This window comes from Pongo abelii, chromosome 20, assembly GCF_028885655.2.
Source record: "Pongo abelii isolate AG06213 chromosome 20, NHGRI_mPonAbe1-v2.0_pri, whole genome shotgun sequence".
Taxonomy (NCBI): domain Eukaryota; kingdom Metazoa; phylum Chordata; class Mammalia; order Primates; family Hominidae; genus Pongo; species Pongo abelii.
Window position 1 is genome coordinate 61,388,743 of NC_072005.2, and position 234,972 is coordinate 61,623,714.

The 234,972-nt window shown below is 50.6% G+C and overlaps 8 protein-coding genes, 2 long non-coding RNA genes and 1 pseudogene across 22 annotated transcripts; 7 read left to right on the forward strand and 4 right to left on the reverse strand.

Annotated features, from left to right (window-relative positions):
• The first annotated feature begins 14,718 nt into the window (after window positions 1-14,718).
• On the forward strand, window positions 14,719-23,971 carry NCR1 (natural cytotoxicity triggering receptor 1). 5 transcript variants are annotated; one of them, XM_054539055.2, is made up of 7 exons: window positions 14,719-15,225; window positions 15,303-15,338; window positions 15,527-15,811; window positions 17,034-17,312; window positions 17,795-17,842; window positions 19,860-20,084; window positions 20,546-23,971. In XM_054539055.2, exons 1-7 carry the CDS (start codon window positions 15,192-15,194, stop codon window positions 20,725-20,727), a joined length of 1,089 nt encoding a protein of 362 aa, XP_054395030.2. In that variant the 5' UTR covers window positions 14,719-15,191; the 3' UTR covers window positions 20,728-23,971. The 5 variants fall into 5 exon arrangements, with proteins under 5 accessions (XP_054395030.2, XP_024093593.3, XP_024093594.3 ...); XM_024237825.3 differs by having other exon boundaries at window positions 20,034-20,084; XM_024237826.3 differs by having other exon boundaries at window positions 20,037-20,084.
• Window positions 23,972-29,585: 5,614 nt separating this feature from the next.
• NLRP7 (NLR family pyrin domain containing 7) lies at window positions 29,586-54,053 on the reverse strand. 4 transcript variants are annotated; one of them, XM_054539057.2, is made up of 11 exons: window positions 53,992-54,053; window positions 49,442-49,757; window positions 46,946-47,020; window positions 44,908-46,483; window positions 44,063-44,260; window positions 42,352-42,522; window positions 40,567-40,737; window positions 39,638-39,808; window positions 36,739-36,906; window positions 33,831-34,001; window positions 29,586-30,550 (listed from the first exon to the last, which is right to left on the reverse strand). In XM_054539057.2, the coding sequence occupies exons 2-11, from the start codon at window positions 49,716-49,718 to the stop codon at window positions 30,418-30,420; spliced, it is 3,111 nt and encodes a 1,036-aa protein (XP_054395032.2). In that variant the 5' UTR covers window positions 49,719-49,757; window positions 53,992-54,053; the 3' UTR covers window positions 29,586-30,417. The 4 variants fall into 4 exon arrangements, with proteins under 4 accessions (XP_054395032.2, XP_024093539.3, XP_024093535.3 ...); XM_024237771.3 differs by lacking the exon at window positions 53,992-54,053 and adding an exon at window positions 53,871-53,984; XM_024237767.3 differs by lacking the exon at window positions 33,831-34,001 and having other exon boundaries at window positions 29,587-30,550.
• A 1,058-nt stretch (window positions 54,054-55,111) lies between these two features.
• On the forward strand, window positions 55,112-56,205 carry LOC100440667 (large ribosomal subunit protein uL10-like; annotated as a pseudogene).
• Window positions 56,206-72,030: 15,825 nt separating this feature from the next.
• Window positions 72,031-104,094, forward strand: NLRP2 (NLR family pyrin domain containing 2). Of its 2 annotated transcripts, XM_054539058.2 has the most exons (13): window positions 72,031-72,124; window positions 75,641-75,939; window positions 78,863-78,907; window positions 82,266-82,337; window positions 85,381-85,449; window positions 85,937-87,503; window positions 88,817-88,987; window positions 89,940-90,104; window positions 93,814-93,984; window positions 94,294-94,464; window positions 97,860-98,030; window positions 100,857-101,027; window positions 103,717-104,094. In XM_054539058.2, the coding sequence occupies exons 2-13, from the start codon at window positions 75,660-75,662 to the stop codon at window positions 103,853-103,855; spliced, it is 3,192 nt and encodes a 1,063-aa protein (XP_054395033.2). In that variant the 5' UTR covers window positions 72,031-72,124; window positions 75,641-75,659; the 3' UTR covers window positions 103,856-104,094. The 2 variants fall into 2 exon arrangements, with proteins under 2 accessions (XP_054395033.2, XP_054395034.2); XM_054539059.2 differs by lacking the exon at window positions 85,381-85,449 and having other exon boundaries at window positions 72,043-72,124.
• Window positions 78,185-78,779, forward strand: LOC103888693 (large ribosomal subunit protein eL42-like). Its single transcript, XM_009233128.3, has 2 exons — window positions 78,185-78,417; window positions 78,704-78,779. The coding sequence occupies exons 1-2, from the start codon at window positions 78,185-78,187 to the stop codon at window positions 78,777-78,779; spliced, it is 309 nt and encodes a 102-aa protein (XP_009231403.3).
• Window positions 104,095-109,223: 5,129 nt separating the features above from the next.
• On the forward strand, window positions 109,224-149,911 carry LOC129051794 (uncharacterized). The gene is made up of 3 exons (XR_008516283.2): window positions 109,224-109,577; window positions 144,612-144,730; window positions 149,239-149,911. It is a non-coding gene; the product is annotated as an uncharacterized LOC129051794 (long non-coding RNA).
• On the reverse strand, window positions 117,197-135,634 carry GP6 (glycoprotein VI platelet). 2 transcript variants are annotated; one of them, XM_054539060.2, is made up of 6 exons: window positions 134,590-135,634; window positions 134,223-134,480; window positions 129,514-129,798; window positions 127,700-127,753; window positions 118,898-118,948; window positions 117,197-118,384 (listed from the first exon to the last, which is right to left on the reverse strand). In XM_054539060.2, exons 2-6 carry the CDS (start codon window positions 134,314-134,316, stop codon window positions 118,149-118,151), a joined length of 720 nt encoding a protein of 239 aa, XP_054395035.2. In that variant the 5' UTR covers window positions 134,317-134,480; window positions 134,590-135,634; the 3' UTR covers window positions 117,197-118,148. The 2 variants fall into 2 exon arrangements, with proteins under 2 accessions (XP_054395035.2, XP_054395036.2); XM_054539061.2 differs by having other exon boundaries at window positions 134,223-135,634.
• On the reverse strand, window positions 145,878-165,371 carry RDH13 (retinol dehydrogenase 13). The gene is made up of 7 exons (XM_009233130.4): window positions 165,168-165,371; window positions 161,343-161,461; window positions 158,527-158,682; window positions 150,240-150,344; window positions 149,910-150,122; window positions 148,994-149,095; window positions 145,878-146,934 (listed from the first exon to the last, which is right to left on the reverse strand). The coding sequence occupies exons 1-7, from the start codon at window positions 165,230-165,232 to the stop codon at window positions 146,699-146,701; spliced, it is 996 nt and encodes a 331-aa protein (XP_009231405.3). The 5' UTR covers window positions 165,233-165,371; the 3' UTR covers window positions 145,878-146,698.
• Window positions 151,644-158,549, forward strand: LOC134760658 (uncharacterized). The gene is made up of 3 exons (XR_010138517.1): window positions 151,644-152,931; window positions 156,505-156,574; window positions 158,464-158,549. It is a non-coding gene; the product is annotated as an uncharacterized LOC134760658 (long non-coding RNA).
• A 13,940-nt stretch (window positions 165,372-179,311) lies between the features above and the next one.
• On the forward strand, window positions 179,312-191,383 carry EPS8L1 (EPS8 signaling adaptor L1). 3 transcript variants are annotated; one of them, XM_024238219.3, is made up of 20 exons: window positions 179,315-179,509; window positions 180,403-180,456; window positions 182,097-182,137; window positions 182,491-182,549; window positions 183,183-183,344; window positions 183,609-183,758; window positions 184,243-184,325; window positions 184,702-184,963; window positions 185,252-185,378; window positions 185,573-185,661; window positions 185,756-185,830; window positions 185,934-186,082; window positions 186,852-186,993; window positions 187,090-187,118; window positions 189,318-189,450; window positions 189,540-189,671; window positions 189,871-189,982; window positions 190,177-190,351; window positions 190,763-190,895; window positions 190,988-191,383. In XM_024238219.3, the coding sequence occupies exons 2-20, from the start codon at window positions 180,440-180,442 to the stop codon at window positions 191,072-191,074; spliced, it is 2,157 nt and encodes a 718-aa protein (XP_024093987.3). In that variant the 5' UTR covers window positions 179,315-179,509; window positions 180,403-180,439; the 3' UTR covers window positions 191,075-191,383. The 3 variants fall into 3 exon arrangements, with proteins under 3 accessions (XP_024093985.3, XP_054395037.2, XP_024093987.3); XM_024238217.3 differs by having other exon boundaries at window positions 179,312-179,509; window positions 186,852-187,118; XM_054539062.2 differs by having other exon boundaries at window positions 179,313-179,509; window positions 182,102-182,137; window positions 186,852-187,118.
• A 2,869-nt stretch (window positions 191,384-194,252) lies between these two features.
• On the reverse strand, window positions 194,253-219,440 carry PPP1R12C (protein phosphatase 1 regulatory subunit 12C). 2 transcript variants are annotated; one of them, XM_024237951.3, is made up of 22 exons: window positions 219,041-219,440; window positions 214,127-214,257; window positions 213,929-214,047; window positions 205,852-206,011; window positions 201,493-201,637; window positions 201,326-201,400; window positions 199,622-199,695; window positions 199,411-199,538; window positions 199,227-199,300; window positions 198,804-198,962; window positions 198,653-198,720; window positions 198,023-198,160; window positions 197,707-197,797; window positions 196,492-196,572; window positions 196,355-196,415; window positions 196,120-196,202; window positions 195,959-195,999; window positions 195,779-195,881; window positions 195,560-195,664; window positions 195,197-195,247; window positions 194,988-195,038; window positions 194,253-194,896 (listed from the first exon to the last, which is right to left on the reverse strand). In XM_024237951.3, the coding sequence occupies exons 1-22, from the start codon at window positions 219,359-219,361 to the stop codon at window positions 194,810-194,812; spliced, it is 2,346 nt and encodes a 781-aa protein (XP_024093719.2). In that variant the 5' UTR covers window positions 219,362-219,440; the 3' UTR covers window positions 194,253-194,809. The 2 variants fall into 2 exon arrangements, with proteins under 2 accessions (XP_024093719.2, XP_024093718.2); XM_024237950.3 differs by having other exon boundaries at window positions 196,120-196,205.
• Between the last annotated feature and the right edge of the window lie 15,532 nt (window positions 219,441-234,972).

Here is a 234,972-nt window from a genome sequence, read left to right on the forward strand (position 1 = left end):
CACGCCATTCTCCTGCCTCAGCCTCCCAAGTAGCTGGGACTACAGGCGCCAGACACCACGCCCAGCTAATTTTTGTTGTATTTTTTAGTAGAGATGGAGTTTCACCATGTTAGCCAGGATGGTCTCAATCTCCTGACCTTATGATCCGCCCACCTCGGCCTCCCAAAGTGCTGGGATTACAGGCGTGAGCCACCACGCCTGGCCAACTGTGACACATTTTAAAATGTCGCATGTCTCAAATACACTTATTAAAATAGTTCAAACGAGAATCTCTATTGGGTTATCTCAGCACTTTGAGCTACTTAGTCTATTGGTTTATCTCTTTGTATTCATCATGAGGTCTAAAAAACACACAATATTGGACATATTTATTGAAAATTATGAATAAACTGACAAATGAAATGTTAGTGATTGGGCTAGATTAAATAAATGGAAAGTGGCCGGGCGCGGTGGCTCACGCTTGTAATCCCAGCACTTTGGAAGGCCGAGGCGGGCAGGTCACCTGAGGTCAGGAGTTCAAAACCAGCCTGACCAACATGGAGAAACCCGTCTCTACTAAAAATACAAAATTAGCCGGGTGTGGTGGTGCATGCCTGTAATCCCAGCTACTCGGGAGGCTGAGGCAGGAGAATCACTCAAGCCTGGGAGGTGGAGGTTGCAGTGAGCAGAGATTATGCCATTGCGCTCCAGCCTGGGCAACAAGAGCAAAACTCTGTCTCAAATAAATAAATAAATAAATAAATCAGGCCAGGCGTGGTGGCTCACACCTGTAATCCCAGCACTTTGGGAGGCCGAGGCAGGCGGATCACGAGGTCAGGAGATCAAGACCATCCTGGCTAACACGGTGAAACCCCGTCTCTACTAAAAAATACAAAAAATTAGCCAGGCATGGTGGCAGGCACCTGTAGTCCCAGCTACTCGGGAGGCTGAGGCAGGAGAATGGCGTGAACCTGGGAGGCGGGGCTTGCATTGAGCTGGGATCACGCCACTGCACTCCAGCCGGGGTGACAGAGCGAGACTGCGTCTCATAAGTAAACAAACAAATAAATAAATAAATAAATAAATAAAGGGAAAGCGCCACAATTTTGGATGAAGGGGGATGAGGGACTTTACAGCGGGTCCAGGACTTGGATTACAGAGACACAATGGGGCTGGATTCCCAGGGATGCATAAGATTAAACTCATATAAGTCGTTTTGCTGACGGAAGGACCTTGTTTGGAAAAAGTGTTTTCAGAATAATAAAGTTCCTGAGCTCTTCAGAAAAATATTTTCTTGTCCTGTAACCACAGTAACAAGTAGCCACCAGAACTGATTTTTAACCCATCATCAATGACAACTCGTCTCTGTGAAAATGCTCATTTTTTTTTTTTTTTTTTGAGACGGGGTCTTGCTCTGTCACCCAGGCTGGGGAGCAGTGACGCGATCTTGGCTCACTGCAACCTCTCCTTCCGGGGTTCAGCGATTCTCCTGCCTCAGCCTCCCCAGTAGCTGGGATTATAGGCACCTGCCACCACACGCAGATAATTTTTGTATTTTCAGTACAGACGGGTTTCGCCATGTTGACCAAGCTGGTCACGAACTTCTGACCTCAGGGTGATCTGCCTGCCTCAGCCTCTCAAAGTGCTGGGATTACAGGAGTGAGCCACAAAGCCTGGCCACTCCATACATTTTATATTGTTATGTTACCACCAATCAGACAGCTCCTTGCTTCTAAAAGTCATCCAATCAGACTCATTTCAGTAAACACCCAAGCGTGAGTGACAACCAATCAAAGTAATATCTTCCCAATGACCACACTTTTCCAGAAGCCACAGAAGGCCCTGAAAATCCAACAATCTCTGAAGTATACATTTCCCAGGCCGGGCGCAGTGGCTCACACCTGAAATCCCAGCACTTTAGGAGGCTGAGGCGGGCGGATCACGAGGCAGGAGTTCGAGACCAGCCTGGCCAACATGGTGAAACCCCATGTCTACTAAAAATACAAAAATTAGCTGGGTGTGGTGGCACGCACCTATATTACCAGCTACTGAGGAGGCTGAGGCAGGAGAATGGCTTGAACCCAGGAGGCGGAGGTTGCAGTGAGCCAAGATCATACCACTGCACTCCAGCCTGGGTGACAGAGCAAGACTCCATCTCTACAACAACAAAAAATAGTTGAAATGAAACTTCTATGCATTAAACAATCCCTCTTTTAGGCATAGAGTTTCAATTTTACAAGACAAAAATATTCTGGAGATCCATTTCACAACAGTGTGAATACATTTAACACTACTATACTGTACACTTAAAATGGCTAAGATAGTAAACTGTATGTTATGTTTTTACTACAATTTTTTTTTTTTTTTTTTTTTTTTGAGACGGATTCTCACTCTTGTTGCCCAGGCTGGAGTGCAATGGCGCGATCTCGGCTCACTGCAACCTCCGCCTCCCGGGCTCAAGCCATTCTCCTGCCTCAGCCTCCGGAGCAGCTGGGATTACAGGCATGCGCCACCATGCCCGGCTAATTTTGTATTTTTGGAAGAGATGGGGTTTCTCCATGTTGGTCAGGCTGGTCTCGAACTCTGAACCTCAGGTGATCCACCCGCCTCGGCCTCCCAAAGTGCTGGGATCACAGGCGTGAGCCACCACGCCTGGCCTACAATTTTTTTTTAACTTTTTTTTTTCTGAGATGGAGTCTCGCTCTTGTCACCCAAGTTGGAGTGCAGTAGTGTGATCTCGGCTCACTGCAACCTCTGCCTCCCTGGTTCAAGTGATTCTCCTGCCTCAACCTCCCAAGTGTGGGAGATCAGTCAGAGTAGCAGAAGAAATTATAGGAATAGGAAGAAGCAAACCTTGGGAGGCCAGGGAGGTTGGCATAGCTTCAGATAGTTTGGCTGAAAGCAGCCAGATTCTCTTTTCAGGAGCCAAAGAGCTCAGGGCGCAGATACAAAGGAATGCGGAGTATTTTATCTAAATAGCTTGTTTACTCATGTGGTCCTAAAATCAACCTTTGATCATTCACGGGCAGGATGGCCCTCTCCAGGGTTGGGGGGGGGGGGAAATGACCAGTACCCACAGGTGTGTTGACTCAAAGCCTTTGTTAATTAAATCTGTGCTAAATAAATGCAAGCGTTGCCAGCTTAGAGGGGCTGCAGACTCTCTTTCGCTGCTAGTGCTGGCAGCCCCCTGGCCTGCTCTTTCACTGAATATTGGTGTCTGAGGACGTGTCTCATCTGTTGTATAGCTGGGATCTGCAGGACAGATCCCCCCCGCACCCAAGAAGCTGGGATTACAGGCAGGCGCCACCACACCCAGCTAATTTTTGTATTTTTAGTAGAGACAGGGTTTCACCATGTTGGTCAGGCTGGTCTCGATCTCCTGGCCTCAGGTGATCTGCCCACCTCAGCCTCCCAAAAGTGCTTGGATTACAGGCATGAGCCACTGCGCCTGGCCTTAGAAAACTTTTTTTTTTGAGACAGAGTTTCACTGTGTCGCTAGGCTGGTGTGATCTGGACTCACTGCAATCTCCACCTCCCAGGTTCAAGTGATTCCCCTGCCTCAGCCTCCCGAGTAGCTGGAACTACAGGTGCGCACCACCACACCCGGCTAATTTCTTGTATTTTAGTAGAGATGGGGTTTCACCATGTTGGCCGGGCTGGTCTGTTTCATGTGCGTCCGTGTGAAGAGACCACCAAACAGGCTTTGTGTGAGCAACAAGGCTGTTTATTTCACCTGGGCGCAGGCGGGTTGAGTCCGAAAAGAGAGTCAGCGAAGAAAGATAGGGGTGGGGCCGTTTTATGGGATTTGGGTAGGTAAAGGAAAATTACAGTCAAAGGGGGGTTGTTCTCTGGCGGGCAGAGTGGGGGTCACAAGGTACCCAGTGGGGGAGCTTTTGAGCCAGGATGAGCCAGGAGAAGGGATTTCACAAGACAATGTCATCAGTTAAGGCAGGAACAGGCCATTTTCACTTCTTTTGTGGTGGAATGTCATCAGTTAAGGCAGGAACCAGCCATCTGGATGTGTACGTGCAGGTCACAGGGGATATGATGGCTTCGCTTGGGCTCAGAGGCCTGACATTCCTGTCTTCTTATATTAATAAGAAAACTAAAATGAAATAGTGGTAAAGTGTTGGGACAGTGAAAATTTTTGGGGATGGTATGGAGAGATAATGGGCGATGTTTCTCAGGGCTGCTTCGAGCGGGATTAGGGGCGGCGCGGGAACCTAAAGTGGGAGTGATTAAGCTGAAGGAAGATTTTGTGGTAAGGGGTGATATTGTGGGGCTGTTAGAAGAAACATTTGTCACTTAGAATTATAGGTGATGGCCTGGATATTGTTTTGTATGAATTGAAAAACTAAACGGAATAAGAGAAGGAGAAAAACAGGTATTAAAGGTCTAAGAATTGGGAGGACCTAGGACATCTAATTAGAGAGTGCCTAAGGAGGTTCAGCATAGTCCTGCCAGCAAAGATTATTTATTTACTTCAAGAGTTAAGAGTGGCAGTTTGGGGATAGCACCAGGAGATATCAGCTATGATGGCTTGGAGAAACAGTGTAAACTGGCAGTGTAAACAAGAGCAGGGCATGTATGAGTAGTTGAGAATGGTGAATAGGAGTATGACTAGACAGAAGATAATAGGGATGACAAGTTTTTGGGGGCACATTCCAAGTTCGTCTGGTGTCTGGAATGAGACTGGGGCTTAATAAAAAGGAGCGTCTATACAGAAGCTCAAATGGGCTGTATCTTGTAGCATTCCAATGACAGGCCTGAATTCTGAGAAGAGAAAGTGGTAAAAGTATTGTCCAGTCTTTTTTAAGTTGGTGGCTGAGCTTGGTGAGGTATGTTTTTAAAAGACCATTAGTCTGTTCTACTTTTCCTGAAGAATGAGGACTGTAAGGGATATAAAGGTTTCACTGAATACCAAGAGCCTGAAAAAATGCTTGGCTGATTTGACTAATAAAGGCTGGTCTGTTATCAGACCGTATAGAGGTGGGAAGGCCAAACCGAGGAATTATGTCTGACAGAAGGGAAGAAATGACTGTGGTGGACTTCTCAGACCCTGTGGGAAAGGCCTCTACCCATCCAGTGAAAGTGTCTACCTAGACTAAGAGGTATTTTAGTTTTCTGACTCGGGGCATGTGAGTAAAGTCAATTTGCCAGTCCTGGGTGGGGGCAAATCCCCGAGCTTGATGTGTAGGGAAGGGAGGGGGCCTGAATAATCCCTGAGGGGTAGGAGAATAGCACATGGAACACTGAGAAGTGATTTCCTTGAGGACAGATTTCTAGGATGGAAAGGAAATGAGAGGTTCTAAGAGACGGGCTAGCGGCTCGTAACCTACATGGAAGAGGCTATAAAATGACAACAGAATAGAATGGGCCTGTGAGGCTGGAAGGAGATATTTTCCTTGGTCTAAGAACCATTTGCCTTGTGTGGGAAGAGATTGATAGGTGGCAGTTTCAGTGGGGGAGTAGGCGGGAGTGACCGATGTGAAGGAGAAAAACTGGCCGTGAGGGACAGAAGTTGGAAAGCTAGCTGCTTGTCTAGCCACCTTATCAGCATAAGCATTATCCTGAGTGATGGGATCTGACGCCTTTTGATGGCCTTTGCAGTGAATGACTGCAGCTTCCTTTGGGAGTAAAGCGGCCTCGAGCAGAGTTTTTATTAAAGAGGCATTAATGATGCAGGACCCTTGTGTAGTGAGGAAACCTCTTTCAGCCCATATAACAGCATGGTGGTGCAGAATATGAAAGGCATATTTAGAGTCAGTATAAATATTGACACGTAGTCCTTTTGCAACAGTGAGGGCTTGTTAAGGCAACTAATTCGGCTTGCTGAGAGGTAGTGGAGGGGGGCAGAGTGGTATCCTCAATGACAGATGTGGGAGATACTATAGCATAGCCTGCCTTTGCAGGTGTGTGGCAATTAGGCCTGGTGGAACGGCCATCAATAAACTAAATGTGATTAGGGTGAGGAACGGGAAAGAAGGAAATATGGCGAAATGGGGTGAACGTCAGGTGGATCAGAGAGATACAGTCATGAGGGTCAGGTGTGGTATCAGGAATAATGTCGGAGGCTGGATTGAAGTCCGGGCCAGGAACAATGGTAATTGTGGGAGACTCAACACAGAGTGAGTACAGCTGAAGGAGCCGGGAAGCAGAAAGTATATGCATCAGGTGTGAGGAAGAAAATAGATTTTGGAAGTTATGAGAACTGTAGAGAGTGAGTTGAGCACAGTTTGTGATTTTGAAGGCCTCTAAAAGTATTAAAGCAGCGGCAGCCTCTGCACACAGACATGAGGGCTAGGCTAAAACAGTAAGGTCAAGTTGTTTGGACAGAAAGGCTACAGGGTGCGGTCCTGGCTCTTGTGTAAGAATTCTGACCACGCTTAGCCATGCCTAGGAAGGAAAGGAGTTGTCATTTTGTAGCAGGTGTTGGGGTTTGAGAGATTAGTCAGATATGATCGGCATGGAGAGCACGTGTGTTTTTATGAGAATTATGCCGAGATAGGTAACCGATGAGGATGAAATTTGGGCTTGACTGAAGTAATGGGGGCTGTCTGTGAAGCCTTGCAGCAGTACAGCCCAGGTAATTTGCTGAGCTTGATGGGTGTCAGGGCCAGTCCAAGTGAAAGCGAAGAGAGGCTGGGATTAAGGGTGCAAAGGAATAGTAAAGAAAGCATGTTTGAGATCTAGAACAGAATAATGGGTGGTGGAGGGAGGTATTGGGGATAGGAGAGTATATTGGTTTGGCACCATGGGGTGAATAGGCAAAACAATTTGGTTGATAAGGTGCAGATCCTGAACTAACCTGTAAGCCTTGTCTGGTTTTAGGACAGGTAAGATGGGGGAATTGTAAGGGGAGTTTATAGGCTTTAAAAGGCCATGCTGTAACAGGCTTTAATCCTTTTAAAGCATGCTGTGGGATGGGATGTTGGCATTGAGCTGGGTAAGGGTGATTAGGTTTTAATGAGATGGTAAGGGGTGCATGATCGGTCTCCAAGGAGGGAGTAGAGGTATCCTATATTTGTGGGTTAAGGTGGCGGGATGCAAGAGGAGGACGCAAAGGAGGCTTTGGATTGGGAAGAAGGGTGGCAATGGGATATGGCTATAGTCCAGGAACAGTCAGGGAAGCAGATAATTTAATTAAAGTGTCTCCGCCTAATAAGGGAACTGGGCAGGTGGGAATAACTAAAAAGGAGTGCTTAAAAGAGTATTGTCTAAGTTGGCACCAGAGTTGGGGAGTTTTAAGAGCTTTAGAAGTCTGGCCGTCAATACCCACAACAGTTATGGAGGCAAGGGAAACAGGCCCTTGAAAAGAAGGTAACGTGGAGTGGGTAGCCTCCATATTGATTAAGAAGGGGACAGACTTACCCTCCACTGTGAGAGTTACCTAGAGTGTCTGTGATAGTCCTGTAGGCTTCCGAGGAGATCGGGCAGTGTCAGTCTTCAGCTGCTAAGCCAAGAAGATCTGGAAAGGAGTCAGAGAGCCTCGGGCCAGAGTTCTAGCTGCTCTGGGAGTGGCTGCCAGGTGAGTTGAACAGTCCGATTTTCAGTGGGGTCCCACACAGATGGGACGCGGCTTAGGAGGAATCCTGGGCTGTGGTCATTCCTTGGCCCAGTGGCCAGATTTCCAGTACTTGTAGCAAGCTCCTAGGGGAAGAGGTTCTGGAGGAACCCCTGGCAGCTGCAGTTCAGGCATTTGGAGTTCTTGTGTGCTGGAGATGTGGCTGGGGTTTGTCTCACAGTGGAGGCAAAGAATTGCAACTCAGAAATACATTGCTACTTGGCTGCCTCTACTCTATTATTGTACACCTTGAAGGCGAGGTTAATTAAGTCCTGTTGTGGGGTTTGAGGGCCAGAATTTAATTTTTGGAGCTTTATTTAATGTCTGGAGCGGATTGGGTAATAAAATGTATATTGTGAATAAGACAGCCTTTTGACTTAGGGTCTAGGGCTGTAAAGCATCTCAGGGTTGCTGCCAAACGAGCCATGAACTGGGCTGGGTTTTTATATTTGATGAAAAAGAGCCTAAACGCTTCTGATTTGGGGGAGGTCGGATAAAGAAAAAGGAGCATTAACCTTGACTATGCCTTTAGCTCCAGCCACCTTTTTAAGAGGAAATTGCTGGGCAGTTGGAGGGCTAGTCATGGAACGAAACTGTAAGCGGGACTGGGTGTGAGGAGGGGAGGTGATAAAAGGATTATAGGGTGAAGGAGCAGAGGCTGAGGAAGAATTGGGACTTAGCTCGGCCTGTCAAGGAGGGGAGATTTCAGATGGGTCTGTAGAAAAGGAAGATTAGAAAGACTCAGTGATGCTTGGGGTTGGGACTGATGGGACAGGTGGGAGGGAAAGAAGGAAGATTTGGGATGAGTTGCATTGGGAAGAGACTAGGGAGGGACTGATGTGTAAAAGAATGCCTGGACGTCAGGTACCTCAGACCGTTTGCCCATTTTATGACAAGAATTATTTATATCTTGTAGGATGGAAAAATCGAAAGTGCCGTTTTCTGGCTATTTGGAACCACTGTCAAGTTTGTATTGGGGTCAAGCGGCATTGCAGAAGAAAATAAGCCATTTAGGTTTTAGGTCAGGTGTGAATTGAAGAGGTTTTAGGTTTTTAAGAACACAGGCTAAAGGAGAAGGAGGAGGAATGGAGGGTAGAAGGTTGCCCATAGTGAAGGAGGCAAGCACAGAGAAAAGAGAGAGTAGAGACACGGAGGGAAGGGGTTCGGGGGTTCTTACCCTCCAGAAAAGCGGGAAAGGGGTCAGGGCACAGAAATAAGGGATTGGGGTGCAGAGATAAGAGGTTGAGGTGTGGAAATAAGGGATTGGGGTGCAGAGATAAGAGGTCGGGGTGCAGAAATAAGGGATCGGGGCACAGAGATAAGAGGTCGGGGCACAGAGATAAGAGGTCGGGGCACAGAGATAAGAGGTCGGGGCACAGAGATAAGAGGTTGGGGCACAGAAATAAGGGATTGGGGTGCAGAGATAAGAGGTCGGGGCATGGAAATAAGGATTGGGTGCAGAGATAAGAGGTCAGGGTGTGGAAATAAGGGATCGGGGTGCAGAGATAAGAGGTTGGGGCACAGAAATAAGGGATTGGGAGGTTCTTGCCCCCTAGAAAAGTGGTACTTGCCACTAAGGGCAAAGGAGAAGGGGTTGGGGGGTTCTTGCCCCCCAGAAAAGCAGAGAAGGGGTAGAGACATGGAGAGAAGGAGTTGGGGGTTTCTTGCCCCCCAGAAAAGCAGTACTTGCCGCTAAGAGTGAAGGACCAAGGCAGGCGTCCCCACATGGTCAGACACCTCTGAAACGTGGGTGAGTAATCAGGCAGGCGTCCCTGTGTGATTAAACACCAAGGGAAGACTGTCTTCCCGAGTCCGTGACCGGCACCGGAGTTTTGGGTCCATGGATAAAACGCGTCTCCTGTCTCTACCAGAAAAGGAAAGGAACTGAAATTAAGAGAAGGGAAAGATTGAAGGGTGGCACCAAGATTGAAAGGAGAAAGTGGTTGAGGGATAGTGAGAGAGGTTGGAGAAGACAGTAAGAAGAGGCTACTTACCCAATTTAAACTTGGTGAGATGTTTCTTGGGCTGGTGGGTCTGAGGACCCAAGGTCGTAGGTGGATCTTTTTCACGGAGCAAAGAGCAGGAGGACAGGGGATTGATCTCCCAAGGGAGGTCCCCCGATCTGAGTCACGGCACCAAATTTCATGCGCGTCCATGTGAAGAGACCACCAAACAGGCTTTGTGTGAGCAACATGGCGTTTATTTCACCTGGGGGCAGGCAGGTTGAGTCCAAAAAGAGAGTCAGCAAAGGGAGATGGGGGTGGGGCCATTTTATAGGATTTGGGTAGGTAAAGGAAAATTACAGTCAAAGGGGGGTTGTTCTCTGGCGGGCAGGAGTGGGGGTCACAAGGTACCCAGTGGGGGAGCTTTTGAGCCAGGATGAGCCAGAAGGAATTTCACAAGACAATGTCATCAGTTAAGGCAAGAACAGGCCATTTTCACTTCTTTTGTGGTGGAATGTCATCAGTTAAGGCAGGAACTGGCCATCTGGATGTGTACATGCAGGCCACAGGGGATATGATGGCTTAGCTTGGGCTCAGAGGCCTGACAGTCTGGATCTCCTGACCTGGTGATCCGCCCACCTCGGCCTCCCAAAGTGCTGGGATTACAGGCATGACCCACTGTACCTGGCCTTAGAAAACTTTTTAAATATTAAAATTTATGTTATGTATATTTTGCCACAGTTTTTGAAAAGTGCCTTGTGGTCTTTAGAGACAGAAGATGAGTGGTTGCCTAGGACCGGGAGAGTGAGGGGATCATGGTGACGGGCAGCTGATCGGCATGGGGTTCTGAAGGGCAGTGATGACAACATTCTAAAATTAGATTGTGTTGATGGTTGCACCAACTCTGTGAATACCACAAAATTTAAGCCATTGAATTGTGCACTTTTAATGGGTAATTGTATGGCATGTAAATTATATCTCAATAAAGTTATATTTTTAAATACCAAAAAAAGGCCGAGTGCGGTGGCTCACGCCTGTAATCCCAGCACTTTGGGAGGCTGAGGCAGGCAGATCATGAGGTCAGGAGATGGAGACCATCCTGGCTAACATGGTGAAACCCCATCTCTACTTTAAAAAAAAAAAAAAAAAAGATTACCCGGACGTGGTGGCAGGTGCCTATAGTCCTAGCTACTCCAGAGGCTGAGGCAGGAGAATGGCATGAACCCGGGAGGCAGAGCTTGCAGTGAGCCGAGATTGCGCCACTGCACTCCTGCATGGGTGACAGAGCAAGACTCCTTCTCAAAAAAAAAAAAAAAAAAAAAAAACCAAAAAAGATGAGTAATATCCTCTGTGTCACTTACCACTTAAGTGATTGAATCACGACTCAAAATTCATCATCTGAAACATGGCTTAGAGTCTGTAGAGGGGACAGTCCCAGGAATGCCGGTGTGGGCTTAAGGCTGAACTAAGTAGATCCAGATGGCTCATACCTGTAATCCCAATACCTTGGGAGGCCGAGGCAGGTGGGAGGCTGAGGCAGGTGAATCACTTGAGCTCCTGGAGTGAAGAAAGGATGCTAGTGGAAAAACTGGTGAAATCAGAATAAGGTCTATAGTTTTATTTTTTAAAAGAGGCTGGGCGTGGTGGCTCATGCCTGTAATCCCAGCACTTTGGGAGGCTGAGGCGGGTGGATCAGTTGAGGTCAGGAGTTCAAAACCAGCCTGGCCAACTTGATGAAACCCCATCTCTACTAGAAATACAAAAATTAGCTGGGCGTGGTTGTGGGTGCCTCTAATCCCAGCTACTCAGGAAGCTGAGGCAGGAGAATCGCTTGAACCCAGGAGGCGGAGGTTGCAGTGAGCTGAGATCACACCATTGCACTCCAGCCTGGGCGACAGAGCAAGACTCCATCTCCAGAAAAGAGAGACATGACAATTAAATTGTGTAATCTTGGATTAAATCCTAAACCAAATATATGTCACTGGTAAAACAAGTGGTGAAATTTGAATTAAGTGGATAGGTCAGACAATAGTGTCACATCAGTGCTATTTCTTGATCTTGAACATCAATAACATAACAGAATGTCCTTGGTTTTGGGAAATATAACCTGAAGTGATTAGAGGTTTAAGGCATCATATGCAAATTAGACATACTTTTTTGGGGGGGAAAGGGAGAGAGGCTGAATGATGAAGCAAATGTGGTAAAATGCTAACTTTGGGGAAATCTGGATGAAGAAATTACAGAATTTTTTTTTTTTTTTTTTAGAGACAGGGTAACACTCTGTCACCCAGGCTAGAGTGCAGTGGCATGATCATGGCTCACTGCAGCTTCCACCTCCCTGGGCTCAGATGACCCTCTCACCTCAGCCTCCTAAGTAGGTGGGACTACAGGCACATAGCACCACACCTGGCTAATTTTTGCATGTTTTTTTCCCCAGGCTGGTCTCAAGCAATCCACCCACCTCGGCCTCCCAAAGTGCTAGGATTACAGGTGTGAGCCACTGCGTCTGGCCAGAAATTCTTTAAACTATTTTTGCCAGTTTTTTTGTAAGTCTGGAATTATGTCAAAATTAAAAGCTCAAAATAATAAAAGACAATATTCTTATATTTATTTGGTGAAGGTAACTATGTTATGGCTGAGAGGGGGGCTGAGGTGTGAGGACTGAGTCTACATAAGTCCCCTCCATAGAAGGGCATCCAAACGCTCCATAGGGAGAAGGATAAAGAAAACACCCAGAGTTATGACAGTTGTGTAAGGGGAAACGCCAGCACCGAGTGCTGAATCTTCAGTAAATAAGAAGGAGGTGGGCTGGGTGCGGTGGCTCAAGCCTGTAATCCCAGCACTTTGGGAGGCTAAGGTGGGCTGATCACTTGAGGTCAGGAGTTTGAGACTAGCCTGGCCAACATGGTGAAACCCTGTCTCTACTAAAAATACAAAAATTGGTCGAGTGTGGTGGCACACGCCTGTAATCCCAGCTACTCAGGAGGTTGCACATGCCTGTAATCCCAGCTACTCGGGAGGCTAGAACAGGAGAATTGCTTGAACCCAGGAGGTGGAGGTTGCAGTGAGCTGAGATTGCACCACTGCACTCCAGCTTGAGGGACAGAGCGAGATTCCATCTTAAAGAGAAAAAAAAGAATTAGCACATTTGTTTGCCTCAAGAAGATACAACTAGTCTTGTACAGTAGTCACATGTATCCATCAGGATACATTCCAAGGCCCCAGTGGATGCTGAAAACTATGCATAGTACTGTACCCTATATATATATATAAAAAATGCATGAATTTTTTTTCTTCACAATGTCACAGAACATTTGTTCTTACTGTAGATCTTAACAACTTCTGCATAGAATTTTTTTTATTAAGTGGAGAGTTAGTTACTTAAAAGAAATGTTTCTTGGCCGGGTGTGGTGGCTCACACCTGTAATCCCAGCACTTTGGGAGGCCGAGGTGGAAAGATTCACTTGAGGTGAGGAGTTCGAGACCAGCCTGGGCAACGTGGTAAAACCCAGTCTCTACTAAAAGTACAAAAATGAGCTGGACGTGGCGTTGAGTGTCTGTAGTCCCAGCTACTCAGGTGGCTGAGGCAGGAGAATTGCTTGAACCTACGAGGCAGAGCTTGCAGTGAGCTGAGATCACACCACTGCACCACAGCCTGGGCAACAGAGCAAGACTCTGTCTCAAAAAAAAAAAAAAGAAAAGTTTCATTTCTTAAGTTCTTTAAATGAAAAGCTTTTCTTTTCACTTTTATTTTAGTGAAACATTATAACACTATCTTTGAAGAAGATAGTGTTATCATTCCATTCTGATGAAACCAATTAACTTATCCAAGCATATGCATGCTGTACACAGAGAAGCCAACATTAAAACCCCTATTTTTATCTTTTTAGACTCAGCAGATACATGTGCAGGTTTTTTTATATGAGTATATTGCATGATGCTGAGGCTTGCATTAATGATCCAGTCACCAAATAGGTAGATTTTCAAGCCTTGCTCCCCTCCTTACCCAATGTTTAACGCTCTCACTTATAAGTGAGAACATGTGGTATTTGGTTTTCTTTTTTTTTTTTTTTGAGACGGAGTTTCACTCTTGTTGCCCAGGCTGGAGTACAATGGCGCCATCTCGGCTCACTGCAACCTCCACCTCCCAGGTTCAAACAATTCTCCTGCCTCAGCCTCCCGAGTAGTTGGGACTACAGGCATGCGCCACCACGCCTGGCTAATTTTGTATTTTTAGTAGAGACAGGGTTTCTGCATGTTGGTCAGGCTGGTCTTGAACTCCCGACCTCAGGTGATCCACCTGCCTCAGCCTACCAAAGTGTTGGGATGACAGGCATGAGCCACCACATCTGGCCAGTATTTGGTTTTCTGTTTCTGTGTTAACTTGCTTAGGATAATGGCCTCCAGCTGCATCCATGTTGCTGCAAAGGACATAATCTTGTGATTTTTCAAGGCTGTATAGCATTCTGTGCTGTATACATACCACATTGTCTTTATCCAGTCCACCTCTGATGGGACCTGGGTGGATTCCATGTCTTTGCTATTGTGAATCCTGCTGCAATGAACACACAAGTACATGTGTCTTTTTGGTAGAATGATTTATTTTCCTTTGGATATACACCCAGTGATGGGATTGCTGGGCTGAATGGTTACTCTGTTTGTAGTTCTCTGAAACATCTCCAAACCAAACTGCTTTCCACAGTGGCTGAACTAATTTACACCCACCAACAGTGTATAAGTGTCCCCTTTGCTCCACAATCTCGCCAGCATCTGTTAATTTCTGACTTTTCAGTAATAGCCATTCTGACTGGTGTGAGATGGTATTTTTGCAGGATAATTTAGGAATCAGAGAGACCAAGGGGTTGAGGAGGATTTATTATTATTATTATTTAGGTGCACCGGCCCAGTCAGATTAACATCCAAAAAGCTGAGGCCCAAACAAAGAGTCCGGTTACCTTTTAAGCATTTTGTGGGGCCGGGGGAGATCTGTGCAGGGGGAAGCATATTACAGAAGCAAGAAACAAAGACAGTTATTCAATTGAGACATGCATTACATTATTTCTTACTTTTCAAGGAAAAACATGTTTTACGACTTGAGGTTATCCTGTCTAGTGACCTTACAGCTGCACAGCAAGAGAAACAGGGTGTTCACAATGCCTGGGAAAGGGAGAGATAAGGCTCACTAGCCACAGACAGAAAAACAGGCAGTTCATGTTTAAAGGACTCCACCTCTTTCTCTTCCTCAGGGGGAATTGGGTTTTCTTACATACAACTGAGTTTTTGTTTACACATTCTTTAATTTCTTTTAATTCCTGTTCCAGTATCTCACTGTGAAACTCCCTATGTTTTTATACGATTCCCAGGGGGTTTCCTCTGGGCGTGATTGGGCATGACTTCCCACAGCCAGCTCTGGGTACGACCTCCACATTGCAGAATTGAGAAGTTGACCCAGAAATGCATTTCGGGCTGAGCAGACAATTGTCAGAAGAGCTGGCTAGACCACAGATGTGTCAGAGGGACCATGGCCTTTCTGTGTAAGCTCATGGTCAGAGGCGGAGGGGTGTTGTGAGCGTTCTGATGAAAACAGTCAACATGAAAGCGCCCTGGTGATGGGCGCTGGTGCTCACCCACCACTTCCTGTGCATCTCCCTGGCCTGCTGGGCTCAGTCCCCACCGCTCAGCACTAGGCCGGCAGAATCTGAGCGATGTCTTCCACACTCCCTGCCCTGCTCTGCGTCGGTGAGTTCTTGAATGGAAGGGGAATGGGATCAGGGTGTGCCTGGGAGGCAACAGGTCTCATTACTCCCGTCTTCCAGGGCTGTGTCTGAGCCAGAGGATCAGCACCCAGCAGCGTGAGTCCTTCCTTCAAAGCCCAGGGTCACTCTTTGGGGTTCAGGCCAAGCTCCCTCTACCCAAGCACGGCTGGGGAGAGGGGGCAGGATGCTGGCTTCCCAGGAGAGCTTGGGGCCAGCAGCTGGGTGGAGCCTAGGGTTGGGGGGAGAGGGCTCAGCTGGAACTCCAGCCTCTGATTCCCTTCCAGAGACTCTCCCAAAACCGTTCATCTGGGCCGAGCCCCATTTCATGGTTCCAAAGGAAAAGCAAGCGACCATCTGTTGCCAGGGAAATTATGGGGCTGTTGAATACCAGCTGCATTTTGAAGGAGGCCTTTTTGCCGTGGAGAGACCAAAACCCCCTGAACGGATTAACAAAGTCAAATTCTACATCCCGGACATGAACTCCCGCACAGCAGGGCAATACAGCTGCATCTATAGGGTTGGGGAGCTCTGGTCAGAGCCCAGCAACGTGCTGGATGTGGTGGTAACAGGTAACTGTCCGCTTCTCTAACTGGAGAGTGATCTCAGTCTGCATCCGGGATACAGCATCTATGAACTCTTCCAAGCCCCACTCAAACGCTGCTTGTCTCGGTAGGAGGCTGGGAGGAGGGGTGATCCCCATCACAGTCCTTGCCTACAAGGGGTTGTCTGCAGACGGTGTCTCTACGTCCTAGGCGCAGATGTGTCCTCAGTCAGTTTCTCCAAGACACAGATTCTGAGATAGATATTTGTGTGCAGGAATGTCCTCAAAAACAACGCCTGTGGGCCAGGCGCAGTGGCTTACACTGCTTCCCTCACCCATCACAGGTGTTGGAGTTTTTTAATCTGTTTTGAGACGGAGTTTCACTCTTGTCACCCAGGCTGGAGTGCAGTGGTGCAATCTCCAGTCACTGCAACCTCCACCTCCTGGGTTCAAGCGATTCTCCAGCCTCAGCTTCCCAAGTAGCTGGGATTACAGGCACCCACCACCATGCCAGTTTTTGTATTTTTAGTAGAGATGGGGTTTCACCATGTTGACCAGGGTGGTCTCAAACTCCTGACCTCAGATGATCCGCCTGCCTCACCCTCCCAAAGTGCTGGGATTACAGGTGTGAGCCATTGCGCCCAGCCAGGTGGTGGTTTTCTAAAAAAAAATTTAGCTTTTTTTTTTTTTTTTTGAGACAGTCTCGCTGCAGTGCAGTGGTGCAATCTCAGCTCACTGCAACCTCTGCCTCCCGGGTTCAAGCAATTCTCCTGCCTCAGCCTCCCAAGTAGTTGCAATTACAGGCATGGGTCACCACACCCGGCTAATTTTTGCATTTTTAGTAGAGACAGGGTTTCACCATGTTGACCAGGCTGGTCTCAAACTCCTGACCCAGGAGGTTGAGGCTTCAGTAAGCCAAGATAGTGCCACGGCGCTCCAGCCTGGGGAACACAGCAAGACCCTGTATCATTTTAAAAAACGGTAAATCTTCTATTGTGTGTATTTGACCAAAAAAAAAAAAAAAAAAAAGCTGGCTGCCAGACATGGTGGCAGGCCCCTGTAGTCCCAGCTACTTGGGAGGGTGAGGCAGGAGAAACGCTTGAACCCGGGAGGCGGAGGTTGCAGTGAGCCGAGATCGCGTCACTGCAGCGAGACTCCATCTCTAAAAAAAAACAAAGAAAAGAAAAAAACCAAATAGCTGGCTATTCACCACTGAGTTTCTGGTGTGGTGGCCCCACCTTCTCTCATAGAAATGTATGACACACCCACCCTCTCGGTTCATCCTGGACCCGAAGTGATCTCGGGAGAGAAGGTGACCTTCTACTGCCGTCTAGACACTGCAACAAGCATGTTCTTACTGCTCAAGGAGGGAAGATCCAGCCGCGTACAGCGCAGATACGGGAAGGTCCAGGCGGAGTTCCCCCTGGGCCCTGTGACCACAGCCCACAGAGGGACATACCGATGTTTTGGCTCCTATAACAACCATGCCTGGTCTTTCCCCAGTGAGCCAGTGAAGCTCCTGGTCACAGGTGAGGAAATGCTCAATTCCCCACGCCCCCCCCGCCACCACATCCTACCTGGAGCCCTAAGGGATCCCCAGAGAGTGATGGGGAGGGTGTCCAAGGGACGTCCACTTCCTGGGGGCCTGGTTGGTCATGTGAGGAAGAACAGAAGCAGGAAGGAGGAGGGAGCAGAGAAAGGAATGGTAAGGCGGGTGGATCACGAGGTCAGGAGTTCGAGACCAGCCTGGCCAAGACGGTGAAACCCCGTCTCTACTAAAAATACAAAAATTAGCCAGACGCAGTGGCGGACACCTGTAGTCCCAGCTACTCAGGAGGCTGAGGCAGGAGAATCACTTGAACCCAGGAGGCGGAGGTTGCAGTGAGCCGAGATCATACCACCGTACTGCAACCTGGGCGACAGAGCAAGACTCCATCTCAAAAAAAAAAAAGAATGGCAAGACCGGAGGAAACCCAAAACCCTTACTTTTTTTCTTTATCTCCTTTTCCAGGCGACATTGAGAACACCAGCCTTGCACCTGAAGACCCCACCTTTCCTGGTGAGTAACTGGTCCTTCTAAGCTCAGAGGAGAGATCAGAGCCTCCCAGTGACACTAAAAACGTGGCATTCATTCAAAATATTCATCGAGGCTGATCGAGGCTGGGCGCGGTGGCTCACACCTGTAATCCCAGCACTTCGGGAAGCCGAGATGGTGCATCACTTGAGGTCAGGAGTTGAAGACCAGCCCGGCCAACATGGCGAAACCCCGTCTCTACTCAAAATACAAAAATTAGGCTGGCCATCACGGCTCACGCCTGTAATCCCAACACTTTGGGAGGCCGAGGTGGTCGGATCATAAGGTCAGGAATTCGAGACCAGCCTGACCAACATGGTGAAACCCCATCTCTACTAAAAATACAAAAACTAGCCGGGCCTGGTGGTGCTCGCCTGTAATCCCAGCTACTCAGGAGGCTGAGGCAGGAGAATCACTTGAACCTGGGATGCGGAGGTTGCAGTGAGCTGAGATCGCGCCACTGCCCCTCCAGCCTGGGCGACACAGTGAGACTCCATCTCACAGAAAAACAAAAACAAAACTATCTGTCTGTCTGTCTATACATATATATATTCATCAGGTGCATAGTATACACAGTGAACTACACTGTAACAGTCAGCCAGGCAAATATCTTGACGGTGCAGCACTTAGATTCTAGCAGGAGGAGACAGACCATGGGTCAATGTCAGGATAGCACATAGGAGGGAATGATGCTATGGAGGAAAAGACAAAGTAGAACAGACTTACAGTGATTGAAATGGCAGGTAGCAATATTAAATAGGTTTGTCCAGATTGTCCTCACAGAGAAGAAGGCATCTGAGCAAATGCATTCAGACTTGAGTTAGTCATGTGGCTGTCGGGAGAAAGGAGGCTCCGGAAAGAATGAAATGGCGTCTGCCTGTGCCCTGGGGCAGGAAGATAGCTGGGGTAATACAGCAATAACTATGAGGCCAGGAGGGTTGAAAATGATGTTTGGAAGATGACAGTGGGATGGGGCTGGGGCGCACAGTTAGGACGCTGAAAAAAATAGTGAGGCCGGGCGCGGTGGCTCACGCCTGTAATCCCAGCACTTTGGGAGGCCAAGGCGGGCGGATCATGAGGTCAGGAGATCAAGACCATCCTGGCTAACACGGTGAAACCCCGTCTCTGCTAAAAAAAAAAATAATAACAATACAAAAATTAGCCGGGCGTGGTGGCGGGCGCCTGTAGTCCTAGCTACTCGGGAGGCTGAGGCAGGAGAATGGCGTGAACCCGAGGGGTGGAGCTTGCAGTGAGCCGAGATCGCGCCACTGCACTCCAGCCTGGGCGACAGAGTGAGACTCTGTCTCAAAAAAAAAAAAAAAAAAAAAAATAGACTTTGAATTTGACTATGTGTGAGGAGAAAGAGGTAATGATGACTTAACGAGGAAAATGAGGCTTAAATAGAAGACAGGGGCTGGGCTGGGTGGCTCGCGCATGCGATCTCAGCACTTTGGAAGGCAGAGGCAGGTGGATCACTTGAGGTCAGGAGTTCGAGACCAGCCTGGCCAACACAGTGAAACCCTGTCTCTACTAAAAATACAAACATTAGCTGGGCGTGGTGGTGCACGCCCGTAATTACAGCTACTCGGGGCTGAAGCAAGAGGATTGCTTGAACTCGGGAGGCGGAGGTTGCAGTGAGCTGAGATCACACCACTGCACTCCAGCCTCGGAGGCCTATAATCCCAGACCTTTGGGAGACCGAAGCCAGCAGGTCATACCACTGCACTCCAGCCTCGGAGGCCTGTAATCCCAGACCTTTGGGAAGCCGAAGCCAGCAGGTCATCTGAGGTCGGGAGTTCGAGACCAGCCTGGCCAACATGCCAAAACCCCCTCTACTAAAAATATGAAAAAAATTAGCTGGGTGTGTGGTGTGTGCCTGTAGTCCCAGCTACTCCAGAGGCTGGAACAAAGCAAAGACTCTAGCTCAAAAAAAACAAAAATAGAAGACATAACTGGTGCAAAGACACATGCTCATGAGTGCTAGACTGGAATTCCTCCTCAGGTTTGTCCATCTGTGGACCCTTCCACTTTACCTGCTGGATGAAGCTCCTGGGACCTGCAGGGTGGGGTAGGACCTTGCAAAGCTGCAGAACGTCATGGGGTAGACCCAAGAGAAGGAGTGCTGGGGTGGAGGAGGTCAAAACCATCCTCTTTTCTTCACTTCCCTTATTATCAGCAGACCGTTGGGACACCTACCTTTTAACCACAGAGACGGGACTCCAGAAAGGTAAGTAGACAGCTAGGGCCATAGGCTCTGAAGGAAGGAGCTGGGTATAGAGTAGACCTAGGAAGGAGATCGGGATGGAGGGAACAAGAGGGTGTCCTTGGCCAGGCCAGGCACAGTGGCTCACACCTGTAATCTCAGCCCTTTGGGAGGCCGAGGCGGGCAGATCATCTGAGGTCGGGAGTTCGAGACCGGTCTGACCAACATGGCGAAACCCCATCTCTACTAAAAATAAAAAAAAATTAGCCAGGCGTGGTGGCGTGTGCCTGTAGTCCCAGCTACTCGGGAGGCTGAGGCAGGAGAATAGCTTGAACCCAAGAAGTGGAGGTGGCAGTGAGCCGAGATTATGCCATTGCACTCCAGCCTGGGCGACAAGACTGAGGCTCTGTCTCAAAAAAAAAAAAAAAAAAAAAGAGGGTGTCCTTACATCCCTGTCAGCGATCACCCTGTTCTCCTGCCCACAGACCACGCCCTCTGGGATCACACTGCCCAGAATCTCCTTCGGATGGGCCTGGCCTTCCTGGTCCTGGTGGCTCTAGTATGGTTCCTGGTTGAAGACTGGTTCAGCAGGAGGAGGACTAGAGAGCGAGCCAGCAGAGCTTCCACTTGGGAAGGCAGGAGAAGGCTGAACACAAAGACTCTTTGAAGAATGACCATGAGACACAGTAGCCATGGGTGGAACTGAAAGCTGGTGTTGAGCCTGGGCGGTGTGAGCTCTGTGTTGGACCCACGGAGGAGGGAGTCACTGCAGGGAACAAGGGACACTGGCATTCCATTTGTCAGAGCATCCCGGACGACGCAGAGGGTGGGAGAACTACATGCTAAATTTCTTTTTTTTTTTTTTTTGAGACAGAGTTTTGCTCTTGTTGCCCAGGCTGGAGTGCAATGGCGCGATCTTGGCTCACTGCAACCTCTACCTCTCCATCCCTCGGGTTCAAGCGATTCTCCTGCCTCAGCCTCCTGAGTAGCTGGGATTACAGGCATGTGCCACCACCCCAGCTAATTTTGTATTTTTAGTGGAGACGGGGTTTCTCTCTATTGGCTGGTCTCAAACTCCTGACCTCAAGTGATCTCCCCGCCTTGGCCTCCCAAAGGGCTGGGATTACAGGCATGAGCCACCGCGCCCAGCCGCTGAAATTCTTTTGTAGACAAATCGTATGGTCTCTTCTAGGCTCTAACTATTTTTGTGCCACTTACGGCAAACCATACTTTTAACCACTCTGGTCTTTTCTGAAAAGATCTCTCCTCCTTTAACAGGATGGCCATGGAAATATTTTTTTCCTACTTTGGTCTTTTTTTCTTTCCTTTCTCTGCAGGAAGCCATTCAAAATAGTTAATAACCAATATAGAATAGGTCTGTATCAAATGGTTCAGGAGGCATTGTGGCAACAACCAGTTGTAGAGAAGCAGCTTTTAAAAGTGAATCCTGCCGGGCACGGTGGTTTACACCTGTAATCCCAACACTTTGGGAGGCTGAGGCAGGCAGATCACCTGAGGTCAGGAGTTGGAGACCAGCCTGGCCAACATGATGAAACACCATCTCTACTAAAAATACAAAAATTCGGCCAGGCACAGTGGCTCATGCCTGTAATCCCAGAACTCTGGGAGGCCAAGGCGGGAGGCTCACCTGAGGTCAGGAGTTCGAGACCAGCCTGGCCAACATGGTGAAACCATATCTCTATTAAAAATACAAAAATTATCCAGGCATGGTGGCATGTGCTTGTAATCCCAGCTTCTCAGGAGGCTGAGGCAGGAGAATAGCTTGAACCCGGGAGGCAGAGGCTGCAGGGGAGCCAAGATCGCACCACTGCACTCCAGCCTAGGTGACAGAGCAAGACTCTGTCTCAAAAAAAAAGAAAAAAATAAATAAATGAGTCCTGGCTGCATCCCAACCATACCCCAATTCCTCCTAACCACAGAATTCCATCTTCTCTTCTTTTTTTTTTTTTTTGTTTGTTTGGTTGGGACAGAATTTTACTTTTTTTTTTTTTTTTTAAGTTTTAGGGTACATGTTCACAGCGTGCAGGTTAGTTCCATGTATATACATGTGCCATGTTGGTGTGCTGTACCCACTAACTCGTCATTTAACATTAGGTATATCTCCTAATGCTATCCCTCCCCCCGAGTTTCACTTTTGTCACCCAGGCTGGAATGCAGTGGTGTAATCTTGGCTCACTGCCACCTCCACCTCCAGGGTTCAAGTGATTCTCCTGCCTCAGCCTCCTGAATAGCTGGGATTAGAGGCATGCACCACCATGCCCAGCTGATTTTTGTATTTTTAGTAGAAATGGGGGTTTCACAATGTTGGCCAGACTGGTCTTGAACTCCTGACCTCAGGTGATCCACCAGCCTCAGCCTCCCAAAGTGCTGGGATTACAGGTGTGAGTCACCGCGCCCGGACACCATCTTCGCTTCTTTATCCATACCTTGCCTTGTTCTTCAGGGCTCTGCAGAGATATCATTTCCTCCAAGAGAGTTTCCACAACTCCAACTTCACAAAAATAGCTCTTTTTTTTTTTTTTTTGAGACAGAGTCTCACTCTGTAGCCCAAGCTGGAGTGCAGTGGCGCAATCTCAGCTCACTGCAACCTTCACCTCTGGGGCTCAAGCGATTCTCCTTCCTCAGCCTCCCAAGTAGCTGGGACTAGAGGCACGCGCCACCACACCCGGTTCATTTTTTTTTGCATTTTTAGTAGAGATGGGGTTTCATCATGTTGCCCTGGGTGGTCTCAAACTCCTGAGCTCAGGTGATCCCCCCACCTTGGCCTCCCAAAGTGCTGGGATCACAGGCGTGAGCCACTGCGCCAAGACAACACTTTTCTCATCCCAAAGCACCTGTTAATTCCCTGTGACCGCACTTGAACCCTGATTTGGCATGCACGTCCATCTTCCTGCCTGTACTGTGAGCTCCTGTGACTTGATCTATGTCAGATTTAGTGGCTGCGTTCACAGCTCCCGCAACTATAACAGGGTTCTCGGGAAATATATATCAAATGAGTGAATGTATATATGGGGCTGTGGCACAGCCTGCAACTTGAGACTTCTCACTAGGGGTCTTGAAATGCTGTCTGGACACCACCACCGCTTTCCTCCCTGAGAACTTCTACTTATCAACCCATTTATGTACTCATTGCATGGGTCCTCACGCCCTCCCATTATTCTGGTGCCTCATGCCAGTCAAATTTATTCTCTAAATCTGATTTTTCCGTTAAATATCAGCCTGGCCAACACGGTAAAACCCCATCTCTACTAAAAAGTACAAAATATTAGCCAGGCGCAGTGGCTCGCACCCCTAATCTCAGCTACTTGGGAGGCTGAGGCAGGAGAATCGCTTGAACCCGGGAGGCAGAGGTTGTGGTGAGCCGAGATTGCGCCACTGCACTCCAGCCTGGTAACAGAGTGAGACTCCGTCTCAAAATAAATAAACTGCTGACTTGCGTATTTTTTCTTTACCCCAACTCATTCCTTATATGTAGGCACCTGTAATCCCAGCTACTCAGAAGGGTGAGGCAGGAGAATGGCTTGAACCTGGGAGGCGGAGGTTGCGGTGAGCCGAGATCGTGCCACTGTACTCCAGCCTGGGCGACAGAGTGAGACTCCATCTCAAAAAAAAAAAATAACCACACAGGCTCAATCTTTTCAGTATCTGCTTTACTGGTTCAGCAAAAGCCAGGAAACACAACTTTGTGGTAATCCGAATGTCACTCAGCTGTATTTTGTTTATTGTAAATACTGGTGAACAGTGAATAAATGGTTGTATATTCCTAATAAGAAAAAAAAAAAGATCCAAAGTACAGCAAGCTGATGCCGATCTTATTTCGCAGAGGTCCGCCTGCTCTCCCCTCTCCGAGAGTGTAATCCTATGCTTAATAAACTTTTCCCGCTTTGCTATATGTGTGTATCACGCCCAATTCTTTGTTCGAAATACCAAGGGCCTGGAACTTCACAGGGGGAGCAGGGTAAGTACATTTAAAACCCGCTTGTGTTAACCATAATCGCCATCCCATATATCAGATCCCCAGAACTAACTCATAACTGAATACTTGTGCTTTTTTTTTTTTTTTTTTGAGACGAACTCTCGCACTATCACCCAGGCTGGAGTGCAGTGGCGCGATCTTGACTCACTGCAACCTCCACCTCCCAGGTTCAAGCAATTCTTCCTCAGCCTCCCGAGTAGCTGGGACTACGAGTGCGTGCTACCATGCCCGGCTAATTTTTGTATTTTTAGTAGAGACGGGGTTTCTCCATGTTGGTCTCAAACTGCCGATCTCAGGTGATCCACATGCCTTGGCCTCCCAAAGTGCTGGGATTACAGACGTGAAGCCACCACACCCAGCTACTTATGCCTTTTGACCAACATCTTCCTCTCCTACCACCCCCAGCCCCTGGTAACCTCCACCTACTCTCAATTCTAGATCAACTGTTCTTTTTTTTTTTTTTGAGTCTCGCTCTGCACACCCAGGCTGGAGTGCAGTGCTGCAATCTCGGATCACTCCAACCTCCACTTCCCGGGTTCAAGCGATTCTCCTGCCTCTGGCTCCAGAGTAGCTGGGATTACTGAGCCACTGCACCCAGCCAGAAGACCCACACTGGCAGCCTTTGTTCTAACTTCTCACCTGTGCTCCCCACCCGCTGGAAACTGGCTTCTCTCCCCTCACTTCCTCTGAAGCTGTGTGACCCATGCTAATGAGCTTCCTTCCTGGAACATGCAGTGACCCTGCTCAGCCCTTATTATTGCTCCCCCCACAGTTGTATTTGACACGTTGACCACTTCCTCCTCGAAGGACTCACTTCTCTGGCTTTCTCGGACACTTCTTGCTACTCGTTTTCTGACGGTTACAGTATCAACAGGTTTACAGGCGCCTCCACCACCAGAGCCAATCCCAGCTACTCGGGAGGCTGAGGCAGGAGAATCGCTCAAACCCGGGAAGCACAGGTTGCAGTGAGCCAAGATCGCGCCACTGCACTCCAGCCTAAGTGACAGACTGAGACTTCTTCTCAAAAAAAAAAAAAACAACTCTTGCTCTGTCGCCCAGGATGGAAGGAAGTGGTGCCATCTTGGCTCACTGCAACCTCTGCCTGCTGGGTTCTAGCAATTCTCCTGCCTCAGCCCCCCAAGGAGCTGGGACTACAGGCATGTGCCACCACACCTGGCTGATTTTTGTATTTTTAGTGGAGACGGGGGTTTTACCATGTTAGCCAGGTTGGTCTTGAACTCCTGACCTCACGTGATCTGCCTGCCTTGGCCTCCCACAGTGCTAGGATTACAGGCCACCGCACCCAGCCTAGGCTCCCACACCTCTCTACCCTAGCAGTTCTCTGCTGGGTGATTTTGCTCTCCACTTCAGGGGGCATTTGGCAATGCCCATGGTCATTTTTAATTGTCATGACTTGGGAAGGGGCTCTACTGGCATCTGGTAGGTAGGGTCCAGGAATGCTGCTCAGCTTCCTGTAATGCCCAGGGCAGCCCCAGATGGCAGCAGCACCAATGCTGAGAAACACTGGCTTATCCAGAAAGCAATCACCTTACACCCTTCAGTGTGGGGCAAAGACAGGGTTATGAGTCCACGGAAACTCTCCAGTGTCAGCCTACGAAAGACGTGGCTATTTTTTTTTATTGTATTTATTTATTTATTTATTTTGAGATGGAGTCTCGCTCTGTTGCCCAGGCTGGGGTGCAGTGGCGTGATCTCAGCTCACTGCAAGCTCTGCCTCCCGGGTTCACACCATTCTGCCTCAGCCTCCCGAGTAGCTGGGACTATAGCCACCCACCACCTCGCCCGGCTAATTTTTTGTATTTTTAGTAGAGACGGGGTTTCACCGTGTTAGCCAGGATGGTCTCGATCTCCTGACCTCGTGATCCACCTGCCTCAGCCTCCCAAAGTGCTGGGATTACAGGCGTGAGCCACCGCGCCCGGCCTTATTTATTTTGACAGAGTCTGAGCCATTTATTTTATGTATTTAGAGACCAAGTCTCGCTCTGTTACCCAGGCTGGAGCGCAGTGTCGTGGCCTCAGCTCACTGCAACAACCTCCGCCTCCCCGGTTCAAGCGATTCTCCCACCTCGGCCTCCCAAAGTGCTGGGATTACAGACACCCACTACCGTGCCGGCTAATTTTTTGTATTTTTAGTAAGTAAAGACAGGGTTTCACCATCTTGGTCAGGCTGGTCTTGAACTCCTGGCCTCAAGTGATCCGCCCGCCTCGGTCTCCCAAAGTGATGGGATTACAGGTGTGAGCAACCACACTGGCCTAATGTGTAGTTTTTTATCTGTGGCCTCCCTTCTACCCTTGCCCTTCTGAGCCTCTGAAGCCCATTACATCACTCTGCCTTTGTGTACCAACAGCTTAGCTCCCACTGAGAACACACAGAGCCAGGGACGGTGGCGGTGGCTCACGCCTGTAATCCCAGCACTTTGGGGGCGCTGAGGCAGGTGCATCGCCTGAGGCGACCAGTCAAGACCAGTCAAGACCAGTCTGGCCAACATGGTGAAACCCCATCTCTACTAAAAATAGAAAAATACATAGCTGGGCGTGGTGGCAGGTGCCTATAATCCCAGCTACTAGGGAGGCCGAGGTTGGAGAATCGCTTGAACCCAGGAGGCGGAGGTTGCGATGAGCCAAGATCACGCCATTGCATGCACTCCAGCCTGGGCAACAAGAGCAAAACTGTCTTTAAAAAAAAATAAGTGAGAACATATGGATTCTACTCCTGTTAGAATAATGGCCTCCAGCTCCATCCCAGTTGCTGGAAATGACATTATTTCATTCCTTCTAATGGCTGAATAGTATTCCATGGTATATAGACACCACGTTTTCTTTATCCACTCATTAGTCAATGGGCACTTCGGTTGGTTCCACATCTTTGCAACTGTGAATGGCTGAGCCAGCCATTGTTAACTGGGGGTGATTTTGTCCCCATGGGGACATCTGGCCACATCCCGAGAGCTTTTTGGTTGTCACGAGTTGCAGTGGGGGCAGGCTCAGGCTCATCCAAGTCCAGGGGCGCTGCTATACATCACGTGATACACAGGACAGTCCTCACTACAGACTGAATACGGACTGAATTGGTCCCACCAAACTTCACGTACAAGCCCTACCCCAGATGTGACTCTATTTGGACACAGGGCTTTTCAGAGGTAATTAAGGCTGGCCAGGTGCCGTAATCACGGCACTTTAGGAGTTCTGTGTTTATTACTCATAAGTGGGTAACAGCCCAGTGTGGCAGCTCACGCGTGTAATCCCAGCACTTTGGGAGGCTAAGGCAAGGGGATAACTGGAGGCCAGCAGTTCAAGACCAGCCTGGTCAATACAGCAAGACTCCATCTCTATAAAATATTTTAAAATTAGCCAAGCATGTTTGGCATGCACCTGTAATCCCAGCTCAGGAGGCTCAGGTGGGAGGATTCCTTGAGTTTAAGGCTGCAGTGAGCTAAGATCATACCATTGCACTCCAGCCCAGCTGTGAGCAACAGAGCACCACCACCATCTTGGCTGGGCGTGGTGGCTCACGCCTGTCATCCCAGCACTTTGGAAGGCCGAGGCGGGATGGGTCACCTGAGGTCAGGAGTTTGAGACTAGCCTGGCCAACATGGTGAAATCACACCACTGCACTCCAGTCTAGGCAACCGAGTCAGACTCTGTCCACCCCACCACCCCACCAAAACAAAAAAACTACCATCTTAAACAAAATGAAAATTTTTAAGTAGATAAAATATTTAGGGGAAAAAAACTTCAATTAAATATGCAGCAGAGTCCGACCCAGATATTTTCACTCCCAGTCTCTACCTACTATCTTTGTGTCTTTATTTTTAGCAAACTCTACACAGGAACTTCATGCGCATGTAGAACCCTAAATGTTGACTCGGCCCCACCTCTCATCACCTGACCACTTCCTTTATTCACGCTGTCTCCACCACCCTTCCCATTGGTGTGAGCTGTATCCCACTAAAACACTGTTACCCACAGCCTGCATTACTAGCTGCTGACTGCGGCCCTAAACACCATGGCGATCTCGAGCATTTGAGAAGGCTTATCTTGACAAGGGCTCACGAAAGACAGCAATGCTCAACAGCAAGATAAATGAGGGCCTTCATGGGATCATTCAGTGCTGAAGCCACTCAATCTCCAGGTTCGGGTTAGTAAAAAGAACTTTGTCAGGCCAGGCGCAGTGGCTCACGCCTGTCATCCCAGCACTTTGGGAGGCCAAGGCGGGCAGATCACCTGAGGTCAGGAGTTCAAGACCAGCCTGGCTAACATGGTGAAACCTCGTCTCTACTAAAAATACAAAAATTAGCCAGGCATGGTGGCGCACACCTCTAGTCCCAGCTGCTCAAGAGGCTGGGACAGAAGACTCACTTGAACCCAAGAGGTGGAGGTTGCAGTGAGCCAAGATCACACCACTGCACTCCAGCCTGGGCAACAGAGGGGAGACTCCATCTCAAAAAAAAAAAAAAGAAAACTTTGTCATACAAGCTTTCAACCTAAAGCATTAGCCATATGCCCGTGTTTTGTGCCTGGGACCATGACAAATTTCCCCTTATCAATGCTCTTATTTTTTTTTTTTGAGACAGAGTTTTGCTTGTATTGCCCAGGCTGGAGTGTAGTGGCGCGATCTCAGCTTACCGCAACCTCCGCCTCCCAGGTTCAAGCGATTCTCCTGCCTCAGCCTCCCAAGTAGCTAGGATTACAGGCATGCACCACCACACCTGGCTAATTTTGTATTTTTAGTAGAGACGGGGTTTCTCCATGTTGAGGCCGGTCTCGAACTCCTGACCTCAAGTGATCCGCCCGCCTCGGCCTCCCTAACTGCTGGGATTACAGGCATGAGCCACCGCGCCCGGCCACTCTTATTCTTCAAATAGTCTCATCACCTGCCGCGAGTTTGGAAAGCCAAGTGAGGAGAGGGGTCAGTCCCTTTTGGGGGACTGGAAGCCAGTGCTAACATCATGGCGACAACTTTTCATTCTTAAGGAAAATTGCGGAGTGACTTCTATGCATTTTCTATGAATAACCAAATACACGGTGTGGAAAAGCTGTGTTTGCCGTGGCAATGGGAAGCAGAGAGAACCAGGGAGGTGAGAGACATACACAGAGACTCCCAGAGACAGCCACGCAGACTCACACAGAAACAGAGACAGACGGGCTGGGCCCGGTGGCTCACGCCTGTAATCCCACCACTCTGGGAGGCCGAGGCGGGTGGATCACCCGGGGTCAGGAGTTCGAGAACAGCCTGGCCAACATTGTGAAACCCCGTCTCTAGTAAGAATACAAAAAGTTAGCTGGGCATGGTGGCACACGACTGTAATTCCGGCTACTCGGAAGGCTGAGGCAGGAGAATCTCTTGAACCTGGTAGGCGGAGGTTGCAGTGAGCCGAGATCACACCATTGCGCTCCAGCATGGGCGACAAGAGTGAAACGCCGTCTCAAAAAAAAAAAAAGAAAGAACAGAGAGACAGAGAGACACATACAAAGACAGAGATACAGAGAAAAACGCCCAGAGACAGAGAGACACACAGAGAAACACAGAGAAAGAGACAGACACAGAGAGACACACACAGAAAGAGACAAAAAGACAGAGACACAGAGAAACAAAGATAGAGTAGGGAGTAGGAGCCGGCCCGTGGGAGCCAGGCAGAGCCGGCGTGAGGCAGGGCCATCTTCTGAATTAAAGACTGCAGTGACTGTAAGCTTGTGCTTTGTGAGTAACGGGATAGATTAGAACAGGGCTGGCTGCCCATGGCCCACGAGCTGTTTCTGGGAAGCCTCCGCAGGTGCCAGCCAGGCCCTGTGCTGCTTCCATGTCCAAAGGCACAGCTGAGCGCTGATGAGAGACCGTGGGGCCCACAGTGCCAAGCATATTAACTATCTGGCCCGTTTGTCAATGCATGGGTTAGGATATGAGCACATAAGTCACAAAGACACACTGATCACACAGATGCACCAGACAGCTAGCAAACTAGACCAAGTGGTGCCTGAGTTAGGGAAGGACATAGAAGAATCAACCGAATCATCCCTGAACTTCTTAGCAATACTTCTTCCTAGACTAAGCACAGAGTACCATGTTTATTGCAGGTTTGCTCTTGAGCATGTCAATAAACGCAGCTGCAACGAGCGTGCTCTAACTTTATTATCCCTTTGAGAAAGTACATAGCGTGATGTGAAGGGGGTGCGTGACTTGTGCAGAATCTCCCACAAACAGTGAGAAAACCAGTGTCAAGTCCTACATCTTGACACAGACTCTAGTGTTAACATGTGACCCTCTGACCTGCATTCCTAAGACATCTTAGAGACCCAATTCCCGCTTCCTGTGTAACACGTAGAGCGATCCCAGGCTGCTCAGCAAAAAAAGTCACAGCACCGAGGTGCCATTGCCCCGGAAGCATTACAATCAATAGTCAGCTTCGGATTCTTTTCTTTCACTTCCTCCAACAGCTTCTTGATTTCCAAACTAGTTCCATAGCTCTTCAACCTGGAAGGATCAGAGAACACAAATGTTCCCAGAGCGCCTATAGTTTCATTGTCCCAAGAAATACATTCTCAACTACCCAGGATGCCTGAATATCTGTTTTCAAACAGATATTCAACCTGGACGGATCAGACAACACAAATGTTCCCAGAGCGCCTATAGGTTCATTGTCCCAAGAAATACATTCTCAACTACCCAGGATGCCTGAATATCTGTTTTCAAACACTCAATCAGGAAACGTTTTTGGGATCTTCTGCGGGGACAGGGTCTTGCTCTGTTGCCCAGGCTGGGGTGCAGTGGTGCCATCTTGGCTCTCTGCAACCTCCAGCTCCCAAGTTCAAGCGATTCTCATGCCTCAGGCTCCTGAGTAACTGTGATTACAGGTGTGCACCACCACACTCGGCTAAGTTTTGTATTTACAGTAGAGACGGGGTTTCGACATGTTAGCCAGGCTGGTCTCAAACTTCTGGCCTCAAGTGATCAGTCCACTTCGGCCTCCCAAAGCCATGGGATTACAGACATGAGCCATGGCACCCGGCCAGAAACGTTTTCTAAAAAATTTAGACCCACACAATGGGGATCCTTGTAAGTCTAAGAAAAAAAAGATTATGGCCAGGCCCGGTGTCTCACACCTGTAGTCCCAGCACTTTGGGAGGCCAAGGCAGGCAGATCGCTTGAGCTCAGCAGTTCAAGACCAGCCTGGGCAACACGGTGAAACCGTGTCTCTACCAAAAATACAAAAAGTTAGCCAGGAATGGTGGTGCACGCCTATAGTCCCAGCTACTCGGGAGGCTGAGGCAGGAGGATCACTTGAGCCCAGGAGGCAGAGGTTGCAACGAGCTGGAGATTGCCCTACTGCACTCCAGCCTGGGTAACAGAGTAAAACATGCCTTTAAAAAATAAATTTAAAAAATAGATAATCAGGCCGGTGCACGGTGGCTCACGCCTATAATTCCAGCACTTTGGGAGGCCAAGACGGGTGGATCACCTGAGGTCAGGAATTCGAGACCAGCCTGGCCAACATAGTGAAACCCCGTCTCTACTAAAAATACAAAAATTAGCTGGGCGTGGTGGCAGACAACTGTAATACCAGCTACTTAGGAGGCTGAGACAGGAGAATCACTTTGAACCTGGGAGACATTGCAGTGAGCCAATATCGCGCCACTGTACTGCAGCCTGGGTGACAGAGTAAGACTCTGTCTCCAAATAAATAAATAAAAAATAGTGGCGAATCAAACCTTCAGTAGAACTAAGAGAATGCCAGAGTGAACCCCAGGGTTAATGAGAGCAAACTTGGCTCTAACGTGGCTGCAGCATGCAAGCCTGTGTATGTGAACATGAGGAGTGGTGATTGTAGAGACACTGGCTTGCTATGTTGCCCAGGCTGGTCTCAAACTCCTGGCCTCAAACGATCTCCCACCTTGGCCTCCCAGAGGAACTGAAGAATAAGAACAGAAATACGCCCAAAACATGTGACATAAGAGACCACAGGGGGCTAGAGATTTGTCAACAATAGTCCTTGGTGGCATGACAGACCTCGGTCCCACCAGCAAGAGAAGCATGACACTATTGAGCTCAAGTTTCATGATATACCCCTAAAACCTTAACCCATTTATGCCAGAGGTTACAATTATTTGAATTGCAGACATGTGTGAAAAATCCTACCTTGGCAATGACCTTGAGCAGGATATAAATAACTCCCACATGCTTAGCGTTCCAATAATGGAACACTGGGCATCATTAAGCAGTTTACATGTGTATCATCTCTACAGCTAAAATAACTCTTGAATAAGACAAGTGGGCTGTGCACAGTGGCTCACGCCTGCAATCTCAGTACTTTGTGAGGCCAAGACAGGAGGATCGTTTGAAGCCAGGAGTTTGAGAACCTTGGCAACACAGCCACACAGTGCAACAGAGCAAAACGTTGTCTCAGAAAAGAAAAGAGAAAGGCAAGAAGAAACTAAAGGTAGATTATGTTAAAATAAGTCATTGAAAAGATATACACAGTTCACAATTAAGGGAACATCTGTAGGACGATCTTCTGAAAAGCTAAGACCCAGGACAGCTCTGGGAACTACCTATTTTTGGATATAATGATTGCACACACACACACACAAGCTTCCAGTCTGTACTCCAGGATGATTTAAACTCTCAGTATGCCTAGTACTAAGTGTTTTGGGGGGAATGTTGGACAATATTCAATTCACAGAGCATTTTAGAGAAGTATCTAATTTTTAAATTATCTCCTAAGCTAGGAGTGTGCTATAGAAAGATGCCTTAAGTTGATCCCTACAAAGAGTGCACCCACTCCCAAAAAAAGCTCTTCTCTGCATGTGAAATTCACCATGTGAAACAGCCATCCCAGGGCCGGGCACAGTGGCTCACACCTGTAATCCCAGCATTTTGAGAGGCTGAGGCAGGTGGATCACCTGAAGTTGGGAGTTTGAGACCAACCTGACCAACATGGTGAAACCCCATCTCTACTAAAAACTACAAAAATTGTCCAGGTGCCGTGACTCATGCCTGTAATCCCAGCACTTTGGGAGGCCAAGGCGAGAAGATCACCTGAGGTCAGGAGCTCGAGACCAGCCTGGCCAACATGGCAAAACACCGTCTCTACTAAAAATACAAAAATTAGCTGGGTGTGGTGGCGGGCGCCTGTAGTCCTAGCTACTCGGGAGGCTGAGGCAGGAGAATCACTTGAACCCAAGAGGTGGAGGTTGCACTGAGCTGAGATAGCGCCACTGCACTCCAGCCTGGGCGACAGAGAGAGACTCTGTCTTAAAAAAAAAAAAAAAAAAAAAATTAGCCAGCTGTGGTGGTGTACCTGTAATCCCAGCTACTCAGGAGGTTGAGGCAGAAAAATCGTTTCAACCTGTGAGACAGAGGCTGCAGTGAGTCAAGATCGCGCCACTGCACTCCAGCCTGGGCGACAGAGTTTTCCCAAAAAGCAAAAAACAAAAAGGCCGGGTGCAATGGCTCACATCTGCAATCCCACCACTTTGGGAGGCCAAGGCAGGTGGCTCACCTGAGGTCAGGAGTTCAAGACTAGCCTGGCCAACATGGTGAAACCCCTCTCTACTAAAAATACAAAAATTAGCCGGGCATGGTGGCAGGCCTCTAGGCCTAGCTACTCTGGAGGCTGAGGCAGGAGAATTGCTTGAACCTGGGAGGCAGAGGTTGTGGTGAGCCAAGATCGCGCCACTGCACTCCAGCCTGAGTGACAGAGCAAGACTCCATCTCAAAACAAAAACAAAAACAAAAACAAAAAAAAAACCCATACCTGAGTGTCTTCAAGCATCCAGTTCTTTGTCTTAGAACCCCAAAGAGCTTAATTATGCCACTCTTCCACAAATGATTCTGGCCCAGGTCCAGAGTTTCAAGCTTCTGATTGCTGAGGAGAGCAGATCCAAGATGCTGACAATAGAAAGGCATGAGGGAGCAGCTCCAGAGGCTGTTGAGGAAGAACATGGAAACCCACGCATTCACTGAGCAGGTGGTGGCTCACACCTGTAATCCCAACACTTCGGGAGGCCAAGGCGGGTGGATCACTTGAGGCCAGGGGTTCGAGACCAGCCTTGCCAACACGGTCAAACCCCATCTCTACTAAAAATACAAAGATTAGGCAGGGTGTGGGGGTAGGCACCTGTAGCCCCAGCACCTTGGGAGGCCGAGGAGGGTGGATCACCTGAGGTCAGGAGTTCGAGACCAGCCAGGCCAACATGGCGAAACCCCATCTCTACAAAAAATTAGCCATGCGTGGTGGTGTGTGCCTTTAATGCCAGCTACTTGGGAGGCTGAGGCACAAGAATCGCTTCAGCCTGGGAGGCGGAGGTTACAGTGAGCCAAGATCGCGCCACTGTACTCCAGCCTGGGCAATAGAATGAGACTCCATCTCACAAATATATAAAATAAAATGAAATACAAAAATTAGCCAGGTATGCTGGCACCACCTGTAATTCCAACTACTCAAGAGGCAGGAGAATCGCTTGAACCAGGAGGCAGAGGTTGTAGTGAGCCAAGATATCACCACTGCATTCCAGCTTGGGTGAAAGAGTGAGACTTGGTCTCAAAAGAAAACAAAAACAAAAACAAAACAAAACAAAAAAACAAGCAGCATATTTGCTGGGGCTCCAGTAGTGAGGAAATGCAGAGGGGAAGTGAGCGGAAGAAATCCTTGTCCTCATAGAGCTTTTAGTGACAGCAGACATCTCGATGTGTTCTATTGAAGACAATGGATGATGGCATTAAAATAAACAGGGTAGAGGTAAGTCAAACACAGAGGCATTGGCTAGACTTATGCTGGTCATTTAAGTCCTCTTTTGGAAAGTGATATGAGGAAAGAAACTGAAGGATGGTAGATCATGAACCAGCATGCTAATTGGGGGAAGGAATCTTGTAAATAAAATACTGAGCTAGTGAGAAAGTAGAATGATTTTGGCTCATAACTTATAAGAGGATCCCATAAGGCCCTGTAGGCCACTGTAAAAGCCTTTGGATTTTTTTTTTTTTAAGGCAGAGTTTCACTCTTGTTGCCAAGGCTGGAGTGCAATGGCGTGATCTCGGCTCACTGCAACCTCCGCCTCCTGGATTCAAGCGATTCTCCTGCCCCAGCCTCCCGAGAATCTAGGATTACAGGCATAGCTGAGATTACAGGCACAAGACACCAGGTAATCCACCCCTTTATTTGCACTGAGCTTTTGAGTCTTTGGAAATAAAGGTGTCACGGTCTGGCTTGAGGCTTGAAATGTTCCTCAGGGTGATGGGTTAAGAAACTTCAGGAGGCCAGGAATGGTGGCTCATGCCCATAATCCCAGCACTTTGGGAGGCTGAGGCAGGTGGATCACTTGAGGTCAGGAGTTTGAGACCAGTCTGGCCAACATGGTGAAACCCCGTCTTTACTAAAAATGCAAAAATTAGCTGGGTATGGTGGTGCACACCTGTAATCCCAGCTACTCAGCTGAATCAGGAGAATCGCTTGAACCTTGGAGGCTGAGGTTGCAGTGAGCCAAGATCACACCACTGCACTCCAGCCTGGGTGACAGAGTGAGACTCTGTCTGAAAAAAGAAAAAAAGTACCCTGTGTTCTAGTGTTTTTTTTCTTGTCTCTACAGCAAAGCTAAGTAGTAATGACATTATGCAGATTCTCTTCGCATTAGGATCGCAGATTCTAGTTGGAAAATAGGTTGCATCCAAGAGATGCAACTGACAAACTTGGGGGAGAGAAGTGATAAAGAGCTCACCATTCCATTTGTGGAGACTTTGCATTTCCTGGGGGGGGGTATCCCACCTATGGTTCCCTGGGTTTATGAGGTGGGGCAGGCTCACTGCTTCCCGATTACTGGATCCCAGCAGAAGCAGCATGTTGCTGAAGTCCAGGTCACTGGGGGCCATTCTCATCTATATTTCACTTCTCCAGGCCCTCTACCTGACTTTGGAAGTGCCCACCCACCTGTATTCAGTTTCTGGAGGGGTTTACTCTTAAAACTGCATCCAAAGTGATAGTCTGAGATACTGAAAACATAGAAATTGGCCGGGCGTGGTGGCCCACGCCTGTAATCCCAGCACTTTGGGAGGCTGAGGCAGGCAGATCATGAGGTCAGGAGATCGAGACCATCCTGGCTAACACTGTGAAACCCCATCTCTTCTAAAAATACAAAAAAAATTAGCCGGGCATGGTGGCAGGCGTCTGTAGTCCCAGCTACTCGGGAGGCTGAGGCAGGAGAATAGCGAGAACCCGGGAGGAAGAGGTTGCAGTGAGCCGAGATCGCGCCACTGCACTCCAGCCTGGGCAACTAGAGCGAGGCTCCATCTCAAAAAAAATAAAGAAAACATAGAAATTAAGGATTTCCAGATTTCCAAACACTTTAAAAACGAGGCCAGGCATGATGGCTCATGCCTGTAATCCTAGCACATTGGGAGGCCGAGGTGGGAGGATTCCTTGAGCACCAGAATTCAAAACCAGCCCGGGAAAGATGACAAGACCTCATCTCTACAGAAAACAGTTAGCTGGCCATGGTAATACATGCCTGTAGACCCAGCTACTCAGGAGGCTGAGGTGGGAGGACCGATCAAGCCTGGAAGAGTGAAGCCGCAGTGAGCTGTGATCACCCCACTGCGCTCCAGCCTGGGGGACAGAGCAAGACCCTGTCTCAAAGAAAGAAAGGAAGAAGAAAAAGAAAATCACCTACCGTAGGTGTTTTAGGTTACAGTTTGGATTCTCTAACGCCTGACAGAGAATCCACAATCCACGAGCTATCTGGTTGAGACTCAAGTCCAGGTTTGTGAGGCTGCAGGCTTCTTGGAGCGCCTCTGAGATATATCTACAGCCAAGCTTGGTTATGCTGCATTGCTGTAACCTGCAGGATAATCAAAGGAAGAGAAGCCTGTTATCCCTCTGGCTAACGCCCTGTGAAGCAGTTATTTCCAACACTATATACCTTCCACCTATATACTGGAATGCAGTGCTGCAATCTTGGCTCACTGCAACCTCTGCCTCCCAGGTTCAAGCGATTCTTCTGCCTCAGCCTCCCAAGTAGCTGAGATGATAGTTGCCTGCCACCTATATAACCAGGCTTGGTGGTGCACGCCTGTAATACCAGCTACTCAGAAGGCTGAGGCAGGAGAATCGCTTGAATCTGGGAGGCAGAGGCTGCAGTGAGCTGAGATCGCGCCACTGCACTCCAGCCTGGGCGACAGAGCAAGACTCCGTCTCAAGAAAAAACAACAACAAAAAGTATTTATAAAAAACACAGGTGGCAGGTAGGAATTGACCCATGAACTGGAGCTATACATTTCCGGGTGGGCTTGTACATAAAAGCATGCAAATGGGCCCAGCACAGTGGCTCACGCCTATAATCACAGCAGTGGGAGGCCAAGATGGGCAGATCACTTGAGGTCAGGAGTTCAAGACCAGCCTGGCAAACATGGTGAAACCCCATCTCTACTAAAAATACAAAAATCGGGCCGGGCACAGTGGCTCAAGCCTGTAATCTCAGCACTTTGGAAGACCAAGGTGGGTGAATCACGAGATCAGGAGTTCAAGACCAGCCTGGCCAAAGTGGTGAAACCCCATCTTTACTAAATACAAAAATTAGCTGGGCACCATGGCTCACACCTGTAATCTCAGCACTTTGGGGAGGCTGAGGCAGATGGATCACCTGAGGTCGGGAGTTCGAGACCAGCCTAAGCAACATAGAGAAACCCTGTCTCTACTAAAAATACAGAATTAGCCGGGTGTGATGGCACATGCCTGTAATCCTAGCTACTCAGGAGGCTGAGGTAGGAGAATTACTTTAACCCAGGAAGCGGAGGTTGCAGTGAGCCTAGATCGCACCACTGCACTCCAGCCTGGTGACAGAGAGAGACTCAGTTTAAAAAAAAAAAAAAAATCATCATCCAAAGGCCTTCTGATTCCATCCATTTCCAGCTCTGCCTGGGACAACAGCTTAGGCTCTGGGTTCAGAGCCACACAGGACAGGATCTGAGACCTGGGTCAGTTATTTTCTGCATGGTTAGATTATGGAAATTTCACTTTCCCTGTCATTTTATTTCATGTTTAGGTTTTGTCTTTAACTGACACATTCTACATATATAGGGGTATAGTGTGATGTTTTGGTGCAGGTACACATCATATAACGATCAGGTAGGTGACTGTTTGTTTAACAATAGTTATTCTAAGCCGGGCACAGCACTTTGGGAGGCCGAGGCAGGCAGATCACCTAAGGCCAGGAGTTCAAGGCCAGCCTGGCCAACATGGTGAAACCCCATCTCTACTAAAAGTATAAAAATTAGCCAGGCATAGTGGAGGGCACCTGTAATCCCAGCTACTTGGGAGGCTGAGGCAGGATAATCGCTTGAACCTGGGAGGCAGAGGTTGCAGTGAGCCAAGATTACACCACTGCATTCCAATCTGGGCGACAGAGTGAGACTTCATCCAAAAAAAAAAAATGAATCTCAGAAATGAATACTAGCTAGAATTTCTGAACAGGAATAGGTCTTCAACCCTATGCAATCTCTTGAATATTGTTCTAACCATAATTTTAATGTGAACAGGTAGCTCACGCTGGGCTTCTTTCCATATAACAAGATTCAGCCAACTACAGTTCATGGGTCAATTCCAACCTGCCACCTATGTTTTTTATAAATAAGGATTTTTGTTGAGTTTTTTTTTGTTTTTTTCTTGAGACGGAGTCTCACTCTGTCACCCAGGCTGGAGTGCAGTGGCGCCATCTCAGCTCACTGCAGCCTCTGCCTCCCGGATTCAAGCGATTCTCCTACCTCAGCCTTCTGAGTAGCTGGTACTATAGGGGAGCACCACCAAGCCTGGTTAATTTTTGTATTTTTTAGTAGCGACAGGTTTTCACCATGTTGGCCAGGCTGGTCTCGAACCTTAGGTGATCTGCCCACCATTCACCACCTGTTCCCCAATAACCTATGGAAATAGAAGTTTAAAAAAAGGTGTCACTGGCCCTACCATATAACTCAATCTACCTCCAATAGCAGGCAGTACTATGTCATAGGAATTTGAAAGAACATACACAAAGCATCAGATCCGAGAACCAACTGCTCATCTCAAATCTTCCTTCATAGCAGGAAGAGGCTCTGCTGACATGCAAATATTAACATGTTTCTACCTGTATCTGCCTGGTTTTTTTTGTTTGTTTATTTGTTTGAGGAGTCTCGCTCTGTTGCCCAGGCTGGAGTGCAGCGGTCCGATCTCGGCTCACTGCAACCTCCGCCTTCCAGGTTCACGCCATTCTCCTGTCTCAGCCTCCCAAGTAGCTGGGACTACAGGCATCCGCCACCACACCTGGCTAATTTTTGGTATTTTTAGTACAGACAGGGTTTCACCATGTTAACCAGGATGGTCTCCATCTCCTGACCTCATGATCCACCCGCCTCGGCCTCCCAAAGTGTTGGGATTACAGGCGTGAGCCACCGCGCCTGGCCTCTGCCTGTTCTTTAATTCCTACCAGGTTTTTAAAAGTTACATTTGAAATGAATTAACAAGTACTTTCATCTCTCTCCTGCTTGAATTCACGTGCACACACACACACACATACACACCCCCACCCAGCAGGGACTTACACCAAGGTCTGCAGTTTACACTCAGGGTAACTCAAGCCCTCACACAGAAACTTCACCCCTGTATCCCCAATGAGGTTCTTGGCCAAGCACAGGTGTGTCAGCTTCTTGCTGACAACCAAGACAGCAGCAAGGTCCTTGCAACTGGCTTCTGTAAGACGACAGTTTTCCAACCTGCAAAAATATGAAACAAAAGGTAAAAGGATGAGAACATTTCCACAACTCCAACCTGCTTGGCGATGTCCACATGCCAGGGTCCTCAGCTTCAGCCCTTCCTGTTCATCCCCTGCTCTCTGTCCTGTGTGAGTCATCACGGCCACAAAAGAGCAGGAAGGCGAGAAGGCCAAGATGCAGCGGTCCACCTGCAGCCATCACAGGACACCGGTGTTCTTTCGTTTGTTTTTGAGACGGAGTCTCGCTCTGTCGCCCAGGCTGGAGTGCAGTGGCACGATCTCAGCTCACTGCCAATCTCCGCCTCCCGGGTTCACGCCATTCTCCTGACTCAGCCTCCTGAGTAGCTGGGACTTCAGGCACCCACCACGCCTGGATAATTTTTTGTATTTTTTAGTAGAGATGGGGTTTCACCGTGTTAGCCAGGATGGTCTCAATCTCTTGACCTCGTGATCCACCCGCCTTGGCCTCCAAACGTGCTGGGATTACAGGCATGAGCCACCGCGCCCGGCCTGTTTTTGGTATTTTTAATAGAGACACGGTTTCACCACGTTGGCCAGGTTGGTCTCAAACTCCTGAACTCAGATGATCCGCCCACCTCTCTGCTGAGATTACAGACAGGAGCCACCGCGCCCGGCCTGAAGCAGGTGTTTATTTCAGCGAGAGGCGCCACGTGGGTGGCGCAGTAAGTCAGGTGTTACCCTTTCTCTTCTATGGCCCCAGAACTAAACCAGAGCTGCCCGTGGGAAGAGGAGACTTACGACAACATCTGCAGGAAGTGTTCTGGGTGTGTCATGGTCTTGTACAGCAACTTGGCACCCTCGTCCAGGAGCACATTGGCTGAGATGTGCAGGTGCTTCAGGGACTGGTTGGCTTTGAGGACATAGAAGAATTCAGCCCACTGCTCCGGGGTGGCACAGTGACCTCCCAACCTGTGAAAAGAGTGGGAAAAGTCATTCTTCTGGGAGGACAGAGTATACCCTATCAGCTTTTCTTTTTTTTTTTTTTTTTTTTTTTGAGACAGAGTTTCACTCTGTTACCCAGTCTGGAATGCAAAGGCGTGATCTCACCTCACTGCAGCCTCCACCTCCCGGGTTCAAGCGATTCTCCTGCCTCAGCCTCCCAAGTAGCTGGGATTACAGGCATACGCCAATTTTTGTATTTTTAGTGGAGATGGGATTTCACCATGTTGGCCACACTGGTCTTGAACTCCTGACCTCAGGTGATCCACCCACCTCGGCCTCCCAAAGTGCTGGGATTACAGGCGTGAGCCACTGCGCCTGGCCCAGATCAGCTTCTTCTGCTTCACTTCCCAAGACATTATGTCTTTGGTTTATCTCATTCTACTCATGTCTGCAACCCTGGCCTGAATTATTGGAGAAATCTAATGTTGCCTCTGCTTCTTCAAGTATCCCCATGGCCATTAGAATAACATCCAGCCACATCTCCAAGAGATTGTAATACAATTCTGTGCAATGTTTCACCAAAATGGCCTGTGTGGAGGATTTTGTAGGGGGAAAAAAATTTTTTTTTTGAAACAGCATATCGCTCTGTTGCCCAGGCTGGAGTGCAGTGGCATGATCACAGGTCACCACAACCTGTCTCCTGGGCTCAAATGATCTTCCCACCTCAGCCTCCAGTGTAGCTGGGACTAGAAGGGGCAAATTGATGCTTAATACTCAAAATAAAATTTTTATCCTGGCCAGGTGCAGTGGTTCATGCCTGTAATCCTAGCACTTTGGGAGGCCGAGGCAGGTGGATCACTTGAGGTCAGGAGTTCGAGACCAGCCTGGCCAACATGGTGAAACCCCGTCTCTATTAAAAATACAAACATTTGCCAAGCGTGGTGGTACATGCCTGTAACCCCAGCTACTCGGGAAGCTGAGGCAGGAGAACTGCTTGAACCCAGGAGGCAGAGGTTGCAGTGAATGAGATCGCACTACTGCACTCCAGCCTGGGCAACAAGAGTAAAACTGTCTCAAAGAAAAAAAAAAAAAAGATTCTCATGAGTGCAGAGAAGGTTGCATGCTCTTTATGAGTACCTAACTCCTGATGATCTGAGATTGATGATCCATTTACCTCTGGCTCCCAAAGTGCTGGGATCATAGCACTGCATAAGATCAAGCACCAACGATTAGCTCCTGTGCCTGATCTGAGATTGAACGGTTTCATCCCAAAACTACCCCCAAACCCCTGTCTGTGGAAAAACTGTCTTGCACAAAACCGACCCCTGGTGCAGAAAAGGCTGGGGGCCACTGCTCTCAAACCCAACAGTTTGGCAAGGAGCAGTCAGGAATAGCACATCCCTAAAGTTGGAACCCAGCACAGAATTCCGGGTGTTTCTTTGCATCAGTAGCTGGTTATGCAACACAGAAGTCAAGCTGGCAGGGGAAAGAGGAGAGGCTGACTCCCCACACAGGCCTGTTTGAGGAATACATTGCCTGTCTGGGACGGCATCTGGAGTGGTTACCCTTTTTCCTAGATCCGCCGGCAACACGGTGCAGTGGACTCCGGGTACTGGGGAGAGCCGTGACCGTGAGACCCACCTCAGGTACTGCAGGTTGCATTTATGATTTCTGAGCAGATCACACAGCATCAGCATCATTGTGCGTTCCCACTCGATGTGCCCTTCCAGGGTCAGGTGCGTGAGGGTCTTCTTCCCAATGAAAGCAAGACAGAAGTCCCGGTACGCAGTGTCAGGGGTGACGTTTTTAATCCTAGGGAAAAGCAGAAGAGATTCCACTTGGAGTGATTAATCCTCACATTGCGTAGAGGCGTGTATAAACAAAAAGCTGTTTCCCATTTAGAAATTATTAGAAGTTCTTGGCCAGGTGCAGCGGCTCACGTCTGTAACCCCAGCACTTTGGGAGACTGAGGCAGGAGGATAACCTAAGGTCAGAAGTCTGAGACCAACCTGGGCAACATGGTGAAACCCCATCTCTACAAAAAATACAAAAATTAGCTGGGGCCGAGGCAGGCGGACCGCCTGAGGTCAGGAGTTCGAGACCAGCCTGGCCAACATGGCAAAGCCCCGTCTCTACTAAAAATACAAAAATTAGCTGGGGCCGAGGCAGGCGGACCGCCTGAGGTCAGGAGTTCGAGACCAGCCTGGCCAACATGACGAAGCCCCATCTCTACTAAAAATACAAACATTAGCTGCACGTGGAGGTGCACGCTTATAGTCCCAGGTATTCGGGAGGCTGAGGCAGGAGAATCACTTGAATCCAGGAGGCTGAGGTTGCAGTAAGCCGAGACCGTGCCACTGTACTCCAGCCTGGGCAACAGAGCAAGACTCCATCTCAAAAGAAAAAAAATTCGCCGGGCGTGGTGGCTCACGCCTGTAATCCCAGCACTTTGGGAGGCCGAGGCGGGTGGATCACGAGGTCAGGAGATCGAGACCATCCTGGCTAACACGGTGAAACCCCGTCTCTACTAAAATTACAAAAAATTAGCTGGGCGTGGTGGCGGGCGCCTGGCTCCATCTCAAAAAAAAAAAAAAAGGATAAAAAAATTCAAGAAGCAGAGGATCAGGAAAAACAACTAATGGGTATTAGGCTTAATACTTGGGTGACAAAATAATCTGTAAAACAAACTCCTATGACACATGTTTACCTGTGTAACTAACCGGTACTTGTACCTACTTTTTGGTTTGTTTTGGTAACAAAACAAAACAAAAAAAATGATAGCTGGGGCCAGGCATGGTGGCTCATGCCTGTAATCCCAGCACTTTTGAAGACCGAGGCAGGCGCATCACCTTAGGTCAGGAGTTCGAGACCAGCCTGGCCAAGATGGAGAACATTCCGCCTCTACTAAAAACACAAGATTAAGTCATTGCACTCCAGCGTCTAGGTGACAGAGTGAAACTCTGTCTCAAAAAAAAAAAAAAAGGGGGGGGAGGGGCCAGGTGCAGCGGCTCACGCCTATAATCCCAGCACTTTGGGAGGCCGAGGCAGGCGAATCCCCTGAGGTCAGGAGCTCGAGATCAGCCTGGGCAACACAGTGAAAACCTGTCTCTACTAAAAATACAAAATTAGCCTGGCAAGGTGGCACATGCCTGTAATCCCAGCTACTCAGGAGGCTGAGGCAGAAGAATTGCTTCAACCTGGGAGGCGGAGGATGCGGTGAGCTGAGATCGCGCCATTGCACTCCAGCCTGGGCAACAAGAGTAAATCTCCGTCTCACCAAAAAAAAAAAAAAAAAAGACAGAAGCTTAGTCATGGTTCAGGGGTCTTCCTTGCAAGATGAGCTTCTGCTTACACCACTTTCTGCAGATGACAGGTGCTACGGGTTATGTGGTCACAAAGAATCCGCACAGAAGAGTCGCTCAGGAAGCTTTGTTTCACTTCCAGAAACTTCAGGTTGCTGTTTGAGCTGAAGAGAGAGCAGAAATCCGTCCAGAGGCAAAGAGAGCGAAGATCCTGCCGAGCCCAGTTCGGAATGGTTAGGTAAGTGCACCTGCAGGAGAACACACGTTCATCTCTTATGACTAGTACCTGCATGGTGAGATGGGTGTCTGCAAACCACATTTCAATGGCAAAAACCACAATTACTTTTGCACCAGCCTAAAACAGTGTCGATAGTAAACAATATTGCATCACATACTTTGCTACCAGTATAGATCTTAAGTTTTACAAAAAAATAAGATAATAGATAAGGCTGAGTGAGGTGGCTCATGCCTGTAATCCCAACACTTTGCTAGGCCAAAGTGGGAAGATCACTTGAGCCCAGGAGTTTAAGACCAGCCTGGACAAGAAACTGAGACCCCCATCTCTACAAAAAATAAAATAATTAACCGGGCAAGGTGGTGCACGCCCGTAGTCCCAGCTACTCGGGAGGCTGAGGCAGGAGAATCACTTGAACCCGGGAGGCGGAGCTTGCAGTGAGCCAAGATCATGCCACTGCACTCCAGACTGGGCGACAGAGTGAGACTCCGTCTCAGAAAAAAAAAAAAAAGCCCCAATTCCTAATTGCCAAGTCGTGTCTCCACGTTGAACGTGAAGCTGGAAAGAAGTCCAGCCAGAGGGAAATTGACAGTAAGCGACAGGGCAAAGGAGACGCAGGCCTCTTCCTAGTGGAGCGTGGGATGGGAAAACAGTTCTTACCTCTCAAATTCAATGTCCAGTTCAGAATCCATGTAATTCTCCAGGAACACCCCCTTTGCTACCTGCAGTGAGAGTTTCTGCAAGTCTTGACAATGCTTCAGGCTGAAGGAACAATGCATCACTTCAGAAGTATTTGTCAAGTGAATAGAAATTTCCTTGAACGGGGCCACCACCACCTTCGCCAGCTCCTCCTCCTGAGACTCATACAGGCAAACCAAGACTTCCTTCAGGTCGGTCATGGATAAGGGCTTATTTGCATGAAGATGTGCTTTGCATCGCAGTAATTCCTGTTTGATGTCTGGTGATATCCGGCAGCCAAAAGCGGCCTCCAACTCGTTGGCTCTCTTCTCGTTAGCGAGGCCGAATAAGAAGTGTCCTACTTGGATCAGGTCGGGGTTCCTGACTCTTTCTTCTCCGGAAAGCAGCTTCTGTATGTCCCCAATGTCCCAGGCGTGGCCGTCCCTGTCCTCCTCCTCCTTCTCCAGGGCGTAGAACAGCGCAGTGAGAAACTGCTGGAAGCTGAGGTGAATGAAGGAGTAGCAGCCTTTGGAGACTGTGTCCTGGCGAAGGATGTCTCCGTCCAGGAACAGACGGAGGTCGGACTCCTGCACCCCGAGCCTTTCCAGGTCCTCTTGGTGGAACACGGACATCTGCGCCCACAGGCCCTGCGCGGCCAGGAGGCTCAGCGTCCGCAGCGCGCCCCGCAGCTGTGCGCCCTGTGGGAACCGGCTGCAGAGGAAGCGCAGGAACAGCCCCGTGCGGGTGAGGCAGGTGGGGACCGGGTCCTCCCCCTTCTCCATCTGCAGCTTCAGAGTCGTGCACACGATCCAGCACACCGCGGGGGCCGACCCCAGCTGGAACAGGGCCGCGTTGCTCCTCATCAGCTCAAAGGCACGCATGGCTTGGTCCTCGTCTCCAAAGTGTCTCAGGAAATAGGCCCTCCTGTCCTCCTCCAGGAAGCCCTCCACCCTTATGTAGATTGGCTGCTGCGCCAGGAGCTGGAGGTCCCTCAGTGCCCTGGGCCGCGTGGTGACCAGCAGGGCGGCCTTGGGTAACATATACCTGTTCAGCAAACTCCCCAGGAGGACGGGCACCGGCTTCTTCTTCTCCCAGTCCCCGCAGATGTCCTGGATCAGCGCCCCAGGTGGGACTTTCAGCTCTTCAAGGCCGTCGACCACGAACAGGATTCTCTGTGCTTGGGCTAGGATGCTTGGAATGTCATCCTGCAACTCAGGCCAGTCTTTGGAGATTAGCTCTGCAAAACTGCACGGGCCCATGTGGCTGAGCTCCTTGCAGCTGAGGTAGAACGCGTATCTGACCGTCGGGCTGAGGTTGCAGTCTGTCCAGTCCAGCATACACTTTTTGGCCAGTGTGGTTTTCCCCACGCCCGCGGGGCCGTGCAGCACCACTGTGTAAGGTGTTAGCTTCCTGGGTGTTATGGGATTCAAGAATGGAATGAACCGTAGGTTTCTCAGAGTGACGTCGTCATGGAAACTGTCAATGTCTCCTTGCCAAAAGGTGTTCTTCCAGACCAAAGATTGTTTCTCCATTGAATTTCTCCGTCCTTCCTTTACACCTGCAGTGACAGCCCATAGGACAGTTGAGGCTGATGATGATGCTCTTCTGAAAATTACTTTGTCAAGTACCAGAAATGAGGGCCAGGCACGGTGGCTCATGCTTGTAATCCCAGCACTTTGGGAGGCCGAGGTGGGTGGATCACTTGAGATCAGGAGTTCCAGACCAGCCTGGCCAAGATAGTGAAATCCCATCTCTACTAAAAATACAAAACATTAGCTGGGGGTAGTGGCAGGCGCCTGTAATCCCAGCTACTCAGGAGGCTGAGGCAGAGAATTGCTTGAACCCGGGAGGCGGAGGTTGCAATGAGCAGAGACGGAGCCACTGCACTCCAGCCTGGGCTACAGAGCAAGATTCCGTCTCAAAAAAAAAAGTACCAGAAATGAATAAAACCAGGAAGAAGTGATGCACCTTGCACGCTCTCAAACATCAAACTCATGACCACAGGACTGTATTTACCCACCTGGCTTTGCTAACTCCGAGTCTTCTTCTGCATCTTCCAGCTCAGGATTATCTGTTTCTTGCACCTGTCCATACTCTGTAAAATACTTAGATGTAAGCCTGACACAGTAATTTACACTTCGTAAATCAGACATTATTGTACATAAAGTGTCAGCCAGGCATGGTGGCTCACGCCTGTAATCACAGCACTTTGGAAGGCTGAGGTGGGCGGATCACAAGGTCAGGACATCAAGACCAGCCTGGCCAACATGGCAAAACCCCATCTCTACTAAAAATACAAAAAAAAAAATTAGCCAAGTGTGGTGGCACACGCCTGTAATCCCAGCTACTCCAGAGGCTGAGATAGGAGAATCACTTAACCCAGAGGCAGAGGTTGCAGTGAGCACAGATCTCACCACTGCACTCCAGCCTGGGCGACAGAGCGAGACTCCATCTCAAAAAAAAAAAAGTGTCAAATATATACATATATATTTACACATGGGGTCTCGATATGTTCCCCAGACTGGATTCGAACTCCTGGATTCAAGCAATCCTCCTACCTCAAGACTCCTGAGTAGCTGGGACTACTAATATTTGAGCCAAGTACTGCCTTTGGCTCAAATTTTTTTTTTTTGGTCCTATTGGCCCCACCCTTGTAACCTCATTTAGTCTTTACTCCTGAAGCCGTGTCTCCAAATACATAGTCATATGGTGGGCAGGGAGGTGGTTAGAGCTTCAGTATAAGTTCTCTGGACACAATTCAGTACCTGGTTTAGGGACTGTCTGATTTTTTTCTCTCTCATAACTAGCATGTTATTTCCTGACAAATAGAAACTCGAATCTTTCCCGCATTTAAAAATAGAACAGCTTCGTTCTTCAAAAACAGAGAATTACTATATGACCTAGCAATTTTTCTCCCACAAAACAGAGTCAATAGGTATTCTTCCAGACCAAAGATCATTTCTCTAACATATTTCCGGAGGAGGCAGAGGTTGCAGTGAGATTGCGCCACTGCACTCCAGCCTGGGCGACAAAGCGAAACTCCATCTCAAAAAACATAAAATAGGCCAGGCGCGGTGGCTCACGCCTGTAATGCCAGCATTTTGGGAGGCCGAGGAGGGTGGATCACGAGGTCAGGAGATCGAGACCATCCTGGCTAGCACGGTGAAATCCTGTCTCTACTAAAGATACAAAAAATTAGCCGGGAGTGGTGGCGGGCACTTGTAGTCCCAGCTACTTGGGAGGCTGAGGCAGGAGAATGGTGTGAACCTGGGAGGCGGAGCTTGCAGTGAGCTGAGATCGCACCACTGCACTCCAGCCTGGGCCATAGAGCGAGACTCCGTCTCAAAAAAAAAAAAACCATAAAATAATAAAATAAAATTATTCCAAAACAAAGTTTTTAAAAGAATGCTGCCAGACATGGTGGCTCACACCTGTAATCTCAGCCTCTTGGGAGACTGAGGCAAGAGGATTGCTTGAGCCCAGGAGTTCGACACCAGACTGGTCAACATAACAAGACCCCATCTCTACAAAAGAGAAGAAAAAATGAGCATGGAAGGCTGAAGTGGGAGGATAGTGTGAGCCCAGGTGTTGGAGGCTGCAGTGAAACCATGATTGCACCACTGTACTCCAGCCTGGGCAACAGACTGAAATCCTGTCTCAAAGGAAAAAAAAAAAAAAAAAAAAAAGGCTGAACCAAGCACAGGACATGTACCTGTATCTCCAGCTACTCAACAGGCTGAGGCAGGAGGATTGCTTAAGGCGAGGCGTTTGAGGCTGTAATGTATTTTAATTATGCCTGTGAAGAGCCTGGGCAATGTAGCAAGACCACATATCTTAAAATATGCTGAAAATGCAAAACAGCTAAAAGGAAAATTAAGATCATGGGTATATGTACAAATCTATCATTTTTTAATTTTTTTGAGACGGAGTCTCCATCGCCCAGGCTGGAGTGCAATGGCACAATCTTGGCTCACTGTAATCGCAGGGATTACACCACCACCCCACCACACCCGGCTAATTTTTGTATTTTTAGTAGATACGGGGTTTTACCATGTTGGTCAGGCCAGTCTCAAACTCCTGACCTCAGGTGATCCACCCACCTCAGCTTCCCAAATTGCTAGGATTACAGGCGTGAGCCACCGCACCCTGCCAGGGCTCATTCTTTGTTACAAATGACCAGCCGGGCACGGTGGCTCATGCCTGTAATCCCAGTATTTTGGGAGGCCGAGGCAGGCGGATCACGAGGTCAGGAGATCAAGACCATCCTGGCTAACACAGTGAGACCCCCATCTCTACTAAAAATACAAAAAAAATGAGCCGGGCATGGTGGCGGGCGCCTGTAGTCCCAGCTGTTCGGGAGGCTGAGGCAGGAGAATAGCGGGAACCCGGGAAGCGAAGCTTGCAGTGAGCCGAGATCGCGCCACTGCACTCCAGCCTGGGCGACAGGGTGAGACTCCATCTCAAAAAAAATAAAACAAAACAAAAAAATGACCAGGACACCCCAGCTTCTACTTACCCATCATCTCAGCCTTTGCCATCTTACACAATTCCATGAGATTCATCTCTTCCAAGATGTTCACAGTCGCATTCCTTATCCAATTTTCTGAGGAGGTGTTGACCAGAATTTCTGCCAGTTTCTTGCCATCGGCCTCTTCCACCTCAGACCATGGGGTCTTCTGTAGCACGTCTTCGAGGGGAAGAGCCCATAAGAGGGATTTGAAACTCTTTAATTCATCCTCGTTCAGCTGCTCCAGAAGGGTCTGCAGAGTCCACTCTAGCTGGGGCGATGTCATAGTGCTCCAAGTATGAGACCTTAGGTTAAGGCTGAAGAACTGGGGGGAAAAAAGAAAAAACAGTTCACGAGTTACCATCATTAAATGAAACCAGTTTCCTATGTACCAAGAACAAGACTGTTCCTGCTGCACCATAAGTGGTAAAATATTACATAGACTGAATTAAGAGACGGAAAATCTGGCCCAGCACGGTGGCTCATGCCTGCAATCCCAGCACTTTGGGAGGCCGAGGTGGGCGGATCGCTTGAGGCCAGGAGTTCGAGACCAGCCTGGCTAACTTGGTAAAAAGAACGAACAAAAGGCCGGGCACGGTGGCTCACGCCTGTAATCCCAGCACTTTGGGAGGCCGAGGCGGGTGGATCACGATGTCAGGAGATCGAGACCATCCTGGCTAACACAGTGAAACACCTGTCTCTACTAAAAAAATACAAAAAATTAGCCGGGCATGGTGGCGGGCACCTGTAGTCCCAGCTACTCGGGAGGCTGAGGCAGGAGAATGGTGGGAACCCGGGAGGCGGAGCTTGCAGTGAGCTGAGATAGCGACACTGCACTCCAGCCTGGGTGACAGAGCGAAACTCGGTCTCAAAAAAAAAAAAAAAAAAAAGAGGCACCCTGGAAAATAAATAACAGAAAAAGTGACTTGCCAAGACCGGGTGGTGATAGAGGTGGACAGCTTTACCCTTGGAGGGAACAGCAAATCTTTTTCCCCAGCTGTGAGGTGTGGAGAAAAGAAGTAGAAATCAGACTGTTACTGTGTCTATGTAGAAAGAAGTAGACATAAGAGACTCCATTTTGTTCTGTACTAAGAAAAATTCTTCTGCCTTGAGATGCTGTTAACCTGTAACCCTACCCCCAACCCTGTGCTCCCAGAAACATGTGCTGTGTCGTTTAATGGGTTTACGGCTATGCAGGATGTGCTTTGTTAAACAAATGCTTGAAGGCAGTATGCTTGTTAAAAGTCATCACCACTCTAATCTCAAGCACCCAGGGACACAAAACACTGCGGAAGGCCGCAGGGACTTCTGCCTAGGAAAGCCAGGTACTGTCCAAGGTTTCTCCCCGTGTGATAGCCTAAGATATGGCCTCCTGGGAAGGGAAAGACCTGACCTTCCCCTAGCCCGACACCCGTAAAGGGTCTGTGCTTAAGAGGATTAGTAAAAGAGGAAGCCCTCTTTGCAGTTAAGAGGAAGGCATCTGTCTCCTGCTCGTCCCTGGGCAATGGAATGTCTCGGTGTAAAACCCGATGGTATGTTTCTTCTACTGAGATAGAAGAAAACCGCCTTAGCACTGGAGGTGGGACATGCTGGCGGCAGTACTGCTCTTTAATGCACCAGATGTTTATGTATGTGAACATCAAAAGTACACACATTTTCTAACCTTGTTTATGACACAGAGACATTTGTTCACATGTTCTCCTGCTGACCCTCTCCCCACTATTACCCTATTGTCCTGCCACACCCCTCTCTGAGATGGTAGAGATAATGATCAATAAATACTGAAGGAACTCAGGACCAGGCTGGCGCGGGTCCTCCGTATGCTGAGCGCCGGTCCCCAGGGCCCACTTTTCTTTCTCTATATTTTGTCTCTGTGTCTCTTTTCTCAGTCTCTCATCCCACCCGACAAGAAACACCTACAGGTGTGGAGGGGCAGGCCACCCCTTCAGTGAGGTATAATTACATATATACAATTTTAGGACTGAGCAGGAAGAGCATGTAAGCCCAGGACCTCCAGACCAGCCTGGGCAACACAAGGAGAACTTGTCTCTATTTTTTAAGTATTTTAAAAGTAATATATACAATGTTTACTTATCAAAGTGTACAGCATGGAGCGATGTTATATATACAGTGAAATGATTACCACAATCCAGCTAATTAACATATCCGCTGCCTCATATAGTTGCCTTTCCTTTTTGCAGTGAGAACGCTTGATCTACTTAGAAAAATTCAGGGTTTCTTTTTTCTTTTTCAGAAAGAGTCTTGCTCTGTCGCCCAGGCTGGAGTGCAATGGTGCGAGGCTTACCACAACCTCCTCCTCCCAGGTTCAAGCGATTCTCCTCCCTCAGCCTCCCAAGTAGGTGGGATTACAGGCATGCGCCATCACACCTAATTTTTTTTGTATTTTTAGTACAGACGGGGTTTCACCATGTTGGCCAGGCTGATCTTGAACTCCTGACCTCAGGTGATCTGCCCGCCTCAGCCTCCAAAAGTGCTGGGATTACAGGTATGAGCCACCAGGCCCGGCCAAGTATTTTTTTCCCAAGTACATTTTTTTCTTTTTTTTTTTTTTTTTGAGATGGAGTCTCCCTCTGTTGCCCAGCTGGAGCGCAGTGGCACAATCTCCACTCACTGCAACCTCCACCTCCCAGGTTCAAGTGATTCTAGTGCCTCAGCCTCTCAAGAAGCTGGGATTACAGGCGCACTGCGTCACGCCTGGCTAGTTTTTGTATTTTTAGTAGAGACAGCATTTCTGGTTTTTTTTTGAGACAGAGTCTTGCTCTGTCCCCCAGGCTGGAGTGCAGTGGTGCGATCTCGGCTCACTGCAAGCTCCGCCTCCCGGGTTCACGCCATTCTCCTGCTTCAGCCTCCCGAGTAGCTGGGACTACAGGCGCCTGCCACTATGCCCATCTAATTTTTTTTGTATTTTTAGTAGAGACAGGGTTTCACCGTGTTACCCAGGATGGTCTCGATCTCCTGACCTCGTGATCCACCCGCCTCGGCCTCCCAAAGTGCTGGGATTACAGGTGTGAGCCACCGCGCCCGGCCGAGACAGGGTTTCTCTATGTTGGCCAGGCTGGCCTCGAACTCCTGACCTCAGGTGATCCACCCACCTCGGCCTCCCAAAGTGCTGGGATCACAGGTGTGACCAACCGCATCTGGCCATCTACATTTTTTTTTTTTTTGGGATGCGCCGTTTCACTCTGGTTGCCCAGGCTGGAGTGCAGTGGCGCAATCTCAGCTCACCGCAACCTCTGCCTCCCGGGTTCAGGTGATTCTCCTGCCTCAGCCTCCCAAGTAGCTGGGATTACAGGCATGTGCCACCACGCCCAGCTAATTTTGCATTTTTAATAGAGATGGGGTTTCTCCATGTTGGTCAGGCTGGTCTCAAACTCCCAATCTCAGGTGATCTGAAAGTCCTGGGATTACAGGTGTGAGCCACCATGCCCAGCCTACTTTTTTTTTTTTTTTTAAACAGGGTCTCCATCTCATCCAGGCTGGAGTGCAGTGGCTCAATCACACCTCATTGCAGCCCCCACCTGCCGGCTCAGGTGATCCTCCCACCTCACCCCACAAGTAGCTTGGACACAGCACAAGGTCTGGCCTTCTTTGTTTTTTGAGACGGGGTCCCACTCTGTCTCCCAGGCTGGAGTGCAGTGGTGAGATCTCAGCTCATTGCAACCTCCCCCTCCCAGGTTTAAGCTATTCTCCTGCCTCAACTTTCGAAGTAACTGGGATTACAGGCATGCACCACCATACCTGGCTAATTTTTGTGTTTTTAGTAGAGATGGGGTTTCACCATTTTGGGCAGGCTGGTCTCGAACTCCTGGCTTCAAGTGATCCACCCGCCTCGGCTTCCCAAAGTGTTGGGATAACAGGCATGAACCACTGTGCCTGGCCTTGTATTTTTTTGTAGAGACAGAGTTTTACCATGTTGCCCAGGCTAGTCTCAATCTCCTGAGCTCCTCTAAACTATATTTGAAATAGAAGTCCTTAAGACAACATTAGGCCAGGTGCGGTGGCTCACGCCTGGAATCCCAGCACTTTGGGAGGCCGAGGCAGACGGATTACCTAAAGTCAGGAGTTCAAGACCAGCCTGGCCAACATGGTGAAACCCCATCTCTACTAAAAATACAAATATTAGCCAGGCGTGGTGGCACATGCCTGTAAGCCCAGCTACTCAGGAGGCTGAGGCAGGAGAATGGCGGCTGAACCCTGGAGGCGGAGCTTGCAGTGAGCCCAGATCGCGCCACTGCACTCCAGCCTGGGCGACAGAGGGAGACTCCGTCTCAAAAAAAAAAAAAATTCAAAGATCCTTCCAGCACCCTCACACCAACCATTAAGGCTTGGGAAGGGCTATGGTGGTGGAAACTCAACCAATAATTTCTTCTCCCTTAAACGAGGAGACAAAGAAATCGATGCAGGAACCAGCACTCACCTCCCTTAGGTCAGGTCTTGCTTCCAGCCTGTGTTTTCTGCAAAGGAATTGGATAAAACTCTACCACTAATTACTTCTCCCTTGAAGAGACAAATAAATAGATGCAGGAACCAGCACTCACCTCCCTTAGGTCAGGACTTGCTTCCAGCCTGTGTTTCCTGCAAAGGAAATGGATCAAAAGGGGAGGTCTCTGACTGGCCCTTGGTACGTTGGGTGGAGGGAGAGCTTTCCCGCCCAGGGTGGAGCCGCCCCACTGAGATTAACATTGGGTGGCTCCCAACCACTGACCTCAGGCTCACCTTGACATCACCTGGCCCCATCCTCAGGGATTCGGCTGTAATTGGGCTGCAGTGCGCTTTGGAGAATCACGGCTTGCTGAATCTCCCCTGGTGAGATTAATGTGCAATTCCCTTCCTAGACCACCCGGGGCAGGTGTGATAGGCGACGGAACAGGAAATACACATTTTGGGTTTTGCAGGGTACCTGGCTCCCAGCTTTAAAAATTCTTGTAGAGAAAAAAAAATAAACAAAAATAAATAAAAATTAAAAAAAAAAAAGAGGATAAAACCTCCAGTGACTTCCTAAGTTACAAATACAATAAGTCTACTTTGTGGCCAACTATGGTTGCTCCTGCCTATAAATCTCAGCAGGCTGAGAGGCCTAGGCCAGTGGATCCCTAGGGGCCAGGAGTTTGAGACCAGCCTAGGCAACAGAGCAAGAAGCCATCTCTACAAAAATATTTAATAATTAGCCATGCATAGGCTGGGCGTGGTAGCTCACGCCTGTAGTCCCAGCACTTTGGGAGGCCAAGGCGGGTGGATCACCTGAGGTCAGGAGTTGGAGACCAGACTGGCCAACATGGTGAAACCCTGTCTCTACTAAACATACAAAAAATTAGCCAGGTGTGGTGGCGGGTGCCTAAATCCCAGCTACTCGGGAGGCTGAGACAGGACAATCACTTGAACTCAGGAGGTGGAGGGTGCAGTGAGGCAAGATCACGCCATTGCACTCTAGCCTGGGTGACAGGAGCAAGACTCTGTCTCAAAAACAAAAACAAAAAAATTAACCATACATGATGGGCTGCACCTGTAATCCCAGCTATTCAGGAGGCTGAGGTGGGAGGATCACCTGAGCCCAGGAGTTTGAGGCTGCAGTGAGCTGTGACTGGCCACCTCACTCCAGCCTGGGCCACAGAGTGAGACCCTGTCTCAAAAAAAATTAATAAATAATTGATATTGTCTCTCGCCAGGCGTCCTCGTGGAAGTGACATCATCTTTAAACCCTGCGTGGCAATCCCTGACGCACCGCCATGATGCCCAGGGAAGACAGGGCGACCTGGAAGTCCAACTACTTCCTTAAGATCATCCAACTATTGGATGATTATCCGAAATGTTTCATCGTGGGAGCAGACAATGTGGGCTCGAAGCAGATGCAGCAGATCCGCATGTCCCTTCGCGGGAAGGCCGTGGTGCTGATGGGCAAGAACACCATGATGCGCAAGGCCACCCGAGGGCACCTGGAAAACAACCCAGCTCTGGAGAAACTGCTGCCTCATATCCGGGGGAATGTGGGCTTTGTGTTCACCAAGGAGGACCTCACTGAGATCAGGGACATGTTGCTGGCCAATAAGGTGCCAGCTGCTGCCCATGCTGGTGCCATTGCCCCATGTGAAGTCACTGTGCCAGCCCAGAACACTGGTCTCGGGCCCGAGAAGACCTCCTTTTTCCAGGCTTTAGGTATCACCACTAAAATCTCCAGGGGCACCATTGAAATCCTGAGTGATGTGCAGCTGATCAAGACTGGAGACAAAGTGGGAGCCAGCGAAGCCACGCTGCTGAACATGCTCAACATCTCCCCCTTCTCCTCTGGGCTGGTCATCCAGCAGGTGTTCGACAATGGCAGCATCTACAACCCTGAAGTGCTTGACATCACACAGGAAACTGCATTCTCGCTTCCTGGAGGGTGTCCGCAATGTTGCCAGTGTCTGTCTGCAGATTGGCTACCCAACTGTTGCATCAGTACCCCATTCTGTCATCAACGGGTACAAACAAGTCCTGGCCTTGTCTGTGGAGACGGATTACACCTTCCCACTTGCTGAAAAGGTCAAGGCCTTCTTGGCTGATCCATCTGCCTTTGTGGCTGCTGCCCCTGTGGCTGCTGCCACCACAGCTGCTCCTGCTGCTGCTGCAGCCCCAGCTAAGGTTGAAGCCAAGGAAGAGTCGGAGGAGTCGGACGAGGATATGGGATTTGGTCTCTTTGACTAACCACCAAAAAGCAACCAACTTAGCCAGCTTTATTTGCAAAACAAGGAAATAAAGGCTTACTTCTTTAAAAAGTCAAAAAAATAAAAAAAATAAAAAATAAAAAAATAAATAATTGATTTTTTTTTTTTTTTTTTGGATGGAGTCTCGCTCTGTGGCCCTGGCTGGAGTGCAGTGGTGCAATCTCGGTTCATGCAACCTCCGCCTCCCAGGTTCAAGCAATTCTCGTGCCTCAGCCTCCCGAGTAGCTGGGACTGCAGGCACATGCCACCACGCCCAACTAGTTTTTTTGTATTTTTAGTAGAGACAGAGTTTCACCATATTGGTCAGGCTGGTCTCAAACTCCTGATGTCAGGTGATTACAGGCATGAGCCACCACACCTGGCCTAAAATTGTTTTTAAATGAAACAGTGTATCTTGTGGAAAGCATCCAGCACAGAATTTTGGTAGTTTAAACTGTTAATTTAATAGAAGCCAATGGTCCCACAAATGAAGATGTATATATCAGTTGCAGCATGCCATTTATAGAGATAGACACTATGGAGGCTGGGCACGGTGGCTCATGCCTGTAATCCCTGCACTTTGGAAGGCTGAGGCGGGTGGATCATCTGAGGTCAGGAGTTCGAGACCAACCTGGGCAACATGGCAAAACCCCCCCTGGCAACTAAAAATAAAAAATTAGCCAGGCATGGTGGTGTGCACCTGTAATCCCAGCTACTCAGGAGGCTGAGGCATGAGAATTGATTGAACCTGGGAGGCGGAGGTTGCAGTGAGCCGAGATTGCACGACTGCGCTCCAGCCTGGGCGACAGAGACTCCATCTTAAAAAACAAAAAAAGATGGCCAGGCGCAATGGTTCATGAATGTAATCCCAGCACTTTGGGAGGCTGAGGCGGGAGGACTGCCTGAGTCCAGGAGTTCAAGACCAGCCTGGGAAATATTGCGAGACTCCCTCTCTGAAAAAAAAGAAAATAAAAACAATAAAAATAAATTATATTCTAGCTGACAAAAAAAAGAGAGAGAGTATATTTTGTTAAAACATTTGGCCTTTAGTCCTAGAGCAGCTATGGAAAGATAAACATGAAAGAGGTATCTCTTGTTTTGTATACCCAGGCCCTACAACCACATCTGAGCTTATGTTAATGAGGTGACTTTTGGAAAGCCCCTAGATAACCCCACAAGGGCGGGGGACTGGCTGCCAAAGAAACCGTCAGTGATTAGACATTGGGAACTTTCAGCCCCAGGCTCCAAGTGGCCTCCAGGGAGGGGAGAGGGGCTGAAGGTTGAATTGATTATGAACTGCCAGCTATGTGTTCAGCATTGCCCACCTAAGGAATCCTCCATAAACCCCAAAAGAAAAGGGTTTGGGCCGGGCATCATGTGGCTCATGCCTGTAATCCCAACACTTTGGGAGGCCTAGATGGGAGGACTGCTTGAGCCCAAGAATTCTAGACCAGTCTGGACAAAATAGCAAGCCCTGACTCTACAAAAAATAAAAAATTAGCCAGGCGTGGTGGAGTGCACCTGCAGACCCAGATACTCAGGAGGCTGAGGCATGAGAATCACTTGAACGCAGGAGGCAGAGGCTGCAGTGAGCTGAGATAGCGCCACTGCACTCCAGCCTGGGTGACAGAGTGAGACTGTCTCAAAAAAAAAAACAAAAAACAAACAAAAAAAAACAGGAAAGAGTTCAGAAGAGCTTCCTGGTTGGTGAATCGGGGTGCATCCGTGTGCCAGGACTATGGTGCACCCCAGGTCCACAGGGACAGAAGCTCCTGCACTTGGGACTCCTCTAAACCTCCTCCTGTGCATCTCCTCCTTGGCTGTTCATTTATATCCTTTAAAATATGAAGGGGTGGGTTGCCTCTCCACACCTGTGGGCATTTCTCGTTAGGTGGAACAAGAGACTTGGAAAAGAAAGAGACACAGAGACAAAGTATAGAGAAAGAAAAAAGGGGGCCCAGGGGAGCGGCGTTCAGCACACAGAGGATCCCCAGGCCTCCGAGTTCCCTTAGTATTTATTGATCATTCTTCAGTGTTTCTTGGAGAGGGGGATGTGGCAGGATCACAGGATAATAGTGGAGAGAGGGTCAGCAGGTGAACACGTGAACAAAGGTCTGCATCATAGACAAGGTAAAGAATTCAGTGCTGTGCTTTAGATATGTATACACATAAACATCTCAGTGCCTTGAAGAGCAGTATTGCTGCCCTCATGTCCCACCTCCAGCCCTAAGGCTGTTTTCCCCTATCTCAGTAGATGGAATATACAATCGGGGTTTACACCCAGACATTCCATTGCCCAGGGACGAGCAGGAGACAGATGCCTTCCTCTGGCCTCAACTGCAAAGAGGCATTCCTTTCTCTTCTACTAATCCTCCTCAGTACAGACCCTTTACGGGTGTTGGGCTGGGGGACGGTCAGATCTTTCCCTTCCCAGTAGGCCATATCTCTCAGGCTATCACATGGGGAGAAACCTTGGACAATACCTGGCTTTCCAAGGCAGAGGTCCCTGCGGCCTTCCGCAGTGTTTTGTGTCCCTGGGTACTTGAAATTAGGGAGTGGTGATGACTCTTAACTAGCATGCTGCCTTCAAGCATTTGTTTAACAAAGCACATCTTGCACAGCCCTTAATCCATTTAACCCTGAGTTGACACAGGACCTGTTTCAGGGAGCACAGGGCTGGGGGTAGGGTTACAGATTAACAGCATCTCAAGGCGGAAGAATTTTTCTTAGTGCAGAACAAAATGGAGTCTCCTATGTCTACTTCTTTCTGCAGACACAGTAACAATCTGATCTCTCTTTCTTTTCCCCACAAAAATATCCTTTGTAGGCCAGGCACCGTGCTCAGGCCTGTGATCCCAGCACTTTGGGAGGCTGAGGCAGATGGATCACTCAAGGTCAGGAGTTTGAGACCAGCCCAGCCAACATGGTGAAACTGCGTCTCTACAAAAATACAAAAATTAGCCGGGCATGGTAGCTCAATGCCTGTAATTCCAGCTACTCGAGAGGCTGAGGCAGGAAAATTGTTTGAACCCAGGAGGCAGAGGCAGAGGCAGAGGTTGCAGTGAGCCGAGATCGCGTGACTGCACTCCAGCCTGGGTGCGACAGAGTGAGACTCTATCTCAAAAAAAAAAAAAAAAAATGAAAACCCACTTTTAGTAGAAAAATAAAAATGAAAAAATGTGAATCAGGCTGCACTCTGGCCCACGTCCTGGCTGCTGAGCGTCACGTGGCTCTAGACACCGCACTTTTGCCTCCTCATTGTTCCCGTAGATAGCATTTCTAACAGGAGGGTCATTAGACGAATTTGTGTCTGCATGGTTCCTATAGATAAACTCTGAGACATTAGAATTATAAGGCTTTTGTTTAAGGATGGTTTCAGATGTTTTTCAGACCTTGAATTCCAGCCAAATAGCTGACACTAACCAGTTTGAAGACCCCAGCGAGGAATGGGGTCAGCATGAGAACACTGTGTCTTCATGTCCCTGTCTCTGCCAGCAGTCAGCATGGCCACACTCTGGCCCACACCAAAACACTTAAAATCCCTAGCCCTGGCCAGGCGCAGAGGCTCACACCTGTAACTCCAGCACTTTGGGAGGCCAAGGCAGGTGAATCACCTGAGGTCAAGAGTTCAAGACCAGCCTGGCCAACATAGTGAAACCCCGTCTCTACTAAAAATATGAAAATTAGTCAGGCGTGGTGGCAGGTGCCTGTAGTCCCAGCTACTCAGGAGGCCGAGGCACAAGAATGGCTTGAACCTGGGAGGCATAGGTTGCAGTAAGCCGAGATCATACCACTGCACCCCAGCCTGGGTGACAGAGTGGGACTCCATGTCAACAACAACAACAACAAAAACCCTAGCCCTGGCCAAGCACGGTAGCTCATATCTGTAACCCCAGTACTTTGGGAAGCCAAGGCAGGTGAATCACCTGAGGTCAAGAGTTCAAGACCAGCCTGGCCAACATAGTGAAACCCCCTCTCTACTAAAATCACAAAAAATTAGTCGGGCGTGGTAGCGGGTGCCTGTAACCCCAGCTACTCAGGAGGCTGAGGCAAGAGAATTACTTGAACCTGGGAGGCGGAGGTTGCAATAGCAAAGATCCTGCCACTGCACTCCAGCCTGGGTGACAAAGCAAAACTCCATCTCAAAAAAAAAATAACCCTAGACCCAAACTTCTGGGGGAGATGGATTAGAGGTTTCCTCCCATCTCCTCATTCCTCAGCCCTGTGATTAAACTTCCTTCTCTTCTGCAACCCAGTGACCCAGCAAATTGACTCACAGCATGCATTGGGCAACGGACCTACTGTCACAGGCGTGTGAACCAGGGCAACTCCATCTTGAATAGGAGCTGAGTAAAATAAGGCTGAGACCTACCGGGCTGCATTCCCAGCAGCATTCTCCAAAAAAAAAATTTTGCATTCTCCAAAAAAAAACCAAAATGCCAGGCACGGTGGCCCAGCACTTTGGGAGGCCGAGGCGGGTGGATCACCCGAGGTAGAGTTTGAGACCAGCCTGGCCAACACGGTGAAACCCCGTCTCGACTGAAAATACAAAAATTAGTCAGGGGTGGTGGCTGGTGCCTGTAATCCCAGCTACTTCCGAGGCTGAGGCAGGAGAATCGCTTGAGCCCGGGAGGCAGAGGTTGCAGTAAAAAGAAAAAAAAAAAGCATTCTAAGTCGCAGGATGAGATAAGTCAGCACAAGATACAGGTCATAAGGACCTTGCTGATAAGACAGGTTGCAATGTAGCAGGACCAACCACAGACAAAACTCCTCAGACACCGAGTTAAAGAAGAAAGGGGTTTATTCGGCCAGAGGCATCGGCAAGACTCCTGTCTCAAGAGCCGAGCTCCCCGAGTGAGCAATTCCTGTCCCTTTTAAGGGCTCACAACTCTAAGGGGTGCACGTGAGAGGGTCGTGATTGATTGAGCAAGCAGGGGGTACGTGACTGGGGGCTGCATGCACCGGTAATCAGATCCAACCGAAACAGGATAGGGATTTTCACAGTGCTTTTCTATACAATGTCTGTAATCTATAGATAACCGATTAGGTCAGTGGTCGATTTTTGACTACCAGGCCCAGGGTGTGCTGCCAGGCTGTCTGCTTGTGGATTTCATTTCTGCCTTTTAGTTTTTACTTTTTCTTTCTTTGGAGGCGGAAATTGGGCATAAGACAATATGAGGGGTGGTCTCCTCCCTTAGCAATAAAGAATCCAGCCAGGCCGGGCGCGGTGGCTCATGCCTGTAATCCCAGCACTTTGGGGGGCCGAGGGGGGCGGATCACGAGGTCAGGAGATTGAAACCATCCTGGCTAACACGGTCAAACCCCGTCTCTACTAAAAAAAAATACAAAAAATTAGCTGGGCATGGTGATGGGCGCCTGTAGTCCCAGCTACTCGGGAGGCTGAGGCAGAAGAATGGCGTGAACCCAGGTGACGGAGCTTGCAGTGAGCTGAGATCGCGCCACTGCACTCCAGCCTGGGTGACAGAGCGAGACTCCGTCTCAAAAAAAATTAAAAAAATAAAAAAAAATAAAGAATCCAGCCAAACTCCACCAAAACCAAGATGGTGACGAGAGCGACCTCTGGTTGTCCTCACTGCTCCACTCCCACCAGCCCCATGGCAGTTTACAAATGCCATGGCAATGTCAGGAAGTGACTCTGTGGTCTAAAAAGGGGAGACATGAATAACCCACCCCTTGTTTAGCATATCCATAGAAATAACCATGAAAATGGGCAACCAAGGCTGGGCTTGGTGGCTCACTCCTGTAATCCCAACACTTCAGGAGGCTGAGGCGGGCAGATCACCTGAGGTCAGGAGGTCGAGATCAGCCTGGCCAACATGGTGAAACCCCATCTCTTACTAAAAATACAAAAATTAGCCAGACCTGATGGCAGGCGCCTGTAATCCCAGCTACTCAGGAGGCCGAGGCAGGAGAATCACTTGAACCCAGGAAGCAGAGGTTGCAGTGAGCCAAGATCACACCATTGCACTCAGCCGGGGCGACAAAAGCAAAACTCCATCTCAAAAAAAATAAGGGCAACCAGGAGCCCTACGGGCTGCTGTCTATGGAGTAGCTATTCTTTTACTCCTTCACTTTCCTAATAAGCTTGCTTTCACTTTACTCCATGATCTTGCCCTGAATTCTTTCTGGCATGAGATTCAAGAACCCACCATGCCCAGCTCGTCCTTACTTGCTTTTAAAAAGTATCATTGCTGGCCGGGTGCGGTGGCTCACGCCTGTAATCCCAGCACTTCAGGAGGCCAAGGCTGGCAGATCACCTGAGGTCAGAAGTTCGAGACCAGCCTGACCAACATGGAGAAACCCCGTCTCTACTAAAATACAAAAAAAATTAGCTGGGCGTGGTGGCGCGTGCCGGTAATCCCAGCTACTCGGGAGGCTGAGGCAGGAGAATCACTTGAACCCCGGTGGCAGAGGTTGCAGTGAGCCGAGATCATGCCATTGCACTCCAACCTGGGCAACAAGAGTGAAACTCTGTCTCAAAAATAAATAAATAAATAAATAAATAAAATCATTGGAATAATTTTCTTCTTTAGGAACAGCAGCCTTGGGCCAGGCATGGTGGCACATGCCTGGAATCCCAGAACTTTGGGAAGCCCAGGCAGGTGGATTGCTTGAGTTCAAGAGTTCCAGACCAGCCTGGACAACATGACAAAACCTCTTCTCCATCAAATATACAAAATTTCGACTGAGCACAGTGGCTGTAATCTCAGCACGTTGGGAAGCCGAGGTGGGTGAATCATTTGAGGTCAGACCAGTCTGACTAACATGGTGAAACCCCATCTCTACTAAAAATACAAAAATTAGCCAGGAGGTGGTGGGCGCCCGTGGTCCCAGCTACTCGGGAGGCTGAGGCAGAAGAATGGCGGGAACCCGGGAGGCGGAGCTTGCAGTGAGCCGAGATCATGCCACTACACTCCAGCCTGGGCGAAAGAGCAAGACTCCATCTCAAATAAATAAATAATAAAATAAAACTAAAAAATATAAATAATTAAATGAATAATAAATTCATACATAGAGATATTAGCCAGGTGTGGTGATGCATGCCTGTCATCCCAGCTAATATTTGGGAGGCTGAGGCAGGAGGATCACTTGAGTCTGGGAGGCAGAGGCTGCGGTGAACCAACATCATGCCATTGCATTCCAGCCTAAGCAACAGAGCCAGCCCCTGTCTCTAAACTAATTAATTAATTAATGAGCCAGGTGTGGTATTGCACGCCTGTAGCCTCAGCTACTGGAGAGGCTGAATCCAGCCTGGACAACACAGCAAGACCCCCAACCCCTCCCCCCCAAAAAAAAGTGTTATTAATTTGACTTAGTATGTTGCCTATTTGAAAGCCTATTTTCTCTGGAAAGAAATGGAAGAATTCAAGAGTTTCTAGGACCTATGACAGGAAAGTAGCCTATGGCTAGATAAGAGAGATGAAAAAAATTCAACAAATCATTTGTGGTTTGTTGGTGGTGGGGGGCAGTCGTTTGAGGCTTTGGTGAGGATCTTTTTTTGGTGATGGGGCTCAAGACACACCACCCCGAAACATTTATCTTTGCCATATTGATCATTTTGAAAACTATAGACAAAGGACTACCTCTAAAAACCTGCCGTGTTGTAAAGGAAATCTACATCTATAAAGAAGTTTTCTCCTTTGGTTTTTGTTTTGTTTTGAGATGGGGTCTCACTATGTTGCCCAACCTGGACTTGAACTGCTTGGCTTAAGCAGTCCTCTTGATTCCTGGGTATATGAGACTATAGGCAAGCACCATGCCCTGGCTTCAAGAAGAGAAATCTTCATTAGTAAAGATATTTATACCAGGGCCGGGTGTGGTGGCTTACGCCTGTAATCCCAGCATTTTGGGAAGCCAAGATGGGCACATCACTTGAGTCCAGGAGCTCAAGACCAGCCTGGGCAACATGGTGAAACCCTATCTCTACTAAAAATACAAAAATTAGCCGGGCATGGCGTTGCACACCTGTAATCCCAGCTACTCAGTAGGCTGAGGCAGCATTGCTTGAACCCAGGAGGTAGAGGCTGCAGTGGGCTGAGATCGCACCACGGCACTCTGGCCTGTGCGACAGAGTGAGACTCCATCTCAAAAAAAAAAAAACAAAAGGGCCGGGTGCGGTAGCTCAAGCCTGTAATCCCAGCACTTTGGGAGGCCGAGGCGGGCAGTTCAGGAGGTCAGGAGTTTGAGACCAGCCTGGCCAGCATGGTGAAACCCTGTCTCTACTAAAAATACAAAAAAAAAATTAGTCGGGTGTGGTGGCACACGCCTGTAGTCCCAGCTACTTGGGAGGCTGAGGCAGGAGAATTGTTTGAACCCGGCAGGCAGAGGTTGCAGTGAGCCGAGATTGTGCCACTGTACTCTAGCCTGGGCGATAGAGCGAGACTCCGTCTCAAAAAAAAAAAAAAAAAAAAAAAGGCTATTTCTACCAGAAGGGGAGTTGCTCAGAGACAACTTTTATCACCTAAGGAATTTCATCTGCATTAATAAGTCAACCCCCAGCTCATCATACTTTTCCCCCTTTCTTTTTTTCTTTTTTGAGATGAAGTCTTGCTCCCTTGCCCAGGCTGGAGTGCAGTGGTGCGATCTCGTCTCACTGCAACCTCCACTTCCCGGGTTCAAGCGATTCTCCTGCCTCAGCCTCCCGAGTAGCTGGGATTACTGACACCTACCACCACGCCTGCTAATTTTTTGTATTTTTAGTAGAAAGGGGGTTTCACCATGTTGGCCAGGCTTGTCTCGAACTCCTGTCCTCTGGTGATCCACCTGCCTCGGCCTCCCAAAGTGCTGGAATTACAGGCGTGAACCCAGCAACTTTTCCCCCTTTTATCATACCTTAATTTGCCTCCACCACCCCCAGAAGCTCCAAGTCTCTACTCCTTTTCATGTATGTATGTATGTATGTATGTATTTATTTTATTTTGAGACAGGGTCTCCCTCTGTCTTCCAGGCTGGAGTGCAGTGGCGTGATCTTGGCCCACTGCAACCTCCACCTCCCAGGTTCAAGTAATCCTCCTGTCTCAGCCTCCCGCCCGAGTAGCTGGGATTACAGGGCACACCACCACGCCTGGCTAATTTTTGTATTTTTAGTGGAGACCGGGTTTCACCCTATTGTCCAGGCTAGTCTCAACCTCCTGATGTCAGGTGATCCACCCATTTCGGTTCCCAAAGTGTTGAGATTACAGACGTGAGCCATCGGGACGGACGACACCCCTACTTCTTTCTTCTTCTTCTTCTTTTTTTTTTTTTTTTTTTTTTTTTTTGAGATGGAGTCTCCCTTTGTAGCCCAGGCTGGAGTACAATGGTGCGATCTCAGCTCAGCTCACTGCAGTTTCCTCCTCCCGGGTTCAAGTGATTTTCCTGCCTCAGCCTCCAGAGTAGCTGGGATTACAGGCACGTACCACCACACTGGCTAATTTTTGTATTTTTAGCAGAGATGGGGTTTCACCATGTTGGCCAGGCTGGTCTCAAACTCCTGACCTCAGGTGATCCACCCACCTTGGCCTCCCAAAGTGCTGGGATTACAGGCGTGAGCCACCGCACCCTACACTTTTACTGCTTTCTGTAGCTCAGGCAGCTAAACGAGCTTCAATCATCTGGCCCTTCCTCCAGTCCCACATTTTTGTGGGATTCCTGTGCATACACAATTGAATCTGGTTTTTCTTCTGTCAGACTGTTTTGTGTCAATGTAATTCACAACCCATCCAAAGAACCTAAGAGGGTGGAGGGAATCTATTTTCTCTCCTCCACACTGGAGGGCCATGGAGCCCAGGAGTTCAAGACCGGCCCAGTGTACAAAGTGAGACCCAGTCTCTAGTTAAAAAAGAGGGGGAGGGAGCCGGGCACAGTGTCTCACGCCTGTAATTCCAGCACTTTGGGAGGCCCAGGTGGGTGGCTCACCTGAGGTCAGGAGTCCAAGAACAGCCTGGCCAAGGTGGTGAAACCCCATCTTTACTAAAAATACAAAATTAGCTTGGTATGGTGGCAGGAGCCTGTAATCCCAGCTACTTGGAAGGCTAGGGCAGCAGAATCACTTGGTTTGGGATTTTCTCTCTGAGACACTTGCTATCTCCAGGATTATGGGTCTCAGGTGAAAGAAAGACACAGAAGGAGAGAGAGACAGAGAGAGGGACAGGAAAAGAGAATTTTAGACTTATCTAACATTGACACTTAGGAGAAGTAGGGAGAAAGAGGTGGGAAAATAAAGTGCCAAGGTAAAAATGAACACGTCAGTAACAATAATAGCATTAACAATAACTAGTATTGCCGGGTGTGGTGGCTCACGCCTCTAATCCCAGCACTTTGGGACGCCAAGGCGGGCGAATCATGAGGTCAGGAGTTCGAGACCAGCCTGGCCAACATGGTGAAACCCCATCTCTACTAAAAATACAAAAAGTTAGCTAGCTGGGCACAGTGGTGCATGCCTGTAATCCCAGCTACTAGGGAGGCTGAGGCAGGAGAATCGCTTGAACCCGGGAGGCAAAGGTTGCAGTGAGTCAAGATCAGGCCACTGCACTCCAGCCCAAGGGACAGAGTGAGACTCTGTCTCAAATAATAATAATAATAATAACCAGTGGCCAGGTGCAGTGGCTCACACCTGTAACCCCAGTGTAGCAGGATGAGCCACAGACAAAACCTCTCAGACACAGAGTTGTAGAAGACAGGGCTTTTATTCAGCTGGGAGCATCGGCAAGCTACTGTCTTAAAATCCAAGTTCCTCGAGTGCACAATTTCTGTCCCTTTTAAGGGCTCACAACACTAAAGATTGTGCACGAAAGGGTCGTGATTGATTGAGCCATCTAGGGGATACGTAACAGGGGTTTCATGCACTGGTGGTCAGAGTGAAACAGAACAGGGCAGGGAGTTTCACAATGTTCTTCTATACAATGCCTGGAATCTGTGGATAACATCGGGTTCTAAGTCATGAGTTGATTTTTATCTACTAGGTTGACACCAGGCAGGCCCAGGCCTGGTTTTGGGTCTGGTGCCTGGCGCCGGGCTGCCTGCCTTTGGTTTCACTTCCTTGCTTTTTTCTTAAAACAGGTACTGAGTATAAAACAATATAGAACAATATGAGAGGGTTTCTCTCTTCCCTCACCAGCACTTCGAGAGGCTGAGGCGGGTGGATCACGAGGTCAGAGTGGATCATGAGGTCAGATCAGCACTTTGGGAGGTTGAGGTGGGAGGACCCCTTGAGCCCAGGAACTCAAGTCCAGCCTGGGCAACATAGCAAGACCCCCATTTCCAATTTTAGTGCTGCCAAAGCAAGTACTGTGAGACCCTGTTTCTACAAAAAATGAAAAAATAAAAATGAGTGCTTGGAAAAAAAAAAAAAAAAGTGCTTGGCCAGGAGGCAAGCACACCTCCTCATCCTCTCACGGATGTCTGTAGAAACTAAACGGAGACAACTTCATTTTACCCAACTGCTGTGTTTTAGGTCCGCTCTTGAGCTTCTGTTGTTCCCAGCCATGCAACCCTGGGAGCCAACTCCCGGCTGCAGAACCTTGTTAGAAGCAGGCAATGTACACAGAGACCCAAGGCCTGGTTTAGACAGGCTTTCACAGACCTGGGCATTTTGTTGAATTGTTTTTGAATTGTGGTTTCTTATCAGTTCATCCAATACTCTTTTCTGGCCATGTAGTTCCTCTTTTAGATCTCCAAACGCCTTTGCAGGCTCCATCTATCCGAACCAAACTCACTTATTCCAACAGAAGTCTGGTTTTTCTTGGTTTTTTTGTTTGTTTGTTTCTTTTGTTTTGTTTTTTGAGATGTTGTCTCCCTCTATCGCCCAGGCTGGAGTGCAGTGGCGAGATCTCGGCTCACTGCAACCTCTTCCTGGGTTCAAGCAATTCTCCTCCCTCAGCCTCCTGAGTAGCTGGGATTACAGGCGCCCACCGCCACACCCAGCTAACTTTTGTATTTTTAGTAGAGACGGGATTTCACCGTGTTGGCCAGGCTGGTCTCCAGCTCCTGAACTCAAGTGATCCACCCATCTTGGCCTCCCAAAGTGCTGAGATTACAGGCTTAAGCCACTGCGCTCAGCCAGAAGTCTGTTTAAATCCATCCTTCTCCCCAGCCACCCATGAGTTATGTGACCTTGGGGTTGCTACTTAACATTTCAGTCTCAATTTCCTCAATACAACAAAAGTTAGCAAGAATAACAAAAGATAATTTCTTAATCCCATGCATATGAGTCTTAAAAAAAATTCTTTTTTTTTTTTTTTTTTAAGACAGAGTCTGGCTCTGTTGCCCAGGCTGGAGTGCAATGGCGCAATCTTGGCTCACCACAACCTCCGCCTCCTGGGTTGGAGCAATCCTCCTGTCTCAGCCTTCCGAGTAGCTGGGATTACAGGTGTGCAACACCACACCCGGCTAATTTTTGTATTTTTAGTAGAGATGGGGTTTCACCATTTTGGCCAGGCTGGTCTTGAACTCCTGACCTCAGGTGACCCACCTACCTCGGCCTCCCAAAGTGCTGGGATTACAGGCATGAGCCACCATGCCCAGTCTTTTTTTTTTTTTTTTTTTTTTTTAAGACAGAGTCTGGCTCTGTTGCCCAGGCTGGAGTGCAATGGCACGATCTTGGCTCACTGCAAGATCCACCTCCCGGGTTCAAGCGATTCTCCTGCCTCAGCCTCCAAAGTAGCTGGGATTACTGACACTCACCACCACGCCTGGCTAATTTTTTGTATTTTTAGTAGAGACAGGGTTTCACCGTGTTAGCCGGGATGGTCTCGATCTCCTGACCTCGTGATCCACCTGCCTTGGCCTCCCAAAGTGCTGGGATTACAGGCGTGAGCCACCGCGCCCGGCCAAAAAATTCTATGTAATTCATAGGTCAAAGAAGAAATAACAAAGGGCATTTTTTTAAAACGCTAGAACTGAGTGGTGGTGAAATTGCTGTTACAGGCGCAGTGGCTCACGCCTGTAATCTCAGCACTTTGGGAGGCCGAGGCAGGTGGATCACGAGGTCAGGAGATCGAGACCATCCTGGCTAACACGGTGAAACCCCGTCTCTACTAAAAATACAAAAAATTAGCCAGGCGTGGTGGCGGGCGCCTGCAGTCCCAGCTACTCCGGAGGCTGAGGCAGGAGAATGGCGCGAACCCGGGAGGCGGAGCTTGCAGTGAGCCGAGATCAGCCACTGCACTCCAGCCTGAGCGAAAGAGCCAGACTCTGTCTCAAAAAAAAAAAAAAAAAAGAAAAAAAAGAAATTGCTGTTGAAATGTGTGTGTTGCACTGATGGAAATTTATAAATGTAAATATTTATATTGAAATATAAAATAATGGGCCAGGCATAGTGGCTCACACCTGTAATCTCAGTACTTTGGGAGGCCAAGGCGGGAGGGCCATGAAGCCCAGGAGTTCAAGACCCGCCCAGTGTACAAAGTGAGACCCAGTCTCTAGTTAACAAAGAGGGGGAGGGGGCCGGGCACGGTGCTCACACCTGTAATTCCAGCACTTTGGGAGGCCAAGGCAGGTGGATCACCTGAGGTCAGGAGTCCAAGACCAGCCCGGCCAAGGTGGTGAAACCCCGTCTCTACTAAAAATACAAAATTAGCTTGGTATGGTGGCGGGAGCCTGTAATCCCAGCTACTTGGAAGGCTAGGGCAGGAGAATCGCTTGAACCTGGGAGGCAGAGGTTGCAGTGAGCCAAGATCATGCCACTGCACTCCAGCCTGGGCAACAACAGAGAGATTTCATCTCAAAATAAATAAATAAAAGAAAATACAAATTTTTTTAAAAAGGTACTGTGGCTGGGCGTGGTGGTTCACACCTGTAATCCCAGCACTTCGGGAAGCCGAGGCAGGTGGATCTCAGATCAGGAGTTCAGGAAGAGCCTGGCCAACATGGTGAAAACCTATCTGTACTAAAAATTAGCCTGGCATGGTGGCAGGTGCCTGTAGGAGGCTGAGCAAGAGACTTGCTTGAGACCTGGAAGCGGAGGTTGCAGTGAGCCGAGACCACACCACTGCACTCCAGCCTGGGCAACAGAGCGAGAGTCTGTCTCAAAAAGGAAACAAAAAAAAAGTACCTCCAAATTATGGTAGGGTGCCCATATTAAGAAGATAGAAAAAAGTGGGGGGAAGTGGCTCGTGCCTGTAATCCCAGCACTTTGGGAGGCTGAGGCGGGTGGATCACCTGAGGTCAGGAGTTCAAGAACAGCCTGACCAACAGGGTATGGTGAAACCCCGTCTCTACTAGAACTACAAAATTAGCCGGGCATGGTGGTGCATGCCTGTAATCCCAGCTACACAGGAGTCTGAGGCAGGAGAATCACAGGAAACCGGCAGGCAGAGGTTGCAGTGAGCTGAGATCGCACCATTGCACTCCAGCCTGGGCGACAAGAGCAAAACTCCGTCTCAAAAAAGAAAAAAGAAAAAAAGAAAAAGAATTTATTGAAATGTGCAGTCTGAAAACTGCTCCTGGCACATTTTCATTCATCCTTCCTATTCTCTCCATCCCTCACTTCTTTTTGTTTGTTTGTTTTGAGACAGAGTTTCGCTCTTGTTGCCCAGGCTGGAGTGCAATGGCACGATCTCAGTTCACTGCAACCTCTGCCTCCCAGGTTCCAGCGATTTTCCTGCCTCAGCCTCCAGAATAGCTGGAATTACAGGCACCTGCCACTACGCCTAGCTAATTTTTTGTGTATTTTTAGTAGAGATGGGGTTTCACCATGTTGGTAAGGCTGGTCTCGAACTCCTGACCTCAGGTGATCCACCCCCACCACCCTCGGCCTCCCGAAGTGCTGGGATTACAGGCATGAACCACCACGCCCGGCCCCTCACTTTCTTTTTTTCTTTCTTTCTTTTTTGTTTGTTTGTTTTTGAGACGGAGTCTCGCTCTGTTGCCCAGGCTGGAGTGCAGTGGCGCGATCTCGGCTCACTGCAAGCTCCGTCTCCCGGGTTCACGCCATTCTCCTGCCTCAGCCTCTTGAGTAGCTGGGACTACAGGCGCCCACCACCACGCCCGGCTAATTTTTTGTATTTTTAGTAAAGACGGGATTTCACCGTGTTAGCCAGGATGGTCTCGATCTCCTGACCTCGTGATTCGTCCGCCTCGGCCTCCCAAAGTGCTGGGATTACAGGCGTGAGCCACTGCGCCTGGCTATATGTTTACAAAATTAATACTGCCAGCCAGGCACGGTGGCTCACGCCTGTAATCCCAGCACTTTAGGAGGCTGAGGCTGGCAGATCACCTGAGGTCAGGAGTTTGAGACCAGCCTGGCCAGCATGGCAAAACCCCGTCTCTACTGAAAAAAATACAAAAATTAGCCAGGCGTTGTGGCGCATGCTTGTAATCTCAGCTACTCGGGAGGCTGAGGCAGGGGAATCGCTTGAACCCGGCAGGCGGAGGCTGCGGGGAGCCAAGATCGTGCCATTGCACTCCAGCCTGGGGAACAGAGCAAGACTCCACTAAAAAAAAAAAAAAAATTAGTACTGTGAATGTGAAACTGATGAACTTGGTGCTTTTCATGCGTCTCATAGTTGACGTGTCATTGATATTTCACTTGAAATACGGTTGGATTTTTATTAATAATATATCTGGGGTGATGGGAGAAGGTAGCCAATCACAGCTGAGGCTTCTAAGCGGTGATTCTCAGCCTCAGCGGCAATCACAATTATCTGGGGCTCTCGAAAGAACTCCAGGGTCTGGGCAGCGCCAGTCTGACCAATCAAGCAGAATCTCTGGGCGTTCGTGCTTTGAAATGAGGCTCCAGATAGGTAAGTTTAACAGGCAGCCAAGATTGAGAACCACAGGTGGAGATGGGGAAGCTCAGGTGAGGAATCGCCGCCCACCACCCCCCGCCCCCAAATGACCTCTCAGTAGTTCCGGTGGATACAGGAAGTGCTCAGCAAGGATTACGCCCCGAGGGCCAATCACAGGGCTGCGGCCGAAAGAGAAGCCTTATTAGAGCTTTCTCCACCTACAGCCCCCATCGCCGCCGGAGAGTAGGGCCAGGTGTTGGGTGGTGAGTAGCTCTCCGGCAAGTCTGCAACTGCATTTGTTTATTTCTCCATTCCATAGTTGGTAAAATTTCTCCTTTTATTTCATATATTTTTTTTTTTTGGGACGAAGTCTCGCTCTGTCGCCCAGGCTGGAGTGAGGTGGCGCGATCTCGGGTCACTGCAAGCTCCGCCTCCCGGGTTCCCGCCATTCTCCTGCCTCAGCCTCCCGAGTAGCTGGGACTACAGGCGCCCGCCACCACGCCCGGATAATTTTTTTGTATTTTTAGTAGAGACGGGGTTTCACCATGTTGGCCAGGCTGGTCTCAGTCTTCTGATCTTGTGATCCGCCCGCCTCGGCCTCCCAAGGTGCCGGGATTACAGGCGTGAGCCACCGCGCCCAGCCTTTTTTTTTTTTTTTCTTTTTTGAGGGTCTTACTCTGTTTCCCAGGCTGGAGCGCAGTGGCAGGATCTCGGCTCACTGAAGCCTTGACCTCTCAGGCTCAAGCAATCCTCACACTTCAGCCTCTGAAGTAGCTGGGACCGTGGGAGGGTGCCACCACATCTGTTCTGGCTAATAATAATATTATTACCACTGTTTGTAGAGACTCACTAGATGTAGGGTCTTAGTATGTTGCCGAAGCTGGTCTCTAACTCCTGGGCTCAAGCGATCTTCATGCCTCAGACTCCCAAAGTTCTGGGATTACAGGCAGGAGCCACCGCGCCTGGCCTAAATCTTTTCTTCTGTTAGAAACTCAGTGGTCTGCCTGTCTCAGTGACTCACGCCTGTAATCGCAGCGCTTTGGGAGGCCGAGGCGGGCGGATCACCTGAGGTCGGGAGTTCGAGACCAGCCTGATCAACATGTAGAAACCCCATCTCTCCTAAAAATATAAAATTAGGTGGGCGTGGTAGCGCATGCCTGTAATCCCAGCTACTCGGGAGGCTGAGGCAGGAGAATCACTTGAACCCGGGAGGCGGAGGTTGTGGGGAGCCGAGATCATACCATTGCTCTCCAGCCTGCACAGCAAGAGAGAAACTGTCTCAAAAAATAAAATAAAATTCAGTGGTTCTGACTTGGGAAAGAGTAGCAGATGCTTAGATCTAGAGAGACTCTACGTTGGCTCACAAGAGGATAGTTTTGTGTGCTTTATTTCTGTTCTCTTGGGGGATTTAGGATAGAGCTATAGAGAGCTCCAAAAAAAAAATATGTTGGAACAGGTCAGATGCTGAGGTTGCTGTGTGTGGAGTCCTGGGCGGTGCTAAGGTTTTGTGTCTAATGAGTCCTCTTAACAGAAGGTATTGTCTTTTATTCACTGGGGCGACAGAGCCTCTTAGCAGCGTTCTAGTCCAGCTTCCGGACCTGAGTCTTATGCAAATACCTATGCCAGTTGCCATTCTCACGCTATTCACAGCTATCATATAGAGAGGTGTTACACCCTTTCTGTAAAGTTTTTGTTGCTACTGCTATTTTTTTTTTTTTTTTTTTTTGAGACAAAGTCTAGCTCTGTTTCCCAGGCTGGAGTACAATGGTGCTATCTCAGCTGACTGCAACCTCCACCTCCCAGGTTCAAGCAATTCTCTCAGCCTCCTAAGTAGCTGGGACTACAGCCGCCTGTCAGCAACCTGGCTAATTTTCGTATTTTTAGTCGATATAGGGTTTCACTATGTTGGCCAGGCTGGTCTCAAGCTCCAGACCTCAGGTGATCCTCCCATCTCGGCCTCCCAAAGTGCTGCGATTACAGGCGTGAGCCACCCCACCCGGCCCTGTTGTCGTTTTTAAAATAGAGACAGGGTCTTATGTTGCCAGGCTGGTCTGGAACTTCTGGACTGGAGTGATCCACCCACCTCAGCTTCCCAAAGTGCGGGGATTACAAGCGTCAGCCACCACCCCCAGTGTTGTGTTTTTGTTTGTTTTACCTGGCTGGAGTGCAGTGGTGTGACCAAAGCTCACTGCAGCCTTAACTTCCCTGGCTCAGGTGATCCTCCCACCTCAGCCTCCTCAGTAGCTGGGACTACAGGTGCATGCCACTATGCCCAGCACATTTTTTTTTTTTTTTTTTTTTGTAGAGACAGGGTTTTGCCATGTTGCCCAGGCTGGTCTTAGACTCCAAGCAATCACCCCACCTTGGCTTCCCAAAGTGTTGGGGTTCCAGGTGTGAGCCATGGCCCCCCGGCCAGCTTCAGTACAGTAAAAGCCACACACCTGTGTCCTGAGACCAGGCTCCACCACTAACTCATCTTCAAGCCTTTTTTTTTTTTTTTTTTTTTTTGAGACAGTTTCACTCTTGTCACCCCAGGCTGGAGTGCAGCGGTGCCATGTCAGCTCACCACAACCTCCGCCTCCCACTCGGGTTCAAGCGATTCTCCTGCCTCAGCCTCCCAAGTAGCTGGAACTACAGGCGCCTGCCACCACACTCGGCTAATTTTTTGTATTTTCAGTAGAGACGGGGTTTCACTGTGTTAGCAAGGATGGTCTCGATCTCCTGACCTCATGATCCGCCCGCCTCGGCCTCCCAAAGTGCTGGGATTACAGGCGTGAGCCACCGCGCTGGGCTGTGTGTTTGCATTTTCTTATTCACCCCAGTTTTCACAAAGTGTCTTGTCTCCTGGGTGATCCACATAGCTCCCCACTTCCTCATCTGATCTATGCTTGTCCTTTCATTGTTGTGTTACTACTTTGCTATAATGAGAGAGTGTTTTCGCTTTACAGGTTAACTTTTAGAACCTGAGCAGCCCCTCGGAGAAAACCCTGACAGTAGCTGGTTATTTTGCAATTAGAAAAACTAGCTGGGCACCAAGGCGGGTGAATCACGAGGTCAGGAGTTTGAGACCAGCCTGGCAACTTGGCGAAACCCCCATCTCTACTAAAAATACAAAAAATTAGCTGGGCATAGTGGTGAATGCCTGTAATCCCAGCTACTCGGGAGGCTGAGGCAGGAGAATTGCTTGAATCCCGGAGGCGGAGGTTCCAGTGAGCCGAGATTACAGCACTGCACTCCAGCCAGGGTGACAAAGTGAGATTCCGTCTCAAAAAAAAAAAAAATACAGAAAGTAGCTGAGCGTGGTGGTGGGTGCCCATAATCCCAGCTACTCGAGAGGCTGAGGCAGGAGAATTGTTTGAACCTGGGAAGCAGAGGTTGCAGTGAGCTGAGATCGTACTACTGCACTCCAGCCTGGGCAGCAGAGTGAAACTGTCTCAAAAATAAGTAATAAAAATAAAATGAGTTGAGGTCTTGCTCTGTTGCCCAGATGGGAGTGCAGTGGCACAATCAAGGCTCACTGCAGTTTCAGTCTCCCAGGCTCAAGTGATCCTCCCACCGCAGCCTCCTGAGTAGCTGGGACTACAGGCATGTACCACCACCCACTGCTAACTTATTTTTTGTGGAGATGGGGGTCTCACTATGTTGCCCAGGCTGGGAGTTTGTTCTTGAAGAAGCAGGGTAGATAGTGAGTGTCCTTGTTCATGGCACAGTGGGGACTGGCATTTGAGACAGGAGTGCTAATCACCATCCCTCTCCATTTCTCCCTTAATTCTCATCAGAGCTCCCACGTGGGACAAGATGGTGTCTTCGGCGCAGATGGGCTTCAACCTGCAGGCTCTCCTGGAGCAGCTCAGCCAGGATGAGTTGAGCAAGTTCAAGTTTCTGATCACGACCGCCTCCCTGGCACATGAGCTCCAGAAGATCCCCCACAAGGAGGTAGACAAGGCTGATGGGAAGCAACTGGCAGAAATCCTCACCAGCCATTGTGACAGCTACTGGGTGGAGATGGCGAGCATCCAGGTCTTTGAAAAGATGCACCGAATGGATCTGTCTCAGAGAGCAAAGGATGAACTCAGAGGTGAGTGGAAATCGGTCTACACTGTGTCCTAGGAGGAAGCAGGCGTCCTCTCCAGGACTTTAGAAATTCAGAAGGCCAGGCGTGCTGGCTCACGCCTGTCATCCCAGCACTTTGGGAGGCCGAGGTGGTTGGATCACCTGAGGGTCAGGAGTTTGAGACCAGCCCTGACCAACATGGTGAAACAGCATCTCTACTAAAATACAAAAATTAGCTGGGTGTGGTGGCAGACACCTGTAATCCCAGCTACTCGGGAGGCTGAGGCAGGAGAATCACTTAAATCCAGGAGGCAGGGGTTGCTATGAGCCGAGATCACGCCATTGCACCCCAGCCTGGGCAACAAGAGCAAAAATTCTGTCTCAGAAAGAAAAAATGGCATTGAGGCTTGGAGAGGGACTGCTTGTTCTGAACACAGGTGCTGGATCTTCATAAACCCTGGTGTCTGTCCTGGTCCTTATTTTCTACCTATTTCTATCCCTTTCAGGTATCGTACAGTTGGCCTAACATATCTGTGGATTTAACCAATCCTAGATCAAAAATAATGGGGGCGAAGACAATTAAAAATAACAATACAATAAAATGCACATGAACTATGGTTATTTAACTCTTCTTGAGAGAGGATCTCACTCTGTCACCCAGGATGGAGTACAGTGGCACAATCTCAGCTTATTGCAACTCCCACCCCCCCGGGTTCAAGCGATTCTCCTGCATCAGCCTCTTGAATAGCTAGGGTTATACAGGCACCTGCCACTGCGCCTGGCTAAATTTTGTATTTTAATAGAGATGGGGTTTCACTATGTCGGCCAGGCTGGTCTTGAAATCCTGACCACGTGATCAACCCGCCTCAGCCTCCCAATGTGCTAGAATTACAGGTGTGAGCCACTATGCCCAGCTATACTTTTTTTTGAAACGGGGTCTCATTTTCTTCCTCAGGCTGGAGTACAATGGGGCAATCACAGCTCACTGCAGCCTCGACCTCCCAGACTTGAGCAATCCTGCCACTATAGCCTCCCACTACACCTCACTGATTCTTGTATTTTTTTTTTTTTTTTTTGTAGAGATAGGGTTTCACCATGTTGCCCAGGCTGGTCTCGAACTTCTGTAGGCTCAACCAATCCTCCTGCCTTGGCTTCCCAAAGTCCTGGGATCAGAAACATGAGCCACAGTGCCTGGCCAGTGCAGCTTTATTTACAGTAACCAAGATATAGGGTCAGTCTAAGTGACCATCAGTGGATGAATAGAAAATGTGCCTGTTGGGTACCCTGCCTACTGCCTGGGTTATGAGATTGTTGGGACCCCAAGCCTCAAAAAGGAAACATGGTAGGCTGGGCGCAGTGGCTCACGCCTGTAATCCCAGCACTTTGGGAGGCCAAGGCGGGTGGATCACTTGAGGCCAGGAGTTTGAGACCAGTCAGGCCAATGTGGTGAAACCCTGTCTCTACTAAAAATATTTTAAAAATTAGCCGGGCGTGGTGGCACACTCCTGTAGTCTCAGCTACTTGGGAGGCTGAGGCAAGGAGGATTGCTTGAACCAGGGAGTCAGAGGTTGCAGTGAGCCAAGATCGTGCCACTGCACTCCAGCCTGGGTGACAGCAAGACTCCATCTCAAAAAAAAAAAAAAAAAAAAAGAAACATGGTATTAATTACACAATGGAATACTCCTCAACCTTAAGGAAATCCTATCTTTTTATTTAAAAATTGCCAGTTTTATTTCAGCTAGAGATCACTTTTTAACATAATGTTTCCTGTCTTTAACGATGGGTGAGGGTTTTTTTGTTGTTGTTGTTTGGTTTGGATTTTGGTTTTGGTTTTGAGACAAAGTTTCACTCTTTGTGAAACATTGCGCCCAGGCTAAAGCGCAATGGCACAATCTCGGCTCACTGTGACCTCCTCGTCCCGGGTTTAAGTGATTCTCCTGCCTCAGCCTCCAGAGTAGCTGGGATTACAGGCGCCCACCACCACGCCCGCTAATTTTTGTATTTTAGTAGAGACAGGATTTCACCATGTTGACCAGACTGGTCTCGAACTCCCGAGTTCAGGTGATCTGCCCACCTCGGCCTCCCAAAGTGTTGGGATTACAGGTGTGAGCAACCATGCCCGGCCGAGGGTTTTTAACTCTAGCTGACCTCCGGAGGTTACAAGTTTGAAAACAGCAGGAGGGGAAACCCAGAGAGTTGTAAACTTACGAGGGTCTGGGCTCTGAAAAAAATGCAAATTTTCTTTCCATGCCGATAGCGCTCACACAAACATGGTGAATGTTCCTAAAACCCGCCGGACTTTCTGTAAGAAGTGTGGCAAGCACCAGCCCCACAAAGTGACACAGGGCAAGGATTCTTGGTATGCCCAGGGGAAGCAGTGTTATGACAGGAAGCAGAGTGGCTATGGTGGGCAGACTAAGCCGATTTTCCGGAAAAAGGCTAAAACTACAAAGAAGATTGTGCTGAGGCTTGAGTGCCTTGAGCCCAACTGCAGATCTAAGAATGCTGCCTATTAAAAGATACAAGCAGCCGAGCGCGGTGGCTCACGCCTGTAATCCCAACACTTTGGGAGGCCGAGGTGGGCGGATCACAAGGTCAGGAGTTTGAGACCAGCCTGGCCAAAATGGTGAAACCCCATCTCTACTAAAAATGCAAAACTTAGCCAGGCATGGTGGTGTATGCTTGTAGTCCCAGCTACTTAGGAAGCTGAGGCAGGAGAATCGCTTGAACCTGGGAGGCAGAGGTTGCAGTGAGCCAAGATCGTGCCACTCCAGCCTGGGCAACAGAGTGACACTCTGTCTCAAAAGATGCAAGCATTTTGAACTGGAAGGAGATAAGAGAAAGGAACAAGTGATCCAGTTCTAAGTGTCATCTTTTCTTTTATGAAGGCAATAAAATCTTGACCTTATGTTAAAATGCAAAATTTTTCCCCCCTTCTCCTTTTTCAGAAGCAGCTTTGAAATCGTTAAATAAAAGGAAGCCTCTATCATTAGGTAAGTTACCTCATTTATAACTTTTATTCTTCATGTGAGATCTGGGGACTCGGGCCTTTGTTTTAAGGAGAATGTGCCGAGCACTAAGAATGCAAAGAAATGCCGGACTTCGCATCCCTTCTCCCAGGGCGGAGCTGGTCACGCAGGTGCATAGCAGTAAGACCTGGGAAGCTGAAACACGATAGCGTTTGTTGAAAATCTATAAATACATACAAAGCGGGGAAGGGTAAGCTTGGCCTTTGAATCTGGATAAGCTAGAGACTTTCTTTTTTGAGATGGAGGCTTGCTCTGTCACCTAGGCTGAAGTGCAGTGGTACGACCTCGGCTGACTGCAACCTCCACCTCCCGGGTTCAAGCAGTTCTCCTGCCTCAGCCTCTGGAGTAGCTGGGATTACAGGTGCCTGCCACCAGGCCCGGCTAATTTTTTGTGGTTTTTGTAGAGATGGGGTTTCACCATGTTGGCCAGGCTGGTCTTGAACTCCTGACCTCAAGTGATCTGCCCACCTCAGTGTCCCAAAATGCTGGGATTATAGGCGTGAGTCACCCCCACACCTGACTTTTTTTTGTTTTGTTTTTTGAAACAGGGCTTCACTCTGTCACTTAGGCTGGAGTGCAGTGGTGCAATCATGGCTCACTGCAGCCTTGACCTCCCAGGCTCTGGTGATCCTCCTGCCTCAGCCTCCTGAGTAGCTGGGACCACAGGCACCTGCCATCACGCCTGGCTAATTTTTTTCACTTTTTGTAGAGACAGGGTCTTGCTATGTTGCCCAGGCTGGTCTCGAATTACTAAACTCAATCAGTCCTCCCGCCTCACCCTCCCAAACTGCTGGGGTACAGGTGTGAGCCATGACACCTGGCCCTTACCAGCTACTTATATCCTGAAGATTTTTTTTTTTTTTTTTTTTTTTGAGACGGAGTCTCGTTCTGTTGCTCAGGCTGGAGTGCAGTGGCGTGGTCCCGGCTCACTGCAAGCTCCACCTCCTGGGTTCACACCTTTCTCCTGCCTCAGCCTCCCAAGTAGCTGGGACTACAGGCCCCTGCCACCACGCCCGGCTAATTTTTTTGTGTTTTTAGTAGAGATGGGGTTTCACCATGTTAGCCAGGATGGTCTCGATCTCCTGACCTCGTGATCCGCCCGCCTCGGCCTCCCAAAGTGCTGGGATTACAAGCGTGAGCCACCGCGCCCAGCCCCTGAAGATTGTTTTTTGAGATGGGGTCTTGCTGTGTTGCTCTGGTGTGATTGCAGTGGCACAGTCATAGCTCATTGCAGTCTCAAACTTCCAGGCTCCAGAGATCCTCTTACCTCAGCCTCCTGAGTAGCTGGGAATACAGGTGTGCACTGCCACACCTGACTAATATTTGTATTTTTGGTAGGGACAGTTTCACTATGTTGCCAAATGTGGTGTCAAACTCCTGGTCTCAAGTGATCCTCCCACCTTGGCCTCCCAAAGTGCTGGGATTACAGACATGATTCACCACACCTGGCCATGAAGACTTTTTTTTTTTTTGGACAAAGTCTCACTCTGTTGCCCAGGATGGAATGCAGTGGCATGATCTCGGCTCACTGCAACCTCTGACCTCTGCCTCCCGGTTCAAACGATTCTCTTGCCTCAGCCTCCCGAGTAGCTGGGATTACAGGCGTCTGCCACCAAGCCCAGCTAATTTTTGTAATTTTAGTAGAGATGGGGTTTCACCATGTTAGCCAGGCTGGTCTTGAACTCCTGACCTCGTGATCCGCCTGCCTCAGCCTCCCAAAGTGCTGGGATTACAGGTGTGAGTCACTGCACCTGGTCTCATGAAGACCTTTTTTGAGAGTTGTGCTCTGTCACCCAGGCTGGAGTGCAGTGGTACAATCTCACTGCAGCCTCCGCCTCCCAGGTTCAAGTGATTCTCCTGCCTTAGCCTCCGGAGTAGCTGGGGTTACAGGCGCCTACCACCACGCCTGGCTAATTTTTGTATTTTTAGTAGAGACAGGGTTTTACCATGTTGGCCAGGCTGGTCTCAAACTCCTGACCTCAAGTGATCTGTCTGCCTCAGGCTCCCAAAGTGCTGGGATTACAGGCATGAACCACCGCACCTGGTGGTGAAGACTCTAAAGGCTCTTCTCAGACCAGCCTTTGTCCTGAAGTTCACATGCCAGTTGCCTCCCCAGCATCTTTTCAGGAGTTCTACAGACTCGCCCCTTCATTATCCAGGGTTAAGCTGCAGATATTCTTATTAGAATTCCACCTTGTTCTCTTTTTTTTTTTTTTTTTTTTTTTTTTTTGAGACGGAGTCTTGCTTGCTCTTTTGCCAGGCTGAAGTGCAGTGGAGCGATCTTGGCTCACTGCAATCTCCGCCACCTGGGTTCAAGCAATTCCCCTGCCTGAGCCTCGCAAGCAGCTGGGACTTACAGGTACACACCACCATGCCTGGCTAATTTTTTGTTTTAGTAGAGGTGGGGCTTCACCATGTTGGCCAGGATGGTCTGGATCTCCTGACCTCATGATCCGCCTGCCTCGGCCTCTCAAAGTGTTGAAACCCTGACTCTACTAAAAATACCAAAAATTAGCTGGGTGTGGTGGCGGGCACCTGCAGTCCCACCAGCTACTCGGGAGGCTGAGGCAGGAGAATGGCGTGAACCCGGGAGGCAGAGGTTGCAGTGAGCCGATATCGCGCCACTGCACTCCAGCCTGGGCGACAGAGCGAGACTCCGTCCCAAAAAAAAAAAAAAATTAGCCAGGTATGGTGGCGCATGCCTGTAATCCCAGCTACTCGGGAGGCTGAGGCAGGAGATCACTTTGAACCCAGGAGGCGGAGGTTGCAGTGAGCCGAGATCGCACCATTGCACTCCAGCCTGGGCAACAAGAGCAAAACTACATCTCAAAAAAAAGAAAAACTAGGCAGTTAATCCTCAAAGCCTTTCCAGTGGCCTTATGCATGAGTGTGTGTGTGTGTGTCTGTGTGTGTGTCTGTGTGTTGTGTGTATGTCTGTGTCTATGTGTCTGTGTGTTGTGTGTGAGTACTGTGTGTCTGTGTGTGTGTCTGTGTGTGTGTCTGTGTGTGTGTCTGTGTGTGGTGTGTGTGTGTCTGTGTCTGTGTGTTGTGTGTGAGTACTGTGTGTCTGTGTGTGTGTGTTTTTCACACCATGTGTTCTGAACTACTAAGGAATTCTCACCAGAAAGGCACGTAAACCTGGGATCATGGCCTAATGTACTTTCACTTTTACATCCAGTACCTTGTCAACATCCTTTTTAGTAATCTAGTAAATTACCTAATCTAGACTTAACTATTGAGACTCAGTGGTCGAACTTGAGCCATCTTGGAGTCCCACTGCCAGCACAGCAACAGGCCTGTAATGCGCCCCCTTTTTCTTCAGGGATAACACGGAAAGAACAACCACCTCTAGACGTGGAGGAAATGCTGGAGCACTTCAAAGCAGAAGCACTAGGTGGGTGTCAGGACCTCCGATGTTGGAGTCAGCTGAGGGAAGCCGCCCCTTCTTGCTGCTTTCTCCTGTTCCTTTGAAGAACCCCATCTCTCTCCAATCTTTTTCTCCACTATTCTTAATGTGCCCACTGTCTCCTGGAGAATGCCAACCTCCCATAAGAATAGAGGGAAGAACGAACGTTGCAGAGAATTAGAACTCAGTTTGTAGAAAGTTAGGAGCACGGTGCAGAGAGTTTTTGTTTTTGTTTTGAGACAGTTTCTCTGTTGCCCAGGCTGGAATGCAATGGCGAGATCTCGGCTCACTGTAACTTCCACCTCCCAGGTTCAAGCGATTCTCCTGATTCTCCTGACTCAGCCTCCTGAGTAGCCAGGATTATAGGCACCTGCCACCACACCCAACTAATTTTTTTTTTTTTTTTTTTTTTTTTGAGACGAAGTCTTGTTCTTGTCACCCAGGCTGGAGTATAGTGGCACCATCCCTGTTCACTGCAACCTCCGCCTCCCAGATTCAAGTGATTGTCCTGCCTCAGCCTCGAGTAGCTGGGACTACAGGTGCATGCCACCACGCCCAGCTAATTTTTTTTTGTATTTTTAGTAGAGACAGGTTTCACCATCTCAGTCAGGCTGGTCTTGAACTCCTGACCTCAAGAGATCTGCACCCCCTCTCAGTCTCCCAAAGTGCTGGGATTACAGGTGTGAACCACCGCACCCAGCCTGTGATAAGTTTCAGATCAGCCTTGCTTACTCCACGTTCCCTCTTATCTTCCTGGTAGCATTTTTGTTTTTTCTTGAGAAAGAGTTTCGCCCTTGTTGCCCAGGCTGGAGTGCAATGGTGTGATCTCGGCTCACCACAACCTCCACCTCCCAGGTTCAAGTGATTCTGCCTCAGCCTCCCGAGTAGCTGGGATCATAGGCGCCCACCACCACATCTGGCTAATTTTTGCATTTTTTAGTATTTTTAGTAGACACAGAGTTTCACCATGTTGGCCAGGCTGGTCTTGAACTCCTGACCTCAGGTGATCCACCCACCTCGGCCTCCCAAAGTGCTGGAATTACAGGCATGAGCCACCGTACCTAGCCCACATTGGCTTGATACAGCAAGTATTTCTTGTTATGGCTCTGTATGATAGAGGTGAGTAACTTGGTTGAAGGAATTGTTTGCCCTGTTCATCTCTCTAGACCCGGCCAATGTCATTCCCAGCACACAATCTTTTTTTTTTTTTTTTTTTTTTTTTTTTTTGAGACGGAGTCTTGCTCTGTCACCCAGACTGGAGTGCAGTGGTGCAATCTTGGCCCACTGCAACCTCTGCCACCCAGGTTCAAGCGATTCTCCTGCCTCAGCCTCCCAAGTAGCTGGGAGTACAGGCGTGTGCCACCACACCCAGCTGATTTTTTGTATTTTAGTAGAGACGGGGTTTCACCGTGTTAGCCAAGATGGTCTCGATCTCCTAACCTCGTGATCTGTCCACCTCAGCCTCCCAAAGTGCTGGGATGACAGGCGTGAGCCACTGTGCCCGGCCTAACACACAGTCTTGTCAAAGAATTCCAGTGCGACTTGGGGTACTGTGGAGCCTGCTCTATCATCATGCTTCAGCAGGAAATGTGGGTGAACAGTGCCTGGTGGCATGGTGGGTAAGGAAATGTTTTTTTTTTTTTTTTTGAGACAGTCTTGCTCTGTCGCCCAGGCTGGAGTGCAGTGGCGCAATCTCAGATCACTGCAAGCTCCGCCTCCTAGGTTCACGCCATTCTCCTGCCTCAGCCTCCCCAGTAGCTGGGACTACAGGCGCCCGCCACACGCCCAGCTAGTTTTTTGTATTTTTAGTAGAGACAGGGTTTCACCGTGTTAGCCAGGATGGTCTTGATCTCCTGACCTTGTGATCCGCCTGCCTTGGCCTCCCAAAGTGCTGGGATTACAGGCGTGAGCCACCGCGCCCAGCCGCAGGTAAAGAAATTTATGAAGACAATCGTAGGTAAACGAAGGCAGATTTATTGGAGAAAGTAGGAAAAGACATTGGCAGAGAGACCACAGCAGGCAGGTTGTCATGAGAGAAGCTCACTGCCAGGAGACCAAAGCTTCCTGCAGATTTTATAGAATAGGGCTTGGGCTGATTGATAATGTCAACAGGGGGTTTAACTTGCAGTCTTCTTTCAGCAGAGGTGTTTGATAAACTGAGGCGTTTCATGGCAAGCAGGGAGTTTGTGAGCTCTGTGTGTGATCTGGCCAGGAAGGCCAAACATCTTGGGCCGTTATCTCCTGGACCATAAAAGCAGACCTGGCCCAGTGCAGTGGTTCATGCCTGTAATCCCAGCACTTTGGGAGGCCGAGGTGGGTGGATCACCTGAGGTCAGGAGTTCTAGACTGGCCTGGCCAACATGGCGAAACCCCTTCTCTACTAAAAATACAAAAATTAGCCTAGACGCAGTGGCACATGCCTGTAATTCCAGTTGCTCGGGAAGCTGAGGCAGGAGAATCGCTTGAACCCGGGAGACGGAGGTTGCAGTAAGCTGAGATTGCGCCACTGCACTCCAGCCTGGGCAACAGAGTGAGACTGTCTCAAACAGAACTATAGCTGACCCGTTTCCTCTGACCTCAACCATGGAGGAAAGCTTATTTATTTATTTTGTTGAGATGGAGTCTTGCTCTGTTGCCCAGGGTGGAGTGCAGTAGTGCGATCTCTTACTGCAACCTCCACCTCCCAGGTTCAAGCAATTCTCGAGCCTCTCGGCCTCCCAAGTAGCTGAGATTACAGGCGTGTGCCACCACGCCTGGCTAATTTTTGCATTTTTAGTAGAGATGGGGTTTCTGTGTTGGCCAGGCTGGTCTCCAACTCCTGAGCTCAAGTGATCCACCCACCTCAGTCTCCCAAAGTTCTGGGATTATAGGCATGAGCCACCACACCTGGCCGGAAAACATATTTGTAGCTTATTTGCTTTATCTGATTCTCGCCCCCCGCCCCATCAGCCTGACTCCTTTTCTCTAATTGGGACTCCACGGGAAATACACCTGATTTTGTGTCACGCTCACATGAGTTTGTATTTTGTAGCATTTACAGAAACCAAAGAGGGAAATGTCACCTGCCTGGGTAAAGAAGTCTTTAAAGGAGAAAAGCCAGGTCTGTACCATATCTTCCTGCAGTGAGCTTGGGATCAGGTTTCTCTTTATAAACTTGAAGTCCTCTTAATTTTCCTATGTAACACAAAGCATTTATGTATGTATGTATGTATGTATCGAGACGGAGTTTTGCTCTTGTTGTCCAGGCTGGAGTGCCGTGGCATGATCTTGACTCACTGCAACCTCCGCCTCCCAGGTTCAAGCAATTCTCCTGCCTCAGCCTCCCGAGTAGCTGGAATTACAGGCCTGCGCCACCATGACCGGCTAATTTTTAATTTTTAGTAGAGACAAGGTTTCTTCATGTTGGTCAGGCTGGTCTTGAACTCCCAATGTCAGGTGATCTGCCTGCCTCGGCCTCCCAAAGGGCTGGGATTACAGGCATGAGCCACCGCGCCCGGCCAACACAAGGCATTTTGTTATTTTGGTTTTCCCTATGGGTAACTGATTGCATCCTCTCTCTCTCCCTTCCCTCCTCACCAATGATAAAGACAAAGACAATAGGTACAGGTATATATTGAAGACGAAGTTCCGGGAGATGTGGAAGAGCTGGCCTGGAGATAGCAAAGAGGTCCAGGTTATGGCTGAGAGATACAAGATGCTGATCCCATTCAGCAACCCCAGGGTGCTTCCCGGGCCCTTCTCATACACGGTGGTGCTGTATGGTCCTGCAGGCCTTGGGAAAACCACGCTGGCCCAGAAACTAATGCTAGACTGGGCAGAGGACAACCTCATCCACAAATTCAAATATGCGTTCTACCTCAGCTGCAGGGAGCTCGGCCGCCTGGGCCCGTGCAGTTTTGCAGAGCTGATCTCCAAAGACTGGCCTGAATTGCAGGATGACATTCCACACATCCTAGCTCAAGCACAGAAAATCTTGTTCGTGATTGACGGCTTTGATGAGCTGGGAGCTGCACCTGGGGCGCTGATCCAGGACATGTGCAGGGACTGGGAGAAGAAGAAGCCGGTGCCTGTCCTCCTGGGGAGTTTGCTGAACAGGTATATGTTACCCAAGGCCGCCCTGCTGGTCACCACGCGGCCCAGGGCACTGAGGGACCTCCGGTTCCTGGTGGAGGAGCCAATCTACATAAGGGTGGAGGGCTTCCTGGAGGAGGACAGGAGGGCCTATTTCCTGAGACACTTTGGAGACGAGGACCAAGCCACGCGTGCCTTTGAGCTGATGAGGAGCAACGCGGCCCTGTTCCAGCTGGGGTCGGCCCCCGCGGTGTGCTGGATCGTGTGCACGACTCTGAAGCTGCAGATGGAGAAGGGGGAGGACACGGCCCCCACCTGCCTCACCCGCACGGGGCTGTTCCTGCGCTTCCTCTGCAGCCGGTTCCCGCAGGGCGCACAGCTGCGGGGCGCGCTGCGGACGCTGAGCTTTCTGGCCGCGCAGGGCCTGTGGGCGCAGATGTCTGTGCTCCACCGAGAGGACCTGGAAAGGCTCAGGGTGCAGGAGTCCGACCTCCGTCTGTTCCTGGACGGAGACATCCTCCGCCAGGACACAGTCTCCAAAGGCTGCTACTCCTTCATTCACCTCAGCTTCCAGCAGTTTCTCACTGCGCTGTTCTACGCCCTGGAGAAGGAGGAGGAGGAGGACAGGGACGGCCACGCCTGGGACATTGGGGACATACAGAAGCTGCTTTCCGGAGAAGAAAGACTCAGGAACCCCGACCTGATCCAAGCAGGATACTACTCCTTTGGCCTCGCTAACGAGAAGAGAGCCAAGGAGCTGGAGGCCACTTTTGGCTGCCGGATATCACCGGACATCAAACAGGAATTGCTGCAATGCGACATAAGTTGTAAGGGTGGACATTCAACGGTGACAGACCTGAAGGAGCTCCTTGGCTGTCTGTACGAGTCTCAGGAGGAAGAGCTGGTGAAGGAGGTGATGGCTCAGTTCAAAGAAATATCCCTGCACTTAAATGCAGTAGACGTTGTGCCATCTTCATTTTGCCTCAAGCACTGTCAAAACCTGCAGAAAATGTCACTGCAGGTAATACAGGCGAATCTCCCGGAGAATGTCACTGCGTCTGAATCAGACGCTGAGGTTGAGAGGTAAGAACCGTTTCACTCTACCAGTCGTTCCATCTTTAGCCTCATCCCATGCACCCTTAGGAAGAGGCCAGAGCCTCCTATGCACTGTGACTTAGGGTCAGGAATTCCCTCTTGTTGGACTTTTTTGTTTGTTTTTTGTTTTGTTTTTGAGATGGAGTCTTGCTCTGTCGCCCAACCTGGAGCGCAGTGGCGTGATCTTGGCTCACTGCAACCTCTGCCTCCTGGGTTCAAGCGATTCTCCTGCCTCAGCCTTCTGAGTAGCTGGGACTACAGGCGCCCACCACCTTGCTTGGCTAATTTTTATATTTTCAGTAGAGATGGGATCTCACCATGTTGGCCAGTCTGGTCTTGAACTCCTCCTGACCTCAGGTGATCCACCTGCCTCAGCCTCCCAAAGTGGGATTACAGGCATGATTCACCATGCCCGGCCCAAATATATTTTTTTAAGACAGGGTCTTGCTCTGTTGCTCAGGCTGGAGTACAGTGGTGCAATCATAGCTCACTGCAGCCTCAAACTTCTGGGTTCAAGTGTTGTTCCTGAGTACCTGGGATGACAGGTATTAGGTGTGCACCATCATGCCCAGCTAACGTAAGTGGGTTTTTTGTTTTTTTTTTTTTTTTTTTTTTTGGAAAGACAGAATCTCACTATGTTGCCCAGGCTGGTCTTGAACTCCCAAAGCACTGGGATTACAGGCATGAGCTACCACACGCCCTGCCTGAATATTTCTTATTGGTATGTATAGATATGTATATTCCCAATTTTTTTTTTTTTTTTTTGAGACGGAGTTTCACTCTTTTTCTCAGGTTGGAGTGAAGTGGCTCGATCTCAGCTCACTGCAACCTCCGCCCCACCAGGTTCCATGATTCTCCTGCCTCAGCCTCATGAGTAGCTGGGATTACAGCCACCCACGACCATGCCCAGCTAATTTTTGTACTTTTAGTAGAGATGGGGTTTCACCATGTTGGCCAGGCAGATCTCAAACTCCTGACCTGAGGTGATCCACCTGCCTCAGCCTCACAAAGTGCTAGGATTATAGGTGTGAGCCACCGTGCCCAGTCTTCTCTTTTATCAATGATGTGCTTAGCATTTTAACTTATTTTTACCCTCTATTGGATTTTTGTCTAAGAAGAACAGGTTCTTTGTCCTGTGATGCTTTTTGGGTGTTGAGTTGTCTGATGGTGGTGCTAAATGATTAAATGGTCCAGTTTTCAATTATACTTATTTGTTAGGGGTATATGCCCAGAGAAACCCTAAATACTTCAGCCGTGATGGACATACATTTGGTGTAACCCGCTTCTTCTCTTCCCTGTAGATCCCAGGATGATCAGCACGTGCTTCCTTTCTGGATGGACCTTTGTTCCATATTTGGCTCAAATAAGGATCTGATGGGTCTAGCAATCAATAATAGCTTTCTCAGTGCCTCCCTAGTAAGGATCCTGTGTGAAGGAATAGCCTCTGACACCTGTCATCTCCAGAGAGTGGTGTAAGTAGAAACTAATTCGTGAACTGAAATCCTTAGGGTGTGAAAATGTTACAATTTTAACGCTGTAACAATATTCAGATTCCTGTCCTAGACTCTTAGGTGCTCAAGACACAGGGAATTGAGAGAGTCTTGTCCTCAAATTTGTCTTGTGGGATAATCGTATAAAGTAATTTAGTAATTTAGAAATTACTAAATTACTTTATACGAGGCAGGGCATGGTGGTTCACACCTGTAATTCCAACACTTCGGGAGGCCGAGGCAGACAGATCACTTGAGGTCAGGAGTTCGAGACCAGCCTGGCCAACATTACAAAACCCTGCCTCTACTAAAAATACAAAAATTATCCAGGCGTGGTGGCAGGCACCTGTAATATCAGCTACTTGAGAGGCTGAGGCAGGAGAATTGCTTGAACCCAGGAGGCGGAGGTTGCAGTGAACCAAGATCTTGCCACTAGACTCCAGTCTGAGTGACAGAGCGAGACTCTGTCTCAAAAAAAAAAAAAAGAAGAAAAAAGGGCCGGGCACAATGGCTCACGCCTGTAGTCCCAGCACTTCGGGGGCCCAAGGCGGAGGGATCACTTGAGGTCAGGAGTTCAAGACCAGCCTGGCCAAGATGGTGCAAAACCCTGTCTCTACTAAAAATACAAAAATTTGCTAGGTGTGGTGGCAGGTGCCTATAATCCCAGCTATTCCGGATGCTGAAGGTAGGAGTCGCTTGAGTCCGGGAGGCAGAGTTTGCTTTGCAGTGAGCCGAGATCACGCCACTGCACTCCAGCCTGGGCGACAGAGTGAGACTCCATCTCAAAGAGAAAAAAAAATTTGTAAAGATGGACAAAAATTTAAACATGGAAAAAATAGTTCCTAAAGTTTAAATATATTGAGCCCCTGGTTTCCATTTAAGTACGATACAGGTGTACACACTAAAGATTTAACTTTCGTTCTCTTTTCCCTAGGTTCAAAAACATTTCCCCAGCTGATGCTCATCGGAACCTCTGCCTAGCTCTTCGAGGTCACAAGACTGTAACGTATCTGACCCTTCAAGGCAATGACCAGAATGATACGCTTCCCGCATTGTGTGAGGTCTTGAGACATCCAGAATGTAACCTGCGATATCTCGGGTATATCTCTTAATCATTAAAATGCTTCATCATACAAACAGCCACCACAAGCTTATATGGCAATTTTGTGTAAATAAGAAAAAGTTCGTTATTCTGACTAGAAACAGTACTAAGGGCAGATGACCCGGGATGCAGCATGGGCTGAACTTGAGTTTCTACTTGCCTTGAGCAGTGAACAACCTGGACAACCATACGTGAGGACCCTGAATCCAAAGAAACTCCCAGAATCTTTATCTTCCTTTTTTTTTTTTTTTTTTTTTCCCTTCAGATGGAGTCTTGCTCTGTTGCCCAAGCCGAAGTGCAGTGGCACGATCTTGGCTCACTGCAACATCTGCCTCCCAGGTTCAAGTAATTCTGCTGCCTCAGCCTCCCAAGTAGCTGGGATTACAGGCACCCGCCACCATACCTGGCTAATTTTTGCGCTTTTAGTAGAGATGGTTTCGCCACATTGCCAGGCTGGTCTTGAACTCATGACCTCAGATGACCTGCCCCCCCCGAGGCTCCCAAAGTGCTGGGATTATAGGCGTGAGCCACCATGCCCAGCCAGAGTCCTTATGTTTTGGTTTTGGTTTTTTCTTTCTTTTTTTTTTTTTTTGAGATGGAGTCTCGCTCTGTCACCCAGGCTGGAGGGCAATGGTATAATCTGAGCTCACTGCAGCCTCCACCTACCAGGTTCAAGTGATTCTCCTGCCTCAGCCTCCTGAGTAGCTGGGATTACAGGTGCACACCACCACACCTGGTTAATTTTTGTATTCTTAGTAGAGATGGAGTTTTACCACATTGGCCAGGCTGGTCTCGAACTCATGACCTCAGGTGATCCACCCCCACCCCGCCGGCCTCCCAAAGTGGGGTGTGAGCCACCGTGCCCAGCCCAGAATCTTTATCTTCTATCAGATCATTCACTCATGGTTCATGCTTCTCCTGTATGATGATTCAGAATACCAGCTATTGACATTTTTCAAGCAAGAACCCTTCAGGAACATCAAGTTGCCCCTTTTCTGTTAGTCCTCTATTGAGAGCTCTCCCCTTGGGAAGCTGTCCACGTGGCTGCCCAGGTGATGAGAACCATCATGCAAGGAGTTCATGAAGCCTCACTTGGCCACATTGGTGTAGTAGGTGGTCATTGGCCTCAAATTATTGCCCTGGGCCAGGCGCAGTGGCTCACGCTGGGAGGCCGAGGCGGGTGGATCACTTGAGGTCAGGAGTTCAAGACCAGCCTGGTCAACATAGTGAAACCCCGTCTCTACTAATAATACAAAAATTAGCTTAGCTGGGCATGTTGGCGCGCGCCTGTAGTCCCAGCTACTCAGGAGGCTGAGGCAGGAGAATCATTTGAACCTGAGAGGCGGAGGTTGCCGTGAGCTGAGATCACACCACCGCACTCCAGCCTGGGCAACAGTGTGAGACTGTCTCAAAAATAAATAAATAAATAAATAAAGAGTCTTGGCCGGGTGCGGTGGCTCATGCCTGTATCCCAGCACTTTGGGAGGCCAAGGTGGGTGGATCACGAGGTCAGGAGTTCAAGACCAGCCTGGCCAACATGGTGAAACCCCATGTCTACTAAAAATACAAAAAAATTAGCCGGGCATGGTGGCGCGTGCCTGTAATCCCAGCTACTTGAGGCTGATGCAAGAGAATTGCTTGAACCTAGGAGGCAGAGGTAGCAGTGAGCCAAGATCATGCCATTGCACTCCAGCCTGGGCAACAGAGCAAAACTCCATCTCGAGGACAGAAAAAAAACTTATTGTTCTGGCTCTACTGATGAAATCTTAGGCTGCTTAATGGGATCTTCTCAGTTGAATAGGATGCTGTACATCTCACAGGTATTTGAAGGTTGAATGAAACCAAATCCAAGCACATGCATTCAATAGTGGCTGCTGTCATTACTAACCATTGCATTACCCTCTTTTCTTGTTTACATGAGAATAATGGAATGCAGGGTGAGGGGGAATATTGGGTGAATTAAAGATTTGGGTCACTAATTTTTTTTTTCTCGAGATATAGTCTTGCTCTGTCTACCAGGCTGGAGTGCAGTGCCACAGTCTTGGTTCACTGCAACCTCTGCCTCCTGGGTTCAAGTGATTCTTCTCTGTCAACCTCTTGAGTAGCTGGGATTACAGGCACCCAGCTGTATTTTTGTATTTCTAGTATTTTGTATTTCTAGTAGAGACAGGGTTACGCCATGCTGGTGGCCAGGGTGGTCTCAAACTCCTGACCTCAGGCAATCCACCACACCCAGCTAATTTTTGGTATATTTAACAGAGCCGGGGTTTCACCATGTTGGCTGGGCTGGTCTCGAACTCCTGACCTCAAGTGACACCCATCTTCCAAAATGCTGGGATTACAGCAATGTGCCACCACGCCCAGCTAATTCTTGTATTTTTAGGAGAAATGGGGTTTCATCATGTTGTCCTGGCTGGTCTTAAACTCCTGGTCTCATGATCCACCTGCCTTGGCCTGCCAAAGTCCTGGGATTACAGGCATGAGCCACTGTGCCCAGCCACTCATTTCTTATGAATTTATTCTAACACATTTTCCGGATAAACAGACCACCTTGAAACATAGGTTAGTGGGCTGGTATGGTGGCTCATGCCTATAATCCCAGTACTTTGGGAGGCCTAGGCTGGTGTATCACTTGAAGTCAGGAATTTTTTGTTTTGAGACGGAGTCTTGCTCTGTCGCCCAGGCTAGAGTGCAGTGGAGTGATCTCGGCTCACTGCAACCTCCGCCTCCTGGGTTCAAGTGATTCTCTTGCCTCAGCCTCCTGAGTAGCTGGGACTACAGGCACGTGTCGCCACGCCCATCTAACTTTTGTATGTTTAGTAGAGCCGGGTTTTCACCATGTTGGCCAGGATGGTCTCAAACTCCTGACCTCCTGATCTGCCTGCCTTGGCCTCCCAAAGTGCTGGGATTACAGGCATGAGCCGTTGCCCCGGCCAAAGTTAGGAGTTTGAGACCAGCCTGGCCAACATGGTAAAACCCCATCTCTACTAAAAAATAGAAAAATTAGCTAGGCAAGATGGCATTCGCCTGTAATCCCAGCCACTCAGGAGGCTGAGGCGGGAGAATCTCTTGAATCCAGGAGGCAGAGGTTGCTGCGAGCTGAGATCGCGCCACTACACTCCAGCCAGAGTGACACAGCATAAATAACTCCCTTTCAAAAAACCAAACAATGAAACATAGGTTAGCGGACTCTGCATCCAACATTAGAGTAAGATTGACTAAGTTCTTTATTTCCAGCTGATTCCTGGGCAATGTTGATGCCGCTGGTCTGGGGACCACCCTTTGACAACTACTGCTCCAGATAATTCAAGTCGGGGTATAACATAACTAGTGAGATGTAAACCAAAGACAATTCCGCGGTTAGATTCTCAAGAATGACTTGTTCTGCCGGGCGCAGTGGCTCGCGCCTGTCATCCCAGCACTTTGGGAGGCCGAGGTGGGCAGATCACCTGAGGTTGGGAGTTTGAGACCAGCCTGACCAACATGGAGAGACCCCACCTCTACTGAAAATACAAAAATAGCTGGGCATGGTGGTGCATGCCTGCAGTCCCAGCTACTCGGGAGGCTGAGGCAGGAGTATCAGTTGAACCCAGGAGGCAGAGGTTGCTGTGAGCCGAGATCGCGCCACCTGGGCAACAAGAGTGAGACTCAGTCTCAAAAAAAAAAAAAAAAAAAAAAAAATGACTTGGTCCTATTTCTCCCACAGGTTGGTGTCTTGTTCCACTACCACTCAGCAGTGGGCTGATCTCTCCTTGGCCCTTGAAGTCAACCAGTCCCTGACGTGCGTAAACCTCTCCGACAATGAGCTTCTGGATGAGGGTGCTAAGTTGCTGTACACAACTTTGAGACACCCCAAGTGCCTTCTGCAGAGGTTGTCGTAAGTCTCTCGTCTCTTCCAGAGCAGCTGTGCTTTCGATCTGGGGCCACAGACGAGCAATGGTCATGCCTGACTTGGCTGTATGGAACCTCTCGCTGATGTGAACACCTGTTCCCATGTTTAGATCCAGGCCGATGGCCTGTGAATCTTGTTCTTCTCTCTTTCCTATTCCTTCATAGGATCACCAGTGCATGATAGAGGGTGGGGGGTTCACAAGAAGGGGCTTTTGGATGCTGGCACTTGTGGAGCTAGCCGGGAAGGTTGAAGTTGGAAATGTCAACCGTGTTGCCATTTGTGATTCTTTTGCAGGTTGGAAAACTGTCACCTTACAGAAGCCAATTGCAAGGACCTTGCTGCTGTCTTGGTTGTCAGCCGGGAGCTGACACACCTGTGCTTGGCCAAGAACCCCATTGGGGATACAGGGGTGGAGTTGCTGTGTGAGGGCTTGAGGTACCCCGAGTGTAAACTGCAGACCTTGGTGTAAGTCCGTGCTGGCTGCCTGTGTGCGTGGGTGTATATGCACACACCCCCCACCTCCGGGTTTGAGTAGGGTGGTTATGAGAACACTTAATTCCTCTAAATGCCCCAAGCATGATGCTAATGACAACTGGTAAGACCTGGGGCGATGATGATAGGAAAAAAGTATAAGTAGTAGTAGCAGTAATATTCTATAGGGATTTGGAGAATGTAGCTGGTTTTCAGGGTTCTTTTTTTTTTTTTTCCTCTTTATGTATGTATGTATTTTAGAGATGGGGTCTCGCCATATTGCCTAGGCTGGTCTCAAACTCCTGAGCTCAAGAGATCTGCCTGCCTTGGCCTCCCAAAATGCTAGAATTACAGGCATGAGCCATGTCACTCCATGCTGTGTTTTCTCTTAATCTGTGTTCTTAGAACTATAACTGTAACATAAATTGCATCAGGTAGTCTTCTGGGCCAGTGTACACTCAGACTCCCAGTGGAAGCTATTGGAAGCTACATGCTCAATATGATCCTCCTGTTAATACTAAAATCACAGGACACATGGCCTGGTGCAGTGGCTCACGCCTATAATCCCAGCACCTTGAGAGGCCGAAGGAGGCAGATCCCTTGAGGGCAGGAGTTTGAGACCAGCCTGGCCAACATGATGAAACATTGTCTCTCTACTAAAAATACAAAAATTAGTCAGGCATGGTGGGACATGCCTGTAATCCCAGTTACTCAGGAGGCTAAAGCAGGAGAATTACTTGAACCCGGAAGGTGGAGGTTGCAGTGAGCTGAGATGGCACCACTGCAGTCCAGTCTGGCCAATAGAACAAGACTCTCTCAAAAAAAAAAAAAAAAATTATACGATAAATCTTTAGAAAGGAATTGGGGCCTGGCATGGTGGCTCATGCCTGTAATCTCAGCACTTTAGGAGGCGGGCAGATCACCTGACGTCAGGAGTTTGAGACCAGCCTGGCTGATGCAGTGAAACCCTGTCTCTACTAAAAATACAAAAATTAGCTAGGCGTGTTGGTATGGTCCTGTAATCCCAGCTACTTGGGAGGCTGAGGCAGGAGAATCGCTTGAAGTTGGGAGGCGAAGGTTGCAATGAGCCGAGATCATGCCAGCCTGGGTGACAGAACGAGATTGTCTCAAAAAAAAAAAAAAAAAAATTGTATCTGCACTGATGGTTTCTGTTCAGAGATTCGATTTTATATTAACATCTCTGGTATTTTTTTTTTTTTTTTAAGATGGAGTTTTACTCTTGCCCACGCTAGAGTGCAATGGCATGATCTAGGCTCACTGCAACCTCTGGCTTCAAGGAGGTTGATTCTCCTGCCTCAGCCTCCCGAGTAGCTGGGACTACAGGCGCCCACCACCACGCCCGGCTAATTTTTGTATTTTTAGTAGAGACGGGATTTCACCATGTTGGCCAGGCTGGTCTCAAACTCCTGACCTCATGATCTGCCCGCCTCGGCCTTCCAAAGTGCTGGGATTACAGGCATGAACCACTGCGCCCAGCCATACATCTCTGGTATTCTTTGTCTCTAACATCACCTCCAACAGTTAGGAACTGTCCTCTTCCTATAAAGTAACTTTAATCTAGGATATGCACCTGGCATCTGAAAACTACCCACTTAAATTTAATGACATATTCAGTTCATGGCTGGAGACGACGAGTAGAAGGAAGGGATTCTTCCCACACCCACTATATCTAGGCCCTGAAACACTAAAAATGAAGTCCCACAAGCAGTGAGATGTCACCCACTCACTAACTGTATCTTCAAATGAACGTCTAGTTTTTTTGGTTGTGTGTGGTGTGTGTGGTTTTTTTTTTTTTTTTTGGATAGTCTTGCTCTGTTGCCCAGGCTGGAATGCAGTGGCTCCATCTCAGCTCACTGCAACCTCCACTTCATGAGTTCAGGTGATTCTCCTGCCTCAGCTTCCCAGGGATTAAGGTGCATGCCACCACGCCCAGCTAACTTTTGTATTTTTAGTAGAGACGAGGTTTCACCTTGTTGGTCAACCTGGTCTCGAACTCCTGACCTCAGGTGATCCGCCCACCTCAGCCTCCCAAAGTGCTGGGATTACAGGTGTGAGCCACCGTGCCGGCCCCCTCAATTCAACTTTTTGATCCATGCCCCTATTTTGCTAAGTTGTCAACTTCCCTTTAGTCTTAGGTGGGTTTTCCTCCATTACACAGTCATAGAAGTTTCTAGAAGGCCGGGTACGGTCTTTGGGAGGCCGAGGCAGGTGGATCATGAGGTCAGGAGTTCGAGACCAGCCTGGCCAACATGGTGAAACCCTGTCTTTACTAAAAATACAAAAATTAGCCACGCATGGTGTCAGATGCCTGTAATCCCAGCTTACTTGGGAGGGTGAGGCAGAGGTTGCAGTGAGCCGAGACTGTGCGAAGTTTCAAGATTTGGGGGTGTGTTTTCACTCCTCTGTCGTCATGGGCTCCAATCTGCCATCTATTTCCAAGGCCCTTCCAGGTCCTGTGTCCCTCAGCTAGTGGTATGCTTCACTTGGGACCCAGAGATACATGGGCATTATAGTTCAAATTATAATTAAGTTTAGAACTCTATTGAGACAGAAGAAAGAAGCTAAGGTGAACTGTGTTGGTTAATATCTAGGATCCTAGTAGCAGATATGTTGGAGTGTGAGCTGGTGTCTTCTGCCTGTAAGACACCACCTCTCTAGCAACTGAATTTAGGAAATAGAATCGTAATCCCAGCACGTTAGGGAGGCCAGGGTGAGCAGATCGTCTGAGGTCGGGAGTTGAAGACCAACCTGGCCAACATGGGGAAACCCTGTCTCTACTAAAAATACAAAACTTAGCTGGGTGTGGTGGCATGCGAACGCGTGTACACACACACACACACACACCCCTGTAATCCCAGCTACTCAGAAGGCTGGGACACAAGAATCGCGTGAACCCAGGAGGCGGAGGTTGAAGTGAGCCACCGTGCCCACTGAGAATCCTTTTTACTTCAACTTCTGTTGGCCACCTGTATTCCTTGGCTTGTGGCCCTTCCTCCAACTTCAGCACAGCGTCTTCACACGTTGCTCTGGCTCCCTTATCACGTCACCTCCTGCTGGCTTGGACTCTCAGCTCCCTCTTATGAGGATCCCTGTGATTGCTGGACCTACCCAAATAAACCAGGATATAATCCATCTTAAGATGCTCAGTCACATCTACGAGGTCCCTTTTGCTCGCAGGTGCCAGGAGTTGGGACTTGGACATCTTTAGGGGAGGCCATTCTTCTGTCCACCACACCACCCCATGATTCCATTTCCATGTCACCACTGTCTCTAAGTGTGTCTAACCCACGGCTCAAGAGTCAAAGGTGCATCACACCAGTGAGAACTCACAGGTTCGGGTTTGCTTTCTTCCTGTGGTTGATTTCTAGGCTTTGGAACTGCAACATAACTAGCAATGGCTGCTGCAATCTCGCAAAGCTTCTCCAAGAAAAATCAAGCCTATCGTGTTTGGATCTGGGGCTGAATTACATAGGAGTTAGCGGAATGAAGCTCCTGTGTGAGGCTTTGAGGAAACCACTGTGCAACTTGAGATGTCTGTGGTGAGTTAACTTATAAGTTCAACTTCCTATACTTATACCTTATTGAATCTGTGGCTAGTGTAAAATAATCAGTGAAGCTGACTTCCCAAGTTATATAATTGAGAGGACTTCTATAGAGTCGATCGAGCATTTACTAGGATGGTTAAAGGAATAAGTTCTAGTCTAAGTTTTTTTTATTCTTGAAGCTTTGCTCTTGTCATAGGCTGGAGTGCAATGGCGTGATCTTGGCTCACTGCAACCTCCGCCTCTCAGGTTCAAGCAGTTCTCTTGCCTCAGCTTCCCAAGTAGTTGGGATTACAGGCGCCCGCCACCATGCCCAGCTAATTTTTGTATTTTTAGTAGAGACAGGGTTTCGCCATGTTGAAGGTTCATCTCAAATTCCTGACCTCAGGTGATCCACCCATCTCGGCCTCCCAAAGTGCTGGGATTACAGGCGTGAGCCACTGCGCCCGGCCCTATGTCTAAGTTCTAGTCTGTGTCATGCAAAGAACACCTGTGAAATTTTAAGGCTACAATGCCTCAAGCCATTCAGCCAAAAGCCACTGCCCAGCACCCCACATTCAGAGAGGTAGGAATTAGGCCAGGCATGGTGGCTCACACCTGTAATCCCAGCACTTTGGGAGGCCGAAGCGGGCGGATCACTTGAGGTCAGGAGCTCAAGACCAGCCTGGCCAACTTGGTGAAACTCCATCTCTACTAAAAATATAAAAATTAGCCGAGTGTAGTAGTGGATGCCTCTTTTTTTTTTTTTTTGAGACAGTTTCACCCTTGTTGTCCAGACTGGAGTGCAATGGCACGATCTCAGCTCACTGCCACCTCCTGGGTTCAAGTGATTCTCCTGCCTTAGCCTCCCAAGTAGCTGGAAATAAACAGGCATGTGCCACCACGCCTGGCTAATTTTGTATTTTTAGTAGAGACGGGGTTTCTCCATGTTGGTCAGGCTGGTCTCGACCTCCCGACCTCAGGTGAGAGCCACTGCGCCCAGCCAGTAGGTGCCTTTAATCCCAGCTACTTGGGAGGCTGAGGCAGGAGAATCACTTGAACCCTGGAGATGGAGGTTGCAGTGACCTGAGATCCTGTCACTACACTCCATCCTGGGCGACAAGAGCAAGACTCCATCTCAGGAAAAAATAAAGAAGAGGTAGGAATTACACATCATGCCAGAAAATGCTGGCTCTATCAGCAGGTGAGTGGTCTCAACTTGGCTATCTTACAAATCCCTTGTGAGTTAGCTACAGTCAAATGCACTTGAACCTGGACTCCTACCTGGGAGGCAATCTTAAAAGAATTTGACTCCGGATGGGCAAGGTGGCTCATGCCTGTAATCCCGGCATTTTGGGAGTCCAAGGTAGGTAGATTGCTTGAGGCCAGGAATTTAAAAACAGCCTGGCCAACACAATGAAACCCTGTCTCTACTAAAAGTACAAAAATCAGCTGAGCGTGGCTGTGTACCTCTGCTCCCAGTTACTCGGGAGGCTGAGGTGGGAGGATCACTTGAGCCTGGGAGGAAGAAGTTACAGTGAACTGAGATCACGTCACCTCACTCCAGCCTGGGTGACAGTGAGATCCTGTCTCAAAAAAAAGGCGCCTTTTTAATCACTCACTGACACATGTAGAGGAGCAAAAAGTTTGAGTTGCTGGTTGGCCCAGGAGGTCAAGGCTGCAGTGAGCCAAGCTGGTGTTACCACACTCCAGCCTGGGCAACTGAGTGAGACCATGTTTCAAAAAATTAAGTGGCCGGGTGCAGTGGCTCATGCCTGTAATTCCAGCACTTTGGGAGGCTGAGGCAGGTGGATCACCTAAGGTAAGGAGTTTGAGACCAGCCTGTCTCTACTAAAGAGACAGGTGAAACCCTGTCTCTATAAAACCACAAAAATTAGGCGGGCATGGTGGCACATAGCTATAATCTCATCTACTTGGAGGCACAAGAACTGCTTGAATCCAGGAGGCAGAGGTTACAGTGAGCCGAGATCATGCCACAGCACTCCAGCCTTGGCGATAGAGCGAGACTGTCTCAAAGAATAACTTCAAAGATGGAAGTTATTTAACCTCCGCTCAAAAGCCTCAGTGCTTCCCTATGTCAATCCAGGTAAAATCCTATATTGACAATGGCCTCAGGGTCTTCTGTGAGCTGGCCACCGCTTACCTATGACCTCATGTTGACAATCCTCCCTGGCTCACTCATGCCCGCTGCCTGGATGTTCTATTTCACATGTCAATCACATGTATCTTCAGGGCCTCTGCACAAGCTATTTCTCTGCCTGGAGAACTCCCCCCGAGCTCTATGACTCAGTCTCTTCACCCCCTCACCTCCAACCATTGTAGCCAGAACCCTCAGTTATTCCCTGTACCCCTTGCCCTTCATAACCCCTCATCGCCTCCATATTTTCCTGTTAGCAGATGAGCCTGAGAGCAGAGACGTTTTGTTGGTTTTTTGAGACTGGAGTCCCACTCTGTCACCCAGACTGGAGTGCAGTGGCGCGATCTCGGCTCACTGCAACCTCCGCCTCCTGGGTTCAAGCGATTCTCCTGCCCCAGCCTCCTGAGTAGCTGGGACTACAGGTGCCTGTCACCATGCCCGGCTAACTTTTGTATTTTTAGTAGAGACAGGGTTTTACCATGTTAGGCTGGTCGTGAACTCCTGACCTCAGGTGATCCATCCACCTCGGCCTCCCAAAGTGCTGGGATTACAGGCGTGAACCACTGTGCCCGGCCTGAGACTTCTGTTGGTCATGCAGATCCCCAACACCCGAGGGTGGGCTTGGCTTACAGGAGGGCATCGATCAGCACTGGCTGCATTAACATGTTGATTTCTGTGTTTCCCAGGTTGTGGGGATGTTCCATCCCTCCGTTCAGTTGTGAAGACCTCTGTTCTGCCCTCAGCTGCAACCAGAGCCTCGTCACTCTGGACCTGGGTCAGAATCCCTTGGGTTCTAGTGGAGTGAAGATGCTGTTTGAAACCTTGACACATCCCAATGGCACCCTCCGGACACTCAGGTATGATCCATTTACTTCCCCATCAGGCTTTCTCCAGAGTGGTAGGTTTAGGGGAAGCATAATGACATGGACCTGCTGTAGAAGACTGATCTGGTAGCTGGATTACAGGTTCCCGCCACCAGACCCAGCCAATTTCTGTATTTTAGTAGAGACGGGGTTTCACCATGTTGGTCAGGCTGGTCTCAAACTCCTGACCTCAGATGATCCACTGCCTCGGCCTCCCAAAGTGCTGGGATTACAGGCGTGAGCCACCGCACCCGGCCACCTTTTTTTTTTTTTTTTTTTTTACCTTTGAGGCAAGAACTCACTGTATTCCCCAGGCTGAGTCCAGCAGTACAATGATGGCTCGCTGCAGGCTCGCTCCAGCTCCTGGGCTCAAGCAATCCTCCTGCCTCAGTTCCTGAGTAACTAGGTTTATAAGCATGAACCATTGCACCCAGCCACGGCTGCTGTCTGCCTGCTCATGAGAGCAAGTTGTCACTGGGCTGTGTTTTGTTTGTTGCATTTTGTCAGGGTTTTTGGGGTTCGTTTTTTTGTTTTTTGTTTTTTGTTTTGTTTTCTGAGATGGAGTCTCACTCTGTTGCCCAGGCTGGAGTGCAGTGGTTGCTAACTGCAACTTCCACCTCCCAGGTTCAAGCTATTCTCATGCCTCAGCCTCCCAAGTAGCTGGGATTACAGGCATGCACCACCACACCTAGGTAATTTTTGTATTTTTAGTAGAGACAGGGTTTTACCATGTTGGCCAGGGTGATCTCGAACTTTTGACCTCGGTGATTTGCCCACCTCAGCGTCCCAAAGTGCTGGGATTACAGGCATGAGCCCCACCGCACCCGGCCTGAGTTGTATTTTGATACCATGGCATCAAAGAACCAAGAAGCCCCTTCCTAGGAGTGTGGGAACTTCAGAAATTCTCACAAGCAATATACTCTACTGCTGGCTTAAAATAATCTTTATGTAGAAGAAACATAGATTACTTGTTTATTTAACATGAATCTCAGCCTAAGATACTTTGTAAGTCAAAAGACATATGGACACTAAGGTTTTTTTTAAGCTTTAAGTTTATCTATCTATTTATTTATTTATTTATTTGGAGACAGAGTTTTACTCTTGTTGCCCAGCCTGGAGTGCAATGGCGCTATCTCGGCTCACTGCAACCTCTGCCTCCCGGATTCAAGAGGTTCTCCTCCCTCAGCCTCCCAAGTAGCTGGGACTACAGGCATGTGCCACCACACCTGGCTAATTCTGTATTTTTAGTAGAGACACGGGGTTTCTCCATATTGGTCAGGCTGGTCTCGAACTCCTGACTTCAGGTGACCTGCCTGTCTCAGCCTCCCAAAGTGCTAAGATTACAGGCATGAGCCACCACGCCTGGCCTGCATCTCCTCTGTTTAACTGGTACTCCGGGGTCCACCGAGTAGAAGTTGCCAAAGTGGGTGATAGAGCAGGTAGGCAGGTATTAGAGCTATAGCCCAGCTGTATTCAGCAATTTCATTTTCTGTGTATGATAATCAACAAGCATCTAAAACTACACAGTGGCTTTATACCATTACAAGGTTAATCTGATGTTATGTTTTTCTCTATCATCAGATCAACATGGTTGAGAATAAGAGGAATGAAAAAAAGGATTAAAAAGAGAAATGAAAGTCTTTAATTTTACATTTTATTATTTACTTCATTTATTTTTTAGACAAAAATCTCACTCTATTGCTCAGGCTGGAGTACAGGGGCCCGGTCTCGGCTCACTGTAACCTCCACCTCCCAGGTTCAAGTGATTCTCCTGTGTTAGCCCCCTGAGTAGCTGGGACTATAGGGACGCACCATCATACCCAGCTAACTTTTATATTTTTAGTAGAGATGGACTTTTCACCATCTTGCCTAGGCTGGTCTCAAACTCCTGACTTCAAGTGGTCTGCCCACCTCACTCTCCCAAAGTGCTGGCATTACAGGCATGACCCACCACATCTGGCCTCATTTTATATTTAAAAATAAAAAATAAGCAAATCGAGCCAGGTGCAGTCTAGGCAACATGGTAAAACCCCAACTCTACTAAAAATAAAAAAACTAGCTGAGCATGGTGGCGGGCGCCTGTAGTCCCAGCTACTCGGGAGGCAGAGGATAGGATGGCTTGAACCCAAGAGGCCCAGGTTGCAGTGAGCTGAGATGGTACCACTGCACTCTAGCCTGGGCGACAGAGAGACTGTCTTTTTTTTTTTTGAGAGAGTCTTGCTCTGTCGCCCAGGCTGGAGTACAGTGGCACGATCTCGGCTCACTGCAAGCTCTGCCTCCTGGGTTCACGCCATTCTCCTGCCTGAGCCTCCCAAGGAGCTGGGACTACAGGTGCCCGCCACCACACCCGGCTAATTTTTTGTATTTTTTTTAGTAGAGATGGGGTTTCACCGTGTTAGCCAGGATGGTCTCAATCTCCTGACCTTGTGATCCGCCCGCCTCGGCCTCCCAAAGTGCTGGGATTACAGGCATGAGCCATCGCGCCCAGCCTGAGACTGTCTTTAAAAAAAAAAAAAAAAAAAAAAAAAAGAAAATCAATGTGGAACACTCCTTTGCCACCTAGAATAATCAGGAAAGGTGACCCATGCCCTGTGCCTCCTTAACAGACTTTCAGGTCCTTGGGAATTTGAAACAAATCTCCTTCATGCACAAAGTAACCTTTTCTTCCCCCATTGTACCCCAGGTTGAAAATAGATGACTTTAATGATGAACTCAATAAACTGCTGGAAGAAATAGAAGAAAAAAACCCACAACTGATTATCGATACTGAGAAACATGATCCCTGGAAAAAAAGGCCTTCTTCTCATGACTTCGTGATCTGAATCCCCCCCGAGTCATTCATTCTCCATGAAGTCATCGATTTTCCAGGTGTTGGTGAACTGCCTGTGACTCCTCCTCCCCCGCCCCCACTCCTCGGGGATAATGAGTTCATTGCTGGGCTAGATGTTTTAGCCATGATTCTGCCTCTGTTTTACACGTGCACACGTCCTTATCTTTGTTACATATGAAATATCTGTATCACGGGTATATTGAGAGAAATAAAGGTGAGAGCATTCACAAATGAAGCTGTTACTTAATAATAGGCTTTGACAAGTTAGAGAAAAGATATCTTACTGGGGAGAACCTGGGGGGTGGGGGAAATGACAGTGTTTAATTGCATTGATTTCTATTCCCTTGTCAATCTTTGCCTTGCCTTGGTATTTCCTTTCTTTTTTCTTTTTCTTTTTTTTTTAGACAGTTTCACTCTGTTGCCCATGCTGGAGTACAGTGGCACGATCTCAGCTTACTACAACCTCTCAGGTTCAAGCGATTCTCCTGTCTCAGCCTCCTGAGTAGCTGGGATTACAGGCATCCCTCACCACACCCAGCTAAATTTTTTTGTATTTTTAGTAGAGATGAGGTTTCACCATGTTGGCCAGTCTGGTCTTAAACTCCTGACCTCAAGTGATCCGTCCACCTCAGCCTCCCAGAATGCTGGGATTACAGCGTGAGCCACTGCACCCGGCTTTTTTTTTTTTTCCTTTTTCTTTTTCCTCAAGCATGAGTGTTGCTCTGTTGCCCTGGCTGGAATACAGCAGCGTGATGATAGCTCGCTGCAGCCTCAAGCTCCCAGGTTCAAGCGATCCTCCAGCCTCAACCTCCTCAGTAGCTGGGACTACAGGTGCACACCACCAAACCAGGCCAATTTTTGTGGGATTTTTTTGAAGACAGGGTCTCACTATGTCGCCCAGGCTGATCTCAAACTCCCAGGCTCAAGTAATATTCCTGCCTCAGCCTCCCAAAGTGCTGGGATTACAGGTGTGAGCCAGTGTGCCTAGTCTGTCTTGTTACTTCTTGACCTGCGTGGATCACTGCCTGCTGAGTATTACTTGCCAGAGGATTTCTCCTACCAACCTACAGTATTTTAGGTGCTTGAGTGTAGCTCATATATGACCATGTCATTGCTCTGATTTTGCTTTTTAAAAATTCTAACTTTACTTAAAATAGAATCCTGGCCAGGCACGGTGGCTCACACCTGTAATCCCAGCACTTTGGGAGGCTGAGGTGGGCAGATCACGGGTCAGGAGTTGGAGACCAACCTGGCCAACATGGTGAAACCCCGTCTCTACTAAAAATATAAAAAATTAGCCAGGCATGGTGGCACATGCCTGTAATGCCAGCTACTTGGGAGGCTGAGGCAGGAGAATTGCTTAAACCCAGGAGGTGGAGGTTGCACTGTGCTGAAGACTGCACTACTGCATTCCAGCTTGGGCAACAGAGTGACTCCTTCTCCAAAAAAAAAAAAAATCTTATGGTATGCATAGTTTTTCACTATAGAGTCTCCAGTATTTCCTTGTGATACAGAATTCTAAATTCAACAAAGCAGCAGTGCAAGCTCTATGCTGTAAAACCACAAACAAAAGGAACTGTACTATAAAGAGGACACTAGTTGGCAAAGTTGCTTCTCATAGGGAGACTTTGGTGCCGTCTGTGTTTACTGGATGAGCAAACAAATGGATGGTAAGGGGGAAAAAGAACAGTACAAATTTTTATTAAACACTAATAAAATCATGTTTTTTTTGTTTATTTGTTTTGAGACAGTTTCACTCTTGTTGCCCAGGCTGGAGTGCAAGGGCATGATTTTGGCTCACTGCAACCTCCGCCTCCCCGGGTTCAAGCGATTCTCTTGCCTTGACCTCCCGAGTAGCTGGGATTATAGGCATGTGCCACCAAGCCTGGCTAATTTTGTATTTTTAGCAGAGACGGGGTTTTTCCATCTTGGTCAGGCTGGTCTCGAACTCCCAACCTCAGGTGATCCACCGGCCTTGGTCTCCCAAAGTGCCAGGATTACAGGCATGAGTCACTGCACCCGGCAACATTTTTTTCTTTCCTTTTTCTTTTTCCTTCCTTTTTCTTTTTTTTTTTTTTTTTTTGGTGGCAGAATCTTGCTCTTTCACCCAGGCTGGAGTGCAATGGCATGATCTCGGCTCACTGCAGCCTCCACTTCCCCAGTTTAAGCAGTTCTCCCATCTCAGCCTCCCATGTAGCTGGGACCACAGGTGTGCACCACTGCACCCAGGTAATTTTTGTATTTTTGGTAGAGATAGGGTTTCGCCACGTTGCCCAGACTGGTCTTGAACTCCTGAGCTCAGGTGATCTGCCCACCTTGGCCTCCCCAAGTGCTGGGATTATAGGCATGAACCACCACACCTGGTCAAAAGTAGTTTAATTTTTTTAGTTTTAAATTTAAATATTAATCTTTCTTCCTACTTTTCATTTCTTCATCGGGCCATTGGTTTATTCTCATCAACGAGATCCAAGTTCTCTGATACTATCTTTAAACCACTCTATCACTTTCCAGTTCCACTGCATACAGTGTGGGCTTCTGAGGTTTCCTGTTTCCTTCTGTTCCTGGTTCAAGGTCTCCTTGTTCAATGGGGCATGGGTCATTCCCTGAGCATTTTTTTTTTTTTTTTTTGACAGTCTCACTCCGTTGCCCGGTTTGGAGTGCAGTGGTGTGATCTCAGCTTACTGCAGCCTCTGCCTCCCAAGTTCAAGCAATTCTGCCTCAGCCTTCCGGATAATTTTTGCATTTTTAGTAGAGACAGGGTTTCACCGTGTTGGCCAGGCTGGTCTTGAACCCCTAACCTCAAGCGATCCTCCTGCCTCGGTCTCCCAAAGTGCTGGGATTACACACATAAGCTACCGTGCCCGGCCTCCAGAGCATCTTTATTCTCAGTTTCAGCGGGAAGAAGGGGGAAAGTTGGTAAAAGAGAGGCACAAAGTTTGAAAAGGACATTGCATGAAGAAACGAAAGGTTTCTCATTCTCCACACTATTGACATTTGGGGTCAGATCACTACTTATTGGGAAACATGGTCCTGTACATTTACAGGGTGCTTGGCACCATCCCTAGCCTCTACCCCCTAGATACCAGCATCCTCACAGTTATGATGACCAAAAATGTCTCTGGGCATTAGAATATATTTCCTGAAATGCAAAGTTTTCTTAGGTTGAGAACCATTGTAATCTAGCCCCATCTTTAGAGAAGAAATTGAGTAACGTATCTACATACATTTAGGAACTATTGACACCCTAGGGGCCCATAAAATGTAAACTTGTACTCATAATTAACCATCTTTCTCCAACGTGTGTATTTCATCTAGCCATACTCTCAGATGCCCACCCTCATGACCTAAAGTCCTAAACAGTGAAACCTGTGGCACATGGGCTCATGTGTGTCTGAATCTATATGTTCAGAGATGAACAAGTACCGCTGTCCCTGTTTTCTTGCACCTCCTTACCTGTGACCACTCACCTCCGCCCATCACTGAATTCTGAAAATGTGGCCTCAGGCTCACAGCAGCTTTAGCACTTGCTTGCTCTGGATCTCATCACATTGATGATCAAGAACAAAGTATTCACTGGGTTCCCTGCTAAGGATACAAAAAAAACCATTCCACAATTCCATGGCCATGTTTGTACCCAGGAACCACGAGGGCTGGGTTAGCCCAGATGATGGGCTTGGGAAATGTTCCTGGAGCAAAAAAAATAAGAGCCAGAGGTCATGAGAGCCTGATCCCTTCCCCCAGCGCGCACACACACACCACTCTCTACCTCCAAGCCTCATTTTCAGGCTTTTCAGGCTTCTCAAAGCTAAGGTCACTCCCATGAGCTAAGCCGCGCTTCTCTCAATCCTCAGCTCTTCCACAAGAATAGGAAGAACTCTCTCCTGTTCAAGATCCTCTGGCTCAGCTGCAGCTCTCGAAGAAAGACCCCAGTGAGGGTCTTTCTTTTCACAATCCCCAATCCCAGACCACATCCTGTACCCCAAAACAACTTCCATGGTAACCACATCCTTTCCTCTCTTGCTCATTCCCTGAGCCCTGACCCAGGCTTCTTCAGGGTTCCTCTACTCACCCAGACAGAGCAGCGTAGATCACGTAAATGTGCTCTGTGCAAGCAAAGGCAGTTAGTGAAGTCAGGCAGGAAGTAAAGTCAGAAGACGGAGTGGGCTGGGCATGGTGGATCGCACCTGTAATCCCAGCACTTCGGGAGGCAGAGGCAGGTGGATCACATAAGGTCAGGAGTTCGAGACCAGCCTGGCCAACATGGTGAAACCCTGTCTCTACTAAAAATACAAAAATTAGCCGGGCATGGTGGCGCATGCCTGTAATCCCAGCTACTCTGGAGGCTGAGGCAGGAGAATCACTTAAACTTGGAAGGCAGAGGTTGCAATGAGCCGAGATCGCACCATCGCACTCCAGCCTGGGGACAGAAAAAAAAATGTAGCTGAGCATGGTAGTGCACGTCTGTAATCTCATCTACTTGGGAGTCTGAGGCAGGAGAATCGCTTGAACCCAGAAGGTGGAGGTTGCAGTGAGCCAAGATTGTAATTGTCCAAGGTGTTCACCTTGCCCACTGCCTAGACAGAGCTGATTCATCAAGACAGGGAATCGCAATAGAGAATAATTCATGCAGAGCTGGCTCTATGAGAGACCAGAGTTTTATTATTATTCAAATCAGTGTCTCCCAGCATTCAGGAAGAAGACTTTTTAAGGATAACTTGGTGGGTGGGTGGGAAGCCAGTGAGCCAGGAGTGCTGATTGGTCTGGGATGAAATCATGGGAGCCAAAGCTATCTTCTTGCACTCAGTTCCTGAGTGGACGCCAAAAGATAAGATGGGCCAGTTTATTGATACAGGTGGTGCCAGCTGATCCATCAAGTACAGGGTCTGCAAATAAAGCACTGATCTTAGAAGCAGTTTAGGGAGGGTCACAATCTTGTAGCCTCCAGCTGCATGACTCCTAAATCATAATTTCTAATCTCATGGCTAATGTTCATCCTACAGAGCCAATCTAGTCCCCAGGCAACAAAGAGGTCTCCTTTGGAAAAGGACTATCATCTTTGTTTAAACTATAAACTAAGTTTCTCCCAAAGTTCAGCCTATGCCCAGGAATGAAAAAGGACAGCTTGGAGGTTAGAAGCAAAATGGAGTCAGTTAAATCTCTTTCACTGTCTCAGTCATAATTTTGGAAAGGTGGTTTCAAGCTGGCACAACTGCACTCCACCCTAGGTGACAGAGCGAGACCCTGCCAAAAAAAAAAAAAAAAAAAAAAACCAAGAAGTGAAGTCAAGATAGGAAGTAAAGTCCGAAGACAGGAAGTGGTGGTAGAAGACAAGAAGTGAGGTCATACAGGAAGCAAAGTCAGAAGACAGGAAGTGAAGTAAGACAGGAAGTGAGATCATACAGGAAGTAAAAAATCAGAAGACAGGAAGTGACGTCAAACCAGGATTGCAGTCGGAGGCAGGCAAGAAGTGAAATCAGAAGACAGGAAGTGGCTAAGGGGAACGTCTTTCTCCTGCTCAGCCCGAAGTGAACGGGTGCCATCAGGTGTGCCATTTGAGTGACTGGGCGCAGCTCAGGCACCCACATCTCCCTTCAGCGCCTATTCTTGGAACACCAGAGACCTCTACACTATTTTCTGTTGCTTTTTTCCTTCATTTTCAGAGATGAGATCCTGGATTGAATGACTTGAATTACTGTGGAAAGTGATTGACCAAGGTAAGTCACAACTATCTTGTTCTTTAATTTTGGTGTTGTTTGTTATGACTTGTTAGCCGTCTAGCACACATAGCTTTGCATTTCCACTCTGCATTACTTGTATTTTTATTATTTTGTAATATTTGTAATAATTTATTATAAAACTGTGTGATTTTTGGATATTTTTAAGTTAAAATGCGGTTTTTTAACTAAGTGGCAGTATGCAAAGCAAGTGTTTCAGAACTCTTCCCCCATCAATAAGTCTTCTCTCCTGAAGGAAACAATTTTGAGACTTCCTGTTCTGAATTCTGTTTAACAGCATACTTCTAAAAGTGTATACTGTTATTATTTATTGTGTTACAAAAATATACACGCACCTTTCATGCACGTCCGTGTGAAGAGACCACCAAACAGGCTTTGTGTGAGCAATAAAGCTTTTAATCACCTGGGTGCAGGCAGGCTGAGTACGAAAAGAGAGTCAGCGAAGAAAGATAGGGGTGGGGCCGTTTTATGGGATTTGGGTAGGTAAAGGAAAATTACAGTCAAAGGGGGGTTGTTCTCTGGCGGGCAGAGTGGGGGTCACAAGGTGCTCAGTAGGGGAGCTTTTGAGCCAGGATGAGCCAGGAGAAGGAATTTCACAAGACAATGTCATCAGTTAAGGCAGGAACGGGCCATTTTCACTTCTTTTGTGGTGGAATGTCATCAGTTAAGGCAGGAACCAGCCATCTGGATGTGTACGTGCAGGCCACAGGGGATATGATGGCTTAGCTTGGGCTCAGAGGCCTGACATTCCTGTCTTCTTATATTAATAAGAAAACTAAAACAAAATAGTGGTAAAGTGTTGGGACAGCGAAAATTTTGGGGGTTGGTATGGAGAGATAATGGGCGATGTTTCTCAGGGCTGCTTCGAGCGGGATTAGGGGCAGCGTGGGAACCTAAAGTGGGAGTGATTAAGCTGAAGGAAGATTTTGTGGTAAGGGGTGATATTGTGGGTTTGTTAGAAGAAACATTTGTCATTTAGAATTATTGGTGATGGCCTGGATACAATTTTGTATGAATTAAAAAACTAAACGGAATAAGAGAAGGAGAAAACAGGTATTAAAGGACTAAGAATTGGGAGGACCTAGGACATCTAATCAGAGAGTGCCTAAGGAGGTTCAGCATAGCCTTGCCAGCAAAGATTATTTATTTACTTTAAGAGTTAAGAGTGGCGGTTTGGGGATAGTACCAGGAGATATCAGCTGTGCTGGCTTAGAGAAACAGTGTAAACTGGCAGTGTAAACAAGAGTAGGGCATGTATGAGTAGTTGAGAACAGTGAATAGGAGTATGACTAGTCAGAAGATAGTAGGGATGACAAGTATTTTGGGGCACAGTCTAAGTTGGTCTGGTGTCTGGAATGAGACTGGGGCCTAATAAAAAGGAGTGTCTATACAGGAGCCTAAATGGGGTGTATCTTGTAGCATTCCGAGGACAGGCCTGAATTCTGAGAAGCGAAAGTGGTAAAAGTATTGTCCAGTCCTTTTTAAGTTGGTGGCTGAGCTTGGTGAGGTGTGTTTTTAATAGACCATTAGTCTGTCACTGAATACTAAGAGCCTGAAAAAATGCTTGGCTGATTTGACTAATAAAGGCTGGTCTGTTATCAGACTGTATAGAGGTGGGAAGGCTAAACTGAGGAATTATGTCTGACAGAAGGGAATGACAAGGCTAAACTGAGGAATTATGTCTGACAGAAGGGAAGAAATGACTGCAGTGGCCTTCTCAGACCCTGTAGGAAAGGACTCTACTTATCCAGTGAAAGTGTCTACCTAGTCTAAGAGATATTTTAGTTATCTTACTTGGGGCATGTTGAATAAAGCTAATTTGCCAGTCCTGGGTGGGGGCAAATCCTTGAGCTTGATGTGTAGGGAAGGGAGGGGGCTGAATAATCCAAGAGTAGTAGAATAGCAGATGGAACACTGAGAAGTTATTTCTTTGAGGATAGATTTCCACGATGGAAAGGAAATGAGAGGTTCTAAGAGGCGGGCTAGTGGCTTGTACTATAGCATAGCCTGCCTTTGCTGGTGTGTGGCGATTAGGCCTGGTGGAACCACTATCAATAAACTAAGTGTGATCAGGGTGAGAACAGGGAAGAAGGAAATGTGGGGAAATGGGATGAACGTCAGGTGGATCAGAGAGATGCAGTCATGAGGGTCAGGTGTGGTATCTGGAATAACGTGGGAGGCCAGATTGAAGTCCAGGGCAGGAACAATGGTAATTGTGGAGACTTAACAAAGAGTGAATACAGCTGAAGGAGCTGGGGAGCAGAAAGTATATGCGTCAGGTGTGAGTAAGAAAATAGATTTTGGAAATTATGAGAGCTGTAGAGAGTGAGCTGAGCATAGTTTGTGATTTTGAGGGCCTCTAAAAGTATTAAAGCAGCGGCAGCTGCTGCACGCAGACATGAGGGCTAGGCTAAAACAGTAAGGTCAAGTTGTTTGGACAGAAAGGCTACAGGCTGCGGTCCTGGCTGTTGTGTAAGAATTCTGACCGCACTAACCATGCCTAGGAAGGAAAGGAGTTGTTGTTTTGTAAGGGATTGAGGTTTGGGAGATTAATTGGACACGATCAGCAGGGAGAGCACGTGTGTTTTTATGAGAATTATGCCGAGATAGGTAACGGGTGAGGATGAAATTTGGGCTTGACTGAAGTAATGGGGGCTGTCTGTGAAGCCTTGTGGCAGTTCAGCCCAGGTAATTTGCTGAGCCTAATGGGTGTCAGGGTCAGTCTAAGTGAAAGCAAAGAGAGGCTGGGACGAGGGGTGCAGGGGAATAGTGAAAAAAGCATCTTTAAGATGGAGAAGGGAATAGTGAGTTGTGGAGGAAGGTATTGAGGACAAAAGGGTGTACGGGTTGGGCACCACAGGGTGAATAGGCAAAACAATTTGGTTGATAAGGCGCAGATCCTGAACTCATCTGTAAGACTTGTCCGGTTTTTGGACAGGCAAAATGGGGGAATTGTATGGAGAGTTTGTAGGTTTTAGAAGCCCATGCTGTAGCAGGCGAGTGATAACAGGCTTTAATCCGTTTAAAGCGTGCTGTGGGATGGGATATTGGCGTTGAGCGGGGTAAGGGTGATTAGGTTTTAATGGGATGGTAATGGGCATGTGATCGGCTGCCAGGGAAGGAGTAGAGATGTCCCATACTTGTGGGTTAAGGTGGGGGGATACGAGAGGAAGACGGGAAGGAGGCTTTGGGTTGGGGAGAAGGGCAGCAATGAGATGCAGCTGTAGTCCAGGAATAGTCAGGGAGGCAAATAATTTGGTTAAAATATCTCAGCCTAATAAGGGAACTGGGCAGGGGGGGATAACTAAAAAAGAGTGCAGAAAAGAGTGTTGTCCAAGTTGGCACCAGAGTTGGGGAGTTTTCAGGGGTTTAGAAGCCTGGCCGTCAATACCCACAACAGTTATGGAGGCAAGGGAACCAGGCCCTTGAAAAGAAGGTAATGTGGAGTGGTTAGCCTCTGTATTGACTAAGGGGACGGACTTACCTTCCACTGTGAGAGTTACCCAAAGCTCGGCGTCCGTGATGGTCTACGGGGCTTCCGAGGCGATCAGGCAGCATCAGTCTTCAGCTGCTAAGCCGAGAAGGAGTCAGTCAGAGAGCCCTGGGCCAGAGTTCTAGTTGCTCTGGGAGTGGCTGCCAGGTGAGTTGAACAGTCCGATTTCCAGTGGGGTCCTGCACAGATGGGACACGGCTTAGGAGGAATCCTGGGCTGCAGGCATTCCTTGCCTGGTGGTCAGATTTCTGGCACTTGTAGCAAGCTCCTGGGGGAGGAGGTTCTGGAGGAACGCCTGGCCACTGCGGTTTAGGCGTTTGGAAGTTCTTGTGTGCTGGAGGTGTGGCTGGGGTTTGTCTCACAGTGGAGGCAAGGAATTGCAACTTTTTTCTATTATTGTACACCTTGAAGGTGAGGTTAATTAAATCCTGTTGTGGGGTCTGAGGGCCGGAATTTAATTTTTTGGAGTTTTATTTAATGTCGGGAGCAGATTGGGTAATAAAATGTATTTTGAGAATAAGACGGCCTTTTGACCTTTTAGGGTCTAGGGCTGTAAAGTGTCAGGGTTGCTGCCGAACAAGTCATGAACTGGGCTGGATTTTTATATTTGATGAAAAAGAGCCTAAACGCTATCTGATTTGGGATAAAGAAAAAGGAGCATGAACCTTGACTATGCCTTTAGCTCTAGCCACCTTTTTAAGAGTAAATTGCTGGGCAGGTGGGGGAGGGCTAGTCACAGAACGAAACCCGGACCCGGTGTGAGGAGGGGAGGTGATAAAATGATTATAGGGTGGAGGAGCAGAGGCTGAGGAAGAATTGGGACCTACCTCAGCCTGGCAAGGAGGGGAGAGGTCAGATGGATCTGTAGAAAAGGAAGATTAGAAAGACTCAGCGACGCTTGGGGTTGGGACTGAGGGGACAGGCGGGAGGGAAAGAAGGAAGATTTGGGACGAGTTGCACTGGGCACAGAGACTAGGGAGGGACTGATATGTAAAAGAATGCCTGGACATCAGGCATCTCAGACTGTTTGCCCATTTTACGACAAGAATTATTTACATCTTGCAGGATGGAAAAATTGAAAGTGTCATTTTCTGGCTATTTGGAACTACTGTCAGGTTTGTATTGGGGTTAAGCGGCGTTGCAGAAGAAAATAAGGCATTTAGGTTTTAGGACAGGTGTGACTTGAAGAGGTTTTAAGTTTTTGAGAACACAGGCCAAGGGAGAAGAAGGAGGAATGGAGGGTGGAAGGTTGCCCATAGTGAAGGAGGCAAGCACAGAGAAAAGAGAGAGTAGAGACACGGAGGAAAGGGGTTTGGGGGTTCTTACCCTCCAGAAAAGCAGGAAAGGGGTTGGTGCAGAGATAAGAGGTCGGGGCACGGAAATAAGGGATTGGGGCACAGAGATAAGAGGTTGGGGCATGGAAATAAGGGATTGGGGTGCAGAGATATAAGAGGTTGGGGCACGGAAATAAGGGATTGGGGCACAGAGATACGAGGTTGGGGTACTTGTCCCTCCTGTGGAAAAGCGGGACTTGCCGCTAAGAGTGAAGGAGAAGGGGTTGGGGGTTTCTTGCCCCCCAGAAAGGTGGAGAAGGGGTAGAGACACGGAGAGAAGGGGCTGGGGTACTTGCCCTTTCCCCAGAAAAGCGGGACTTGCCGCTAAGGGTGAAGGACCAAGGCAGGCATCCCTGCGTGGTCTGATGCCTCTGAAACCTGGGTGAATAATCAGAGAGGCGTCCCTGCAGTGATTAAACACCAAGGGAAGGCTGCCTTCCCAGTCCGTGACCGGCGCCGGAGTTTTGGGTCCACAGATAAAACGTGTCTCCTTTGTCTCTACCAGAAAATGAAAGGAATTGAAATTAAGAGAAGGGAGAGATTGAAGAGTGGAAAGGAGAAAGTGGTTGAGGGACAGTGAGAGAGGTTGGAGAAGAGAGTAAGAAGAGGCCGCTTACCTAATTTAAACTTGGTGAGATGTTTCTTGGGCTGATAGGTCTGAGGACCCGAGGTCGTAGGTGGATCTTTTTCACGGAGCAAAGAGCAGGAGGACAGGGGATTGATCTCCCAAGGGAGGTCCCCCGATCCGAGTCACGGCACCAAATTTCATGTGCGTCCATGTGAAGAGACCACCAAACAGGCTTTGTGTGAGCAACAAGGCTGTTTATTTCACCTGGGGGCAGGCGGGCTGAGTCCAAAAAGAGAGTCAGCGAAGGGAGATAGGGGTGGGGCTGTTTTATGGGATTTGGGTAGGTAAAGGAAAATTACAGTCAAAGGGGGGTTGTTCTCTGGCAGGCAGAGTGGGGGTCACAAGGTACCCAGTGGGGGAGCTTTTGAGCAACGATGAGCCAGGAGAAGGGATTTCACAAGATAATGTCATCAGTTAAGGCAGGAACAGGCCATTTTCACTTCTTTTGTGGTGGAATGTCATCAGTTAAGGCAGGAACCGGCCATCTGGATGTGTACATGCAGGCCACAGGGGATATGATGGCTTAGCTTGGGCTCAGAGGCCTGACAGCACCTACCTAAAAAATTCCAATAGCACTAAAAGGGTGTGTACAAAATGCAGTGACTAACCAACCGTCTCTTCCATTGCTCCGCCTAAGAGACACCCACTTTTATCTGTTTTCTTTAGGAACTTGTTAATATTAGGTTTCTAAAAATGTGTAACCGTGTGAATGAGCTTAGACTTACTGGATTCCTATCATAATAGGCAGGGACTTAGTTCTTCTACAGTGTTGTTCTTACTGTTTTTTCTCTTCCAATGTTTATGTCTATGTCTGCATATCAACATTCAGTATCACTTTTTTTTTTTTTTTTTTTGAGACAGAGTCTCGCTCTGTCACCCAGGCTGGAGTGCAGTGGCGCAATCTCAGCTCACTGCAGCCTCCGACTCCTGGGTTCAAGTGATTCTCCTGCCTCAGCCTCCTGAGTAGCTGGGACTACAGGCGTGTGCCACCACGACTGGCTAATTTTTGTATTTTTAGTAGAGACAGGGTTTCACCATGTTAGCTGGGCTGGTCTCGATCTCCTGACCTCGTGATCTGCCCACCTCAGCCTCCTGAAGTGCTGGGATTACAGGCATGAGTCACCACGCCCGGCCAGTATCACATTTTTATACCCACAGATATTCGCAGCTGAGAATTTTCAGGTAATATAACTTGCTTCTTTTATTTTTGTTGTTGTTATTGTTCCCCTAAAGTTTATATTTGTTTTTTATTTTTATTTTCTTTTGAGGCAGGGTCTCACTCTGTCACCCAGGTTTGAGAGCAGTGGTGCCATCATGGCTCACTGCAGCCTCAACCTCCCTGGGCTCAGGTGATCCCCAACCTCAGCCTCCTGAGTACCTGAGAGTAGGCATGTGGTACCACACCCAGCTGATTTTTTGTATTTTTTGTATATGAGACAAGGTTTCACCATGTTGCCCAGGCTGGTCTCAAACTCTTAGGCTCAAGCGATCCCGCCTCAGCCTCCCAAAGTGCTGGGATTACAGGTGTGAGCCACTGTGCCTAGGCTATACTGGTCTTTTTAAAATCTACTTAGTTTACTTGACCTCTATAATTATTTTTCCTCTGTCTTCTGATAGCATCTCAGTATGATTTTCCACTATGTTAAGACAAATAATTGACCCATTCTTACATTTGGAGGCTTCTCTAGGCAACTTTCCTGTTCCCCCTTCACCCAAGCTGTGTGCTCACTAGCCCTGATTCACAGCCGTCGTCCTGGAACTTCTTTCTGCCATCCTTGTGTCTTTTCCCAAGTGACCCACCTACCTCAACCTCCCAAAGTGCTGGGATTACAGGCGTTAGCCACTGTGGCCAGCCATTCTTTTCCTTTTTTTAAACAATTTTTATCTTCTTTATTTTAAGTAGAGATGGGGTCTCACTATGTTGCCCAGGCTGGTCTTGAACTCCTGGGCTCAAGTGATCCTCCTGCCTTGGCCTCCCAAAGTGCTAGGATTACAGACATGATCCATTGCACTTGGCCCAGTGGTACAGTTTTACACTCATTAGATGGTCAAGAAATGCCTAAATGCTATAATAAATATAGAACTTTACCTTGCGAAGACCTAACATTTCCTTCAGAAAGTAAATATGAGAGGGGTGGAGATGGTGCATTATCTTATTTTATTTTTATTATTTTAAAAATTTATACATAATTGTACATATTTATGGGATAGACGGCAATATTTCAATACATGTATGCAATGTGTTATGATCAAATCAGGGTAATTAACATATTCATCACTTTATTTATTTTTCGAGACAAAGTCAGGCTTTGTCACCCGGGCTAGAGTGCAGTGGTGTGATCTTAGCTCACTGCAACCTCTGCCTTCCAGGCTCAAGCCGTTCTCCCACCTCAGCCCCCCGAGTTGCTGGGAGTATAGGGATGCACGACCACACGTGGCTAATTTTTGTTTTTTTGTTTTTTTGGTAGAGATGGGGTTTCACCATGTTGCACAGGCTGACCTTGTTTTCTAATGTGAAGGGAAGCGGGTAACGTGCTAGTTTTATACTAAGGAAAATGAATGAATGACATACCCAAACTGCCTGCAAGGCCCGTTCTGAGAGACGAAAGGAGATTTGTTAGACTGCAGTGGAAGATGGAGTGAGGGTGAGAGTTTCTGGGGAAAATCAAACGAGCACAGAGGGCCAAGGGGAAGCACGGGAGGGTTTTTCACAGAGGGTGGAACGGAGTCAACCCTGAGAGCTGGGAACGTTAGAGATCCGTCTGGAGCCCATATTAGAGAGGGTTGAAGAAAGAGGCCAGTATGTGGTCCAGCCAGGGTACCATGTCATCCACAGTGTGCAAGGAGGAGGATGGGGTCTCCACAGATTCCTTCCATCCCAAATGGAGGGTGCGCTCAGACAGAGAGCCAGACAGACAGACAGACACTGGCTGAACGGCTCCTTGAGGGAACACCAGGAGGAGGCAGCATGGCCTCCTTTCCACAGCTGTAGCCTCTGCCCTCCTGCTTCCACGCTCCACACACGCCACAGTCTTTGAGTCACCTCCCATGCCATGATCCGTCCCTTGGATACGACCATGCCTGGGGTTCAGTAGTCATGAACATAACCCGCGGCTGTGAACATCCGGTCGGCCTCCATCCTGACCCCCGTGTGATTTCTGGGTCTGCGGGAGGGGTGGAAGCGGCCTCTGCACAGCCCTGACCCTGTGCCGCAGGCGCTTCCTCCGGCTGTGCCAGTCCTCTGCCAGAAACCCCGCCAGGAGTATTAGGATCACAGCCCCAAGGCATATCCGGACCAGGTTGCCCTTGGTGTAGTACTGGTGGACAGGACCTGGAGGAATGAGGAGAGGCAGGAGCAGGTAAAAGAGCCCACCTCCAGGATCCCCTCCAAGCCACATCTGGGCTTCTGAGAGATCCTATTATTCTCTACTAGCTAGGGGATGCCATTCGCTTTCCTGCAGGGTCCCTCCCCTCCCAAGTAGGGGTCAGGGCCAGATGACCCCAATTCTCTAAGTAGCACCTCTCCCTCATGTGCTCTCACAGGGCTCTGAGACAACTCCTCCCCAGACACAGATGCTGCCTCGTTATCTGATGGGTTGCAAAAGAGAAGACAGTTATAAGGGGTGGGGAAGAGATGGAATCTCTCTTTCTCTGACCCTTTTTAAAATCTCAACCTTCCCACCTGATCTTAATGCCCAATTCTGAACCCCATACGCTGATATTCTGCCTTTGCTCTACACACTGGAACCCAAGATCTGAGAGCTGCAGCCCCTGTGTAGACAAAGGAGTTGGCTTTGGTGAAGAGACGGGTGGGAAGGAAGGGGGTCTGGAGAGGATGACTTACCAGCTGGAGAGTCTGACTCCTTTGGACTGGCGGTGATACTCCTAGAAGTCTCTGGGAACCAAACAAAGGCTAAGTGTGAAATGAAACCATATTCCCGCCCCCTGCCACTGTTCCTACTCCTAACACACACATGGGGAGGCACAATTCCACAGTATTTAAGAAGAGCATGGGCCGGGCACGGTGCCTCATGCCTATAATCCCAGCACTTTGGGAGGCTGAGGCAGGAGGCTGGTTTGAGTCCAGGAGTTCAAGACCAACCTGAGCAACGTGGAAAAACCCTATCTCTACAAAAAAATACAAAAATTAGCCAGGCGTGGTGGCATGTGCCAGTAATCCCAGCTACTCAGTGGGGGCTGAGGCAGGAAGATCACCTGAGCCCTGGGAGGTTGAGGCTGCAGTGAGCCAGGATTATACCACTGCACTCTAGCCTGGGAAACAGAGCAAGACCTTGTCCAAAAAAAAAAAAAACCAACAACAACAACAAAAAAACAAGAACAATAGAGTCAGGCTGTCCTCAGATTTGAACCCCAACTCTATCACCTATTAGATGTCAGTTATCTGGCAAGTGACTCAGCATCTGTGAGCCAGTTTCCCCGTGTGTCCAATAAAATTAACAAGATCCCTTATAGGTTGATGTGAAAGTCAAAATAATAATAATGGTAGAAATATAAAGCACAGTGCTTGACATATGAGCATCTCATACGTGCCAGCTCTCTTATTCCTCGAGTATCTCCTGAGACTCGCGAGATACTCAGCCATGTGCTGGGCCATGGGAACCCAAATATTAATAAGACATTGTCAGGCAAGGCATGACACTGGCTGAATGCCTGTAATCCCAGCACTTTGGGAGGCCAAGGCGGGCGGATCACCTGAGGTCAGGAGTTCGAGACCAGCCTGGCCAACATGGTGAAACCCCGTCTCTACTAAAAATACAAAAACTAGCTGGGCGTGCTGGCACACACCTGTAGTCCCAGCTACTCAAGAGCCGGAGATTGCAGTGAGCCAAGATCGCAGAGTGAGCCGAAATCACAGATCACAGAGTGAGCAGAGTGAGACTCCGTCTCAAAAACAACAACAACAACAAAAAACAAAAAAACCATAAGACATTGTCCATCTGCGGTTCCCAGACTATTGGAGGAGACCGAAAAGTAAAGCGATTTTTTTTTTTTAATGTGGAGTCTCACTCTGTTGCCCAGGCTGGAGGGCTGTGGTGTGATCTCGGCTCACTGCAACCTCCAACTCCTGGGTTCAAGGGATTCTCCTGCCTCAGCCTCCCAAGTAGCTGGAATTACAGGTGCCCGCCACCACGCCCGGCTAATTTTTGTATTTTCAGTAGAGACGGGGTTTCAGCATGTTGGCCAGGCTGGTCTCCTGACCTCAGGTGATCCACCCACCTTGGCCTCCCAAAGTGCTGGGATTACAGACAAAGCGACAATTTTAATATACTGTGAAAATTGCTGTAATAGGCAGCCCACAAGACACTGAGCGAGAGCAGAGGAAACCACCGATCCAGCCTGGACAGACAAGGCTTTCTTGAGGAATTGACTCCATGGGGAAATGGAAGAAAAGGCAGAGCAAGTGGCTTGGGTGCAGAGTCAGGAGAGGTTAGGAAGCCTCCAGAAGAGCTTCAAGTGACTGTGTGTGGCTGAGAACAGCATGGGAATGTGTGGAAGGTATGCAGACAAGATTGGAGGGATCAACAGGGGCTGGATATCTAAGCTCCCAGAACAGCAAGCTGAGGAACTGGAACTGCATCCGGAGGGTGATTGGGAGGTTCTGAACTGAAGATAGGGAAGGCTCCCATCACAGAACTGCCTGGGATATGCCGGGCGCAGTGGCTCATGCCTGCAATCTCAGCACTTTGGGAGGCCGAGACAGGTGGATCACGAGGTCAGGAGTTCAAGACCAGCCTGCCCAAGATGCTGAAACCCCGTCTCTACTAAAAATACAAAAATTATCCAGGCGTGGTGGCACGCACCTACAATCCCAGCTACTCAGGAGGCTGAGGCAGGAGAATCGCTTGAACCCGGGCGGCAGAGGTTACAGTGAGCCGAGATCGCACCACTGCACTCCAGCCTGGGCGACAGAGCAAGACTCAAAAAAATAAAAAATAAAAATAGAACTATCTGGGATCAGGTGCCTCATGAAAGCCAGAGTCATGTGGGCCCAGTGGAGGTAGCTAACCTATTATCAGGGAATCTGTGAAGGTGTTTAGTCTGGAAGGAAATGGCGATTTTCCAGGAAAGGCAAGGGGAAAGAGACTGAGGAAAGCGTATCTGCAGAGGCCTGGAGCGGTTAGAAGATGTACTATGTCCAGGCGCCTACAGTCTGTGTGCGTCCGAGCACGGGCTCTACCTGGACACAGTGGGGAGCAAGGTTAAATACCTGGAATCACAGCCAAGTCTAAAGCCTAGGACTTTATCCTGGGAGCAGTGCGTAGGGATGGGTGGCGGTCTTCCCGCCACAGCCTTGGCGCCGCCATCTTTGAAATGGCCCCATTACCCAAAATGCTCCTCCTTCTGAACCCCAGAGCTCCACTCTGCACCCATGCTCTAGCCTCACACCAAGGACTTTCTTGGGAAGAGACAGACAGTTCAGTGGAGTGATTAAAAGCCTATAGGCTTAGATAATGGAAGAGAGAGCTCCGTCCTCACACTCCTTTCTGCTGAGCATGAAATGCCTGGTTACTCCCCAGTTGTGAAGACTTTGTTTGTGAATGAGACGGTCAGTTCAGCGGTGGCTTCTGAGAATTTTAAGAATTATAAGAAAGCAAAACAATGTTAGGTCTTCCCCGTGGTTCCCTATATCCTCTAGATATCTCCATTCCCCTTCTGAGATATCTAGGCTCCCTGAAACCCCTTTCTCTGACACACACTGCACAGACACTGAAGACAGACAAATTCGAAAGGTGTAAGACTTATCTTCCATGACTGGCTTAGTAAGAAGCAGATCCGTTCATCAATTGATAGACACTTGGGTTTCCACGTTTTGTTGTTATGAATATTGCTGCTGTAACACTGACATACAAGTTTTTGTGTGAACATAAGTTTTCTGTTCTCTTGGGTACACACCCAGGTGTGGCAGAATTACTGGGTCATACAGTAACTCTGTGTTTTACTTTTGAAGAACTACCAGACTTTTTTCTTTTTTTGAGACGAAGTCTCATTCTGTTGCCCAGGCTGGAGTACAGTGGCGCAATCTCAGCTCACTGCAACCTCCACCTCCTGGGGGTTCAAGCGATTCTCCTGCCTCAGCCTCCTGAGTAGCTGGGATTACAGGCACCTGCCACCACGCCCGGCCAACTCTTTTTTTGTACTTTAGTAGAGGCAGGGTTTCACCATGTTGGCCCGGATGGTCTCAATCTCCTGACCTCATGATCCACCCTCCTCGGCCTCTCAAAGTGCTGGGATTACAGGCTGCGCCTGGCCACAGACTGTTTTTCAAAGCAGCTGCACCATTTTATATTCCCACCAGCAATACAAGAAGGTTCTTCCAAATCTCACCAATACTTCTCGTCTGTGTGTTTTGTTTTAATAATCACAGTCATCCTAGTTGGCATGGTGAATTTTATGGTATGTGAATTAGATCTCAATTTGAATAATCAGATGTGGATCCATGTCTTCATGAGCTTAAAGGAAGAATGAGCTCGCGTTAGCCTCAGAACACGGGATCGCCACCTTCCTACTTAGGCCATTTTCTTTTTTTTTTTTTTTTTTTTTTTTTTGAGACAGAGTCTCACTCTGTCGTCCGGGCTGAAGTGCAGTGGCGCGATCTTGGCTCACTGCAAGCTCCGCCTCCCGGGTTCATGCCATTCTCCTGCCTCAGCCTCCCGAGTAGCTGGGACTACAGGCACCCGCCACCACGCCTGGCTAATTTTTTGTATTTTTAGTAGAGATGGGGTTTCACCGTGTTGGCCAGGATGGTCTCGATTTCCTGACCTCGTGATCCACCCTCCTCGGCCTCCCAAAGTGCTGGGATTACAGGCATGAGCCACCGCACACAGCCAGGCCATTTTCTTAACCAGGGGCCTCCTGTGGCCACCAAAATATTTCCTGAACTGCCTCAGCTGATAAATATGAAGCTCTTGTGGTGGTGGGTACTATCCTGGGAGTCTTTTTATGGTGGAACCAGCTTGGCAAAAACTACTTTATGCTCAGCTCTCTGTGGCATAATGAGAGTGTGGGTATTATTTGGTCTTTGTTACTTCTCTTCCTGTGAGATGCATTAATAAACCTTGTTTCTTTTTTTTTAAATTAAAATTTAAGTTCCAGAATCCATGTGCAGGATGTGCAGGTTTGTTACATAGGTAAACGTGTGCCATGGTGGTTTGCTGCACCCATCAACCCATCACCCAGGTATCAAGCGCCACACACATCAGCTGTTTATCCTGATCCTTTCCCTCCCCCAGCCCCCGACAGGCCCCGGGGTGTGTGCTCCCCTCCCTGTGTCCACGTGTTCTCATTGTTCAGCTCCCACTTACAAGTGAGAACATGCAGTGTTTGCTTTCCTGTTCTTGCGTTAGTTTGCTGAGGATAATGGCTTCCAGCTCCATCCATGTCCCTGCAAAGGACGTGATCTCATTCCTTTTTATGGCTGCATAGTATTCCATGGTGTACATGTACCGTATTTTCTTTATCCAGTCTATCATTGATGGGCATTTGGGTTGATTCCTTGTTTTTGCTATTGTGAATAGTGCTGCAATGAACATATGTGTGCATGTATCTTTATAATACAATGATTTATATTCCTTTGGGTATATAACCAGTAATGGGATTGCTGGGTCAAATGATATTTCTGGCCAGGCACAGTGGCTCACACCTGTAATCCCAGCACTTTGGGAGGCCGAGGTGGGCAGATCACCTGAGGTCAGGAGCTTGAGAGCACGCTGGCCAACATGGTGAAACTCCCCTCTCTATCAAAAATACAAAAATTAGCCAGGCGTGGTGGCATGCACCTGCAGTCCCAGCTAGTCGGGAGGCTGAGGCAGGAAAATCGCTTGAACCCTGGAGGCAGAGGCTGCAGTGGGTCGAGATCATACCACTGCAATCCAGCCTGGGTGACACAGTGAGACTCTGTTTGGAAAAAAAAAAAAAAAGCTGGCCGGGTGCGGTGGCTCACGCCTGTAATCCCAGCACTTTGAGAGGCCAAGGCGGGTGGATCACCTGAGGTCAGAAGTTTGAAACCCCATCTCTATTAAAAAAAAAAAAAAAAAAAATTAGCCAGGCGTGGTGGTAGGTGCCTGTAGTCCCAGCTACTTAGGAGGCTGAGACAGGATAATTGCTTGAACCTGGGAGGTGGAGGTTGCAGTGAGCCAAGATCGCACCACTGCACTCCAGCATGGGCTATTGAGCAAGACTCCATCTAAAAAAAAAAAGAAACAAAAAAAGGATTTCTGGTTCTGGGTCTTTGAGGAATCACCACACTGTCTTCCACAATAAACTAATTTACATTCCCAACAGTGTAAAAGCATTCCTATTTCTCCACAGCCTCACCAGCATCTGTTGTTTCTTGACTTTTTAATCGCCATTTTGACTGGTGTGAGATGGTGTCTCAATGTGGTTTTGATTTGCATTTCTCTAATGATTGGTGATGTTCAGCTTTTTTTCGTATGTTTACTGGCCGCATAAACATCTTCTTTTGAGAAGTGATCATTCATGTCCTTTGCCCACTTTTTAATTTTTTTCTTATAAATTTGTTTAACTTCCTTGTAGATTCTGAATATTAGACTTTTGTGAGATTGATAGATTGCAAAAATTTTCTCCCATTCTGTAGGTTGTCTGTTCACTCTGATGATAGTTTCTTTTGCTGAGCAGAAGCTCTTTAGTTTATTTAGATCCCATTTGTCAGTTTTTGCTTTTGTTACAATTGCTTTTGACATTTTTGTCATGAAATCTTTGCCTGTGCCTGTGTCCTGAATGGTATTACCTAGATTTTCTTCTAGAGTTTTTATAGTTTCGGGTTTTGCATTTAAGTCTTTAATCCATCTTGAGTTAATTTTTGTATAAGGTGTAAGGAAAGGGTCCAGTTTCTATTTTCTGCACATAGCTAGCCAATTCTCCCAACACCATTTATTAACCCACAGCTAATTTCATACTAAATGGGCATTTCCTTTGAAAACCAGCACAAGACAAGGATGCCCTCTTTCACCACTCCTATTCAACATAGTATTGGAAGTTCTGGCCAGAATAATCAGGCAAGAGAAAGAAATAAAGGATATTCAAATAGGAAGAGAGGAAATCAAACTATCTCTCTTTGCAGATGACATGATCCTATATCTAGAAAACCCCATCATCTCAGCCCAAAAGTTTCTTAAGCTGATAAGCAACTTCAGCAAAGTCTCAGGATACAAAATCAATGTGCAAAAATCACAAGCATTCCTATACACCAACAATAGACAAGCAGAGAGCCAAATCAAGAAGGAACTCCCATTCACAATTGCTACAAACCGAATAAAATACCTAGGAATACAGCTAACAAGGAAAGTAAAGGACATCTTCAAGGAGCACTACAATTCACTGCTCAAGAAAATCAGAGCAGACACAAACAAATGGAAAAACATTCCATGCTCATGGATAGGACGAATCAATATCATGAAAATGGCCATACTGCCCAAACTAATTTATAGATTCGTTGCTATTCCCATTGAACTATCACTGACATTTCTCACAGAATTAGAAAAAACTACTTTAAAATTCATATGGAACCAAAAAAGGGCCCATATAGCCAAGACAATCCTAAGCAAAAAGAACAAAGCTGGAGGCATCAGGCTCAGACTTCAAACTATACTACAAGGTGACAGTAACCAAAACAGCATGGTACTGGTACAAAAACAGACACAGACCAATGGAACAGAATAGAGATCTCAGAGATAAGACCACACACCTACAACCATCTAATCTTCAACAAACCTGACAAAAACAGGCAATGGGGAAAGGATTCCCTATTTAATACACCTTGTTTTGATTTTGATTTCAATATGGCGTGTGGTATGAGCATGCCATGTGATGCAGTTTGAATACATGTTCCCACCAAATCTCATACTGGATTATGATCCCCAGTGTTGGAGGTGGGGGCCTGGTGGGAGGTGTTTGGATCATAGGGGTGGATCCCTCATTGCTTGGTGCTTTCTTTGCAATGGTAAGTGAATTCTCACAAGATCTGGCTATTGCAAAGTGTGGCACGTCCCCCAGTCCCAACTCTCTCTCTCTCTTGCTCCTGCTCCCACCATGTGAGACAGCTACCCACCCTTTGCCTTCTGCCATGACTGTAAGCTTCCTGAGGCCTCCCCAAAACCAGAAGCCAGCCTTCTGTTCCTATACAGCCTTCAGAACCATGAACCAATTAAACCTCTTTTCTTATCAATAATCCAGTCTCAGGTATTTATAGCAGCACAAAACCAGCCTAATACAGCATGAAATATTGCTCAGCAATCAAAAGGAACACATCATTGATACATACAGCAGCTTGGATGTGCCTCAGGGGCATTGCACTGAGTGACAAAAGGATATCTCAAACGGTTGCATACTGGATGATCCCATTTACATCAGATTCTAGAAATGGAAGATTATAGAGATGGAGAACCAATTAATGGATACCAGGAGTTAGGGATGGCAAGGGAAGGAGAAGGGTGTGGGTGTGAATATAAAAGGGTAGCCCAAGGGAGGCCCTTGTGAGACGGAAGAGTTCTGTACAGTGAATGCAGTGATGGTGACACGAATCTACAACTGTGACAAATTGGCATAGAACTAGACACCTACTTTATGCCAATGTCAAATTCCTGGTTTTTATGTTGTACTGTAATTATGTAAGATGTAACCATTAGGGGAAACTGGAAAAAGAGCAGATGGGATTCTTCTGTTCTATCATTGTAGACTTCCTGTGACTCTAGAACCATTTCAAAAGAGAAAGTTCAAAAATCCAGTCAGAAGCACACGCACACATATGCGTGCACACACACACGCACATGCATGCACACAGTGTGTGACCATCCTCCATGTCCCTGCCCACTGGGCATAACGGCCCCATTCTGCCCTCAACCCCGCGAATCTCATCCTTATCAACCTCGGCTCTTTCTAGCATGTTTCTCCTGCCTTGGTGCTTCACTCTGAGACACAGGGAATGTTAGACATGCCCAGCCTCCAGCCTCGTGTATAATATTCTTAAAGTGCAGGCCGTAGTCCGGTACACCATATTCAGCTGAGATGCTTTTGAAAGTGGAGGGGGTAGCACGCCTCACACAAAACTTACCACAGTGGTTCTCAAAGTGGCATCCTGGAGCATAGCATCAGCATCACCTGGGAACTTACTAGGAATGAAAATGACTGGATCCACCCCAGACCTACTGAAGCAGAAGCCCTGGGGGCTCAGAAATCTGTTCTTTAAGCCTCCAGGTGATTCTTATGCTCATGGAAGTTTGAGAACCGCTGATCAATGGAATCAGTGACTCAGAAACAGAGTCCCGGACTCTACAGGTTGGTTGGTTGGTTGGTTGGTTAGTTTGTTTTTGTCACCCATATTCAACCAGCTGGACTCCACAGTATAGCAAGCCACTCCGATTATTCTTCTGCGTGTTATATGTGATAAACCATCCACCCAGAGTAGGATTGGGGGCAGCATCTTAACATCTAACTACTTAGGACACCCACCCTGTTTACAGGCAGGAGTAAAGGATTTTTAAAACAAAGCAAATCTGTGAAAGAACCAAGTGAATTAAATCGAGAAGTCTAGGCAGAGAGGAGAAAGAGAAGAAGGGGTCCGTGTACCTCATACGCTGTGCACCAGAATGGACCCTGCAGAACTTACCTGCTACCGAGGAAGGTGGTTCTGTTGGTAACTGGCTGGGGGTCACAGAGGTTGCTGGGAAATCAGAAAATGAGATAAATCTGTGCTCTATCGCTGTGGGTCCTGAACAAATAATGAAACATCTCCGTGACTGAGTTTCCTCACCTGAAAAATGAGCCTAAAATAGCTTACATCACTGGACTGTTGTGGATGTTAATAAGCATTTGAGCTGGGCGCAGTGCCTCATGCCTGTAATCCCAGCACTTTGGGAGGCCGAGGAGGGCAGATCACTTGAGGTCAGGAGTTCAAGCCCAGCCTGGCCAGTATGGTGAAACCCTGTCTCCACTAAAAATATAAAAATTAGCCAGGCGTGGTGGTGTGCACCTGTAATCCCAGCTGCTCAGGAGGCTGAGGCAGGAGAATCGCTTGAACCTAGGAGGCAGAGGTTGCAGTGATCTGAGATCGCACCACTGCACTCCAGCCTGGGCGACGCAGTAAGACTCCATCTCAAAAAAAAAGGCTTAGCCGGGCATGGTGGCTCACACCTGTAATCCCAGCACTTTGAGAGGCCAAGGCAGGCAGATCACCTGAGGTCAAGAGTTTAAGACCAGCCTGGCCAACATGGTGAAACCCTGTGTCTACAAAAATACAAAAATTAGCTGGGCATGATGGCAGGTGCCTGTAGTCCCATCTACTCGGGAGGCTGAGGCAGGAGAATCGCTTAAACCCAGGAGGTGGAGGTTGCAGTGAGCTGAGATCACTCCACTGCACTCCAGCCTGGGCGACAAAGTGAGACTCTCAAAAAACAAAGAGGAAGAAGAAGCATTTGCAAAGCACACCTGGCACATTCTGGGATATTAACAGGAAATGCATGCAGCTCCCATCCCTCCTTTTTCGACCTCAGTTCTGTTTCTTCTGGACTCCTGTGTCCTACCCCTCACTGTGATCCTGGGGGCAAAACAGATTTTTCTCCAGACACTAAATGATGTATTTTGTTTGATTTCATACGACATGGTTAAGTGTGCTCATCAGTGGCGTTGGGTATGTTCACACTGTGGTACAATGTGTTGACCTCTAAAACTTATTTTTCTTGCAAAACTGAAACTCTGTGCCTATTAAACACTAATTCCTTCTCTCCCCTCTTTCTGGCCCTTAACAACCACCATTGTACTTTGTGTTTCTACAGTGTTGACATTAGATACCTCCTTTGAGTAGAATCATACACTAGTTGTCCTTTTGTGACTGACTTATTTTACTTAGCATAATGTCCTCAAGATAAATCCATGTTGTAGTATGTGTCAGAATTTCCTTTTTTAAGGCTGCATAATATTCCATTGCATGTATATAACCACATTATGAGGTACGCTGCTCTCTTTTGAAAGAAACCCCCTTTAAGAATGGTAGCCAAGGCCGGCGCGGTGGCTCACGCCTGTAATCCCAGCACTTTGGGAGGCTGAGGCGGGCAGATCATGAGGTCAGGAGTTCGAGACCAGCCTGACCAACATAGTGAAACCCCGTCTCTACTAAAAATACAAAAATTAGCCGGGCGTGGTGGCAGGTAATCCCAGCTACTCGAGAGGCTGAGGCAGGAGAATCGCTTGAACCCAGGAGGCGGAGGTTGCAGTGAGCTGAGATCGTGCCACTGCACTCCAGCCTGGGTGACAGTGAGACCTCGTCAAAAAAAAAAAAAAGAAAGAAACCTCCGTTCTCCCAGCTGCCTGCAGCCCAGGGCTTCCTGCTCTCCCACTTCCTTCCCACTTACGGCCCCTCCCTTGGAATGGCCATCAGGACCTATAAAGGCTGAGGAAGAAAGGTTTGGTCTGCACCACCCCTACCTGTGACCACGAGCTCCAGGGGGTCGCTGGGGGCCGACCACAGGTATGGGTCCCCACTGGAGAAGCTGTAGCATCGGTAGGTTCCGCTGTGGGCGGCGGTCACCGTGATGATGGGGAAACTAGCCCGGTACCATCTCTCGGGATTCTTGTAGGGCGCAGGGTCCCCTTCCTTGTACAGAGCAAATTGGTCAAAGCCATACCGAGTCTGACACTGTAGGGTTACGTCCCCTCCTGAGGACACCGCTGGGCCGGGCTGGGCTGAGAGCGAGGGCTTGGCAAAAACTCCTGGGAGAAAAGGAAAAGTCTGATGTTAAAGGCAGCAGCCAGCATCTCAGCTGAGACTGGGGAGGTCCCCACACCTGCCTAAGGGCTGGGGAGCTTTTTGGCTGTATCCCTCCCAGAGAGCGCACTGCCCCACCCAAGCTCACAGAGAGGTGAGGTTGAGGAAGTGGTTGAGGAAGCGAGGCTGTGCTCACGTCCTAGTGCTTCGGTGAAAATCCTAGTTCTGCCTTTAAGGGCCTGGTGCCCTGGAGACAAATCTCCCTCTGTATCTGAGCCTCACTGCCTTGTTCTGTTAAAATGGGGATGACTGAATGAGACAGTACACAGTAATTTGCAGAGTGCCTGTTGCCTAGCCAAGCCCTGGAAATAAGACGGGAGTAAGTAAATAGCTTAAGCTTATACTGTGCTGTAAGCTTGTATTGCCACATACAATTGTTACATTGTAAACGTGGCTGACAGTGCCAGCTTCCGGGTGCCTTCCAAACTCATGATGTATATCAGTTCAGTGAATCCTCAGAGACCTATGGAGTCTTCACTCTTAATGTCCCTATTTTATAAATGAAACTAAGGCACATGGCATTAAATAATTTGTCCAACTCTGGGTAACAATACTGCAGTGTACACCTGAAATTTGCTAAGAGGGTAGATTATAAGTGTTCTCACACACACAAAAGTTAACTGTGTGAGGTGATGTATGCTAATTAGCTTGCTAGTTGGTGGTTGTCTCACAGTGGATTCGTATATCAAAACATCAACTTGTATGCCTTGGATATATTCCATTTTTGTTTTTCAATTATACCTCAACAAAACTGGACATTTTTAAATTTAAAAATAAATAAATAACTTGTCCAAGATCATAAGTGGCAGAGTTGCAATCTGCACTCACGGAGTTTGATTCCAGGGTCTCCACTCGTAAACACAAACCTACACTGCTCTGATGTGAGGGTATTGTCATCGTCCAGTGTGGTGATGCACGCCTGCACACAGGAGTGGGAAAACAAAGGTTGAGGCTGGGTGCGGCGGCTCGCACCGGTCATCCCAGCACTTTGGGAGGCCGAGGTGGGAGGATCGCTTGAGCCTAGGAAGGCGAGGCTGCAGTGAGCCATGATCACTGTACACTAGCGTGGGTGACAGAGTGAGACCTTGTCTCAAAAAAAGACAGAGAGAAAGCAAAAGAAAGGAAGTAAGGAGAGAAAAATATAAGCTGCCTGATAATTATGGCATTCACTCAACAAGAAGAAAAAGAAAGAGAAAGAGGAAGGAAGGGAGGGAGGAAGGAAAGAAATATATAAGCTGCCTGATAATTGTAACATTCACTCAGCAATATTTTCTCTTAATTTTCACTTAAGCAACTATTATGTGTCTGTCTATATTCTTTTTTTGTTGTTTCGTTTGTTTTGTTTTGAGACGGAGTCTCGCTTTGTCGCCCTGGCTGGAGTGCAATGGCACGATCTCGGCTCACTGCAATCTCCGCCTCCCAGGTTGAAGCGATTCTTCTGCCTCAGCCTCCCGAGTAGCTGGGATTACAGGCACTCACCATCATGCCCGGCTAATTTTTGTATTTTGTAGAGTTTCACCATGTTGGCCAGTCTGGTCTTGAACTCCTGACCTCAGGTGATCCACCTGCCTTGGCCTCGTGCTGGGATTACAGGCATGAGCCACCACTCCTAGCCCTGTATTCTAACAAATAAAAATTCCATCAGGAATTAAAAGTTGTTTTTTGTTTTTTTTTTGGAGACAGAGTCTCACTCTGTTGCCCAGGCTGGAGTGCAGTGGCGTGATCCCAGCTCACTGCAACCTCCGCCTCCTGGGTTCAAGCGATTCTCCTGCCTCAGCCTCCCAAGTAGCTGGGACTACAGGCATGTGCCACCATGCCCAGTTAATTTTGTATGTTTAGTAGAGACAGGGTTTCACCACGTTGGCCGGGCTGATCTCGAACTCCCGACCTCAGGTGATCCGCCCACCTCGGCCTCCCAAAGTGCTGGCATTACAGGCGTGAGCCACCGCGCCTGGCCAGGAATTAAAAATAGACAACCACCACCAAGATAAATAAAGGTATACTTCACATACCAGACAGTGAGGAGGGCCACTTTGACTAGGGTGGTGGGGGATATACTTAGTGAGAAGAGAGCATTTGAGTCTGACCCCAAAAGAAGTAATGAGGCAGCCAGGCTGGCCCATTCTAGTAGCAGAGAGGAGGCCGGTGATGCTGTGGAGGGGAGAGAGGCAGGATTTACAATGCGGAATAGAACACAGTGCAGGTGGCCAGGAATTAGGGTGGCGTGAGTGAGGCACTCTCCTGGGATGTAAAATTTAATTATTCCCAAACAACATATTTGAAAAAATTATTGAAAATTTGAAGAGTAGATCATTAAAACTCACATTATTCTGTTTGAATACTTTATTTCTTCCCCCGAAAGAAAGATTTATCATGATTTTACATTCTAGGCTTTTGTGGTTGCAAGCCCATCAGTGATATTTCCAAAACCTACTTCTAGAAAATAATTAACCATTTAAAAGTGCACTAACTGGGTGCACCTGTAGTCCCAGCTACTAGGGAGGACCACAAAAGTGAGCTATGATCGTGCCTGTGAATATAGCGAGTGTACTAAAGCCTGGGCAACATAGTAAGACCTCTTCTCTTCTTTTTTTTTTTTTTCAAGACGGAGTCTTGCTCTGTCGCCCAGGCTGGAGTGCAGTGGCGCAATCTCAGCTCACTGCCTCCCAGGTTTAAGCGATTCTCCTGCCTCAGCCTCCGGAGTAGCTGGGATTACAGGCGTGTGCCACCACACCCAGCTAATTATTTTTATTTTTTTTTTAGTACAGACGGGGTTTCACCATGTTGGCCAGGCTGGTCTCGAACTCCTGACCTTAAGTGATCCACCCGCCTTGGCCTCCCAAAGTACTGGGATTACAGGCGTGAGCCACCGCGCCTGGCCCAACCTCTTCTCTAAAAAAAAAAAAGAAAGAAAAGAAAAGAAATTAGAATATTCGCACCAATCAAGAGTCTAAGGAGACATAAATACTAAATGCACTGTGGGGCCCTGGATGGGGTCTGGTAACAGAAATAGGATATTAGTGGAAAGACTGGTGAAATTCAAATAGCCTGGAGTTTACTTGATATAACATAGTTGTATCTATGGTTTTTTGTTTGTTTGTTTTTTGATACAGGGTCTCACTCTGTCACCCAGGCATGATCACAGCTCCCTGCAGACTCGGCCTCCCTGGCTCGAGCAATCCTCCTGCCTCAGCCTCCTTAGTAGCTGGGACTATAGGTGTATGCCACCGTGCCCCACTAATTTTTAATTTTTTTTTGAAGATGAGGTCTCACTATGTTGCCCAGGCTGGTCTTGAACTCCTGAGCTCAAGCAATCCTCCCGCGTCAGCCTCCCAAAGTGCTGGGATTACAGGTGCAAACCACTGGGACCAGTGCTACGTTTATTTTTTAGTTGTAACAAATGTAAGATGTTAACATGAGGGGATCCTGGGTGAAATATTTCCATTAATATTATCTTTGGAACTTTTCTGTCAGTCTAAAAATTATTCCAAAACACAGTTTTAAAAAGAATCCCGAGCCAAGCACGGTGGCCTGTGCCTGTAGTCCCTGCTACTCATGAGGCTGAGGCAGGAGGATTGCTTAAGGCAAGGAGTTCCAGGCTGCAGTGAGCTATGATTGCTCCTGTGAACAGCCACTGCACTCCAGCCTGGGCAAGGTAGCAAGACCCCATCTCTAATTTTTTTAAGTACGTTAAAACACAGATAAAGGGGTGCCTGTTTTTCGTTTTGGCACAGGCTCTGGTATGACTTGGCACCGGCACTGGCTGATTCTGCCTTTATTTGAAATTCTGATTTTTTTTCATTGTGGATGTTTTTGCTATTTATTTTGATTTTTTTAAAAATTGCATGAAAATGTTATTCACAGCCAGATGCAGTGGCTCACGCCTGTAATCCCAACACTTTGGGAAGCCAAGATGGAAGGACTGCTTGAGCCCAGGAGTTCGAGACCAGCCTGAGCAACATAGCGAGACCCTCTCTCTCTCTCTTTTGTATTTTAATGTCTTTTGTGAAAACTGTCAAGAGACCCCATCTCTACAAAAACATAAAAAATGAGCTGGGCGTGGCGGTGCACACCTGTAGTCCCAGCTACTTGGAGGGCTGAGGCAGGAGAATCGCTTGAGCCGGGGAGGTGGAGGCTGCAGTGAGCCAAGATCGCGCCACTGCACTCCACCCTGGGTGACGCAGCAAGACCCTGTGTCCAAAAAATAAAACAAAATATTATTCACATCGATCCATAAATGTTGTGGCACCACCACCCGCTAGGCCAGTGCCTCGTTTGCCTCACCCTAATCCCTGCCCTCAATGTCCCCCATATTTGTGTCCTGAACGGAGGACCACGCAGTCCCAGTCTCCAGTCCCCCTTCCTTTACCGGTGGCAATGAGCTCCAGCTGGTCGCTGGGCAGGGACCAGAGGCTTCCGTTCTGGTAGGAGCAGCGGTAGCGTCCAGCCAGACTTCTCTTCATGGCCGGGATGAAGAGGACCGCCTGATCCTGGTACCTGCTGGAACTCAGCTTCTCCAGGCGGTACAGGTCCACGCCCGGAGGTCCCTGGCATCGGAGGGTCACTGGCTTCTCCAGGGGCACCAGGGAGCTGGGCAGAGCCTGGAGGGAGGGCTTGGGGAGCGGTCCTGGAAGAGGAGCAGGGCTGGGTCAGCCTCCCTGCAGACCCCACCTGGGCCCCGCTGCCCCCGCGCTGGCGGATCCCGCAGGAGGGAAGGGGTCTGGGGAAGGACTCACCACTTTGTGCTGGCACATGCCCCAGACACAGCCCTGAGGAAAGAAGAAAGGGACCAGATGCCAGGACTCGCTTTTATGGACATTCGTGCCTGCTGGTCGTGGTGATAAGACATTTGCGTGCATATGCTTTACTCTGTCCTAATTATTTCTTCAAAAGACACACAGGAATGTAATTTAAGTGAGAGAAGCCAGTCAGAAAAAGCCATGTAGTTTATGAGGTCATTTACATGAAATATCCAGAATAGGTAAATCTATAGGAGACGGAGAAGAAAACAGATCCATGGCTGGCGGTGGTGGGAGAGGAGGGTGAGGCGTGGCGGCGTACTGCTATCTGTGGATTCGTTCGTGTTAGACACTGTGGATTCGTTCGTGTTAGACACGGTGGATTCGTTCGTGTTAGACATTCTGGATTGGTTCGTGTTAGACACTGTGGATTCGTTCGTGTTAGACATTGCCCATTGACTTCCTCAGTGGGTGTGAGGAATGGGACCTCAGACATTGCTGTTCCTTCGTTTCCTCCCTTCAGTCTCCCAATATTAAATAATATCCAAGTGCATTACAATAGTATGCAATTGTATAGACAAGTATTGTAAATACTATTGCATATTGTATATTATTGTATTTTATTGTCTATGTAATATATGTGATAAAACCCACACTAATGGGATGCATTGGGCTCCAAGGATGGAGCAGGATGGAGCCTCAGTGTGTAAGTCAGGACGTCTCAGCGTGTGCTGGCCATGGGTTTCCCGGTATTTACAACGTTTGGTTGAATCAATATTCCATGATTACATGATAGGATGTAATATATATAATAATATATCATTTCAAATAGTCTGAAGGAGGATGGTGAAAGTTTCCAACACAAAGAAAAGATGCATGTTTGAGAAGATGGGTGTGCTACTTACCCTGATCTGATCACTATATGTATATACACATATAGTGCATATATGTAAACGTACATCTATACGTACATGTATATGTGCATATACATGTGTGTACATACATATACATATAGGCATATATGTATACATATGTGTATATGCATGTGTGTGTATATATATATGTATACAAATACACGTATATAAGCGATCCCCTCCTGGGATTGCTTGAGCCCAGGAGGTCAAGGCTGCTGTGAGGTAAGATTGCACCACCAGCCAGGCGCGGTGGCTCATGCCTATAATCCCAGCACTTTGGGAGGCCAGGGTGGGCGGATCACAAGGTCAGGAGTTCGAGACCAGCCTGGTCAACATGGTGAAACACCATCTCTACTAAAAATACAAAAAATTAGCTGGGCATGGTGGCACGTGCCTGTAATCCCAGCTACTCGGGAGGCTCAGTCAGGAGAATCGCTTGAACCCGGGAGGCAGAGGTTGCAGTGAGCCAAGATCACGCCACTACACTCCAGCCTGGGCAACAGAGCAAGACTCCATCTTGAGGAAAAAAAAAAAATTGATATTGCACCATTGCACTCCAGACTGGCAACGAGCAAGACCCTGTCTCAGAAAAAGAAGAAGAGGAGAAAAAAAAGTACTAATTATCTGAAATTCCAATTTAACCAGGCATCCAGTGTTTTATCTGGTAACCCTCATTCTTACACACACGCACACGCACACACACACACAAAGGTGGGATAGTTGTCATTCCCACTGTAAACATAAGGAAACTGGGCAGAGGATGAGCAACCTTGTGTAGCTCACATAGCAAGAAGTGGGTGAACCCAGATCATCTCTTGACTCTGAGCTCAGAGAGTGACAACTTGTCACCAGCTCCCCCGTGGCCACCACCCTTTGTCCACCCCAGGCTCCCTCTGCACCCCAACCTAAGCTCCGTGCCGCTTCTCTGTCCCCCTCCTCCTGCCCCATCACAGCCCCCCTCAGCCTCTTTGTAGGTTTCCATGCGATGCTGTACCATGGCTGGGAATCTTCCAGGCGCCGTGCTGAGCGCCTTCTGTGCATGGACTCCAAGTCACCATAATCGTACGGGTTAGCTACCATTATCAGTCCCCTCTTATACATCAGGCTAGTCAGACAGTATCTTATCCACAGTCCTACAGCTGGCAGGAGTAGATGCAAACCCTAGCAGCACCGATTAGTGGTAAAGAGTGTGGACTTGGGAACTTACAGGAGTAGAGAGCGCTGTGGTGGTTACCAGGGGTGGTGGGGTAAGGTTTGAGGAGATGTTGGTCAAAGGAGGCAGTTTCAGTTGGATAAGAGGAGTATGTCTTGGAGATCTACTGCACATCATGGTGACTGTAGTTAATAACAACATATTGTACACTTGCATATCACTGAGAGTAGATTTTAAATGTTCTCACCGGCCGGGCGCGGTGGCTCACGCCTGTAATCCCATTTTGGGAGGCCGAGGTGGGCGGATCACCTGAAGTCAGGAGTTCGAGACCAGCCTGACCAACATGGTGAAACCCCATCTCTACTAAAAATACAAAAATTAGTGGGGCGTAGTGGCAGGAGCCTGTAATCCCAGCTACTTGGGAGGCTGAGGCAGGAGAATCGCTTGAACCTGGGAGGTGGAGGTTGCAGTGAGCCGAGATCATGCCACTGCACTCCAGTCTGGGCAACAGAGTGAGACTCCATGTCAAAAAATAAAAATAAATAAAAATAAATGAGTGTCGAATACTACTCAGCCATTAAAAGGAGCAAAATAATGTCTTTTGGCCAGGCACAGTGGCTCACATCTGTAATGCCAGCAGTCTGGGAGGTCGAGGCAGGTGGATCACGAGGTCAAGAGATCAAGACCATCCTCCCCAACACGGTGAAACCCCATCTCTACTAAAAATACAAAAATTAGCCAGGTGTGGTGGTGGGCGCCTGTAGTCCCAGCTACTTGGGAGGCTGAGGCAGGAGAATCGCTTGAACCCGGGAGGTGGAGTTTGCGGTGAGCCGAGATCACACCACTGCACTCCAGCCTCGGTGAGAGAGCGAGATTCCGTCTTAAAAAAAAAGTCTTTTGCAGCAACTTGGATGGAGGTGGAAGGCATTATTCTAAGTAAAGTAACACAGGAGTGGAAAACAAAAATCTGTATGTTCTCACTTATAAGTGAGAGCTAAGCTGTGGGTATGCAAAGGCATGCAGAGTGATGTAATGGACTTCGGAGACTCAGAAGGGAAGGGCAGAAGGCGGGTAGGGATGAAAAACTACACATTAGGTACAAGGTACAGTAGTCAGGTGACAGGTGCACTAAAATCTCAGAATTCACCAGAATAGAATTCATCCATGTAACCAAGAACCACTTGTATCCCAAAAGCTACTGAAGCAAAAATTAAGCCAGATGCAGTAACCTGTACAGGTCACACCTGTAACCCCAGCACTTTGGGAGGCTGAGGTGGGTGGATCGCTTGAGCCCAGGAGTTCGAGACCAGCCTGGGCAACATAGTGAGACCCCCGTAACTAAAAAAAATCACAAAAATCAGCCAGGCATGATGGTGTGCAACTGTAGTTCCAGCTACTCAGGAGGCTGATGGGGAGGGATTGATTGAGCCTGGGAGGTTGAGGCTGCAGTGAGCCATGATCATGCCACTGCACTCCAGCCTGGGCCACAGAAGTGAGGCCCTGTCTCAAATAAAATTAAACAAATAAAAGTTAAAACAGGCCGGACACAGTGGCTCATGCCTGTAATCCCAGCACTTTGGGAGGCTGAGGCGGGTGGATCACCTGAAGTCAGGAGTTCAAGACCAGCCTGGCCAACATGGTGAAACCCCGTCTCTACTAAAAATACAAAAATTAGCCAGACCTGGTGGCGGATGCCTGTAATCCCAGCTACTCGCGAGGCTGAGGCAGAAGAATCACTTGGACCCGGGAGGCGGAGTTTGCAGAGAGCTGAGATCATGCCATTACACTCCAGCCTGAGCGACCGACTGAGCGAGACTCCATCTCAAAAAACAAACAAACAAGAATACATCCGTGGATGGATAATGAATGAGAGGTTGTTTATATTCACAGTTAACCCTCTCATCTCCAGTAATACAACCATCTCCTTCCTGCTTAGCCTTTTGGAGATGCTATCCCTTTAGTGGTCAAATTCTGAAGAAATCAGGAAATAATGCATTCGACATGCCCAGCGCAAGTGAAGATCAGGCAGCAGAAATGCATTCGACCTGCCACCCATCCATCAGGAGACTCTTATTTACTCCACTACTGTAGGGGATACTCACAAATTAAATCCATATCTAGTCCAGATATCATCAATTCCACAATTTTTTTTTTTTTTTTTTTTTTTTTGAGACGGAGTTTCGCTCTTATTGCCCAGGCCGGAGTGCAATGGCGCGATCTCGGCTCACCGCAACCTCCGCCTCCCGGGTTGAAGCGATCCTCCTGCCTGAGCCTCCAGAGTAGCTGGGATTACAGGCATGTGCCACCATGCCCAGCTAATTTTGTATTTTTAGTAGAGATGGGGTTTCTCCATGTTGGTCAGGCTGGTCTCAAACTCCCGACCTCAGGTGACCCACCTGCCTTGGCCTCCCAAAGTGTGTGAGGCATGGCACTCTGCCTTTTTTTTTTTTTTTTTTTTTTGAGATGGAGTCTTTCTCTGTTGCCCAGGCTGGAGTGCAATGCCTGACCTCAGCTCACTGCAACTTCTGCCTCCCGGTTTCAAGCAATTCTCCCATCTCAGCCTCCCGTAGCTGGGATTACAGGCACCCGCCATCACGCCCAGCTAATTTTTGTAGAGATGGGGTTTCACCATGTTGACCAGGCTGGTCTTGAAGTCCTGACCTCAGGTGATCCACCCACCTCAGCCTCCCAAAGTTGAGATTACAGGCATGAGCCACCGTGCCTGGCCCACATTTTTTTAAAAAGGGGCAATTGCAGTGTAGTAGAACAAAGTTGAGACCGATGCTAGGATACCTCTGTTCATCTCCTGACCCAGCCATGAATACACTGGAATAACTCATGCAAAACATGCCACCTCGCTGGCCCCCCATTTCCCCACCCAACAAATGAAGGGGCTCTCACAGGTTCCTTTTTGTCCTGAAATTCATCACCAATGCAAATTTCTTAAAAATCCTTTGCCTGGCAGTCCATGCCTGTCCTTCAGCATTTCCCAGATCGACCCTCAGGACTCACCAAGACAGAAGAGGGCGGTCGGGGATGGAGACATGGTTCCTCAGCCCTGTCCTGAGCTCTGTGGCCAGGGAGGGAAGTGGTAGGAGCCTGGGGCACAGGCTCAGGATGTGATGAGGATGAAGAATGCTCTCCTCCCTTCCTCCGCCAGCCCCGGCCTTTCCTAATTGAGACTCATCGAGCCGTAGCCGGCTCCTCAGTACAGTGACTTGCACACAAGCTCCAAGGAGCCGCACTTATCTCCTCTGGCCAGCCTGGCATTGTACCGTTCGTCCGCCTGCTGGGGCCTGGTCTGTGTTCCCGTGCTCCCATAAACTCCCTAATGTCACTAGGAAAATACGCATCAAAACCACAGTGAGATATGACCTCACACCTTCTGGGATGGCTGTAATTTTTTTTTTTTTTTTTTTTTTGAGACAAAGTCTCACTCTTTTTGCCCAGGCTGGAGTGCAGTGGCACCATCTTGGCTCACTACAACCTCCACCTCCCGGGTTCAAGCGATTCTCCTGCCTCAGCCTCCCGAGTGGCTGGGATTATAGGTATGTACCACCACGCCGGGCTAATTTTTGTATTTTTAGTAGAGATGGGGTTTCACTATGTTGGCCAGGCTGGTCTTGAACTCCTGACCTCAGTTGATCCGCCTGCCTCAGCCTCCCACAGTGCTGGGATTATAGGCATGAGCCACCGCACCTGACCGGCTATAATTTTTTTTAATGGATAATGGCAAATATTGGTGAGTATGCAGAGAAATTGGACCGCGTGTGCATTGCTGGCAGGGATGTTACATGGTGCCGCTGCTGTGGAAAACAGTTTTAGCAGCTCCTCCAAAAGTTAAACGTGGGATTGCCATAATATCCAGCAATTCCACTTCTGGGTATACACCTGAAAGAACTGAAAACAGGGTCTCTAACATATTTGTACAGTGTTCACAGCAGCTTTATTCACAGTAGCCAAAAGGTGAAACCACCCAAATGTCCATCAACAACAATGGATAAACAACATGCAGTATATACACACAAGGTAGTATCAACCAGCCTTAACTAAAAGAATAAAAATCAGCCAGGCACAGTGGCTCATGCCTGTAATCCCAGCACTTTGGGAGGTCGAGGCGGGTGGATCACCTGAGGTCAGGAGTTCGAGACCAGTCTGGTTAACATGGTGAAACCCCATCTCTACTAAAAATACAAAAATTAGCTGGGCGTTAAATTAGCCAGGCATGGTGGCACACACCTGTAATCCCAGCTACTTGGGAGACGGAGGCATGAGAATCGCTTGAACCTGGGAGGCGGAGATTGCGGTAAGCCGAGATCGCACCACTGCACTCCAGCCTGGGCGACAGAGTGAAACTGTCTCAAAAATAAAAATAAGGCCGGGCGCGGTGGCTCATGCCTGTAATCCTAGTACTTTGGGAGGCCGAGGCAGGCAGATTGCCTGAGCTCAGGAGTTCAAGACCAGCCTGGGCAACACGGTAAAACCCTGTCTCTACTGAAATACAAAAAAAATAGCCGGGCATGGCGGCAGGCACCTGTAGTCCCAGCTACTCCGGAGGCTGAGACAGGAGAATGGCTTGAACCCGGGAGGCAGAAGTTGCAGTGAGCTGAGATCGCGCCATTGCACTCCAGCCTGGGTGACAGAGCAAGATTCTGTCTCCAAAAATAAAATAAAATAAAAAATATTATAAAAGAATAAAATTCAGATACATGCTACAACGTAATGGACCTTGAAGACATTATGCTAAAGGAAATATTCCAGACTTGATGGATAAATACTGCATTGTTCCACTTATCTGAGGTATCAAGAGGAGTCAAATTCATAAAGACAGGGATTAGAATGGTGGTGGCAAGGCCTGGGAAAAGTGGGGAGTTGCTATTTAATAGGGAGAGCTTAGGTTGAAGGTGATGAGAAAGTCTGGGGTATCCATAGTGGTGATGGTTACACAACACTGTAAATGTATTTATATTTAATGCCACTGACTGTTTTTTGTTTTTTGGTTTTTTGAGACAGAGTCTCACTCCGTCGCCGAGGCTGGAGTGCAGTGGCGCGATCTTGGTTCACTGCAACCTCTGCCTCCCAGGTTCAAGCGATTCTCCTGCCTCAGCATCCTGAGTAGCTGGGACTACAGGTGCATGCCACCATGGCTAGTTAATTTTTTGTATTTTTAGTAGAGACAGGATTTCACCGTGTTACCCAGGATTGTCTTGATCTCCTGACCTTGTAATTTGGCCTCCCGAAGTGCTGGGAATACAGGCGTGAGCCACCGTGCCTGGCCAATGCCATTGACTTGTATGTGCACTTACAAGTAGTTAAAATTATAAATATCAGAGTGTTGATATCTAAAAACCTCCCTGCCATCATCTTCCCTACATCTCCAGTTCAGTACCATGGTTGGATGCCTGCCACCTTTCAAATATTATGTCAGGCACTCAGTATCAGCAGTTTTATCAATTAAAAATGCTTTAAGCTGCATAGAATTTTAAACGTTAATAACAGTGGTTATAAATCTTTAATACATAAGCTGGCTTTAAAATTATTGGTAAAATAAGATTAGAAATGTCTTAAGAATTGTTGGTGTTTTTGTTTGCATGTATTGAACAAGTGGTTTCATGCTTATCCCTGCAGAATACCATGAGATTTGCCATAAGGGTTATAAAACTATAAACCTGGCTGGGCGCGGTGGCTCACGCCTGTAATCCCAACACTTTGGGAGGCCGAGGCAGGCAGATCATCTGAGGTCGGGAGTTCGAGACCAGCCTGACCAACGTGGAGAAACGCTGTCTCTACTAAAAATACAAAATTAGCTGGGCGTGGTGGCGCACGCCTGTAATCCCAGATACTCAGGAGGCTGAGGCAGGAGAATCGCTTGAACCCGGGAGGCAGAAGTTGCAGTGAGCCGAGATTGCACCACTGCACTCCAGCCTGGGCAACAAGAGCGAAACTCCGTCTAAAATAAAATAAAAATAAAACAATTGCTTTCTGTAGAGTTGGGGTTTCACTACGTTGCCCAGGCTGGTCTTGAAGTCCTGGGCTCAAGCAATCCGCCGACCTCGGCCTCCCAAAGTGCTGGGAATACAGGTGCGAGCCACTGTGCCTGGCCCTACTGGGTCCTTTTTAAAAGATACATAAAAAGGCCGGGCGCGGTGGCTCACGCCTGTAATCCCAGCACTTTGGGAGGCCGAGGCAGGCGGATTACGAGGTCAGGAGATCAAGACCATCCTGGCTAACACGGTGAAACCCCGTCTCTACTAAAAATACAAAAAAATTAGCCGGGCGTGGTGGCGGGCGCCTGTAGTCCCAGCTACGCGGGAGGCTGAAGCGAAAGAATGGCGTGAACCCAGGAGGCGGAGCTTGCAGTAAGCCGAGATAGCGCCACTGCACTCCAGCCTGGGCAACAAACAGAGCAAGACTCCATCTCAAAAAAAAAAAAAAAAAAAATACATAAAAAATCAAATGCAACAGTGAAGTCAACCACCCAATGGCAGAAATTGGGGTGCTCCTGGCATCTGGTCGGTTGAAGCCAAGGACACTGCTCAGCATTCTGCAGTGCACAGGACAGCCCCGCCCAGGCAGAGAATGATCCGGTGACACATGTAGGCAGGAAGGATGCACGAATGATGGCATTTAGGAAGAATATTATCACTTCTTTCCCATAAGAGCAACTTAGAGCAAGAAAATGGTATTCTTAGGGCCTTCTCTCCTATGAGGCTCCAAGCCAGGGCTGCCATGGCAGAAGATGCTGGGCTCGCTTTTTCCTTGAGAGACTTGTACTCGAGATGATGTAAATGTCGCCCCGGGTGCCACTTGGGTGGTTTGGAGAAGTGCTCAGATGCGACACGCCGTGATGACTCCGCGGCAGCCAGCTGGACCTGTCCTCTGGCTTGCGGTTCACGGGCTGTGTTTATCCCCCCGGTTCCTTCACAGCCACCTTGGGAAATATGTTGCCTCTGAATCACGCCAGGCAGGGTTTCACTGTGCGACTGTGTGCTGCGGGGCTGGAAATCAGGGTGACACTGCGCTACAGCAGCAGCCTGACTAGAAAGGCAGAAGGACGCTGCCATCTTTAGAGTTTGTCCTTTGACTTTCCTCGATATGAATGAAGATGGGGCACTTCCACACTGCGCAACAGGAAAAGCCCAGAAAACTTTCTGGAGATAGTGAGGGGGTGATGCAGCAGACAGCTATGGCTGATGACCCCCCTCACCTCTGACTCCCCCTCCCTCCCCGCTTTCTGAACGCACATCCATCACCAACCATAGGTTCCTGTTTGGGGTTTGCTGGCTGGAAAAAAAAAAAAAAGGAAAGCTGGCTTTCTACTAAAAACCACTTCTTTTGTCCATTTATCAAACTCAAACCCTAGGAGGGCTACATAACATCCTCCGTCCCAGGCAACGGGGTGTTTCTGGAGCACTCCGGTGTATCGGGGACCCAGTCAGTTGCCATCGCATATGTATATGGGGCCATCCCCTATACCACCGAAGAGGGGGGATGTTGAAAACATGTTACAGCCAGGAGCGGTGCCCCCTTGGTTCAAGCAGTTCTTCTGCCTCAGCCTCCCTAGTAGCTGGGATTACAGGCGTGCACCATCACGCCTGGCCAGTGTTACGTACTTTTTACCACAATTTAAAAAAGGAAAGAGTGCCTGCGTGAGTCCTACACACCTATTCAGAGATCCAAAGGCTTTGACGTTATCCTCGGCCCACCCATCTGATGGGAGTGTTCCTCAAACTTGCTTTTCCATGAACTCCCAGTAAGAAATACCTACTACACACACACTGTCTCCGGTCGGTGTGTTTAGGGTAGTCTTCCGATTCCCCCTCCTGGTATTCACACCCTGGACTGGTCCACTCCTCTTGGGCTGAACCTGTAACTTGCTCCCAAGCAAGAGCACATAGCAAGCTCACGCACATGGTTGTCGGTGTGATTGTTTCTCCCTGGCTTCTCCGCAGGGCCGCTCACCATGGCAGCCGGCTCCATCACCGCTCGCCGTGGCAGCCGGCTCCATCACCGCCGGCCAGCGAGAGGGCAAGACAAGAGGGCTGACAAGAGGGACGCTACCATCACAGAGGTCAGTTTTGTAACCTAACCACAAGACTAACCTACCGTCACCTCTGCCCTATCCTACTGCTAGAAGCCAGTCGCTACATCTCCCCCACACTCAAAGGGAGGTGGTCTCACTGTGGGGTCCACTGGAAGTTGCCTACCAGAGTCAGGTCATCCCAAACACACCCTCCAGCCATTTGGTATGGCATTGGAAAGAAAACTAAGGCCAGGTATGGTGGCTCATGCCTGTAATCCCAACAATTTGGGAGGCCATGGCAGAAGGGTCACTTGAGCCCAGGAGTTTGAGACCAGCCTGGGCAACATAGCAAGACCCCACCTCTACAAATAATTAGCCAAGTGTGGTGGCATGCACCTGTAGTCCCAGATACTCAGGAGGCTGAGGCAGGAGAATCACAGGAGGTCGAGGTTGTAGTGAGCTGTGATGGCACTGCACTCCAGCCTTGGCAACACAGTGAGACCTTGTCGCTAAAAAGCAAAAAGGGCCAGGTGCACTGGCTCACACCTATAATCCCAGCACTTTGGGAGGCCAAGACGGGTGGATCACCTGAGGTCAGGAGTTCAAGACCAGCCTGGCCAATATGGTGATACCCGTCTTTAATTAGCCAGGTGTGGTGGTGGGCGCCTGTAATCCCAGCTACTCGGGAGGCTGAGGCATGAGAATCGCTTGAACCTGGGAGACAGAGGTTGCAGTGAGCCGAGATCATGCCATTGCACTCCAGCCTGGGCAACAGAGCGAGACTGGGTGGCTGTTCTGTGTGCTGTAGGATATTGAGCAGCATCCCTGGCCTCCCCAGCATCTCAAATATGAAAACATGTTTTCTATCTTGATTACTGAGCTTTTCGGTGCCTCCTTTGGTTCTGCACCTAAGCTAAGAGCCGCTTCATCTCAGCCTGATCTTTATCCAGTTTCTAACACAGCAGTCTTGTAAGATGCCCGGACTTAAACGGTTATTGCCTGTGAAAGGGGCTTTCATCTCTAAAAAGTCTGAACTTTTGCTCATCTCTAAAAAGTCTGAACTTTTGCGTGGCCTGTTGCCCTGGTGATAAACTGATGCCTTGTTTCCTGAAAGGAGTAAATCCATGACTTGCCTTTGTTCAGCTCATGGGCATTCACCCATACACAGAGGAAAAAATAAAACCTACGACTCGGGCACATTTTTTTTTTTTTAATGAGCAAGTTTGAGAGTCTGCGGTTTGGACTACCATGAGAATTGATAGGAAGGTGGGAGCCCCAGGCAATCCCGGGTCCTGTAGCAGCAGCTGGTGGGGTTCCCACTCCATGCCGTGCAGAGCCTGAACTTGGGATGACACCTGCACCTGCTCTCTGGCCAGACTCTGGCACAGGAAGCCCTCAGCAAACACCCCTGGCAAGGGCTGTGCACAGCCAGACAACAGCTCACTTCACCATACCATCGCGGGAGACAGCAGTTATTCTGAGCACCTCACTGCTGAAACCAAGGCTCAGACAGGACCATGCATACACAAGGTCCCAGAGGGACCCAAGAATCCAGTGTCAGACAACTTGCCCATGCTCTTCACCGAGCACCTTGGCGCCCTCCCCCACAGGCACCGCTGGCTCTCCTGACATGGCCCACAAGCGCACGGAGCCCCTTCCTCCTCGGCCGTTCGCAGTTTAGATTCCCAGGGGAAGCATCAGATGGCCCCTCTCCCCTGCTGGCAGCAGAGCAGACGGGACCAGCCAGAGCCCGGGGCAGTGCTCACCTGCAGGGCAGTGCTCACCTGCAGGGCAGTCGAGCACCGCCCCCTAGAGGACGCTGCTGGCTTGGCGGCCGCCAGTCCTGGGTCTCCCAGCTCAGGTGGTGCCAGCGCCACCCCCTAGAGGAAGCTACGGGCATGGCGGCCAGGCAGTCCTCGGTCTCCCGGCTCAGGTAGTGCCAGGAAGCTGCAGGCATGGCGGACAGCTGTCCTCGGTCTTGCGGCTCCATCCCAGCTTTCAAATCTGCTCCAGAGGTTATCTGGGGAGGGGCTGCTCCCTCACAGAGGGAGCCTCTAAGCCCACCAGGCGGGCACTTTCAGCCCAAAGCCTCTGGGCCACCTCCTCATCCTCAGCCTCGGGGGCCGGGGCCTTCTGTTTGAGTCCATCGAAATACTTTCCCGAAACATCTGCCAGTTCCTCCGCCACGGCCAGGTATGTGCTGGGCTGGGCAGCCAGCTCGGGGCTCTTGACCAGCAGCCAGAAGATGGGCCCTGCAATCAGCCCACAGGGCATTCAGTCCACACTCGCTCAGAGAGAAGGGAGGAAGCTCCGGGCCCCTGGAGTCCCACAGAGCCCTCCTCTAGCCCTTTCCCCTTGGCTGCCTCCATCTGCAGTTCCCTTCCTTGGCACTGCCCAGGCAAATCCCACCGGACCAGGGATCAGACCAAAAGCTGCCTACCCCAAGGAGCCTTCCTGGCTTTGTCCAGGAAAATGGAAGCTCTCCTCCTCCTGGTCAGCCCCAGTCCTCATCCTACCCCATTTCTCCTTAAATAACTTAACTTATTAAATGCACCTGGCACCAGCCTCAGGTTAAGGATTTTTTTTTTTTTGGCCAGGCGAGGTGGCTCAGGCCTGTAATCTCAGCACTTCGGGAGGCTGAGGCGGGCGGATAACCTGGGGTCGGGAGTTCCAGACCAGCCTGGCCAACATGGTGAAACCCCATTTCTACTAAAAATACAAAAATTAACTGGGTGTGGTGGCGGGTGCCTGTAATCCCAGCTGCTCGGGAGGCTGGGGCAGGAGAATCCCTTGAACTTGGGAGGCAGAGGTTGCAGTGAGCTGAGATCACACTATTGCACTCCAGCCTGGGTGACAATAGCAAGACTTTGTCTCAAAAAAAAAAGGGGCTGGGTGTGATGACTCACGCCTGTAATCCCAGCACTTTGGGAGGCTGAGGCAGGTGGATCACCTGAGGTCAGGAGTTCAAGACCAGCCTGGCCAACGTGTGAAACCCTGTCTCAACTAAAAATAAAAACTTAGCTGGGTGTGGTGGCAGGCGCCTGCAATCTCAGCTACTTCGGGAGGCTGAGGCAGGAGAATTGCTTGAACCCAGGAGGCAGAGGTTGGAGTGAGCCAAGATTGTGCCACTGCACTCCAGCCTGGGTGACAAGAGAAAACTCCGTCTCAAAAAAAAAAAAAAAAAGACTATTTTTTGAGACCTGGTGTCTCGCTCTGTCACCCAGGCTGGAGTGCAGTGGTGCGATCTCAGTTCACTGCAACCTCTGCCTCCCGGGTTCAAGCAATTCTCCTGTCTCAGCCTCCTGAGTAGCTGGGACTTCAGGTGCATGCCACCATGCCTGGCTAATTTTTGTATTTTTAGTAGAGACGGGGTTTCACCATGGTGACCAGGCTGGTCTCAAACTCCTGACCTGAGGCAATCCACCCACCACAGCCTCCCAAAGTCCTGGTATTACAGGCGTGGCTATTAGCCTCGCCAAGTTAAGATTCCTGATGCCAACCACTCACCCACTCCATGTTTTTCAGGATTATAAACACTAGTTATAAAGCTTGAACTGGCTGGGGGTGAGGTGGCTCACACCTGTAATCCCAGCACTCTGGGAGGCCGAGGCAGTTGGATCACCTGAGGTCAGGAGTTCGAGACCAGCCTGACCAATATGGTGAAACCCCACCTCTAGCTGGGCGTGGTGGTGTGCACCTGTAATCCCAGCTACTTGGAGACAGGAGAATCACTTGAACCTGGGAGGTGGAAGTTGCAGTGAGTGCAGATCATGCCATTGTACTCCAGCCTGGGTGACAGAGCAAGACTTCATCTCAAAAATAAGTAAGTAAAGCTCCAACTGTTTATTCCACCTATTCTCTGGGTGGTGTACTGTGCTGGCGCTTTCAAGGAAGGTCTCGTCTAACCATCCCACTGACTGTGAGGTGAGTCCTATTAAGGCCTCCACTCTGCAGATGAAGAAACAGGCTCAGAGGGGTAACAGCTCTTCCCCAGGAGGCGTAGCTGGTTTGGGGTGAAGCTGGAGTTACCCTGAGCACAGCCTGACTCCAGGAGTCAGCTCCACAGCCTCTTCCTGTGAGACACGGTTTTCTCATCAGCCAGAGGGCCTCTGCCTACTTCCCGGGGCTGTTAGAGGCTGGCAGGCCAGGTCGACAGAGGAAAGGGACCTGTGCTCTGTGCCTCAGAAGACACAGGCGAGAAGCAGGCATGAGGCCTCAGGGACCGTCTCTGAGGGAGGGTCCTGGGCCCTGGGCTGAGAAAGCAGGGGTGGAGGACTCAGCATGGAGACCCCAGGCTGGGAGGGGACTCACCGAGTGTGGTGCTGGAGAAGGTGGAGCCATGGATGCCCGTGTGTCTGCCCAGCTCTGTCCTGGCCACGCCGGGGTGCAGGGCATTGACAGTCACACCAGAACCTGGGGAAGGAAGAGAAGACTGAGGGAGGGGTCCAGCCTCACCTGGGAGGCTGTGGGGCTTCCGGGCGCCAGGCTGCTTCCTGCACTCAAACCCCATCGTCCCTCTTGCTCTGAAATCTTAGTGAAGTGGTCTTATCTTGCAGGGCAGCTCTGCCACATGGCTGCTGGGAGCCGAGCTTTCCTGGAGCGCTTGATAAACCCAGAACGCTGAGCTTACCCCGGGAGCCTGCATCGGTGGGTGGCGGCAGGATCTGAGATACTGTAACTCTGACCAGCTCCCAGTGGGGCTGGCACCGCTGGTCCACAGACCGTCTTTCAGAAGCAAAGGCCCAGCACAGATTTCTCGACCTCAGCACTATGGACGCTGTGGGGTGGGAGGAGTGAGGGGCAGTCCTGTGTGCTGTAGGACATTGAGCAGCATCCGGGCCTTTACCCTCCAGATGCCCAGAGCAATCTCTCCCCAACCCAGCTGTGATCACTGTGTTTCCAGGCATTGACAACTGCGGGTCAAAACTGCCCCTGGTTGAGACTCACTGGCTGGAGCCAAAAGGCTGAGCTGCCTGCCCAACAGCAGCAGGGAAGGACATCTGATCCAGGCAGACTAAACCACCTGGGATGAACAGACAATCATCAGAACGATCGATTAGTGATGTCTGCTGTAGGCACCAGAAGCAGGCAGCGTGGTCCACATGCTCTACTTTTGCCAACTCTGTTCTGGATCCACTGCTTGGCCTCCCATCAGCCTAGGATCATGGAAAGGCCACTCTAGGCTCAGAGTAAAGCAAGAGGGAGGCCGAGCCTAGCGCCCCCATACCTTGCAGCCGCCGGCTCAGCTCCTTGGTGAAGAGGACGATGGCCAGCTTGCTCTGGCAGTAGGCGGCTTTGGTGTTATACTTCCTCGTCTGCCAGTTCAAGTCATCAAAGTCTATGTGCCCAGCAACATGGGCCAAGGACGAGAGGTTGATGATCCGCGAAGGGGCTGAGGCTTTCAGCTTGTTCAGCAGCAAGTTTGTCAAGAGAAAGTGACCTGGATTAAGGATGACGAAAAGATCACTTTTGGCTCACACCTAAAATCCCAGCACTTTGGGAGGATGACGGGGGAGGATCGCTTGAACCCACGGTGCGGCCCCTGCCCAGGCCTCACCCAGGTGGTTAACGCCAAACTGCATCTCGAAGCCGTCCTCGGTGATCCAGTGGGGACACCGCATCACACCCGCGTTGTTGATTAGAATGTCCACTCGCTCCTCCTCTGGAAGAGAGGGGTGGGGAAGGAGACATCAGGGTGAGGACAGACCCCAGCCTGAGGCGCCCGCACAAACACTCCTGTGCTCCCAGAACCCATGAACGTGGCCTGTGCCAGAAACAGGGTCTGTGCCGAAGTGGCCACATCAGGATGAGGTCATTAGGGTGAGCCCTAATCCAATGACTGGTGTCCTTATATGAAGGGAAACAGAGACAGAGACACATGGGGAGAAGGCCATGCGTGGATGGAGGCAGAGACCAGAGAGGCACAGCTCCAAGGTGAGGGTGCGCACCCCCGCTGGAAGTGGAAGAGGCTGGGAGGATTATGGCCCGTCTCACAGGTCACAGCCACAGGGACACCATGATTCAGACTGCCGGCTTCCGGAACCGTGAGGAAAGGCATGTCTGAGGGTGTAAGCCACTGGGTTTGCAGTACATTGTTACAGCAGCCCCAGGACACTCACGCACCCTCCGCACCTCCATCTAAGCCTTGGGACTCTTTCCTACAGGAGCCCCGAGGCCAAAAATGGGGGGTTACCGGTGGGAGCCCCGGCACCACAGGCTCGCAGGTGTGGTTTCATTCCCAAACCTGCCATCTCACACAAGCAACCAAAGGACACACAGATGGCGACTGCAGCCTCAGTTGCCTCAGCTGTAAAATGCGCTGAAACACAGGGCCTTCTTCCCTGTACCACTCAGCTCGGGTTCCGTAACAAAGTGCCACAGACAGGCGGTTTAAAACCTCACAGACCTCGCCGGGCACGGTGGCTCACGCCTGTAATCCCAGCACATTGAGAGGCCGAGGTGGGCGGATCACCTGAGGTCAGGAGTTTGAGACTAGCCTGGCCAACATGGAGAAACTGCGTCTTTACTAAAAATACAAAATTAGCCAGGCGTGGTGGCGTGCACCTGTAATTCCAGCTACTCAGGAGGCTGAGGCGGGAGAATCGCTTAAACCAGGAGGCAGAGGGTGCAGTGAGCCGAGATCACGTCATTACACTCCATCCTGGGCAATAAGAGCAAAACTCCATCTCAAAAAAAACACAGTCCCGGAGGCTGGAAGGACCAGATCAAGGTGTGGGCAGGGCTGGTTCCCTCTGAGGGCCCTCAGGGAGAATCTGCTCTGGCCTCTCTCCTTGGCTCACAGGTGACCATCTCCTCTCTCCCTCTTCCCTTCGGAGCTGTCTTTTTTTTTTTTCCTTTTATTTTTCCTTTTTTAATTTTATATGTGTGTGTGTATATATATATATATATATATATATATATATATATATACTTCTTTTTTTCAGACATGGTCTCACTATGTTGCCCAGGCTGGTCTCAAACTCTTGGCCTCAAGCAATCCTCTCCTGCTTTGGCCTCCCAGAGTGCTGCAATTTCACTGCCCCCAGCCTTTTTTTTTTTTTTGGAGATGGAGTTCCACTCTTGTCACCCAGGCTGGAGTGCAATGGTGCGATCCTGGCTCACTGCAACCTCCGCTTCCCGGGTTCAAACAATTCTCCTGCCTCAGCCTCCCAAGTAGCTGGACTACAGGCATCCACCACCACACTTGGTTAATTTTTTGTATCTTTAGTAGAGACGGGGCTTCACCATGTTGGCCAGGCTAGTCTCAAACTCCTGACCTCATGATCCACCTGCCTCAGCCTCCCAAAGTGCTGGGATTGCAGGCGTGAGCCACCACACTCAGTCCACTTGGCCTATTTTTTATATTTCTTTGAGACGGGGTCTGTCTCTGACACCTGGGCTGGAGTACAGTGGCACAATCACTGCTCACTGCAGCCTCAACCTCCCAGGCTCAAGCAATCTTCTTGCTCAGCCTCCCAAGTAGCTGGGGCCACAGGCACGTGCCACCATGCCCAGCTAGCACGTCTGTTTCTGTGTGCAAATTTCCCCTTTTAATAAGGACACCAGTCACTGGATTAGGGCCCACCCTATTGACCTCATTTGAACTTCAGGACCTCTGTAAACACCCACCTCTAAATGAGGTCACATGCTGAGGGACGGGGGTTCAGGATCCCAACCTGTCCTTGGGGGTGGAGGACACAATGGAATTCATAATGCTCCCAAAGTGGTTTTCGGCAGGGATTATGAATTAGGTGTCCAGTGTGTAACACACAGAGACACCGTCTCGTTCTCTGTGAGGAGGAGGGGTTGCGGCACACCCGTCATGAATAGGAGCTCTGGAGCAGGAGAGACGGGTTCAAACCCTGGCTCCACCCCGACCAGCTGCATGATCCTGGCCAAGTCACATCGCTTCTCTGTGACTCAGTTTACTCCTTGTAAAAAAAAAAAAAAAGGATAACAACATCACCTGCCTGGTACAACTGTATAGTTACTCATTCGGTAAGTATTTTCTAAGCACTGGAAATACAGGGTGGACAGCACAGCCGAGGCCCCGTCCGTGTGGACCGGACATTCCAGTGCAGCTGAGAGCCACTTCCACTCGTGAGACAATCTACCCGTGACAGAGCTGGGTGGAAGCTGACAGGAGGCCCCTCTCAGGAGGTGACACAGAAACTGGGACCGGGAAAATGAGGCAGGGCCCACATGCGGAGACCCAGGGAAGGGGAATGCAGGCAGCAGGCACAGCACAGGTAAGGCCCAAAGGCGGGAGCAGGGAGACTCCACTCACAGCTGGGCGCCCAGGAGTGCCGCCAGCTTCTGTTGTTTTGTTTTTGGTTTTTTCTTTTTGAGATGAAGTCTCACTCCGCCACCCAGGCTGGAGTGCAGTGGTGTGATCTTGGCCCATGGCCCACTGCAACCTCTACCACCTGGGTTCAAGCGATTCTGCTGCCTGCTGCCTCAGCCTCCCGAGTACTGGGATTACAGGTGCCCGCCACCGCACCCGGCTAATTTTTGCATTTTTAGTAGAGACGGGGTTTCACCATCTTGGTCAGGCTGGTCTTGAATTCTTGACCTCGTGATCCACCCGCCCCCGCCTCCCAAAGTGCTGGGATTACAGGTGTGAGCCACCACGCCCAGCCTGCTTTTTCTTTTTATGAGAGGGAATCTCACTCAGTGGCCCAGGCTGGAGTGCAGTGGCTCAACCTCAGCTCACTGCAACCTCCGCCGCCAGGGCTCAAACGATCCTCCCAACTCAGCCTTCCACATAGCTGAAACCATAGGCGCCCGACACCACGAGCAGCTACTTTTAAAATTTTTGTAGAAATGGGGTTTGGCTATGTTGCCTAGGCTGGTCTCGAATTTCTAAGCTCAAGCAATCCGCCCACCTCAGCCTCCCAAAGTGCTGGGATTACAGGCATGGGCCACAGTGCCTGGCCTGTTGTTTTGTTTATCTGGGAACTGCCTCAACTTTTTTTTTTTTTTTTTTTTTTTTTGGACACAGGGTCTCACCCCGAGTGCAGTGGTACAATCAAAGCTCACTGCAGGCCGGGCGCGGTGGCTCACATCTGTAATCCCAGCACTTTGGGAGGCCAAGGTGGGCAGATCACCTGAGGTCAACTAGCCTGACCAACATGGTGAAACTCTGTCTCTACCTAAAACACAAAAAATTAGCTGGGCACGGTGGCGGGTGCCTGTAATCCCAGCTACTCAGGAGGCTGAGGCAGGAGAATTATTTGAAACCAGGAGATGGAGGTTGCAGCCTGACCAACATGAAGAAACCCCGTCTCTACTAAAAATACAAAATTAGCCAGGTGTGGTGGCGCACGCCTGTAATCCCAGCTACTCGGGAGGCTGAGGCAGGAAAATCACTTGAACCCAGGAGGTGGAGGAGGATGCAGTAAGCCAAGATCCCGCCATTGCACCAGCCTGGGCAACAAGAGCAAAACTCTGCCTCCAAAAAAAAAAAAAACCTCACTGCAACCTCAACCTCCCAGGCTCAAGCAATCCGCCCACCTCCACCTCCCAAGTAGTTGGGACTACAAGTGTACACCATCACGCCTGCCTAATTGTTTTGTATTTTTTTTTTTTGAGATGGAGTCTTACTCTGTCACCCAGGCTGGCGTGCAGTGGCGCCATCTCGGCTCACTGCAAGCTCCACCTCCCGGGTTCACGCCATTCTCCTGCCTCAGCCTCCCAAGTAGCTGGGTTACAGGTGCCCGCCACCATGCCCGGCTAACTTTTTTGTATTTTTTAGTAGACACGGGGTTTCACCGTGTTAGCCAGGATGGTCTCAATCTCCTGACCTTGTGATCCACCCACCTCAGCCTCCCAAAGTGCTGGGATTACAGGCGTGAGCCGCTGCGCCCGCAAGCCTGCCTAATTGTTTTGTATTTTTTGTAGAGATGAGGTCTTGCTATGTTGCCCAGGCTGATCTCAAACTCCCTGATAAACAAGGCTGTGGGTACCTGCTTCCTGGGGCTCTTTGCTTTGTGTTCTTTCTAGTCTGGCACTGGAAAGAGCCACAGCTTCCAGCTTTGTCAGAGTGTCATCTCACAAACTGTGATCTTCCCAAAACTTCTGTCTCCCAAAGTGCCAGGATAACAGGCGTGACCACTGCACCTGGCCTGTCCAAATGTGGTAGAATACACACCACATAAAATGTACCATCTTCACTATTTTTAAATCCACTGATGTCTTTATTCCTGGCTGTTGATCTTAGGAAAACACCAAGAAGCTGGTACTTGATTTGCTAAAAAAGTCACAGACACAGCTTTACTTAATCCTCTAGAGAGGCCGGGCGTGGTGGCTCACGCCTGTAATCCCAGCACTTTGGGAGGCCGAGGTGGGCGGATCATGAGGTCAGGAGATTGAGACCATCCTGGCTAACACGGTGAAACCCCGTCTCTACTAAAAAATATTAAAAAATTAGCCAGGCGTGGTAGCGGGCGCCTGTAGTCCCAGCACTTTGGGAGGCTGAGGCGGGCGGGTCATGAGGTCAGGAGATTGAGACCATCCTGACTAACACGGTGACACTCCGTCTCTACTAAAAATACAAAAGATTAGCCGGGCGTGGTGGCGGGCGCCTGTAGTCCCCGCCACTTGGGGGGCTGAGGCAGGAGAATGGCATGAACCTGAGAGGTGGAGCTTGCAGTGAGCCGAGATGTGCCACTGCACTCCAGCGTGGGCGACAGAGCAAGACACCGTCTCAAAAAAAAAAAGAAAATCCTCTAGAGAATCCCAGAAAATAGAAGGAATTATTCCATTTCCCGGAAGAGGAACGTGTGGCTAAGAGGAGGCATCACCTGCCCAGGTGTGTCCAGCCTGGGTCCTCGCTGCTCACAAGGCCCTGCACTGTCTCAGGGACCTCAGTGCTCTGGCCACCTGTCTCCACAAGCCAGAGACAGGATCAGAGGCGCCCCGGGTGGGACTGCCTGGGACAGTGTGCATGAAGGTGACAGTGATGTACCTGGTACACAGCAGGTGCTTAATAAATGTTCATTCACCTCTGAGACTCTGAGGCATTGCCCTCTCACCTACTCCACAACAGTGCCGGCTCTTTCTTGATCCCCAAGGGCACAGCAGGGGCTCAATATGAATGAATGAATGAACCTGCACCTGCACCTGCCTCCCTATGGCTGTGAGTGGCACAAGGACAGCTCTGGTTCATCTCACACCTCCAGCACCCGGTCAGGTCTGAGATCACATCTGCTAAATAAATGAGGTCCCACAACTCCCATTTTCCTTGTTCATATCCTGAGTACGCTTCTACTGAGCGGGGCACATTGACCCTTAACAAGAAAGCTTTGGCCCTTTCAGTGCCAGACTAGAAAAGAAACAAAGCAGCTGGGCGCGGTGGCTCACGCCTGTAATCCCAGCACTTTGGGAGGCTGAGGCGGGCGGATCACAAGGTCAGGAATACGAGACCAGCCTGGCCAACATAGTGAAACCCCATCTCTACTAAAAATACAAAAATTAGCCGGGCGTGGTGGCGCACACCTATAGTCTTGGGAGGCTGAGGCAGGAGAATCGCTTGAACCCAGGAGGCGGAGGTTGCAGTGAGCCGAGATTGCATCACTGCACTCTAGCCTGGGTGACAGAGCAAGACTCCATCTCAAAAAAAAGGTCTTGCTCTGTCATCCAGGTTAGAGTGCAGTGGCACAAACACGGCTTACTGCAGCCTTGAACTCCCGGGCTCAAGTGATCCTCCTGCCTCGGCTTCATGAGTAGCTGGGACTATAGGCACATGCCAGGATGCCCGGCTAATTTTTTTTTTTTTTTTTTTTAAATGTTTGGTACTCACAAGGTCTCACTATGCTTCCTAGGCTGGTCTCTTAACTCCTGAGCTCAAGCAAACCTAAGAGAAGAGATTTTAAATGTGGTCACCACGAACAGGTAAGTATCTGAGGTAATGCATATGTTAATTAGCTTGATTGAGCCACTCTACAATGTATACGATGTACATCATGTTGTACATAATATATACAAGTGTACATGTCAACTAAACAATAAATAATTTTAATGTATTCTTGAGTCTATTTAAAGATGACCAAGAATAGAAAAGCTAGAGGATGGTCCCAATTTTACATAAAAATGTATAAATACACACACACAAGACTGGAAAGAAATCCATAAAAGTGATTCTCCTGGGGTTGGTGCAGATCAAAGGTGTTTAGTTCTGTCTTCTTTTTTATTGAGACAGAGTCTCACTCTGTCACCCAGGCTAAAATGCAGTGGCACAGTCTCAGCTCACCGCAACCTCCGCCTCCCGGGTTCAAGCAATTCTCCTGCCTCAGCACCCTGAGTAGCTGGGATTACAGGCGTGCACCACCATGCCTGGCTAATTTTTGTATTTTTAGTAGAGACAGGGTTTCACCATGTTGGCCAGGCTGGTCTGGAACTCCTGACCTAAAGTGATCCACCTGCCTCAGCCTCCCAAAGTGCTGGGATTACAGGCGTGAGCCACCGCGCCTGGCCAGTTCTGTCTTCTTTACACTGCAGTATTTTATAAATGTCCCATAACAAACACATATTTCTTTAACCATGGTGGGGAAGGCACTTGATCAATAAATGCTTAATAAGGTCAGGTGCAGTGGCTCACGCCTATAATCCCAGCACTGTGGGAGGCCAACCTGGGTGGATCACTTGAGCCCAGGAGTTTGAGACCAGCCTGAGCAACATGGTGAAACCCCAGCTCTAAAAACAAAACAAAAAAATAATTAGCTGTGTGTGGTGGCATAAGCCTGTACTCCCAGCTACTTGGGAGGCTGAAGTGGGAGGATCACTTGAGCCCAGCAGGTTGAGACTGCAGTGAGCCATGACTGTATCACTGCACTCCAGGCTGGGTGACAGAGCAAGACCCTGCCTCAAAAAAAAAAAAAAAAAATTAGCCAGGTGCGGTGGCGTGCTTCCATAGCCCCAGCTACTCAGGAGTCTGAGACAGGAGGATCACTTGAGCCCAGGAGGTCAAGGCTGCAGGGAGCTGTGTTTGCACCACCGCACTCTAGCCTGGGTGACAGAGACAGACCCTGTCCAAACAAACTAATTATTCAGGCAGGGTGCGGTGGCTCACGCCTGTAATCCCAGCACTTTGGGAGGCCAAGGCAAGCGGATCACTTGAGGTCAGGAGTTCAAGACCAGCCTGACCAACATGATGAAACCCTGTCTCTACCTAAAACACAAAAAATTAGCTGGGCACGGTGGCAGGTGCCTGTAATTCCAGCTACTCAGGACACTGAAGCAGGAGAATCATTTGAAATCAGGAGATGGAGGTTGCAGTGAGGCAACATCACACCACTGCACTCCATCCTGGGCAACAGAGCAAGACTCCGTCTGTCTCAAAACAAACAAACAAACAAAACATAAAGTCAGCCGGGCACAGTGGCTCACGCCTGTAATCCCAGCACTTTGGGAGGCCGAGGCAGGTGGATCACCTGAGGTCAGGAGTTCCAGACCAGCCTGGCCAACATGGTGAAACCCCGTCTCTACTAAAAATACAAAAATTAGCAGGGTATGGTAGCAGGCATCTTAATCCCAGTTACTCAGGAAGCTCAGGTCCATGCTTGAACCCAGGAGGCAGAGGTTACAGTGAGCCGAGATCGCACCGTTGCACTCAGCCTGGCCAACAGAGTGAGACTCCCTCTCAAAATAATAATAGTAATAAATTAACAAATAAAGTCATTGCTTGCAGGCTGTACAAAAAAAGGCAGCAACTGAATTTGGCCCCTAACTCATAGTTTGCCAAAACTCTGCTCTAAAGTTTGCTTGCTTCATTCACTTCTCAGAGCCTGGCCCTGGGAGCCGCCTATCCCAGTCCTCATCCCCCATGGCCAGCGTTCTCCTCCTACCTTCAATGATCTTTGCTGCAAACTCTCGGATGGACTGGAGGGAAGCCAAGTCCAGGTGCCGGGCGTTGACGTGGTGATTGAGGGTCTCCCCGCGGATGTCCTTTGCCGCCGCCTCACACTTCTCCATGTCTCGGCAGGCCAGGATGATGTTGCCTCCTAAAAACCCAGGATGGAAAAAGATTTAAATTAATAATCCACTCCTGGGTACTGACCCCAGAGAAATGAAAACATACGTCTACACAAAAACACGTGCGCCAACGTTCACTGCGGCATTCTTCACAAGAGCCAAAAGGTAGAAACAACCAAATGTCCATCTGTGGATGAAGGGACAACAAAATGTGGTCCAGCCATAGAGATGGAATATTAGATGGCCGTGAAAAGGAGTGAAGCACTGGCTCACGCTACAGCAAGGATGACCGTCAGAAACACTGTGCTCGGGGAAAGAAACCAGACACGAAAGACCACACAGCATACAATCCCATTTACATGAATTCTATTTATATGATTTCACACCTATGAAATGCCCAGAACAGGCAAATCCATAGAGAAAGAAAATAAGATTGGTTTTCTAGGGCTGGGGTGAGGAGAGGGAATTACAGCTTGATAGTTAAAGTGAGCAAGGTTTCTTTCTTTCTTTTTTTTTTTTTTTTTTTTTGAGATGGAGTCTCTGTTGCCTGGGCTGGAGTGCAGTGGCGCAATCTTCGCTCACTGCAAGCTCCGCCTCCCGGGTTCATGCCATTCTCCTGCCTGAGCCTCCCGAATAGCTGGGACTACAGGCGCCTGCCACCGCGCCCGGCTAATTTTTTGTATTTTTAGTAGAGATGGGGTTTCACCGTGTTAGCCAGGATGGTCTCAATCTCCTGACCTCGTGATCCACCCGCCTGGCCTCCCAAAGTGCTGGGATTACAGGCATGAGCCACCGCGCCCAGCCGAGCAAGGTTTCTTTCTAGGGTAACAGAAATGTTCTAAGATTGATTTTAAAGATGGTTGCATCACTCTGACTATACTAGACATCACTGAATTGGTCGGGCACGGTGGCTCACACCTGTAATTCTAGCACTTTGGGAGGCCAAGGCAAGAGGATTTTTTTTTTCCCTTTTTTTTTTTTTTTTTTTTTGTTTTTAAGATGGAGTCTCACTCTGTCACCCAGGCTGGAGTGCAGTAATGCAATCTCGGCTCACTGCAACCTCCACCTCCTGGGTTCAAGCAATTCTCCTGCCTCAGCCTCCCGAGTAGCTGGGATTACAGGCGCCTGCCACCACAACTAATTTTTTTTTTTTGTATTTTTAGTAGAGACAGGGGTTTCACCATGTTACCCAAGCTAGTCTTGAACTTCTGACCTCAGGTGATCCGCTCCATGGCCTCCCAAAGTACTAGGATTACAAATAAGCCACAGTGCCCAGCCTCCAATTTTTTTTGTTGTGGTAAAATACAAATCACTTAAAATTTATCATCTTAACCCCCTTTTCTTTTTGTTTATTCTTTTTTTTTTTTTTTGAGTCAGTCTCACTCTGCTGCCGTGGCTGGAGTGCTGGTGCCATCATAGCTCACTCAGCCTTGAAGTTCTAGGCTCAAGTGACCTGGGACTATAGGCACCACCTGTGCCAGCATGCCTGGCTAATTCTGGTAGAGATGGGGGTGTTGTTATGGTGTCCAGCCTGGTCTGGAACCCCTAGCCTCAAGTGATCCTCCTGCCTCAGCCTCCAAAAGTGCTGGAATTATAGATGTGAGCCACCGAGACCTGCCCTCTTAGCCATTTTTAAGTGTCCAGTTCATTGATATTAAAAACATTTATGGCTGGGCCGGGCACGGTGGCTCACACCTGTAATCCCAGCACTTTGGGAGACCAAGGCAGGTGGATCACCTGAGGTCAAGAGTTCAAGACCAGCCTGGCCAACACAATACAAACTTAGCTGGGTGTGGTGCTGCATGCCTGTAATCCCAGCTACTCGGGAGGCTGAGGCAGGAGAATCGCTTGAACCCGGGAGGCGGAGGTTGCAGTGAGCCAAGATCTTGCCACTGCACTCCAGCCTGGGCGACAAGAGCAAAACTCCATCTCAAAAAAAAAAAACAGTAATAATAATTCCTAATGTGCAACCATGACAACCATCCATCTCTCAAACTGTTTCATCTTCCCAAACTAAACTTCTGTTTCCATTAAACAATAACTCCTCATTCTCCCCTCCACTCCCGATCCCTGGCAAGCACCATTCAAACTTCTATGAATTTAACTCTAGGTGGCTCCTGTAAGTGGAATCATACAGTATTTGCTCTTCTGTCGACTGGCTTATTTCACTTCGTGGAATGTCCTCAAGGTTCATCTGTTTCAATGCCCTTTTTTTTGTTTTGCTTTGTTTTTTTTGAGTCTCGCTCTGTCACCCAGGCTGGAGTGCAGTGGCGCCATTTCTGCTCACTGCAACCTCTGCCTCTCAGGTTCAAGCAATTCTCCTGCTTCAGCCTCCCAAGTAGCTGGGACTACAGGTGCCCGCCACAACTCCTGGCTAATTTTTGTATTTTTAGTAGAGACGGGGTTTCACCATGTTGGTTAGGCTGGTCTCAAACTCCTGACCTCGTGATCTGCCAGCCTCCGCCTCCCAAAGTGCTGAGATTACAGGCGTGCGCCACCACGCCCAGCCAGAATGCCCTTCCTTTTTAAGGCTGAATCATATGCCCCTGTCTATAGAGGCCACATTCTGTTTCCCTGTTCATCTGTGGATGGGTGCCTGGGCTCCTTCCACCACTGGACTGTGAATAATGCTGTAATGAGCATGGATGTGCAGGTATCTCTCTGAGAGCCAAAGCAGGGGAGATTTTACCTCTCCTGGCCAGTTCCAAGGCGGTCTGCTTCCCGATGCCTGTGTTGGCGCCCGTCACGATGACCGTCTTCCCAGGGATGGTGGCCTTGCTGGGGCAAGCCCCACCGGTGACATAGTCCCTGAGGGTGAGAAGCGGCACGGTCAGTCCTGTCTGCCCACTCTCACCCCACGTGCCCCTGACTGAATGATCTCAGGCAAACCTGTCTGAGCTCACTCACATACCCCAACTGAAACACAGACATCATGACATCACACCACGGGATCTCTGTCATGTTCTCCATAAATGGCTCCACCCAGTGTCTGGTGTGTGGAACGCCTTCAGCAAGTGACAGTCGTTATTTTATAAATGCTCCCTGCATGAGATTCCCGGCCGGGCGAGGTGGCTCGCGCCTGTAATCCCAGCACTTTGGGAGGCCAAAGTATGGGGTGGTGGGGGGCAGATCACTTGAGGTCAGGAGTTCGAGTCCAGCCTGGCAAACATGGCAAGACCCTGTCTCTACTAAAAATACAAAAATTAGCCAGGCGTGTAGGGAAAAGAAAGAGAGATTAGACTGTTACTGTGTCTATATAGAAAGGAAAGACATTAAGAGACTCCATTTTGAAAAAGACCTGTACTTTGAGAACAATTGCTTTGCTGAGATGTTGTTAATTTGTAGCTTTGCCCCAGCCACTTTGACCCAACCTGGAGCTCACAAAAACCTGTGTTGTATGAAATCAAGTTTTAAGGGATCTACGGCTGTGCAGGACGTGCCTTATTAACAAAATGTTTACAAGCAGTATACGTGGTAAAAAGTCATCGCCATTCTCTAGTCTCAATAAACCAGGGGCACAATGCACTGTGGAAAGCCGCAGGGACCTCTGCCCTTGAAAGCGGGGTATTGCCCAAGGTTTCTCCCCATGTGATAGTCTGAAATATGGCCTCGTGGGATGAGAAAGACCTGACCGTCCCCCAGCCGGACACCCGTAAAGAGTCTGTGCTGAGGTGGATAGTAAAAGAGGAAGGCCTCTTGCAGTCGAGATAGAGGAAGGCCACTGTCTCCTGCCTGCCCCTGGGAACTGAATGTCTCGGTATAAAACCCGATTGTACATTTGTTCAATTCTGAGATAGGAGAAAAACCGCCCTATGGTGGGAGGCGAGATATGTTTGCAGCAATGCTGCCTTGTTATTCTTTACTCCGCTGAGATGTTTGGGTGGAGAGAAACATAAATCTGGCTTACGTGCACGTCCAGGCATAGTACCTTCCCTTGAACTTAATTATGACATAGATTCTTTTGCTCACATGTTTTTTGCTGACCTTCTCTTATTATCACCCTGCTCTCCTACTACATTCCTTTTTGCTGAAATAATGCAGATAATAATCAATAAAAACTGAGGGAACTCAGAGGCCGGTGCCGGTGCAGGTCCTTGGTGTGCTGAGTGCCGGTCCCCTGGGCCCACTGTTGTTTCTCTATACTTTGTCTCTGTGTCTTATTTCTTTTCTCAGTCTCTCGTCCCACCCGACTAGAAATACCCACAGGTGTGGAGGGGCAGGCCACCCCTTCACAGGCGTGGTGGCGCACACCTGCAATCTCAGCTACTCAGGGGGCTGAGGCACGAGAATTGCTTGAACCTGGAAGGCGGAGGTTGCAGTGAGTCGAAATGGTGCCAGCCTGGGCAACAGAGCGAGACTCTGTCTCAAAAACATTTAAATTTAAATTTAAAATGCCCGCTGCATGAGATTCCCATGGCTGCTGTACGCATTGCCACAAACTTAGTGGCTTAAAACCACATAAGTGCATCCTCCTCCAGTTCGGCAGGTCAAGAGTCCAAAATACGTCTCACTGGGATAAATCAAGGTATTGGCAGAGTCAGGTTCCTTCTGGAGGCTCTAGGGGAGAATCCACTTCCAGATCCTACAGACCACCACATTCCTCCACTCTTGGCCCCGCCTCCATCTTCAAACTGCATCCTCACTGGAACCGCTCCTTTATTGATTGATTGATTGATTTTTTTTTTTTTTTTTTGAGACAGAGTCTTGCTCTGTCGCCCAGGCTGGAGTGCAGTGGCACGATCTCAGCTCATGGTAACCTTCGCCTCACAGGTTCAAGCGATTCTCCTGCCTTAGCCTCCTGAGTGGCTGGGATTACCGGCACATGCCACCACACCTGGCTAATTTCTTTTGTATTTTTAGTAGAGATGGAGTTTTACCACGTTGGTCAGGCTGGTCTCGAACTCCTGACCTTGTGATCTGCCTGCCTTGGCCTCCCAAAGTGCTGCGATTACAGGCGTGAGCCACCACACCCGACAACCTCTCCTTCTATCTTCCATCTCCCCTCTGACTGAGCCTCCTGCTCCCTCTTATAAGGACCCTATAAGACTACAAGGCAGGCCCGGCACAGTGCCTCTCACCTGTAATCCCAGCACTTTGGGAGGCCAAGGCAGCAGGATCACTTGAGGTCAGGAGTTCGAGACCAGCCATGGCCAACATGCTGACACCCCATCTCTACTGAAAATACAAAAATTAGCAGGGCTTGGTGGTGCACACCTCTAGACTCAACTACTCGGGAGGCTGAGGTGGGAGGACCACCTGAGCCCAGGGAGGTTGAGGCTGCAGTGAGCTGTGACAGCATGACTGCACTCCAGCCTGGGTGACAGAGAGACCCTGTCTCCAAAAAAAAGACTACATGATAATCATAAGATCCTTCACTTGGCCGGGCATGGTGGCTCACGCCTGTAACCCCAGCACTTTGGGAGGCCAAGGTGGGCAGATCACCTTTGGTCGGGAGCTCAAGACCAGCCTGACCAACATGGAGAAACCTCGTCTCTACTAAAAATACAAAATTAGACAGGCGTGGTGGCACGTGCCTGTAATCCCAGCTACTCAGGAGGCTGAGGCCGGACAGTCGCTTGAACCCGGGAGGTGGAGGTTGCGGTGAGCCAAGGTTGTGCCATTGCACTCCAGCCTGGGCAACAACAGTGAAACTTTGTCTCAAAAAAAAAAAAAAGATCCTTCACTTAACACATCAGCAAGAACCTCTGACATGTGAGGTAATGTAGTCACACGTTCCGAGGATTAGGACGTGGACCCCTCTACGGAGTCACGGACTCTGCCCACCACACCCATGTCCCACAGAGGTTAACATTGGAAACAAGGCAGTGTCCAGCAACAGGAGGCTGAGCAGGTAAACAGCACTGCACCCACAGGAGAGAAGGGCACCATGCAATACAGTGGCCACCAGCCACTGAGGCTAATTTTTAATAAAATTTAAATTAAGTAGGCTGGGCGAGGTGGCTCACGTCTGTAATCCCAGCACTCTGGGAGGCCGAGGCGGGCGAATCACCTGAGGACAGGTGTTTGAGACCAGCCTGGCCAACATGGCAAAACCCCGTCTCTACTAAAAATACAAAAATTAGCCGGGCGTGGTGGCGCACCTGTGGTCTCAGCTCCTGGGGACGCTAAGGTGGGAGGATCACCTGAGCCCAGGAGGTCAAGGCTACAGTGAGCCAAGATCGCGCCACCGCACTCCAGCCTGGGCGACAGAGCCAAATTCTGCCTTTAAAAATAAACGAACAAATAAATAATACAAAACAACAAAATAAAGAGTTTAAAAGTCTGGAAGGAAAGCAACATTTACAAGGGCCCAGGCTCGCCCTTCCCTCCGAGTGACCTTGGGCCGGTGACCTGGCAGGCCAGAGCGCAGGTTTGCCCCACTCCGGGTAGGCACTGCGGGTCGGGAGCTACGAGGCCTCGACCCGGGTGCGAGGGGCGGGGGTCTCCGCCGCCTTCCCGGCCCCTGCTCTGGGGGCCCGCCAGGACGACGCACGCGGGGCTAGAATGTACTCACTTGAGCAGCACGGCGGCGCCTGCTACCGTGCCCAGCGCCGACAGCGGCAGCAGGTACCGGCTCATGCCGGGACGGGGACAGGGGTCAGGGGTCGGCGCGGAGCTTGCTGCACACCAGCCACCTGGGCAGCTCGGAGGAAGAGCGCGCGACGCAAACACACACGAGCCGAGGCGCAGGCGCCGCTGGGACCGCGGGTTCCGGAACTGGGCTGCGAGGGGCGGGGCGCGGGCGGAGGGGGCGGGGATCCCAGGGGCGGGACCTATGAGCATCGGTCCTGAGCGCTGTCACAGCTGGGAGTGGTGGTTTCAGGAGCCTGTGGGCGTGGCTGAGTCCGGGGGCGGAGCCTATGGCTTGTTCGAATGACGTCACACTTGCCGCACCGTATAAAGCGCGACGCAGTTCTGGGGTGAAATAGGTTCGAATCCCATCACTGTCAATTCCAGACTGAGACCCTCTGTGTGTCTTTCAACTATATCAGCCTATTCCCTCATCTGGAAATGTGTGTTTACCTTCTTCATAGACTTTTGGGGATAATTTGAGAATTTCCATGCACAGAAACAAGGATCTAGTAGCCTGTGGGTACCCAAGCTCCTAGGGTCCTGCAGGAGAAGGCGGCTGGGGGACTGGACTCCTGGGTCTGAGGGAGGAGGGGCTGGGGGCCTGGACTCCTGGGTCCAAGGGAGGAGGGGCCAGGAGCATGGACTTCTGGGTCCGAGGGAGTAGGGGCGGGTGCCTGGACTCCTGAGTCTGAGGGAGGAGGGGCTGGGGGCCTGATTCATTCCCAAATTATCAGAATCTCATCCCCATGTCTGGGCCTTTACAGAGATATCTTCCCTGAACTCTGCCTGAACTACCTTTCTTAGATTGAGTATTGCACACACTCCTGCACTTACCTGTCCATGTTAGTCACCCCCACCAAACCGGGATGCACCTCTGGGCACCTGCTTCCCCTTGCACTGCTCACAGCCAGCATATCTGATCACCACCTCCTACCCCTGACAGTGCCTGAGGTGCCAGGAGCAGACACCGTTGGAAACAGGGAAGAATTCAACCCAAGTCACTCTAACTAGGAGTAAGTTTTCTTCCCCATCAGATGAACTGTCATCTTCTTATATGAGCCCTGCCATAATGCAGATTACACAGGCAGGAAGAGCTATTTTAAGACCTTAGTCCATGGCCGGGCATGGTGGCTCACACCTGTAATCCCAGCACTTTGGGAGGCCGAGACAGATGGATCACGAGGTCAGGAGATCGAGACCAGCCTGGCCAACATGGTGAAACCCCGTCTCTACTAAAAATACAAAAAGTAGCTGGATGTGGTGGTGCTCACCTGTAGTCCCAGCTACTCAGGAGGCTGAAGCAGGAGAATCACTTGAACTCAGGAGGTGGAGGTTGCAGTGAGCTGAGATTGCCCTACTGCATTCCAGCCTGGCGACAGAGTGAAATTCTGTAAAAAAAAAACAAACAAACAAAAAAAAAAACCTTAGTCCTGTAGACCTTAAGCTCTCACCATCTCAAATGTATTAAACCAGTTACACAATGCCAAATGCTGTATAAGAGGCACTTGGAGAACTCAAATTCATAGAGACAGAAAATAGAGTGGTGGCTGCAAGGGGCTGCAGGAGATGAGATTGGGAAGTCACAGGATTTGTTTTTTGTTTTGTTTTGTTTTGTTTTGTTTTTTGAGAGACAGAGTCTCACTGTGTCACCCAGGCTGGAGAGCAGTGGGCGATCTCAGCTCACTGCAACCTTAGCCTCCTGGGTTTAAGCAATTCTCCTACCTCAGCCTCCTGAGTAGCTGGGGCTGCAGGCACGTGCCACCACACCTGGCTAATTTTTGCATTTTTAGTAGAGATCGTGTTTCACCATGTTGGCCAGATTGGACTCAAACTCCTGACCTCAGGTGATCTACCTGCCTCACCCTCCCAAAGTTCTGGGATTACAGGTATGAGCCACCACGCCACACCAGAAGCTGTTGTTGTTGTTGCTGTTGTTTTTGAGACGGAGTCTTACTCTGTCGCCCAGGCTGGAGTGCAGTGGCGTGATCTTGGCTCACCACAACCTCTGCCTCCCGAATTCAAGCCTTTCTCCTGCCTCAGCCTCCCGAGTTGCTGGGATTACAGGTGCCCACCACCAAGCCCAGTTAATTTTTGTATTTTTAGTAGAGACGAGGTTTCACAATGTTGGCCAGGCTGGTCTCGAGGTCCTCAGGTGATCCACCTGCCTCGGCCACCCAAAGTGCTGGGATTACAGGCATGAGCCACCGCACCTGGCCGGGAAGCTGTTTTTTAATAGATACAGAGTTTGTTTTGCAAAATAAAAACAGACCTGAAGGTGGACGGTGGTGATGGTTGCACAACAATGTGAATATACTTAACATTACTGAATTGTACACTTAAAATGGTTAAGATGGTAAATTTTACTTTATGCATATTTTACCACAACTAAAAATAAAGAAAAATTTTAGGCTGGGCATGGTGGCTCATGCCTGTAATCCCAGCACTTTGGGAGGCCAAAGTGGAGAACAGTATGAGCCCAGGAGTTTGAGAGCGGCCTGGACAACACCGCAAAACCTTATCTCTACAAAAAATACAAAAATTAGCAGGTTTGGTGGCACGCATCTGCAGCCTCAGCTACTTGGGAGGCTGAGGTGGGAGGTTTGCTTGAGCCCAGGAGGTCGAGGCTATGATGAGCCGTGATTGTGCCACTGCACCCCAGCCTGGGTGACAGAGCAAGACCCCGTCTCAAAAATAATAATAATAAATGTTTAAATTTAATAACATGGGCAATTGGTTCAGATGTTCATTTTCTCAATCTTGGAAAAAAAAAAAAAAAAAACACTGTTTTTCTCTATGTCTTTTTCTCCTTTTCTGTAAACTGAAATCCTAATATCATTGACTTCCAGGACAGAGATCAGCAAACTTTTTCTACAAACAGCCAGATAGTAAATAATTTCAGCTTTGTGACCCACACAGTGCCTGTTGCACCTACTCTGCCATAGGAGCTGGGAAGCAGCCATAGATGATATGAAAACAAGTGAGCATAGCTGTGTTCCCATAACACTTTATTTACAAAAATAAGCTGTGGGCCACAGTTTGCCAGCTCCTGTTTGAGAGTCTCTCTCCGATGCCCAGGCTGGAGCGCAGTAGTGCAATCTCAGCTCACTGCAACCTCTGCCTCCTGGGTTCAAGTGATTCTCCTGCCTCAGCCTCATGAGTAGCTGGGATTACAGGCGCTCGCCACCACACCTGGCTAATTTTTGTATTTTTAGTAGAGACAGGGTTTTGCCATGTTGGCCAGGCTGGTTTCGAACTCCATACCTCAGGTGATCCACCTGCCTCAGCCTCCCAAAGTGCTGGGATTACAAAGCGTGAGCCACTGCGCCCAGCTACCTGTCATTGAATTTAGAAGGATGGCATGAAGTCATTCAAAACAAGGACTTAATCCATAGTAAGTGCCAGAACATTGCTGGCTGTTAATATGGTGATTATAAAGAGAACAATGCATGCAAATTCCTCCTCTGAGGATCTCCTACCTGATTCCCAGACACACCCAAGGGAGTTAGAACATCTATTTGGATTCCAGGTGGGCTGTCCACCCCTTTACCATTTTCCTGGTTGTTAACAAGTTCCTGATCAGCATTGGGTGCTGTCCCAGGTGCTGAGAGGAGTCTCCCACAATGCCCTTTGCTTTCCCCATCAGAGGGTTTACGGCACCCAATTCTCATTCACATTCTCTCTCTCTCCTTTCTCGTTCTTCTCTATCTCTCCTCTCTCTCTCTCCCTCTCTCTCTCTCTCCTTCTTTTTCTCTTCCTCTCTCCCTGTCTTCTCTACCTCTCTCTCCCTCTCTCTTCCTCTCTCTCTTCCTCTCTCTGTCCTTTTCTCTCTCTCTCTCCCTCTCTCACATCTCTCTCTTTCCCTTTCTCTTTCCTCTCTTTCTCTCTTCCTCTCTCTCTCCCTCTCCCTCCTTCTGTCTTCCTCTCTCCCTCTCTCTTCGTCTCTCTTCTTGTCTCTTTCTCTCCTCTCTCTCTCTCCCTCTCTCTCTCCTTCTTTTTCTCTTCCTCTCTCCCTGTCTTCTCTCCCTCTCTCTCCCTCTCTCTTCCTCTCTTTCTCTCTCTTCCTCTCTGTCCTCTCTTTTCTCCCTGTCTCTCTCTCCCTCTCTCTCTCACATCTCTCTCTTTCCCTTCCTTTCTCTTTCCTCTCTTTCTGTCTTCCTCTCTCCCTCTCCCTCCTTCTGTCTTCCTCTCTCCCTCTCTCTCCTTTTTTCTTCCTCTCTCTTCTTGTCTCTTTCTCTCCTCTCTCTCTCCCTCTCTCTCCTTCTCTCTCTCTTCCTCTCTCCCTCCCTCTTCCTCTCTCTCCTTCTTTCTTCCTCTCTCTCTTCTTGTCTCTCTCTCTCTCTCTCCTCTCTTCTTCTCTCTCTCCCTCTCCCCCCAACTCTCTCTCCCTACACACATCTTAAGAGGGCTCAGCAGTGTAAGGTAAGTTTAGCGACCCTGAGGCTGTGTAGAGATAAGCAAAGGGGGGCAAGGAGCTCCAGTTGTCCACACTCCAGCCGTTTGAGTCTTTCCAGCCCAAGCACCACCCCAGCTTCTTGACAGCCCCAGCCATCACCAAAGGGCACACAGATAAGCTGCCTCCACCAAGGCCTGTGCAGATAGTAGGTTTTTGAGTAAAATAGATATGATCCTTGTCTGAAGCCACTGAGTTTTAGAATAATTTGTTACATGGCCATAGTAACTGGAATGATTGCTCTAGGTTTATTTTGTTTTATTCATCCTTGCTGCGTGCAACACATGCATGGCTCAATAACTAGAAGGAAAGAAGAGAAGAAGCGAGGAAGGGGAAGAGGGTGGATAGGAGAGGATGGTAGGAAGGAAAGAAGACAGGAAAGGAGGGTGTTAGTGGCCTTGCCTGCAAGCTGAGCAGACACCACGCAAACAGGTGACCTCCCAGTTAAGATGGAGGGGACTCAGGGCTCAGGAGGGGCAGAAGGTCCCTGTGTCGGAGAGCTGGGCAAGCTTTCTGCAGGAAGTGATGGGGATCACGGCCATGTGAGCCGGCAAGATTTCCCTCAGCCAGGGAGGAGACTCCAGGCTGTGGGAACAGCTTAAGCAGAAGGCATGGGACAGGAATGCAGCGGAGATATTGTGGGAGGAGGGAGGGGCTGCCTGGGCTGGCATGCAGGGTATGGGAGGGGGTGGAAGGGATGAGGCAGGAGCCATCAGTAAAAGGACCCAGAGCGCGGCTCCAATGCCATCGTAAGAAGCTTGGCGTTGACTCAGAGGGCGCTGGGTACTGCTGAAGAGTGTTGAGCCACGGAGGGTCACGGGCAGGTACATGTTTTAGAATTTCTTCTTTTCTAGCTGAGATGTAGAGTATGGACTGGAGAGAAGCACCGGGGACATAGGAAAGGTAGTTCTAGAAAGAGGGACTGTCCCACTAGGGAAAGTCAACCAACTGTTCCCCAGTATCCATTCCTGCCTTCTAGCTCATGGTACTAAAGCCAGTGATTGATTAGCTGGGTGCCATCAATCTCTCTCTCATCTCTCTCTCCCTCTTTCTCCCCCCCTCCTCTGTGTCTTTTCTCTCTCTCTCTCATCTCTCTCTCTCCCTCTTTCTGTCCCCCTCCTGTGTCTCCTTCTCTCTCTTTCTCTCCCCCTTCCTCTCTTTCTCCTCTCACTCTTCCTGTTTCTCTCTCTTCCTCTTTCTTCCTCTCTTCCTCCCTCTCTCTCTCTTCCTCTTTTCCTTTGTCTCTCCCTCTCCCCTCAACTCTCTCTCCCTACACACATCTTAAGAGACCTCAGCAGTGTAAGATAAGTTTAGCTACTCCACGGCCCGGCACGGTGGCTCACGCCTTTAATCCCAGCACTTTGAGAGGCCAAGGCAGGCAGATCACTGGAGATCAGGGGTTTGAAACCAGCCTGGCCAACATGGTGAAACCCTGTCTCTACTACAAGTACCAAAAAATTAGCTGGGCATGGTGGCACGCACCTGTAGTCCCAGCTACTCGGAAGGCTGAGGCAGGAGAATCGCTTGAGCCTAGGAGACAGAGGTTGCAGCGAGCCAAGACCACACCTCTGCACTCCAGCCTGGGTGACACAGTGAGATTCTGTCTCAAAAAAAAAAGAAAGAGGAGGCCGGGCACTGTGGCTCAGGCCTGTAATCCCAGCACTTTGGGAGGCCGAGGCGGGCGGATCACGAGGTCAGGAGATCGAGACCATCCTGGCTAACACGGTGAAACCCCATCTCTACTAAAAATACAAAAAATTAGCCGGGCATGGTGGCAGGTGCCTGTAGTTCCAGCTACTCAGGAGGCTGAGGCAGGAGAATGGCGTGAACCCGGGAGGCGGAGCTTGCAGTGAGCGGAGATCACACCACTGCACTCCAGCCTGGGCGACAGAGCAAGACTCTGTCAAGAAAGAAAAGAAAAGAAAAGAAAAGAAAAAGGGAGGGAGGGAGGGAGGGAAGGAAAAGGAAGGTAAGGAAGGAAGGAGGGAAGGAAGGAAGGAAGGAAGGAAGGAAGAAAGAAAGAAAGAAAGAAAGAAAGAAAGAAAAAAGGCAGGCCCTGATGTTCAGGGAGCTGAGAGTGAAGTCACCAGCTCCAACCCAGGATCCAAATTCAAGTCTGTCTGGGGTCCTATCCCCGTCACCACCCCCCACCCCAACCCATCCCCCAGAGACCTGGGAAGGAGCCAGGCTCCTCCGGTTTCAGGAAAGGGCTGCACAAACCGCCCCGCCACGATCCCTCCCAGAGAACAAACAGCTCCTGGCCGCCGCAGTCTCCCTCCTCCTCCTGCCAGGCCGGTTCCCAGACCCACCCTCCCTGTGCCATAAGCGCCTCTCCCCGCACCCTCACCAGGGCTGGCTGTTCTCAGAGGAATGCCCAGGAAAAACCTACCCGAACTCCTTTCAGCTGGGAAGGGGACCCGCCTGGGCTTCCTCACTGCCGATGAGACCTCTCCCATCGCACACTTAGAGCTGCCTGTGTTTTCCTTCCTTCCTTAAGCGAGCTGGGAACTCTAGACACTCAGGCTTGGGCCAGCCCATTAGAGTAAGTATTCGGCCACCTCTTGGCTGCTACGGTCACTGCTGCTGTCACCATCAACATGACTGTCTCACACCTCACTTCCTCCGGCCAGCCACACCCCTGCAGATTTCACCCGCCAGCCTCCCTGAGGTTTCCCCTGCCTGAAATCCTCTCCGCATTCCTGGCTCATTCTCGAAATTGAGGTCAAAGCTCAGATGCCACCTCCTTCCCTGACCACCCTATCTGAAGCAGCCGCACCTGCCTGCTCCTAGTCACTCAGTTCCTTCACCTGTTTCGTTTCCTCCACAGCATTTACCACAATCTGAAAGTCTTATTCATGCAGGTGTCTACTTGTTTATCTCCCCATCACACCCACTAGGATGACAATATCACAAGGGCTGGGGTTTCATCTGTCTCCTCCTCCTCTGTATCTCCAGCACATGAAACATGCTTGGCACACTGTAGGTGCTTAAGTATTTGCTACTACATCACTTTGGGATTTTGCATAGGACACTCCCAATGCTTAGAATGTCAATCTTTGCTTCATTATCCTTGGCAAACTCCTATTCATCCTTTGAAACCCCATCCATTTATCCCTTAACCAGGAAAGGCTTCTGTGCCTCATACAACCACCCATAAAGCTGGATTAGGGCTTTCTCTGGGGACACCCTTGCCCTGTGCCACACTTCCATTAGCGCACATATCCCCCATGAATTGTGCACACCAGCAGGGTCTAGAGTAAGGCACACATTTTGTCTCAGGAACTATGTATTGAATAAATAAATTAACTACTTTTTTTGAGACAAGGTCTTGCTCTGTCACCCTGGCTGGAGTGCAGTGATGCAATCGTGGCTCACTGTAGCCTTGACCTCCCAGGATCAAGCGATCCTCCCACCTCAGCCTCCCAAGCAGCTAGGATCACAAATGCATGCCACTATGCCTGGCTAATTTTTAAATTTTTTTTTGTAGGGATGGAATCTCCCTATGTTGCCCAAGCTGGTTTCAAACTCCTAGGCTCAAGGGATCCTCCTGCCTCCGCTTCCCAAAGTACTGGGCCTATAGGTGTAAGACACCACATTCAGCCTCATTATTTAATATGTAAGTAGCTATATCTCTCTGAGACCCAGCCCCCATCTAATTTATAACCTCCCACCTTCTCAAGAACATGCCTCAGCTCCCATTGCCGGGGAATCTGACCTTTCTCCTTGTCATAGGATTTTTTTTTTTTTTTTTTTTTTTTTTGAGTCAGAATCTCAGTCAGTCACCCAGCCTGGAGTGCATGGCGCAATGGCTCGCTGCAACCTCTGCCTCCCGGGTTCAAGCAATTCTCCTGCCTCAGTCTCCCTAGTAGCTGGGACTACAAGTGCACGCCACCACTCCCGTCTACTTTTGTAGAGATGGGGTTTCACCATGTTGGCTAAGCTGGTCTCGAACTCCTGATCTCAAGTGCTGGCCTCCCAAAATGCTGGGTAGCAGGTGTGAGGCAAAACACCCGGCTGTCATAGGAATTTGTCAGCAAATTCTACAGACTAGAGGATGTGTGTTGGGTGGTATGGGGGTGGGGATAATGGAGGAGATGGGGAGGTGAGCTCTTCAAGCCCCAGGGGAGAATTCTGTTCCGTTCCTGGGACATCCCAGGTGAGAGGGAAGAAAGGCCAACCCCCCCAAGACAGCTATCCCAGACTGGGACAGAGGCAAACCCTGACCACAGAGCCCTGTCACTCACCCAAGAACAGGTGCCAATGGCAGAACAGCCAGGCTGAGGGGGGAGAGAGGCGCTTCGGTGATGGATTTCCCTGGTGACTTGCCAAGACAGGGCTTTACTGCCTCCGCCCTGGACTGGCTGAGTCAGACTGTGCAAGGGTGGACACTTTGACTGGTATTTGGGAGGCATTTGCTGTGGGTTACAGAGAGGGAGGGGCCTCCTTTGTGGCCAGAGAAGGAGGAAAGAGGCCCTGGGCCCTGGGACTTGGGTGGAGGCTCGGGTTTCGGTCTCACCTGCTGCTCCAGACCATGGTCTGGAGGGCCGCCTGCGCCACCCCCAAAGCAATGAGATAGCCCCTCCTCCCTCAGACCCAGAAGTCCAGGCCCCAAGCCCCTCCTCCCTCAGACCCAGAAGTCCAGGCCCCAAGCCCCTCCTCCCTCAGACCCAAGAGTCCAGACACCAGCCCCTCCTCCCTCAGACCCAAGAGGCCTCGGACCCACACCGAATGCTTCTATGAGATAGTTTTCTCCACTTGCTCATGAAGAAATGAGCCCAGGCCCAGTCAGATCTGCATCTGTGTCACAGCCCAGGGCCACTGTAACCTTAGGCTACTGACTTCCCTCTCTGAGCCTCTGTTTTCTCCTCTGTCAATGGGGCAAGGGGTCTGCTCCTTCCCTCAAACCCCAACTCAGGTAGGGTCAAGCACAGAAAATACTTGTGGCATGAATGTGATGAGAACACAGAATTGCAGAAGCCAAAGAAAGAGAAGCGTAAGGGCCCTCCTTCCACCCCTACCTCCCCCACCCGCTGCTACACACACCAGGACCACCTGCTGGGTAGCCAAGAGCTCACAGCCTAGCCCCACTGGCCACCCCTGCAGCCCCCCTCCTTCACTCAGGCAGTTGTACGGCCCAGAACACCCCTATCTTCTAGGATTGACACTGGCTGTCAAACTCATCCTTCAAGGTGATTACTGGCCTGCCCTCTTCCTCCAGGCAGCCTGTCCTGACCCTCAGCAGCCTATCCTGGCCTTGGCAGAGCCCCTCGTGTCCTCCCTTGCAGCACCCATGGGAAGAAAGGCCATCGTCCTCGCCGTTGCTAACACCGGCCTTGCGTTTCCTCTTTGCCAGGTACTGTATTGACAACTCTCTACAACCTGACTTTATCTTCCCAATAAACTGGGCGTGGTGGCTCATGCCTGTCATCCCAGCACTTCGGGAGGATGAGGCAGGAGTATCACTTGAGCCCAGGAGTTGGAGACCAGCCTGGGCAACATAGGGAGACTTTATCTTTAATATATATATATATATATAATATATGTGTATATATATATGTGTGTGTGTATATATATGTGTATATATGTGTATATATGTATGTATATATATGTGTGTGTGTGTATGTGTATATATATATATATATATATATATATATATATATATATATATATGCCAAGCATGGTCACCTATGGTTGGGAGAGTGGAGGCGGGGTCTGAGAGGGGAGGATCACTCCAGTAGGTCGAGGCTGCAGTGAGCTGTGATTATGACACTGCATTCTAGCCTGGGCCACAGAAAGAGACCTTGTCTCAATTAAAAAAAAAAAATGGGGATAATAGGACCCATTCCATAGGATGTGTTGAGGATTATGCATACACACACACACACACACACACACACATTTATGATGTACTGAGAAGATATAAGCACACAATAAGTATCTCCAAAATTATCAAGTGGCAAAGCCAGGATTCAGACCCACACCTGCCCGAGGCTCTCTGCCATCAGACCACACTATATCTCTTTCTCTCTGTTCCTTCATCCCCATCAATCCAAGGCAAAAATGTGCCTTCTCTGATTTCCAGCCTCACTCACCATAGACCGTGGAGGCAACATATCTTGAATGAAGCAATGAAGCAATAATGCACATAAATGCACCAAATGCCAAAAGCTTGTTCACTCAACAAGTATCTCTCCAACACTTTCTATGTGCTAGAACCAATTCCGTGTGCTGCAGATTAAGTGGGGGACTGATCACACAAAAATCTTTGCCCTTGTGAAGCTTGCATTTTTTTTTTTTTTTTTTTTTTGAGACAGAGTATTGCTCTGTCACCCAGGCTGGAGTGCAGTGGTGCGATCTCGGCTCACTGCAAGCTCCGCTTCCCAGGTTCCTGCCATTCTCCTGCCTCAGCCTCCGGAGTAGCTGGGACTACAGGCGCCCGTCACCAAGCCCAGCTAATTGGTTTGTATTTTTAGTAGAGACGGGGTTTCACCGCGTTAGCCAGGATGGTCTTGATCTCCTGACCTTGTGAACCGCCTGCCTCGGCCTCCCAAAGTGCTGGGATTACAGGTGTGAGCCACCGCGCCCAGCTGCTTTTTTTTTTTTTTTTTTTTTTTAAGATGGAGTATCGCTTTGTCACCCAGGCTAGAGTGCAGTGGCATGATCATCTTGGCTCACTGCAACCTCCACCTCCCAGGTTCAAGCGACTCTCTTGCCTTGGTCTCCCAAGAAGCTGGGATTACAAGTGTGCACCACCAACTCTGGCTAATTTTTTGTATTTTTAGTAGAAATGGGGTTTTATCATGTTGGTGACATGGTATGATCTCGGCTGACTGCAACCTCCACTTCCAGGGTTCAAGTGATTTTCTTGTCTCAGCCTCCCAAGAAGCTGGGATTACAGGTGTGCACTACCACCCCCGGCTAATTTTTATATTTTCAGTAGAGACAGGGTTTCACCATGTTGGCCAGGCTGGTCTCGAACTCCCGACCTCAAGTGATTCACCCGCCTCAGCCTCCCAAAGTGCTGAGATTACAGGCGTGTGCCACTGTGCCCAGCCTGTGAAGCTTGCATTCTAATGGAGGAGACACAGACAAAATGAACCAGGAACACAGTAGGTAAGAAGGTGAAAAGTGCTCCACACAAAAATGAAGTAGGGAGAGAGGAAAGAGACTACAAAGAAGTTGGGTTGCCGGGCGCGGTAGCTCACACCCATAATCCCAGCACTTTGGGAGGCTGAGGCAGGCAGATCACGAGGTCAAGAGATCGAGACCATCCTGGCCAACATGGTGAAACCCTGTCTCTACTAAAAGTACAAAATTAGCCAGGTGTGGTGGCATGCACCTGTAGTCCCAGCTACTCAGGAGGTTGAGGCAGGAGAATCACTTGAACCAGGGGGGCAGAGGTTGCGGTGAGCCAAGATTGCACCACTGCACTCCAGCCTGGGCAACAAGAGCGAAACTCTGTCTCAAAAAAAAAAGTCGAGTAAGGGATGCTGCCATTTGAAACAGGGTGGTCACCCAGTCCTCTGAGAAGCTGACATTCAGGCAGAGACCGAAGGAGGCAAGGAAGTGAGGCATGAGGGTATCTGGTAGAAGAGCATTCCAGGCAGAGAAAACAGCAAATGCAAAGGCCCTGAGGCAGGACCGCCTCTGGGTGTTCCAAGAGCAGCAAGGAGGCCAGTGTGCTGACACACGGAAGGAAGAGATGAGATCAGAATCATGTCCCTTAAGGCCTTGCAAGATGTCAGCTTTTTTTTTTTTTTCTTCTTCTTTTTTGAGACAGAGTCTCCCTCTGTTGCTCAGGCTGGAGGGCAGTGGCGCAATCTCAGCCCACTGCAAGCTCCACCTCCCGGGTTCACACCATTCTCCTGCCTCAGCCTCCCGAGTAGCTGGGACTACAGGCGCCCGCCACCATGCCCGGCTAATTTTTTGTATTGTTAGTGGAGACGGGGTTTCACAGTGTTAGCCAGAATGGTCTCGATCTCCTGACCTTGTGATCCGCCCGCCTCGGCCTCCCAAAGTGCTGGGATTACAGGCGTGAGCCACCGTGCCCCGCCGATGTCAGCTTTTATACACAGAGAAATGGGGAGCCGTAGAGGATTCTAAACAGCAATGACATGAGCCGACTTCGGGTTCTACAGGATCCCTGAACAGAGACTAGACTTAGCAGGGAGAATAGAGAGGGGAGACTAGTTAGAAGGCTACTGCAGTGGTTCAGGTGAGAGGCAGCGGTGGCAGGAACCAGATGGGAATCATTGATCACGCGAAAGGCTAAGAATGGGCAGGTCTGTCCCGTGCCCTGCTCTCTGCTTTCTGATCTCCGCCATCTAGGTGTTGGAGTCTGACATTCTCATCATTCACTCACTGCATAGGTAATCTTGGGCAAGTTGTTTTTTGTTTTTTGGGGTTTTGTTTTGTTTGTTTGTTTTTTCAGACAGCGTCTCACTCTGTCACCCAGGCTGGAGTGCAGCGGCGTGATCTCGGCTCACTGCAACCTCCGCCTCCCGGGTTCAAGTGATTCTCCTGCCTCAGCCTCCTGAGTAGCTGGGATTACAGGTGCCCGCCACCACGCCCAGCTAATTTTTGTATTTTTAGTAGAGACAGGGTTTCATCATGTTGGCCAGGCTGGTCTCGAACTCCTGACCTCATGATCTGTCCGCCTCGGCCTCCCAAAGTGCTGGGATTATAGGCGTGAGCCACCGCGCCCAGCCTGTATTTTGTTTTTTGAGATGGAGCCTCGCTCTCTTGCCTAGGCTGGAGTGCAGTGGTGCAATTATCGGCTCACCACAACCTCCGCCTCCCGGGTTCAAGTGATTTTCCTGCCTCAGCCTCCTGAATAGCTGGGATTACAGGTGCCCACCACCACACCTGGATAATTTTTGTGTTTTTAGTAGAGATGGGGTTTCACCATGTTGGCTGGACTGGTCTCGAACTCCTGACCTCAGGTGATCCACCTGCCTCGGCCTCCCAAAGTGCTGGGATTACAGATGTGAGCCACTGCACCCACGCAAGTTTCTTAACCCTTCTCTGCCTCATTTTCTCATCTGTGAGACGAAGACAGCCTCCCACCCAGACACACTCACCTCAAGGGGCTCTGGGGAGAAATGATGTGGAAAGCTTTGCTAGTAACCTCTACAGCATGGAGGGAGTTCTCGAAAAGTGATTTCAGAAAGGTGTTTATGCCTGGGAAGCCTGTTCATTTTTGTGATGTATTTGGAGCTGGGCCAGGCATTATCGAGCTAAATCTTAGCTTTTGTCAGAATTGGGGGGGTCACTGAGGGAAATTTCCAAAGGAAGGGGGAACGGGATGGGGGGGGTGAGGGCATGAGCAGAGGCAGTGATCACGGACAGGAGGTGTCCACATAAGACGGACTGCCACTGGCCCTGGAGACAGGTCAGCCCCGGGTTCAAATCCCTCCTTAACCAAGTGCTGAAATGGACCAGTTGCTCAACCTCTCTGGCCTTCAGCTTCCTCATCTGTGGAGCAGGAATCAAACCTCGAACTTCCTCCCGCTGTTAGAATTTCAAGGGAGTTTTAAAGACAGAGCTTTCAACTCTGACCTGTGAACAAGTGTGACATCAAATGTACTGTTCGTTGTTATTAGTCTGTTGCTACAAGGCAGATGGTTAGTTTCCCGGCTCCCCTGCAGTCCCCCCAGCCCCTCCTAGATCTGTCTGCCAGCCCCGCCCCGGGGTCACTCCAGCCAGGCTGTGCCAGGTGAATGCTCAGGTATGCGGAGGCGGAGGCAGGACGGCCCTGGGAGGGAGCAGGAGGAGGGGCCGGCAGCCTGGAAGGGAAAGGACAGCGGAGAGCAGGGCAGAGCCTGAGCAGGCAGGTAAGGAGATCCGGGTCCGGAGAGAAGGGGCCGGGGCTTGACCAATGGGTCTGAGGGACAAGGGGACTGGGGTCTGGACTCCAGGGTCTCAGGGAGGAGGGGCTGGGGGTCTGGACTCCTGGGTCTGAGGGAGGAGGGGCTGGGGTCCTGGACTCCTACGTCTGAGGGAGGAGAGGCTGAGGGCCTGGATTCCTGGGTCTGAGGGAGGAGGGGCTGGGGGCCTGGACCCCCAGCATCCAAGGGAGGAGGGGCTGGGGGCCTGGTCTCCCGAGTCTGAGGGAGGAAGGATTGGGGGCCTGGACTCCTGGGTCTGAGGGAGGAGGGGCTGGGGGCCTAGACCCCTGGGGTCCAAGGAAGGAGGGGTTGGGGGCCTGGTCTCCTGAGTCTGAGGGAGGAAGGATTGGGGGCCTGGACTCCTGGGTCTGAGGGAGGAGGGGCTGGGGCCTGGACTCCTGGGTCTGAGGGAGGAGGGGCTGGGGCCTGGACTCCTGGGTCTGAGGGAGGAGGGGCTGGGGCCTGGACTCCTGGGTCTGAGGGAGGAGGGGACTGGGGTCTGGACTCCTGGGTCTGAGGGAGGAGGGACTGAGGCCTGAACTCCTGTGTCTGAAGGAGGAGGGGCTGGGGTCTGAACTCCTGGAACTAGGGAGGAGGGGCTGGGGGCCTGGACTCCTGGGTCTGAGAGAGGAGGGGCTGGGGGCCTGAACTCCTGGGTCTGAGGGAGGAGGGACTGGGGGTTTGGACTCCTGGGTCTGCGGGAGGAGGGGCTTGGGGCCTGAACTCCTGGGTCTGAGGGAGGAGGGGATGGGGCCTGGATGCCTGCATTGAGGGAGGAGGCTGGGGTAGGAATTAGAGGCTCCTACTGGCCAGGCCCTCACATGTTTGCTGGCTCCCAGGACACCTCCAGGTGGGCAGGAGCTCCCACTCAGCACCATGAGCACTGCCACAGGGTAAGTGCCCCCGGATCCCAGGTCCCAGCTCCAGCACGCCTCCCGCCTCCCCTCGCCTCCCGCCTCCCCTCGCCTCCCGCCTCCCCTCGCCTCCCGCCTCCCCTCGCCTCCTCACCCACACCCGCAGATCCTGTTTGCGGCAGCCCAGACTCTGGCCCAAGCCCCGACACTCAGGAGGAAGCCAGAGCCGCTCCCCTCCCTACCCAGCCTGGGGTTAGGGGCCCCCACTGCAGAGCAGACAGGCCTGAGCTCCAGTTCGGCCCTCACACTCAGTGCTGATGTAACCCTTGTCAGAGGATATCACCTCTTGGAGCCTCAGCCCCTCCTCTGTGACACAGGGACAATGTTGAAAAATTGGAGGGATAGTGCATTACAGGACTTAGCCGCCCACCTCACTGACAGCAGGTGCTCAACTCATAGGAGCCGCTATTGTGATTGTTATGTTGTTAGTAAATATTAACCCTTTGCTAGAAAATCAGGGCTGTTTATAATGAAGACTCAAGTCCCCCAGAGTAAGCAGGGAGAAAAACAATGAGAGATGAGTCAAAATACCTGCATGGTAGGTAGTGAGCTCTCTGGCCCAGAGGTAATCAAATTGTGGTGACATCAGACTGGCAGGAGTGGGATGAGGAACAGGAGTTTGGGAAAAAGGCTTTTTCAGTTCCCCCGACGCCACCTGATCGCTGAGCTTCTGTTATGTGCCGGCAAGTGGGGATTCAAGAATTCTTAGGAAAGGTAACCTTAGGAAGAAATTGAGGACAGGAGGAGACAGAGAAGGATGTGGCTGGGAAGCGCCTGGCCCATGTGAGTAGGAGGGGACGCAGATAATTCCCTGTCTACTTCAGATACCACTAATGCTATTGTAACCATTCCCATTTATTGAGCAACTTCTGTGTGCTAAGCCCTGGCAGCATCTTAAGAATGATAATAACAGTTATCGAGGCTTCAAAATACTTCACCTGCATCATCTGATTGAATTTGCCCAACAGCCCTACGAGATGGTTACTATGTTACAGAAAGAAAAACTGAGGCAGGAGAGATTAAATCCACTTCTCAAGGTCTTATGGAAGGAGGCAGTAGACAGAAGGTTTGAATCCAGGAGTATGCCATGATAGAGATCACACTCCCCTACCACCCAGCACCACCGCCTGACCTGACCTGTCTTTTTTTGTTTGTTTGTTTGAGATGGGGTCTCACTCTGCTGCCAGGCTGGAGTGCAGTGGCGCGATCTCGACTCACTGCAACTTCCGCCTCCCAGGTTCAAGTGATTCTCCTGCCTTAGCCTCCCATGTAGCTGGGACTATAGGCGCATGCCACCACACCCAGCTAATTTTTGTATTTTTAGTAGAGACAGGGTTTCACCATGTTGGCCAAGATGGTCTTGATCTCTTGACTTTGTGATCCGCCCACCTTTGCCTCCCAAAGTGCTGGGATTACAGGCGTGAGCCACCGCGCCCAGCCTACCTGTCTTCTTAAAGTCCAGCTCTGGCTCTGAGCTCTCCTGCTCAATAATAATAATAATAATAACCCTTCCATCGCTCCCCATTACCTTTGTAATGATCCCTTGCTGCCCTGCTTGGCATTTCCATAGGATCTGCCCCCAATTCCACAGTCTCTCTCATTCCTCTTTTCTTCACCAGCCCAGAAGCTGCCCCGAAGCCAAGCGCCAAGTCTATCTATGGTGAGTGGGGTCAAGGGAGCCCCAGGCCCATAGAACTGGGTCTAAAGAAACAGGACCTGGCATCCAGGGTCTTGGAGGAGGAGGGGCTGGGGCCTGGACTCCTGGGTCCGAGGGAGGAGGGGCTGGGGGCCTGGACTCCTGGGTCTGAGGGAGGAGGGGCTGGGGGCCTGGACTCCTGGGTCTGAGGGAGGAGGAAGGGCTGGAGGTCTGGACTCCTGGGTCAGAGGGAAGAGGGGCTGGGGGGCTGGACTCCTAGGTCTGAGGGAGAAGGGGCTGGGGGCCTGGACTCCTGAGTCTGATGGAGGAGGGGCTGGGCCTGGACTCCCAGGCTCATTCTCTTTCTCCCCTCGCAGAGCAGAGGAAGCGTTACTCCACAGTTGTTATGGCTGATGTATCCCAGTACCCAGTCAATGTGAGTCTGGGATCTGTGTTCCCCCAGGACATCTTCTGGGGCAAAGGTGGCCTCAGGAGATAGGGCTTTTGAAAGCAGCTGGGCCCCCAAGCAGGAAGCATGTGGAAAGTCAGTTTGCCCATCCATAAAATGGACCTCCGTTGCCTCACCTCAGTCATGGATATGAAGTCAGGGGCCTCGGGTCCTCTCAAATCTGCCAGCCTTTCCTCCCGGCCAGCTGTTGTGCTGGACAGTGGGACCATGGAGACAAATCAAGACACAGCCCTGCATGAGGAGGGGGTAGACAAGGTCCAGAGGAACACACGGAGGTGCCTGGTGCTCTAATGGAGGTGGCAGGGGGCACAGCGGGAGACCCGAGGAGGCATTTAGAAGGAGAGAGCTATAATCCAGACTCCTTCCCTGCCGGCAAGGAGCCTCCAGTATGTGAGAAGCCAGACTCAGGTGCTAGTCACTCTGATGAAAGGGAAACAGAGGGCACTGGGGGGAGGAGCTGATTTGTGGAACAGGTGATCAAGGAAGGCTTCCTGGAGGAGGTGTGGTTAGTCTCAGGCTGAAAGTCTGATTATTCCGGGGGATTCTGAGCCCACCTGGCATCATCTTGGGCCTCACTGCTTTCTCCGTGGTCCGTACCAGCACCTGGTGACGTTCTGCCTGGGTGAGGACGATGGCGTGCACACCGTGGAGGATGCCTCCAGGAAGCTGGCCGTCATGGATAGCCAGGGCCGAGTCTGGGCACAGGAGATGCTGCTGCGAGTGTCTCCCGACCATGTCACGCTGCTCGACCCGGCCTCCAAGGTGCCAGGGGGCACGTGGGTGGGAGGAGTGTCTGGGGCAGGGACTTCAGGGGGTCTGGGTGTGAATCTTGGCTCCTGCACGTCCTTCCTCTGGGAACCCCAGCCTCCTTCTTGAGCCTTAATAGCCTTACCTATTAAACAGGGGTGTTATCCCTAACCCCCTAACCGCATGAGGTTGCCCTGACCTGCTGGCTCACACTCCCGTCGCCATTTAGTAGTACCATCATTTCGGGGCCTCAGTTTACCCCGCCATCCCACCCGGCAGGAGGAGCTGGAGTCGTACCCACTGGGCGCCATCGTGCGCTGTGACGCCGTGATGCCACCCGGCAGGAGCCGCTCGTTGCTGCTGCTCGTGTGCCAGGAACCCGAGCGCGCGCAGCCAGACGTGCACTTCTTCCAGGGCCTGCGCCTCGGGGTGAGCGGACAGGCTGGCTCTGGGGGTGGAGCTGGAACTGGGCGGAGCCTGGAGCCGGGGCGGACATGGGTGGGGCCTCTAGGTGGGGCGGGGCCTGGGACTAAGGCGGGATCAGAGCAAGGAAGGGCAGGGGACCTGGGAAGGAAGTTCTGGAAGGCAGTGGGGTTTGAGATTGGACCCAGGGTCAAGACAGAACGTGAAGGTGGGATGAGGACATGGACAGAACATGGCCAAGAAGGGTCTCGGGGAGCAGCCAGGACGAGGATGGGGGCGAGGAACCACCCGGACTGGGTCTCCATGGGCGGGGTCGTGGCTTAGGGCAGGGACAGGTGTAGGGCGAGGGGTGAGTCCAGGGCGTGGACGTGCGTGGGTTCACAGGCGTGAACGGTGGCCGCACGTGGGCTGGGACTGAGCTGAAAAATCGGCCAGGGGCGAGGCCCGGGTAGGAAGTGGGTGCGGCGTGGCCTGACGGTGTGATTGGCAGGCGGAGCTGATCCGAGAGGACATCCAGGGGGCTCTGCACAATTACCGCTCGGGCCGCGGGGAGCGCAGGGCGGCGGCGCTCAGGTGAGAGGGAAGAAGTTGGCAGGGTCTCTGGGAAGCCGGTTTCACCTCCTTGTGCCTCAGTCTACAACACCAGCCTGGAACAGAACAAGAGTTTTGCATGGAGTCAAGCACACCCTAGTCGAGTCTTGTCTGTACCTCCCAGACGGGCTGACGCCTTCTCCAGAACTCTGCTTCTTTTCTCTGTTCCCTGTCCAGGCCCTCAGTTTCACTCTAGAGAGGTGCTATCCCTCCCTATATCGGATTTTTCCCTACCTCGTCGAACTTGTTCACTCCCTTTGAGCCTTTTGCGCCTGTGTGTCTCGTTCTGCGCCCCGGATTTCCCCCTCCCTGGACCCCTCAGTGGACCCAGCCTTGGTGTCCCCGTCGCCCTCCGCAGGGCCACGCAGGAGGAGTTGCAGCGCGACCGCTCGCCCGCCGCTGAGACCCCGCCCCTGCAGCGCCGTCCGTCAGTCCGCGCAGTGATCAGCACCGTAGAGCGGGGCGCGGGCCGCGGACGACCCCAGGCGAAGCCCGTTCCCGAGGCAGAGGAGGCGCAGAGGCCTGAGCCGGTGGGGACCTCGAGCAACGCTGACTGGGCCTCCCCAGACCTGGGTCCCCGGGGTCCTGACCTGGCGGTTCTGCAGGCGGAGCGGGAAGTGGTGAGCCGCGAAGGAACGGGTCTGGGGGCGGGGCCAGGCGACTGGAGGCGGGGCTAGGGCGTGGAAGGGCGGGGCCGGCTGCGGGACGGGAGTTCTCTGTCAATCTGGTCAGACTTCTGCGTTATGGAGGAGGGGCTGGGTCGGGGGCGTGGCTTGGTTGTGGGGCGTGGCCAGGTGTTTGGGGCGTGGCCTGATCTGGGGACGTGTGTAGGTGCTCAGGTTCAGGGCTTCGACGGGGATGGTTTTGGAACTCGGGAGCCCTGAGCGTTCCCCTCCTCTGTCCCCCAGGACATCCTGAACCACGTGTTCGACGACGTAGAGAGCTTTGTATCGAGGCTGCAGAAGTCGGCGGAGGCGGCCAGGGTGCTAGAGCACCGGGAACGCGGCCGCAGGACACGGCGCCGGGCGGCTGGGGGTAAGGGGCACCCTCGCGTGGGATCTGAACCCCCTCCCGATCTCTTCCAAATGTCCCCGCTCTCCCCAGGCTCTCCCCTCCCGCCACTTGCCAGGGCTGACCTCACCGCCATCTTAACCGGGTGTCCACCTCTCTCTCTGCCTGCCTGGTGCTGGCCCCGCGTCCCCGTCGCCGCGCCCGTCTGCACCCCTCAGAGGGCCTGCTGACGCTGCGGGCCAAGCCGCCTTCGGAGGCCGAGTACACCGACGTGCTGCAGAAGATCAAGTACGCCTTCAGCCTGCTGGTGAGGACGCGTCCGCCCAAGGGCCGGGGCGCGGGCACGGCGAACCAGCCCCGTCCCCGCACCCACGCCAACCACATCCCTCCCCACGCCCCAGGCCCGGCTGCGCGGCAACATCGCCGACCCCTCCTCTCCGGAGCTGTTGCACTTCCTTCTCGGGCCTCTGCAGATGGTGAGACCCGCCCCAGGCCCTCGGGCCCCCCTGCAGCGGGAGGACTCGTGTTCGACTCGTAGAAGGTATGACGGCACCCTGCCCCCTCCTGCTCCCCTGACAGATTGTGAACACGTCGGGGGGGCCGGAGTTCGCGAGCAGCGTGCGGCGGCCGCACCTGACATCGGATGCCGTGGCGCTGCTGCGGGACAACGTCACTCCATGTGAAAACGAGCTCTGGACCTCGCTGGGGGACTCGTGGACCCGCCCCGGGTGAGGGACGGGGCTGGGAGGCAGGGGGCGTGGTGATTGGAGGAGCATAAGGGGCTGGGAGGTGGGTGGCATGATGATTGGAAAATAGGACTAGGAGGGAAGGGAAGGGTTAGAGGCGTGGCTTAGTTGTGTTGGGGCGGGGCTTAGGACAGATGCCAAGATTCAATTGGAAGAAAGGCCAGGAATTAACGTGAAGGAAAGATTTAAGACCACCAGACCAATCAGATTGAAAGAAATGGTGGGGCTTAAAGGAATAGAGGGGCTACGGGGCAGGGGCGGGGCTACGCGAAGGGGCGGGGCTTCTGGAAGGTTTGGTCTGTAACTTTGGTGACGGGACAGAGTCTATGCACTGGGGGCTGGGAGTTCCGCAGGGAAAGGGTCAGAACCTGAAACCGACCTTATGGAAAACCTGATTTGGAATCAGGTGAGATTTAGAGGCTGGATAAGGCAATTTTTTTCCAGAGAGAGAGATGGATGGGGTCTCAGTATTTTGCCCAGGCTGGTCTGGAACTCCTGGCCTCAAGCGATCCTCCCATCTTGGCCTCCCAAAATGCTGGGATTACAGGCGTGAGCCACCGTGCCCGGTCTAGAAATATAAATTGCTGTTGAATTGGGCTTAGAGCTACTGGCAGGACTTGGTGAAAAGTGGCGGGGCTAGAATCGTTGGGATACAGCGAGCTTTAGGGGAAAACTTCGTGAAGTTAATGACAGAACTAAGTTGGGGGCTGTACCAGGATCCCTGAGCTCTTGGCCCTGTCCCTGGCCGCAGGCTGGAGCTGCCTCCGGACGAGGGACCCCCATACAGACCCGAGTTCTTCAGCGGCTGGGAGCCGCCGGTCACTGACCCGCAGGGCCGCGCCTGGGAGGACCCAGTTGAGAAACAGCTACAGCACGAGCGGAGGCGCCGGCAGGTGACCCAAGCGACACAGCAGGGCCTAGGCTGGGAAGTCCGGGGGCGCGGCCGGTACGCCTGGCCCCGCCTGACCCGACTCTCTTACTTCCTACAGCAAAGCGCCCCCCAGGTCGCTGTCAATGGGTGAGTGTCCGCCCCAGGGCAGGGAAAGGGGGTCCAGGAGGGGTGCGTCCTGGGGGCTCCCGGTGCTGACTCCGCCCCCTTTTTTTCTGTGTTTTCCCTTCTTCCTGGCTCTTCTCAGGTGGGTGAGATGGTGATGGGGTGGGCTGGGGCCGGGAGAGAGGGAGGAGCAGGGAGGGAGGGGGGAGGGACCTAGACTTCTGGGGCCAAGGGAGGAGGGAATGGAGACCCGGGTTCCCGGGCCTAAGGGAGGAAAGGGGCTGGGAGTGGGTAAAGTCTGAAAGGTTGGATCCCTGGATCCCCAAAAGGCTGGAAGAAGGCAGTTTGTTTTCCTAGGGCCTGGGAAGCACTATGTCTGGCTGGGCTCCCTATGAGGACAGAGCCCTGGATATTGGAGGGGAGAGGCTGGGGGATTGGATCTTTGGGTTTTGAAGAAGAGCCCAAATCTGGTGCTTGGGATCCTGGAGACCCAGAGGAGCAGGCTTGGGACTTCAAGGGCTTGGGTGCAAGTTTCTGGGAAAGTTAGGAAGTAATAGTATCTCTGGGCCCTCAAGAGGGGTAAAGGCTGGACGATTAAAGTCTTGGTTTTCCAGAGGCTCTAATGCAATTGTCTAAGTCGCTGCTGGGTGTCGGACAGGGTTAAAAGGTTTAAGGGTTAAAAGGATAAGATTGAAGCTTGAGACCTGGACTCCTAGGTCCCTGGGGGAGGAAAGAACATTCCAAGTCATGGTTCTGCCGAGCAGGTGGGGCTCAGACTGGGTCCTGGGGGAGGGAAGGAGGTAGATGGACCGGAACTCTAGGGTCCTTGAGCAAATAGAGGGCAGACTGGAGGGAAGCAACGTGGGAAGAGACGAAAACAAAGCAGCGAGGATGGAGGAGACAAAGGGGGGTCTGGGTGAGGGCCCGGGCAGAGGGTCTCAGCAGGGACAGCGTGCTGGGAGCTGCTGGCCCCACACAGGGGGTGCCGCGGCCCTGAAGACCCCCCCTCTCCCCTGCACAGGTAGGCCTGATCCAGGCTAAGGTCCCTCTTATTGGGGGTCAGAGCTGAAATCCCACCCCTGCCCCCAGCTGCCTGATATTGCAACCCCCCCTCCCTGTTCACAGCTTCAAGTCACCTTCTCTGAGCCTCAAGTTCTTTTTTGCAGGGAAACTGGGAATAATGATAATCCCTTCCCGGAACAGTGAGAAGTCTGTGGTGTTGTAGGAACTAGCAGTTAAGGGCTCAAGGCTGTGACTGGGTTCAAGTTCAAGTCCAGCTGCCTGCAAACTAAGGCAGCATTATTCAGACATGGGCTGTCCTGGTCCCAGGCTGGCGATGCCACTCTCTTACTCTGTGACCTTTACATCCCTGTGCCTCAGCTTCCTTCTCTGTGAAAATGGAGAAGATAATAGGGTCTCTGGGGGAGGAAGAAACTGGGGGAGAGAGGGGAGTCCAAATTCAAGGTTCTACCAACGGTTGTCATAAAGATCAAATCAACTAATATACGTAACAGAACAGTGCCTAGCACATAGTAAGTGCTACAGAAGTGGTAGCTATTGATTGTTTTTTGAGACAGTCTCACTCTGTCATCAAGCTGGAATGCAGTGGTGAGATCTCAGCTCACTGCAACTTCCGCCTGCCGGGTTCAAGCGATTCTCCTGCCTCAGCCTCCAGAATAGCTGGGACTACAGGCGCGTGCCACCACGCCCAGCTAATCTGTGTATTTTTAAGTAGAGACAGGGTTTCACCATGTTGGCCAGGATGGTCTCGGTCTCTTGACCTCGTGATCTGCCCGCCTCGGCCTCCCAAAGCGCTGGGATTACAGGCGTGAGCCGCCGCGCCCGGCCTAGCTAGTGTTTCTATTATGCTTATGAGTTATGATATATAAGCCCAGTCCCTATTAGATGCTCAGTAAATGACAGCTGTTTCTAGCTGTGTGATGTGGGCAAGTGATTTTCTCTCTCTGAGCCTCATTCTCCTCTGTAAAATGGAATCGATGATGGGTAGTACCCACTACATATGCCTACAGCACAATGCCAAGCAACGGAGGGAGCAAAACATATTCAGGCTGTTAGTCTCGTTTCAAATTTCTATTAACAGTATTAACCCGGCCCCTGCTGTGCCCCCAGCTTGGCTCTAACCCCAGCTCACACCAGCACCCTGCAGCCCAGAGCAATGGGGCTGGCTGCTTCCTTATCTCCAACCCTCCCGCTTCTCCTCAGTCACCAAGACTTGGAGCCAGAATCTGAGTCTCAGCTGGAGTCAGAGACAGCAGGAAAATGGGTCCTGTGTAACTATGACTTCCAGGCCCGCAACAGCAGTGAGCTGTCGGTCAAGCAGCGGGACGTACTGGAGGTTAGAGGAGCGGGAGGCCGAGGGGCAGGAATTAGCCAGCGCTAGCTGCAGACGCAGGCTCTGAACCCTCTGCTCTTTGCTGCACCCAGGTCCTGGATGACAGGCGGAAGTGGTGGAAGGTTCGGGACCCAGCGGGGCAGGAGGGATATGTGCCCTACAACATCCTGACACCCCACCCCGGACCCCGGCTGCACCACAGCCAAAGCCCTGCCCGCAGCCTGGTGAGCCAGCGCAGACGCTGGGGTCTTGAGGGAGGAAAGGCTGGGACCAGATCCTGGGAACAAGGGGCGTGGGGATCAGCTGTCAAGAGTGCTGGAGCAGGTGGTGACTGGGGGTTCGGAAATGCATCTCTAGAAAGGGGAGAGGCTGGGACTCTGAGTCCTCTCCCTAACCCAGGTACTCTCCTCTCCTTCCTTTCAGAACAGCACTCCTCCTCCACCACCAGCCCCAGCCCCGGCCCCACCTCCAGCTCTGGCTCGGCCCCGCTGGGACAGCTGCGATAGCCTCAACGGCTTGGACCCCAGCGAGAAGGGTTAGTGGTGGGGACGCCGGCTGTGGGGAGCGGTCCTTATCCTTGCTTTCCAGGCAGGGAAACGGGGGCTCAGAAAGAGCAAATGGACTCCCGCCCCATTCTGGGGACGCTGGAGGGCCCCCCGCCCCGCCCTCTGGCCCTGGGACCCTGAGCCCTGAGCCCGCACTCCCTCCCTCCCGGTTTCCCACCTGCAGAGAAATTCTCCCAGATGCTCATCGTCAACGAGGAACTGCAGGCGCGCCTGGCCCAGGGCCGCTCGGGCCCGAGCCGCGCAGTCCCAGGGCCCCGCGCCCCGGAACCGCAGCTCAGCCCGCGCTCGGACGCCTCCGAGGTCCGCGCCTGGCTGCAGGCCAAGGGCTTTAGCTCCGGGTGAGTGGGGCGGGGGCCCTCTCGGCGTGGGTTGATAGGGACACTGGGAGCGGAGCATTCCGATCGGCCGGGAGTCGGGGGCGGCAGTCACGGAGACCACAGGGAGCCGGGATTAGCCCGAAGTGAGGGTCTGTCTGGTAGCAACACCCAATGGCAGGCTGTGATTGCCATGTTTTTTCAGACTCCGACTGGATTCCTTAGAGAAATCCCGCACCCTTCAAAAGCAGGATGCGGCCACGCCCCCCGGGTGGCACATTGTGATTGGTGGGTGGGGTTCGGGAGGTGTCGGCCCTGCCCCCGCTAGGGCTAGAATGCTGTTCTGATTGGACCATCGCCGGGTGGGCGTGACACGACTGTCTGGGCTGGGGCATCCGCCCACCGGCCTGACCGCGCCGGGCTGCCCTTGCTCAGGACCGTGGACGCGCTGGGTGTGCTGATTGGGGCGCAGCTTTTCTCGCTGCAGAAGGAGGAGCTGCGGGCGGTGAGCCCCGAGGAGGGGGCACGTGTGTACAGCCAGGTCACCGTGCAGCGCGCGCTGCTGGAGGTGAGCCAGACCGCTTGTCCCTGGGTCTGGGTAGGGTTGGGATGCCGAGGACTCGGACGCCAGGACAAAGCGATTTCCACCCCGCCCTCCAGGACAAAGAGAAAGTGTCAGAGCTGGAGGCAGTGATGGAGAAGCAAAAGAAGAAGGTGGAAGGCGAGATGGAAATGGAGGTCATTTGACCTGCCCGGCGCCCTTCGCAAAGAGTGACGAGGCCCCGTGGGAGAACGGACTCTTCAGACTCTCCCCAGTAGCGGAAGTCGATCTTCTGAAGGATGGCCAATCTGCTCCGGCCCTGGTCTTCCCCCATCCCGGTGGACAGACTTAACAGTCCTTGCTGCAGTCCCTCCGGAGCGGATCTGGACTGGCTGTGAGTGGGGAAGGCTTGGAGACAGTCTACGGAAAGCGCTAGCAGACCCCCGAGAGGGTGCAGTGGAGCCCTGAGCATTGTAATATGCCGCCCAGCCTATAAACAGCCTCCTTGCTTAGCAGATGGTGTGTCAACTGCTGTCCTCTACCCGGCTACCAGGGGGCCCAGAAACCTGCCCCTCGCCCCAGTCACAGCCTCAAGGAACCTGGAAGATGTTCCACCTTCTTTGGTTTCTCTCTCCGAACGCTCCTTTCCATCCCCAGGGTCCCAAACCAGGCTCCCTCCTGACCTCCTAGCCAGCCTAGTGCAGCTTGCCCCATCTTCAGGTCTCCCTGGCTGGCGGCTGCTGGGCGTGAGGCTTTGTGTCTCCCTTCCCGCCTCACCAACGTTCTCACTTCATTCCTTCCTGCGTCCTGGCCCTGCCCTTCTCCAAACGCTCCCAAGCGTTCAACCTCTGAGGTTTGCACTTGCTGTCTCTGCTGGCTGAAACAGCCATTCCCTGCCTGGCGAACTCCTGTTCAGCCTCCCTGGCCCAGCTCACTCACTCACTGTGGGGAAGCCTCATCCCCGAAGCTAGTGTCCCATCATCCACCTCTCCACTTTGTTCCCCACCCTGCCATGGACCTACCAGGTAGAACTGGCTGCCTCTCAAGCATGCCACAGCTTTCTGGCCACTCTTTGTCTTGGGAGATGGCAGCCAACTGAAAACTTCCTAATCCCTCAAGAACTAGCTCCTTTTCCCTTTGGCAAGCCCTGTAACTTTCTTTTCCCCATTATCCAGGTGGCTGGTAAGGTCTGCCTTTCTCTGGATCCCACTGTTTTCCAGACTGGACATTCTCTGCCTTTGGGAAGAATGGTCTTTTCTTTCTCCCCTGGCCCTGCCTTCCCCAGATTACTTCGGGCCTCTGGGCCTCAAGCCTGTCCCGGAGTTGTCCCAACCTGCGCACCAGATGGCGCCCTCCAAGATGGTAAAGGATGAGAGAGACCCCCCTGGGGCAGGCAGGAGTTCTCAGTCCCCACTTTGCCACCTCCTGCCTGGTTCCTTCTGGTTCCTTCCTTCCTCTTTGGATCTCCAAGAGTCCTTCTCCTATCTGACCCGTCCCTAGATCCTACTTACATACTTCCCTCGGCTCCCTATGGCCCACTGGATAAAACCCAGGCCCCATCTTGGCAGTCACAGGTTGCCCACTCAGCTCACCAGCTTCTCCGACCACGGGGCTCAGCTTCCTTCCTCCTGCTGCCAAGCAGCTTGGTTCATGTGGTTGCTTCTGCCCAGAATACTCTCAGCCCCTCTACCACTTGCCCGGGGCCCCACCCCTCATTCTTAGTAGGGGAATAGGAAAGGTAGGCAATTCCCCCAAACCTCTTTGCTCCATTTTCCCCTCCCCAATAAGCCCCCGTGGCTCTCGCCACCTAGGCTGCAAACTGAAATGCCTGCAGGAACCCGACAAGAGACCCAAGTGAGCCAGCTGGGCCTCAGCCCTACTCCCATCACAGGCCAGCTTGTTTGAACATCCTGGCAGCTGTATCTTCCAATATTCTCAGAACCTGACCATCTCTCACCATCTTTACTCCCATCACCCCAGCCAGAGCCACCCTCTCTCGCACGGATTTCACCAGTAGACCCTCAGCTGGTCTCCCCAGTCCTCACCACCAACCCCCAGCCTGTTCTCCACGCCAGAGGGACTTGTTAAAACATAAGTCAAGCCATGGCCATTCTCCAAAAGACACCCAGGGCTCCAATCTCACAGCTCAAGCCCTTCCCAGGGCCAAGTCTCCACACAGCCACCTTTACCTCTCTAACCTCATTCCCTGCTTTCTCCAGCTCCTCAGCTTCCTGCAACACATCAGGTGCATTCCTACCCCAGGGTCTCTACACACATAGCTCCCATCATCCAGAGCACCCTTCCCGCAAATACACAGCTCCCTCTCCACCACCTTCAAGCATCTGCCTGCACCAGCTTTTCCATGAGGCCTGCCTAGACCACTCTATTCAAAACAGATGTGCACACACATGCACCCGCCTTCCCAACCCCTTTCTTTTCTCCAGAGCACTGCCACCTCGAAATACATTTATTTTAACATCGGATGCTCCCCTCCTAAAAGTATTGGATCTTTGTTTTGTTCAGTAATTATCAGTCACACTGTACTTACTCAGTCCTGTTCTTCCTGTTGGTGTTATAGTAATTATTGAATGAATGCCTCATCTCAGAAGATGGCTCCTACTCAGTTCTAGTCAACTGTGGCTATGCAGGACTGAAAAGTTCATATTGTCACAGATTCCTGTTCTTTCAAAAGAAGCCAAAATTCTTTTTTTCTTTTTTTTTTCTGACATGGAGTCTCGCTCTGCTGCCCAGGCTGGAGTGCAGTGACTCGATCTTGGCTCACTGCAACCTCTGCCTCCCAGGTTCAAGCGATTCTCCTGCCTCAGCCTCCCAGGTAGAGTAGGTGGGATTACAGGCACCTACCACCACGCCTGGCTAATTTTTGCATTTTTAGTAGAGATGGGGTTTCACCATGTTGGCCACGCTGGTCTTGAACTCCTGACCTCAAATGATCCGCCCGCCTCGGCCTCCCAAAGTGCTGAGATTACAGGCATAAGCCACCGCACCCGGACAAAATTCCAGATTTTTACACACAAATTTCTCCAAATGTTAAATGTTGGCAATTGACTAAATTTGTTTCAAAGACACCGATGGCAAAACCCAAGCTCCCCAGCTCCATATCCTTGGCCCCAGAGGTCTTGCTCGCTGATCCCTCCTGCCCCATCAGCTTCCCCTCAGCCCCCTGCCTACGATCACGTGGGCTCCGTCTTGGAGCCTTCGTTCCCGCTGGGGGCTCATCTTGAAGCTCCTTCACCACACAGGTGAGCAAGCACCAGCCCATCCCCCGGCGCCCACCCAAATGGCCCAATGGTTTGGTCACAGACATGCACAGCCCCCCAGCAGGAGCAGGAAACAGCGCCCTCCCTCTGGCTGGGAACACAGACCTTGAGTGGCAACTTCATGACTTTTATTTGTGGTGCCTGTGCTTTATCTCGAAAATACCTTCTCCCCCTGCCCCAGACAGTGGGCGGGGAGGGGGCAGCAAAAAATAGAAGATGTCCCTCCCTATTGCACATGGACCCTATATACAGGCCCACCTGGCTGAGGCTGGCGGGACTCTTGGCACATTCTTGGATCCCTGCTCAGGAGGGGAGGGGTGACGGGGTGGCATCACACGTGAGATGGGGACCTCCAGGCGGCCACTCTGGTCCTGGCTACTGATCCTTGCACTTCTTGGTCCTCAGTTCCTTCCTGGTCCCGTCTCTGGCCCTGGTCCCCTCTGGCAACGTCCCCCTACTTGGCTCGGCCTCCCACCTCCATCCTGGCCTCGGTGGCCCCCTTGGCTCCTGGGGACTCTGCTCCCCTCCCAGTCCGGAGGTCCCGGGGGGCTATGGCTTCTCTGAGACTTCCCCCGGAGCCCTGTCACTCGTGTTCACACGGGGGAAGGGGTGCGTGTGGCAGAAGCAGCTGTATAAATACGGGTGCGGGAAAGGCCCTCCGGGTCACTTGGAGAGTTTGCTGATGACGCGGATCAACGCTGCATTCTCATCCTTGAGGCGCTGGTTGTCAGCGCGGAGGTCAGACAGGGCCTGGGGGACGGCAAGGGTCAGCTGGGCAGCCCTGGCGGGTTGCGACCCCACCCACCCTCGGCCCTCTGCCCACAGCCCCCACAGCCCCCACCTTCAGCTCCTCCTCCAGCTCTGCGGCCTTGCGTTCCAGGGCCCTGCGCTCCTGGAATGAACAGGGAAAGTTCAGAAACCGAGTGAGGCTGAGGAGGGCGGGGGAAGGCCAGGAGCCAGCTGGGAAGGGCAATGTGGCTCTCTTGGTCCAAACTTAGTGATGTGAGGCTGGGGACGCCTCTGGCCCCCATCCCCACTGCCCCTACTCACGAATCTCTCCAGTTCCAGAAGGGCTGGCCTCTCAGCGAAGCGTTCTTGCCTCTGTTGAGGACACAGAAAGCACAGGGGTCAACAGGGGAAGCCAGCACTGCTCTGAGAGGTCCTAGGCTCCTGCTGGGGACCCGCCCGCCCGCTAGGCAGCCCACAAGCCCCTCCCCCATGGGCCAGGCCCCGCCACCAGCAGGCCCACAGCCCCATCCCCTCGCTCAGACTCCGCCTCCGAGATCTCGGCCCCGCCCCTCAAGTGGAGCCCAGCCCCGCCGGCACCCCCAGGCCAGGCTCTGCCTCCCAGCAGTCTGAGCCCCACCCAGGCGGCCCTGCCAGTTCCTGTGACCCTGGCCTCAGCGCCCTTACCTGCGTGGCCCGCTCCAGCTCCACCTTGAGCTGCGCCAGCCGCAGCGTGGTCTCGGTCAGGGCCTCGCGAAGCCGCTCATTCTCCCTGCGCAGCTCTGCATACAGCTGGGGGTCAGGTGGAGGAGGGTCAGGCGGAGGATGGGGGCGATGCTGGGGGGCAGGGAAGCCAGCAGGTGGGCACCCAGCAGGCGAAGCCCCGACGGAGGGGTGGGATCGCACCTTCCTAAAGCCTCCGTCCGGCTCCTCCGATTCTGGCTCAGGTTCTGGGTTGAGGTCCCGCTGCGACCGCTGCCTGCGGGCTGAGGGGCCGCCCTCCAGGGTGCTGGGGCAGGGGCGGAGCGCACGTCAGGGGCTGGCCCGGCCCGCACGCAGACCCCACCTCTCCCACCCCGCCCCTACCTGGACTCCTGGCTGCGGTCGGCCGGCTCCGCCTCCTCCCCCTGTGGGCAGGCAGAGGGGGGTTCAATGGGTATGGGAGGGACTTTAGCGGGTATGGGAGGGGCTTTGCCCGCCCCCCGGCCCACCCTCTGCACCAGCTCGGCCCCACCTGAGCCCCTCACCTCCGCAGGCCCCCTCCACTCCTTTCCGACCTTGCGGTGCTCCCTGGGCGCCTGCGGTCCCGGACCCTGCCCGTCGGGCGCCTCTGCTGGGGGAGGGGCAGGAATCAGTCCAGGCACCTCCAGAGCCCCCTCTGGGTGCCCGGGTCCCCGGGTCAAGCCCCCGGGAAAGCAGGAAGACTATGGGAGAGACTGGATGATTCCCTGGGAATGACCTCCCCCAGAGAGCAGACCTCACCTCTCTGGGCAGGGCTGTCAGAGTTCTCCACTCCAGGGACGCGGGGCCTCAGGGAAGGGTCCTGTCGGGAGGGGGAGGCGAGTCAGGGCACCAGGACATCCTGCACCACCCCACGTGCCCTCGCTGACCCCTCTCACCAGGCTCTGCGCTGGCTTCTCTGACTCTGGGGCCTTCCCTGCAGCCTTCTCTGCCTCCTTCAGGTCTGTCAGAGTCACACCCTGGCAGGGAAAGGGGACAGTCAGGGGACGCTGGGGTCAGGGCCCAGCCCCTCCTCCTTCAGACCCAGGAGTCCAGACCCCAACCCTTCCTCCCTCAGACCCAGGAGTCCAGGCCCCCAGCCCCTCCTCCCTCAGACCCAGGAGTCCAGGCCCCAGCCCCTCCTCCCTCAGACCCAGAAGTCCAGACCTCCAGCCCTTCCTCCTCCCTCAGATCCAGGAGTCCAGACCCCAGCCCCCTCCTCCCTCAGACCCAGGAGTCCAGACCCCAGCCCCTCCTCCCTCAGACCCAGGAGTCCGGACCCCATCCCCTCCTCCCTCAGACCCAGGAGTCCAGGCCCCAGCCCCTCCTCCCTCAGACCCAGGAGTCCGGACCCCATCCCCTTCTCCCTCAGACCCGAGTCCAGGCCCCCAGCCCCTCCCCCCTCAGACCCAGGAGTCCAGGCCCCCAGCCCCTCCTCCCTCAGACCTAGGAGTCCAGACCTCCAGCCCTTCCTCCTCTCTCAGACCCGGGAGTCCAGACCTCCAGCCCTTCCTCCTCCCTCAGATCCAGAAGTCCAGACCCCAGCCCCTCCTCCCTCAGACCCAGGAGTCCAGCCCCCAGCCCCTCCTCCCTCAGACCCAGGAGTCCAGGCCCCAGCCCCTCCTCCCTCAGACCCAGAAGTCCAGACCTCCAGCCCTTCCTCCTCCCTCAGATCCAGGAGTCCAGACCCCAGCCCCCTCCTCCCTCAGACCCAGGAGTCCAGACCCCAGCCCCTCCTCCCTCAGACCCAGGAGTCCGGACCCCATCCCCTCCTCCCTCAGACCCAGGAGTCCGGACCCCATCCCCTCCTCCCTCAGACCCGAGTCCAGGCCCCCAGCCCCTCCCCCCTCAGACCCAGGAGTCCAGGCCCCCAGCCCCTCCTCCCTCAGACCTAGGAGTCCAGACCTCCAGCCCTTCCTCCTCTCTCAGACCCGGGAGTCCAGACCTCCAGCCCTTCCTCCTCCCTCAGATCCAGAAGTCCAGACCCCAGCCCCTCCTCCCTCAGACCCAGGAGTCCAGCCCCCAGCCCCTCCTCCCTCAGACCCAGGAGTCCAGACCCCCAGCCCTTCCTCCTCCCTCAGACCCAGGAGTCCAGACCCCAGCCCACCCCACACCTGTGTGGACCTCCGAGACTGGCGCATGAGACGGGAGCGAGCTTTTCTCTGGGATTCCGACTCCTCATCCCGCACAGGCATCTGATAGGACCTGAGGGAAGGGTCCTAACCTCAGACAGGGGACCTGGGGACCCTGTCCCATTCCGTGGCTGACACCCTCCACGGGAGGCAAGTTCCATGGGAGGGGACTCCGACTCCCAGCAGACCTGGGGCCAGCTCTCCCTCAGGAGCCCACCCAAAGCCCTGGGACTCCTGCTTGACATCGTCTCTCCCTGCTGGGGGCGGGGGCAGCAGCTTCCTGCCCTGGCCTCTTCACCTCCGTCTGTCCCGGGAGTCCGCTGGGGGCGCCGTGGAGGCTGTGGGGACGTTTGGCTTCGCTGGGGATTCAGGCTCCGGAATCCTGGAGGGAGGCGAGGAGTTCTCCAAGCAAGGAGGAGGCTTGGTGACCTCAGACCTGCATCAATTCATTCATTCCACAAACATTACCCAGGTGCATTGTGTGCCGGCACTACAGATGCAGCCGTGAACAAAAGAAACAAATTATCTGGGCCACGACAGAGTCAGAGCTGAGCAGAAATACACAAAAGCGACGATAGCCATGAAAAGACCAGCCCACTACTCAACCAGTCAGAAGGGTAAAGGACTCTGGACAGATGCAGCAGTGCGACAACTGAGAGCAGGAGGGTGTGCATGTGCAGACGGCGCCGCGGTGGCAGCAGGGTGGTCAGTGTGCGCCTCGGGGTGGGGGGAACATAGGGGAGAAGGTGACGTTTCAACACAGACCTGAGGGAGGGCCAGAGCCCCCAGGAGGAACACAGCACAGGCTCTGGGGTGGGAGCAGGAACCAGACCCCAGGGGGTACATGGTCTCACTCAGGATCGTACGGACAAGCTTGGAACCCACATCTGCCGCCCACCCCTGAGGGGCCCAGGCCCTGGGGACTCACAGGACAGAGGGCTCCGGCAGCTTCCGGGAGGGGGTCGGGGTAATTCTGGCAAGACGGAGCTCCTTGGCCTGTGTGGAGAGAAGGGGAGGAAGGGGCAGTTCCCTCAACTGGGCAGGGGCCTGGGCCTGGACCCGGCCCAACCCTCACTCACCTGAGTGGAGGTCCCTTCCAGCCAGGAGGAGGAAGCCGAGCGCTGCAGCCCAGCTCCAGGGGCTCCCTCCGCTGTCCGCCTTTCCGGGGGACCCAGGGCACCATAACTTCCTGTCTTCATAAGGCCAAAGCGCCTGGAGAAGGGGGCCTCTTCAGGCAGCTGGGAGAAGGAGGAGGTCTCAGTCAGGGAGAAAGGATCCCTCTTCTCAGACCTCAAGCGTTAGCCCTCAAAGGACTGCAACAAACTACAATTCCCATCAGCCCCCGGGGCAGGCACAGCCTAAAAAGGAAGCCGGTTGTCCAGGAGGACTCTGGGAACTATAGTCTTCACCCTACCTGCCCCTGCCAGAGGTTCACAGGCTGTATGGAATCCCACCCTCCTGGCCCTCCCAGCCTCACAGGACCTCTCAGGGCATCCACTCACCATGGGGCTCTTAGGGCTGGGGTGCGGCGGGGAGGAGACGCCATTGAGGGTTCTGGGTTCTGCAGGGGGTGGTTCTGTGATGTGGGAACACCGGGAAGGTCACAGAAGATGCCAGTTGCCTCTAGATTCAGAGAACCCGACCCCTCCTCCCTTGGACCCAGGAGTCCAGATTCAGGCCCCTCACCAGTGGGACCTTCTTCCCCCTCATCCTCGTCCTGGATGGGGGGCCCCCCAGCCCCACCAGGCCGGCGCTCCTTGGACAAGTCCTGGAGGGAAATCTTCTCTCGACTGCTCAGACGACACACAGAGCTCCTGTTGGGTAAGGAGAGGGTGCTGGGGTGCAAGCCCGGGGCCTCCAGCCACCCCGCCAGCCCCGGACTCCTCCCTCCCTATACCTTCTGTGTTTGCTGCTAGAGGGCGCTTGGGGCTCCTGGCCCCGGCTCTGGGAAGCTTCTTTTTGGTTCCGAAGCTGCAAGGAGGGAAGGGGGCTGCAGGGGAGGGGTGGAGCACACGTGCCCCACAGCAACACCACCACGAACAGCTGTCCAGGAGCTCACTGCCCAGGCGGGCACCGAGGGCTCGTGGGCTTACTGGTTTTCCTATAGATGGCCGCACACCTCAGGGACAGGAGGTGCCCTAAGTCCAGCAGGCGCCTGCGGCTGCCACGTGCAGGCACTGCCCTCTTGTCCTCACGGCCCCCACCCATGAGAAGCCTCCAGTCTCATCCCCAGAGGGGTCCTTCTAGCTCCCAGGGGAGACCTGCTTAGATCTCACCCCGACCCCTCAGCATACCCAGGGCACTGGTGGGCCCTCAGCTTCCCTGGCTCCTGCAGCTGGCACTCGCCTCCTCCTTCCCCACACAGTTCACCACCGTCTTCACACCTTCCCCACACAGTTCACCACCGTCTTCACACCTTCCCCACACAGTTCACCACCGTCTTCACACCTTCCCCACACAGTTCACCACCGTCTTCACACCTTCCCCACACAGTTCACCACTGTCTTCACATCTTTGTACTGGGAGGGCCCTTCATTCCTGCCCTTCTAGCAGACTTAGTGCTGTAGTACTCATGTCTTCCAGAAAGCGTCCCCAGATACTCCTAGGCTGGGCTCCCCTCATATCTGGGCCACCTGAGCTGACCCTGCCCCACCTATTAAACCCCTCATGGCCATATCACCCTCAGGCCGGAAGCCCCCGTGCTCCTCGCCTGGCACTCATGGCCCTCCCGGGTCTGCCCTGCCTTACGCTCCCCTCCCTGGGCACCTCAGGGCACCCACACTTGCCCCCAGCCTGTGTGAGATCTACTTCTCCTACATCTGTCAGCCTCCACCTTGCTCCTGCCAACCTTCCAAAAGAGGAAGCTGTCTCGGCTCCCCTGCCCACGCACCAGAAGCCCTAGGCCTGGCCTCGGGAGCTTCCTGTCACCTCACAGAGCTCACTGAACGCTGGCATGGCTCTAGTGCTTTCCAGTGGCACGTACTCCCCCGAGCTCCTGACAGCACAATCCGCATGTCGCGCATGACCCCTCATACAGGTGCACACCATACCATTCCAATTTGACAGATAAGGGAGCTGAGGCCCGGAGAGGAAAGTGGCTGGCTGAGACTCACGGCAGATCCATGGCAGAGCCGGGATTCCAACCTAGGCAGTCTGGCCAGGGCTCACGCCCTTCACTCCTTCACTCTAAGTTTTCCCAGCAAGGCTGCCACGGGGATGGCTGGGGGACACCTTGCGGGTGACCAGCCCAGCCTGAGTCTAGGACAGTCCTGCACATGGCTGCTGCCAAGGGCCACCCTGAGGTGATGAGGTGTGCTAAGCAACCTCATCAGGGTGTCAGATAACCCTGTCCAGATCCTTCTGCCGCCCCCCTACCAGGCAGGCAGGAAGCTCTGCAGCCCCATCTCTATCCTGCCCTGGCTGGGGGTCTCTCCTGAGGCTGGGGCTGGGGCTGGGGCTGGGGCTGGGTCACCAAGCGGGAAACAGCAAGTCGCTGGGGTGGTGGGTGTCAGAAGTCGGGGGGTATCCCCTCTGCACCCTCCTTGGAGGAGCTGAGGGGACATGGGGAGTCTGGGGTAAGCCCCTCAGCCCTGACACTCACGTCCTCCTGTTTCCGGGCCAGTTCCTCCAACAGGCTCAGTACTTCCTCATCGGCCAGGTCACAGGGACGCTGCCCCTGGGTCGGGGGAGGAGCAGGAGCAGACAATGAAGGAGGTGCTGGGCCCTCCCCACGCCCTGCCCCTCACCAGCCTGGGCACTGGCCCTCACCGCATGGGTCAGCGAGTCCATGCCCCCGCCATGCTCGGCCAGCAGGCGGCAGGCATCCTCCACGCCCCAGTGTGCCGCCGCGTGCAGGGGAGTCCAGCCGTCCCCGTCCCGGAGCTCCGGGTCGTAGCCAGCCTGAAGGAGCAACCTGGGGGCCAGAGAGGCTCAGGGTCAGAGGCCAAGGCGGGGCCCTTGGCTGAGGGCTGATTTCGGCCAGCGGTTTGGTAACCGAGGTCCCAGGCCACAAGACTGAAACGTCCCTGGACAGGCTGGTAAAGAGCCACTTCCCAGAATCCCCTGCCACAAGCGGCCCCTCTGCACCAGGCCTTGTCCCTCCCCTTGGACCAGCAGTTACATGTTAAACCCTGGCCCTGCAGGTGGCCTCTGGAACCTGCTCCTGGTGCTGACAGGGGGTCACCCTGGCTGTGGGATTCCAAAGTGGCAGCAGTGGGGTGTAAGGAGGCAGCCCCGGAGGATGCAGGTGCAGGACCCTGTGCCAGCCCCCATGCCTGTCAGAAGGATGGGACCCCCAAAGGGCTGTCTCAGGGCAGTAGTGTTCTAGGACCTGGGCTGGCTTAAAGCAGTGACTCCCAACCAGGGCAATGCTGTCTCCCAGGGGAGACCCGGCAGTCTGCAGACATCTTTGTTGTCATGACTTAGGGCAAGGGTTAGTGGCAGCGGCTGGGGGGTGCCAGCGAGGCTGCTCCACACCCAGCAGCACTCAGCAACAGCCCCACGAGGAGAAGGATCTGCTGGCGCCCAGGCTGAGAAACCCTCACTCAAGACAATTTTCTGCCAGAAAACAACAACCACCTTAAACCATTCAATTTGAGGGCAAAGGCAGGGTTACAAGTCCAAGGCCACTCTCCAAGCTCAGCTTACGGTAGGACGTGTCTATTTTTGGAGAACTGGAATGAGTTTCTGTGTCAATGAGAAAGAGCTTCACAAAGTGAGAACAGATGGACAGCCTGGGATATTCTACAAAGAGGCCTTATAAGCACAAGTCCCTCTATCTGGTCCCGCCCACCTCGCCCCTCACCTTTCCCACGCTTTGCCCGGAGCTCACCCTGCCCCAGCTGTGCTGGGCCCTCGCTATTTCCCCAAGCGCCCGCCCGCCGCTGGCCTCTGCACTTGCTGCTCTCAGCCAGGCAGTGTTCTGTGCCCTGCAGCATCTCATGCTGAGCCCCTTTTTGGCAGTCACCACCCCCTCACCCCCCGTCTCCTGACCCCAAAGCCCCTCCTCATCACACTTGTCTTCTCCCATCACCCTATTTATATCTTAAGCCAGCAGTTCTCAACTGGGGCAATGCTGCCCCCCAGGGGACATTTGGCCACGTCCAAAGACATTTTTGGTTCTCACAACCAGGGATGCTCCCGACATCCCATAGGTGGAGGCCAGGGAGGCTGCCCCACATCCTGTGATGCATGGGACGGCCCCGCAGCAAAGAGCGATCAGCCCAAAATGTCTGTCTCCCCACGAGGCTGTGAGCCGAACACAGACCCAGATCTGTCTTGTTTACCCATTTCCCTGGCACCTAACAGACTGCCTGGCACACAGCAGGGGCTCAAAAAAAAGCATCGAATGAGTATCATCAAATAAACATATACCTCTACTCTGCAACAAATGTTTTTTTGTTTTGTTTTGAGACGGAGTCTCACACTGTCGCCCAGGCTGGAGTGCAGTGGCACGATCTCCACTGACTGCAACCTCTGCCTCCTGGGTTCAAGCAACTCTCCTGTCAGCCTTCCAGGTAGCTGGGATTACAGGCGCATGCCACCATGCCCAGCTAATTTTTTGTATTTTTAATAGTGACGGGGTTTCACTGTGTTAGCCAGGCTGGTCTTGAACTCCTGACCTCATGATCCGCCTGCCTCGACCTCCCAAAGTGTTGGGATTACAGGCGTGATCCACCACGCCCAGCCTGCAACAGATCTTTGATGAGGAGAATGCTGGTTACATTATTTTAAAAATGCAGTCAGGCTGGGCACAGTGGCTCATGCCTATAATCCCAGCACTCTGGGAGGCTGAGGCGGGCGGATCACTTGAGGTCAAGAGTTCGAGACCAGCCTGGCCAACATGGCAAAACCTGTCTCTACTACAAACACAAAAATTAGCCGGGCATGGTGGAGCACACCTGTAATCACAGCTACTCAGGAGGTTGAGGCAGGAGAATTGCTTGAACCCAGGGGACAGAGGTTGCAGTGAGCTGAGATCGCGCCACTGCACTCCAGCCTGGCAACAGAGCGAGACTCCGTCTCAAAAGTAAAAATAAAATAAAAAATGCAGTCAATAGATCTGAGTGTAAACATGTACCCTTACAAAAGAGCAGTAATGACATTATAGTCAGTGAATATTTCTAAGTCCAAAGTGCTTCACTTCTATGGCAGAGAATGAGGCTGTCCATGAATATGGACTCCATTTCTCCCTTTACTAACAGTACCCACACAGGCCCCCCGGCCGGACACAGGCCACCCAGCTGAAGACAAATCTCCAACTGTTCCTTGCAGCGAGGAGCGGTCATGTGACTAGGGTCTGGCAAATGGGATGTTGGCATTAAGTGTTGCCGCTTGCGGACTGCTCTCTTGAAAGGAATGGATGTTTGCTCCTTTGCCCCTCTCTCTTCCTGCTGGCTGGGATGCAGGTGCAGTGGCAGGAGATGAAGCCACCCCCAGGACTCAGGGGTGGAAGCCATGAGAGGAAAAGGCCTCCAGGCCTGGGCACATCACTAGGCCCAACCATTTAGAGTTTCCAGTCCCCCTTGTCGTAAGGATCAGCTCAAGGACGGGCCCAGTCAGCAACAGAGCTGGGACTTGGCCAGACACAGAGGTCCAGGGGCTCTACTTCAGCAGGTGCTAAGCAGAAGGGACAGCAGCCTGGAGCGGTTAGAGGCATCTTATGTACCTCACCGAGAAAACCTGACTAAAAACTGTCAACGTAGAGGTGACAGAGACAGGGAGGAATTCATGTTAACTTCATTTTTATACTAAATAATAAAGTATAAGGTCACACAAGAGAGAAGAGGGAACTGAAAAAAGAATGAGGAGCCTGAGGATGAGAACTGGAACCAACAACTTTAATAGAAAGGGGAAAGGCGGCCAAATAGGAACAAAATAAGACCCAAGACTGAGGTGAGAATGACAGAAAGGGAATGTGTACTCTAACTATTTAAACTATATATGCACCTTGGTTGGGTGCGGTGGCTCATGCCTGTAACCCCAGCACTTTGGAAGGCTGAGGCAGGCAGATTACCTGAGGTCAGGAGTTCAAGACCAACCTGGCCAACATGGAGAAACCCCATCTCTACTAAAAATACGAAAGCCAAGTGTGGTGGCGCACTCTCATAGTCACAGCTACTGGGAAGGCTGAGGCAGAAGAATTGCTTGAACTCAAGAGGAGGAGGTTGCAATGAGCTACGATCACACCACTGCACTCCAGCCTAGGTGACAGAGAGCGAGACTCCGTCTCAAAAACAAACAAAAATAAACTATATATGCACCAAATAATCCAGTCTTAAAATATATACAAATTGTAACTGACAGAACTATAAGAAGAAACAAAGTCCACAATCACAGCAAGAATTTAAATGCACCTCTCATAGTAAATGACAGAATAAGCAGCGGGTGAAATATCACTAAAGATAAAGAAGCACTACAAATAAAACAGCATGATTACAAGGTTGACCTAATAACCAAAGAGAACACTGTACCTGACGACACCATTCTTTTCCAACTTACATATACTGGGGTATATAAGGTAAAACAATACATTTCAAAAGCTAGAATCACATAGAACCCATTCTCTAACCACAATGCAATTAAGCCAGGAAAACAGTAACAAAATGATGACTAGAAGTCCTATATATTTTGAAATTAGGCCAAGCACAGTGGCTTACACCTGTAATCCCAGCACTTTGGGAGGCTGAGGTAGGCGGATCACTTGAGCCCAGGAGTTCGAGACAAGCCTGGGCCACACGGTGAAACCCCATCTCTACAAAAATTAGCGGGGCATGGTGGTGTGCGCCTGTAGTCCCCACTATTCAGGAGGCTGAGGCAGGAGGATCACCTGAGCCCGGGGAGTTTGAGGCTGTAGTGAGCCACGATTGCACCACTGCACTCTAGCCTGGGTGACATAGCAAGACCCTGTCTCAAAATAAATAAATAATAAAAGATTACAAATTGGGAAATATTTTACACTGAATGACAATAAAAAAAAGACTGCACATCAAAACTCGTGGGCACAGCTAAGGCTGTATTTAGAGAGAAATACATAGCCTTTGGTACATACATTTAAAAAGAAAGGGAAAGCACAAGATCCACAGGAAGGTATAAGACAGCAAGATGGAACAGACCGGCCCAACTCACCTCATCACCTCAATGTAGCCCTTGGCAGCAGCCACGTGCAGGGCAGAGGCGCCTGTGCGGGGGTGCCGGGCCTCTGGCATGGCACCCCCATTCAGCCAGCACCTGGTGTCATGAAGTAGCAATTCCTCTTCCGCCCGCTTAGCTGCCTCCACATCCACACCTAGGAGGATAAGAGGCACGAGGTAGGACTCACACCCCGTGACCTGGAATACCCAGGGTTATACACTGGGCTGGCCAGGGTTCAGCCCTGTGACTTGCCCAGAGCTTTTCCCCCTGCTCCCCTCTGAGACTCAGGAGGCCCAGACTGGCCCAGTTGTTTCCCAACTGTACTCCATGCAGTCGTGTGTCCCACTCAGGGTCTCTGAGTCAGCACTAAGCACTGGGAAAATGGAGATCACAGGCCTTTCCCCATTTCAACCAGAAATTCACCATATTTTTATTATTTTTAATATAAAACCATGGCCGGGCGCAGTGGCTCATGCCTGTAATCCCAGCAACTTTGAGAGGCCAAGGCAGGTGGATCACAAGCTCAGGACTTCAAGACCAGCCTGGCCAACACAGTGAAACCCCATCTCTACTAAAATTACACACACACACAAAAAAAAATTTAGCCAGGTGTGGTGGCAGGTGGCTGTAGTCCCAGTTACTTGGGAGGCTGAGGCAGGAGAATCGCTTGAACTCAGGAGTTGGAGGTTGCAGTGAGCTGAGATCGTGCCACTGCACTCCAGCCTGGGCAACACAGCGAGACTCTGTCTAAAAAAAAAATATATATATATATATATATATATGTGTGTGTGTATATATATATGTGTGTATATATATATATACACACAAAAATATAAATATAAAAAATTTATATACATAATATATAAAACCTATATATATAATCTCATATATATAAAAAACACCTATATATACGCATCTCCTATATATATAAAACCTATATATCTCTCTCTCTTCTATATATGTAACATATATAGAGAAAAGTGGTAATGGTGATAAAATGTATGAAGATGCTGGATTAAGATTATATTGGGGGGCTGCACAACGGCTCATGCCTGTAATCCCAACACTTTGGGAGACCAAGGTGGGCAGATCACCTGAGGTCAAGAGTTCGAGACCAGGCTGCCCAACGTGTTGAAACCCTGTCTCTTCTAAAAATACCAAAATTAGCTCAGCATGGTGACTTATGCCTATAATCCCAGTTACTTGGGAGTCTGAGGCAGAAGGATCTCTTGAATCTTGGAGGCGGAAGTTGCAGTGAGATTGCACCACTGCACTCCAGCCTGGGTGACAGAGTGAGACTCCGTCTCCAAAAAAAAAAAAAAAAAAAAAATTATATTGGTAGTGACAGAAAAAGTTAGATGTAATTGAGCACTGGATTTGCTCAGTAAACTTTAGGTTTTATATATATATATATATCTTGCTCTGTCACCCAGGCTGGAGTGCAGTGGCACGATCTTGGCTCACTGAAACTTCTACCTCCAGGGTTCAAGCGGTTCTCCTGCCTCAGCTTTTTGAGTAGCTGGGATTACAGGCACACGCCACCACACTCAGCTAACTTTTGTATTTTTAATAGAGATGGGGTTTCATCATGTTGGTCAGGCTGGTCTTGAACTCCTGACCTCATGATCCGCCCGCCTCGGCCTCCCAAAGTGCTGGGATTACAGGCGTGAGCCACCGCATCTGACCCTTTTTTTTTTTTTGAGACAGGATCTCACACTGTCACCCAGGCTGGAGTGCAGTGGTACAATTATGGCTCACTGAAGCCCAAATTCCCAGGCTCAAGGGATCCTCCTGCCTTGGGCTCACGAAGGCTGGGATTACAGGCATGAGCCACCACACCTGGCTGTGTCATTTCTTTAAAGGAGTCACCAACTGTTCAATCCTATTATAGCCGAATGGGTCTCAATTCAGGGAGGGGAAGGGAGGGTGACTGGCTTTTTATTCAACCACAGTCAGCGCCCTCTGCATGTCTGCTGCACATCCTTCTGCAATTTGCTTTTTGTGTTCAACATGTTGCTGAGATCTGTCTGTATCTGTAGACAGAGCCCTTGCTCAGGGGTCAGAAAGCTAAAGCTTGTGAGTGTTGACCACCTGTTGTGTTTTATCTTTTGTTGTGGTGGTGGTGGTAAAATAAACAACATAAAATTTACCAACTTCCCTGTTTTAAAGTGTACAATTCAGTGGCATTTAGGATACCTCCAATATTGTGCACCGTCACCACTATCTACTTCCTGAGCTTTTTCACGATCCCAAATGAATACTGTATCCAAGAAGAAGTCACTCCCAGCCAGGCACCATGGCTCATGCCTGTAATCCCAGTACTTTGGGAGGCCAAGATGGGAGATCACTTGAGCCCACTAGTTTGAGAACAGCCTGGGCAACACAGGGAGACCCTGTCTCTAGAAAAATAAAATTAGCTGGGCTACTTGGGAGGCTGAGGTGGGAGGATCACTTGGGCCCAGGAGGTCAAGGCTGCAGTGAGCCATTTTCACTCCACCGCACTACAGCCTGGGAGGCACAGTGAGATCCTGTCTTAAATTTTAAAAAAGTCACTTCTCAGACCTCCCTCCCGCCCAGCCCCTTGCACCCAGCAATCTTTCTGTTTCTGCAGATTTGCCTACTCTGAAAGGCGATTTTTGTCAATAAAAGTGGGATGGAACACAGTCATTCCCATTCATGCACACACCATCCCTGGCAGTCTCCCCCTCCACAGCACTGGTGGAATAGTGGTGCCAGGCATGGTGTGTCCCGCAACACCTGAAACATTCATTGTCTAGCCCTTTACAGCGAAAGTTTGCTGACCCCTGCTTAGATCACTCATTTAGAGTTTAGTGATTGATCCATCCTCTTTGGTGTGGGCTCCGACCTCTTACTACTGCAAACAATACTATGATGAACGTCTGCCCATGGGCGGGAAGGCCTCTCTCAGGCTGCCCAGGAGTGGAACTGCTAGAACAAGGCAAAGGTGCAGCCTTCGGCTATAATCAATGCCAACCAACCACTTCCCAAGGTAGCTGTAATCATCACCTTTCCCACCAGGCAGAAATCAGCTCCGGCGTCCGCCCTTGTCAGCACTTGGAGCTATCCAATGGTCGGTTCCACCTGCCTCCAAGTGTAACTCCCCCTCTTCCAGCTGACTTGGATGCTGGGATTCCAAGTGAGTTGGCTTCAAATGTTTCAAAAACACATCATGTCTCCTTCCTGCCAGTTCCATGCCCCTGTGCAAAGTGGCCAGGGAGGGTCCCTTCTGCGTAGGACATGGTGCTGCTGTGTGTCCCTGCAGCACAGTTGCTGCTTGGGCCTACGAAAATCCATTCTCCCTTCCCCTGTGGCCTCGTCTTGACTTTCCTCACCCACACTTTGCCCCATATGGTTTCAATGTGACTGGGCCCATAGCCTGGCTCCAGGGTGGGCACATCACCAGGCCTTCCTGTCACCTTTGCAACAGTGGTGGGCTCAGGAGCTGCCATCTGACCAAGGTGGGCCAGTGAGCATCGCGCACTGGGAAGGAGGTGCTGTGTTTTGGCTGTGATATGGGCCTGCAGTTAGGACCCATGCTGAGTGCCTCACAGAGAGAAACTGCCTAAGAGTGAAGCCAACAGAGTTCAGCAGAGTGATGGAGAGATGCTCTGGACTTCACTTGTGCCCCTGGATCAAACTATGCCTAAAGCCCATATAACTCATGGACTTCAGCTACATAAGGCCATAGATTGCCTTTAAAAAAAAAAAAAAGTGACCAGGCGCGGTGGCTCACGCCTGTAATCCCAGCACTTTGCGGGGCCCAGGCAGGTGGATCAGCTGAGGTCAGGAGTTCAAAACCAACCTGGCCAACATGGTGAAACCCCATCTCTACTACAAATACAAAAATTAGTTGGGCATGGTGGCGGGTGCTTGTAATCCCACTTACTTGGAAGGCTGAGGCAGGAGACTGGCTTGAACCCGGGAGGCAGAGGTTGCAGTGAGCCAAGACCATGCCACTGCACTCCAGCCTGGGCAACAAGAGTGAAACTCCATTGCTGCTGTTTTTCACAATAGCAAAGACTTGGAACCAACCCAAATGTCCATCAATGATAGACTGGATTAAGAAAATGTGGCACATATACACCATGGAATACTATGCAGCCATAAAAAAGGATGAGTTCATGTCCTTTGTAGGGACATGGATGAAGCTGGAAACCATCACTCACCAAACTATCGCAAGGACAGAAAACCAAACACCGCATGTTCTCACTCATAGGTGGGAATTGAACAATGAGAACACTTGGACACAGGAACATCACACTCCGGGGCCTGTCGTGGGGTGGGGGGAGGGATAGCATTAGGAGATATACCTAATATAAATGACAAGTTAATGGGTACAGCACACCAACATGGCACATGTATGCATATGTAACAAACCTGCACGTTGTGCACATGTACCCTAGAACTTAAAGTATAAATTTAAAAAAAATAATAAAAATAAAAATAAAAAAAAGAAACTCCATCTCAGGGGGAAAAAAATGTGGTAAAATACACACAGTATAAAATTTACCATCTTTTTTTTTTTTTTTTTTTTTTTTTTTGAGATGTGGAGTCTTGCTGTTGCCCAGGCTGGAGTGCAGTGGTGAGATCTCGGCTCACTGCAACCTCCATCTCCTGGGTTCAAGCAATTCTCCTGCCTCAGCTTCCTGAGTAGCTGGGACTATAGGTGTATATCGCTATGCCCAGCCAACTTTTATATTTTCAGTAGAGATGGGGTTTCACCATGTTGGCCAGGCTGGTCTCAAACTCCTGAGCTCAGGTGATCTGCCCGCCTCGGCCTCTCAAAGGGCTGGGATTACAGGCCTGAGCCACTGCGCCCGGCCTAAAATTTACCATCTTAACCCCAGTTCAGTGGCATTAAGTAGTCACAATTGGTTGTTGTGCAACCAATCTCCAGAATTTTTTCATCTTGCAAAATTAAAATCGTGTACCCTAGGTCAGGGACAATGGCTCACACCTGCAATCCCAGCACTTTGAGAGGCCAAGGTGGGTGGATCACTTGAGCTCAAGAGTTCCAGACCAGCCTGGGCAACGTGGTGAAACCCCGTCTCCACAAAAAGTATAAAAATCATTTTAAAAAATAATGTGTACCCACTAAACTACTTCCTATTCTCCCCACTCCTCCCAGTCCCTGACTACAGCCATTCTACTGTCTATTATTTTGACTATTCTAAGTACCTCACAGACGTGCAATCAGACAGTAATTGTCCTTCTGTGACTGGTTTATTTTCACTTTTCACTTAGCATAATGTCCTCAAGATACATCTACATTGTTTTTTGTTTTGTCTTGTTTTTTGTTTTGTTTTGAGACAGAGTTTCCTCTTGTTGCTCAGGCTAGAGTGCAGTGGCACAATCTTGGCTCACTGCAAACTCCACCTCCCGGGTTCGAGCGATTCTCCTGCCTCAGCCTCCTGAGCAGCTGAGGTTACAGGGATGTGCCACCATGCCCGGCTAATTTTGTATTTTTAGTAGAGACAGGGTTTCTCCATGTTGGCCAGGTTGGTCTTCTCAGAGGGGGCCATGCTTCTTCCCTCTCGTGGGGTGAGGAGAAGGCTGGGAGGGATACATTGGTGAGGGATACATTGCTGAGCGATACATTGCTGGGGGATATCGGCTTGTAGGATCAGCCAGGAAGGAAGACCACTGGGGCCACTGGAAAGACCCTCAGCTGCGCTGCTTGGGGTGGGACTCTGCGGCCCCAAATCACAAGGCATCCTGAGGTTGGGAGTTTGAGACCAACCTCAACAAATGATGAAGCTGATGCAAGTTATGAGCAATTTCTGCAGGAAAATACAATGTCAGAAAGTTCACAGACTCCCTGGAGGCCTTTCCCCGCCTCCCTGGGGTCCAAGGGAGAAGGAGGACTGATCCAGACAGAGGGAGCCTAAATCACCCGGATCTGGATCCCTAGCTGGGCCCTGAACCAGAGGGGGAGAGGCTACAAAGAATGTCAAGGAGAAACGCAGGCAACAGTGTAGCATCAAGGTTAGTACAGTGGGTAATAGTGTAGCATCAAAGTTAACACAGTGTGTAACAGTGTAGCATCAAGGTCAACGCAGGGGGCAGTGTGTTGCATCCCTACTGCGGTTCTGCAGGAGGTTTTCCTTGTGGCAGGAGATACCTGCTGTGCATCAGGCGAAGATGTACAATGCCTGCAACACAGTCTCAAAATGGCCGGGCTCACGCCTGTAATCCCAGCACTTTGGGAGGCCGAGGCCAGCAGATCGCCTGAGGTCAGGAGTTGGAGACCAGCCTGGTCAACATGGTGAAACCCCATCTCTATTAAAAATGCAAAATTAGCTGGGCATGCTGGCGCACGCCTGTAATCTCAGCTACCCAGAAGCTGAGGCAGGAGAATCGCTTGAACCCAGGAGGTGGAGGTTGCAGTGAGCTGAAATCATGCCATTGTACTCTAGCCTGGGCAAAAAGTGAAACTCCATTTCAAAAAAAAAAAAAGGCTCAGGAATGGAAAGGCAGGGGTGGGGTGGTAAGAAAGCAAGGGAGAGATGGAGGAAAAAGAGGAGAAAGAACAGGAAAAAACGTGTTTATGTCTCTACCTGGGAAGAGATCGCAACGGAGGGACAGAGAGAAGGAACACAAATGACACATGAGAGAAGTAACACAAATGCATCAAAAAGTTAAAAACTGATGATTCTATACTGTATGATTCCCTTTACGTGAAGTGTACAAAACAGCAAATCTACAGAGACAGAAGGCAGAGAGGGCTTCGTGGGGCGGGTGCATGGTTGGGGGTGATGGCTAAGCGGTTGCAGGGTTTCATTGGGGGATGATGAAAATGTTCTACAATCAACGTGGTCATGAATGCCCAACCCTGTGAATATACTAAAAAGCACTGGAGTGTGCACTTTGGGTGAATTGTAGGGTAGGTGAATCACATCTCAAAAAGCTGTCTAAAAAACAAAAACAAAAAAGAAAAAACACTGGCAAATCTTAGTGAAAGTCATATGGGTAGTCACATGCTATTGCTTCAACTTTTCTGTAAATTTGAAGCTTTCTCAAAATAAAAAGTTGGAGGAGGGAGGAGACAGAATCCAGGTCCAGGGCTGATTTGACCCACTCCCCATTTCAACCAAAGAGGGGCTCCCAAACCTCAGATCGCCGCCGCCACGTGTCCCACTAGCTGCTCCTCCTGCGTGGCTCTTGTGGCCCCCTGAACCCACGCGGAATCCTATCCTTTTTCAGCCTGGCCAGCGGCCCCGTCAGGACAGCCGCGTCAGAAGTCTCGGAGGCTGCCGGTATCTCATTTCCTCGTCAGTCTCCCTTTCCTTCCACACGGTCCCCTGGAGCCTGCCGGGAACCATGCTCACACCCTTCCACCCCAACCCAGCCAGACCCTGACAACCACCCCATGAAGCGGCACCAGTGGTCCTGTTTTAGGAAATCAAGGAAGCGAGCTTCAGGGACGTGCCTGGAGTCGCCAGTCACAGGCAGCGCTGGGAGGCGAGCCCAGGACTTTAGAAGCCACGCTGGGGACCCAGGGATCCTGTGTGGCCATCACACACCTGCTAGAAGCAACACCCCTTCCCCAGAAAAATGAACCTGGCCAGACACAGTTTCAGGGGCTCCTGGACCCCATATGAAGGCTCCTGGGGTACCATGAGTCTCAGAGGACAGGGAGACCAGTCCCTGGCAACCCCTGCATGCCCGTACTCCCCCCGAGTAAACGCACCCCCTCCCACAGAGACCTGCAGCAGGTTCCAGCAATCCTACCTAATGCACTCCTGGGTGAGTCCCTCCACCTACCCACCCCACCCCGGCATTCCAATCCCCTCAGTTACTCAGGGAGTGAAATGACAATCCCAGTTGGTAGGGGTTTGAGTTCTCATCCTGTGCCTCTGCTGGGCTCCAAGCAATCCTGGAGGCAGGACCCTACACCCCCATTTCACAGGTGAGGAAACTGAGGCACAAAGAAAGACAATCCTAGGAAGCAGGGTCAGCCTCGGTGTCCAGGCCGCCTCTAAAGCTCTCAGCCTGGAGACCACGGGTGAGGAGGTGTCCCCTACCCCACACACAGCCCACCAGAGCCCACCTCGGCGGGCGATCTCCGCCTTCAGCAGCCCCTCCATGGCGTCCGACTCGGCCAGGTCCAGGGGCAGGTCCCCGTCACTGTTGACGGCGGCGATGTTGGCCCCGTGGCTCAGGAGGTACCTGGGGGTGGGAGCTAGTCAGGGCTGAGGGTCCAGGCCCCCACCCCGACCAGGTCCTGCCCGGCCCTCCCTTGCCTCACCTGGCGATATCCAGGTAGCCACAGGAGGCGGCCACGTGCAGGGGCGTCCAGCCCTCGTTGTCTGCCTGGTTCACGGTGGCGCCCTGCTCCACCAAGAAGCGCACCACCTCCAGGTTCTCATCAATGCAGGCCTGGGGGTGGGAAACAGCCGTCAGCTGCACCTACCCCAGCCACGGTGTCCCAGCAAGGCAGGACTCCAGAGGCAGCCACGAAAACACATCCAGGGACACGGTGCTAGGACAGTGGGGAAAACGACCCAACAGCCTCTGGCCACTGACTGTTTAAGATACGCCTGATTGCCCAGTGGTCAGGTCAGCCAGGCCTTCAGCGCTCAGTGGAAACCACAAAAGGACTCCTGGCTACCTGCAAACAGGAAGTGAACGGGGAAGGGATGGGGCTTCTCATCCAGGTGTGGGAACCCCACATGGTACTTGTTAGACACAGCAAAACCCCCGTCACCACCCACAGGTGGCACTTCCAGTGCTCAGACTAGGCAAGAGGCTCCAGCACCTCCTCCTTCAGAGCCAGGAGTCCTGGCCCCCAGCCCCTCCTGCCTTAAACCCAGCTAAGTCCTTCCAAGGATCAAGCCTGGAAACCACCCCAGCAGACACTCTGCAAGAACGAAGCCGTGGGCCCAGAGTTATACAGGGTGGGGGAAGGCCACCCTGTGCTGGGACAGACTCAGGGGCCTGGGCGGGACTCCCAGAGGGGTGAGACAGCTGCACACCTGTGTGCCCAGGCCCCAGGCTGTCACACTCCAGTTCACTGAGGCCCCCTCTGCACGGGGCCCTGCAGCCAGGGGCTGACACGGGCCATTGTTTCTCATTCTCCCCTTAGGGGTCCAAGACTTGGGGGGACAAAAGCCGAAGTCCAGGGGGCCGGAGAAGGGACTTGTCCCAGGCCTTGTGGACACTGGGTGGGCCCTGGGACCTGAACTGGAGCTGAGGGAGGAGTGAAGCTCAACTCCTAGATCCACGGGATAAATTACCCCCCAAGTCCCTCACCTCTCCAAAGCTGCCCATCTGGAGGAGGGGGGAGGGAGCTACGAGGGCCAAGAGCATGAGGTCATGGAAACTCGGGCTGAGAAGGGGCCGCACGTGCCCTGGGAACGGGATGAACTCGGCTCGTTTATTTCCACTCAGTTGTCATGGCGATGGCGGAGGGGGGCAAGGAGAGCGATGGGCCTTTCCCTTTCAAGGACCTGCCCAGTACAGGCATCCCTGTGAAAGATGCCTGAGGCCTGGGCACCAGGGACTCCAGAGTCCAGGCCCAACCCCTCCCCGTTCAACCCAAGAGGCCAGTCCAAGCCCCTCCCCCACTCAACCCAGGAGGCCAGGCCCTAGCCCTTCCGCCCTCAGATGAAGGAGTCCAGGCCCCCAGCCTCTCCCCATTCAGACCCAAGGGTCCAGGCCCAGCCCCTCCTCCCTAAGACCCAGAAGTCCAGGCCCCCAGCCCCTCCTCCCTCAGACCCAGGAGTCCAGGCCCCCAGTCCCTCCTCCCTCGGACCCAGGAGTCCAGGCCCCCAGTCCCTCCTCCCTCGGACCCAGGAGTCCAGGCCCCTAGTCCCTCCTCCCTCGGACCCAGGAGTCCAGGCCCCCAGTCCCTCTTCCCTCGGACCCAGGAGTCCAGGCCCCAGCCCCTCCTCCCTCGGACCCAGGAGTCCAGGCCCTCAGCCCCTCCTCCCTCGGACCCAGAAGCCCAGGCCCCAGCCCCTCCTCCCTCAAACCCAGGAGTCCAGGCCCCCAGCCCCTCCTCCCTCGGACCCAGAAGCCCAGGCCCCAGCCCCTCCTCCCTCAAACCCAGGAGTCCAGGCCCCCAGCCCCTCCTCCCTCAGACCCAGGAGTCCAGGCCCCCAGTCCCTCCTCCCTCAGACCCAGGAGTCCAGGCCCCCAGTCCCTCCTCCCTCAGACCCAGGAGCCCAGGCCCCCAGCCCCTCCTCCCTCAGACCCAGGAGCCCAGGCCCCCAGCTCTTCTCTGTTCAGCTCTAAGAATCCTGGCTCCAGCCCCTCCTACTCTAGCCTCCAACCCCCTAGCCACTAAGGCAATTGGGGAGCAGGAATGGGGGGAGGGTACCAGCCTCATCAAGTGGTTGATAAACCCACATGGGGTACCCTAAGAACTTGGGAACAGCCACAGCAGGGGGGTGATGCTTGGGGACCTGCCCGGAGAAGGATGCAGGACGAGAAACACAGCCCCAGGTGGAGAAACTGGCCGGGAATCAAGAGTCACCCAGAGACGGTGACCAACCGTCCCTGTTTTCCTAGGACTGAGGGTTTCAGTGCTAAAACTAGGTTGTCCTGGGCAAACAGCATAAGCTGGTCACTCCACACTCAGACCTGACCCAAACCCAGCTCCCCTGTTTGCTGGCCACGTAACCTGAGAAGGGAATCCCTCCTCTCTGAACCCCAGCCCATGCCAATCCTCCAGGCCTCCTGGGATACCCCGAAGAGTGAGTTTGCCAAGCAGTCACCCCACAGTGGGAGAAGAATCCACCGAAAGGCAGCCTGGTGGACAGGGCTGGGGTGGCCTCTCGTGGGGTCCAGGCCAAGTAGGTGGCCTGGGGCCTCTGGGGGATGCAGGGAAACGGGGCTCAGTCTGAAGAGCAGAGCCAGGAACCCCTGTAGGGAAGGGGCAGGAGAGCCAGGGGCATGAGACGGTGGACGAAGAAGGGGGACAGGGAAGCCTGAGTGCCTCTCCTGGGCTTGCCAAGGACTCAAACCCAGAAGCCCAGAGCAGGGCCTTAGGGAAGCGGGACCCTGCTCTGGGCAGAGGAATATGTCCCAGATAGCACTGGGGATTCTTTAAGGAAAGAAGGATGGAGTAAGAGAAAGGGGGTAGAGGCGGCCACGACCTGGTGAACACCTAGGACGCACCATTCTCACAAAGGGAGTTTTCTACACGGACACCACCCTCCTCACCACAGCCCTGCCAGGACGGGGCTGGCTACTGGCCTTATCTCACAGGTAAAACTGACGCACGGAGGAACAATATAAATTCGGGACTAGAAAGGTGAAGAGCCAAAGTTAGAACTCAGGACCAACTTATTCTGATTTTGTTTTTCCAAACTGCTTCTCCTCTTGGGAAGTGTAAGGAAGCAGCAGCACCAGGATCAGTGAAACGCACCAGACAGCCGCGTCAGAGCAGCTCAGGTTCTGGGAGAGGGTACCGCAGGGCGGCCACTGAGAACCGGGCAGGTCACGCATCCCCCCTTCCCTCCCACCCCCTGCCAAGCTCTCCTTCCCAGGATCCTCTCTGGCTCCAATATAAGCAAACCTTAGAGTTTCTGGCAAGGAGAGAGAGGTGGCTCCAGGAAATGGGGGTGTGTCACCAGATAAGGAATCTGCTCAACAGCAGGTGGGGGTTAGACCCAATATCAGGAGACTAGGAAGGAGGAGGCCTAAGGATGGGGCTTTTCTGTCACCAGTCCTGTCCCTAGTGGCCCCACTGTGGGGTGGAGGGGACAGATAAAAGTACCCAGAACCAGAGCCACATTAACCGGCCCTGGGAATATAAGATGGTCCCAGCTCGGGGACACAGGATCCCTGGAGGCAGCAAACATGCTGTCCTGAAGTGGACATGGGGGCCTGGGTTGGAGGAAGAAGACTAGCCGAGCTCTGGGACCCCTGGAAGATGCCATGACAGGGGGCTGGAAGAGCGAGCACAGACTAGAGAGGTAAGGGGGGTAGGAGAGCTGCCCAAATAAAAGGAGTGAGAGGTGACCCAAATCCACAGGAGGACGGGGTGTCCAGGCAAAAAAAGCAAGAGGATAGAGAGGTGGCTAAAGCCAGGGAGACGGGGTACTTTGGGGTTGTCCAGAAAAACGGTGATGATGCAGGCCTACAAGAAGGGAAGGCGGGGACGCAAGGGCGAGACATCCGTCGGAGAAGGCCATCCTAAGAAACGAGAGATGGCACAGGCCCCAGAAGGAGAAGGAAAAGGGAACCCAGCGAGTGAAGACGGCATGGGGTTGGGTTAGGGAGAAGAGATGCCCGGAGAGGACCCAGACAAGGGGAGGATCCGCTCCGAGGACATCACGTGGTGCAGCGCCGAGAAGGAAGTGCTCCGGAAAGAGCATCCTCGGGCAGCAACACACAGCCGAGAGCAAGGGGAAGAGGGAGTGGAGGAAGATGGAACCTGAAGGAGGTGGCAGGGAAGGATCTGGGCCTAGCCGTAGAGGTGGCCCAGGCCACAAGCTGCAGACAGAAAGCGGCACAGGCCCAGGGGAGAGAATGCAGGTCAGAGAAAGCAGGACCTGCCTGGGAAGGGGAAACAGTGGGCCAGAGGCGGCGCAGAAGCCAGTGGAGCTCAAAGTGGTCCGGACTCAGGAGAGAGACGGCAGCGTTAGAGGGCAGAGTGGAGGCGGCACAACAAGGGCACTCGGGGGCGAGAGGAGGGCAGCGCAAAGTGACAATGGCGAGGGCCGGGCAGATAGACCAGACTGAGCTATGGGAGCTGGCTCAGGTTCAGGAGAGGGCAGGGCAGGGAAGGAGACAAAGTCCAGGGCCGGCTGGAGAGGCTCAACATCGGAAGAGGGGAAGTCGAGGGAAGGATGGTAAGGGGCACTGCAGGGGTCAGCACAGGCTGCCAAAGCCAGGGCCGGTTAAAGCGACTCCAACGCGGAAGAGAGTAGGTCGAAGGGGAATAGTAAGGAGGCCCGGGGCAGGGTGGTCAGCACAGAGTGGCTAAGCCCAGGGCCAGTTGAAGCGACTCCAATTCGGAAGTGGGGTGGTCGAAGGGGAATGGTAAGGGGGACTGGGACGGGGTGTCAGCATAGGGTGGCAAAGCCCAGGGCCAAGAACGGCGGGGCGGATCGAGACTGGCAACGGCGGCTCGGAACCGGGGAAGGAGGATGCCCCAGGTGGCGCAGTAGAGGGTGGACCCGGCCCCGGGAGACGCCGGGCGCGGGGCGCTGACCTGGTGCAGGGCGCTGATGCCGTCTGCGTTGGTGGAGTCCAGCACGGCGCGGGCGGGCGGCGGCGCGGCGGGGTCGAGCTCGGCGCCGGGGCCAGGGTCGGCGGCGCGCAGCATCAGACGCGCCTCGTCCAGGTCGCCGCCCGCACAGGCCGCCAGGAACTCGGCGGCGCGCTCGAAGCGGACGGTGCGGGCGCGGCGCTCTCCGGGGCCAGGCTCGGCGCCCGCCCGCGCCCCCCACTGCCGCAGCTGCTCCCGTCGCCGCTCCCGGGCAGCCGCCGCCGCCGCCCCCGGGCCAGCCGCCGGGCCATCCTCTCCGGACATCGCACCGCCCGCCCGCCCAGCGAGCGAGCGAGCGCCGAGCCCCAACTGCCGCCACCACCCTCCCGCCCGCCCGCCCCGGGGGCCGCCGGGAACTGCTGCTGGCCCCCCACCTCTCTAGGGATCTCCCGGTCCCCGCCCGGCGTGCTGACGTCACGGCGCTGCCCCAGGGTGTGCTGGGCAGGTCGCGGGGAGCGCTGGGAAATGGAGTCCATAAGCGGAAGTTGCCCTTGGCCACTTTCAGGAGTCGCTGTGCCCCGATGCACACTGGGAAGTCCGCAGCTCCGAGGCGCCCCGTGGAAATCGCCAGATGAGGGCCTCCTCCGGGGAATGCTGGGAAATGGAGTCTACAGGCCGGAGGGGTGCCTCACGGCATACTAGGAAGTGTATAGCATCGGGTAAAGGGGATGAATAGCAGGCTGCCCCGGTGCAGTTAGGAATTCGACTGGACAGCCGCGTGGGAGGGAGTGCGAGGAGAGGCAGGGTTGTTTTGTTATTTTTTTTATTTTGTTTCTTTGTTTTGAGACGGAGTCTCGCTCTGTCGCCACGCTGGAGTTCAGTGGCGCGATATCGGCTCGCTGCAACCTCCGCTTCCCAGGTTCAAGCAATTCTGCCTCAGTCCCCAGAGTAGCTGGGATAACAGGCGCGCGCCACCCGCCCTGCTAATTTTTATATTTTTAGTAGAGACGGGATTTCACCATGTTGGCCAGGATGGTCTTGATCTCTTGACCTCATGATCGGCCCGCCTCGGCCTGTAATCCTGCTGGGATGACGAGCGTGAGCCACCACGCCCGGCTGGGTTTTATTTTGGGTTTTTTCCTGACCCTTTAACTAGAAATAAGCTCCAGGAGAGCAGGATCTTTTGTCTTCTGTGCACTACTTGTCCTCGGTTCTTAGAACAGAACCTGAGAGTACGTGATCGCAAATGTTTTTGGAATGAATGAATGAATGGGTTCACCAGGGCATCATGGGAAACTGAGTTTGCAACCCAGAAGCCATGAAAGACAGACCACTTCCAAGCTTCCCTGGGTGACCTCCCAGGGCATGCTGGGAAATGAAATTTGCGGTGCAAAGGTCAGGACCACAATCCTAGGGCACGCTGGGAAATGTAGCCCCCAGGGCCACACCCCTAAAAGCACAGCGGGGTGCAAGGCAGAGCCCCAAGGCATCTCGGGCTCGGGGCAAGAGAAATCCACACTCCCTAATGGTAATCCCTGAGCCACACCGAGGAAAGGAACCCAAGACACAGCGTCCACAGGGACAGGGCTCCCAGAGCCTTCACTGGCCCGCGCTTCTCCTGCGCCCACCCGGACCTCCTGGGAACCGTCCAGGCCCCCGCGCGCTCTCAAGCATGCTGGGATTGGTGGTCCCGGGCAAGGAGTTCCAGCAGGTGGGGGGCGAATCACCTTTCAGCGGGGCCCAAGCGATGAGCACACCTTGAGCTTCACCTTACGGATCCCGCGCCTAACTCCAGATTGGGAAGGTGGCTGGCACTTTGAGACAGGAAGAGACCCATAAAAATCATACAGAAAAGGGCCAAAATCCGGACGGAGGCTACAGACTGTTTCCCAAGCGCTGTGGGAGTTTCCCACCCACTCTGAAGTCCTTGGGTTTGCGCGGAGAAGTAAACTGCGCATCCCACGAGGCCTGTTTCTTTCCCTCTCTCTTTCTCTTTTGTTGTTGTTGCTGTTGCTGCTGCTGTTACGGAAATTTTTGTGGTTTTATTGTATCATGAGGCATTGAAACATCCGACAACTCAATGTCCGGGCAGTGAGGCAGCCGCTTTCTCCTTCACTTTCTTTGGGTTAAGTAGAGCAACTTGTCAGTAGATATTTTTTTTTTTTGAGACGGAGGCTTGCTCTGTCGCCCAGGCTTGAGTGCAGTGGCGCGATGTCGGCTCACGGCAAGCTCTGCCTCCCAGGTTCAAGCGATTCTCCTGCCTCAATCCCCGGGTAGCTGGGGTTCCAGGCGTGCTCCACCACACCCAGCTAATTTTTGTTTTTTAGTAGAGACGGGGTTTCACCATGTTGACCAGGCTGGTCTCGAATTCCTGACCTCCTGATCCGACTGCCTTGGCCTCCCAAAATGCTGGGATTACAGGCGTGAGCCACCGCAACCGGCCAGATTTTTTTTTTAAAGGACAACCTTTTGCATTACTTAAGTCTTTCCAAGGCATGTGCTGGTACAACACAAACTTCTCCCATTAGATGCAACTAGTCTAGTGTCCAGACATCATGCACAACACCTCGGTGGCATCAGCGCACTGTGCCCACTCCCACTGCGGGCCTGCTCATTTGTGCATCATATCTGGAGCATCTGGAGGAGTGGCAATAGTTCTGAAAAGAGGAGGGAAGAGGAGGCAGCCTGAGGGCCCAGTGGAGAGAAGGTCAGCTGAAGTTGTGCAGAGCAAGCCTGCGTATCACTGGTGCAAACCCAAGCATCATTGATGTTTTGTTTGGTTTGGTTTGGTTTGGTTTGGTTTTTGAGACGGAGTCTCACTGTATCGCCCAGGCTGGAGTGCAGTGACATGATCTCGGCTCACTGCAACCTCCGCCTCCTGGGTTCAAGTGATTCTCCTACCTCAGCCTCCCAAGTAGCTGGGATTACAGGCGTGCTCCACGCCTGGCTAATTTTTGTATTTTTAGTAGAGACAAGGTTTCACCATGTTGGCCAGGCTGGTCTCAAACTCCTGACCTCAAGTGATCCACCCGCCTCAGCTTCCCAAAGTGCTGGGATTACAGGCATGAGCCACCACACCCAGCTGATGTTCTTTAATAGGAATATCTGGTGGAACCCCATGATGGGGTCTTCATCTGCCACAAAGCCTGTTTCTACAGAAAGGGATGGTTCTGGTGGCTCTTAGGTGTGGTCCCTGAACCCCACACTTTCCACATACTTACACACCAACCTCCTTCCCCCAGGAAAACAAGAAGTCAGTCTTCAGGGTATTATCGTGTAGCTCTGGTTCTGTATGTATTCTGTGCCTTTATGTATAATTGTGTGTATTTGCAATCATGTCTGTGGCCGGTGTCTGTGGCCGGATGTATGTTGTTTATGAATTTGTGTTTATGGGTTTTGTTTGTTTGTTTGTTTTGAGATGGAGTTTCACTCTTGTCATTGCCCAGGCTGGATTGCACTGGCGCAATCAAAAAAGAGTAAAATAAAAGAAATCAGAATGGGCTTATAATACTCTTACCCCTCTCCACACCGGACAGAAGAGTCAATTTTATACTTTTGTGGATGTTCTAACTTCACCTCCTTATCTGAACCATCTTTATGGTGCAGACTAATGTCTATTTTTCTGCTGTTACAGAAGAAGTGGGAACATTTTCTTCTTATCTTTCTGAGGTTTTTTACACCAGTGAGGAGGGCCTGCAGTTCCAAGGTTAAGCACCAACATTCCACTGTTATCATTGAGAGCAAACAGCAGGCCCTAGAAGTGAAAACAAAACCTTTACCACAGAAAGACAAGAGCAAAAGATGATGTTCTTGAGTGGCATGTGAAGATGCGCACAGCCAACATCACATGCCTATCAGATATTTTACGTACATCATCTCATCAACTCCAGGAGGCAGAGACTAAGAGACTAGCCCGTCACAGAGCTAGAAATTGGCCAAGACAAGGTTCAATCTGAGGACTGTCAAATCCAGAACTGGAGTTTGTTTTTTTTTGTTTTTGTTTTTTTTTTTGAGACAGAGTCTCTCTCTGCTGCCCAGGCTGGAGTGCAGTGGCACGATCTCAGCTCACTGCAACCTCCACCTCCCGGGTTCAAGCGATTCTCTTGGGACTACAGGTGCACGCCACCACGCCTGGCTAATTTTTGTATTTTTAGTAGAGACGGGGTTTCACCGTGTTGCCCAGGATAGGCTCAAACCCCTGACCTCGTGATCTGCCCGCCTCGGCCTCCCAAAGTGCTGGGATTACAGGCATGAGCCACTGCACCTGGCCTCAGAAGCCTCAGTTCCTGATGGCAGTTGGGATCTGCCTTTCCTTCCCTGGACTGCCTACCTCTTGTCTTTTAGGTTACATGTGAGAAAACAAACCTCCAATTCACCAAAACTATTGTTATTTGGGGAGCTGTCTCTTACTATCAGCCAAACATAACTCCTCAATGACATCGTCAGTTTAGCACTGCCATTATAATGAGGAGGGATCTGGGTCCAACTGTGGGAACATGAAGAGGCACTGGTGAAATGACCACAGCCAGCCCCTGTTGATTCACCAGGAGACTGCAGATGCACTAGCAAGCCCAGCCAGACAAGAACTCCCAGTGGAGCCCAGCCCAATTTGCCAACTCTCAAATTATAATTTTTTTTTTTTTTTTTTGAGACGGAGTCTCGCTCTGTCGCCCAGGCTGGAATGCAGTGGCGTAATCTCCCCTCACTGCAAGCTCCACCTCCTGGGTTCACCCCATTCTCCTGCCTCAGCCTCCCGATTAGCTGGGACTACAGGCGCCCGCCACCACACCTGGCTAATTTTTTTGTATTTTTAGTAGAGATGGGGTTTCACCATGTTAGCCAGAATGGTCTCGATCTCCTGACCTCATGATCCGCCCGCCTTGGCCTCCCAAAGTGCTGGGATTACAGGCGTAAGCCACCGTGCCCAGCCCTCAAACCATAAGTTAAATAAATGACTGCTGACTCAAGCCACTAATATTTGGGGTAACTTTTTTCTTTTTTCTTTGCTTTTTTTTTGAGACCAAGTCCCACTCTGTCATCCAGGCTGGAATGCAGTGGCATGACCTCGGCTCACTGCAACCTCCAACTCTGAGGTTCAAGTGATTCTCCTGCCTCAGCCTCCTAAGTAACTGGGATTACAGGCACCAGCCACCATGCCCGGCTACTTTTTATGTGTTTCAGTAGAGATGGGGTTTCACCATGTTGACCAGGCTGGTCTTGAACTCCTGGCCTCAAGTGATCCACCCGCCTCAGCCTCCCAAAGTGCTGGGATTACAGGCAGGGGTGAGCCACTACACCCAGCCTGGGGTAACTTTTTATGCCACAAAAGCAAACTGATGCAGGCATTCCAAGAGGCCTTTGAGCCTGCTGATTGCAAGACACTCTGCCTTTGATAAAATGTAGTGGACAGAGAAGCAGTGGTTTCAGTGGCAGAGATGACAAATTGTTGCCCAATATTCATTGTCCCCTTCTTTCTCAACATAATGGAACCTCTGATTTATACTGGTTTAGCATAGCCATCTAGAATAATGGTTACATTTCCCAGCATCAGGCCTCTGAGCCCAAGCTAAGCCATCATATCCCCTGTGGGCCTGCACATATATATCCAGATGGCCTGAAGCAACTGAAGAGCCACAAAAGAAGTGAAAATAGTCTTACCTGATGACATTCCACCACTGTGATTTGTTCCCGCCCCACCCTAACTGATACCATATATTCTGCCCGGCCCTTAAGAAGGTACTTTGTAATATTCTCCCCCGCCCTTAAGAAGGTACTTTGTAATATTCTCCCTGCCCTTGAGAATGTACTTTGTATGCCCATCCCAAACCTATAAGAACTAATGATAATCCCACCTTTGCTGAATCTCTTTTTGGACTCAGCCTGCCTGCACCCAGGTGAAATAAACAGCCTTGTTGCTCACACAAAGCCTGTTTGGTGGTCTCTTCACATGGACGTGCATGACATTTGGTGCCATGACTCAGATCGGGGGACCTCCCTTGGGAGATCAGTCCCCTGTCCTCCTGCTTTTTGTGCCATGAGAAAGATCCACCTATGACCTCGGGTCCTCAGACCAACCAGCCCAAGGAACATTTCACCAATTTTAAATTGGGTAAACGGCCTCTTTTTACTCTCTTCTACAACCTCTCTCACTATCCCTCAACCTCTTTCTCCTTTGAATCTTGGCGCCATCCTTCAATCTCTCCCTTCTCTTAATTTCAGTTCCTTTCCTTTTCTGGTAGAGACAGGAGACGCATTTTATACGTGAACCCAAAACTCCAGCGCTGGTCATGGACTCGGGAAGACAGTCTTCCCTTGGTGTTTAATCACTGCGGGGATGCCTGCTTGATTATTCACCCATGTTTCAGAGGTGTCTGATCACCGCGGGAATGCCTGCCTTGATCCTTCACCCTTAGTGGCAAGCACCACTTTCCTGGGGGGCAAGCTCCCCCCACCCCTTCTCTCCATGTCTCTACTCTCTCTTTTCTCTGGGTTTGCCTCCTTCACTATAGGCAACCTTCCACCCTCCATCCCTCCTTCTTCTCCCTTAGCCTGTGTTCTCAAGAACTTAAAACCTCTTCAACTCACACCTGACCTAAAACCTAAATGCCTTATTTTCTTCTGCAATGCCACTTAACCCCAATACAAACTCGACAATGGTTCCAAATAGCCAGAAAACGGCACTTTTGATTTTTCCATCCTACGAGATCTAGACAATTCTTGTCGTAAAATGGGCAAACGATCTGAGGTACCTGACGTCCAGGCATTCTTTTACACATCGGTCCCTCCCTAGTCTCTGTTCCTAATGCGACTTGTCCCAAATCCTCCTTCTTTCCCTCTTGCCTGTCCCCTCAGTCTCAACCCCAAGCATCACTGAGTCTTTTCAATCTTCCTTTTCTACAGACCCATCTGATCTCTCCCCTCCTCCCCAGGCTGCTCCTCCTCAGGTCGCTCCCCGCCAGGCTGAATCAGGCTGCAATTCTTCCTCAGCCTCCTCTCCGCCACCCTATAATCCTTCTGTCACCTCCTCTCCCCACACCCGGTCCAGCTTACAGTTTCGTTCTGCAGCTAGCCCTCCCCCACCTGCCCAACAATTTCCTCTTAAAGAGGTGGCTGGAGCCAAAGGCACAGTCAAGGTTAATGCTCCTTTTTCTTTATCCGACCTCTCCCAAATCAGTTAGTGTTTAGGCTCTTTGTCATCAAATATAAAATCCTAGCCCAATTCATGGCTTGTTCGGCAGCAACCCTGAGACGCTTTACAGCCCTAGACCCTGAAGGGTCAGAAGGCCGTCTTATTCTCAATATGCATTTTATTACCCAATCCGCTCCTGACATTAAATAAAGCTCCAAAACCCCCACAACAGGACTTAATTAACCTTGCCTTCAAGGTGTACATTCATAGAGTAGAGGCAGCTGCATAGCAACATATTTCTGAGTTGCAATTCCTCGCCTCCACTGTGAGGGAAACCCCAGCCACATCTCCAGCACACAAGAACTTCAAAATGCCGAAGCCACAGTGGTCTGGCATTCCTACAGGACCTCCTCCATCAGGATCTTGCTTCAAGTGTCAGAAATCTGGCCACTGGGCCAAGGAATGCCTGCAGCCCGGGATTCCTCCTAAGCTGTGTCCCATCTGTGCAGGACCCCACTGGAAATTGGACTGTCCAACTTGCCCAGCAGCCACTCCCAAAGCCCCTGGAACTCTGACTGACTCCTTCCCAGATCTTCTCGGCTTAGTGGCTGAAGACTGACGCTGCCTGATCTCCTTGGAAGCCTCCTGGACCACCACAGATGCTTTGGGCAACTCTTACAGTGGAGGATAAGTCTGTCCCCTTCCTAATCAATATGGAGGCTACCCACTCCACATTACCTTCTTTTCAAGGGCATGTATCCCTTGCCTGCATAACTGTTGTGGGTATTGACAGCCAGGCTTCTAAACCTCTTAAAACTTCCCAACTCTGGTGCCAACTTGGACAACACTCTTTTATGCACTTCTTTTTAGCTATCCCCACCTGCCCAGCTCCCTTATTACGTCAAGACATTATAACCAAATTATCTGCTTCCCTGATCATTCCTGGGCTACAGCTACACCTCATTGCTGCCCTTTTCCCCAGTTCAAACCCTGCTTCGCATCCTCCCCTTGTATCTCCCCACCTTAATCCACAAGTATGGGACACCTCTACTCCCTCTTTGGCAACTGATCATGCACCCCTTACCATCCCATTAAAACCTAATCACCCTTACCCCGCTCAACACCAATATCCCATCCCACAGCACGCTTTAAAAAGGTTAGGCTGGGCGCGGTGGCTCACAGCTGTAATCCCAGCACTTTGGGAGGCCGAGGCGGGCGGATCACGAGGTCAGGAGATCGAGACCATCCTGGCTAACACGGTGAAACCCCATCTCTACTGAAAATACAAAAAATTAGCTGGGTGTGGTGGCGGGCGCCTGTAGTCCCAGCTACTCGGGAGGCTGAGGCAGGAGAATGGCGTGAACCTGGGAGGCGGAGCTTGCAGTGAGCTGAGATGGCACCACTGCACTCCAGCCTGGGCAACAGAGCGAGACTCCATCTCAAAAAAAAAAAAAAAAAAAAAGGTTAAAGCCTATTATCACCCGCCCGTTACAACATGGTCTCTTAAAGCCTACAAATTCTCCTTACAACTCCCCTATCCTACCCATCCAAAAACCAGACAAGCCTTACAGGTTAGTTCAGGATCTGCGCCTTATCAACCAAATTGTCTTGCCTATCCACCCCGTGGTGCCCAACCCATATACTCTCCTATCCTCAATACCTCCCTCCACCACCCATTATTCTGTTCTAGATAAACCTAGCTGACCCCATAAATCCTAAATCCTTTCCCCACTCCCCTTTCCATTCCTTAGAAAACAGCCCTGGCCGGGCACGGTGGCTCACACCTGTAATCCCAGCACTCTGGGAGGCCGAGGTGGGCGGATCACAAGGTCAGGAGATCAAGACCATGCTGGCTAACACGGTGAAACCCCGTCTCCACTAAAAATACAAAAAATTAGCTGGGCATGGTGGCAGGTGCCTGTAGTCCCAGCTACTCAGGAGGCTAAGGCAGGAGAATGGCGTGAACCTGGGAAGTGGAGCTTGCAGTGAGCCAAGATCATGCCACTGCACTCCAGCCTGGGCGACAGAGTGAGACTCTGTCTCAAAAAAAAACAAAAAACAAACAAACAAAAAAAAAACAGCCCTAAAAACTGCTCCCACACTAGGTCTCCCTAACTCATCCCAACCCTTTTCATCACACACAGCCGAAGTATAGGGCTGTGCTGTCAGAATTCTTACACAAGAGCCAGGACCGCGCCCTGTAGCCTTTCTGTCCAAACAACTTGACCTTACTGTTTTAGCCTAGCCCTCATGCCTGCGTGTGGTGGCTGCCGCTGCTTTAATACTTTTAGAGGCCCTCAAAATCACAAACTATGCTCAACTCACTCTCTACAGTTCTCATAACTTCCAAAATCTATTTTCTTCCTCATACCTGATGCATGTACTTTCTGCTTCCCGGCTCCTTCAGCTGTACTCACTCTTTGTTGAGTCTTCCACAGTTACCACTGTTACTGGCCCAGACTTCAATCTGGCCTCCCACATTATTCCAGATACCACACCTGACCCTCATGACTGTATCTCTCTGATCCACCTGACGTTCACCCCATTTCCCCATATTTCCTTCTTTCCTGCTTCTCACCCTGATCACACTTGGTTTATTGATGGCAGTTCCACCAGGCCTAATCGCCACTCACCAGCAAAGGTAGGCTATGCTATAGTATCTTCCACATCTATCATTGAGGCTACTGCTCTGCCTCCCTCCACTACCTCTCAGCAAGCTGAACTCATTGCCTTAACTCAAGCCCTCACTCTTGCAAAGGGACTACGTGTCAATATTTATACTGACTCTAAATATGCCTTCCATATTCTGCACCACCATGCTGTTATATGGGCAGAAAGAGGTTTCCTCACTACGTAAGCGTCCTCCATCATTAACGCCTCCTTAATAAAAACTCTGCTCAAGGCTGCTTTACTCCCAAAGGAAGCTGGAGTCATTCACTGCAAGGGCCATCAAAAGGCGTCAGATCCCATCGCTCAGGACAATGCTTATGCTGATAAGGTGGCTAGACAAGCAGCTAGCTTTCCAACTTCTGTCCCTCACATCTATGCTTATGCTGATAAGGTGGCTAGACAAGCAGCTGGCATTCCAACTTCTGTCCCTCACGGCCAGTTTTTCTCCTTCACGTCGGTCACTCTCACCTACTCCCCCACTGAAACTGCCACCTATCAAACTCTTCCCACACAAGGCAAATAGTTCTTAGACCAAGGAAAATATCTCCTTCCAGCCTCACAGGCCCATTCTATTCTGTCTTCATTTCATAACCTCTTCCATGTAGGTTACGAGCCCCTAGCCCGTCTCTTAGAACCTCTCATTTCCTTTCCATCGTGGAAATCTATCCTCAAGGAAATCACTTCTCAGTGTTCCATGTGCTATTCTCCTACTCCTCAGGGACTGTTCAGGCCCCCTCCCTTCCCTACACATCAAGCTCGGGGATTTGCCCCCGCCCAGGACTGGCAAATTGACTTTACTCACATGCCCCGAGTCAGAAAACTAAAATACCTCTTGGTCTGGGTAGACACTTTCACTGGATGGGTAGAGGCCTTTCCCACAGGGTCTGAGAAGGCCACCGCGGTCATTTCTTCCCTTCTGTCAGACATAATTCCTCGGTTTGGCCTTCCCACCTCTGTATGGTCTGATAACGGACCAGCCTTTATTAGTCAAATCATCCAAGCAGTTTCTCAGGCTCTCGGTATTTAGTGGCTCTTGGTTTTACCTCAAATCGCCACCCTTAAGTCTCTCTTGAAGTGGATAGAAGATATTCAGTGGCAAGGTACCCTCCAATAGTTTCACCCTGATGAAGTCCTATTCTTTACTTTTATACTCACTGTTATTCTGGTTCCCGTTCTTATGCCACCCTCTACCTCTCCCCAGCTATCTCCACCACACTATCAATCTCACTCTCTCCTAGCCGTTTCTAATCCTTCTTTAACAAACAATTGCTGGTTTTGCATTTCTCTTTCCTCCAAAATCACCAAGGCCTCAACTTACTCACTGCTGAAAAAAAGAGGACTCTGTATATTTTTAAATGAAGAGTGTTGTTTTTACCTAAATCCATCTGGCCTGGTATATGACAACATAAAAAAAACTCAAGGATAGAGCCCAAAAACCCACCAGCCAAGCAAGTAATTATGCTGAGCCCCCTTGGACACTCTCTAATTGGATGTCCTGGGTCCTCCCAATTCTTAGTCCTTTAATACCTGCTTTTCTCCTTCTCTTATTTGGACCTTGTGTCTTCCGTTTAGTTTCTCAATTTATACAAAACCGCATCCAGGCCATCACCAGTAATTCTAGAAGGACAAATGCTCCTTCTTACAGCCCCACAATATCACCCCTTACCCCAAAATCTTTCTTCAGTTTAATCTCTCCCACTGTAGGTTCCCATGCTGCCCCTAATCCTGCTCAAAGCAGCCCTGAGAAACATCGCCCATTATCTCTCCATACCACCCCCAAAAAATTTTTGCCGCCCCAGCACTTCACCACTATTTTGTTTTGTTTTTCTTATTAATGTAAAAAGACAGGAATGTCAGGCCTCTGAGCCCAAGCTAAGCCATCATATCCCCTGTGACCTGCACGTACACATCCAGATGGCCTGAAGCAACTGAAGATCCACAAAAGAAGGGAAAATAGCCTTAACTGATGACATTCCACCACTGTGATTTGTTCCTGCCCCACCCTGATACCATATATTCTGCCCCACCCTTAAGAAGGTACTTTGTAATATTCTCCCCCCACCTTAAGAAGGTACTTTGTAATATTCTCCCCCACCTTAAGAAGGTACTTTGTAATATTCTCCCCCCTCTTAAGAAGGTACTTTGTAATATTCTCCCCCCACCTTAAGAAGGTACTTTGTAATATTCTCCCCCCACCTTAAGAAGGTACTTTGTAATATTCTCCCCCACCTTAAGAAGGTACTTTGTAATATTCTCCCCCCCTTAAGAACCTACTTTGTAATATTCTCCCCCTCCTTAAGTAGGTACTTTGTAATATTCTCCTCCCCCCCTTAAGAAGGTACTTTGTAATATTCTCCCCCCTCTTAAGAAGGTACTTTGTAATATTCTCCCCCCACCTTAAGAAGGTACTTTGTAATATTCTCCCCCCACCTTAAGAAGGTACTTTGTAATATTCTCCCCCCACCTTAAGAAGGTACTTTGTAATATTCTCCCCCCCACCCCCCCGCTAAGAAGGTACTTTGTAATATTCTCCTCCCCCCACCAAGAAGGTACTTTGTAATATTCTCCCCCACCTTAAGAAGGTACTTTGTAATATTCTCCCCCCACCTTAAGAAGGTACTTTGTAATATTCTCCCCCACCTTAAGAAGGTACTTTGTAATATTCTCCCCCCCTTAAGAACCTACTTTGTAATATTCTCCCCCTCCTTAAGTAGGTACTTTGTAATATTCTCCTCCCCCCCTTAAGAAGGTACTTTGTAATATTCTCCCCCCTCTTAAGAAGGTACTTTGTAATATTCTCCCCCCACCTTAAGAAGGTACTTTGTAATATTCTCCCCCCACCTTAAGAAGGTACTTTGTAATATTCTCCCCCCCACCCCCCCGCTAAGAAGGTACTTTGTAATATTCTCCCCACCCTTAAGAAGGTACTTTGTAATATTCTCCTCCCCCCACCAAGAAGGTACTTTGTAATATTCTCCCCCACCCCTTCAGAAGGTACCTGTGATATTCTCCCCCACCCCTTAAGAAGGTACTTTGTAATATTCTCCCCCTTCTTAAGAAGGTACTTTGTAATATTCTCCCCCCACCCCCGCCACTTAAGAAGGTACTTTGTAATATTCTCCCCCACCTTTAGAAGGTACTTTGTAATATTCTCCCCCCTTAAGAAGGTACTTTGTAATATTCTCCCCCCTACTCCAGCTTAAGAAGGTACTTTGTAATATTCTCCCCCCTACTCCAGCTTAAGAAGGTACTTTGTAATATTCTCCTCCCCACACTTAAAAGGTACTTTGTAGTATTCTCTCCACCCCCCTCTTAAGAAGGTACTTTGTAATATTCTCCCCCACCCAAGAAGGTACTTTGTAATATTCTCCCCCCTTAAGAAGGTACTTTGTAATATTCTCCCCCCACTCCAGCTTAAGAAGGTACTTTGTATATTCTCCTCCCCACCCTTAAAAGGTACTTTGTAGTATTCTCTCCACCCCCCCACCCCACCCTTAAGAAGGTACTCTGTAATATTCTCCCCACTTTAGAATGTACTTTGTAATATTCTCCTCCCCTTAAGAAGGTACTTTGTAATATTCTCCCCACCCTTGAGAATGTATTTTGCTTGCCCATCTCAAACCTGTAAGAACTAATGATAATCCCACCTTTGCTGACTCTCTTTTTGGACTCAGCCCGCCTGCACCCAGGTGAAATAAACAGCCTTGTTGCTCACACAAAGCCTGTTTGGTGGTCTCTTCACACGGACGCGCGGGACACCAGCATCCCTTGCAACTGGGTATGATAATGTAATTAACTTCTGTCAATGAGATTGAGCAGGAGTAAACATGTCTCCTTCCATTTTACCCCCCTCTGTGGTCTGAAACAGAGTGGGAACTATCTTACCCTATGAGCAAAGGCAACCCCTTGGGAAAGGCAGCTACACAGTAGAACGAGCTCGGACCCAGGCAACGTTACAAAACAGAGCCATCATACCAACTCAGACTTTTACAAGTGAAAGAAATCAACTATTGTCAGCCAGGCAAAGTGGCTCACACCTGCAGTCCCAGCATTTTGAGAGGCTGAAGTGGGAAGACTGCTTGAGCCCGGGAGGTCGAGGCTGCAGTGAGCTGTGATTGCACCACTGCACTCTAGCCTGGGTAACAGAGTGAGACCCTGTCTCAAAAAAAGAAGAAGGCCGGGTGCAGTGGCTCACACCTGTAATCCCAGCACTTTGGGAGGCTGAGGTGGGAGGATCACGACATCAGGAGATCAAGACCATCCTGGCCAACATGGTGAAAACCCGTCTCTACTAAAAATACAAAAAAAAAAAAAAAAAAAAAAAATTAGCTGGGTGTGGTGGCACGGGCCTCTAATCCCAGGTACTCCGGAGGCTGAGGCAGGAGAATCGCTTGAACCAGGTAGTCGGAGTTTGCAGTGAGCTGAGATTGCGCCACTGCACTCCAACCTGGTGACAGAGCGAGACTCCGTCTCAAAAAAAGAAAAAAAAGAAATAATAATAATAAAAAGAAATAATAAAAAAATTTAAAGAAAGTAAGAAAAATAAAAAGAAATCAACAGTTGTCTCGGTCCATTTTGGCTGCTCTAACAGAACACTGTAGACCTGGTAATTTACAAACAATACAGATGTATTGCTCACAGTTCTGCAGGCTGGAAAGACCAAGATCAGGGCGCCAGAAGACTCAGTATGGAGTGAGGGCCTGCTCTCTGCTTCACAGATGGTGACTTCTTGCTCTGTCCTCACACAGCCAAAGGAGCAAGGGGCTCTCCCTCAAGCCTCTTTTATAAGCACATTAACCCCATTTGTGAGGGGTCTGCCTTCATGACCTAATCACCTCCTAAAATCCCATGTAATACTATTGCATTCATGATCAGGTTTCAACATGTAAATTTTGGGGGGATACATACATTCAAAGCAAAGCAACTGTCTGGTTATTTGGGATTTAGGGCCCAGTGGCCAGACCCACATGGTCACTAACAGACATCTCAAATGGAAAGTCAGAAAGGCAGAACAGCAAATACTTATTAATTTGTCACTGAGCTGATTCTCCCATACGAAACTTTACGTGTCACTTTTTAAATTTACTTTTGCATTTTCTGTGTGTGTGTGTGCGTGTGTGTGTGTGTGTGTGTGTGTGTGATGGAGTCTTGCTCTGTCGCCCAGGCTGGAGTGCAGTGGTATGATCTTGGCTCACTGCAACCTCCCCGGTTCAAGCAATTCTCCTGCCTCAGCCTCCTGAGTAACTGGGATTACAGGCACCACTATCCCAGCCAATTTTTTTTTCTTTTTTTTTTGTAACTTAGTAGAGATAGGGTTTCCTCGAGTTGGCCAGGCTGGTCACAAACTCCTGACCTCAAGAGATCTTCCTGCCTCGAGCTTGCAGTGAGCCGAGATCGCGCCACTGCACTCCAGCCTGGGTGACAGAACGAGACTCTGTCTAAAAAAAAGAGAGAGATCCTCCCGCCTCTGCCTCCCAAAGTTCTGGGATTACAAGCAGGAGTCACCTCACTTGGCCTGCTTTTGAATTTCTTAATTTGGATATGCTTAACATATCATAAGATGTACCATCTAAAGTACAACTCAGAGTTTTTCAGTATATTCACAGGTTGTACAACCATCACCACTAATTCCAGAACATGTTCGTCATCGAAAAAGAAACGCCATTCTCTTTAGCCATCATCTCTACCCACCGTCCCCCAGCCCCTCAAAAACACGAACCTCCTTCCTACTCCTGTGGATTTGCCTATTCTAGAAAATTCATATAAGTGGAATCATATAATATGTGATCTTTGATGTCTGGTTCCTTTCGCTTAGTATGTTTTCAAGGTTCGTGCATGTCACACCACATGTCAGCACTTCATTCCTTTCCGTGGTTAAACCACATTCCACTGTGTGGATGAACCAACGTATTATCCATTCATCAAGTCAATGAACATTTGAGTTGCTTCTGCCTTTTGGCTATTATGAAAAACTAGCGGTGGGCCAGGCGCGGTGGCTCACGGCTGTAATCCCAGCACTTTGGGAGGCTGAGGCAGGCGGATCACTTGAGGTCAGGAGTTTGAGACCAGCCTGGCCAACATGGTAAAATCCCATCTCTACTAAAAACACGAAAATCAGCTGGCGTGGTGGCAGGTG

Coding starts and splice junctions, on each gene's coding strand:
- NLRP7 (XM_054539057.2), bottom strand. CDS start 49,718: ATGACATCGCCCCAGCTAGAGTGGACTCTGCAGACCCTTCTGGAGCAG. Junction 46,484..46,945: donor CTCGGAGTTAGCAAAGCCAG/GTGGGTAAATAC, acceptor CTGTCACTGCAG/GTGTAAAGGAAGGACGGAGA. Junction 30,551..33,830: donor GGATGCTTGAAGACACTCAG/GTATGGGTTTTT, acceptor TGATCCTTCCAG/GTTGAAGAGCTATGGAACTA.
- RDH13 (XM_009233130.4), bottom strand. CDS start 165,232: ATGAGCCGGTACCTGCTGCCGCTGTCGGCGCTGGGCACGGTAGCAGGC. Junction 150,123..150,239: donor GTTTGGCGTTAACCACCTGG/GTGAGGCCTGGG, acceptor TCCTTAATCCAG/GTCACTTTCTCTTGACAAAC. Junction 146,935..148,993: donor CTTCTCCAGCACCACACTCG/GTGAGTCCCCTC, acceptor GGCTGATTGCAG/GGCCCATCTTCTGGCTGCTG.
- LOC103888693 (XM_009233128.3), top strand. CDS start 78,185: ATGGTGAATGTTCCTAAAACCCGCCGGACTTTCTGTAAGAAGTGTGGC. Junction 78,418..78,703: donor CCCAACTGCAGATCTAAGAA/TGCTGCCTATTA, acceptor GGGCAACAGAGT/GACACTCTGTCTCAAAAGAT.
- NCR1 (XM_054539055.2), top strand. CDS start 15,192: ATGTCTTCCACACTCCCTGCCCTGCTCTGCGTCG. Junction 15,339..15,526: donor GAGGATCAGCACCCAGCAGC/GTGAGTCCTTCC, acceptor ATTCCCTTCCAG/AGACTCTCCCAAAACCGTTC. Junction 20,085..20,545: donor AGAGACGGGACTCCAGAAAG/GTAAGTAGACAG, acceptor TCCTGCCCACAG/ACCACGCCCTCTGGGATCAC.
- EPS8L1 (XM_024238217.3), top strand. Junction 186,083..186,851: donor GACTCGTGGACCCGCCCCGG/GTGAGGGACGGG, acceptor CCCTGGCCGCAG/GCTGGAGCTGCCTCCGGACG. Junction 189,451..189,539: donor AGCAGCGGGACGTACTGGAG/GTTAGAGGAGCG, acceptor TGCTGCACCCAG/GTCCTGGATGACAGGCGGAA.
- PPP1R12C (XM_024237950.3), bottom strand. CDS start 219,361: ATGTCCGGAGAGGATGGCCCGGCGGCTGGCCCGGGGGCGGCGGCGGCG. Junction 214,258..219,040: donor GCATCAGCGCCCTGCACCAG/GTCAGCGCCCCG, acceptor TCCCACCCCCAG/GCCTGCATTGATGAGAACCT. Junction 196,416..196,491: donor AGAAGCCAGCGCAGAGCCTG/GTGAGAGGGGTC, acceptor CCCTCCCGACAG/GACCCTTCCCTGAGGCCCCG.
- GP6 (XM_054539060.2), bottom strand. CDS start 134,316: ATGAAGAGAAGTCTGGCTGGACGCTACCGCTGCTCCTACCAGAACGGA. Junction 129,799..134,222: donor GCTGGAGCTCATTGCCACCG/GTAAAGGAAGGG, acceptor CTTTTCTCCCAG/GAGTTTTTGCCAAGCCCTCG. Junction 118,949..127,699: donor ACCACCTTCCTCGGTAGCAG/GTAAGTTCTGCA, acceptor TTTGGTTCCCAG/AGACTTCTAGGAGTATCACC.
- NLRP2 (XM_054539058.2), top strand. CDS start 75,660: ATGGTGTCTTCGGCGCAGATGGGCTTCAACCTGCAGGCTCTCCTGGAG. Junction 93,985..94,293: donor TGCCTTCTGCAGAGGTTGTC/GTAAGTCTCTCG, acceptor ATTCTTTTGCAG/GTTGGAAAACTGTCACCTTA. Junction 101,028..103,716: donor GGCACCCTCCGGACACTCAG/GTATGATCCATT, acceptor ATTGTACCCCAG/GTTGAAAATAGATGACTTTA.